The sequence below is a fragment of the Microtus pennsylvanicus genome, chromosome 5 (genome assembly GCF_037038515.1).
Source record: "Microtus pennsylvanicus isolate mMicPen1 chromosome 5, mMicPen1.hap1, whole genome shotgun sequence".
Classification (NCBI taxonomy): domain Eukaryota; kingdom Metazoa; phylum Chordata; class Mammalia; order Rodentia; family Cricetidae; genus Microtus; species Microtus pennsylvanicus.
The window spans coordinates 57,420,673-57,709,030 of NC_134583.1; the positions used below are offsets into that span (position 1 = coordinate 57,420,673).

Genomic DNA, 288,358 nt, shown 5'->3' on the forward strand with positions numbered 1-288,358 from the left:
ATTCAGCCTATAATAATTTGAGACTTAGATTGGGTCCAGTTTCCAGGACCAACAACTCAAAACCTTCTCTAACTCCAATCCCAGAGTAACTAACACCCTCTTCTGGTCTCTGGAAGTACTGCATGATTGTGATGCGGCCATATACAGAGATGGGCAAGCATGTGCACACACGTTAATAAAAAGAATTCATTCCAAAAGCTGCTATTCCTCAAGAGTCCCTAGAGACTGAGACAGCTCTCAGCCAGCAGCCTGTACAATGTGGGCACACTTCTGATGCTAACCGTGGTTATGCCTGACACATCATAAAAATCAAATATATCAAGGACTCAAATACCCCCCCCCCACAGAGCACACTCCACTCCCACTTCCTAGTGTCTACACGTAGATAGTAGTTAAGGAAAAACAAGTAATCAGACACTAGCTTTCTGTCCATGCTGATCAGTAACTGCCAAAAACCACTTCCCACCAAAAAAGATCAAAAGAGAAAAAAACCCACACACTTGAATTTATTCAAAGTGATTTTATTGCTCGTGTATACAAGGGAATTTACGCCACTAAAGCAGAGGCTGTGGATGACTCACTGGAAAAAAGAAAACAGAAGCTGGGATTAATACTAGATTTTGGGACCCATTCACAACTTTCTTCACTACCAGAGCTATCCCCAAACAGCTCAAATACCTAACTGCACACAACGCACCAAACTGAGTGAGAACCCAAACCCCACAGACTTAATCAGGAGGATGAATGGCAATGCTCCATCGGACATCTGAGTAAGACTGGTCACGAGAGAAATGCCTTTCCTGAATGTTTGGATGATCATCACAGTGAACAATCCATGAGGGTGGGGTAGAGGACCATTCCTGAGTCAGACATTTGCCAACCATGGTCCTCTTCTCTTGTGGGACATTTCTTTCTCCCTTTAATAAGACAGGATTTCGTGCAGACCAGCCTGCCTCTACACCGAACATTGTCACTTGATTATGTATCTATCGCCTATGCATGCTTCCCCACTGTGACAGGGATGAGCTGAAGTGGTACTTAACCATAGGACGAGACACGCAAAACATGTACCACCAAGTCCCTTATCTACTACACCGTTGTTCACTATCTGGCTGGCTCTTCAACAAAAATGCATATACTTACTATTTCCAGTTGGGTGGGAGGACCCGCTTGGTCTTATAGTAACGAGCCAGCCGGTGAATTCTGCTCTCTATCAGAATCAGGCGGAATTTAGCATCCTTATCCTAAAAATAAGATTTAAGAAAACCACCAAATAAGTAACCCTTCCAAAGCTAAGTTCTTAAGGCTTTAAACAGTCTGTTATCTTGCAACTTGCTAGACCAGGCTGGCCTTAAACTCAGAGATCCACCGGCCTTGCTGAGATTATATACACACACCACCAAACCCATAGAGGCGATTTGAGGACCCAGAATAAGGTCTATAGAAATTGTCAAAAAAACTACAACAGCTCCCAACATTTGGAACGAACTGGGTATGTTTAGGGGAGGGGAAAAAAAAATTAACCCTGCCTCCTGAAGACCAGGACAAGCACCGCTACACAATCCCAGGTTCGTGTCCTCACTTACCTTTCTGTTCCTCTCAAGATGCTTTCGGACAGCGACTGCCTTCTTAATCAAATGGTAGAGATCCTCAGGGAGATCAGGGGCAAGGCCTTTGGATTTAAGGATTCTCAAGATTTTATTACCAGTCACAAAACGGACCTGGGCCACACCGTGCGAGTCCCTCAGGATCACACCTGAAAAAAGCAAGTAATTTCTAACACAAACTTGAGCATGTAATAAAACCCTGATAGCAAGGCCCTCCAAATAGCCAACCTAACAGCGCCTGCAGCTCACTCAGACATCCAAGGAAGGTCTACCCAACATGGAAGCCCTTCTGGTGGAAACCGCGAATGTTGGAACACCGTCATCACAGTGTGGCTGCTAGAATACAGCTGACCAAAGGAACCAAAGAGCTCTCTGCCTTTATATTTTGCCCTAATTAAAACAGCCTTAACGTGTATTTATACCAATTTTGAAAACTGCATATGCTATTCCCTTTAAACCTCAAATTACTTCTGATTAGCTGAGTCCCTCTCAAATTCTTTGTTCTCCGTATCTGTAGTATACTCAAGTCTTAGCGAGCATGTTTTCCTATGACCACTTATCCCACACCCCAGAACCACATTAACTGGAAGAAACTATCTGTTGTTTGTACAAAGTCCCAGCCAATTCACAGCTAGATGTGACTCGATCCCAGATGCTCCTCGTTTAGCTGTGGAAGCAGGGAAAAGCGTGTCCGACCACGGATTAGACACGTTTGTCTTTCCAGATCACACGAGAGCAGAAGTTAGAGACGATACCAACACTCACCTATCTGGGAGGGAGTGAGGCCTTTCTTGGCCAGTTTGTAAATCTGTTCCTTCACGTCGTCAGACGTCAGCTTCAGCCACTGTAAGTGGAACAGAAATCGGCCTCAGCGTAAGAAAGCACGACAGCAATCTTCCCCTCGGGCCTCAGATCCCTTCCCTACCCCCATGCTGCCCCCCAACCCGCCGCCTCTACTCACCGTGGGGACGCTGCGGCGGTAGGGCAGCGCCGACTGGGACAGGCCCTTCCTGAGAACAGAAGCACAGGGTGTGAAATGGCGGCCCGCGGCTCAAGCAGCCCCGCGGTCTCCCCACCTGCAGCCCGCATCCTCCTCCTTTCACTGCCCCGCGCCCTAGCGCCCCAGCTCCAGCCCCACAACCCGGTTTGGCGCCGCGCCTCACCCGGGAGCGTGCATGCGACCCATGATGGCGGAGGTCTGGCAGCAAAGAGAGAACGAGGGAGGAAAATCCGCAGGAAGGCAAGATACGCAGGAAGTGACGCCACACGTATACGCTTCATCCAACGCGGGGCGGGGCTATACGGAGCGGCCACGGGCGCCCGCGTGACTACGAGTCCCAGAAGGCATTGCGGTGAGACGTCACGCCTCAGTTTTAGTTGAGTTCCCGCCGAGCCTCAAAGGCAGATCCGGAAGTCAGTCTAACCCCTAAGTGAAGGCAGTTTCTGAGAACATAGGATGGGATCGAGCTCCGGACTGGAGAATTTGGGTAAGCTGCGGGGTCAGCGGTTCGTCAGGGCTCGCTTACCAGCCCCAGACTCGAGCGGTGTGGCGTGAGCGCTGCATCGAAGAGACCGCCGTGCCTCCGCCTCCCTCCTCTCCAAAGCGTTAACCCTTGGCTAGCACCTAGCCCGCCCCTGTCTTTCGCTGCCTGCGCCTTTGCTGAGCCGCGGACGCGCCTGAGAAGAGCTGGGGACCAGGAAAGCAGTTTGGAGAAGATGAGGGGGAAAGGGCATTCCTAGGGAATTTAGCTTTGAAGGATGACCTAGTGCCGGCCCACCATTAATGCGTTCCAAGAATGGGTGAATGGAACAACTTATTAAAAATGCAACAGAAAATGAAAAGCAAGGGCTTGGGAAGGAGGAAACTCAAATCTACAAGACCCTGTTGACAGGTGACGGGCGAGAAGTTTAAAATAACGTGGTACTGAAACATTGCTGCCTTTTTTCGTGTTTTTTTTTTTTTGAGACAGGATCTCCTTTGTTTTTTTGTTTTGTTTTGTTTTGTTTTGGGCAGGATCTCCTTTGTAAACAAGCCTAGCTTCGAACACAAGAAGTCCTGCTTTTGCCTTGAGACAGTGCTTAGGTGAAAGGCGTAAGCCGCCATGCCCTGTCCAGCCGCATGCTTTTAACCCATCACTAATTGAATAATGTTTTCCAAAACATTGGGAACTTGAACCAAATTTGTATTTTTCCTAGCAAAGATATATTTGATTTTTGTTTTGTTTTCAAGACAGGGTTTCTCCGTGCAGCCCTGGCTGGACTGGAACTCGTGCTGTGGATCAGGCTAGCCTTGAACTCAGATCCACCTGCTTCTGCCTTCAAAGTGCTGGGATTAAAGGCGTCATCACTGCCCGGCTGCAAAAATATATTTGAATAATTAACCAGATTCATACTTTTAGCCCAGATATGCGACCCGTACATCAAATTTGGCTTCAATTCATCATCCATAAGCTAGAGCCCTTCATTTCAGTTTAACACACTTGCCCAAAATATAAATTCAGGGTTCTTTATTCTTTCTCATTTCCATGAGTCACCCCAACACATCTCATTACAGAGTGTATAATTACTTGTTTCCACGGATACCCCATCCTATCCATCGTTTCTCAGGTGTTTTAAATGGTACCCCATTCTTTATACAATCTATTGTCCACCGAGTGGTCAAATAAATGCATTGCTCCTGTGTAAATACCTCTAATATTTTTTTAAAACTTTTTTTTTTAAGTGGTGGTGAGGGGGCAGAAGAGAGATGGCTCAGGGATTAAGAGCATTGGCTGCTCTTCCAGTGGTTCCGTGTTCAACTCCCAACAACCACATGGTGGCTCACAACCTTCTATAATAGTATCTGATGCCCTCTTCTGGCATGCAAGTATATTTGCACGGCACTCATACATAAAATATAAAGTTTTTAAGAAAGTGTTGAGTATGGGGGATGTAAGAGGACATTATGGAGAATGTTGAATATTTTCACCTTCACCTGGCTTTGGACATCAAAACTAAGCTTGTCAGTGTATAGCAAGCATTTTTACTCACTGAGCCATTCCAGGAGCCCTTTTTACACGTTCTCAGTGCACTTGAAATATGCATCGAGATGGCCTCATTCCTCCCACTTTGCCATTATTGCTAAACATTCCAGGCACATTCACATTTCTGATTCTATACATAGCAACATGTTGTTTACCTGAAAGAAAATTATATTTTTAAATGTGTGTGTGTATGTATGTACATATTTGATGTAGGAGTCCCTCTCTATGCTATGAATGTTTTATTGCCATTGGTTAATAAAGAAGCTGCTTTGACCTATGGCAGGGCAGAATATAGCAAGGCAGGAAATCAAGCAGAGATAGAGGAGGAAAGAAGGTGGAGTGAGGAGGCACTGTGTAGCTGCCAAAGGATGATGACCCTGGAACCTTACCAGTAAACCATGAGCCTCGTGAGCCTCGTGGTAAAAGACAAAATAATAGAAATGGGTTAAGATATAAGAGCTAGCTAGAAATACTCCCGAGTCATTGGTCAAGCAGTATTGGAATAATATATAGTTTCTGTGTGGTTATTCAGGTCTGGGCAGCCAGGAAACAAACGAAGAAGAAGTCTACACTTAAATGAATTTATGTCGTTGTACCACAGTACCTGCAGTACCCATGGAGGCCAGAAGAGGATATCAGATCCTTTGGACCTAGAGTCACAGAATTCTTAGCTGCCATGTGAGTGCTTGAAACTGAACCCAAGTCTTCTGTGAGAGCAATAAGCTCTTAACCCCTCAGTGACCTCCCCAGCCTCCAGGACTTTTTAAAGATTATTACATGAATATATGGCTGTGCATGTGGCGTACAGTGGCCATAGAGGCCAGAAGGACACTGGATCCCTAGGAGCTAGAGTAATATGCAGTTGTGCCTCCGTACTGTACCGGGAACCAAACTCTAGTCCTTTACAACAGCAGGAAGCCATTGTAACCACTGCCTACAATACTATTTGTACGCCAGCACCTCCAAACAGCCTGGCAGGAAGTTAGGCAGGCACTTATTCAAAGAGTAAGCCTACATAAGCCAGCTTTCATAGGCATTATGGATATTTATTGGGCTTTAATTGTCCTTTCAGGGTGTTTAGATTCCTTTTCACAGTAGAGAGACCCAGTCTCATGCCCACACCCAGGAGTAAAGGTATGGTGTTAGAATTTGCACTGAATGTGATCGTTGCTCTATTATTACTGTTTAAGTGAACTGTCAGAGACCAGGAACCACATCTACAGAAGAATTCACATCTCAGGAATAGTGATGGGCTGTAGAAAAATGATATCCAAACCTTCAAAGAATCACACTTAGATAGCAATTCAAACTCTCTTTTTAGACATTTTAGGGGAGTCTGACAGATCTGAAATCCAGGATTACTAAACTTTTGTATCTCCTGGGTGAGATACAAAGAACACTGTTATAAAAGTTTGAAACCAAAATATTAAGGCAAGAAAAAAAAGACAGATTGAGTTCTTTATTTCAGAAATATTTTAATATAATTGTAGTATAGTTATGAAGTCACATTCAAGCCACTGAATATATTCCAAGTATTAATAAAAATATTATACATCTTCACTATGCTGATATAATTAAAGCATTTGGTTCTTACAGATGACACCAGTAATCACATCCATATTTGCACTGCTAGTAAATAGCATGTAAGTAAATGTGTATTTTAATAGCAGGGCTTCAGTGTTTTTTTTTAAATTATCAAAAGTGAATTTTTAAATGCCACAATTCATGAATTCTAGAAAGAATTAAAACAGCTTAAGGCAAGATTTTGAAGTTTTTATACACTTTAATTTGAAAAAAAAAGAATATGTAAAAAAGATACATGCTTTAACAACTCGTCACATAAACACAGTACTAAAAAGCATTGGTGCCAGATCTCAGTGGATTCCTCAGAGACAACAGGTTCTTGGAAGGAACCATCATCTTCAGATCCTAGAGCACTGCCAAGAACAAAGAATTCTGGCACAGGACTTCTATGTAGCAGAATTATTTTTACTTGACAAAGGTAGTTATAAATGATTATACAAAAAAGTTAGTGTCTTGGCCAGTTTCGGGTTTTGTTTTCAGATGTATTTTAAGGTAAGTGTTAAAAAGTTTGTGGAAAGCGAGGTGATTTGTAATTGACTGCAGTAGTGCAAAGAGGCTATTCTCTCCTCCCTATTGCTATTTTTGGTATGGGCTGAAGTTAGCATTTTGCAAATAACTTATATTAGAATATGTGTTTTAGTGACCAAAGGAGGCACAGATTGAGTTAAATTAAGAAAAAATATTATCTTTTCTTCTGAATTCTCAACTATACAGTATTAATCATAATATATACTTCTGGATATGAATCAGATTTCTTGTCATTGGAAAGTGGCATTACCTTTCCAAGTTCTCTTATTGTGCTAAGATGTGCTGTAACAGATCACAAAAGTCCACACTGAGTTCCATCAAAGGCAATCTTTCAAAAAGAACATCTTTTTAAAGAAGTAGATAGGTTACTCATGGAATGGAATTAGGTCTCTCTCAAAAGAAAAAAACAATTCTAGTGCTACGTACATTTACAAAACAATTTAAGGAAATATTAATTGTGGAAAAAGTAGACAACGGTGCTTTGATCTTCATTTTAATTTATCAACTAGACAACACATTTTAATATAAAAAAATTCATATACTATACTCAGCTTTCCCTAAAAGTGGACCATAGTGTTAGGCACCAAAAATTTCAAGTTTTGATTTCTTTAAAAATCTATTCCAACAATAACACCCTTGACTCTTATTTAGCTCTGTAAGCATCATTTCTGCTAATCACTTTGTACACTTTACAAAGATTTCATTCAGCAAACTGAATCAGATTGTCCTCTCTTGGTATTACCCTTCATTAAGTAGTTTGTCAGTTTTCTCATGACTACCAGACTTGCTACATCTCTATTACCATTCTAAAAATATTTGAAATTCTATTTTCACCATGAAGCCTGTTATATTTACATGTTTACTAAAACTAAACAAAGTTATGTCTGAAAGGAGAAATAAAAATGAATCTTATTCTTAATGGTTACACTATAGTAACTTCAAACTCCTCTCTTCTAATTCTGAATTTCCTTGTATTACAGAAAATAATTCTTTTATGTGAATGTACAATGTTTACAAATACAGGACAGTTTACACAACACCTTCCATAAACGTTTATATTAAAATTCAGTCTGGATCCTACCGTTCTTTTCCTGGGCCTCTTACCAAACAAAAATGGGCACAAGGCCAAACAATTTCCATTTGTTTAATGAGGGAGTAAAGTATAAATACACAGAAGTGAAACTCCAATTTCAGTTCACACCCCTACATATAAACATAGGATTATAATGGAATGATAGAATTTAGAATGCAGCAACATCAATGAATCTCATTCAGTTACTGGGCAACAAACATTAAATCAAATAGCTTAATAGTTAAAATAACTAAATCACAATCAGAAGTAGAGAACATAGTATTTTTGTGGGAAAATTATTAGTAAATGTACCTGATATCTGTCCTCATTAAGGTGAAGATGAATGGAAACTACTTACTTTCTAATCAGAATGAAGTGCCAACGAAGCATAGAAAGTTAAGTAAGGCACCATTATTTACAACTCCAGTGATTGGCACTTACTCTGAAAAGGCTTTAACAATGAATAAAAATAGCATTTTTTCTCTACTTCTATAAACTACTTAGTAGTTCTTAGCATTCTGCCTACTATTTGTGCTTTGCTTTTCAGCCTGTTGAGTAGCAGCTGCATCTTTCCTTTCCTTTGGTGTCTGTGAACATACACAGTGGTAAAGGCTGCGAGGTGCATAACAGGAGAACCAACTTGCTGTGTCTGTGTAGAAAGAACGCAGACAAGGTGGCCGAAATGATACAGTATTATCTCAAAGTCTTTTTGAGGACTTACTATATACTATATATTAAGTTTGGGATTGGTAGCATTTAACAGAATGATTTTGAAACAGCAATGGCTTCCCCAAATCTTTAAGTTAGTTATGTGACAGTTGGTCCAACAGACGTGTTGAAACACTGCAAGTATATTTATAGTTTCTGCCCACGTATAAAAATATACAAAATTCCCAAGTGTGTGTTTGTGTGTACACACATGTGCATACATTTATAACTCCTTGCTTCCAACGCTCAGAAATCCACAGTTTATAGGTATGTGGCCGCAGTCAGCTGGTACCACTTAACTGTCTCTTTGCTCAAGTTGAAATCTTTCAACGGCAGGGTTATTCCACCCAAGAAGAAATTCTCCCGCAGAGATTCTGAACTGAGTACACTCAGTTGAAGTTCTTTCTGTCTCAAGGTTTCTTTGCTGTATCCATTATACACAAGCTAGAGGGGGGAAAATGATAAGATTTGGTTTCTTGGAATATCTTCAGTAAAATGTGAAGGTATCAATCAAAGAGTGATACAATGAATGGCAGTGAATATAGAAGCGGGGCTTGTCTCAATGTATCAGGAGCAAGTTTTAATTTCTGTAATACTGGATTGAACTATCATTTCTGTCAGTGTTTAACAAAGAGACTGTAGAAGGCAGGACCAATCATTGTCAAAAAACAAAACAACCTCCAAATCCTCAGATATGGGTTCTGAGAGATGCAAGTGATGGGGCAGGGAAAAGAGATCACCTGGTGATCACCTTAGGGTGATTTAACAGCTGGAGGAAAAAGAGGACGAAAGGGAAGCAAGTTGGAAAATAGAAAATTATTTTGCGAAATCAGATTAAAATTTCATTGTTCTGCCAAATGCCAGGAAGTGGTAACTTTTTATTCACAAGGAGATACAAACCCACAGAGAATGTAGTTTGCAGCAGATCTGCAGTGCTCAAAGCTATTGCTATTAGTTCAAATCCTCATTACAGCACTTAAAATGTTTATTTTTCTACAAAACTTCACAGTAAGTTCTGAGAAATATTTCTTTAACTTAGACCTTCTCACTGTTTGACTAAATCACAAGAACACTTGCTTGTATGTCTTTGTCTTGACAATATAGTATCAACCAGGGGAAAATTCACTAAAAACCCCACCATTGTTTTATAAGACTAACACCAAGTGTTCTTTGGTAAGTGCTGCATGTGTTTTTAAAGAGTGGATGACCCTTTAGAGGGCTCTCTGTGTGTATGTATTTGAGACAGGGTCTCTCTATCTAGATGGCCCAGGTTGACTTCAAATTTGCTATGTCACCCAGGCTAACCTTAAATTTACATTCTAATCTTCCTGCCTCGACTCTTAAGGGCTACAAGTACAGGAATGTACCAGCCCACCTGACTTTTTTCTCTTTAAATTTTATTTATTATCTTTTATTATTTTTTTTTAAAATTCACGTGTATGTCATATATGTGTGGGTGCCTCAGGAAGTCAGAAGATGGTGCCAGATTCCGTGAAACTGGAGTTAATCAGCAATTTTAAGCCTGATATAGTTGCTGGGGACTGAACTCCAGTTCTCTGAAAGAACAAGTGCTCTTAAGTGCTGAGCCATTTCTCTAGCCCCATGCCTGGCTTTTCTACGGGCCTTGATACATTTATAATATTGATAAAAATTCAAATTGTCAAGCCAGGTGTGGTGGTATATGCTTTTAATCCCAAGACTCTGGAGACAGAGGTAGGTGGATCTCTGTGAGTTCAAGGCCAGCTTGGTCTACGCAGCTAAATTCCAGGACAGAGTGTCAAAAACAAAACAAAACAAAACAAAATTCAAGTTGTCTTCCAATCTCTATCCAGAAATTTTTGTGTATGAATTAAATGCTAAGGTCCATAAATAATGTGTCTATTCTGCCCCCCAAAATAGTTAAGGAAGGCAGCAAGGAGAGAACTCTAGGAACTTTAAAGAAATGAAGTTTAGCTTGCTATTTCATTGAATGTTGGGTTCCTAGTTTTAGGTGAAATTTTGGTTTTACATTTTGATGTTTTGTGGATATCCGGAAGTAGGTTTTAACCGGTTACTGATGGATTGTGGATCTGCCAGTTGCCTTAAGTATCTCAGTCACAGTTATTGTTTGTTTGTTTGTTTATTTATTTTTTTAAAAAAACCTCAATCAAGCCAAATTAAAGGATATCCAGGCTTAATGAGATTCCTGTGCAGTTTTTTTTTTTAAAGATTTTTTTATTATGTATACAACATTCTGCCTCGATGTATGCCCGCACGCCAGAGGAGGGCTCCAGATCTCAGTACAGATGGTTATGAGCCACCAAGTGGTTGCTGGGAATTGAGCTCAGGACCTCTGGAAGAGCAGCCAGTGCTCTTAACCTCTGAGCCATCTCTCCAGCCCCCTTTATTTATTTTTTTTGAGACAGGGTTTCTCTGTAGCTTTGGAGCCTGTCCTGGAACTAGCTCTTGTAGATCAGGCTGGCCTCGAACTCACAGAGATCTATCTGCCTCTAACTCCCAAGAGTTGGGATTAAAGGCGTGCGCCACCACTGCCCAGCTCTCAATCACAGTTATACTCTCTACTGTTCAGCTGATTTTTTTTAAATTTTTTTTTTTTATTTTTGGATTTTTCGAGACAGGGTTTCTCCGTAGCTTTTGGTTCCTGTCCTGCTGACACTTCATTTTTGTAAGAGGATACTAAGAGAATAAAACATGCGGGGAAGGTTAGAAAGATGGCTCAGCAATTAAAAGCACTGATGCTCTTGCAGCGGACCTGAGTTCAATCCCAGCACCTACATGGCAGTTTACAACTTCCTGTAACTCTGGACACTGTGTGTACAAGGCTCACATCCAATGCACTTACATACATGACAGCAAAACAATATATACACATAAAATAAAAATAAATAAATCTTAAATAAAAACGTTGAAATCTCAAACAAAACTCTAGGAAATTTCTAGAAATGAAGTTTAGCTTACCATTTCATTGAATGTTGGGTTCCTAGTTTTACGTGAAATTTTGGTTTTACGTTTTGATGTTTTTTGGGTATCTGGAAGTAGGTATGTTTTGACGTATGGATTTGGGTCAGCCCCATCTTCAGTAACCTATAAAGAAAAGCAGTCTCTTAACAGTAATGCTTCCCACCAGGTACAGATTTGCTCAGCAGTCAGCATTTGTAACCACTCACAAGGTCTTTGATGTGCATCACCATGATGAAGAGGGTGCCGTTTCGGTAAGACACAGATAACTTCACTGCTCCTCCTATTTGGCCCAGAGTAGGGCTGAAGGAACCAGCACCTGGAAATAGAAATACTTTCCTCTTTATCTCAGCGTGCCTGCAAAGGTCCACACTTCAACAAAAGAACTGCTGCACGAGGGCAGGGAGAAGGGAGTGGACGGGAAAAGTAAACCTCATTTGTCACTAATCTGTACCTTTTTTTGTAATCACAAGCTAATTATTAGGAATGCTAAGTTTTTCTAGAAACGGACTTAGAAAGACTAACCTATTGAGAGGAAGGAAGGGAAGGAGGGAGACAGGACATTTATTGCTCTTACAAAGAACCTGGATTAGATTCCCAGTATCCACAGAGTGCTTACAACCACCCATAACATCCAATTTTCTCTTCTGATCTCTACAGCATGTACATGGTTTACATATATACATTCAGGCAAAATACTCATGTACATAAAATAAATCTCAAAAAAAAAATCCAAGAGAGACACCTGAAAACACCCCAAACTGATTTCTAGCCTCCACACACATGCATGTGCGCTAACACACATCAACCCCCACCCATCACAAAAGTCATGAGTTATCAACCGATGGGAAAAAGTCTCACCTGCAGACCTAGCTATTCCTTCAGCTTTCTCATCACGAAGTAAGGGATGGAAAAAAGTACAAACAAGATCGCACTAAGATAAAAGAGAAAAAAGTTCATTAGTTAAATATTACATGACACAAAGGTAGACTGTGTTATTTACTTATATTGGAAAGTCACCTCTGCTACATCTGTTGATGCATTCAGCAAATTCTGTAAATAACTGTTTAATTCAATTTTCCTTTTGGCTGCTACATCTTTTATGTGTGTTCTTCCCAGAACCATCCTATTAGGAAAGCTACAAAAGATAAAGAAAAACAGCAAGATTTAAATTATTTTATCAGAAAATATTTGTAGAGTATCATGCACAATATTTACCTAGAAATATATTTTGAAGACACAAAAGTGTGGTTTTAACCTATTATATTTTGCCGGTGTGATTCAAAACACTAGGGATAAACTATTCAATTATTCATTTTCTTCATTTAAGTCTTGGCATCAAGATGCATGTGTTAGTTGGGCTTGGTGGCACATGTCCGTAATCTCAGTACCACTTGGGAGGTAGAGATGGGTAGGTCAGGAGTTGAAGGACACTCTGAGCTACACAGCAAATTCCAGGCCAAAAAAAAAAAGAGAGAGACCCTATCTCAACAAACCCCTCCCTGGGAGAAAAGAAGAAAGAAAAAGAAGCATGCCTTACTACTTTCCTGTATTTGTTACTAATTTTTTGATATTTGGCTTCAACTTTAATCATTCACAAATATTTACCGGATTTTGTCTCTAAAAGAATCATTACTCAATAATCATAAAGATACACAAACAATGACATAAAACCTAAATCAGGTGCCAAAACCAATATCTCAATTCTTACTTTGGTGATGTTAAGAAAATGAGAGTACACACAGTAAGAAACTCTTTATTGTCTGAGACAAGGTCTCACTATGTATCCCTGGCTGGCCTTTTACTCAGAGATCCATATCCAACCGTAACACACTTTGGTACCCATCTTGTCTCCATGTTTTTGAAATATTGTATGACAAGAATATGGCAAAGGAAAGCTGTAAGCTTTTTTAATCTGAGGTTTTACAAAAGGAGTCAGATAAAAAGCTAAGCACTAGCGGCAAAAGAGACGGCTCAGCAGTTAAAGGGCATGTACTGTTCTTGCAGAGAACCCGAGTTCAGTTCCCAGCACCCACATTGGTCAGCTCACAATGGCCACTGTAACTCCAGCTCTATGGGATCAATGCCTCTGCAGACACCAACACAACACACATATACAATTTAAAATGAAAAATTATCTTTTAAAAAAAAGCTAAGCAAGGGCCGGGCGGTGGTGGCGCACTCCTTTAATCCCAGCACTCGGGAGGCAGAGGCAGGCGGATCTCTGTGAGTTCGAGGCCAGCCTAGTCTACAAGAGCTAGTTCCAGGACAGGCACCAAAAACTACAGAGAAATCCTGTCTCGAAAAAAAATCCAAAAAAAAAAAAGCTATAAGCATTGAAGATTAAAACATCTGTGAGGCAGTGCCCTTAATCTTAGCACTTGGGAGGCAGAGGCAGGTAAATCTCTGCGTTCAAGGCCAGCCTGGTCTACACAGTGACCAGGACAGCCAAGACTGTACACACAGAGAAACCCTGTCCTGAAATGACCAAAAAAAAAAAAAATTACATCTAAGAATTTCAGTGGTAACTGGTAAGGGGTCAGCCTTATTCCATGGCACATGTTGAGGTCTGAGTTGTCAGGTTTGGAAGAAAGAGCCTTTACCAGCTAAGCCATAACATCTGACCTCAGGTTTACTATTTATCACAAAAGTCAGTATGGTTCATATGGATGATTTATGCAGCTGTAGCATGTGACATTTTAAAACCAAGATTCCATTATCTTAGTTGACACATACAATCAAGGTGACAAAACAGGTGCCTTCAAAGCTCACACCTTGGTTGTTGTTTTGGTTTTTAAGACAATGGGTACATACTTAAAACAGTCCTCTGAAACCAGACCCACCCGAAACTTGCAGTGTCCTCTTGCCTCTGCCTCCAGTGTACATGTGCCACCAGGCTTAGCTTTAAGATTTTAGTCACATGTTCATTCAGCACAAAATTCAAGCTCCTTATCTATGTTCAGTACTGTACGAGGTACTTATTATTTTAACTGTAACTGAGTGTTAACCGAGTTTTCCACTTGCATGTAAAAATAGTTTCTACATAGGAAAATAAGAATGAATTTTTGTCAGGATAGGAACATACCCAGGTAACTTCCAAAGTGGAAAAATAATGCTGAGCTTATTGTGCAGTTCCTGAAACTCATCAAATGTCCGGAATACAAATGATGGTTCAAGGTGTCCTTCTCTCAGAATTCGGACTACATAAATCTGGAAGGAAATCAATGATAGGCACATTACATTATAAAAAAATTTCTTTCCTGACACAAAAGTTTTAGTACAAGTAAGTGCTTTTACCCTTGGGAATATAAGTCACTAACAGGAAACAGGTTGTGAATAGAGTTCATTGTATTTATATAGCACACACTGCATTCTGAGACTGAACTTAACTACTGGAAGATTTAAATAAAACTTGGAAGTGAGCACTTTTGTTTCCATGCTTAAATATAATGTACTTCTCAAACATATACACTTAGTACACTTCCAACAAAAAGGAAAAAGGTTTATTTAAAGTATTGAGCACGATTGCAAGAAGAGTCAGGTATATCCATAGAAAGCCCAAGGCACATGTGTGCGCGCATGTGTATGTAAACTGAGTACACTTTCCAGTGCCATTATAAATCAATGGCAATATAACCTCAACAAAGTGATTAAAATTAAAGTGAAATGACTTTCTAAAGAAATATTAATCATAGATTTTAAAAAAAGCATTATCTAAAAAAGTATTAGCATGGAGGATAGAGATGTAGCTCAGTGGTACAGCATATGGCATACCCGAGGCCTTGGAATCGACTCTCAGCATAGAAACAGAGAGGGAAAAACAACAACAACAAACAAGACAGCACAAGGGTGAATAATAATAGCCACGGGAGAATATGTAAAAAATAATATAAATCCTGGATTTGTTTAAATATAAGGTGGTAGGCCATGGTGGCAAAAGTCTTTATTCCAGCACTTGGGAGTCAGACAAATGTGGGTCTCCAAGTTTGAGGCTAGCCTGGTCTACACAGAGAGTTCCATGACAATCAGGGCTAAGACCCCTTCAGAGAAAAGCAAAGAACAAGTTTTATGCGTATGTTTAATAAATGCTATGTAGTGGTTAAAACCCTGGGTTTGATTGCCAGTCACACAAAAAAATAGGAAAATACTGAACTGAAAAGTACAATGGGAGCTTAAGACTTTTTTGTTAAGTCTCTCTAATCAGCCCTGCCTGTCCTGGAAGTAGGTATATAGATCAGGCTGGCCTCGATCACAAAGATGTGCCTGCCTCTTGTCTCCTGAATTAAGGTGTACATCACCATGCCCTGATGAACCTTTAAAACTTTTTTGAATTATATTGGTTAAATATGTTTCAGTAAGCAAGATTTACCTTTGAAACTAAGATGGAAGGAAAAAGAAAATACTCTGACACTAAAAGAAGGAATGTATTTTGACCTTCATGATTTATTTCTAAGCAAATTAACAGTACAAAAAAAAAATCAAAGTAATTCTTTAAGTATATTTACTTATTTTTGGACCATCCATGGAAGCAACAAGCATAAGCAAAATCAAAGCTCAGAACTTCAGCAATCAGTGAAAAATGTATGAAGGACAACAAAAACCTTACACATGGTAATCTACACATGTTGAACAAACTTACATAGTGTTTATCTGGGTTGTATTTCTTGTGATATGTGAAAACAGAGGCTTCCTTGATTCGACCATCTTGTCTAAAGGAGTATGTTTTCGGTGAAAATGAAAGGATGGGTTCATCATTAGAAGGAAGACCAGAAAAACGGAGCTGAGCAAGGTTATGAATGAAGAAGTTAAACTTTGTGGCAATGCTTCCCAAACTTGACTCAATCAGCCTAGAAAAGAATCAGAAATTTGTTAATAGTAAGTTTACATGGAGACACGCACTAAATTCAAGATAATAAAAAATGAAATCCCCCCCTTTTTTGAGTTTTCCGAGACAGGGTTTCTCTGTAGCTTTGGAGCTCTTGTAGATCAGGCTAGCCTTGAACTCACAGAGATCTACCTGCCTCTGCCTCCTAAGTGCTAAGATTAAAGGCATGCACCACTACAGTCCAGCTAGGTCAGTGCTTTAAACCTCCTCTCTACCGAGAGGAAGAAAGCAAGAGGAAAAGGACACGTCAATGCAAGCTCATTCTTCCTTGCCGAGAAACATGACAGCAGAAGTCAGTGAATATGGTCACTGCGTCTTTAGAACATGTTTGCCCAAAAGATCTGTTTTTATTGAAAACAGCAATGATATCCAAATGCTAGCTGTTAACTGGCATGCACTTCGAATACTGTCATGAAGAAATAGTTTACAGCCCTAGAATATCAGTCGGCTGCTGTGTTGTTGAATTCATAGAAGCTATTATGGTAGAATCTTGAAAATAGAATCATTTCAGAAGGAAACCTTAAAAGGCACATTATCATTAATGTAGAAAACATGTTTCTTAGAAATACACTTATAAACAGAATTCATCCAGTGGAAATCATACTAAATAACCTTGAGATTACACTTTGAAAGGAATAAACATTTTTCTAAGCACTGCTGCAACTTTTAGTAGCTTTTTTTCTTTCAGTGCTGGTGAATGAACACCCAGGATCTTTCAGAGGAAAAGATAAGCACTCCACCTCCGAGCTCCACCCCTAGCCCTTTGCATCTTGACACAATTAACATGTCATACCTAGTGAAGAAAATGGTAGCTTCAGCGTCTGTAGTCTGGGGCTGAAGTGCATCTCTGACATATTTCAAGTCCTGAATACTTGTAAGTTCTGGCAAACCTGAGGGAATCATCTATAGAAGAAAAAATATTAAAATTTCTCTTGGTCAAGTACTTAGAATTAAAGAAACAAAATTTATCAAAGACTTGAGTTTGTTAATATCTTGGGTATCTAAGTGACTCTTACAAATGAGAAAAGTCATACACCTCACTGAAGAAAAGTCCATTTATGGAATTAAACACATACATTCTCGATCTCCCTCCTAGGCCTATGCTGACTATAACAGCTCCAGTCACAATCATTACAGCACGTTTTGGTTGTTTCTGTTCTTTTTACTTAGGTGTACTACTTATCCTAGAAGTGCAGAGATCCTGACGAGACAGCTTAACAAATGTTTGCCACTTGAATACACGTAGATCTAGAGACACAAATACACACTCACCAGCAGCCATCACCCCTTTCCACTCTAGCGTCACCACTCTCCTGACTTTTTGTAGTTTTTAATCAGTGGAACCAGACAGTGATCTAGAAATATTGCACTAAAATTTTGACAACTGTGACTATAGCCAATTTTATTCCAAAAGCATAAAACTTCCTTCTTAAAATATCAAAACATAGAGGTTTTAGTATACAATTCAATGCCAATAAAGTCAGTTACCAGTGAGAGAAGGTTAAGAAAGAGGTTTGTTTGCTTTCTTATCAAGTTGTAGGCTTGACAGCAGAGGTCCACAAACAACTGGAAACGAATGGTGGGCCTTTCACCCCCATTAATGACATATGCCATGTCAGAGGTAAGCACAAAAGGAGCTCGATCCCTGTTGAAAGTATACACAGAGCATATTTACATAACATACTCAAAATAAATGCTGCTATTGCTGTTAAAAGTTATTAAATAAGCCACGTGAGCTACAATAATTTTCAAGTGGGAAACAGCATGCTGTGGGATGTCTTTCTGCATGCTGTGCTGCTCCCCCTGGTTGATAAATAAAACTGCTTTGACTTATGGCAAGGCAGGATAGAGCCAGTCAGGAAATCCAAGCAGAAAAACAGGGGAAGGGTGGAGTCTGGGAGACTCTAGCCAGCCACCAAGGAAGCAAGATGTAAAAAATGAGGTAACAAGCCATGATCCATGTGGCAAAGCATTGATAAAAATGTGGGTTAATTTAAAAATGTAAGAGCTAACTAATAATAAGCCTGAGTCATTGATCAAACATTTATAATTAATATTAAGCTTCTGAATGATTTTTTTTTTTGAGACAGGGTTTCAGTGTGTTAATAGGCCTGGCTGTCCTGAAACTCACTTTGTAGATCAGGCTGGGCTTGAATGCACAGAGATCCAACTGCCTCTGTCTCCCAAGTGCTGGGATTAAAGGTGTGCACCACCACGCCTGGCAACTGAATATTTTTAAAATGGTTGCAAAAATGGATGGGACAGAAAAGCTTCCTTTTATAACAGCACCAAGAGTTTTGCCTTTCCGTAATCCTTGAATGTTCACATTTTGAGGAAAACTATTACATAGCAACTTCAGCGTTGGGACAGAACTTAAATATGAAATTTTCACAAGAATGATTACTTATAAATCTTTATGACCAACGAGAGATTCAATAGTGGTTACAAAAATATGCAGAGTTAAATTTATATTCATTACCACTGTACAAATGGATCATTTCTAGCAGATGACATAACCTAGATTAAACAATACGTGTTCATGTACTTCAACAAAGTGCACACACACTGGTTTTGTCTATTATATGGTAAAGGCATCTCTTAGGGCCTTTTTCATTCCCAGTTACATTGAAAAGGAACCACAAGGCAAAGCACAACAGGAGGATAAAGTCTGGGACACTTCCCTTCACTGACAATAATAACAACATTTGTACCTTTTGAAGCTACCGAACATTTGTGCATGGCCCAAAAACTTTCCAAAATCAATGTGGAACATGTGTCCTGTGCTTCGAAGCATTATATTGTCATTGTGCCGATCGCAAATGCCTAAGACATAGGTAGCTACACAGCACCCAGCACAAGAGTAGATGAAGTTCTCGGAAGCCTGGAATAAAGACATAAAATTATGTGAGAGGGGAAAAAAATGTCTTAAAGGAGGCAGGGTTTGCCTGTGTGTAGTAATAATTTATCACTTTTTTGGGGGAATGGAGGAACAGGGTTTCTCTGTGTAGCCCTGGTTGTCCTGGAACTCTCTCTGTAGTCCAGCCTTCCTCAAACTCAGAGATCTGCCTGCCTCTGCCCCAAGTGCTGGGATTAAAGGTGTATACCACCACTGCCTGGCAGGAAAGCATACTTTTTATTTTTATTATTATTATTTTTTTTATTTCTGGTTCAGTGGAAATGAAATACCTTTTAACAGAGCAAATTAATTTTCCTTTCAAATAGAATAGAGAACACATGTAAAGAAAGTCAACTTGGAACTTCAGAGATGGCTCAGCAGTTATTAGCAACTGTTGCCTTTTCTGATTCTAAGCATCTACGTCAGGTAGCTCCCAACTGCCTGTAACTCCAGCTACAGGAGATCTGATACCCTCTTCTATCTTCCAACGGTGCATGAGGGTACACACATATAATACACATAGATAAACATAATTTTAAAACTAAGTCAGTTTATGGGCTAAGAATATATATAACTCACTGTTTATCTAGCACGTAGAAGAACACAAAGCCAACTTATATCTTAAAACAATAACATGATTGGCTCTGTGTTAGCATCTGATGACTCTGTGTCTTCTAGAGTCTCAAGGGTATATCCATTTGTTCAGTTAGGCTTGCTATTCCTGGGGATTGCTAGCATGATACAGAAGGATACACAGCATGTAAGATGCACATAATAAGTATTATAAAGCATGCCCATTGATTCTCAAAATACAGTGATTGTTTTTTTCTTTTTCAGACAGAGTCTGTATCCCAATCAAATTCACAATCCTTTTGTCTCAATCTTTTCGGACCGGGACTGCAGGTTTGCACAATGCTAGCGAATACTATTTATATTTATAATTTATATATATTATATTTATAAATATATTTATAATATATTTAGCGAATATACTAGCGAAATACTCGATTTTTTTTTTTTTTTTGGTTTTTTCGAGACAGGGTTTCTCTGTAGCTTTGGAGCCTGTCCTGGAACTCGCTCTGTAGACCAGGCTGGTCTCGAACTCACAGAGATCCGCCTGCCTCTGCCTCCCGAGTGCTGGGATTAAAGGCGTGCGCCACCATCACCCGGCTGAAATACTCAATTTTTTAAGTGGTACAATTCTATTGGTCTCTGTGGTTAATTTTATTTTATAATCCTCCAAACACCATTGCCAATAATGATGATAACAGCAATATATATAATACTTAATATCAATCAATCTCTCTATTTATACAACTACTTATTTAAAAATCTCACCATAGGGGGCTGAAGAGATGGCTCAGAGGTTTAGAGCACTGGCTGCTCTTCCAGAGGTCTTGAGTTCAATTTCCGCAACCACATGGTGGCTTACAACCATCTTTAGTGAGATTGGATACCCTCTTTTGGTGTGTAGGCATCCATGCAGATAGAGTAGTTGTATACACAGAATAATTAAATATTTAAAAAGACCCACCACAAATTACTAACTTAGGTATTAAGATTAATGCCATTTTAAAGACAAGTGAAACTAAGATATAGCGAGACTTCAATGTTTATCAAGATCATGTGATTGCAGAGGTGGCAAAGCCAGAATCCAGACAACGGGACTCTATTGTGCTATACTCCTTCTTAGTCAAATGCAAATAAGGTGCTTAGTATACACTGTTCAACAAGTATTTTGGGGCAACATCTTATCAGAAATCACAAGTCAATACTAAAATGAAGAAAGAGTGTCTTCTGCCATACTGTTTCCCAAGACTACAAAGAATCAAAAAATGGAGCCAGACGTGATGGCCTATAATCTCAGCACTAGGGAGACAGAAGCAGGTGGAACTTTGTGAGTTCAAGGGCAACCTGGTCTTCACAGTGAGTTCCAGGACAGCCAGGGGCTATGTAGAAAGACCCTGTCAAAAAGAATTAAAAATGGGAGTGGTCTAACTAAACCACTCTAGAAGACCAACAAAGCACGAAATTCTCTTGCTTTTCCTTCACAAGTCAACAGATTGCATAGCATTTAATAGCTATAAAAGTGACACATTGATGGCACTTGAATTAGGTGTCTAAAATGACATTAAAACTGGGGTCTTTTCAAACAGAGAGCACGAGGGAAGAGAGGACAGAGAAGAGGGAGGGAAGACAAACAACAAAAGGAAAGTTTGTTCGAGAAATGCCATATCAAAACATAATTCTTCAACAGCTAAGAAAACATAAATTGTGAGTCTTCCTTAAACCATATGAACACTATAACAGGTCTTAAGCACTAATAGTTTTCAGAATATATTTTGACAAAGTTCTTTAGGATAAAGAAGCATGCTGATTACCTTCTCGTACTCTTCTTCAGAAGGATTGTACTTCCTCAGCCACTCAGCAAGGGGTTTATCTTTAAAGGATCCCGTCACACCATATTCCACTTGGATTTTTCTGAGGGTATCTGAAGCAGGAACTAGCTCCACCATGCCTTTAACAAACAAAGTATCAGCTGTTTGAAAATGTGTCCCCAAAGTAGGTCTCAAAAATATTGATATGTTTCAATCCTTGAAATAAGACACCAAATCTGGCAAGTCATGCTTAAAAATGTAAGCAGTCGAAATTATTATCTTTTTTTTTTAAAGATTTATTTATTTATTAAGTATACGGTATTCTGCCTGTATGCATTCCTGCAGGCCAGAAGAGGGCACCAGATCTCATTACAGATGGCTGTGAGCCACCATGTGGTTGCTGGGAATTGAACTCAGGACCTTTGGAAGAGCAGGCAGTGCTCTTAACCACTGAGCCATCTCTCCAGCCCTGTTATCTTATTTTTTTAAAAGTACCCAAGGACTGGAGAGATGGCCCAGCAGTTAAGAATACTAGCTTCTCTCTAGAGGAACCAGATTTGAAACCCAGCACTCACATGGTAGCTAGCTCACCAAATCTGTAACCACAGTGCAAGGAGATCTGATGCCCTCTTCTGGCATCTGCAGGTACCAGGCATTCACATATTACAAACACACGTTAGTCAAACACCCATATACACAAGTAAAAATAGAAATAATGCTGGGTGGTGGTGGCACACACCTTTCATTGCAGCACTGGGAGGCAGAGGCAGGTGGATCTCTGTGAGTTTGAGGCCAGCCTGTGTATACAAAGTGAGTTCTAGAACAGAGCTACACAGAGAAACCCTATCTCAAAAAACCAAAACCAAAGCCGGGTGGTGGTGGCGCACGCTTTTAATCCCAGCACTCGGGACGCAGAGGCAGGCGGATCTCTGTGAGTTCGAGGCCAGCCTGGTCTACAAGAGCTAGTTCCAGGACAGGCTCCAAAGCTACAGAGAAACCTGTCTTGAAAAAACTAAAAAAAACAAAAACAAACCAACCAAACAAAAAAAGAGTAATTACAGTGTCATTTGATGAACATGTAAAATATATCACAGAATGAATGAATTGTTATCAGTAACTTGAAAAACTTATCAATTGAGGATTGAGGTGGTTCAGTGGGTAAAAGTATCCATGCTAGCAGGACAACTTGATTTCAGTCCCTAGAATTCACAGAAGAATATGAGAGAGAGAGAGAGAGAGAGAGAGAGAGAGAGAGAGAGAGAGAGAGAGAGAGAGAGAGAGAGAGAGAGAGGGGGAGAGAGAGAAAGAGAAAGAGAGAGAGAGAAAACTGACGCCTGAAAGTTGTCCTCTGACCTCCATACACGTGTGCCTACTCTTCCCAACACATACAAATAGCAAAGTAAAACTGAAAAATTTATCAACTTAGTAATAAAATAAAAATCTAGCTAAAATAGATCAGAATAATGGGTTAAGATACGTCATAAGAGCTAATAAGAGGCTAGAGCTAATGGGCCAATCAGCTTTATAACTTAAAAAAAAATCTACTCTCATGAAAAAAGAAAACCTCATTATTGCTATTTATTCTAAGGAAATGAATCCAAAGTTGGCTTAAGTAGATGATGTCCTTACTGGGTCAATAAACCTATACTACTGGTTACTACAAAGTGTTTATTAGGACTACCTACTGAGCTGTTTTCTTAGTAGTTCTTTAAATGTTTTGTTGTTTTTTTGGGGGATACAGTTTCCCTGTGTAGCCCTGTCTGTTCTGAAATTCATTCTGTAGTCCAGGCTGGCCCCAAATTCACAGAGATCTACCTACCTCTGCCTCCCAAGTGCTGGGATTAAAGGCATGAGCCAACACCGCCTGGCTGTAGCTGTTTTTAAAAGGATTTAACCATAATTAATCCAATCACAAGTAATACTAGCCAGGCATTGGTTCAAGGCCAGCCTGGTCTACAGAGCAAGTTCCAGGACAGGCTCCAAAGCTAGAGATACCCTGTCTCAAAAAACCCCAAAACAACCAACCAACCAACCAACCAACCAACCAACCAACCAACCAAACAAACAAACAAACAAAGCAAAAAAGCAATACTAGATATAAATAACTGAGACCCCAGCAAGCCTGCACCAGGAGCTGTAGGTATATAACCAAAAGTAAGTTCAAGAGTAAGCTATAGCCGGGCGATGGTGGCGCACGCCTTTAATCCCAGCACTCGGGAGGCAGAGGCAGGCGGATCTCTGTGAGTTTGAGGCCAGCCTGGTCTACAAGAGCTAGTTCCAGGACAGGCTCCAAAGCTACTGAGAAACCCTGTCTCGAAAAGCAAAAAAAAAAAAAAAAAAGAGTAAGCTATGTTCATGAGACAAAAGAAAGAAATCAAGATCTGATGGAGGAAGGTCATTGGTTAAATAAAAAGAAACTGCTTGGCCCTCATTGGTTAGAAGATAGGTGGGAGGAGTAAACAGAACAGAACGCTGGGAGGAAGAGGAAGTGAGCTCAGACTTTACAGCTCTCCTCTCAGGAGCAGACACCTCAGAGAGACGCCATGCTCCCAGCTCCCGGGAAGATGCATGCGATGAAGCTCCGGCCCAGGATGGACTTAGGCTAGAATCTTCCTGGTAAGCGCACCTAGCTGTGCTACATAGAATATTAGAAATGGGCTAGTCTAGGTGCCAGAGTTAGCCTAGAAGAGGCTAGATAGAAATGGGCCAAGCAGTGATTAAATGAATACAGTTTGTGTGTAATTATTTCGGGTAAAGCTAGCCATGGGGGCGGCCGGGTGCTGGGGATGCAGCCTCGCAGCTCCTATTACTACAAAGATCCAATTAAAAGACATACCTCGATCTCGGTCAGTTGACAGGCATTTGAATATCACCATCCTCAGATCCAGTCCCTCTTTAAGCCAGATCTTATCCATAATCTTTATCATCTGTAAAGCTAACATATCTTGTCGAAGGTCTTCACCAACCTTGAAATTAAAGAAATAAAAAATCACACCTTTCCCCAAGCACTTGTTACATGCCATAAGATCTGAGGGGTGTTTGACAGGGTATGCACAGAGAGAAGGGATTTTCAGAGCTGCACTGTACTCTTCTATGGTGTCCTAGAGAAACTATTTCAAATGCCTCATGTCTCCATTTCATGTACAGTGCATTTTATTTTAATTAATTTTAAGGTGTGGGGGACTGAGTCCTTGGCCTTGTGTACACTGGGCAAGCACTCTACCACTGATCTACACTCTGCTCAACAGTACATTTAAAAAGCTGAATTTTAGAGTATGTAAAATACCTTCAATCAAAAGATAAAAGGAAGGTGGGTGGTGGCAGTGGCACATGCCTTTGATCCCAGCACTCCAGAAGCAGAGCATTGGAATCTCTGAGTTTAAGGCCAGCTTGGTCTATAGAGTTCCAGGACAGCCAGGACTACACAGACAAACCCTGTCTCAAGAAAAACAAAAAACAAAAAACCAAAAAAGGAAATCACAGTGATCTTATGATAGTTTGTTTCTTGACTATATCAATGCTAATATTCTGACTATAACATTACATTACAGTTATATAAGAGGTCAACAAGAATCTCTAGGTAACTTCTTATAATTATCTATAAATCTACAACCATTTCAAAATAAAGGTCACTTAAAAATATTAGTTCCTTTTGGGGCTGGAGAGATGACACAAAGATTAAGATCATTTGATGTTCTGGCAGAGGACCTAAGTTCAGTTTCCAGCACCTATACGTGGTGGCTCACAAATGTCCATAACTCCAGTTCCAGAAGATCTAATGCCCTCTTCGAATCTCAGAGGGCACCAGCATGCATGTGTACACATTCAGACAAACATTCATACATATACAATAAATAAATGCTGGCCTGGAACTTGCTAGATTGACTAGGTTGGCCCAGAACTCAAAAGATCTTTCTGCTTTTGCCTCTGGCGTGCTGGGATTAAATATATGTACCACCACACCTGGTTGAATAACAATTTTAACACAAACAATGATAAATATATTTTTGAGGCTAGCCAAGAAAATTGTGAAAAAGATTAAGGAGGATTTGCCTTAACAAAAATTGAGACAACTTGTAGAATATCTATCATTAAAATAGATGGTATTGTTTTAAGAAAAGGTAAAAATATCAGTAAAATAAACAGCAACTTCTATCAAAGAAGGTTCAATTTTAGCTATCTTTATGAACCTTCAATTTATTAACTTAATGAATTAGCCAGAACTCCCCATTTTTTCTTCAATGTATGATTACAACTCACAAAATTTCAACAGGTAATAGATTCTTTTCTAACACTCCAGTCCTTCTGATTCACATAGGTAATCTCTATGCTTCTAAAAACCAATAGTCTGGTATGATGGCATACCCTTACAATCCCAGCACATGGGAAGCTGTAACAGGATGATCCAGGGTTTAAGGCCAGCCAGGACTATACTGTGAGCTGTTGTCTTGCACAAGTCCCTACGAAACATCACCCTTTCTAGTTTTGCAGCTTGGCAAACCTGAGGGAGCCTGTCTGTTGTGATACTATGCTCACTAGCCTGGCCAAGGGCTGCAGTTGCCCCCCAGTCCTATCTGGGAAGATTTTTTTTTTCCGAGACAGGGTTTCTCCGTAGCTTTTGGTTCCTGTCCTGGAACTAGTTCTTGTAGACCAGGCTGGCCTCGAACTCACAGAGATCCGCCTGTCTCTGCCTCCCGAGTGCTGGGATTAAAGGCGTGCGCCACCACCGCCCGGCTATCTGGGAAGATTTTATGTCAGTAATAATTTTACAGAAATACTCAAATTGTTCCCGTCATTGTCTGTTTTTTATGGGACAGGGTCTCATAATTGAGGCCCTGTCTCAAACAAACAAACAAAATCAAACCAAACCAAACCAATCCCCTCTGAAAGAACCCAACAGACAAAAACCACAGAAGAACTCTAGTCATCTTACCTTAAACATGACATTAATTTCTTCCCCCATAGGATCAGCATTCACCATTGTGACTTTGAGGGGCACAGCATTAGAGCTGAAGAAAGAGCACGACTGCAAACACAACACTGGGCATTAGAAAGGCCGAGGATAGCATTTTCTAATGCTTTAAATTAGAGCAAATCAAACAATGGATGTTAACTAGTGTTTACATGATCTGCCAATAATATGTATATGTAAATAGCTCTTGAAATTTAAACAGTGTATATCAGTAAAATAGCTACTCAATAAAGGCAGAAAAAACAAAAACTTAAAGACTTGGTGCAAAACCCTTTAAAGCCAGCCTGAACTTCTTTCTAAGTATCTGAATCACTCAATAGAGCACACAGCTGTGTGATACTCATCCTGACCTGGGACAAGAGCTCCACTTTCACATAAGTACTGATGAAACTCATTACCTATATAATTAAATACTAACACTCTAATAACTTCACGGCTTAAATCAAATCACATTTTATCTATTTATTTTGGGAATCAAATTCTGGGCCTTGCACATACTAGACAAGTGCTCTACCACTGAACTACAGATCTTACCTTAAAATAAAACTTACAAAAAGCTAGGGTAAGACCATAACCCTATTTTAAGAACACAAACAAAACCCAAAGTAATAAAAGAGTCTGTCACTATGTCCTTCAGGGACTCTGGTCAGGTAACAACATGCAGAAAGACAGAGCTCAGGGCACTCTCCCTAGCCAAGGACTTACAAACTGCGCTCTCACCCTCACCTGATTAACAACTCTCCTTCTTGTGCATTATTTTATGTTTATATGAACTTGAGAGTACTGTGTTACCTTAATATTTAATTCTTTTGCCACTAGACTTGGTTTGAGGGGAAGACGACAATTATTTTTCAGAAAAAAGGTCTGTACTCGTTCCATACTCTTTTGGAGGACCACCTATGGAAGAGATTGCCTCTGTAAGTACATTATGAAAATGAAGATTATTCATTCTGAGAATGAACGTGTCTATGCAGGTACACATTCATGGAGGCCACAGGTCAAGTGGGTTTCTTCTGTAATTGTTCTTTACTTACTTTTCTGGATAGACTCTCTCATTGAACCTGGACCTCACTGATTAGGCTACCTGACTAGTGAGCCCCGAGGATTCTCTTGTCTTTGCTTCCCCAGCACTGAGATTTCAGGTGGGTATCACTGAGCTGCCTTTTTATGTGGGTACTAGTAGGGATGCAAATTCAAGCTTGTGCTGCAAGCACTTTGCTGCCTGAGCCATCTTCCAGCACTGAAGATCTGTATCCCTCCCAACATCATGAACTCTCTTTTTTCCTATATAACTCACTGAGTCCAGTTAGGAATGCCCATATACACAAGGGTGTGGGGTCACAGGAAACCTACCAGTGGCCAGCCCCTAATATTTATCTTTTGTTTTATTTAGTTTTAAGATACGGTCTCACTATGTAGCTCTGACTGTCCTACAACTCACTCTGTAGACCAGGCTGGCCTCAAACTCAGAGAGATCCACCTGCCTCTTTTTCTCAAGTGCTGGGATTAAAGGTATGTGCCATCATGCCCCGTGCAGATTTTTAGAAAAAACAATCTAACAATCTAATGAAGTCATTATAGTTAAAATGTATACAGCTCTTAACTCAACTATTTTGTCCATAGGAATATTCCATAAAGAAACTAAAGCAAGCCTGGAGCAGTGACATGTATCTATAGAGTGAGTTACTAGGGGGATTCAAACAGGAGTGCAAGGCAACTCAGTAGATTCCATCCTTTCAAAACATGAAAGAAATAAGGAAGAAGTGCTAGAAGGCAGTAAAGATGTGTGCAATAAGGTTCACAGTAGCATTACTTGGGAAAAAATATATAAACAATGTACATGGAGGCTCATAAATGATACACTAAATACTTTGTGACATTATGTACCTCTTGAATGCTAAGTGTACTTGTATGGATTGACAAGTCTCCAAAATAAAAGTGAAAAAAGGTATTTTCAAAAATATAAAACAAAACAAAAAAACACCAACAATTTATTTATTTATTTATTATGTATACAATATTCTGTCTGTGTGTATGCCTGAAGGCCAGAAGAGGGCACCAGACCTCATTACAGATGATTGTGAACCACCATGTGGTTGCTGGGAATTGAACTCAGGACCTTTGGAAGAGCAGGCAATGCTCTTAACCCATGAGCCATCTCTCCAGCCCAACACCAACAAGTTTTGAAAGAATTGAAGAACATATAAATAGAAAATATTATTCCCCTGTGTTCATGAATTGGAAGACAAGCTGAGTTCAAGAATTAAGATATATTATTATGGCTAGATGTGGTGGTGAACATTTTAATCCAGCACTGGGAGGCAGAAGCAAGAGGATCTTTGTGAGTTTGTGACCAGCCTGGTCTAACTACGAGATCAAGGATAGTCAGGGCTTTATAGAGAGATCTTATCTCAAAAGAAATTAATAAATAGCTGGGCAGTGGTGGCGTGAACCTTTAATCCCAGCACTCGGGAGGCAGAGGCAGGCAGATTTCTGTGAGTTCAAGGCCAGCCTAGTCTACAAGAGCTAGTTTCAGGACAGCTAGAACTGTTACATAGAGACATCCTGCCTCAAAAAACAAAACAAAACAAAACAAAAAAAAAACCCCAAACAAACAAACACAATAAAAGTTTATTATTATAATCATAATATTTCCAAAATTGATCTATAGATTTAATATAGTTCTTATCAAAATCCCAACTGCCCAAGTGTGGTGGCAAGCATCTGCAATCCCAGCACTTATGAGGTCTATGCAGGAGGATACAGGGCTAGTCCAGTTATATAGATTTGTCTCAAAAACAAAACAATACTTGTGTTCTCTCTCTTTCATGGGTACATACCTGTCTGGTTGATCCACTAGCCTGTCTTACTTTTTCTGCCACTCCTCCTAAAAGTTGTACAAGTTTCATCTGCTTAGAAAGTTCTTCTCTCAGTCCTTTTCCTCCTACTGAGAGGAGAGCACCCAACACATGCTCATATCTGCTTCCAAAATGTGTATCATGCAAAGCATCCTTGAGAAGCCTAATGCAACAAAAATGTTTATGTCAGTCACTTCTGAGAAGTAGATGAAGCTTGCTCAAAGATCAGTTTAACAAATTATATTTTGGATATCCAGGAAATTAAGTCACATAAGCAAGAAAAGGCTCATTAGTTATTATAAAAAGCATGATGTTGTTTTATTAATTTTAGTTTTATTTCTAAAGACAAACCCTTCAGCTTTTTTAAAATAATAGATTCACTACACAGCTGGTTACCCACAGCAAGTATCATAAGCACACTGTTTATATTTAATAATTATGCCTACTCTGTTAGTGTCTGCAAAACAAAGGAGCCACTTAATAAAATTTAAGTCTTACCAATACAAACTGTGTGCTATCTGGATATTTCCCAAGGCCCTGGACAGAAGGAAGCGCACTAGTGAACTATTCAAGTAAATTTCATATTTCAAAGCCTATGTGTAAGAGGAAATAAGAGTTATTAGAAGTCAAATCATACCGAATTGCTCAGATAAAAGCATCAAATATGTAGACTAAATGCTACTCACTGGTGAAAAGATGACACTTATGGAAAAAAAAGGCTAGGTTTTATAGCCCAGAGGTAGAATGCTTGCTTAGCAGAAGCAATGCCATTCCTTCCATCCACAGCACTGCAAATATTTGAAAAAACCAACACTACAGGGGCTGAGCATGATGATACACGCCTTTATTCTCAGCACTCAAGAAGCAGAGGCAGGTCGATCTCTGTGAGTTCAAGCCCAGCCTGAATAAATGAATTCTAGGACAGCCAGGGCTACATTGAGAAAGCCTGTCTCAGAAAATAAGTCTATGAATATAGGTCAAATTGTTGAACTCAAAAGGAATACTATCTATTATATTAGCTATGTTTCACCAGCAAAGAAAAAAATAAGGCTCAAGTCTGGCAAATTCCTGAAAATTGCAGGGTGCACACCTTTAATTCCAGCACTCAGAACTCAGGAGGCAGAGCCAGGCAGATCTCTGAGTTTGAGACAAGCCTGGTCTACAAAGTGAGTTCCAGGATAGCAGGGCTGCACAAAGAAACCCTGTCTTAAAAAGTTTTTTTTTTTTTAAAAAAAAAGTCTAAAAATTACAAGTTCACATGGCTATATGCCACATTACCTATGGCAGTAATGGGAGATCATACTATATTCTCACACAGTGCCTGCCCTCAACATTTCTGCTGTACTGCAATGGCATTTTAAAACAAAGAAGGGGTCCCATGGCCAGTCCCTTACTAATTGAAACTAGGTGGGTGAGTAGGAAGCAAGGTAGCCTAGTAAAAACTCCCACCTGTACAAACTGTGGGAGAAGATCTGTTAGCTCATCATCACTAATGGCCTCAATCCAGCTCACAGCTAGAGATCGCACTTCCTGGTCAGCAAATCTAGAGTATCAGAAAATCAATATATAACAGTGATTTCTTGCAAGTGTAGTTTCATTAACTGAAAACACAATTTTAGTCTGTCCCCGACAAAGAAGATTCAAATGGCTCTTACTCAAAACCAATGTGCTGGCGTGGCAGTACATGCCTTTAGGAGGCAGAAGCAAGCCAATCTCTGAGTCTGAGGCCAGCCCAGTCTACATAGCAAGCTCCTAACGGAATTTTCATACATACTGAGTACAATGACAATCTCCACTTAAACCCTTCCATTCTTACTATTCCCTCTTCTACTTTCTATTACCCTTCCACCCTTCCCTTAATACTTTTCTTTTTTTCTAAAGGAGCAAAAACTTAACTGTGTAAATAAAGATTCAGTTCCCAGATTATTTCAAAATTTTAGCTTCATAAAAATTAATTTTGTCCCCATAAATTATTACAATTATATAATTATTAAAAATAATCAATTACACAATTAATAAAAATAATTATTCAAATTAGATACTTAATTCTTTCTTTAGGTAAGCTTTAAATGATACAAAATGCTTTCTTGAGCATTTCAATGAAAAAGAATATGTTTATATAAATTATGCATACACACTTACATTATCATGTTGTTTTTATGTTAAAAGGGAAGTACCCCTGCAGCAGAATACACTGCTGGGAAATTTGACAATAAAACATCAAATAAATGTATCTGACTTACTTTGCATCAAGAAGCTCCAATGCAGCTAGTGGGCACAATGGCGGCCACTGGTGCAGCAATGAGTAAGTTTTGGCAAGATTAGCCCATTTCCAGTTTGGGGCACTTGCTAGTATCTTAGGAAGACAATTCGGATGTTCGAAGCAATAATAACGTTTTTCCCACAAAAAGACCTTATCTTCTTTAGAAAGTCTGCATATATAATAGAATTAAGTTACTTCTCAGTAGAATTATGACATGGCTACAATCTCAATAATTAAAAAGTCAAAGAAGAAATATATTTGTGACAAGTGACTAGTACTTGATGCTGCTAATACTAATAAGAAACAGAAATATTCAACGTACAGCAAACATACTAATCTACCCTCATCTGAAGATGGAAACTGCTCTCTGTGCCTTGACAAAAGTACAAGAGTTGTTAAAGTGAAGGGTAATCCCAACAAGACACCAGGCAAACAAAGCAAGAGCTGAATGAGCAGAGTGCATCCACATAAGCAAAATGAAATGCTATGGAGAAAACAAATCTTTGGGGAACTGTTATACAGTTGAGTTGAGAAGCAGTGGGAAAAGTGTGAAAAACTGAGAAACAAATGGAAAAAAATATTTTTAGAGCTAAATTGTGAGTTAAGTTCAATGACATGTTCATGAAATATTTCACTTTTATTATTCGTTTATTTTTGAGACAGAATTTTACTGTGTCACCTTTTCTGCCCTGGAACTCATTCTGTATGTCAGGCTGGCTTTGAACTCAGAGTTAACAACTCTGCCTCCCAAATACTGGGATTAAAAGCACGTGCCAGCACCCAATTTACTCGTTTTTTTTTTTTTTGAGGCAGTTTCTTATATAGCCCAGGTTGGCCTCAAACTTGCCGTGCGGCTAAAGCGGGCTTCAAATTCCTGTTCCTCCTGCCTCCATTGCCTGTGTTAGGATTACAGGTATGCAACAGCATGTTGGGCTCACCCACTCCACTTTGTGCATACAGCACACCTGCAAAATGTATTCATCTCATGTGCAGTATAAAAAAAACCCCACAAATATGACAAAAAGCACCTAAATAAATAAAATGTGCTGGCTCATGGTTCCCCCTCCCCAAGACAGGGTTTGGAGCCTGCCCTGGAACTAACTCTTATAGACCAGGCTGGCCTCGAACTCAGAGAAATCCACCTGCCTCTGCCTCCCGAGTGATGGGATTAAAGACATGCACCACCACTGCCCAGCTGGTGTTGGCTAGTTTTAAGTCAACTTGACACAAGCTATAGTTAGAAGCCCATAGAGCATTTTCTTAAGTAGTGATTGATGAGGCAAGGCCCGGGCAATTGATAAGGGGCCATCGCTGAGCTGGTGGTCCTGGGTTCTATAAGAAAGCAGGCTGAGCAAGTCACTGGCAGTAAGCCAGTAATCAGCAATCTTTCATGGCCTCTGCATCCGCTCTTGCCTCCAGGCTCCCGCCCTGTTTGAATTCCCGTCCTACTTCCTTCAGTGATAAATAGTGATGTGGAAGCATAAGTCAAATAAACCTTTCCTCCCCAAGCTGCTTTGGTCATGGTGTTTTATCACTGCAATAGTAACCCCAAGACAGAAGTCTTCCTAATTCTACAGACAAGGATCTGCTATGCTTCCAGAGATGGTTTAGTAATATAGAAGTATCCACATGGGTGTTTTAGGTTTTATTTCCTTTGTGCTGATGGTAACACTATCCTAATATGCTGATGAGTTTTGTTTTAAAACTGTTGGGTATTAGAGGTGGAGACAAACAGATTCTTAGGGTCGGATGGACTGCCAGTCTATTCAATTTACTGGCAAGCTCCAGATTCAGTCAGAGATTGTGTTTCAAAAACCAAGGTGGGAAGTGATTAAGGAAGATACTTAGTGTTGACGTCTGTACTCTATATGCACATACATGTACATACACACAGTAAAAATGGTCTGGGTGGAATGGCTCAGTGGGTAAGGTGCCTGCTGTGCAAACATGAGGACCTGAGATCAGATCCCCAGCACTAACATAGAGCTTGGGTGTGGCGGTATGCATCTGTAACCCCAGCACTGAGATGAAGAGCTAGGAGGACCCATAAAGCTCCCTGGCCGGCCAGCCAGCCTAGTAAATTAGTGAGCTCCAGGTTCAGTAAGAGTCTGTCTCAAAAAATGAGCTAAAGAGACAGAGTAGGTATCCTGTCAACCTCTCTCTGCATAGACACATAGACATAGACACACACACACACACACACATATGCGTGCGTGCTATAGAAATACATGATTTATATAATTCCCTGATTTGTATGTAGCCAGTCTTCCCTTGGAAGTGCTGGGATCATGCTGTACTCTTAGTCCTGTACAGCTTCCTCCATATCAAGAGCACTTCTAAATCACGGGCTGTAATATTAAGCCCTGAACCTGATCTTTTACACCACAGAAGATTCCCAAGAAAATAATAAACAAAGCATACCCAAATGATGAGTCCCTGTGAAGAATATCCAGAAGTTTTCCCTTTACATCGTTCTCCAGTGTTTCCAACTTGTACTGTTGAATAACGTTTCTATCATCTTGGGGAGATGTATAAACAATGTCACATGAAGGAGAAGGAAAATCAACCTGAAAAAAATTAAAGAAATCACTGAACTTGTGTGTGTGTTTTGTTTGTTGTTGGTTTTCTTTGCTTTCTTCTGAGACAGGGTTTCTTTGTGTACCCTGGCTGTCCTGGGATTTGCTCTATAAAGTAGGCAGGCTAGCTTCAAACTCAAGAGATCTGCCTGCCTCTGTCTCCTGAATGCTGCAATTAAATGTGTGTACTACCATCACCCAGCGAAGTTGCTCAAATTATAATCCATTTCCATATTAGCATCTTTGTCTTTCAGGAAACTGGGTTTTCATAACAATCTAGGTAAGTTTATTTTAAGTATAAGCCTGGTGCTTCTTTTCTCTTCTTTTGCCAACAGCTGGTCATTCTCAAAAGCATGTACATATTTCTTAGGAAAGATATAGGGCATGTTTTCCTCTCTCAGAAACTGGAATTTTTTTAAACTTTCTTTTTATTTATTCTTTGTGTTTTTCACATCATGCATCTCGATCCCATTCATTTCCCTGTCCCTCTGTATCTGCCCTCTGCCCTTGCAACCACTCCCTTAAAACAAAATAAAATCAAATTTAAGAGAGAAAAAAACAATCTTGTCATGGAAGTTGTAGTGTGACACGGTGAGTCATGCAGTAAAGCGTTTTATCCATATATCTTTACTTCCAAGTGAGCACTGCAAAGAGTCACTGGTCTGGTTTACGGCCTCTGGCTTCTGCTACACTATCGATGCTGAGCCCTCACTGGGACTCCTCTTGGGTATCCATTTTTTTTTTTTTTGTTTGTTTGGTTTTTGTTTTTTTCGAGACAGGGTTTCTCTGTGGTTTTGGAGCCTGTCCTGGAACTAGCTCTTGTAGACCAGGCTGGTCTCGAACTCACAGAGATCCGCCTGCCTCTACCTCCTGAGTGCTGGGATTAAAGGCGTGCGCCACTACTGCCCGGCCTTTGGATATCCTGTTGTTGCCCTATGTCGTGAAAATCCTGTAATTTCGGGTCTGTAAGCCCAGCATCTTCATGTGCTCCAGCAGATTATACATGGGTGGATGTGGAGGTAGTCCAACTCATAACCCTGGTTCAGCGCCTGGGTAGTTGCAGGGTTGGTCAGCTCACTAGCTCTCCCTTGTCCTCACCACTAAGGTGAACTTCAGTTATAGATTTTAATGTAATTTTATGAAAGACATTATTTTTTAATTATTTTACTTATATTATCTACTTTAGCGATTTATATTATCTGGTAGACTTCTAATAAGACATTTGTCCTGAAATACAAGCAGATTGTTTAGTATCCCTTTATTTGACATTTTAACCTAAATTATTTGGAGCAAAAATTGGGAATAGAAATGCAAATTAATTACTAGGAAGTACATTATTAATATACACAATCGTAGCCATTAAAAGCTGATGAAAAAAAAATCAATTCATGGCATTTTAATTTTGAAAGGGCATAAGAAATTTTGTAAAATCCCATTTTATTTAATTTGTGCATACAAAAACTAAAATTTCTTAAGTGTCTTTTGACCATTTGCTATTCTTCTATTGAGAATTCTTATTTAGATCTGTACCCCATTTTTTAAAATTTTTTGATCTTGAGTTCTTTATATATTTTGGAGATCAGACCTCTGTCTGATGTGGGATTAGTGAAGTTCTTTTCCCATTCTGTAGGCTGCTATTTTGTCTTATTGACTGTGTCCTTTGCTTTACAGAAGCTTCTCAGTTCCAGGAGATCCCATTTTTGTTGCTCTCAGTGACTATGCTACTGGTATTTATATTTAGGAAGTGGTCTCCTGTGGCCATGTGTTCAAGGCTACTTCCCACTTTCTCTTCAATGAGGTTCAGTGTGGCTGGAGCTATGCTGATGTCTTTGATCCATTTGGACTTGAGTGTTGTGCATGGGGATAGATATGGGTCTATTTGCATTCTTCTACATGTTGTCATCCAATTATGCCCCCACTTTCTGTTGAAGATGCTTTCTTTTTCCATTGTATAATTTTGGCTTCTTTGTCAAAATTCAAGTGTTCATAGGTGTGTTGATTAATTAATATCAGGGTCTTCAATTTGAATTGCTCAACATCCTTAGCCATCAGGAAAATACAAATCAAGATGAGATACCATATTATACTTGTCAGAATGGCTAAGATCAAAAACACCAATGACAGTTTATGTTGCAGAGGATGCAGAGTAAGGGGAACACTCCTCCATTGCTGGTAGGAGTGTATACTTATACAGGCACTTTGGAAATCAGTGTGGCGGTTTCTCAGAAAATTGTGAATCAACCTACCTCAAGACCCAGCAATATCACTCTTGGGCATATACCCAAAGGATGCACACTCATACCACAAGGGCATTTGTTCAACTGTGTTCACAACAGCATTATTCGTAATAACCAGAACCTGGAAACAACCTAGGTGCCACTCAACCGAAGAAAGGATAAAGAAAATGTGGTACATTTATACAATGGAGTACTAGTGGTAAAAAACAATGACATCTTGAAATTTGCATGTAAATGGGTAGAACTAGAAAAAAGCCATCCTGAGAGAGGGAACCCAGATTTAGATAGACAAACATGGTAAGTACTCACTCATAAGTGGATATTAGATATAAAGCAAAGGATAACCACCAGTTTATCATCCATAATCTAGAGAAGCTAGGTAACAAGGAGAACCCTAAGAGAGACATACATGGATCCCCCTGGAAGGGGAAAAGGGCAAGATCTCTTGAAAATTTGGGAATGTGGGCGGGGGGGAGAAGGGAGGGTGGAAAGCAGGGGTCGGGAGGGAAGAAGGGTAGTAAGGAGGAGAACATGAAGGAATGGGATGCTCAAGAAGGGGGAAGGACAGAGAGGGAGAGAAAAGAAAGTGACATCTTGATTGAGGGAGCCATTAAAGGGCTAGCGATTACATAGCACTAGGGAAATTCCCAGGAATCCACAAGGATGACCCCAGCTAAGACTCTAAGCAACAGTGGGAAGGACGCCTAAACTGGCCTTCCCCTGTAAAATTGATGACTACCTTAATTGTCACCATAGTACCTTCATCCAGAAACTGATGAAAACAGATACAGAGATCTACAGTAAAGTCCCGGGCTGAGCTACTGGAGACCAGTCCAAGAGTGGGAGGAACAATAATATGAATAAAGGGGTCAAGACCATGATACCCACAGAAACAGCTGATCTGAGCTAGTGAGAGCTCACTGACACTGGACTGATAGTGGGAGAACCTGCATAGAACCAAGCTAAGTCCACTGAATACGGGGAACAGTTGTGAGTGCCACTGGCAGTGGAACCAGGATCTATCCCTAGTGCTTGAACTGGTATCTTGGAGCAAATTCTCTTTGGAGGAATACCTTGCTTGGCCTAGATATAGGGGGAGGACCTTGATCTTTCCTGGAAGTGAAGTGTCAGACTTTGTTGACTTCCCATGGGAAGCCTTACCCTTTCTGAAGAGCGGAATGGGGGTGGGGGGAGATAGGGATAGCTACATAAAATAAGAAAATATTGCATTAAAAAATTCTTAATTAAAAAACAAAACTAAAATGAACGACATCTTATTATGATCATTCCAGTAGAGATTGATTAATAATATTGAAGGAAACAAAACCTTAGATCTGAAGATTAAGATCTTTGCCCTGCAGAACACCAGCTATAGCACATAGGAGAATGAGCCCAGGAAATGTTTTTATAACACTTAAATTGAAGACAGATTCTGATATCAAATTAATTAGACAAGATTAATTAGGCTTCTTCAATACAACCCAAGTCATCATGGTATACACAAACACTTTCTACAAAAGACATTCACATGTAAGCCCCTCTATGTGTCAAGAACGACCATTACCTGTAGCACAATTCTTTCCATGACACAGCCTTTTTTTGGGATTGCTCCAGGAACAGAATTTGTATGTGATGAAGTCCAAAGGTAGAGAAGTTTTGTTCCACATGTTAAAAACCTTCACGAACATAAGAATACTGTGATTTTCATTTCAAAAATCTCAAACTTACAATATATCATGACAATCAATTTGAAATATCAATAAAAATAGTATGGTCTTCAAGAACATTTTAGGAGGGGACTGTGTATATATGTATGTTGGTTGGTATGTAAAATGAATAAAAAGAGAACATACTAGGAGGAACCAGCTGGCTGGGCGGTGGTGGCACACACCTTTAATCCCAGCACTCAGGAAGGAGGCAGAGGCAGGCGGATCTCTGTGAGTTTGAGGCCAGCCTGGTCTATAAGAGCAAGTTCCAGGACAAGCTCCAAAGCTACACAGAGAAACTCTGTCTTGAAAAAACAAAACAAAACAAAAAAACAAAAACAAAAAAAAAAGAAGGAAAGAAAGAAAAAGAAGGAATCAGCTGCCATATTGTATTGAGAAGTTAGGTAAAATATTAAGGGGGGGCAGGGAAGAGAAATTATGGTCATCATGTAAAATAAATGAAAAAACTTTAATTAAAAATATTACTGTGTAGGATCAGAACAAAGAAAGGGAGAATAAAATGCACCTTGGAAAGAACGACACTGGGGAGAGAACACAGAAGGGAAAAGGACAACCACTGTCCCCAGATACACTCTAAGCAGGAAGGTGAAAAAAATTGTCTTCCAAAGTTTTTTTGAGAGACCATGACTTGAAGGTCATGGTTTGGATTACAGCATTACACCCTGCTTTTTACCATTGTTATAAAAAGTACATGCCAAGAAAATCAGTAACTGCTTTGTACTGAAGCACAAATTATTTGATGTAAGCTATACATGAGAGCTCCTCAGTGAATTTTTTCTCTAAAAGATTAGACAATAAATATTTAGGAGCCAGCATATGTTTGTAATCGCAGTATCTGGGAGGCTGGGGCAGGAGAATCATAAATCTGGGCTACATAGTGACTTCCTGCCTAAATTTTTTTTTTTTTTAAGTAAAAACTAAGGGCTAAACAGTGGTTCAGGGGGCTGGAATGATGGCTCAGAGGTTAAGAGTACTGACTGCTCTTTCAGGGGTCCCGAGTTCAATTCCCAGCAACCACATGGTGGTTCTCAACCATCTGTAATGAGATCTGGTGCCCTCTTCTGGCCTACAGGCACGTATGCAGACAAAGCAATGTATACATAATAAATAAATAAATAAATCTTTAAAAAAAAGAGAGTTGGCTCAGTGGCTTAGAGCACTTGCTGCTGCTCTTGCAGAATACCCATGTTTAATTTTCAGCATCCACACAGTGGCTCACAAAAAATTCTAGCTCTAGGGAATCTAATACTCTCTTCTGATCTTTGTAGTCACCATGCATGTTCATGGTACACAGACACACATATAGGCAAAACAATCATATGCATAAAATAAAATAAACACCTAAAATATATGAATAAATAAATTTAAAAAGGCCGGACATGGTAGCACATAATAGGATTGGTGAGATGTCTTAGCATGTAAGGTGTTTGGTCTTATACCTGACAACCTGTAATCAATTCCAAATCATTCTTACCTACACACACACACACACTAAATAAATGTTAAAAAAAAGGCAGTGGGGCTCATGTATGTTGATCCTCATCCTCGACTACCAACTTATAGTTTATTTAAAACATTTACTTACAGACTTTGATAAATTGTTGCATAGATAAAATTTCTTTTTTCCAAGAATAATCTCTCAAACTTTTTGTGTGTGAATGTATAAAGGCTAGAAAGATGGTTTATTGGTTAAGAGCACTTGCTACCCTTCCTGATGACCTTAGTTTTGTTTCCAGAACCCACGCTGTGCAGCTCACAACCACTTGTGACTCCAGTTCCAGGGGATAAACTCCAAATTATCATTTCATTTATAAACTGTTTTGTATTTTTCAAAAAAACAAAACAAAACAAAAACCAATTTCAGGGCAGGGGAGATGGTTTAGTTGGTAAGTGCTTGCCCTACAAGCATGGGAAGCTGAGTTTGATCTCCAGAGCTCATATTAAGAAGCTAGGTATGCCAGTGTACACTTTCAATCACTGTGCTGAGAGAAGCAGACATAGGTGGGTTCCTGGAGCTCACTGGCCAGCCAAGTTAGCCTAATATATAAGCCCCCGGCAATGAGAGACCCTGTGCTTCAGAAATAAGGTGGATGGTGTTCTGGAAGAAGGCAACTGTGGCTGCATTTGGGCCTCCACATGCACAAATAGGTTACTGTCCACAGGCGAGATGTGCAGAACTCTTAGACCAAGGGCCCACAGCACTAAGGATTGGTTAGTGAGTTAGAATAGTTAAATCCTGTTGCTTCTCTGAAAATGGAGAAAGGTGGGAAATAGGAAAAACAAGATCCTTTTAGTATCAAGAAAAACTGACAGAGTAATGACATTCTGTCATAATATACTTGACAAAAATGAGTCATTGGCTACTGCTTTTCCCCTGGATCCTCTGCATACCCACCATGCTACACCGAGACCACAGCAGAGTGACTACTTTGCTAAGCTCAAAGATCATGTGCATCAGTGTTCCCAGCCCGTCCCCAGCCTGTCTGTGATGCAGAGATATGCCCTAGAATCACAATTAAGTAATACTCACCGTTTAAAGTCAAAAAGAGTCAAAGAAACTTTACCCAAAGTTTCTGGCCCCTTTCTTTGTTTATTAGAATCAGGTGAACTTCCACTGCTTTGATTTAAAATTCCAAACAGAGTAAGATGAAGAATTGACTCTAATGGCAACTGTGATATCTGAATAGGAAAAATGATTCTATGGGGTAGAAAAAAAAATATTCACTGGTGTTAAGAAAAAATTAGATTAAAAGTGACGCTCAGTAATCATTTAATGAAAACTGATTAACTTTAGGTGTTTTATTTCACTTATAAAACAATTTTTAGTTTTAAGTAACTTTTAGCTAAGTAGCAAGTATGGCTAACTTGTACTGTTAAGTCTTAAATGTCATTATGAGCATAAAACTTCAAAAATCTCACAGTTCTTTCTGTAAAAATGCCTAAGTACTTAAAGATATGCAGTTCAATATTCAGGCAAAATAAATTAGACCTTAATTCTGCAACTAGCTATTTACCCAAATAATTATGAGGTCTCTCTATTAAAAAAAATCAGTATTTAAAAAACATTAACATTATAGAATGTCATCATGTATATAGATTTAAAATTTAGGTTGGTTATCTATTAATCAAGAGCAAGACTCTTGTATAGTGTTACTATATAATAAAATACTTAAGCAGTTTATTAAACACTATTTCTAGAGTTCTGGGTAAATTTCTAATCTTTGGCATGACAAAGTCTAGGAAGAATTAATACCATGTTACTGCAATTTTAAGATACAGATGTTTATAGGAATACTTATGAAATTTTCATGTTAATTTCAGTTTGTTTTATAGAATTTTATGTAGAAGATATTCTAACATATTAGTAAGAATCTATTGGATTTCAGTTGAGATAATAATAAATAATAATGTATATATTGAAAAAAATTAAAGAACAGGGCACAGTGAACTATGAAATAATTATAAAAGCAAAAAATTTCACTTACAGTTCATCCCATTTAATAAGATAGAAGAAATTCTTGTACGTGCCAACCTTCTTTGATTGAATAGGTTTAAAAAGATCCTTCCCATTGTGAGACAGGGAACATATCAAGTAGTATTTTTCATAACTAAGAAAAGAAAGCTTAATTTGATTTCTAGGTTAGTAATAATTACCTAACTAACACAACTACATTAGCAATTTCCCCCCAAGTGACAAACTATAATAAACTGGTCACCATTAATTTTATTTTTTTGAAATTCATCTGAAATATAACCTTTGCAAATTCTACAAAAACAGGGAAGTGGTATAACAAAAAGAAGTATAGGGGGAGCATAAGCCCCTAAGTGTCAGTCTCAAGGAGACTGTAGTAATGAGACCCATGTACTATAAGCTGTTTCAGGTATTGTGCTCAGTAAATTACTAGCTTCAGAGCACAGGTAAATGACAACAGACTATGCATTTATCCATTCCTAGGTAAAATCCAGAAAGGAAGTACCAACAATTATCTTTCCTTGGTGCTACTTTCATTACATTTCTGCTTTTTGTTAGAGTTTGTTTAGTTTCATTTGTTCTCTTTCTTGGCAGTGGTGGAGATGTTACTTACCTTTGCTACATCACTAAAATACTCAGCTAATTATATTAAGTTTGCCATGTTTTTATCTGGGCATTTTGGCACATACTTATAACCCAGGTACTTAGGAGGCTGCAGTGGAAGGATCCCTCAGTCTCTGAAGGTGAGACCGGCCTGAGCAACATAGCGAGCCATCATCTCAAAAGCACGATAGACAAAAAGAAATAAGCACTAATAGCCATCTAAATGGAAGTTCCAGAAAAGCACTGTTCTGGTTTGTTACCAGATTTCTAGCACTGAGAACTCTGTTTATAGATGAGGCTCAATAAACACTTATTCCATGACTTAAAAAACCATTTTCAGCTTGGCATGGTGGTGCATGCCTTTAATCCCAGCACTTGGAAGGCAGAGGCAGGTAGATATTTGTAAGTTCGAGGCCATCCTGGTCTACAAAGCAAATTCCAGAATAGCCAGGACTACATAGAGAGACCCCACTGCTTCAAAACACCAAACTCAACCAACCAACCAAAAACCCAACCAATCAAAACAGAAAACAAACAACAAGCAAACAAAAACAAAAACCACTTTCAAGTCACACCATCATTCTAATCTGAAGCTTAATTCACATGGGATTTTTGTTTGGTAACTTTTCAGTAAACTTTATAGTACCAAGCCATTATGAACCTATTTCAATAATATTCTTTTCAGACTTTTCAGTTTATATTAATTATTCCAAAGTAAATTAAAATTGGCCCCCAAAATACTATCCTTTAAAGATATTGATAAAAGAAAAAAAATCAAAAGAAGAAAACCCTTATCAAAACTTCAGTAGAAGAAATATGCTCATGTAGAATTCAAAGACTAGCCATTAGTGACTGTGAGATATTAATGGGGAATAGGGCCTGAATTCTAGTCCCATTACATTCTGTTTCAAATTACCTTGGCTCTAAAGGAAAGGCAGAAGAGCTCAGCAATTTTAAGCTAATTCATCTTTTAAATAAAATATTTGCTTGATAGTTTCATCATATATTCTCTTACTTTTTTAAAAAAACTATTTTTTGAGATAGGGTTTCCCTGTGTAACACTGGCTGTCCTGGAACTAGCTCTGAAGACAGGGCTAGCTTTGAACTCAAAGATCTGACTGCCTCTACCTCCTGGGTACACCACCACACCAGGCTCTCTTGCTCTTTTTTCATGTCATAGGAATGATGTTTTTCACAACAATAATTTCAGATATCTCTATAAATTTATTAAAACCACAAAGGTACAAAGGGGTACTCAGTGATCTTTGTATCATCCATTTAAACAAAGAAAAGTAGTTACAACATTAAGGTTAGCATAGCTTCTGGGCACGGCTGTGCAAGTCCTCTAAGCAGCTACTTACTTTGATACCCAGTTACTGGAAATTCCATGTGCAGCATAGACAGTAAACTGGAGCTGCTCTGTTGCAGTCCACGCTTCCTTGATGCTCCTGCTACTTTGAGGACAGTCTGCAGAACTCTTACTAGAATTTGCATGGAGCCTGAGAAGATCGTAAATTGCTGCTGTTAAGTGATCCAGGCTTACTTGAACAGGATTTTCAGGATTCAGTGAGTCTACATTGAAACAAACTGTTAATTCTCTAAAAGAGCAAAAAATCACAACAAAGTGTTAATTCTCTGAAAGAGCAAAAATCATTGCCAAAATATAAATAATCTAAAGACATACCCCTAGTTGAGTTCTTGGTAGTATCTCCTCCAGATAATGAAGTCACCTATATACACATATATCAATTAGTCAGAAATTGAGCATAATTTAATATAAAATGTTTACTTTTTCTTCCTTTTTTGAGATGGTCTTGTGTAGCTCAGGTTGGTCTTAAACTTGCTAAACTCCTGATTCACATCCAAAATTATGGGATAACAGGGGCGTATTATACACTGGATTTTTGCTATAAATAAACCTTACTTTTGATACTTTGACATTTCTTTAAATGTCAAAGAAACCCTTCTCAGAAGACATTTGTCTGAAAAATTACTAGAATAGTAAGCAAAGAAATAAAGGGCTATAAAAATGCCTTAATCTGTAAAATAACTGCCAAGAAAGCATGAGTTAGAAGTCTCTGCACCAAGTAAAAGCTAGTCTATCATGCCAGCACAGGGGAGTAGCAGGGTATGAAGTAGAAGGTGGACCCTGGAGCTCACTGGTCAGTTAATCTAGCTAATCGGATGAGCTTTAGGTTCTGCAGAAGATCCCCTCTCAAAAGGAGTGGGGAGGTGTAGCTGATACCTGATGTAGTCCTCCAGTCTCCACATGGACATGTGCCTACTCCCAACACATATGCATACACTCACATGAATATCTGCACCCACATAACACACAAATGCAAATTCACAAACAAAAAGTGAAAACATAAACCCAAGTAAACATAACTTTTTTTTTTTTTTTGAGACAGGGTCTCACTATGTAGCGCTGGCTAGCCTAGAACTCAGAGATCTGCTTACCTCTGCCTCTCAAGCCCTGGGATCAAAGATGTGTGCCACTATGCCTCACAAGAAATGATCTTTAATAATACAAAAATTAAGGCAAGCTGGAGTGGGAGTTCACACCTGTAATTACAGTATCTGGGAAGCTGTGGAAGAGTAATATAGCAAGTTCAAGGCCTCCTGGGCCACAGTGAGACCTTGACTCAAAGCAAGCAAGAAAAAAAAAAAGAGCCAGGTATGGTAGTTCATGCCTATAATCTCAGCACCTGTGAATAAAAGCAGGCCAGGAGTTCCTGGATTTCCTTAGCTGAATTAAGAGACAGTTGGAAAATATGAGACCCTGTCTCAGGAAGTCAAACAAATCAGAGCACCTAAAACTTACTATGGAAAAAGAACAAAATCAGCAGTTTTATTTTAAATGAATTATAACTGTTTTCTAACAGAGTACAATATTTTTCACTAGCATGAGAATAACATACTTAAAGAAACTCCATTACCATTAGGTGATTGAAGAAAATTCTTGTATACAATTATTTTAAGGTAAACTCCTCTCTCAACTACACTTTAATGCTTCTTCATCCGACAAAAGAGCAAAAAAAACCAGCCACTTCAGGCATTAGGGCATATGGTGATAGTTTTCAACTAATTTTTAAACAAAACCCCCACTCCCAAAATAAAACCGAACTAAACCAACAACAATGAAACAAACAAAAAACAAAAAGGAATCCCAAATTAAGGGTCATGTAGCTAGAAAGTCTTTGAAATTGAGTAGCCTTGTGAACACCCAGACACGGAGATGGAGGAACAGGTCAAAGATATAGCTTCTCCTTTAATGTAAAGTAACTTGTAGGAGTCACTTTTTCTTTACTCCTTCCAATTGAAGATATAAACATTTCTATAAACTGAATTCATCAAGGCCCCATGGAAGGAAGTATTATGGAACATAGTTTTATTAAAAGCTGACATATGGCACAGAAGTCTCAACAACTGGCTGCTTCTAAGACAAGGCCACTTCCACAGGTCAGGAATACGACTCAAGTGTAATGTACATGGATATTTCCATTAAGAGAGAACTGGCAGCTACTACTCCGTAGGCTCCCTATAGAGAGGTAGGGATCTCACCTATAGGAAGCAATTTGAGCCCACTATTTGATGTCAATGTTCACAAAGCTCCTCCATCATTTCAGCAAGGAATCCCTACCTCACCAACAAAGCAATTCAATCAGCTCAAAAGTAAAAGCCAAAGTGAAAATGACAATGTTTTGTCTACTAAGAGGTGAACATCCTCCTGTTGAAGTGATACAAATACTTACATCAGCGCTTTTGTTCCTTGGAAGGTTAACCACTCGCTTCAGCTTCTTCACCGCTTCTGTAACGGCGGGGGTCTCCACCCCATCTAAAGCACTACAGATTTTTCTTACAGCTTTAATTACTTGGTCGACAGCTCGGTGTTGGCTCTTTAAAAATGGAAAATAAAATAAAAATAAGTAGGTACAATGTAGGACCCATGTCAAAGATGAAGTCAGAAGCTAGATAATTTTGACAATTCTAAGAACAGATATTCTCTATTGAAAAAGAAATGAGATAGCTTCTCAATGATATGGTATACTGTGAAATGTATTAAAACAAGGCATAGTCTTCGCTCTGACACTATTCATATGCAAATGCTACAAATTTAATATTAGAATCAAAAGAAACAAATTAGAAACAGATTACTAAATCATTTTTAAAAACTAGATCTGGCACACACGTGGTATATATACATACATCCAGGAAAACACTCATACATTTAAAATAAAATAAATCTAAAAAATAAGCACAACTAGATTCATCTTTTAAATTCTCACTTGGAAGTAATTTTCATGTTGATAATAACCTCTTCTGTAAAAAAATACTGGTATTAAAAACTAAGTTCTAAGAAAACAAAGCAAACAGAACATCCTTGAGGGGCTGCAGAGACGGACCAGTGGTGATGAGCACTTGCTGTGGCAGATGATCTTTAGGAGTTCAAGGCTAGCCTGGTCTAGATAACAAGTTCCAGGATAGCCAGGACTGCACAGAGAGAGCCTGCCTTAAAAAACAAAACAAACAAACAAAAAACCAACAACAGAACAAACAATATCAAGAGGATCTGAGTTTGGATCCTGTCACTCACACAAGCTGAGAACCCCATAAATGCCTATAAGGAACTCCACATGTACGCAGGCATGTGCACCCCCATACGTACATGCACATACACAAATCTTAAAAAATAATAAAAGAAACGCTTAATTTTTTAAAAAAATAAGATTGGTTTTAGCAGTGTTGGGTCAGCTTGCTCTCTCTCTCTCCTTTTTGTTATTTTTTTTCCAACACAGTATCCTTACTGGCCATATGGGAACTTTCACAGTCCTCCTGGGTCTACTCCCCACGCCCCCACCTGTACCCTCCCAAAGGAAAAGAAACACAAGTTCAATCTGTGTTGCCTATACATTTACCAGAGCACGATCAAATGCCCAGTGACCAGCCCCACAAAGAAACATGAATTCTTCCTTACCTGCTCCTCTGCCTGAAGCCATCACCTGTGGAGAGCTACACCTCAGCACCCTTATCACAATTTTTAAGTTTCTGATGACTTCCTGTCTGTGCTATTTTCCTCCACACAATCACAAAAGTAGCTTCCCTGCCCTTCAGTCAGCAGGAGCACAGATCATGGGCCTACATACAGTCTGTAGCAATAGCACAGATTACAGATAGTGTCTGTGGCCTGTGCTGTGGCAGAGGGCTGTGTTGATTTCAGTGATATGTTCTGCCATCAGAGACCATCCTGAGATCTTTCTCCACTTAAAAATTTTATATCTATTTATTTGTGTGTGTTGTGTATCCATGTAAGTGAATGCCACGTGTGTGTAGTTATCAGCAGAGACCAGAAGAGTGTTGGATCCCTTGGATCTGGCAGGTATTTGTGAGCTACCTGATGTGGGTACTGGGCACTTGTGGTGGTTTGACCAAGAATGGCTCCCATGGGTTCATGTATTTGAATGCTTAGTCACCAGGGAGTAGAACTGTTAGAAAGGAGTGTGCAGTGTTGCAGGATATCTTTCTGTACGCTGTGAATATGTTTTGTTCTCATTGGTTGATAAATAAAGCTTCTGGCCTATGGCAAGGCAGGATAGAGCCAAAGGGGAAATCCAAACAGAGATAAAGGAGAAGAGTGGAGTTTGAGAGACTAGCCAGCCAGCAGCCAAGGAGGCAAGTCACGTAAAAAGTAAGGTAACAAACCACATGGCAAAGCATAGATAAGAAATATGGGTTAATTTAAATGAAAGAGCTAACTAATAATAAGCCTGAACCATCAGTCAAATATATATAATTAGGTTAAGCATCTGAGTGATTATTTTAAAAGGAGTTGAGAGGCTGGGCAGGACAAAAAAAGTTTCTGATTACATTTGGTGCCCAACGTAGAGTATGTACAACCACATAAAGCCTGAAAAAAGCTTTTAAAAAAGGTTCTAGACACACAAAAACAGATTCAAAAACAGCTTCTTGGTAGCCAGATTTTTTTCAAATAGGCTCTGTTTACTGGTAGTGAGTAGGAAGCTCCTTTAAGAGATGGCTTCCTGCCTTGGTACTGGCAGTATGGTCAGTTCTTTTGGGAGTCTTGCTATGGAGCACTTGATCGGGGTTTATGGGCTGGTGGGCTGCACACTCGGTGGCAACATGGACTCCAGAGTTGGGGAGATAAGGGTGACTCTCACTGGTACCTCTGTCATGTTGGGAACCCAGGTGAGGCAGAGCAGCAACCAAAGCTGCCGGTTTGGTCCTAGCCGCTTGCATTTGGCAGTTTAAAGACTCCTGGTCAAAAAGGATTACAGATATGCAATAAAAACATATTTAGATAAAAAGAAACCTCTCTAAACTGGTCACAATGTGTTCAAAACATGTGTAGGTTTAAGAAAAAATAAAAAGAGTATGCAGTTATAGAAAGGAATAGTTTAAAAAATAATATAAGGAGGAGCAGAAGGAGGGAGAACATGAGCAAGGAAGTCAGGACCTCGAGGGGTGCATCCACCCACTGAGACGGTGGGGCTGATCTAATGGGAGCTCACCAAGGCCAGCTGGACTGGGACTGAAAAAGCATGGGATAAAACTGGACTCTCTGAACATGGCGGACAATGAGGGCTGATGAGAAGCCAAGGACAATGGCACAGGGTTTTGATCCTACTGCATGTACTGGCTTTGTGGGAGCCAAGCCAGTTTGGATGTTCACCTTCCTAGACCTGGATGGAGAGGGGAGGACCTTGGACTTCCCACAGGGCAGGGAACCCTGACTGCTCTTTGGACTGGAAAGGGAGGGGAGAGGGGGATAAGAGGAGTAGAAGGAGGGGGGAGGGAAATGGGAAGCTGGGAGGAGGCAGAAATTTTTTTTTCAATAAAAAAAAAATAAAATAAAAAAAAATTAAAAAAAGAAGATAGAAGCAAAACAGTAAAAAAAAAAAAGCCATGTAAAAATAGGAAATTCACCTGGAGTCTGGATCCTGTCTGTATGTTATTATGTTGGCTTTGAATTTTTTGATGGCTGATGGGCAAGAGACAGCTACTAGGAGACATGGGATTGAAAGAGAGACTGATAAAATATACCAACCTAAATATTTTTAAAATGTCTTAACTTTAAACCAAAAGTCAAAAAATATATTTGTAAAATGGAACTTAAAAGATGCATTGCTTTGGAAAAGCAGCTTTACTTTTTTTTCACAGGAAACAAGATGCTATGAATTTGTTTCATGTTAAGATGGGCCAGGTTTGATAAAGGGAAACCTCCTGAACCTTGACATGTGATATCTATTAACAAAGGTTATAACTGGTCTTCCCAGGACTTGGACAGTACCTCAAATTTTTCAGGGTCCCCATAAGATCACCAGCACCAACCAGCAGAAAATAATCTAGAGAACTATACCCAAACTCCCAAAATATTGGATATAAACGTTGTTTTCATTTAAGGGGGGTTGGTTATAAACTGTTATTGATCACAGTCGATCTCTTCCTAAAAGAAGAAAGGGAGATATGAATGGAAATGTATGACATATAAATAATGGGAGAAAAGGATTATTGAATCCACTTTTATTCTTAAATCAACTGTTAATCTCAAAATATTTTACATTGGTATAGATTTTAGTTTACTGACATAAATTTAAGGTCAATTTTGTTATGCTGTATGTATATTTCTACTCTTATTTAAAGTGTTATGGCAATTCATTTTAAAATGTAATAAATAATAAAAATACAGATTAATAGTCATTTATAATAGTTAGATTTTTTAGGTATACAAAGATATATTTAAATTATATAGGTAATTTTCAAACACTTCAAAAACATATAGAATATGGCATTTAAAATGTTTTAAGAACTTAAGACTTTTAGCCAAGTGGTGGTACTGTATGCCTTTAATCCCAGCACTCAGGGAGGGAGAGGCAGGTGGATCTTTGTGAGTTCAAGGCCAGCTTGGTCTACAAAGCTAGTTTCAGGCCAGCCAGAGGTACACAGAGAAACCCTGTCTTGAAAAACGAATTAAAAAAAAAAAGGAATTTAGACTTTTCTCAACAGTAAGACATGTCTGTTCTTGGCAGCACCAATTACTTCAAAGAGGATGACTGGTATTGAAGAAACTTACTATGGAGTTTGCCTTTAATGTGGCAAGGCTAGTCATTTGGGCAAGAAACTCCTCTTGCCTGGAATGCTTGACAGTATGCTGTATAAACTGGACATGCAGGACCCACAGAAAAATGACCACTAAACTTTGCCAAAACAAGGCAGGATGGTCCTTTAGGTTCCTGTTTCACAGAAGAAACTTAGGACGACACAAAGGAAAATGACTGATGAAATTTGCCAAAATAGGCAGGACAGTCCTTCAAATTTCCTGCTTCAGAGAAAAGTCTGCTAGATACTTTACACCCATAGGCTGAAGATGCATCAATGCCCCACTGTTACACAAGAACTTGGGTGACCCTCCAGGCAGTCAGATGTCTCTGTCATTTCTAGAGTTTTGAAAGTTGTTTAATGCACTTCCTGTTTACTCAGGTAATATTATGTCCTTCTGGGGTTTTTGGTGGAGTTGAAGACTAAATAATTTATAGTTTTCCTTAGTTATGATAAAAAATTTGATATGAAACTTTAGACTCACAAAGATGGGACAGATGATAGAGTATTTTCTTTAATTTTGCCACACACAAATAGACTAGATATTGTAACTGCAATTCTTGCTTGATAATTGTTTTGTTATATGCAATTTTACTATGCTAAAATAAAAATCTTTCTTTTTGATTAGACAGAAAGGAGGCTGGAGAGATGATGGCTCACACTCACTGGCTGCTCTTCCAGAGGTTCCAAGTCATTTATAATTAATTTATAATTTAATATAATTACATTAAATTAATAATTTATATTATATTATATAATATATGATCTATATTATATAATATATAATTATATAATATATTATGTTATATATTGTTATACATTATATAATATATGATATAAAACACAATTATATTATACAATATAATTAATTATAATATAATTTAATTATATTAAATTAATAATTTAATAAAAAACATTTATAATTAATATAAGCTTTTTATTGATTATTTTAAAAGTAGCTGCAGGACAGGGAAAGACAACAAAAAGCCTCCATTTACAGTACAGCCTTGTTGGAGGAAATATAACACTAGGGATGGGCTTTGATTTTATTATTACATATATTAGTTAACTAATTGCTGCTTTTTTTTTCTTTTTAAACATCTCAGTATATAACCCAGACCGACCCCAAATGTAAACTTTCTCCAGTCAATGCAGTGATAGGATTGCTGAAGTATACCACCCTGCCTTGGCATGGATCATTACTCATTTTACACATGCATTGAAATGTCACATTGCATTCCATAAATATATGTAATTATTTTGTATCAGATACCTATAAATTTTTAGGGCTACATAAATAGCTCAGTCAGTACAGTGTGGTCCTGGCCTTGCAAAAATGAGGATCTTTGTTCAACTCCAAGAACATACATAAAAAAGCTAGGCATAGTGGTATATGACTGTAATCCCAGTGCTGAGGAGACAGGCAAATCCCTGAGGTTACCTAGTCAGCCACCGTGGTGGTTTAAATGTTTATGGCACACAGAGGCTAATATATTTCAGTGTTTGGTTCCTGAGCAGCAGAATATTGGATTGGCGGGTATGGCCTCATTGGAGATATGTCACTGGGGTGGGCTTTTTGAAGTTTTGAAACTTCAAAACTTCAGGGCCAGCCTCTCAAGTTCTCGGTCTGCAATTTGCAGATAATGTGAGTTCTCAGCTATTGCTCCAGCACCATGCCCTCCTTGTTGCTGCCATACTCCCCATCATGAAGGATATGGGCTAGCCCTCTGAAACTGTAAGCAAGCCCTCAATTAAATATCTTACTTTGTAAATTGCCTTGGTCATGGTGCTTATTCACAACAATCAACAGTAAATAAGATAGCCATACTAGCCTACTCAGTGAACTCAAGCCCTGCCTCAAAGGAAAGAAGAACACCATGCTTGAGGAACGATGCCTGAGGTTATCCTCTGGCCTGCACATACACATGCACCTGTACATACAGATATTCACTCACAGAATGTAGCTTTAAAGACTTGAGCAACAGAAGCATTCATAGTCCCTCTCCCTTCTCTTAGACAGGGACTCACTATGTCTCCTAGGCTCTTCTCAAATTCATAAGCTCAAGGGATTCTCTGTTTTCCTCCTGTATTACTGTGATTGTGCACTACACACAGCTTAAAGATTCACAAAACATTCATGTTACACTTTTATGTCAAGAACTATGAAAGGCTGCAGCTAAGCTCAGCATCTTCCCTTTAAGTCTATTTTTCTATTCTTGAGGCTTGGCTACCATATATACATAAGCCAAATGCTTCTTTTACCTTCAAGCATAAGTGAAACCATCTCATTTTCCATTTTAAATAGCCAATTATGGTGCAGTTCTCAGGGCCTGAATTGAAGATCAGCTTTCAAGTCCCCCTTTTTAGATATCTAATTTATATTTCTGCTTCTTTTAACTAGCCTTCATGTAAAAACTTTCCAATCTGAAGGTCTGTAACAATGTCTCGCACTATTCCCCACTACTCTTAACATGTGATAAGCTAGTGTACAGTCTAGCAGTTCTAAATCCTCCCTTCTTTTGCTCTTTGTAGAGCCAGAACTAAACTCACATTTTTTGGCACTAGAGGGCACTAAAAGGGCACTTTAACCAAAAAGCAACAGGGCTAGGTTCCAGTCCTGTATGCATTTATTCCTTTCTTTTCAGTTTACTAGGAGAGCTCAGTGGTTCTCAAAGACCAGCCCTACCTGTACCCTTAGGCCACTTTAGCTAAAATTCTTTGGGAAGTTTCTTTACCATGGGCAGCCTCTATCCTCCTGTGGTAGCCATAAGCTAAAGTTCAGTCTGGGGAGAAGGTTTATGAGAAGTTATGACGTCCTAAACTGTTCATTTCTTTACAGCCTAGTCATGGCAATTGCTTTTTCACATCTGCAACTTCTGAGCCCTTCTTAATAAAGACTAGCAAATTTTCTTAAAAAAAAAAAAACAAACCACAAAGTATCCAGGTGTGGTAGCATCCATCTGTAATACCAGTACTTAGGAAGCAAATGTAAGAGTGAAAAATCTGAAGTCATCCTGGTCTATACAGTGAGTTCTGGGCCATCCAGCCTATATAGCAAGGACAGGAAAACCCTGCCCCCTACTACTGCCACACTCAAAGTCACTAATTATCAGGTATGATAATACATACACATCTGTGGTGGTTTGAAGAAAAGGTCCCCCAAAGAAAGTGGCCTTTGAGGAGGCGTGGCCTTGTTGGAGGAAGTGTGTCACTGTGGGGGCAGGATTTGAGTCTCTGATGTTCAAGTTCCCTTCAGTGTGACTATTAGTCAATTTCCTGTTGCCTGCAAGATGTAGGACTCGGCTATTTTTCCCACACCATGTCTGCCTGCACGCCACCATACTTCCCACCATGATGATAATGAACTGAACTTATGAAACTGTAAGCAAGCCACCCCAACTAAATGTTTAAACTTTTATAAGAGTTGCTGTGGTCATGGTGTCTCTTTACAGCAATAAAAACCCTAACTAAGACAACATCTATAATTACAGTAACTTAAAAGTCTGAGGTGGCAATACTGAGATCGTCTCAAAATCAAAACACACACAAAACAAACAAACAAATATTAGTTAAGTAAATATTTTATATTTTGTGAGTCATCCTCTAGTGAGATTCAATTCTAGCCTTTTAAGGGTGAAGACAGATAATAAGTAAGAGACAAAAAGTTTACAAAAACAGGCAGTAGTAGGCTAGATTTGGTATATGACCTATCAGATGTCAATTTTTGCTTTGAATCCTCTTTTATGGGATGGAGAGATGGCACTACAGTTAAGAGCACTGGCTGCTCTTCTGTAGGATCTGAATTTGATTCCTGGTATCCACATAGCACCTTACAACTGTCTATAACCCCAGTCCCAGGGGATCCAACACCCGCTTCCAGCCTCTGCAGGCACCAGGCATGCAAACACTGAAAAGACACTGAAGCAGGCAAAACATCTGTACACATAAAATAAATAATTTAATAATTAAAGTTTATTTTTTAAAGGAAAAGAATCTTTTTACTAAAAAGAATAAACCATCTTTTGCCCATTCACTAATGATTACTTAGATTTCTTATTCAAGCAGCCAGCACAGAGGCTAGTAATACAGTTCTGGTCAAGTGTCAGCATGTGTCACTGTGGTTTCAATTGTGTGTATACATATGTGCATGCAAGTCTGTAGTCTCAATACTTAGGAGGAGGAGGCATGGACGAGCAAGAATTCAAGGTCAGGCAACTGGAACTAAATGAGACACCAATTCAAAAACAAAACAATCCGATATAGTATACTGCCTTGACTGGTCAGTGACTGATAAACATTAGTACAGATAGGTGGTCAATTATCCACAGCATGTTATACTTTTGTTCTGGGTATTTATCTGAATTTCTATTTTAAGTCCACACAGAACAGTCATACTGCCAGCACCAAACATGAGTTCAGCTGCTTTCTGAACATGGATCTCCTTGGAGTTGGAGTTACAGATGGTTGTGAGCCATTCCATACAAATGCTGAAAACCAAACTTAGGTCTTCTATAAGAGCAATACAAACTCTTAACTGTTGAGTCATCTCTCCAGTCCCAGCATGCCCTTAGAGTATTACAAGCCATTTTTTTCTTTTCTCAAGCCCCATACTGCCACTTTAGCAAAACAGAGTATTTCTAGAAAAATAAAGTCAAGAGAATTAAAAATTTCTGCAACTTCATGATCCCTTTGTAAAACTTTTCCTAAGAGAAAGTAAAACATTAATCCATACAAAAACTAGGAATACATGTATATATTTCATTATGCCAACATTATTCATGATAACCAACTTATTAACTTAAGCCCAGATATACATTATTGGATGTACAGATGAAATGTGCTGTAGCCATTCAATGGAATACTATTCAATAAAAAGGAACCACTGGTAGGGCTAGGGAGATGATAAGGACCTGAGTTTGGATCTTTAGCATCCACGTGAAAAGCTGGGTGTAGGGCTGTAGAGATAGATGTCTCAGGGGTTAAGAAAGTGCTCTTACAGAGGTCCCCAGTGTGGTTCACAGCACCCATGTGAGGTGGCTCTCAGCCACCTGTAACTTCAGTTCTAAGAGACATCCACAGACACTATGGCCACGACAACTCTTATAAAGGAGAACATTTAATTGGGTGGTTTACAGTTAGAAGTTCAGTCCATTATCATACGCTGGGACATGGCGGTGTATAGGCAGACACAGTGCTGGAGAAAGAGCTAAGAATTCTACATCTTCGATCCACAGGTCACAGAAAGTGAGTTCCAATACTGTGCATGTCTTGAGCATATATGAGACCTCAAAGCCTGCCTATACAATGACACATTTCCTCCAACAAGGCCATACCTTCAAAAAGTGCCACTCTGTTTGGGAGCCATTTTCTTTCAAACCAACACACACACGCACACACACACACACAAATTAAGTATATATATATATATATATATATATTTACAACATACCACACAATGTAAAAAATTTTTTTTAAAGTACAAACTACAAAAGATTAAATGGTTTAGTATTTGAGAAAAGTAAAACTGACAGAAAAATAACTATATTTCTTTTACAAGAAATGTGCAGAAGAGGAAATTATGAAAGAGACAGGAATTGGCTCAGCAATTATTTGAGGCTAGAGCTGGAAGGAGGGTCAACTGCAAAGTATAGATGAAAATGCTCTAAAACCGGACTGGGGTGATGCTGGTAGAGTTCTGTGAATTTGGTAAGTCTTTGAATGGTGGTGGATGCCTAATAATGCTTGTACTAGCATTATTGTAATGTCTCAAAAAACAACAAACAAAAAAATTGAGGCCAGGCTAGGCTAAATAGGAAGACATTGTCTTAAAGCAAACAACACTTTAACTAAACTTTAAAGGGAAATAAGTGGTATGAGTTGCTATTTTAGACAAAGAGGTCAGTGGAAAGCACCGTGATAACATTTAAGTACTTAAGGAGGGAAAGCCAGGCAAATACCTAAGGGAAGGGCACTACAGAATACAGGTCCCAGGCTCCCTGCTGGGGAGCACACCTTGGCACACCAAAGAGCTAGGTTTTGGATGAAATACTAGGATATAGGAAGTTAAGGAGGGAGGTTCACAAGTTCAAGGAAAGCTGAGCCTAAACAGTAATTTCAAACTAGTTTAAGAGCTCACTTTGCTTTACTGTTAATTTTTTGTTTTTCTGAGTCGGGATTTCTCTGTGTAGCTTTGGAGACTATCTTGGAACTCACTCTGTAGATTTATTCATTTATTATGTATACAATGTTCTGTCTGTATATATGCTTGCTGGCCAGAAGAGGGCACTGGATCTCACTACAGATGGCTGTGAGCCACCATGTGGTTGCTGGGAATTGAACTCAAGACCTCTGGAAGAGCAGTCAGTGCTCTTAACCTCTGAGCCATCTCTCCAGCCCGAGTTTATAATTCTTAATTATCTTTTTTGAAGACAAGATCTCGTTCTCCTGGAACACACTATGTAGATCAGGTTGGCTTTGAACTCAGAGATCCACCTGCCTCTGCTTCCTAAGTACTGGGATTAAAGATGTATTCTACTACACATCTACCTGGTTCTAAAAGTCATTTTTTGTCTCTCTTTTTTTTTTAATTTGACATCTGCTTTCTGTTCCTATTTCACTTTTAAAGTAAACTTTTCATTTGGAATAATTTTAGAATTGTAGGAAGTTACAAAAATAGTACAGAGTGTTCCCATATAAACCAGTTAAGCAGCAGCTTGCATAACCATGATCCATTTGACACAACGAAGACTGGAGCAGCGGGCACACAATCAAGTAAACCCAACCTACTCAGCCGTGCCAGTGCTTCCACCAGCTCCCTTTCCTGCTCTGTTCCAGGATGCAATCCAGGATACACCATTGAGTGAATTATTTTTAAAGTATCATTTTGGTTGCCTGCGCATGCTCGGGGGGGGGGGGAGTTACAGAAGGAAAAGCAAAGAATTTGGAAGAGCAAAAGTAAAGAATAACACAACTGACTTAGGAATGATAACGGTCACATTCTCCATTTGTTTTCATGACAGAGGTGGTAAGAATTAGGTTTAATGTGGAAGATGAAAGATCTTTTTTCTTAAAAGGTCAAGAATAACACCAAGATTTTAGCCTGAGCAAACAGGAGAACAGAGTTACTATTTATTAAGGCAAAATAATAATAGTAACTTCTAAGTGAGGAGGCTACATCTAGGTAGTAGCAGGGGATGTATATATGGGATATCTTCTCATTTTGCTCCGAATCCAAAACTTCTCTTTAAAGTATAGTCTTGGGCCATTGAGATATCCTAGTGGGTAAAGGTATTTAAAGTCAAGCCTAATGATCCAAGTACAATGCCCCAAATTCACATGGTGGAATGGGGAAACCAAATTCAGCAGTTTGACCTCTGACCTCCTCTTGTGTACTGTGCATGTGTGAACACATACATTCATATTCTCCCCATCCCCACTCCCAGAGATAGCTCAGTGGTAAAAACACTTGCTGTTAAGCCTGACAATCTGAGTACAGTCCCCAGGACCCGCCTGACAATCTGAATACAGTCCCCAGGACCCACATGGCCATATGGTGGAAGGAGAGAACTAACTACGGACGTTGTCTTCTAACTTCCACACAGGCATGCCTACACGGCACCTTCCAATTTGTGTATGTGTGTGTGTATGTAAAAGTTACTTAAAGTGCTAGAGAGATGATCAGACATTAAGAGCACCTGCTGCTTTTATAAAGGACACACCCTCCCCAGCACCAACATGGTAGCTCATAACAGTAACTTCAGTTCCAGGATATTTGGTGACCTTTTCTGGCTTCCCTTGGTACCATACATACAAGTTTACAAGTGTCAAACACCACACAAACAAACAACTAGGTAGGTAGGTAGGTAGGGAGGGAGGGAGGGAGGGAGGGAGGGAGGGAGGGAGGGAGGGAGAGAGAGAGAGAGAGAGAGAGAGAGAGAGAGAGAGAGAGAGAGAGAGAGAGATAAAGAGATAGACAGACAAATTTTTGCCAGGCATGGTGGAACACACCTTTAATCCCATTTGAGCAGCAGAGGCATGTGGACCTCTTATGAGGTTGAGGCTAATCTGGTCTATATAGAAAGTTCTAGTCCAGCCAAGGTACATACACCATGACTTTGTTTCAAAAGAAAACAAAATTCACCAAAATAAATCTTAAAAAAAAAAAGCAGGTGTAAACAAATCTACAGAAAGACTAGGAAAAAAAAATAAGTACTACTAGATTGGGATTATGTGCATGTCTGATGACCTTAAGTACAGTTTCATTTAAGTGCTAGTAATGGGCCAGCAAGATGGCTTAGCAGGCAAAGGTGATTGCCACAAGCCTGATAAGCTGAGTTTGATTCCTGGAATCCACATGATAAAAGGAGAAAAGCAACTCCTTCAAGTGTATTCTAACTTCCACAGGCATACTTACAGACATATTCGTGTCCATTTACAGAAGAAACAACTAAAAAAAAATTTTTAAAGGAGTGCTGGAAAGGAGCATAGTTGGAGTGGGTACCTAAGAGAATAGGAAAAGGAGAGAGAAGCAGCAAAACCACATACTTTCAGTTTTGTTGTAAAGAGAATGGAGAAGTGGTGTGGCTGACAACAGGTTCTCATTATGTGTGTGTGTGTGTGTGTGTGTGTGTGTGTGTTTATGTATGCATGTATGTATATCTGAGAAGTACATGTGTGCCTAGTACCCAAGAATGCCAGAAGAGGCCATCAGATCCCTTGGAATTGGAGTTACAGATGGATTTGAGCTGCCATGTAGGTGCTGGGAGTAGAACCCAGGTCCTCTACAAAAGCAGTCATTGTCTTATTTGATGAGATAACTCTTCTCTTACAATGATTTTTTTGCGGGGGGGTAAATCAACTAATCTTATAGCTGTAAGATACCATTTACACTCTGATAGCTCCCAAGTATAGTATCTCTACTTGGACCTCTTGTATTAAATTCCAGATTCATATCAACTACTCAGTGTCTCTTCTGGATAGTTAAAGCTATCTCAGACATCCAAATTAGCTACTTTCTTTGTCACTGTGACTAAAGAGCTGACAGAAACAGCTTAAGGGAGGTAATTATTTGGGTTCACTGTTTCAGAGGGTTCAATGTGCCAATGTTGTCTCAGGATGTGTACTCAGAATTTCTATATGGTGATAAGAATGTACTAGTAGTAGAGCTGGCAAGATGACTCAGTAGGTAAAGGAACTCACTGCTAATCCTGACATATGACTTTAGTTCAATCTCAGGAACATACATGGTAGGAGAGAACCAACTCCTGCAAGTTGTCCTTAGTGTGTTGTGACATGTGCATACGTAAAAACACCCACATGGGGAAAAATGTACTAGTAATTAGCAATCTGTTCATTTTACATTTCCATCTCTCATGCCCTGCTAACGCTTAACAATTTTGCCTCCAAGTATTATTAATCAGCTCTCTCTGTAGCAGTCATAATGCTTACCTTTTACTTGAATTGTTACAAAAATCCTTCCCTTTGAAATCAATTCTGCCACTTTTACACCTAACCTCTACATTATGTTCAAGTTAACTTCAGAAGACAGGGCTAAACAATTCCCACAGTATGAGTTTGGATAAAAACATCTTAAGTAGCTAGATCCAATATTCTGTAAAAGATCAGCTAACTTTTTCTAGAAGGGATCAAATAATAAGGGGCTAAAGAGATGGTTCTGTGGTTAAGACCACTTGCTCTTGCAGAGTACCGGAGTTTATTTCCCTGAATCCACGTGGGGGCTCATAACTGTCTGTAACTCCAGTTCCAGGGGACCCAATGTCTTTTGATTTCTGAGGGCACCAGGCACTTAAATGGTACACAGACATGTAGGCAAAACACTCACAGACATAAAATAAATTTTATGAAGTTAAAATAGTTTAGGCTTTCCAGGAAATAGAGTCTACATTCTAACTGAAATGAAAAATGAAATTTATGCCCTGGTAATGCTGAATCATGTGTGGGCAGTCCATATATGGTGGTTCTGTTGAACCTGTTCATATTGGGTTTCATGGTCTAAGTTGATGAGGACGACTCTTCCTCAAGAGGACATCATATCTTATTACAGATGGTAGTGAGCCAACATGTGGTTGCTGGGAATTGAACTCGGGACCTTTGGAAGAACAAGCAGTGCTCTTAACTGTTGACCCATCTCTCCAGCCCTAGTAGACTCTAATATTGGAATATGAAACAAAAATGACATCAAACAATAAGAGCAAATAGGTTTGGTGGATAAAAAAATTCATTTACAAACTCAGAAATTAAACTAAGTATGGTCCTCTAACTCCTCAGAATAGAGTGAAACTCCTTAATATGAACTACAAAGCAGTAACTTATATCTAGCCATTTCTAACACTGTACGCTTACCTTTTTTTTAAATATGTATATGAGTATTTTGCCTGTGTGTATGTCTGTGTATCACTTGCATTCTTGGTGCCCAAGAAAGCCAGAAAAGGGTACAAGTTATCCCGAAACTGGAGTTACAGGTGGTAGCGAGCCACTATGTGAGTCCTGGGAATCAAATCCAGGTCCTATGGAAAAGCAAGCAGCCAGTGCTCTTAACCAATAAGCCCTCTCTCCGGTACCCTTCCTAAACTTCATTTCACACTTACATACTATTATAGAGCTGCTTATTTCCATGTATCATGTATGTACACTTCTGGTATAGGAGGTTCTTCTGTATTTGCCTTCATTGGTTGAATAAAGAAACTGCCTTGGCCTTTTGATAGGGCAGAACTTAGATAGGCGGAGTAGACAGAACAGAATGCTGGGAAGAAAGGCAGTGTGGCAGCCGCCATGAAGCTCCTGTCTGAGACTGCCACTGGTTAGAATCTTTCCCGGTAAGCTACGACCTTGTGGTGATACACAGATTGGTAAAAATGGGTTAGATCAGGATGTGAGAGTTGGCCAAAAAGAGGCTAGATATAATGGGCCAGGCAATAATTTAATTAATACAATTTCTGTGTGATTATTTCGGGTGAAAGCTAGCAGGGCGGCCGGGACCAAAAGCAGGCCCACCGCACAACAGACTTGTGTCTACAGGTCCTTCTCAACTCTTTTCTGGCTGTTTAAGAGTTACCGAGACAGTTCCTATGTGCCTGACTCCTCCAGGTCTGACTGCTGTTCTAGGTCAGGACTTGGAAAGGTATTAACTATTGCTTTGTCTTCTCTTTTGACTGCTTCTTATATATGCTGACTAGAGCCTAAGTATGCTATTAAACTCGATGCTTTGGGCTTTCTCTTTCTCTAAAGCTCTCACTACCCATCATCCACTGCCATGTGGGTGGCTAACACCAAGAATATAGTTTTAAAACATATAATCTAATTCTAAAACTAGTATTTCAGAGAAAACAGAAATAATCTTTAAGTCCCTATGCCAAAACTTACTTCAGTTTGAAGAGCCAGTTCCACTTGGTTGTGATAGGAATCTAAGAGTCCTTCAACAGGGTGTCTGAAATGGAAAACAGGTATTTTTTTTTAATCACAGCAGTTGCTTTGATCATAGAAAATAAATATATTTACATCCAAAACAAAGTTTGAAAACCTGCAATGGATGCTTTAAATGCTATACCTTGTCATGACTTCTTTATAAGGTTTTTCTATTTGATTCAAGAAATTGTTTAAATCCACAGGTGCTTCATCATCTTCTGCCTAAATAAATACATACACACATGTTTAAGAATAATCAAATATAATTCTTTGGTCATTCAATTAAAGTAAGTATAGTTAAACAGGTGATGAAATCCTTAGACTAATTTTTGAGAACTGGAGACATAATGCTATCTCTAAACTACTATTTATAACTGACTAAAAAGTTAGTCAATAATATGAAAAATTAATTTTGTTTTAAATGTTTCAGTATTTGGGGCTGGGGAGATGGCTCAGAGATAAAGAATATTTGCTGGTGTTGCAGAGGACTTGGATTTGGTTCCTAGGACCCACACAGTAGCTCACAATCATCTGTAATTCCAGTTCCAAGGGATGTGATAGCCAGTTCTGGCTTCCATGGACACTAAGTATGCATGGGGTACTCATACATACAGTAAACACTCAAGTACATAAAAATATAAATAAATAAATCTTTAAATGTTCCATTACTTATTTTATTTTGCATATGTGAGTACTAGGGTGTGGGTAAACGTGCGTGTACATATAAAGGCCAGAAGTCAATGTCATTCGTCTTCCTCTATTGCTCTCCAGCTCATGTTCTGAGAAAGGACAGGCTCTCTCACTGAACTATGAGCTAATAAAATGGCTATACTGGCTAATCAGCCAGCTTGGGAGATCTGTCAGTGTTTTTCTCCCTAGTGCTGGGATTATGGAAACACTCTGTCATATCCAGCTTTTTACAGGGACTGGGGCTCCAACTCAAGTCCTCAAGCACTTTATCCATTGAGTTATTGCCAACTTCCTCACCCTGCCCCCCAGCACTCTTTAATTTTAAAGAGAGGTTCTCATGTAGCTCAGACTGGCCTTGAATTCTTGACCCTTGCCTTTTTGCTGGGAGTATAGAAGCATACCATCAAATCTGACCAAAACTTCTACTTTTACAAGTTTATTTTGTATGTATAGGTGTTTTGCCTTCATGTGTATCTGTGTATCATGTGCATGCCTGGTGACCTCAGAGGTCAGAAGAGGGTGTCAGTTCCTGTAGAACTTTAGTTACACATGGTCATGGGCTATCACATGAGTATAGGGAATCAAACCTAGGTCCTCTGGAAGAACAAACCAGTGTGCTCTTAACTCTGGAATCCTCTACGCAGCCATAAACTCATATTTTACAGAGCTAACAATATAGGTCAGAGGATAAAGGCCTTTGTCCCCAAGCCTAATGACCTGAATTCTATCCTTGGGACTAACATGGTATAAAGAAAAAACCAAGTCTCACAAGTTGTCTTCTGACCTAAACACACATACTGTGGCATACATGCATATACAAACACATAAAAAAATAAATATATGCAATAAATTTCTTAAAATATAGAAAAGATCAATGTTCTTAAATCTAGTTTATGGTGATCAAATAAAGGAAAAACTAAGCTGGGCCATATGGCATACATCTATAATCCAGGCATGGCAACAAACTTAAGGTCAGTATGGTCTATGCAAGTAACCTCAGGCAAGCCAGACCTATGAAGCAAGATCCCATTTCAAATAATCAATGGAGGAAGAGGTTGGGTAAAAACTAGGTGGGACTAGATGGGGACAAGATCGTTTGAATTTCTGCTTCTTTTTCCTCAGTAAGTTTTGTCCCTTCCTTCTCTGCTCACCACCAATGAGAAAAGTAGTCTCGCCTACATTCCACATTATGCAAACATATTCATGAGAAACTGAAAACCCTTATTTAGTATTCAATACCCCTTTCTTCTTTGTTCCCTCTTAATTAACCCTGAAATTTTCACGCTTGTGTAAGACTATTAAATATGAGACTTGGACAGGCAGCCCTTGGCTGTTGCACTCTTGCAGTGAACTAAGTAAACTTAGCTTTTTCTTAAAAAAAAAAAAAAAAGGAAAATCAAGGACTAAGGATGTAGCAAGTCCCAGGATGATGACCAAGTCCTCAGCTCAGTATCCAGCACTACATAAAGCTGGTCATGGGTGGCAGAAGGTGACCCTTAGCTATATAGTAAGTTTAAAGTCAGTAGGAGAAACAGGAGATTATCTTCTTTCCATTTAAAAAAAAAAGGACAAACTTTCATTCTTTCATTTTGCTTTTCCAATTTATACTTCTAGATCTGAGGAATGTGCTACCTAAACTTCCATGACTAAAGATCTTCTGAGAAGACTCCTGCTAGAAACAACAAATGTATCAACCCAGTCTGGTACAGAAAAAAATGGAAAACAAAGTGACTGAAAATCTCTCAACTATCAGAACTATTCTGATTCACTAAATGCAATTCATACACACTTACTGTTCGAGCCAGATTCTGGCACATTGCACTGAAGGTCAAGAGTTGTAATTTAATCTCTGTGTCCCATTTTCGACAATTTTGAATATGTTCATGACTTCCAAGGCAATGATTACTGTTAAAATACAATAATTATCCATCAGTATTATTCTATTCAAATCACAAGTTAAAGACATAAAAATAAAGTACAAATTGCATCTGTATGAAAAATTGAAGAAAACGGAGAAACACATTGTTTTAAAGCCAACTGTGAACATTTAAACAGGAATTTTTCTATGTGAGTCAGTGAAGATGAAAGAAGATAGAAAACAACTGGACTAATTGTAAGCTTTAGTAAATTACTAAAGTTCATGCAATGATTATTTCAGGCAAATAAAAGACAGTAATTGCTGACTCTGTAGATATAGCAACTGCATGCTGCAAAGGAGATTAGAATCTACAAATGATGCAATTACTGACTTTTTTAGAAGGTTATTTTATTTCCCTTTTAACCAACTGACTACAACTTTTAGTGAGTGCATAAGGCTACTAAAGAGAATACCATATCTTTCTTACTTCTGAAATCCCACTATTATATCTCAACACACGTTAGGACCAAATATATTTCTTGTATTTTATAAATATGTAATACATAAAAAATAAATGAATGGGGGCTGGAGAGATGGTTCAGTGGTTAAGAGCACTGACTGCTCTTCCAGAGGTCCTGAGTTCAATTCCCAGCAACCACATGGTGGCTCACAGCCATCTATAATGAGACCTGGCACCCCCTTCTGGCTTGCGGGCACACATGGAAGGAATGCTGTACACATAATAAATAAATAAATATTTTTAAAAAATAAATAAATGAATGAATTTAGGGACAGGGTCTTATTATGTAGCTCTGGCTGGCCTGGAACTTGTTATGTAGACTAGGCTGGCCTTGAACTCAGAGATTCACCTGCCTCTGTCTCCAAGTGGGGGATAAAAGGCATGCAAAACCATGCCATATACAAAGATATTTTTATATTACAAATTTAAATTGAAAAAATTCTAATTTAAGACATTAAGAATGAAATTTCCAAAGACATCATTCAGTAGTCATAAGTGAGTAAGTAAACTTACTTCTGTAGAACCTCCTCTTGACCACAAACTTTCAGAACATAGCTGCCAACATCCACTTGATTCAAGTCATCGTGCACCCAGCAAAGGGCTTGCATTATAACTATTTCTACAGCAGAACTCACTGAAAGAGAGTTAGTTACATTTTGCTCAATTACCTGTCAATATTACTCATAATCTAAGAGAAGACCGTATAACAGAAATATAATACATACTCCCCCACCCCCGTTTTTCTGTCTCTCCCTGAGACAGGGTCTCACTATATAGCCCTGGCTGGCCTGGAACTTAACTATGTAGACCACACTGGCCTCAAACTCACAGAGAGGCTAGAGAGATGGCTCAGCAGTTAAGAGCACTGGCTGCTCTTCCTAAGAACTCAGGTTCAGTTCCCAGCACCACATGACAATTTCCAACCATCAATAACTCTAGTTTTAAAGGATGTGATGCCCTCTTCTGGCCTCCAAGGGCACTAGGCATGCAAAATGGTGAACAGGCACATAGACAAAACACTCATATACATTTAAAACATAAGAAGAAGAGAAGAGGAGGGGTGGAAGAGGAGGGGGGAAGAGGAGGAGAAGAAGAAAACAGAGATCCACCTACCTCTGCCTCTTGCCTAAGTACTGGGATTAAAAGTGTGCACCACCACACTCAGCCATTTAAAATTTTTCCATTAGCCACACTGAAAACAGCCAGAGAAAGAGGCTAATTTTGGAAATAAGCTGTAAGGCAAAGACGTGTGTGTGTGTGTGTGTGTGTGTGGTTTTGATGTAGCCCCACCTGGCCCAGAACTATAAAGCAGAAGACGACCTTGAACTTCTGATACTTCTGTTTCTCCATCTCAAATGCTATGATCACAAGTATGCACTGTTATGCCTAGTTTATGTGGTGCTGAGGATCAAGCCTATCTCATGGATTCGAGACAAGCGCTCTACCAACTAATCTACAACTCCAACCTTGCAAAGCTAATTTTAATAATATATTTTATTTAGTCTAATATATCAAGAACATTGGTTTAGAGGCAGGATGATCATGAGTTTAGTCCAGCCTGGATTATATAACAAGGCCCTATCTTAATAAACTATGTAGATATATGATGCTAGCATTATCAGTATTTGCTTACATTTTATTATTTTTTTTTAGGCTAAGGCCCTGAACTTTAGTGTGTATTCTGGATCTACAGCATTTAATAATACAGATGAGCCATATTTCAAGGGTTCCACAGCCTCTATTAATTGGTAGAAGTGAAGGCCTAAACAAAGAAGTTACATCCTGGTAATTTGAACAGAAATGGCACCCACAGACTCATGTGTTTGAATGCTTGGCCCATAGAGAGCAGCACTATTTTTTTGTTTGTTTTGTTTTTCAAGACAGGGTTTGCTATTCTTGAACTCACTCTGTAGACCAGGCTAGCCTCAAATTTATAGAGATCTGCCTTTCCCTTTCCCCCGAGATGAAAGGTATGCATCACCACAACCCTCAAGAGTGGCACTATTTGAAGGTGTGGCCGTGTTGGAGGAAGTATGTCACTATGGAGGTGGGCTTTGAGATACTATATGCTCAAGCTACACCCAGTATGGTGCACAGTCTTTCCTGGCTTCCTTGGGTATCAAGATGTAGAACTCTTAGCTCCTTCTCCAGCGCTATGTCTGCCCACACACTGCCATGCTTCCTGCCATGACAATAATGGACTAAAACTCTGAGCTATAAGCCAGCCCCAATTAACTGCTTTCCTTTATAAGAGTTCACAGCAATAGAAACCCTAAGACACACCCATATTACAGATGCCTTCAAATAGGGCAGTAGACAGCAATACCTAGAGAGCAGTGTCTTAAAACAAATTACAAGGAAAAGAGAATTACTACTTCAGATATTTGTATAGTGAATTCTCCAATGAAGAACAAAATGAGAGCAAATAAGTAGGCAGTCTTACTCTTGGCAAAGTTGAGTTACTAATATAACAACGAAGAGAAGACGAAGGTTTTCATTTTTTTTAGATGTATGAGTGTTTTGCCTGCATGTATATACATGTACCATGTGCATGCCTGTGCCAGCAGAGGTCAGAAGACAGTGTAAGATCACCTGAGACTGGAGTTGAAATCATATTTCAAAGGCTCCACAGCCTCTGTTAGTTCTGTTAGACAGTGAGCAGCCACGTGGGTGCTGAGAATTGAACCGAGTCCTCTGAAAGGGCAGCAAGTGCTCTTAACTGCTGAGCCAACTATGCAAACCCAAATTAAAGTTTTTTAAATCACCTATTTTTTTTTCTTCTCAGAGTCTAACACTGTAATCCAGGCATGTCTTGAAATCATAGCAATTCTGCCTCAGTCTCTAAATGTTGTGATCACAGGCATGAGCCACCATCTGGTCAGCCTGTTCAATTTTTAAAAAATAAGCCTGCTTTTAAAATACACAGAAACTGGTGACTTGGCATTAAAAGCTTTTATGTACTAAAATATCTTATAACACAATTCTATTTTTGAACAGACCCCAAACAAATAAAAATATATAATCTGACCATATAGTCTATACTTTTATCATAAAATGCTTATAATTTTTCCAGTTCTAAGGATTAAACACAGGGCCTTATTCATACTAGATAAGTACTGTACCACTGACCTATGCCCTCAGTCAAGTTACATTTAATAGAAACATACATAATAAATATGCATTTATGACTAACCAACAGACATGGACAATACATTCTGAAGTTAGTCAGACTTTGACGTAAGTTAAGACTTGATGGAAATGAACATTTGCTATCAATTTTTACTCATGATTTACTGCAAAGCACCTGTTGACTCTTTAGAAATTTAATATTCTTACTGTATACCAAATTAAAATGACTTAAAAAGAATAAGTTTTCCTTTAGAAAATAAAGCATGACTGTTATAGTTGGCTAACATTTTGTTTCAGATTTACATTTTTTTATTTGTTTGTTTCTTTTTCGAGACAAGATTTCTCTGTGTAGTTTTTGGAGCCTGTCCCCGTACTCGCTCTGTAGACCAGGCTGGCCTCGAACTCACAGAGCTTCATCTGCCTCTGCCTCCCAAGTGCTGGAATTAAAGGTGTGTGCCGCCAGCACCAGGCTCAAATTTACGGTTTTTTAAAGGGCTATCCAAAAGTACAAAACCAGAAGATCTTTAAATATTGGATACATTGCTAGTTACAACCACTAAAGAAAAACAAAAATGCTTCAGTCTTAGGCTAAATTACTAGAGATGAAAAACTTACTCCACCATTCAAATCCTACTTAAATACTATATACCATAAATAAATTAAAAGAAAGCCAATGTAGTTTAAAAAACAAAAACAAACATAACAGAAAACTGTTACAGACATCCAGGACATAGATCTAGAGAGGATATTTACCCAAGCTTGGAAGGGAAAATTAACACCAAAGGAGAACTACCTTCCCTGCAGAGATTAGGAAGTGATCTGAAGGTTCGTGTAACCAACTCTCTGTAAGAAAGCACTTTTCTTGCCATAAAAGCAGAGGAAGTATTATAATTAGCTTTTATAGTTAATGCTTTTGGGCTTTAGTTAAGAACCAACTTATTATACTCAGAAATAGCCCTACTGTGATCTGGTCCACTTAACCAGAAAACTTCCCAAATGAATATAAATGTTTTAAAAGGATATCGAATGAAAACAAATTTGGTTTATGAAAAGAAAGGATATACTGACATTTGAAACATTTCCTTCCCAGTGAAAGCAAAGCTTACCATCACATGTAAAAGTAACTGGCAGTTGAAACCCTTCGATTTCAATGGAGACCTTCACACTGGCATGTTCTCCACACATACTTCTTTGCACTGTGACTGGACTTAACAAATAGCCTGGATTTGTGCAGTGATCTGTATATGGAAATTTGGTCTTCAATCTGTTCACAAGAAAGAAGATATTTAATACTTTTTTAAAGCTGCATTTGAGAGCCCTGAACAAGGCTGTACATGCTTTCAGCTACTCAATTTTTGCATCTTTGTCCAACTCCAGCCGTAGCTCGTGAGAATGGCAATGAATGAACTCCTGTTAAAACTCCAAATAGCAGCATGTGCCTTTTAAATGAAGGGAAGCCAAGGAAAAAGAAGAAGTTAACTTGTGCCAGAATATCTTTGGTAATACTGTCAACAAGATCTAGGCATTCCAGAGATGGCTGGCATCAAATGAGTTTTAGATTCTTAGGCTGTACAATACAATAAAGTGATTTGTTTTAAATAAATTGTTGATAGCACTAACAATGTCACTAAAAATTGTAAATACCAGAGGGATAAAAAGTTTCTATCTTTTCAAAGTATTTTTTTCTAAGCAGAACTTTTTTTCCTATAAACATTGTGGTTTCAACACAAGGAAAAGTGGAAAATGGGTTTCCATAGAGCTACAAGACCTTTACAGTGCTACAAGGGTACCTTAAAAGGGGTCAAGCAGGGCATGGTGGCACATGCCTTTAATCCCAGCACTTGGGAGGCAGAGGCAGGTAAATCTCTGAGAGTTCCAGGAAAACCAGGGTTACACAGATGAACCCTGTCTCGGGAAAAGAGAAAGGAAGGAAGGAAGGAAGGAAGGGAGGGAGGGAGGGAGGGAGGGAGGGAGGGAGGGAGGGAGAGAGGGAGAAAAGTTAGGGGGTCACACGTTAAGGTATTCATAGGAACAACAAAGTCACATATAAATACATGAATGTAGTATGTAACTCATCTCCAGACATGACTGCATTATGAAAATCTGAGTCAAGGAGCTGGAGAGATGGCTCAGTGGTTAAGAGCACTGACTGCTCTTCCAGACGTCCTGAGTTCAATTCCCAGCAACCACATGGTGGCTCACAGCCATCTATAATGAGACCTGGCACTCCCTTCTGGCATGCGGGCACACATGGAAGACTGTACATATAATAAATAAATCAAAAAATAACTAAAAAAAAATTTGAGTCAATTCCTGGGACTTACAGGGTAGAATAAGAGAACTAACCCCTGCCAGGTGTCCTCACATGCTTGCCATGGCATGTCCACCCATACGTAACTCTCACTCACTCACTCACTCACTCACTCACTCACTCACTCACTCACCCACACATAAGCACAACACAATGAACAAATAAATAAAATAAACATTTTTTTAAGAACAGGGAGATTTAATACAGTCAACTTCACAGGCCCCAGTAACTGCCTTTTCCTAGAGGTTAACAAAAGGTTCCAGTCCCCTCTTCTTATCGGTTTTTCTTTTTTCCACCTTTTTTGAAGTGCTTGGAATTGAATCCAGGGCCTCATACATGCTAGGCACGTAGGCTATTATTACTGAGCCATATATTTAGTAATCATCTGTTTTTCATGAGGCCTTAAGTAGAACGTGTGCTGGAAATACTATGTGCTTCTACGAATATTAAACTATTCAAGGCATAAATACAGAATAAAACAGTTTGAGATGACGAGCAAATTCAGCAGCCAATACAAAACCTGTAAGGCATACTATTTGAATCTGATCCTTGTTTTTATTATTTATTAGCTGCATAAATGCAGTTAAGTTACTGACATTCTCTTGCTTCAAAGTAATATGACCACTGATTTCTCAGGGTTGTCATAATACCATGTAAAATAAGTTTATAAAACAGTGCCTACTATAAAACAAATACTGTAAATGTCTTATAAAATTAACTAGTGTAAGAATAAATGTGGTTTTTACATTGTGATCCAATACTAAAACGATAAAATATGGAACAGAAGAGATGGCTCAGTGGTTAAAAGTGTACACTGTTCTTGCAGAGAACCTACATTTGATTTCTAACACATATGTCAGATGGTTCACAATTACCTATAACTTCAGCTCTGGAGAATCCAATGTCTCTGGCCTTTACTGACAACAATGCTAATTTGTACATAAATAATCACACATAAACTATATATACAAAATTTACAAATATTTTTTAAAAAGATGAAATGTGATCAAAATGATACAAGTTGAATTGATATTGGAACCTGTAAGATATTTAGTTGCTGCCAAGCTTATCCTTTCATAACACAGTAAGCTTGCAATGGCTTATTTTTATTATTTCACACATACTTGGCATTGTACTGTTTGCTAAAATTCATAAAATAAAACTGGACCTTTAATCCCAGCACTCAGGAGGCAGAGGTAGGCAGATCTCTCTGAGTTGAGGCCAGTCTGGTCTACCAAGAGAGTTCTATGTCAGCATGGTTACATAGTGAGATCCTGTCATCTCCCCCCAAAAAATAAATTAAGAAATAGAACTCATAAAATAGATAAAGTAAACCATATAGTTAACTAATCTGAGAACTGAGAATGGAGTTTAAATGGCAGTTTTATGTCATCCTCGGTTCTATGGCAAGTTCAAGGTGAGATTGGGCTGCAGGAGACAGTGCCTAATAAGGAAATAATTATTAATGAAAGATGAATTCAATCTTTGAAAACATATGGAATGTCTTAGAATTAAGATACTATGGGGCAGAGGGAGAATTCTCAATGTTATTTGCATGTATGAAATTGATGCAATGAAACATTTTTCTGTACAACATTTCCTAATAATAAAAAGATTATTATATGCCATAAATATGAGATCTTAATCACATACAAAGAAAAGGTAGGCATAGAATATAGTTTCTCATTTTGTGCTAGAGAAACATAGAGAAAGCAGTAATAACCACAGACCTGGGCTGGAGCTCAGCGCTAGATGCCATGCCCAGTTCCCCGAGTTCAATCTTCATTATGTCAAAAAAAAAAAAAAAGGCCTACTACAACATTCTTTTAAAAATTTTTCTCTAGATCACAACTATTAGTTGTATCAAGAAAAAGAAACAAAGAAACAAATATAACGCATAATGAATGGCAGTCCTGAGTCAAAGTAAAAGACTTGACTAGTTCAATTCTTTAATTTCATTGACAAAAACAGTAACAAAAGCCCAGGCCGAAAATTGGCAGTGAATTGTTAAAACTTCTAAATAATTTCAACTGTAAGTTCACATAGAATACTAATAATCAGATGTTGATTTCACAGCTGAATCAAAATAATGGCATGAATAACTTCTAGAAGACTTTTAAAATAGGTACTACATATAGCGTGGCAGCTGTGTGCATGCTGGCTTCAGTTCCCCAAAGGGTCAGGCGTTGTAGAATATTATAAATGAGGCCAGTAGTCTGGGCTACAAAGTCAGTTTCCATCTCAAAAGGGAAGTGGGGAAGAGAATCAAAAACCTTAGTGTTATAGGGATCGTCTGGCATATGTGAGGTCCAGGCTTCATCTCCCAGCATGGGAAGAAGGGCTGAGACTACTTTAGTCTGTGTGTTTTAAAGTCCACTGGGTTGTGGGGAGACTCTGCTGGAGAAAAGCAGCCACTTGAGGAATATATGTACTGAGCCCCCATATTTTCAGGGCAAAAAGAAAAATTCCTAGAACATGGCTTCAGAAACCTCTATTCTGAAAGTTGTTGCAATCATACCATGTATTACTGGAAGTCGGAGATTAAGAACTCATTTCCTTGGGAGGCAGAGGCAGGTGGATCTCTGAGTTTGAGGCCAGCCTGGTCTACAAGAGCTAGACCAGGACAGGCTCCAAAGCTATAGAGAATCCTTGTTTCCGGAGGGAAAAGAAAAACAACCTCATTTTCTATTTGGTTCATCTGGAGTTACATATTAAATAAGCCACTCTGAGTATAAGTATGCAAATATGTTAATAAATACAGCAGCATCCTTATTTAGTTGCAGTTACTGTCCTGTCAACTAGGATCTGAAAATAATTCCAGTAAGCAAAAAGGAAAAAAAAAATCTTGACCCAATAAAGGAAGAAAAAAAAAATCATGTGCTCAGGCTGTTTAAAATTTATGGTAAATTATTGCTGTTATAAATTACAATTTTTTTAACTTAAAAATTTAATCTGATGGGGCTGGAGAGTTGGCTCAGTGACTAAAAGCACTTGCTGCGGATTCAGGTTCAATTCCCAGCACTCATATGACAGCTGGCAACTGTCTACAACTCTAATCCTGGGAGGATCGAATGCCCTCTTCTGGCATCAGGTATACATGTGGTATACTTACATACATGCAGCCAAAACATTCAGACACATAAAATAATAAGCAAATTAATTTATGTGGGAAGGGGGCATATAGGCAGAGTCCAGAGGACAGCCAAGGAGTAAATTCCAAGAATCAAACGGGTTATCAGGCTTGATGGCAAACACCTTTACCTACAGAGCCATCAAAAGACCTCTATAAATTATTTTCAGATGCGCTTGTTTTACAAAGCAGAGTTTACATAGGACTCAGTGTTCAGTTTCAGACATCCACTGAGGCATTATGGAATATAACTAAGGAAGGACTACTGTAATCACTTAGCTAAGCTGGGGGAGTTTCAGAAACTATATAGTACTTGTTTGGGAAAAAAGAAACTATGTAAGAAATGTAACATTATTTCCAAAGCATTAAGGTAAAAGAGTACTTCTAAATCATTAACCAAAATGGCAAACATACTCGAAAATGGTCTTGGGGTCCCCATGACTTATTTAAAAAGGAGGCCTTTTTTACTGAAGACAACTCTGGATTAAGAATAAATCCCTGGTGATGATCACTTTTCCCTTCATGAGAGAGCAGATTTTGTCCTCTGCCTTCAAGTTTGCTGCTTCAGCCTTCTGCATAGCTTTTCTCTGTCTAACTGGCTAGGACTTATTTTCCTCTCTGCTAGCAAAAACATCAGAATATGGAGTCAGTGACTATGTGCCCTGTCTTCAGAAGTCCCATTTACAATAGGAAAAAATAAAGCTAAACCACATGGAGGATGAGTGTGGTAAGAAAAGGAAGTAAAGGAAAGGGAAAGACAGAAGGTCTAAAGAGAGCAGGAAATTGTGAATTTAAGTCTTCATGGCAGCAAGTCTGTAATCCCAGAACTTGAAATGTACAAGTAGAAGAATCCCAATCCAAGGTCACTTTTGGATTTATAAAAGATAACCATATTTCAAATAAAAAAAGGTGAATTCAAGGTGGGCATGCTGATGCATAACTGTTACTCCAGAACTAGGGAAGCAGAGGCAGAAGGATTGCTGTGAGTTCAGGGACAGTATAGCCTACACAATACACTGCAGGGGCTACAAAGTGAGGCCTTCCCTGTTTCACAAAACAAAACAGGGATGGCAAGATACTTTAGCAGGCAAGTGTTTGATGCACAAACTTGTCAACTTGAGTTTGATCCCCAGAACCCACAGAAGAATGTAACACAAGTCCTAACTGATCCAACCATGTAAAGGAAACAAACATTTAACCAGCGGCAAAGGTGATGTGACGCTGTATTGACACAGAGAAAAGTTTGTGAGGGTATTTTCTTGGAGTCTCAATTTTTCCATCTATAAAGAATATGATATAAGGGCTGAAAATGTAACTCTTAGTTGGTAGAGAACCTGCCTAACATGCTTGAGGCCTTGAGTCCATCCCCAGTACTGCATAAAACTGGAAGTGGTAGCTCATGACTATAATTCTAGCCCTTGGTGAAAGCAGAAGCATCCACAAGTTCAAGATCAGCCAGGCAGTGGTGGCGCACACCTTTAATCCCAGCGCTTGAGAAACAGAGGCGGGAGGATCTCAACGAGTTTGAGGCCAGTCCAATCTACAAATTGAGTTCCAGAGGGCTGGAGAGATGGCTCAGAGGTTAAGAGAACTGACTGCTGTTCCAGAGGTCCTGAGTTCAATTCCCAGCAACCACATGATGGCTCACACCCATCTATAATGAGATCTGGTGCCCAGAACACTATATATGTAAAATAAATAAATTTAAAAAAAATTGAGTTCCAGAACAACCAGAACTATTTATTACACAGAGAAACCCTGTCTCAAACAACAACAACAAAAGTTCAGGATCATCTTCCGCTAACCAGGACTTTGAGGCCAGTCTGGGTTACAGATCCCATCTCTGAAACAGCAATAACAAAACAAAAACCAATACTGTCTAAGACATACAAGAGTGAGAAAATATTTAAGGACTAAATTTTTCTAATATTTATAAAACATATTTTTATTAAATAAGTGGGATAGCTTTCTGAATGGTAGATAGTTTGTGAGACAATGGGCAGGGTTATGTATGCCTGTAAACCTAGAACTCAGGAGGCTGAAGCAGGAAGATTGGGAGTTTGAGGCCAGCCTAGACTACAAACTGAACAGTATCTCCAAACATAAATAAACAAACAAATAAATAAATAAATTTATTTATTTTTATTTTTTGAGGAGATGGAAGTTTGTCTAGAAACAAAAGAAAGCACCTTCTAGGTGTGTGGAAACACATATGAAACCCAGATTTTCACTTGTTAATAGAGGACCAGAGCTCACTCCCGGTCTTAGAAACTGTTTGTTTCAAAATTTAGCCACCCAAAGAAAAAAAAAAAGTTAAAAATTTTAGGATTGGCATGCAGTAGCAAGTTTTGGATTTTGTTTTGTTCTGTTTTTTTTTGAGACAAGGTCTCATTATATAGCCTTGGCTGGCCCAGAACTCAAAGATACGCTGCCTCTGCCTTGCACAGCTCTTATTTTGTTTTTTGAGACACGAAGTATATCTTTTAAATGATCATTTTAATTTAAAGAATCTGTAATTTATAAAGAAAATTCCTTACTTCGTAATGGATTGACAAAAAGCTGCCACCTCCTCATTCTGTACTTCAAATTCTTGTAGAAGAGAACTTCCAGTTGGCAAACTACTGGTCCCATTTGGGTCTTTCTGTAATTAAAAAAGTGATTTTATTTTAAAAGTGAAAGATCTCCAAAATGCTACATAGTAGTACCTCATAAACTAATTTTATGAAGCTATACAAATAAATCATTTAAGTAGCAGAGCTTTTAAAAGTGGCTTTCTTTAACATAGTGCCTTATCCTATACCTCAGGCAGCCCTCAGACTTTAAGTGATCCTCCTGTCTTAGCTTCACAGCATGAACAACAACTGGCTAAAAACACCTATTTCTTGGCATACACCTGGGATTTCATCACCCAGAATGCTGAGGCAGGAGGATCTCCGACTCAAAGCCAGCCTGTATGTAATTATGAACCCATTTCAGAAAACAAAGCAACACAAGAAAAAGAGGATTTCTGTCCTAGCAAAGTACCAACTAAGTACAGTTTTAACTCACTGTTTTAATTGGTAAAAACTAAGAACATGCTGTACTCATCAGCTAGAACGTTTCAGTAAGCTAGCAGCTGAATGAAATTAAAGGACTGCCGTCTGTCTTAAGAGCTCGTGCTCATTTGAGACTCGTGTAATAAATAAACCAGGACATCCGCATACCCAACTCAAGCTTCAAGTTACAAGAACTGGCATTTTAGGTAGAGAATGAGTTTTTAGGAGAAGTTATTGTTTTCCTATGTTAATAAATATACACAAATATCCTAATAATCCTTTATAAGTTAAATTTGGTCAGGATTTTTTTTGCACTATTTAGGGAGATCAATTTATTAACCAATAACAGTGAAATAGTAGAGTTCACTTAGAGGTGTTTTGATATACAACATGAAATATTTGATTTGGCACAAGTTTCAAATATAAAATTTCCTTTAAAATTAGGAATAGTTTCAATCTAAACTAAGTGAATAAAGAGTCACAGCTTTAGCTAGCCCAATGGCAGAGAGATGGCACAGACCTGGGCTCAATATTCTACATGTCAATAAGCAAACGAATAATAAAAAAATTAATGGAGCAGAAAGATGGCTCCACAAGTAAAGGTACTTGCTGCCAAGAATAGAAATCTCACATGATGGAAAGAGATAAATTATTCTTGAAAACCACCTGCTGGCTTTTGTGCTTGAGCACGCACACTCTAAATAAATAAACGTAAAAACAAATAAGCAGCATAAAATTTGGAAAGTCAATAGATTTCAATGATCTTGGTGCCTACAAAGATGCTTACATTAAAATTTTAAGGGCAATAATCACTTTAAGAGCTTTCTTTGTTGAAATGGCGCCAGAGACCTTTCTGCTAGAATGTGATAGTGTTTTTGAGGGAGGGGGCAACTGACAAAATCACAAGTAAAAATAGCACCACTCCTAGGAAAGATAGTTAAGAGAGACTATTCAACATGCAAAAAACCCCTAAAACAAAAATAATCTTTATAATAACAATTCCTAACACAGCTAGGCATAGTAGCTCTCAACCAGGAGAAGAACGGAACTCCAAGCTAGTATGGGCTTTACAGGGTGAGACCCTGTCTCAAATGACAAAAATACACCAAAACAAACCTAACAGTTAAATATTCATCCTTATTTACCCCTCGCATATGGTCTTCAATTCTTTTGAAGCCTGTCTTTCTTTCTGTTTTGTGATGGAAGTTCTTGAGGGCATTTACTCCCTTGAAGACTGTTGAATAATGAACACAGAGGGTGTGGACTCTCAACTAACCAGAAGACAAAGTTCTTCTAAGGCCAATGTCCTCCCAGCTGCTCAGTACTCAGTTTCACCAGTTCAATTCTGTGGACTTCGAACTACTCCTGAAATTGTATTTGCAGAAACTCAGTGTTTTCCATAAAACCTGTCATATTGTTAAAGGTCTCTATTAAACTGTAAGAAAAGTTCGTTCAGGATTGCTACAAAATAATAACATGCTAGGAAAACTGAACTAGCACAACCTTGCTGCTGTACTGACAGCAATCTGCGATTATCAATAACGTATTTGTGTTACAGAAACAGACAGACTTCAGTTCTCTGAAGAATGAGATCTGACCTCTGCTCCAGATAGATCAATGGGTAAAATGCTGCCTTCCCACAGTCTGATGATCCAAGTTTGGATCCTCAGCACCCAGGTAAAAGCATGAGTATTCGTGCCAGTTATCGCTGTACCCCTATGGGAAGATGGGAAGTGGAGACAGAATCCCTCAGAAGTTCACAGCCACTTAGCCTGGTGTTCACAGAAGTGAAACCCTGTTTCAAACAGTGGAAGGTGAGGACTGACACACAAAGCTGTTCACTGACCTCTACATGTGTTACATGTGTACCACGGTATGGGTGGCTCTCACATATGAACACGCACACAAAATTAAATTACATTAAATTTAAAATAAAAATCATCTGTTCTTAACCTCTTTAAGTCAACCACTGTCTACTCCAGCCTTACTTGTCTAACGCTTCCACTGACTTCTATGGTCCAGTTAGCTTGAATCATATCCTGTTCATACAAAACACAATGGGACTTACCCCGGCTCTGAACTTTCTCTTTGCCAAAAAATGTCTTCCTTTTCATCTACCTTCAAAACATGTAAAAAAAAAAAAAAGAACCTAGCCGGCTTTTAGGGCACAGTGAATAGCACTTCTACACGCTTACTATAGCGTAAGTGTCCCCTGCCCCAGCTCTTGGCACACTCATGTACGTGTGGGCATGTGCATGCACATGTTGAGACCAGAGGTTGATGCCATCCTCAACCATTTCTCACCGCTTTTTTTTTTTTGAGACAGAATCTCTCACTGAACCAGAAGACCACTGTTTTCTTTAACACTGCTAATTGATGTTATAGAAACAAGCACTGTAACAGAAAAGACTTCAATTCTCTAAAGAATTCAGAGCTGACTGACCCTTGCTCCATTCCCCAAGTCTGAAGACCCATGTTTGGGTCCTTAGCACCCATGGAAGAAGAGCAATGCTCATTTCTGTAATCTCTGCCAGTGAGTCACCTGTCTCCCCCACTTGTAACCAACACTGAGGTTACAAGCCAGCTTTTTACATGGGTGATGGGGAATATGGACTTAGGTCTTCATGCTTGCAGACCAAGAACTTTCTATTGAGCTATCTTTCTAGCTCCACCCCCACCACCTCTAACTGCTTAGTCTGAACCAAACCCTGACCATCACATCCTGTTTTGAATCTTGGTGTAAAAACCTCCTGGAGAACAAGCACCAAACTGAGTTTTGCATTTTTATAGAACTTAACATCCAGCTGAAATGGTACTCAACCATCAATCAGTTCAATCTGTTGAATATTTTGCTTCCGCTAAAAAACACACCACAAAACATTTAAAGAATGTGAGAAACTGTGCTTTCTTCAATAATCTAAAAAGAGTAGCAGCAACTTTAATATTTTATTCCCTAAAATAAGCTTTTTAAATTATTAGTATTATTTTAAAAATAACTTGCAACAAATACTGATAAGGTACTCTATCAGACTCCTCTATATAAAATCAACATGCATTTATTTGCTTATCAAGTAGCTTCAATAGATTGGTACTATTATAACAAGTTTTTACAGATGGGGATATGGAAGACTAGACTCACACTCAAAGGGCTCACTGAAAAGCGAGGGAAGCACTTAGGGAGGGAGTAATCACTAGCACATGGGAGATAGAGGCAGAAGGATCAGAGGCTCATGTCCAGGTTCAGCTGCACAGTAAGTCTGAGAATAGCCTGAGATTAGAAAACTGTCTCAAAATCAAACACAAAACAAAACCAAAAAAAAAAAAATAGCAAATACCTGCCCTCCCCCACCCAAAACAAAATCCAACTCAAACAAACCAGAGAAAGCTAGAAAACAATACTGTGGTCTTTTGGAGACAATGACATGAAACCTGCCCTGTTGAATAGATTCCCAATCTCCTTAATGGCATGCTTAGACTTCTAATTAAAGTATGTATTTTTCACGATACCTTTTATTAATGAGGCCCTTCCTTTCATTAAGTCACTGAATTTGACTAGACAGGAACAATTTCAAGATAATAATGTAGGGGGCTGGAGAGATGTCTCAGTGGTTAAGAGCATTGCCTGCTCTTCCAAAGGTACTGAGTTCAATTCCCAGCAACCATATGGTGGTGCTCAGCCATTTGTAATGAGGTCTGGTGCCCTCTTCTGGCTTGAAGGCATACACGCAGAAAGAATACTGAGAAGACTGTATACATAATAAATAAATAAATATTTTTAAAAAAGATAATAATGTAATTACAAAAGTTTGATGTTCACAATGGGTTTTTAAAAAAAGCTACCTAGGCTACTTCAAATGATAACATCAACTTTATTTCTGTTTTGCAGGATCTCACTAAGTGGCCCTGCCTGACCTCAATCTTATGCTCCTCCTCTTCCTGTTTCACAAGTTGGGGTGTAGGCATGTGCCATTATACGCAGCCATTTGAGTCCTTCCGTCTCTCTGGAACAACACAATTCTATACCTATCCTTTTGAGCCATGTTCCACTATATCCCTAGGTGTTACGCCAACGACCAAAAGCATCAACTAGCCTATTTCCATTAATCTTGATGACTTTTCTTTTGTGGCATCAGATCTTCTGGAACTGGAGTTGTAGATGGTTGTGAACCTTCATGGGGGGTGTTGGGAATTAAATCCAGTTTCTCTGCAAAAACAAGTGCTCTTAACCACGGAGCCATTTCTCCACTCAATCATTTTTTTCTTAACACATAAAAAAGATACAATAATTAATAAAACTGTTAATGCTGTTAGCCAATACATAGAATTAAAAAAATGTCTGTAGAAGATACTGAGTTTTCAAGTAAACATATGTTTGGAATTTCAAGTAAATGTTTAGGTCATAACCCAAATGTTCTCTTCTAGAAATGCCATATTAGAGAAATTCCAGAGATAAAAACAGTTTTGGGCATAACCCTACTTATGGAATTCTCTAAAGGATGTTCTCCTGATTATTGTTGGTACCCATTATGATCATTTTAAGAACCCCTCAGTCAAAGGGAACTCTGCCTCTCCCAAGACAAGGGGGTGATCCTGTCCTCAGAGTGACTGCAGACTGCAGTGCTCTTCTCCTCCTGCCTTATACACCTCTCTCCACGCAGCCATATCACTCCTGTCTCCACCCCCCTAGTGCTGGGATTAAAGGCGGGTGGCTCCTGAATGTTGGGAACACCTGTGTGAGTTCAATTTTTCTTTTTAGATAGATTCAATCTCATGTAGTCCATGGTGGCACTGAGTCCTGGAATTAAAGGTGTGTGCCACCACTCCCTGGCCTCTATTAGCTCTATGTTCTGATCTTCAGGTAAGCTTTATTTATTAAAACACAAAATATCACTATAGACTAAGCACAGGGTTAGTCTTTCTGTCCTCAACCGGTTGGTTAAGATCTATTCACAGAAAAAGCAGGCAATCTGTTTTCCCTAGACTACCAATTCAAGTGCCAGCTTCACCCAAAATACTTTAATAGACATTCTCAGAATAATGTTTGCCCAGATGCCTAAGCAGTTCATGCTCTAATCAAGATAAAACACAGAAATGGAAGAGAATACTCAAAAAATATTCCATGATATCATATAAACCAAATAAACCTGCAGTACCAAATAGGTTACATTTTTTTTTTTGAAACATTGGCCAAAGGAGTCCCAGTAGACACCACTCACCCCAATAGTACAGGCTACTGACAATGCTATTGGTTACCTTCCATAACCTATCACTATGAACACTACATATTTACATCATAGAACATGGAAAGATGGAGCTTCACCCTACTGACTAGTGCTCAAAGTCTTGGAAGGTAATATATACACTACTGGAGGGGAAAAATAATCATCAATTTCTCCCAGTTACAAAACCTGTGAGTTACAACAGTGACCAACCTGCAGGATCTGTCCACTAATGCAATAGTGGTATGACTATTAAGGGAGTAACCAGCCATTTTTTAAAAAATTGGATTTAAGGTCTCCTCTGTGAGATGAAATCCATACCAGACACTACATATAAGGCCTAGGGCCTAAGACTAGATTGGTAATGGATCCCACGGGAAAACCTATCATTATTATTCTGCTAAACAAACATAGCAATAAAACAATACCTAATGACATTTTGCTCATAGATTAACCTTCCATGGGGAAGCTTCCTACAGTAGATGGCAATTAACACAGAGACCTATAACTGGACAAAGTGCGGAGAGTAAGAGACTTAGGGGCACTTTGCCCTAAATGGGATGTATTTAGCACAAAAATTTATCAGTATATCTTCTGATTAAAAAAAGCTGTCTCACCAGGCAATGGTGGGATACCTTTAAACCCAGCACTAGGAGGCAGACAGGTGAATCTTTGTTTGTTTGAGGTCACCTTGGTCTACAGAGCGAGTTCCAGGACAGCCAGGGCTACACAGAGAAACCCTGTCTCAAAAAAAAAAAAAAAAACCAGAACAAACAAAAAGTCATGTCAAGAATACTGTATGGATTGAGCCTGATAGCATACGCCTTTAATCTCAGCATCCTTAGCACTAGGGAGGCAGAGGCAAGTAGAGTTCTGTGAGTTTAAAGTCACCATGGTCTATAAAAAAAGTCCTGGCTAGCCAGGGCTACACAGAGAGATCCTGTCTCAAAACAACAAAAGTGGGAAGCTAGGTCTAGTGACCTACACCTATTATCTCAGCACTAGGAAAACTAAGGCAAGAGGACTACATAAGGTCAAAGTCAGCCCAGGCTATATAACAAGTCACCAGCACAGTATTTGCTACAGACTGAGATCTTGTCAAAACAACCAAGCAACCAAACAAACAATAAAAACCAAGAAAAAAGGGATAAATTATTGGAAAGCTTCATGGTAACATGAGTTTTAAAGTTCCTGACACACTACTCTGAAATTAAATGGGATAAAAGCACAGTTTGTATTAGTAAATGCACTCTAAGAATATTTGCTATTCTTCAGAACTAAATGCACTGCTTCCTTATTTACATTTAATTTTCCAGAGAGGTGAGTTATTAAAGGTGATTAGCTGTACAATAAAAACATTTTGAACCTTCCTTCTGTATAATTAATCAGAGAAAATTGAGGGAGAAAGAGGTAAGAAAATTAGTGGTAGAAATTGGTACAGTGATACATGCCTATAATCCCAGCATTTGGGAGGTAGAAGGAGGAAGATCAGGAGTTGAAGACCTCAGCTACATGGTGAGTTCAACCTATATGAGACCTTGCCTCGAATAAAAAAAATTAAAAAGAAAGAAAGAACATGAAATTGATGTTAGACATTCTGCCAATAATATATAAATTTGACTCCTAATACAATAAACTTTTAGAAATACCCAGTATCCACATTTATAAAACCACATTTTTGTTTTTAAAAATAGGGTGTCGCCAGCCAAACATTAGGTGGAGTTTGGAGAATTCTGAAAAGAGGAGGAGAAAGGATTGTAGGAGCCAGAAGGGTCAAGAACACCAAAAGAAAACTCAGAATCAACTAACCTGGACTTACGGGGCTCACAGAGACTGAACCGACAACCTGGGAGCCGGCATGGCCTGCATATTTGATCCTCTCGTGGGACTCCTAACAGTAGGAACAGAGACTGTCTTGGACTCACTGACTTTTGGTACCTTACTCCTAATATTGGGTCGCTTTGCCCAGCCTTAACACAGGGAGAGGTGCTTACTGCAATTTGATATGCCATTATTTTGCTAATACTCATGGGAGTATTCAAACTAACTAAAATAGTTATTGACTACCAGTCTGATTTAAGCTTAAAGTACCAAAAGGTCGTTTTAATGCCGTTCCTTTTCCTGGTTTTGATCACACACAAAAACTACACTCAAATATTTAGATTATTATTAACCAAACAAAAGACAGTAGGAGGAAACAGGAAGTAAGCCTGCTGAGTGAAAAGAAAAACACCCTTTAGAGTAGGGTTTGTAACACACAGAATTTCTAACAGGAAATGAACACGTAAGTACCTACAGTAATTATGAGAATAGGCACTGCAATGCTGTTTCCCAACAGAAAGCCTAAATTGTGGGGAAATACTTATAAACAGCCGGAGATGAATGAATGGTATGTGAGCATGTGAAAGTACCAGGTCAATGGCTTCCAAAGTTAGTCTGCATTGGTGTTCTCTTTACCTTTTGGTCTACATAAACCAAACTTTCTTTTCTTTCTTTTGTTATTATAGTGCATGTGTATGATGTCAGTGTGTGGGTGTGTATGTGTCTGTAATAAATGTCACTGTGTATGTGTGGAGATCAGAGGACAACACTGTGGGGTCAGTTCTCTTCATCATTACACAGGTTCTGAGGATTGAATTCATGTTGTTAGGTTCACCAACCCCCCAACTTTTCTTCTTGTACATGTACAATCAGTATAAGATCTCACAGACAGAATAAGATCTTGGTATCAGGAGAAAGATTGAGGCTAGCCTGAGCTATCAAGGCTCTATTTCAAGAAAACTAGTAAGACATAGGTAAGATGACTTAGAAAGTAAAGGTGTTTGCTGCCAAGACTAACCACTTGCAGTAGATACATGGGATATAGTAGTCCCATATGCAAACTCCCACAAACACTCATGCACACATATGCACAAATAAATAATAAGTGAAATTTAAAATTTTTAAGTAAATAATAGGCTTGAAACTTTAATACAAAAATCATTCCTGTAGTATTTATAAATTGCACATCAAACTCTTATTGAATGTTTCTATAATTATGCTTGCAACCTAAGAGTCGCTATTATGAAATAGCTATTTATAGATTCCTTGTAGATAATTAGATATCAAACTGCCTTCTTGATTTTCTTCCCCATTTGAACTTGCTCTACTTTTTTGGGATACTGAACTATAAAATTAAGTTACTAAATTCTCAATTCACAGGAAAAAAAGTAGGAACCTTGCCGGTAAGCTTGAGACAAGTGGTGATACACAGATTAATAGAAATGGGTTAAATTAAGATGTAAGAGCTAGTCAATAAGAAGCTAGAGCTAATAGGCCAAGCAGTGATTTAATTAATACAGTTTTTGTGTGTTTTTTTTCGTGGTCTGGGTAGCTGGGAATGAACAAGGGCCTCCTACAACACTGTGTCATTATTGGGGAGCCAACAGTTGTGACAAAAAAGTCCAAGAACATATAGCACCTAATGTCTAGCCATGTATATCCACATAGGCCTGAGAAAGCTTTAAAAAAAAAAAGTTTGGGACATGGAGTTAAACGTGGCTTCCTGGTGACTGTAGTCTCTTGGGGAGGTTTGGTACTAATGGCATATATAGGTGAGGATCTTCTTAGAGGCCCTGCTACTGAGTAATTGAATAGGGTTTGAGCAGTGGGCAATGCGTTACTTGGCAGTAGAAGTGTTTACATCAGTGTGGACCTAGAAACATCCCAAAGCTGGGACGGTAAATGAGGCTCCTGGTGGCACCTCCACCATGAGGTTAGGCTATTAGGGAACCAAGGGTGGGGTGGAGCCAGCCACCAGTATACCAAGAGCTAAGTGCAGCTACTTTGGAGGTCCTAGCTGCTACTTAGCAGTTTATATGGCTCATTCAGAGAGAAGGCTGCGGGTACACAGTAAAGCGGTCCAGACCGAGAAAACCTTTAAACAGACACAGTAAAAAATGGGTACAGTCGTAGAAAAGTTTATGAATAATAAGATAAGGTCTTTAGAGAGAAAATAAAATAATATTAAAAAAGATACGCCATGTAGAGATGGGAAATACACAGGGAGTCTGGATCCTGTGTTGTGTTGTGTTGGCTTAATAAGTGTTTTGATCGTTGATGAGTGAACAACAGCTGTTAGACATTGGAGTATGGAAACTGCAAAATTAAACTAGCCTATATATTTTATAAATGTCTTAACTTTACAAAGTGGAAGCCAAGAAATATTTTACATTGGAGAAGGGGTTGTTTCTGTTTCCATGGAAAACAATACGTTGTGGATTCGTTTAAGGTTGATAGAGATCAGATTTGATTAGGCGAGATACCCTGAAAATCCTGGCTGCAGACATAAAGACATAAACCTAGAAAAACTACAAGACAGGTGGCATATATTTTACCTGCTCAAACATAAGAGAAAAAAATCATATTTGGCTGGCTTGTGTACAACACACAGTTCATACTTGTGTTAATGCACATATTATGTTACCTTTGAAAGTTTGTGTTTTCAGAGCAAGGGGACCAGACACCAGTGAAAACAGGTGGCCCAGAAATCCAGCCTATCAGAATGCCTCTGTTGCAGTTTCTTTCAAGTTCTGTGTCCAGAACAGCTTCAAGTCTGCTTGCTGAGATGATCTAGCCTCACAGACTTCTCTAGTCAAAACTTTAGATAAACCTTTCATTATCTCATCACACTGAGACTGGACAACAGCTAACACCCCTAGACTTGACCATTATCTTAATTTGTTCAGGGTCCCTTAAAGATTGCCAGTGCACCCAGACAACAGGAAGCAGTCTAGAGAATACAATGTCTACATACCTAAGAGAAGGAGTGGGTGATTTTTGGTCATTCAGTGTGCTATGGATATTTGTTGTTGTTTAGGGGGTTGCTTACAAATTGTTATTGGTAACAGTCAGAAAAAAAAACCTGAACAAAGAAGATTAGACTCAGGGATCTCCTAAAGAGAAAAATGGGAGATATAATATAGAAATGATGGGATAAAAGAGTGGATTGTTGAGTCTACTTCTGAACAACCATTAACCTCAAATATTTTACATTGGCATGGATTTCTGTATACTGATACAAATTTAATATTTTTGTTATACTGTATTATATATTTCTATTCTTGTTTAAGTTATTGTACCTATGTAGCTCATTTTAAAACGTAAAGTTTTAGTCCTTGAAAACTATTTAGCATAATAAAGAAATACAGTTTATTAGTCATCTATAACAATCAAATATATAGTCATGTTAGATATGTTTTCAAGGTCATACAAAGATATATTTTAGATAGGTGATCTTTAAACACTTCAAAGATCTGTAGAATATGGCATTTAAAATGTTTTAATAACATAAGGCTTTTCATAACAATGAGACATGTCTGCTAATGACAGCATCAATTTACTTCAAAAAAGATTATGGGCATCAAAGAACCTCCATGTGGAGTTCGCTTTCTTTGTGGCAATTAGTCGCTGGACAAGAAACTGCCCTTGCTTTAACTGCTGACAGCATGCTGTCCAAATTGGAAAAGCAGGACACAAAAGAAAGTGAGTGCCAAACTTTGCCAAGCCAGGGCAGAAGAGTTCTTCAAAAATTCCTGCTTCATAGAAAAGTCTGTCAGATATTCTTGGCATGTAGGCCAAAGATGAATGTCACAGTGTTACAGAGGAACCCTGGTGTAATCAGATTTCTCTGTCATGTCATAGTTTTGGAAATTGTTTTCTCTGCACTTCCTGTTTACTCAGGTAATATTATATACTTCTTGGTTCTCAAAGTTGAAGACTAGATAAGATATTCCTTAGTCATGATAAAAAGTAAAATAGATATAAAGTTCTGGACTCATTGAGGATAGTTAATGGAGTATTTTCTCTGAAATTTGCCAAATACAAATGTACTGGACATTTTGTGTGAATCAAGGTGTAATTCTTAACTGATAATTGTTTATACTGTATATAGTTTTACTGTGTGAAGAGTTAAAACCCCCTTTTTTTTTACTGAGACAAAAAGGGGCAAATGCTGTGAAATAATTTTTTTTTTTTGTTGTTTTGTTTTCTGAGACAAGGTTTCGCTGTAGATTTGGAGCCTGTCCTGGAACTAGTTCTTGTAGACCAGTCTGGCCTCAAACTCACAGAGATCCGCCTGCCTCTGCCTCCCGAGTGCTGGGATTAAAGGCATGCACCACCACCACCCGGTGTGAAATAATCTTTTTATACACTGTGACGATGTGTCAATGATTGGTTTAATAAGAAGTTGAATGGCCAATAGCTAGGGAGGCTTTCCAGACACAGATGCTGGGAAAAAGTCAGGAGGAGATATGGAGGAAGCATGACATGTAGGAGATGAGGTAACAAGCCATGAGCTACATGGCAGCACGTAAATAGAAAAGTTCATTTAAGTTCTAAGAGCTAGTTAGAAACAAGCCTAAGTTATTGGCTGAGCTTTCATAACTAATAATAAGTCTCTGTGTCATTATTGGGAAGTTGACAGTCCTAATGAAAAAGTCTGACTATACACCTTATTTTATTTATTTAATTTTATTTTTTATTGTTTTGGTTTTTTGAGACAGGGTTTCTCTGTGTATCCCTGGTCCTCCTGGAACTAGTTATGTAGACCAGGCTGGTTCCAAACTCACAAAGACCCACCTGCTTTTGGCTGCCAACTGCTGAGATTAAAGGTGTGTACCACCAACCACCCAGCCGAAATTTTATTTCATTTTTTTAGACAGGGTCTCACTCAGTAGCCATGGTCGTCCTGAAACTCACATCATCAACCAGGTTGAACTTGAACTCAAGGATTCATCTGTCTCTACCTTGAAGGAAAGTGCCACCATGCCAGGCCTAGATTATTGTAGCTTAACAAGAGGGGGGGGGAAGAGGAGAAAGGGTGAATAATGGGAATTAAACTAGGGATAAGTTCACAAAGGCAGAGTGAGCAATACAGCTGATAATGTAGTAATATTTCCAAAGGTCAAGAAAGAATTTCAGTTTTTTCACCACAAATGATAAACCATTTAAGTTCCCTTTAAGATCAAAGGCTCACTTTTTCTTTGACAGTGACATTACAACTTTCCAGGCAGCTGCCCTTTTCAAACAACCAACTACAAACAGCTGACATCTTGAGCCCTGACTAGTAGCATCATACACAGAATTAGTTTCTATCATTTTTAACCTACAAAAAAGCATGTTTAAACCTATTAAAACAAGCAGGAACTCATCAGTGCCCTACAGTACAAGGTCTGAGGATGACTAACTTCCCTCCTTCCCCTCCCCTCACTTAAAAAAAATTAGGTAAAACTCACAGAACATAAAAGTCACAATTTAAACCATTTAAAACTGTATAATTCTGCAGGACATTCAAAATTTGATGCAATGACCAACAATTTCAGGACAGTTTCAATACTTTAAAGAGCCTGTACTGTTACACTATCCTACATATAGCAATTAAGTCCATGTAAACACTAATCTGCTTTCTTTTTCTACACATTTGCCCCCTTCAAAAAATTGTTTATTCATTTAATGCATATGGGTGTTTTGTATGCATATATATTTGTACATCATGTGCATGCCTGGTATCTCTAGAAGCCAAAAGGGGTCAGATCCTCTGGAATGCAATTATAGGCCATTGTGGGTCTCCATATGGGTACTGGGAACTGAGGTCCTCTGGAAGAGTAACCAGTGTTCTTAACCACTGAATCACTTCTCCAGACTCATTTGCCTCTTAAGAATGCTTCATATAAATAGAATTATATAATACATGCACAGTGGAGTTTTGTTGTTTATTCTGAAACAAGGTCTTAGCTCTGGTTGGTCTAGCATTCACTATGTAATTCAAACTGGCGTCAAAATTTGTGGCAATCCTCCTGACTCAGCCTCCTAAATTCTGAGATTATAGACATTTGGCGCCAGGTCAATCTATTTATGAAATTTTTAGATCTAGTTTCTTTCAACCAACTTGTGTGGTTTTGTTTGTTTTTCCTGCTGGTGGGCAATAAACCCAAAGAGCCTTGTTCAAGTACTTTACCACTGAGCTAAACCCTCAATTCCACACTCAGCGTATTTTCAAGGTGTATATAAGTATTGGGATTTCACTTTCTTCTAAGGGAAAAGTTTTCCATTGTATGGCTACATCACATTTGTTAACCCATCATTCATCAGTTCAACATCTGGGCTGCTTCTACTTTGCAGGTTTCTGTGAATAATTCATTTTTTAAAAAGTAGACAAAGATTTTAAATAGATATTTCTCAGCCTGACATGATGACACAAGCCTGAAATCCTAATGTTTGGGAAGCGAAAGCAGGAAGATTGCTAACAGTCTGAGGCCAGCATGAGATACATAGTGAATTCTAGAGTGAGACTCCATCTCATACAAATAAACAAACAGGCCAACAAAATGTGTTTGTATCTCTCCCCCAAAGGGCACAGAGATGGCCAGTAAAACATAAATAGAGGGCTAGAGAATAGTTCACTGGAAGAAAGCTTGCTAAGCTTCCATAAGACCCTGGGTGTGATGCACAGTACCACAGAGAAGCAAAGAAAAGCCATTAAAGAATCATCATCAGTATAAAAACTGGAAAATAGTAAGTGTTAGAAAGAATGTAGAGAAACCTGAACTTTCATATATCACTGGTAGGAATGTGAATGGTGAAATGTTATGGAAGACAGTATGCATAGTTAGGTACGTCAGCACCTGTCCAAAACAGCAGCCCGTGGAAGGCTGAGGGATGAAGAGCATGAGTTCAAGGCTAGCTTGTGTTACATAGTGACAGAGACCCTATAACCAAAAACAAATAAAGCAACAAACTATACACAAAATTACCATATCATCACTCAAGTGTATTTTCCCTGCCCTGTTCTTTTTGAGGCAGACTCTTACTATGTAGTCCTGATGGGCCTGGAAACTGCCATACAGACCAGGCTAGCCTCAAACTCAGAGATTTACCTGCTTCTGCTTCCTAAGTGTGTGTACTATGAACTATCATGCATGGGTGCTTTTCTTTTTTAGTCCTTAGACATTTCCAAGATTGACAGATATTATAATATTTGGAATGGTATGTTAGTAAAGGAAAATTCTAAACTATGCGTGACTCTCTTCTGAGCAAAAACATACTATTCTAGTTACCTCTTAACTAAGTGTCTCATACCTATAATCCCAGCACTTTGGCAGGCTCTTGTAGGATGGCCATTCCAAATTTGAGGCCAGTTTGAGACTTGTCTCAAATAATGGAGCTGGAGAGCACTGGCTGTTTTTTTTTTTTACCAGTGACCAGGTTCAGTTCCCAGCACCCACATGGTGTCTTGCAACTCTCTGTAATTCTGATGCCTTTTTCTGGCCTCTACAACATGCATTGAACATATGTGGGGCACAGACCTACAAGCAGGCAAAACACCCACATATAAAAGTAAAGTTTTAAAAAAGTTCCCAATTAAAAAAACTCAATTTAAAAAAAAAAACCACATATACTATTAATAATCTACACTTCCATTCCATTCTTCTCCTTTATCAATACAGGTATTTAAGGAAAAGCCTTTAAATGGTGTCTTCCCTGACTTTTTGAGGTTATGTTTTTTTTTAAATATTTATTTATTTATTATGTATACAATATTCTGTCTGTATGCCTGAAGGCCAGAAGAGGGCGCCAGACCCCATTACAGATGGTTGTGAGCCACCATGTGGTTGCTGGGAATTGAACTCAGGACCTCTGGAAAAGCAGGCAATGCTCTTAACCACTGAGCCATCTCTCCAGCCCCCGAGGTTATGGTTTTTTGTGTGTCTTTCATTATTAAGAACAAAAGGAAAGTGTTCAAATTTATATAATAGGTGACAGACAAAATTCCTTGCTTGCCCTGAAAATAAGAAAAAAAAGAAAGGTTCACTTATAAGATAAGACAGAAATACCAAGAATATCTTCAATTCACCTCAGTGATGACAGTTGTTCAACTAGGCTTATCTTGCTTGTCTCTCTGTGTAGCCCTGGCTAGCCTGGTAATCGCTATGTAGAACACACAGGTTGGTCTCAAATTCAGCGATTCACCTGTCTGTCTCCTGACTGCTGGGATTAGAGGTGAGTGCAACCATATTAACTAGGTTTTTATTTACAGTCTTACAAAAAAACTAAGCAATTTTTCAGTTGACCTAATCATATTTAATCTTTTGCCACAAAACAAAAAAAAAAAAACACAGCAGCCTTGGAGGCAAAGAAAAGCAAGATTACCTCCCCACAAAACAAGTGACTCACACTAAGATGCACTCTGTTTTACTATCAAATTTAAGAAGCTAGTAAGCAGAGACTGTACCTGAGATACTTGGCCTTGGGCTTTTGTAGGTTGAGCAGTTCGAATGTTTAAAGACTGGCTTCTTGTTACAGTCGCCCCAGAAAGGTATTTTCCATTCACCTTTCTTTCTAGGTGACAACTTGCTAGAGATCTCTCTTCAAGAAGAACAGCATCCCAAGGATCCTCTGCTAGCAAAACTGGACTCTTCTCCTCTCCATCACGTTCTAACAACTCCACACTGTCCACTTTAGGTTTACTTAGAGGATCCAAGTCTAACCAGTCAAATTTACTGATGTCTTCAGACTTTGGAGACACTTGTAGACTGCAGACTGAAGTTTTCGAATTTGCAATCTCCAAATCAGTCCTTGCTTTCCCATTTTTTAAAAATTCTGATGTACTTGCTATTTTGTCAAACAGTTTTGCCATCTCAGGACTGACTATTGGCCGATAGATTGGTAAATTTCCTTGTGGATGAAATGGTGTGGAAGGTGTCAAAGGATATGAAAAATATGGAGACTGTCCTGGAAGTCGTAAATATATAGGTTCTGTAGATGGAAAAGTGGGCATCCTTGGACTGAAGCCATTTTGGAATGTGGCCTGTTTACTGTATGCTGAAGGATAAATAGAAGGTAAAGTATATGTGGAAGGCCCGGATAATCCAGGGGGCCACTGTTCTCTTTGAACAGTAGGTCCAAGATACAGCTGTGCTGAAAATGAAGGGCTCAGAACAGGAGTAACTGGCAGCACAGGCGGTTTTTTAGTCTCAAAACTGTCATCCAGCAATATCTTCTCCAGTTCAGCTTGGGTGAGCTTTTCTACGTCAATATCTACTGCTCTCTTTTGGGAATCAGACTCAGGAAACACCATGAGATCATAATCCTGTTTGCTTCTAGGGCTGTCAGTCATTTGTCTGTCCTTCTGAAGTTTTGCTAAGGCCTCTGCTTCCATCTGTAATGCTTCTGCTTTGTCCACATCTTTGGTTCTTATTGGTTCTGGATGTGAAGATGAACACTGTTTAAATTCATTGCTGTTGGAAATCTGAGCCATGTCCACAAAACAGACCAAACCTCTTAATCTTTTTTTCTTGTAGCTTCCAAAATACCAGGACCTATACATAAAAATAAACATAACACTCAGTTAGATTTTCTAAACACAAATTAATTTTGTTTAAACCTAACCCTGCTGGATGTGGTGACAAACACATTTAATCCCAGAACTTAGGGGAAGAGGCAGGCAGATCTCTTTGAATTTGAGGCTAGTATGGTCTACAGAGTGAATTCCAGGTTAGCCAGGAATATATAGTAACATGCCATTTCAAAAAAACAACCAAATAAATTAAATAAAACCTATCCTATATTAAGTTTTGAAGCCACTTACAAAAATAAACACCAATACAACACAATGAGAGGTTTCATGAAATCCTAATGGAAAAGCACGTTAACATTTTATCCACTCTTGGGTTCAGAAGACACTGAAACACACTTTATCCTGCTTGCTAAGTTATCAAAATACTTGGCAGAGTAAGTGAAGTTAACAAGGCCTCATATCAGCTGTCATAATGCCTGTCGTTTCCCAGTGACACTCTGGCTTTATTCCTGACATGAAATGACTTAAGTACCATTCACATATTTCCAAGACAGGGCTTATGATTATGCAACGAAAAAGTCAAAATAGTCATGATCTTCTTGCTATTACACTGCTCAAGAGCAAACTTTATCAGTCAAAATAAAACAAACAACTCTTACTTGATCAAAATCTATGAAAAATTTATAGAAGCTTCTTATACTCCAGAAATGTTTAAAATGTATAAAGTATCATAGCTTAGAAGAGGACAAGTTTTAAAATTATAAAAAGCTATAATATTCTATTCAAATATTTTATCATAACTCAATTCATCATATAGTTTTGGGTTTTGAGATATGTGATTACACTGTCACTGTGATTGGTTTAATAAAAAGCTAAATGGCCAGTAGGCAGGAGGTATACAGGCAAGACTTCTTTCTAGACAGAGAGAGTTCTGGGAAAAAGAAAGGTAGAGTGGCCAGTCAAAGGCAGAGAAAACATGACATGCAGGGGGAAGTAAAAGCCATGAGCCACATGGCAGGATATAGATGAACAGAAATGAGTCAATTTAAGTTATAAGAGCTAGCTAGGAACAAGCCTAAGGTTGAGCTTTCATAATTAATGTCTCCATGTTTTTTGTGAGCTGGCAGTCCAAAGAATAATATGTCTACAGTTTTGATTATACTTCCATTCAATTTATTTGCAGTTAAATCAATACTATACTTATCCTTTAAAAAATTAGTTTAAACCTTCTCCTAAGCAGTAAATGCATTTCTGATTAAGACAAACACTCCAGACAGAGGCAGAAGAATCAAGAATTCAAGATCATCCTCAGCTGCATATGAGTTCAAAGCCAATCTGGGTTAGCATGAGACTGTCCTGTGATTCGTGTGCTCTTTTTCTTCTGTTTCTTTGTCTTGTCCAACCCTGATGTGACAGTTTTTATCTTATCATAGTTTATGTTTTTTTCTAATGAGAGATAGAAAGGGAGTGATCCAGATGGGAGGGGAGTGGGGAGGAACAAGAACAGAGGGAGGGGAAACTATAATTAGGATAAATTGTGTAAGGAAAAAAATCTATTTTTCTTATTGAAAACAAAAACAAAAATTATGGGACCCTGACAAAAAAGATGGGCGCGAAGTGCTAGAGTAATGGCTCAATGGTTAAAGGCGTTGGCTGCTCTTCCAGAGGACCCAGGTTCAATTCCTAGCACCAACACAATGACTCACAACTAAGTGTAACTCTAGTTCCAGAGGATCCAATGCTCTTTTATAGCACTCTATGTATCAAGTTTTACAATAGTACACATATGTGTATAAAAAACACCTTTACACATATAATAAAATTTTTAATTCTTATTAACTTTATTATCATTATTATTATTATCATCATCATCATTTTTATCCATATGAGTGTTTTTCCTGCATGTATATCTGTGTACCACATGCATATCTGGTACCCATGGAGGTCGGGGAAAAAACATTGGGTCCTCTAGAACTAGAGTCACAGATGGTTGGTTGTTAGAGCCATGAAGGTGCTGGGAATGGAACCCAGGTTCTTGGCAGGAAAAAGTGCTTTTAAATTACTGAGCCACTTCACTAGCCCCTAATTTAATAAGGAAGGAAAGAAAGAAGGAAGTAGCTATATGATCTTTTGTAAATGAAAATGTTTCAATGTGCCTCATTTTAGTTTTTTAAAATATTTATTTATTATGTATACAATATTCTGTCTGTGTGTATGCCTGCAGGCCAGAAGAGGGCACCAGACTTCATTAAAGATGGTTGTGAGCCACCATGTGGTTGCTGGGAATTGAACTCAGGACCTTTGGAAGAGCAGGCAATGCTCTTAACTGCTGAGCTATCTCTCCAGCCCCACTTTAATTTTAAAGTTAAAAAATTAAAAGTCAGATTAAAGATATAATGCAATATTTATTACTAACTTTAACGGTAACCCCTTGCTGATCACAAAAGCTGTAGCTACTTAAAATTCTCTAAAAGAGGGCAATTACATTAGTCAAGCAAACTTTTGGATACCATTTGCATACCCTAAAACAAAGGAATTAATTTAAAAGCTCGTTGATTATTCTGTGCATTCATTTACAATTTAAATTTAAACTTCAGGAAAAATAAAACAGGTCAGTCTTGTTACTCACCTAAATGCTTTCTGACCTTAACAATTCAAGATACCTAGTCAAGTGTGGTTGACTATCTAAACATGGGAGGATGATGTTCCAGAGAGCTTGGAGGGAGGGGGAACAGCCATGAGTTCCCAGTAAGAAACAGGGCCAGTGGGTAAAGGCAACTATAGCCAAACCTGACAACCTGAGTTAAGTTATCAGTACCCATAAGACTGAAAGAAAAAAAAAGTCAGTTCCTGAAGACTTACAGGTTGTCTTCTTAACTCTGTCACATACACACAAACACAATTTTTAAAACTTAAAGTAACAAGATAACTAAGAAAATAAAGAAGCAACAGGTGTTAGTTCAACAACAGACACAATTCTCTTTGCTGTCAGGTGCCATCAGGGTTTGCAAGCATGCGCCTTGGAGGGGCCTGTCCCAGTTGGCTCTGCTCTACTGCCTAGATCCCCAACCCGGCTGAAGGTGTTATCTGACAGTGTCAAGGATCAGACTTACAAACCGGCCAAGAGAAGCCTGAAACCCCCAGAAATTGGTGTGATCTCGAGCGGCTCATGATGTGTCACAGGTCTTTTTTGTAACTGGCAATAAAATTTTAAGAATCCTTAAAGCCAAAGTCCCCTGATATTCCCGAGGATCTCTACCATTTGATTACGAAAGCAGTTGCTGTCAGAAAGCATCTTGAGGATCAGAAAGGATGGCAATATTAAATTCTGCCAGAGTGTGAAAGACAGACGAATTTCATTGGCTAAGATCTCCTCTCAATTGCAAGTATGAGCCATCCATGGCCTCTGCTCTAGTAGCATAAATATGTCTTAAATACTCAAACAATAAAAATTACTTAAAAAATCTAGACACTATTCTAATATGACAATAATATGGAACCAATTAAGCCATTATTAGAAATAAAATTAACCTGGGAAGACAGCTCAGTCAGTAAAGAGCTTGCCATGAGGGCTTAAGTCTGATCTCCAGCATCTATGTAAAAACCAAGGCATGGTTGCACAGCCTGTGATCCCAGCATTGGGAAGGTGGTTGCAGGTAGACGGATCCCTGGTACTCACTGGTCAGTCAGTCTAGCCTAATCAGCTAACTTCTAGTGAGCGATTAGAAATTTTTACAAAGTCCTCGAAAATTTTACAAAGTCCTATTGCTAATATCTCTGGTTCATAAATGAAGAAATATAAGCAGTTATATGATATGCCTAAAGTTAGAGCAGGCAGGGGCTTGGAAAATGGCTTAGCAATTAAGAGCACTTGCTCTTTCAGAAGTCCTCGGTTTGGTTCCCAGAATTCACACGGTGGTTCACAACCATCTGTATCTCCAGTTCCAGGGGATCTAACACCCTCTTCTGATCTCCAAGGTGTGCATACATACACGCAGACACAACATTCATACTCATAAAATAAATCTTAAAAGTAAAATAAAAATAAATTTATAGCAGGTAGCAAGTGTGGAATGAATCCAAGCACTACTAATTTACATGATACACTTTTAAATTACCTGGAATCAGTATAGGCTTAAATCACCATAACCTATCCATCACAAATATTAAATTTCTTCCTCAATCTTGGACTATTTTTTCTCCACTGATAAATTCTGCTTCCGTCTTATCATGCGGCAGTCAACACTGCTATTTAGTTAGAACACACACAACTTATCAGCCAATTTACTATCAACAAATGACCAGCACATTATCATTTCACTGAGGGCGACAATTTTTCCTCACTTCTACAATCAGATTTCTAGTGGCCAGACATATTCTTCCTTTTATCAAAGAGAAGCTCAAATTGGAAACAGAAATCAAGCAAAATGAGCTCATTTATTAACAATTTGCCCTTTACTGAAAAAAAAATCACATGGTTGGGTTTAGAATAAGTAGGGAGAGACAATTATCTTGAAAACTAGAAGGAATATGGTAACACAGAACTAAAAATAGGTGTTCATCTCTGTTAAGACCGAAATATCAATAGATGAAAAGAGAATATTCTATCTCTGATTCATGGGGAGGGAGAACTCATCTAAAAAGAGCAGCCAAGTACTTTGGTATTAAACACTAATTTGTCACAAAAAAAGATAAAATGGAAGACACAGAATGCACAGAATTTAAATGAAAATTTAATATTTTCAACAATTTTATTAATAATTAATATTAATAACAAATAAATGTAATCACTTTAACAATATATTTTATTCAAATGTATCTAAATTATCACATTACAGATAATCAATATAAAATTTAGTATTTTCTTTTTTAAGTACTGAATTTTTTAAATTTGATGTTTATTTTATACTTACCCATCCCAAATGAACTATTTTACCTTTGTTTTAAGTTCTCTGATACAAAGTTTCATGTAGTAGAGGCTGGACTTGAACATGTTATGTAGCTAAGGATGACTTTCTAATCCTCCTGCCTCTCTGTTCCAGGTGCTGAGACTACAGGTCAGTGCTACCGGGATTACAGCCCTGCATCAGCGTACCCAGCAAACTAGTCACATGTGCACACAGTCCAGGGTCACAGTTTAGAAGGAAAGGTTTAACGAGGGAATAAAAAGGCAAACAAGCATCATACCTTCTGCACATTAATGGATGTATTATAATGAAACAGTTCCCAACAGCCATCTCTTTCCTTAAGTCAGAAAAGCATTAAACTGTTTATTATTTGAGAAGAGAACAGATTTTCTTTTTATTTAACTCTATAATTATGGTCTTTAGATAAAAACTACCTTACCTTTTGTAACTTATTATAAATTTTATTCTATTTTTTTGTAGCACAAGAAATCAAACCAAAGACAAGTGAGGCAGTTGCTTTATCACCAAGTTATATCTCTAGCCCTCTTCCTAACTTTTGTATTTTTAAAGTATATAACTTCTTTTTTTAAAAATATTTATTTATTTATTTATTATGTATACAATATTCTGTCTGTATGCCTGAAGGCCAGAAGAGGGCGCAAGACCTCTTTACAGATGGTTGTGAGCCACCATGTGGTTGCTGGGAATTGAACTCAGGACCTTTGGAAGAGCAGGCAATGCTCTTAACCACTGAGCCATCTCTCCAGCCCCTAAAGTATATAACTTCTGATTAACAATATTTTAGAATTGTAAAATTAACATTCCAAAAATGTAGTAATAGGGAGCGGCGGCGGGGTTGCGTCCCCAAACTCCCCAGCCGCCTGCCCGGCTCGGCTAGCTTATGCCCCAAATAATTACACGGACACTGTATTCTTTTAAACACTGCTCTGGCCCATTTCTAATAATCTATGTAGCGCCCCTAGGTGCGCTTACCGGGAAGATTCTAGCCTAAGTCCATCCTGGGTCGGAGCTGGGGCATGGTGTGCGTCTTCCCTGGAGCAGGTAGCATGGCGTCTCTCCTGCGTCTGCTCCCGAGAGAAGAGCTGTGGAGTCTGCCCTCACTTCCTCTTCCTCCCGGCATTCTGTTCTGTTTACTCCACCCACCTAAGGGTGGGCCTATCCAATGGGCCTAGCAGTTTCTTTATTGCTTAGAGCCAATGAAATCAACAGATTGATATATGACACTCCCCCATCACTTCCCCTTTTTCTGTTTAAACAAAAAGGAAAGGCTTTAACTTTAACATAGTAAAATTACATATAGCAAAACAGTTATCAAGCAAGAATTACAGTTACAATATTTATATCTATTTTATCTTTTATCATAACTAAGGAAAACTATAACTATCTATTCATTCTTCAACTCCAGCAAAGACTCCAGAAGGATATAATACTACCTAAGTAAACAAGAAATAAGAAAACTCTAGAAATGACAGAGACATCTCGCTGCCTGGACAGTCACCCAAAGTTCCTCTGTACCGTTGGGGCATCCATCTTCAGCCTACAGGCCCATGGTATCCAGCAGACATTTCCATAAAGCAGGAAAATTCAAAGTCAGTTCAGTCACTATCTGTTGTGTCCTGCAGAATGTCTTGCAGACTCTTTCATGAATCAGGAACCCCGAAAGATCATCTCACCTTAGGCAAGTTCAGTAGTCCTCTCTCTGTGGGTTCTCTGTGTCCAGTTTATGCAATAGTCCAGGCAAGAGCAGTTTCTTGCCCAAATGGCTATCAAACTCCATAAGGTACCTCTTCGATGCCCATCTTCCTCTTGAAGGAGATTGGTGCTGCCAGGAGCAGAGTGTCTCATTGTCAGGAAAAGTCCTCAGTTATTAAAACATTAAATGTCCTATTCTGTAATCTTTGAAAGACATGAAGAATATCTATCTAAAATATATCTCTATATATATCTAGAAAATCTAACTAACATGACTGCAAGCTTTACTATTATCGATGATTATCCATTAACAACCTATATTTCTTAATTATGCAGTACATATTTAAATGAACTACACAATCACAATACCTTAATAAATATCGGAAATACATATACATATAATAAAATTGACCTTAAAATCCATACCAATGCAAATTATTCATACCTATATCATTTCCCTCTTTAAATGTAAAAGAACGTTTATAAACCATATTTGGGAACATGGGCGCAGTTTTTCTCTCCAAACTGCTTCCTGCTGAATGGGGGCGTCGTTAATTAGGTCTTTCTTGGTATAACCTGTGTGCTAGTTTCATCTCAGTTGGCAGTTGAGCAAAGCAATTTTCTGAAGATGTTCACAGCAACCCTTCAGGAGGACGTGGTCCATCATACCAAATCGGGATAAATGCAATCCACAAGGTCTGATCCTCTGTGAAAACAAAAGCAGAATCTCTTTTCCAAAGTATCATATCCTTAGATCCAAATTTTGAAATCATACCCTCATGATATCCGTTCTGGTTCCACTTGGCAGCCCTTATAATGAAATGTCTCTCTGTACTTAGCTCCTTCACAGTCAAAAATTTTAAAGAAAACACAATGTACATAATCCAGACTCTCTGTGAATTTTTCATTTTTACGCGGCTTATTTTTATTTATATCTATAACTATCTGTACTCTGTCTCTTTAAAGACTTTACTTTTACTTTTTTCTTTTTAAACCATTAACTTTATTCTCTATATTCTTTTTCTTCTCTCTCCCAAGCCAACGTACATTCATCCAACAGTGTGACTCGTTTAGTGGTCTGAATCTGTCCTATTGTGAATCTGCAATTTTTTACTATCCAGGAGCACTTTTGATTTGTGCCTTTAAATCACTAGGCGCTTAAGAATCTAAGCTGTGACATTCCTAGGTTAACTTTTTGCTTTTTGAGGGCATATCTTTGACCTGGAATAACCCTGTATGTAGACCAGGCTGTCTTTGAACTCTCAGAGGTCCGCCTGTCTCTGCCTCCCAGGCATTGGGATTAAAGGTGTTTGCAACTACACCTTGAACTCACAGAGATCTGTTCGTCTCTGCCTTCTAGGCACTGGGATTAAAGGCGTGTGCTACCACACCTTGAAGTCACAGAGGTCTATCTCCCTCTGCCTCCCAAGTGTTGGGATTAAAGGTGTGTACTAGGACACAAAACAACTCTCTTCCTTTTTCTGTTTTTTGCTTTAAGAACTTCAACTTTCAGCTTGCATATATTTTTAACACACTTTAAACCATTCAGAAATTTTATCTGTCTTTGAATCTCTCTTTACTGTATATCTCTCTTTTTCTGACCACAAGAGCCTTTACTTTACCAAGCAATATCAGTAGGACTAAAGGCGTGGCTTTGCCAGCTAGATCCAGTCCATTCCTTAGCTTTCCAGCCTCGTGGCTGAGGTATTGGCTGCAAGGTCCCTGCCAGCCAGCAAGCTACAACAGACAACACTCAAGTCCTCTCTCAGTAGCCGGCCCTCCTGCCTCAAACAGTCAGAGTTTGCCCTGGCAGGATGGCCCAGAAAGCCGACATTTTTAAATGGCGCAGCTTTTTTCCTGCTACGGCTGAAAACCGAAAAGCATGTGTTCAGCTTTTCATCAACACTGTTTAAGTGTTTTGTGGCAGGACCTCTTAATGAGCCGCAGGGTTTTGCAGCTAAAGCTGAGTCAGGAAGCCTCTTGGGGCTACCAGGTAGGAGCGGCACTCAGCACTTTAATTCTGAGACTGAGCGTGCAGCACAGAAATTCTTTTCATCCGAGTTACATCCAAATCTGACAAGCAGAGCACTGTGCAGTCTGAAAACACATCTCTGTATGGCAGCAGGAATCCGCCATGCTCTTCCGCCTGCCTAAGCCTGATTCTGCCTTTTGCCCAGGAGCAGGCGGGGAGCTCTGAGTCATCGTCAAGGTCTCAGAGCACTCTCCTTCCGATCCCAAGCGGGAACACAAACATAAAGCCAGATTTTGCACTGGCGGCACAGCCCCGGGAAGCCACACTTTAAAATAACGCAGCTTTTTTTCTGCTGCTGTTGCTGAATCAGGAAATCTCTCTACAGCACGCCACCAACAAACAGCAAAAATCTGTGTTAAACGCTCTCTTCCTTATTTTTAAGCCTTCTCAGGTTTTTTAAGTAGGTTTAGTTAGCCCCACGTTGGGCGCCATTTGTAGTAATAGGGAGCGGCGGCGGGGTTGCGTCCCCAAACACCCCAGCCGCCTGCCCGGCTCGGCTAGCTTATGCCCCAAATAATTACACGGACACTGTATTCTTTTAAACACTGCTCTGGCCCATTTCTAATAATCTATGTAGCGCCCCTAGGTGCGCTTACCGGGAAGATTCTAGCCTAAGTCCATCCTGGGTCGGAGCTGGGGCATGGTGTGCGTCTTCCCTGGAGCAGGTAGCATGGCGTCTCTCCTGCGTCTGCTCCCGAGAGAAGAGCTGTGGAGTCTGCCCTCACTTCCTCTTCCTCCCGGCATTCTGTTCTGTTTACTCCACCCACCTAAGGGTGGGCCTATCCAATGGGCCTAGCAGTTTCTTTATTGCTTAGAGCCAATGAAATCAACAGATTGATATATGACACTCCCCCATCACAAAAACAATGTATTTATGGCTGGAGATATAGCTCAGTGGGTAAGAGTGCTTGCTCAGCAAGAGTACCTGAGTTCAAATTTCTAGCATCCACATAAAAAACTGAGCATGGAGTGGGGCATGGTGGCACACGCCCTTAGTCCCAGCACTTGGGAGGCAGAAGCAGGCAGATCTCTGTGAGCAGGAGGCTAGCTAGCCTGATCTACAAAGCGAAATCCAGGGCAGCCAGGACTACACAGAGAAACCCTGCCTCATAAAACCAAAACCAAACCAAACAACAACAACAGCAAAAACTGAGCATGGTAGCATATGCCTATAACCAGAACATTGGGGTGGAGACAAGCAGACACCAGGAGCTTGCTAATCAGCCAACCTAGCATAAACAAGGTACTCGATACAGGCTCAGTAAAAAAATCCTATTCCTTAAAATAAGTGGGAAAGTGAGAAAAGAAGGCATCTCATGACACATTCTGGCCTTTGCATGTGCATACACAAATATACACACCCACACACAAAGAATGCATTCACAATCAACGCATCTTATAGGTGGTGGCTGGAGAGATGACTTAGCAGTTAAAAGCACTGGCTGCTCTTGCATAAGACCTGGGTTCAATTCCCAGAACCCACATGTCACTTACAACTAGCTCTAATGCTAGTTCTAGGGGATCCAATGCTTTCTTCTGGTCTTTGAGGGTACCAGGCATGCAGGTGAAAACTCATAGCCATAATGTTTTTTAAAGATAGGCAGTGGAGGTGCACACTTAAATCCTAGCACTTGGGAGGCAGAAGCAGGCAGATTTCTGTGAGTTCAAGGCTAGCTTGGTCTTCAGAGTGAGTTCCAGGATGCCAAGGATACAAAGAAACCAGTCTTGAAAAACAAAAACAAAACAACATAAAGTAAATATATATTTAAATATAAGAAAAGACAAAGAACAGAGTTTATGTATAGTCACTGAATACAGAAGGTCTCCCTAGCTTGGTTCAAAACCTATAAACCATATAACATTTTCATAATGTTTGGGGTACATACATTTTTAAAAAGGTTTATTTTTATTCATGTGTATGAATGCTTGCAAACATACATACATACATGTATGTGTACTGTTTGTATGCCTGGTTTCCACAGAGGCCAGAAGATATCAGATCTCTTGGCATTGGAGTTATAGATGATTGTAAGTTGCCATAAAGATGCTGGAAACTGAAACAGATTCTCTGTAAGAATACTAAATACTCTTAACCACTCAGCCATCTCTCCAGTCTGGTTTAAATAAATATCATGACAAAGGAAAACACTATATGTTCATTTCAATGATGTTTCCTAGATGTATACTATGCACCCTGCACTGTTCTCAGTGATGAAAAGCAAAATAGAGTTTAATTATAAAATGTCTGTGGAAAGCAATAACCCAAGAAGAAAAAGTTTCCTACTTACAACATACAGCAGAAATTAATCCTTCTAATATATAACACAGAATCATTAGGGGGAAAAATCAATAACAATGTATTAAAATGGGAGAGTTTGAATAAACAGTTCACAAAAAAGTAAAGATGCCCAATACACATCCTCTTATTGAGACAATAGCAACTAAACCATACTAAACCTGTATACCAAACTATATCCCCAACCTATGAATGAGGAAATGATGAAAAATAAAAAACTATTTTAGAAAATTTAAAAATTTACAGTAAAATAGATGAGATAAATAAAGATCAGAGAAGAAAACAGTAACATAAATATATATTAAAAAACTAATAATCTATCTGGCAATAATGATCAGGAAAAAAAAATTAAAATTGGTGTGGTAGCACAAACCTGCAATCCCAGAACTCAGGAAGTGGAGGGAAGGTCAGGAGTTCATGGTCACCTCCAGATATGTATTTATTTTATTTTATGTGTATGAGTTATTTTGACTGCATGCATGTCTGTGTACCAACCACATGCATGCAGTACTTATGGTAGTCAGAAGAGATCCCCTTAGCATGGGAATTATATAAAGTCGTTAACTGCCACGTGGAGGCTGGGACTCAAACCACAGTATTCTCAACTATATACAACAGAGTCCAAGGCCAGCTATATAAGAACCTGTCTCAAAAGCAAAACATTTAAAAGAAAATAAATATTTTAAACAAAACATGTACTTATGGTAGTTAGTATGGGATGAGCAGAAGCGCCTTCATCTAGTGAATGTATCAGCAACTCACACTTAACGGGAAACCTTGCAATTTTCCTTATGGCCATAACATAAACAAAAGCAGAAGGCTAACTATCACCTTAATTCAACATTTTAACCAGTTCTAGACAGTACAGTAAGGTAAGAAAAAGAAATAATGGCGTGACATCTTTGTACATCTAAAGACCTAAAGACATGAAAGCAATTGATGCTGTTCTCAGAGAATGCAGAGAATGAAAAGGGAGAAACCATGAGACCCAAAAATATCCAAGCAGGAAACAAAATGAGGAAAAGAATGATAATGAAATACAGGAACGCTCTAATGGACAGTACAGAGACAGGATAAGGAATGGAAAAAATAAACACATAGGGAAATCTAAAAGCTCCTCAGCAACTTTGAGAAACAGATTTATTAAAATACATTCTGCTAAAAGTTCATGCCTTTAATCAAAGCACTTGGGAGGGAGAGGCAGGATGATCTCTGTGAGTTAAAGGATAGCCTAGTCTATATAGAGTTCTAAGATAGCCAGGATTACATGACACAATCTGTCACACACACACACTCATTCAGACCAAGTGTAGTGGCACATGTTTTTGATACTAGCACTCAGAAGGGAGAGGCAGAGCTGTGTAAGTTCAAGGTCAACCTAGCCTACATAGTGAGTCCTTATTTTAAAAAAAAAATCATTAAATTATACCTACAGGGCTAGAGAAATGACTTAGCAATTAAGAGTATGCACTGCTATTGCAAAGAACTGGAATTCAGTCCTTAAAGAGAAATTATGATATCCAATACATCCATGTCAAGTAGCTCACAACTACCTGTAACTCCCTTAGTAATACGTGTGAAGTTAGCATCAAATCAATTTATTACATAGATGGTACATTTTTTAAGGAAGTAAAGGGTTGGTTTGTGAAGAGTTGTGTGTTTATCTCATGTATTTCAGGTTTGCCTTGAACTCCTGATTCTCTTGCCACCACTTCCTGAGTGGATTATAGGCACTAGTCACCATGCCTGACTGGAAGTAAGCTGTAATTTTATACACTGTATAAATAATTTAGCCTCGTCCAAAAAGAAGTTTATTTTGGCATATCTGGTAGGAATGTCATTGCTTAGTGCAACTGGCCACAAAAAATGACCAACATGATAGGGAAAACATGCCTGATAGTGTGATTGGAATTCAACCCAGAGACTGAGTTCAATCATACGGGTACTCTACCAACTACGACAATGTAATGAAGACATACTGAGAAAAAAAAATACGGTCCCTGCAACTCATGTGAGAATCCCTGGCTGCTAAACTTCATGTATACTGTACACATGGACACTGGAAGCACAACACATTTGGATGCCACGGGGAAAAACCTACCACAAGTTCCACGTTGGGAACACTCCTGGACTTTGTTCCGAAATATGTTCTTTTCCTTGACTGATTTTAATCTATCCTTTCCCCATAATAAACCATTAACCACAAGTATAACAACATTCAGTAAGTTTTATGTATCCTAACAGATGTCAAGCCTAAGGGTGGTATGGGTAACTCTGCTTTTCAATGTGCAGTTCATGTTTAACACAGGGCAGTCTTATGTCCATTATGCCTTCAGAGGTGAGGTAATAATAAAGACAGTAAGGCAGATCTGAAATACAGAAAGACAAGAAGCAAGACTTTCTAGAGACAGGATAAGCTGGTTAGTGAGGCTGACAACAGAGATCTATAGAATCATGTCAGTGTGCAGAATCCATATTTTGCTGATATGTCATGGTTCTTCTCCAAAGTTATTTATCTATTTATTTATTTGCAGTTTGAGTAGATCTATGTAAACTTTTAAATACTCTAGATCGGGGTGACAGTCTCACTTGTGAGCATATACTTCAAAGCATACCAAAGTGCACATGTTAAATATGAACAGTGCATTATACGTCTATTATTCTTTATTCAACTTTGTTAGAAATAAAATCAAGTGGAGAATCAGGAAAAATACGCTAGATCAATATAAATCAGAATAGCACTAGATTTTTATAATAAGCTATATTACTACATTCAGTACTTGGCTCATATATTATATAACACTTATAACAGACAACTACAAAGAACCAAATAAAACTGACAGCAGGGCATAGAGCACTTGTTCTCAACCTATGGGTAACAACCCCTTTGCAGTATGTGTGGGTATGTTGAACAACCCCTTCACAGGGATTGCCTAAGACCATCAGAAAACACGGGTACTTACATTATAATTCACAACAGTAGCAACACAACAGTTATAAAGTACCAACAAAAAAATTTATGGCTGGGGATCACTACAACATGAGGAAAAGGATTAAAGAATAGCAGCATTAGGAAGGCTGAGAATCACTGGCAAAGAGGCTCACATTTGCAATCTCAGCAGTGAGGAAGCTGAGAAAGGAGGACTGCCATGAGGTCAAGGCTACTCACAAACTTACGTGTGGAGCTGTAAGTCAGACTGGGCAAAACAGTGAAATAGAGTGAGACGCCTATGAGAAAGTAGAGTTCTGTGAGAGGAGGAAAGGGGAGGATGGGGAAGGGGACTGACTGACATTGAGACTGATTACTGGGTTCTTACCCTAGCTGCACTTCAGCTCTGATTAGGCATTTCACCTCTCAGGGAACCAATTTTTCAAGTAAATGAAGTGGTTATGCATCGAATAGTAAGATTTACTCAAACATTAACATTTCAACATCAAACTTGATTTGCAAATTTTAATTCTTTCCTCCAAACTGATATAAATGTGTAGTAGTATTTCTGCCTTACGGTCTGACACAAAGTATGTTTTCATTTGAAACAAACTTAATTTTACTCTGTAGATCTGATGAAATGTTTTTGAAAAAGATGGAGACTAAGTTAGCTGAGGCTGTAGGCTTTGGGCTCAATGTCTAGCCTCAAAACGGAAGAAAAAAATGTTCACTCACTAAGACTACATAACAACCCCCCCTGCCCTCCTTCAAAGAACCTCGAAAAATCTCACAATAGGAGTGTGTGATGTACTTATCTACTGTACTTATCAGTGTAACAGGAAGACAGAGAAAGACTCCATGCACAAGAATTTATACTGTTCAAAAAAATCCCTACTGTTCTGTAGAAAATGGAATGAAAAACAAAAAATTGAGGGCTTGGGATGTAGCTCAATAGTAGAGAGCTTTACCTAGCATGGAAAAGGCTGTCGGTGTCTTGGCAAAAAGAGGGCGGGAAATAGGGAGACCCAAGAGACAAATAAGCAGATAAATAAAATTAGAGGATTAACTATGACTTGGAGTAAGGATGGTAGCATTGGAAGTATTAGAAGTGGTTCGATTTAAATGGAACATGCTAAGTTTAGCTAGCAAGTGAAATAGAAAAACAAAAAATCATTTAGATTGGGGAACACAGATGTTATTTTTAGTCAGTGAAAACAAATAAGGCATGGGAAAATTAAGAAGAGCTTCCCCAAGATTCTTCATGATCTTAAAGACAGGGAAAATCAGGCATGGTGTCTCACACTTGTCTAATTGCAGCACTCAAGAGACACACTATGATTTTAATGCCAGTTTGCTCCACCTAGAGAGTTCCAGGCCAGCCAGGCCCACAGAGTGTAACACTGTCTCAAAAGGAAGAAAAAGCAGGTAAGAATTTCCAGAGCTTCAGTTCCTGCCAGGTCAGAGTCAATGAGATGACTCAGTGGATAAAGTGCTCGCCACATGAACTGTCAAGAGAGGAGCATGAAAGTTCAAGAATGGAGTGGGAAGAAACTATTCCTACCTGTCTTTATTTTATTTAAACTATTATTATTATTGTTGTTGTATTATTCTTATTGTGTGTATGAGGTGTGAAGGGGAGCTCATGCCATAGGACTTTTTGAGTTGGTTCTCTCTTTTCACCACAAGGCTCCTAGGGATTCAACTCATGTTGTCAGGTTTGGTGGTAAGTTCCTTTACCTACTAAGTCATCTTGCCAGTCCATAGTTTTAATATTTAAAATGCTTTGTACAATTATATTAATAAAGAACTAAAGTCTTCTATCTTGGCAAAAAGCAAAAAGTAACCGAATACACACTAATCATTGTCCCACTCTCAGCCCTAAGAGCAACATTCTAAACATCCAGGATACAGCCACAACAACCTTCTGTGTCCAGACAGGAGTCTTATTGAGTCTTATTGCATATGAGTGGGAGGGGTCAATGAAGAGAAGACAGAGGTCATAGAAAAAAGCTCATTCTAAAAGGCAACATGCTGACCACAAAGTCTGCACTCTAACTTGGTTTCTCAACAGAAGTATTTGGTGGAGATAATTGCTGAACTTTGGACTACTTTACTGTTCATTCTTTTGACATGAATCATTGATTATACCTTGACGTTACTGAAATTTCAACATGACAAATAATAGTAAATCTTTTGTGCTAAGTGTTATGGTAATATATGCTTCTATTTTCAACATGGCTTAAGAGGAGAAAAATTAAAACTGAGAAACACAACTAAGAATCACAAAGTAAGGAACAGTAATAACAAAAAACTGAGCCAAGCTGGGAATGTGCTTACCTAGCATACATGAAGAATATGTTTGCATATGTGTGTGTGTGTGTGTATTTGTGTTCAAATGCTGAAACGAGCATCAAAATGCTCCCAACACTAAGAAGTCCAAGCCCATGAAAAGATGCTGAGTAATATTAGTCAGAAGAGAGACGTAAATCAAAACCACAACCAGACACAATTCAAACCTACTTGACGACTATAATATTTTTAATGAAAAATTTGAAGTGGTAGCAAATATATGAAGAAACTGAAACTCTCATACTTTGCTAATAAGTGATGCAAAATGGTGCAGCCACTCTGAAAAACACTTTCGTGTGCTTCATCTAAAATGTAATCATAATTATTGTTTGAACCAGCAATTCTACTCCCACTCAAAAGAACTGGAAACAGACACTTATATTTACACATCAATCTGTGTTAAGGATACTATGCTTACCAAACAGTATGCAATCTTAGTATAAGTGTCATTATTTACAATATCCAATGGATAGATGGAAATAACCAAGTATCCATCAATGAACTGATATACAAAATGTGGTAAAGACATAGAACAGAATATTATCTAGTTATAAAATTAATTGGGGGAGGGGGAGGGAAATGGGAGGCGGTGGTGGGGAAGAGACAGAAATCTTTAATAAATAAATAAATTTAAAAAAAAAGTAACAACAAATACTGCACTATGGATGATCCTTAAAGACACTATACTAAATGAAATAAACCAGCCAAACAAATATGGTATAGTTCCACTTACAGGAAATATCTGGAATAGGAAAATTCAGACAAAAAGTAGAGTAATGGTTATTAAGGAAAGCAGGGGCTGGGAGGATGGAATAGTTACCGCTTAATGCTCAGAGTTTTATTTTGCAGTGATAAAAGTCTTCTGAAATAGACAGTGGTGATAGACAACATTGCAACTAATGCTACTAAACTATAAATAAGCAAAGACTCTCTCCCCCTGTGTGTGTGTATGTGTGTGTGTGTGTGAGAGAGAGAGACAGAGACAGAGACAGAGAGGTTGAGTCTGACTTGGGGGTATAGTGCAGTGGCAGAGTTCTTATCTAGTAGGTACAAGTCTCTGAGTTCAAGTCCCAGTACCATGTACCCACTGAATCTAGGTCCACATGCTTGCTTTTAATCCTAGCTCCCAAGAGGCTGAGGCAGGAGGATCAAGAAGTTCAAGGCCAGCATAATCTACAAAAGTAGATTCTAACTCAAAACAAACACAACCCTTCTTCTTTCTTTCTCCTCTCTTTTTGCTGAAGGATCCTTATGTAGCTCAGGTTGCCCAGACTCACTACACCAAGTAGCAAAGGATAACCATGAACTCCTTCTGATCTACTTGCCCCTATCTGTTGAGCACTAGGACCACAGGTGTGAGCCACCTAGCCTAATCCCAGAGCTTCACGCATGCTAGGCAGGCACTCTAGAAAGAGCCAGAACCCCAGCCCTACATTTCTTTGTCCTAGCTGCTGTGGTACTAGTTCTGGGACTGCTATTTTCCATACTCCATAAAGTGTTCACTTTATGCACAGATTTCTAGTTGGATGGGTTTTCGGATTTTATATTTAAAACATACCCCAGTAACTATGACTAGAAAAAGAAAATCAACTGCAGTTAGTAGGTGTTGGTGGTTCACATCTGTAAACCTAGCACTTACAAGGCAGGAGGAGTGTTGTGAGTTCAAGGCCAACTCAAAAAACAAAAACCAAAAATAAAAAGTCAAGCTCTGTCAAACATTTCAATATGCATAGAATCCTAGTCTAAGAACTCGATGGCAGAGCATGCCCCTAGTATTCTAACATGCAAAAAAGGAAGGGGAGGTTTAGTCAGACAAAAGTGGGCCATTCCAAGCCAGGTAAACACCTGTAATTCCAGCATCTGGAGACTGAGGCAGAAGGATTTGAGGGAGTTCAAGTCTACCTTGGGATAGATACCACTGAGAATCTGTCTCCCACACTCTCCAAAGGAAAAAAAAAAGTACAAATTGTGTATTCCCTGGAACTAAAAAGCACCCTTTTCCACTTAGCACTGTAGTCTAAAACAGATTTATACATTAAACTATAAAGTGTTTATCAGATTCTATGTGAACATAGATAAGGTGACTTACTAAATAAACCAGTGCAGTTACAGCAACTCACTGCGCTGTGGTTTTGTTTCTAAGAATAGTTAGGTCACCGTCAGAGCTTATCTTGTAGGAAGAGCATACATGTTTACTTACTCTCCCAAACTGAAAATAGAACATTTGAAAGAAGTATTTTCCTGATTCCTAATTAGACTGCATTTTTGAAACAAAATCACTCGTGCTCTAGACCCTCCTCACCAGAAAGCGTTACGAGCACTGATCTCCTATTCATTCTCATATACTTTGAAAGAAGGTTGTGCTTTTGCTTATTACACAGTGGAACTTTAATGACAATTTCTTAGACATGTAGTGGTCCACAATGGAACTCTTAATATTCATGAGGCTGAAACAGTAGGATTACTCTAAGTTCAAACCCAGCATAGGCTTCACTATGAGAGGATTTCTTGGTAGATAGGTAGGTTGGAGGGAGGAAGGAAGGAAGGAAAAGAGGGAGAGAAAAAAGGGGGGGGGGAGAAAAATTGACTAACTACACAGGCAGGTGTACACACCTGCAATGCCAGTTCTTGGGAAGCAGTAAGATCAAGAGTTCAAGGTCATTTGTGATCTGTGACCTTATTGTGTGTACACACGAAGTCAGCCTGGACTCTGTGACCCAATCTCGGAAAAATATTACCATATGGATTATAACTGGTCTCTCAGGTTGGACTATAAACTTGCTCATCCTTTAATAAACACTCCAAAACTGTGCTATATTTTACACGTGTAAACATTAAGACACCAACTTAAGAAACACAATGAAAAGAACACTGGGCCAGCACTATAGGACCTGGATTCAAGCAGTGTGTTCTAGACACTAAGTTATAAAGTTAAATATATTTAGGTCTCATTTTCTTCTCCGAGAAAACAAGAATATTTATTATTTATTTGAATAATAAGGTCTTGAGGGACAAAAATATTAGTTAAGCTATAATCAACAATCTATGCAAACATAGGTTTTTTATTATTGTTGGTCTAAGTCAGTGGTTCTTAATGCTGTGACCCTTTAATACAATTCCTCATGTTGTGGTGACCCCAACCATAAAATTATTTTCATTGCTATTTCATAACTATAGTTTCGCTAGTTATAAATCGTAACGTAAATATTTGTGTTTTCTGATGGTCTTAGGTGAACCCAGTTACAAGGTCATTGCAACCCACAGGTTGAGAACCACTGTCCTGAACTATTAGTATCTGTTTCTAATAAATCTCAATGTATAGCAAATAAAGTTAAACATTATATATACTATTTGATTCTTTCTATACTGTAACTGTTAAGCTTGTAATTCCATGCACTTAGGAGGCTGAGGCGGCCAGCAAAGTTCCAGGACATTCTTAATTGTGTAACAAGACTGGATCTCAATACTAAAGAGTAGATATGGTGCTTCATGTCTATAATGTAGCACTTGGAGGGCTGGGGCAGGAAAACTACCACTGAGGTCAAGGCCAATCTGGCCTACATAGTGAGTTCTGGGCCAATCTGAACTAAATTATAAGACCCCATTTCACAGTAAGACATACAGAAAGCATTACTGTTTAACACTAAAGATGTTGATTAAATAATATTTAATGTATTCTCAAAGTTAAGAGATAAATACCAGGCGAACAATGAGGGCTGATGAGACTCAAAGGACAATGGCACAGGGTTTTGATCCTACGTAATGTGCTGGCTTTGTAGGAGCCTAGCCAGTTTGGATGTTCACCTTCCTAGATATGGACGGAGGGGGGAGGACCTAGGACTTACCACAGGGCAGAAAACCCTGACTGCTCTTTGGACTGGAGAGGGAGGGGGAAAGGAGTGGGGGGAGGGGGAGAATGGTGGGAGGAGGGGGAGAAGGGTGGGAGGAGGGGGAGGGAAATGGGAGGCTGGGAGGAGGTGGAAACTTGTTTTTTTTTCTCCTTTTCTCAATAAAAAAAAAAGAGATAAATACCAATAGCTAAGTCAAAAAACTGCACTCAAATCTTTTTAGAAATTATTTTAAAATTTCACTTATTTTACACCCAAATCGCTAAATTTAAATTTTTAAGAAATCTAAGGTGGGCTATGGTAGTGTCTGTCATCCTAGCACTTGGTGGATAGAGGCAGGAGGAGCCAGACTTCAAGGTCCTCCTCAGGTACAGTCTAAAGCCAACATAGGCTTCATGAGGTACTACATACAAAAGCAAAAAGAAATTCAGAAAGTAGTTCACAGCCGCATTTATTTCCATTATAACTGTCAAAATATCTCTGTATACATCTCATCAGAACAACATATAGTCTGGGCATGGTGGCACACGCCTGTAAACCCAGCAGTCAGGAGGCAGAGGAGGACAGATCTCTGTGAGTTTGAAGCTTCTCTACATGGCAAATTCCAGGCCAGGGCTACACAGAAAGACCCCGAGTGGGTAATGTTCCAAAAAATTAAAAACAAAAAACCCTACTCTAGGGATGGTATACAATATCCCTTGGTAAGAATGTTGGATAAGGAAGTCCCCACCACATCCCCCAGTCAGGCTATTGCTATTGCTCTTGGTTACCAACCAGAACTAGGTAATAAGACACTATTGCTGAAAACACCAAACACATCTGGTTGCGGGACATACAGAAATCAAGCTACAACTGAGCTGCCTACCGTTCTTTTACTGTGTCAGGAGGTGTTATGCAGGTTATCAGAAGAGAAAGTCTTACTTTGCTGTGGATCCTGCAAGCTATATATAATACCAACCTTGCGGATAAGATGTGTCCACTGGTGCAATAGTGGTATTGCTGTTGTCTTAGGGTTACTATTGCTATAAGCAAATTGGGGAAGAAAGGGTTTCAGCTTGTTTCCAAATCACTGTTCATCACTGAAAGAAGACAGGACAGGAACTCAAACAGGGAAGGAACCTGGAGGCAGGAGCTGATGCAGAGGCCATGGGACATGACATGGCTGCTGCACCCATTACTCACAGAAGCAATGCTACAAGACCTGCATGTACCAGGTCCATTAACATTCCATCATGACCACCCTACTCCCAAGGAGCTATAGGAATGGTTGCTACGGTTGGGGAAGTCATATTCCTCAGTGGTGCAACCCCTAGCTAGCAGCCTTTGCTCAAGTAAATAACCATCCATCTAAACTCATACAGACATCCAAAGTAAAATTTTCCACAAAAGGGAAAAAGGAGAACATAAAAGCAGTTGGGAGGAAGAAGAGGTTCACTGGAAAGAAATAAAAGAGAGTAAAAGGGAGAGGGGGTGGGAATATCAAAGTATATTACATACATATAAGAAATTGAATTTTTTTTTTTTTTGGATTTTCGAGACAAGGTTTCTCCATAGTTTTTGGTGCCTGTCCTGGAACTAGCTCTTGTAGACCAGGCTGGCCTCGAATTCACAGAGATCCGCCTGCCTCTGCCTTCGGTGGTGCGTGTCACCTTTAATCTCAGCACTCAGGAGGCTCACTTCATGAGTTCAAGGTCAGCCTGATCCACAAAGTGAGTTCCAGGTTAGCCAGATGCGTACAGAGGGACCCTGTCTCAAAACAACAACAAAAGCAAACAAGCAAGCAAACAAACAAAACTGCAACTCCCACCTAAGAGGTTTCTTTTAGCCTCAACCAGAATCCTATGTATAATGTACAAGACACCTATCTGGGGCAGTATTTCTAGTGAGACCATGATTTCCACTAAAAAAAAAAATTAATATGAATGTTATCAAATAAATACCAGAGTTATTGAGACTTTTCTCAATTACCTTACCACTTGGAGGTAATGGGAAGGAGCTTAGAACCTGATCACTTTTACCCATTCTGCCCTCATTAATAGAGAGAACTAATTCTGTAAGCCTCAATTTGAACATCCCTTCATTTCCCCAGCCTGATCACATCCTTCTTAGCAGCTGAATCCACCTCTGTCCTTATAACCACAGTGTTAGAACTTGTTAAACTGTCAGGGAGACGAGACAACAACTTCTACTTTCTCTCCTCTCCTCATTCCCCAGTTTCTTAGGGTGGGTTTGTGGCCCAACTCAGTTACAACTATCAAATGAAACCACCAAACTAAAGCAGATCTGGCTCAGTGGTAGAGCCTTGTTTAGGCCCTGGGTTCAGTCCCTAGTACTGGGGAGGTGGGCTGTTGAGATTAAACAAATCACCAAATTCTATAAATGCAGCATACTAAAACACCATCATTTGCTTGTCTTAAATTTCTTTTGGAAATATGATAAATTAGTAAAAAAAAAAAGATTAAGTTATCTTATCAAAGCAAGATAAATTCCAACTCATTCTGAAAGTACTGAGAACCAAACCCAGAGCCTTGTGGTAAGCAAGCACTAACTCTTAGCTACATGCCCAGCTCACAAAACTTTGTCATTTTGCTTTGTTTTTGTCTTTGGAGACAGGGTCTCCTGTAGCTCAGGCTCATCTCTCCAAATGCATTACTAAAGCATTTTAAGAAAGTGTTGTGCACCTCTCCTGATCTCAGGGGTTAGTCTGGTGCTCTGATAAGAACTCTGAGCTCTTAGAAATCAGACTCTCTTGAGATACAAATTTACTAATTAAATGTGCTACTTATTACATTCAAAACAATGTGCCAGTCTTACTCCTGGGCACAGAAATGTACACAGCAACATTAAACTGAATGGAAAATTTGGAGCTCTAAATAGAAGAACCAACAAAGAACCATACACTCAATACACAGCTGACTACAGAAAGTTGTTTCTAAAATCCTGAAAGCAAATATGCCCAACTTTAAGCTCTCTGAAACTGAAAAATGACTGAGACCATTAAAGTGTGACTGCAAATTAAGCTGCAAGTAACATGGACACAAAACAAATTATAACAGAAAATTTCCTATTATTATTATTATTATTAATTGACAGTGTCTCACTAGGTAGCCTGGGCTGGCCTTAAATTTGACCCTCCTACCACAGCTCTGTGGTGCAGGCAAGCACTGCGATTACAGAGTGCACCACCGTGCCCAAGACAACAGACGTTTTCCCAAGACAAACCGCTTTTGAATTAAGTTAACCAACGCAGATGGAATTTGTGGAAGCTCTGTTTATATTTTGTACCTATGTTAAAATCACTTTGGAACTACGTTTGAGTTAACAAACATCTCTGTATCGATCACAGTGCTTTTCAGTGCTCAAAACACTGACTGTCAAACCCGCAGCAGGCTACAAAGATTTGAAAATCTCAACCACGGCACTTCAGTGTGGTTTGTAACCGTGCATGACCACACCGACTCCAAAGACGGCGCGGCTGCTCAACAGTTTCTTGTGGAGACCGAACCATCATCAGGGAGGCAAGAGTACAAAGTCTTCCTTGGAATCAGTGTTCCAGGACCTCTGTGCAACCTCTCCTCCCGGATGCTACTGCACCAACCCTCTAAGACTAGCTTTTTTTTCCCTCCAGTCCTTGTGGCTTGTGATGATCCAATGCATTCAATAGTTTTTCCCAAGGCAGTTTTCCTCCTGACACCCACCTGGAAAGATTTGGGGTACCTCTTTAACAAGTAATCTCGTTCAAACAAGGAAGCTTCCTTCAAACACCTACTGTCTAAAAGTATAATAATTGGAACTTCGCCTTCTATCAGGACAACACAGGGAAAGAACTACCTTGCGCACTCTCCTCCTCTTCAATTATTTCTTGTTCGCAGTCACTCAGGGAGAGTTAAATAGTCTTACTCTAATGCCTTCCCAGAAAGACGGTGCGTTAAATACACATAAATATTATTGCATTCCCAAAGCAAGTAGGTTCTGGAGTTTTGTTTTAAGGTAAGGGGGTGAAGGATCCCAGGAGAAGAAAAAGAATCACCCGAGGCTCCAAAGACAGAGCTGGGCGAGGAGGAGGAAGAGGCCATAGCAGAAGTTCAAGCTACTCTCCAGAAAAGTCCGGAGCGGAGCCTGGGACCCGCCGCTGCAGCTCCCTCACTGTCCCGGGGACCGTGGGGTGGCTTCCCCTCCCCCTGAGGGACATCGGCGCCCGGCGGCTCGCGACAAAGGGGCCTGGCGCGGGGCGCTGGCGACCGCCGGGTGGGGGACGGGGCCCCGAGGAACGAGCCAGAGAGGATGGAGCGACCAAGGGGCACCGCGGCCGCGGTCCCTCCCCTCGGGTCCCTCGGCGGCCGCGCAGCGCCAGGCCTCGCTCCACACGCACCCGCCGCCCCTCACCTCACGCTGCGGGAGCTTCGGTCTCCACCGCAACCCGAGTCTTCGCGCCTTCCAAGGTCCGAGCCATGTTTTGCCCCCGCCTCAGCTGGCTCAGCCGGCCGCCGAGGAGAGCTTCGACTGACTCCGCGGCCAGCCGAGCACCGCACGTCACTTCCGATGGTACAAGCACCGCCCCCGGGCTTGGGCGCCTGACGATTGGCTGGTGCAGGCGGCCTACCTGGGGCGGTGGGCGGGGCACAGGCGGGGCCGCAAGGCAGCAGCAGCGGGGAGGTTGCGGGCTGGACTGGTTGCCCGGGGGAATGGGTGTCCTGTCGCGGCCTGGGGCCTCTCTGGTTTCTGGGACCCCCTGGCCAGCCTCGGGCTCCCAGGCGCCCTTTGTTCCCCGGCCCTCTCTCAGCCCTGCGCGCCGACGATCTCTGGCTTGCGGCTGCGGGCTTTGTGATCTTGGCCCCAGGCCGCTGGGAGATGAGTTTGGATTGGAAGGCAGAAGTAAACAGTCAAGGCGAAATCTTTCATTCCCTCCAGCAGTTCAGGTTCGCGGACGTTCAGGTGCTTCGAAGTTTGTAATTAGCAGCTCATCACGTGGGTCCCGTAAAGGGTTGAACGTGTGCGGCGTCCTCACGTCGCTGTTTGCTGACAGCCTTGCCGGGGCCAGGTGAGGAAGGCAGCCTGATAATAACAGCGCTCGGCCAGACAGCACACCCGGGCCCCGGAGTAATCATACCTCTCTCGTGAGCATCGAATGGAATTGTGCTTGTAAAGCGTTTAGCCCTCTGCTGTCTGGTTCACAAGTGAAGCAGATGGGGAAATTATTCCCGTTTTACGGATTGCAAAAGAGGACGGACAGCCGGTAACTATTGAGGAGAAGGATGGCAAAACAAACTGGATTTGGCTTTTGGAATTTAGAAGTTTATTCCCAACATTTTCTCCTTTCCTGTAGTAGGAAAGAGGAGACCTCTAATCTGTTCTTTCCAATAAACATGTCTGCACTTCTGGAGTTTGGATGAAGTTCTACATTAAGGGGAAGGAAGCCAAGAGAGAGAGAGAGTGTGTGGCATCTTACTGTAGTCCAAGCTGAGTCCAAGGCAGGAGATTACTTAAGCTCAGCAATTCAGAACCTGTCTTTAAAAAAAAAATTAGAAATAGTACTGAGACCAGCTCCGTGGTAGTGCACCTAACTAGCATGTGTGAGGTCTAGGTCCAATCTCTAGTACCAACTAAGCAAAACAGAGGCTATTCCATGGGGAAGTCTAGGAGCATGTCTGTACCACCCTCCCAGCCCCTGCTGTCCACCAACCCCACCTTCCTCTGTACACTGGCACTTCCAGGCGTGCTTACACACCCCAGAAGAATGTCCCTCAGGAATCTGCTCGGCTCTACAGCATTGTTGTGCTTTATCTTCCAATCAAAGGAGGAATTTATACACTTGGCAGCTCTTCCTCAAAATTTAAAAGGGTGAGGAAAAGGAATTCTTTCAGGACTGGCTTCCTACCTTCTGCTGGGGAACGGAGTGTGCCTTATGGGAAGATAAAACTCTCTGTCTCTCTCTCTCTGTGTGTGTCTCTGTCTCTGTCTCTGTCTCTGTCTCTGTCTCTCTCTCTCTCTCTCTCTCTCTTTCTCTCTCTCTAGGAAGGAGGGAGAAATTGTTCTTCTGGATCCTGGCAACTGGCCTTGGTCTGAATCAAATCCTTGGTGAATTTCTGACTTTCTCGTTTCTTATGGCTTTTGCGTGGCCTACTGGTAGGCTCTGATCACCCAGGAAGTGCCAATAGACTGAACCGGCAAAGACTTGGGTGGCTTTCAAAAAAGGCAGCATTGCAAATTGCTAGGTGTCAAGGAACTGAGCTGGTGGCCCTCTCTTAGCCTCCCTTCTCTGGCTGACAATGGCACCTGATGAAACCCTCTGAACACAGACCCGTGGAAGAAAAGTGCAAACCCAGGCTGCTATTATTTGAAACCAGTTAGAGACTAGCTAGAAGTTACTTTCTCCCCCGGCTTCAGTTTTAAGATTTGAAAGTAGAAAGAAAATAAAAATTGAGGGGGTAGCATTACATTTTAAATTGCTCCAACCTTAACTTCCCACAGAGAACTTTATAGCACCCTCAAACTTCTTCCAGTACCAAATGAGAAATGGGGAACCTTTCTCTTTGACCATGTGTGAAAAGAATGACTGATATTGAACATTTCCTGAAACCAGACCCTGTTCTTAGTGCTTTGTATTATCTTACTGAATCCCTCCCACAAGCTGAATGAAAAGGGGCCATTATTGGATCCTTGATTTATGGTTGAGTACTTTGAGCACCAGAGAGAAAAGCAACTTGCTCAAAGCCACACAGCCATTAAATAATAGAGTCTAAACGCAGATCTTCCCACGTGGCCCAACCTCTTTAACCTCTTACTGCCCTTGAAAATTAAGCCAAGAGGTTTAAAGGGCCATTGATAGTCAAGCATGGTGGTGTACACCTCCAAGCCCAGCACTCAGCAGACAGAGGCAAAGGGATCACCAAGTTGGAAGCTCCTTTTTCTATCTAGAGATTCTGACCAGCTTGGTGTGAGGTAGGCTACACAGCAAGACCCTACCTCAAACAAACAAAGCCATTAATAAGTAGTTCTGTTGTTTGTTCCTCCCATAATGTCATATTCCAACCACATAGGAAGATTCCACTGTGGGACTGTACTATAAAATTTTTAAGTTGTGGCCCTGCTGGGCAATGGTGAACCACACCTATGATCCTAGTACTTGGGAGATAGAGGCTAAAGGCTAGAGCTCAATGCCTAGGCTACATAGTGAGACTCTGTCTCACTATATATATTATTTATATTATATATTATTTATATAATATATATAATAGAAAGGGCTGGAGATGTAACTCAGTGGCATATCACTTGCCTTGCATGTACAAGACCCTGGGTTCCAATCCTAGCTCTATTTTTTTAATTAAGTCTGTACACAGAAATCATCACCCATGGCAAATAACATTGACACAATGATACTTAGAATATTAAATTTGTAAACAATAAAGGTGTATGCAGTTTGTGGAGGTAATGAAAAATGTTTGCCTTAATTAAAAAAGGGGGGGTTGGGGCTGAGGGAGCATAGGGAGGATATGTTGAGCCCTCACCTTCTGTATTATATGTCAAAAACACAGCTCTGTGCCAAGGAGACACTGGGCAGCAAGACAGCGTTTCTCTGTCCTCAGAGTTTGGAGTACATGGGGAACGAATACAAAATACCCAATTAAGCAATCATTTCCTCCTAATTGTGATAAGCAGTGTGAAGGAAAATTACAGTGTTCTCTGATTTAGAATGGAAAGCAGGAAGGCCTTCTCTAGGAGGTGACATTGGGCCGAGTAGAAATTAAGGAGGTTGGGCATGGCAACACACACCTGTAATCTCAGCACTCAGAAGATGGAGGCAGGAGAACTAGAGGCTCCCTGCCAGCCTTGACGACAGAAAAAGACCAGCCTGGGAGACATGAGACACGATCTTGTGTTTTTGGTTGTGAGCCTAGTCTTTAACATCTGGGTCATCTCTCCAGGCTGAGACCCTATGGCAGAAGGTGGGAGGGGAGAGAAAGAAAGTGAAGGAGGACAGAGAAATCCACATAGCGGAAACTCTGTGCAAGGAGCCTGAGAGAGCAAGGTTCAGCAGAGGAACTGAAAGACCAATGCCATTGTTAAAGCGGGAATTAGAGGGAAGTGACATTTCCCTGGTGAGACAAGCAAGTATCTCAGGATGGAGCTCAGAGACAGTGTTAAGATTTTAGGTCTTGTCAAATGGTGATACACACCTGTAATCCCAGCACATGAAAAGTGGACACAGAAGGCTCAGAAGCTAAAGGCCAGCCTGGGTTACATCCAGCTTTGTCTCAGGACAATTTGGGGACAAAGAGGTGGCTCAGTGGTTGAGCATACGCATTACTCTTCCAGAAGACTTGAGTTTGGTTCTCTGTACCCATGTCAGACACTCACAATTGTCCATCAGGCAGCTCACAACTGCCTGTAACTCAAACTCCAGGAGATCTGATACCTTTGGCCTCTTTGGGTACCCCCACATACACACACAGCATAGGTTCATGAAGAAGCAAAATAAAACACCACGTAATTTAAAACTTTTAAAAATGAAACAAGATTTAAAAGAAATGTTAGCTAGGAGTGGTGGCACATGCCTTTACTCTTAACACTAGGGAAGCAGAACCAGATGGATCTCGGAGTTTTAAGCCAGCCTGGTCTACATAATGAGTTACCAGTCAACCAGGCATAGTAAGATGGCTTTCAAATGATCAGGGTTGTATTTTTTGAAGATTTCATAGTGTGCTATGAAAATGCCCTAGTCGGGGGCTGGAGAGGATTTAAGTAGCCTACTTTGGAAATTGGGATATCTGTGCTTTGGACTCTGCATAAGACACAGTAAATACTATGCCATCTGAGCCAGAGTTTCTGTTCTTGGAGACAATCGAGTTGGGGAGAGTGACTCGGTTGATGGGATGATCATTAATAGCGATCTGTGCAAATAACTTGGGAAGCCCAAGAGAGATACACAGGGAAGATGGAGGTTTGTTAGTTATCTGTGGCCTTCATGTCTGTTTACTCCTGAATTTAGCAGCTTGAAGGAACAAGCTTTTATATTCATATTTCTTTAGGTTAGGAATGTAAGCACTGTTCAAACTGGTACCTCAGCTGTCAGTCTCACTAAGTGGCTTAAAATGGTGGGGAAACCCTGTCTTGAAAAACCAAAACAAGCCATGCCTTTAATCCAAGGTGGATCTCTGTAAATTCAAGGCTAGCCTGGTCTACAAGAGCTAGTTCCAGGACAACCTCCAAAGGTATGGAGAAACCTTATCTGAAAAAAAAATGGTGGGGGAAATAATATCAAAGTTTATTTCCCTGGGACAGAGAAAAGGCCCCTTTAGAGTGCTGGCTCCTTCAAGTTTAAGGCCGCTGGACTATCTAATAAGTTCTAGAAAAACCAAGGCTACATATCAAGATGTCTCAAAAACAACAAGATGTGAGAACAAAACTATGTGAGGAAGCCAGTATTTTAATGGTATCCTGTCGCTTCTCCTATACTGTATTCATTCTGAGTGGAGAAGCATGGTTCATACTCAAGGGAAGGAGAACACACAAACGGGGAAAAACCAGGAGGGGACTACGTAGGAATCACTGGGATTCAAAAAGTGTTCTAAACCACTGGACCATTTCTCCAATTTTTTATTTTAAGGATATCAGTTTATCTTGACCTTTCTCCACAAAGGTCCTATTCACAAATAAGCATGCATTCTAAGACCTTGAAGTGTTAGCATTGCATGTATGAAAATACAAGGGACACAACTCAACTCCTAAACTGTATGGCATGAAAAGAGTGAAAAAACCTGTGATAAATCTTCGTTGTCAACTTCTCTAGGTCTGAAATCAATTAAACCAATGGGCATGTCTGTAAGAGATTTTCTCTTTCTCTTTTCTTTTTAAGATTTTGTGTATGTTTTGTCTGCCTGTGCACCGGCTGAATGCTTGCTGCCTGACCCCCTGGAACTGGAGTTTCAGATGGGTATGAGCTTCCATGTGGGTACCGGGAATGGAATCTGAGTCCTCTGCAAGAACAGCACCTGCTCTTCACTGCTCAGCCGTCTCTCTAGGCTCTACAAGGAATTTTTCTTCATTAGGGTATTTGAAGTGGGAAGGCCCACCTTAAATAAAAAGGCTGCACCTTCTGATGTCAGCCAGATAAACAGAGGTCCCAGGGGAGAAGCTGCATTCTTTCTGCTTGTCTGGTCTTTGCCTTCCTGTCATGCTGGCAAGTTCACCTACCCTGTGCATCCTGCTGCTGAGCACGTGTGCCCCGCTGCCACGGCCATCCTTTGTAGACACTGGAACCCAGCTTCTTCAGCCTTCCGACACAGACTGAAGACCAGTGGCTCTTCAGGAATCCTCTTGGCTTTCAGCATTAGATTGGGACCGCTGAAGCCTCCAATGTCTCAGCCTCCCCAATAGATTGTTAAGACTGCCCAAACCACATCATTTAAGCCAATCTAATAAATCACCTTTTATTTTAAAACTTTTAGGAAACATTTTTTTATACTGTGTGGGTGTATATTTGTGCCTACACATGTACGGTGCATGTGTGGACATCATAGGACAATGTGTGGGTCCTGGAGTTCAATCTCAGGTTATCAAGCTTGGCAGCAAGTGCCTTTTCCTAATGAGCCGTCTCATTGGCCCAAATCCCCCTTTTCACATATGTATGTTATATAGGATAAATGTATTCTATTGATTTTGTTCATCTAGAAAACCCTAATGGACAAATTAAATGTCTGTCAACAGGGAAATGGATTGAATCTGCTATGAAATAGAATAATATGATATAATGTTAAAAGATGTGCTTCTCATGCTGGTGAGATGGTTTTCTCAGGGAAAGATGCTTGCAGCACAAGTCTACAGACTGGAGTTCGAACCCTGAAACCCATGTAAAGGGAGGGAGAGAAATGGATCCACAAAGTTATTCTCTGACTTTACACACACACACACACACACACACACACACACATACACACACACACACATGCACACACGCACACAAACATGCACACATACACATTTTTAAATTTTAAAGTCTGGGAGCTTAGTAGTTGTGGATGAAGTATATTTAGATTACAGTGGACATGTTTGGCTACAAGCTCAATGGTCAACAAAAATGAAGATAAAAACGCAAACAGTACAGGACTCTTGTGTAATACAAAGTTGCAGTGGGATTTTTATCAGTCCTTCAAGGACTTGAGTCCAGAAGTTTCCAACAAAGTCTCCTTATTAAATTCAACTGAGTTCAATAATTGTTGACTGAGGGCTAGAGCTGCTAGCTGTTGGAACTAACTAACCAACCCCTAGTGGGTTAGTCCCAGCACCCCATACACTAGGATGATGGCACACTCCTGGAAACCTAGCCCACACTCAAACACACATGAACACATCATATGTACATACATAGAATTATAAAAACTGGAAAGAAAAATTGAGTTCTACTTTCCAGGAGAGGAGGAACATCCAAGTCAGCTGGAGGCAAGAATGGGGCAAGAAGGAGTCTAGAGGAAGTAACCAGGGCAAGGAGTAGAGTGGACAGGAAGAGATGTAGATTGTTGCTCCAGACAGAGGGAATACATTTGGAATTGCCTCTGTTAAAAATATTTGCAATAGGAGATGGAGAGATGACGCAGTGGCTAAGAGTACTTGTTCTTCCAGAGAACCCTGGTTTGGTTTCCAATACCAATGTAGTGGCTCACAGCTAGCCATAGCTTCAGTTCCAGGGGATCTTCTAACTTCCTTATGACATGCATACATACAGGCAAAACATAAAATAGATTTTTTAAAAAAATTTAAATATTTGTGATGATTAGTTTTGTGTTTATTTGTTGTTTAATGGTTTTGGGGTACTACTGGTCAAACCAAGAGCCTTAATTCTAAAACTTAGAAGGCTGAGGTGGGCCACAAGTTCAAGGCCATCCTGTGTTAAAATAAGCACCAAGTCAGCCTCAACTAAATGGCAAATTCTTCTTTCATTAATGATAAAAATTTCCCGAGCCTTGTGTATGCTAGGCAGGTGTTCTACCCCTGAGTTAGTTAAAGCTCTTGAAGTTTGTCGACTTCTCCCATGAACTGAATTAATAGAATTTAACCCTATGATGGGTCCTAATTTTTAATAAGAAGAAGGTAAGTCACTATGGTTGATTGTAATCTCTCCATTTTCTGAAGTCCTTCTGTTTATTTGGTTTAATCCTTAAAAACCTCTCATCTTTTTTGTTTGTTTGTTTGGTTGGTTTTTGGTTTTTGTTTGTTTTTTGAGACAGGGTTTCTCTGTAGTTTTTGGAGCCTGTCCTGGAACTAGCTCTTGTCTACCAGGCTGGTCTTCAACTCACAAAGATCCACCTGCCTCTGCCCCCCGAGTGCTGGGATTAAAGGTGTGCACCACCAGCGCCCGGCACCTCCCATCTTTTAAAAAATGTAAAAGCCTGTTTGGCTAGCACGCTTGTCAGTGCACTTCTTGTATGCCTGGTATCCGGGCCAGAAGAGGGCCTCCGTCTCCTGTAACTGGAGTTACTGTTGCAGGTCACCATGTGGGTGCTGGGAACTAAACCCAGGACTTCTGGAAGGGCAACCAGTGCTATTACCTGCTGAACTCTCTGTCTAGCCCCATTACTTCATTCTTAATGTTTTCAATTAGTTTTATAATTACAGTTCCCTCCATCTAGTGAGTTCTGTCTGTTTAGCATCGTATATACAGATTTCATTCAAAGTTATTTTGAGACTATGTGATATAGCTCAGGCTGGTCTTGCTGTCTTCATGCAGCCATGGATGACCTTGTATTTCTAAACGTTGTGTATTTATTTATAGGTAGGTCTCCTGTTTCCCAGGCTGGCCCTAGACTCATTATGTAGCCAAGGATGACCCTGAACCCCTGATTTTCCTGCCTCTACTACCTTAGTGCTGTGATTATAGGCCTGTGCCACCATACCCAGTTTTTATATGGTGCTGGGGTTCAAACCCAGGACCTTATGTGCTAGGCAAGTACTCTACCAACTGAGCTATCTCCCTAGCTGTCCTGGACTTCTGGCTCCACCTCCCTAATGCTAGAATTATAGCAGCCCCAGTCAAGCATAAAGTTTTTGTCATTAGTATTGTTTCTGCCAGACGTGATCATAACCTTTCTAAGAGTAGGAACCAAAGTTCAAACTCGTCCCCCATCTCACAGCTTCCTGATTTACCCTCTTCATTCAAAACCCTGCACATATGTATACCATCCCATTTTCCTTTTTTAATTTTAGCTATGGTGCTAGCACAAAGGTACAAGAACAGCTTGAAGGAATTGCTCCTATCCTTCCACAATTTGGATCCTAAGGATTGAATTCAGGTTTGTCAGCTTTGTGACAAGCACCCTTATCTGCTGAGCCCCCAAGGTCTCTCTGGAAAATGTTCTAATTTACAGTGTCTGTGTTAGTATATGCCACATTTCTGCAGGTGCAGGCAGAACCAGTGAAGGGTATTAGATCCCCTGAAGCTAGAGTTGCAGGTGGTTGTGAGTTGTTCCTTGTGGGTGCTTGGAACAGAACTCTGGTCCTTTTCAAGAGCAGAAAGAGTCCTTAGCTGCCAAGTCATTCCTCCAGGGCCCTGTTTTCTCTTCACATAACATGCCTTCTCCACTTCCTATTAAAACAAAACTCAAACGAATCACCTATGCTTGCTGACTGCTTTCTCACCCTAGTAGGCCTCATCCCCTACATATCCTGACATGGTTTTTAAGACCCTGGCTTTCTGGACCTCTCAGCAGTTTTTTACTTTGTGACTGCTCCTTCTGAAGGCTTCCAGGGCTCTAGGGTCACCTAGCGTTTCCTATTCTTCCCCTTTCTTACACACTGGCTAGTTAATTCTGTTTTGTTTTTCTGTACTTGGGATCAAACTGTGGCACACATGCTACAGAAGTCAGCCAATAAGCTAGCCCAGTTCTCCTTTTTGAAATATGGAGACAGAATCTTCCTATATGTCCCAGGTTGTCCTTGAACTCATGATTCTCAGCTACTCTCTTGGGTAACTGAGGTTGTAGGCATTCACCACCACACCAAGCTTCTCTGCTCCTCTGTTTTATTTGTCTGCTCCCTCTTCTTCATCAGACCTCTGATGGTAGGTGAGCTCTAAAGATGTAGATCACAACTCCTTTTTTCTCTGTTCATATCTTCCACCTGGGGGTTCATTGAGTCCCATGGTTTGACGTACACTTCTGGATCAATGATGCTCAAATCTGTATAACTAGTCCCTAACATCTCTGAACTCCCTTAGGTCACTGTCTACCCTGCGTTTGCATTTGTATGCTTGGCCACCCAGAATTCAGAAGAGGTGAGTGTAGAGGTACTGCCTGTGATCCCAGCACTCGGAAGAGTGAAGCACAAAGAATGCTGTGAGTTTGAGATTGCTGGGAGCTCGAAGCCAGGCTGGGCTACATGAGTTCTAGTTCCCAAAACAATGTCAACCAAAGAACCAACCAAACAAGACAGCAAATCAAATCTCACCAACTGGTTAAAACTCCCCAATAAGCTGAGCATGGCAGCACAGAGGAAAGAGGAGATGCTGTGAAACTGAGGTCAGCCTGGGCTACATAGCAAGACACAATCTCAAACAAAAGCAGAAACAAGATAAATTCTCCAGAACCTTTCCACCCCACCTACAGTAGCCCTCCTCTTTGCTCCCAAAGCCTTTTGCAAACAGAGCTGGTTTACCCCTGACCACAGTGTACCAGTCAGAGCAGCCTCCTTCCCATTCCTGCTATGATGGTTTGGTATTAGTTATTCCCTTGCCGAGAATGCTGTTCCCTTGAGCTTGGTTGGCTCCATCTTTATCCTTCAGATCTGTCCTAAGTGTTCCTTCCTGAGAACTCACCTGACCACTCTGTCTAAAATAGCCATGGAAGACCTATCTGTACAGCATGTCTTCAATGCTCTGGGAAGAACTATTTCCTTCTAGTCTTCGAATTTTCGTTGTTTCTCGTTCTGCTTGAGAAAGTAAACTCAGTGACAACGGGGACTTTGTCTTGTCCATCACTAATTCCTTAGTATTTAGAACAGTGCCCTGGCATAGAGCACAAGCTATTTATTCGTGACGGTCTCACTCTCTAGCCAAGGCCGGTGGGGTCTACAATTTAACTCTGTAACCTAGAGTGGCCTCAGATTCCCAGCAATCCTCCTGCCTCTGCCTCCCAAGTGCATGCTGGAATTACAGGTAAGATCAACCATACTCAGTAAAAAGTTTGATTCTTGAATGAATAAATGAAATAAATTCTTTCTATTGGACACCGCCTTGGTCAGAGTCACAAAGCCTAATTTTGTAAGTCAGTTCTGAGAAGCATCTGTATTGAGTTGAAATGTTAAAAAAGAAAAACAGAGTTGAGTTACTACACCATTAAGCTGGAAAGCTCTTCACATGCTTTCGGATAGCAACTCTGTACGTCAGGAGAGTGGTTTTGTAGGGCCTGTGGCCGGGGAGTCTGAGGCAGGAGGAGCCATAGTCCAAGCCAAGCCTGGGCTACAAAACAAGTTCCTGTCTCAAAGCAGGAATACAGGTACAAGGTGGAGGGGGAGGGGGCAGAGGAGGAAGAGGAGGAGGAAGAGCTGGCAGACTGCTTCTGCAGCCTTGTCACAAACTCGACGAAATGCAGACAACAGAGCATCCTGGCGGTTGCCTTGCAGGCAGCTTTCTTGTTCGGAGCCACCATGAAGGCGCGAGGGTTGTGGGGCCATGGTGTCCTACTTTCTCTATCTGCTTAGGGAGACCATGTGAGGCTCAGGAACAGCTGGAAGAAACGGAACAGGAACAATTACACTACTTGGCGGGAGGAGGCTCCATCAAAGCAAGTACCTTTACCTATTGAGCCATCTCACCAGCCTGTGTCATTTGTTTATTTAAAACTTAATTTGGTTTTGTTTGTTTGTTTATTTGTTTGTTTTTTTGAGACAACCTCCCTGTGTGTGTTGCCCTGGCTGACTTGGAACTCTAAGCAGATCAGACTGGAATTCAAGCTGTGTACCACAAGGCCTGGCCTATTTACTTTTATGTATATGAATGTTTTGCCTTCATGTATGTCTGTGCACCACATGTGTGCCTGGCACCCAAGGTTGTTAGTCATTAAGTAGATGCTAGGAATTGAATCAGGGTCCTCTAGAAGAGCAGTCAGTGCTCTTAACCTCTAAGTCATCTTTCCAGCTCTTTCGTATTTATTTATTATTATTTTTTTATTTATTTTGAGACAAGGTCTTACTCTGTAGCTCTCTATGTAGACCAGGGTGGCCTCAAACTTACACAGATACACCTCTCTCTACCTCTGGAGTTTGGGATTAAAGGCATGTGTCGCCATACCTGGTTTGCTTAATTTTTTTTTTTTTAAGACACAGAATCTCCTGTAGTTTGGACTGGTTTCAAACTTACTATATAGCTGAGGATGACCTTGGACTCCTGATTTTTCCTACTTCTTCTTTCCAAGTGCTGGGATTACAGGCCTGTACCATCACACTTGGCTTTGTTTTTCCCAACTAAAAAAGTAGAACTGGGTGTGACAGTTCATATACCCATAATTTCAGAACCATGAGAAGCAAAGGCAGGAGAAAGGCCATGAATTTCAAACCAGCCCGGAACTTGCTATATAGGGGCTACATATGAAGACCCTGTCTCAAAACCTTTAAAAAATTGAATATTGAGTAAGATATGGTGTAATCCTGATACTCAAGGTGAGGCAGGAGAATTGTGTTTGAAGCCAGACTGAGATATATAGTGAATCTTTGCTAAAAACAAACACAAAATAAACAAACAAAAAACCCCAAAGACAAAAAGAAAGAAGAAAAAGAACAAAAGGGAGCTAGCCTAGTAGGTAAAGGTGCTTGCTGTGCAAGTCTCATGACCAGAATTCACATCTCTGGGACCCATGTAAAAAGCTAGGTGCAGTGTCTCACATCTGTAATCCCATTGCTTATTGGATAGACCCAGGAGATAGATGATAGATAGATAGATAGATAGATAGATAGATAGATAGATAGATAGATAGAATAATCATCTGGAAGCTGAAGGGCCAGTATACAGCACAATGGAAGAATGGAAGAAATAAGAGATCCTGCCTCAAAACAAGGTTTGAAGTTGAAAACTGACTCCCACTGACCTCTACATGTGCACTGTAGAGGATGGACACACACACACACACACACACTGCTTTTTTTTTTTAAAGTGAAAATCACTGCTTAGGAAATGTTTTGGCCATGTTTAGCCATGAAGGCACACAGAATCTACCACAGCTATGGTCCAAAGGGATCAAGCTATGTCGTGGGCTGGCAGGAGAACCTGCCGCCATCCACATGATACTGGTTTTGCAAACAGGACGGGTGCAAGAGTGAGGGGATCATGGAAGCTTGTGTCAAGCTCTAGAAAGCCGTGGAGGCAGAAAGTCCTGGAGTTGTAACTGCAGTCCCTGCACAGAGCTCCTGAGGTGGCTGTCTATCACGTTATGGAGATGATGCCTGAATTACAGTGATCACGGGATAGTGAAAATGTCAGGAACACAGATGCCCAGCAAAGAAGTTGCAGACACTGAGCAAAGCTGGCCCTAGAGAGAAGCCATGGATGCTGCACACTACAGAGCTGAGAGGAAGGAGGTCTGACCCTAGCTATGGATGACAGCATGTCATGCTTGCCCTGCCCAGGTTTTGTCTTGCTTAGGTTTGGACTTTCCTCTCTGTACCCCCATTCTTCCCTTTAGGATGGAAATATTTGTCCTGTACCATGCATATTGGAAATATGTTTTTGACTTTGCAACAGTTCAATATTAAGAGGTTACTTTGAGTCTGAGGGCAGACATTCAACTTGAACAGTGTTGAAACTGTTAAACCTTAGTGAACGCCTCAAGATACATTAGATGCATTTTGTGTTATGGGCAGGGCTCACCATGAGACTTTGAGAACTAGGAGTAAAATGCTATGGTTTAAAAGAGATATGTCTAGATGACGAGTTGAGACGAGGTGGTCTTGTAATGGTTACTATTGAGAAACTGAGTTGATTTAGAATCGCCTACTAGACATACCCATAGGTGGGAGTCTGTGGATGTGTTTCTGGAGAGGTTCAACTGAGGGGAAAGATCCACCTTGAATATGAGTGGTACCCTCCTGGGTCCTGGACTGAATAAAAGAGGGAAACAAAAAAGGTTGATAAGTACTGTTATCCATCCATCCATCCATCCCGTCTCCCCGACCTACCCAAATGTGCACAAGCATCCTTACGCTTCTGCTACCAGAGACACAGGCCACTCCCACTGCCATGCCTTCTCTAACTTGATAAACTATGTCAACTTATGATGTAAAATAAATAATCCCTTTCTCTATTTTAAACCTTTCTTTCTTAAGTTGTTATAGCAACAAGAAAAGTAACCTATTTGTGCAGTTACAGGTTTAGAGAATTCTCTGTCCTTTAAACAAAGCAAAATGATAGAGGCAAAAAAGAAAAGAGGTACTTGTTAGATGTGACTCATAAGAGAAATAGCTATCCCCGGCCACCTACTTTTCTCTCCTCTGCTGTCTTACTCCCAAACAACATAAAAGCAGTGTAAGAGGCACTTGGAAAAATAGCTAATTCTTGCTGAAGGCTTCTTATGTGCTGGATATTACAAGTTTTTTTTTTAGATTAAGTCATTTTATCTTCATGGAAAAACTTTAAAGAGTCATTATAACACCTGTTTTTCAGATATGAGGCCGTGGGCAGGTAATTAATGTGCACAGATTATAGTCAGTTGCAGTAGGCAAGCTGATGCCACTGCGTGAACCCTGATTCACCTTATCACACTGTCCTAGTGAATGACATTTCAGTGGGCTTGAGTATTTGTCACTGCTTTAGTGCTTTGGGACTTCAGAGGAGGATGAATCAGGAGAACTCGAGGCAAGGGCCTAAGTATAAAATCCCACAAGCCACTGCCTGCATTCGGCTCTTTAGTGTTCCTTAAGGGCCTGTGTTGGAAAGGCGAGTGGGGGATCTTCAGGTCTCTTGAAGGGACAATGGGTCCCCAGTCCCTTTGTCTTCCTTTATTGAATAGAATCCTGGAGTTGAGCATCTTTGTTCTATGATGTGCTACAAACATAATATGTGCCTTGTCACAGTCCTAAAATCAGCAGGGCCAACAAGTAAATCTGCAATTCAAAGCCAACCTGATTGTTTCCCTCCCTCCCTCCCTCCCTCCCTCCCTCCCTCCCTCCCTCCCTCCCTCCCTCCTTCCCTCCCTCCCTCCCTTCCTCCTTCACTCTCTTCTCTCCTCTCTCTCTCTCTATCTATCTATCTTCTTCCTTTTCTTCTTCTTCTTCTTCTTCTTCTTCTTCTTCTTCTTCTTCTTCTTCTTCTTCTTCTTCTTCTTCTTCTTCTTCTTCTTCTTCTCCTCTTCCTCCTCCTCCTCCTCCTCCTCCTCCTCCTCCTCCTCTTCCTCCTCCTCCTCCTCCTTCTTCCTTTTCTTCCTCTCCTCTCCCTTCCCTCTCTGAGACTATGTAGCCCAGGCTGACCTTGAATTCATAGAGCCTGGGATATGGAAGACCTTGTGTGGGCTGGGGAGCCCTAAAACAAAACCTAAGCCACACTATGCATTCTGACAGTAATCACATAGAACACAGTGCCTATTGAGTGCAAATAATGCCATGCTTCTAATATGAGGACAAGTAATTCTTTTTCCCCTTTTATCAAAAGGCCATAAACAAAGCTATCTCGAGGTGCTTTGCGTTCACGGATGAGCACATTCTGAGCTAGCTGATCTCTTGGCATGACAGAATTAGTCTGGCTGGTGACAAAGCCATCTTTCTTTTCCTGGAGACCATAGTGAATCTGTGGTTTTCAGCCAAGGTGTGCACAGGTGATTCTGGCCAGTGGAACTAGATATATTTCACCTTTAGGATAGAAACTAGAAACCTCAGAGTGATGTAATGTACTAGAGACAGCAAGCTGGGTCTAACTTTTTATTAGGCTTACGTGAGAAAAACACACTTCTGTTGTGTCCAGTCACTGAGACTACAAAACTTCTCATTAGAGTGGCTGGCACGCAGGGGGACACCAATAAAGTCAAGAAAATATTTGGGTTGGGGTGCAGGTTGGTGTTGAGTGCTTGTATAACCTATATGCACTCTACATGAGGCTCTGGGTTCAATCCCCAACACCACATGAAAGCAAAAACAAATACAGGAAGACCTGTATTTACCTTCCTGGTCCTTAAACTCCCTTCCTGTGAAATGAAATTAATTGTACTTGCTTCAAGCCTCAGCTTCAAGAATTAAACAAACAAACAAACAAATAAATACAATGAACAGGAAGTGCTTCAGCCAGTGTCTGGCACAAAGTGCATGTTCAACTTATGTTAGCTCTCTCTGGAATGACAAATGGGTTCTATGTAAATTGTTACTTCTGCCTAGTCGGACTCTAGATTGAAACGCTTTCACAGTTATGCTACAATCTGCAGTGCTGTGGGTCATTGTAGGGCTTCAATATGTTTCTGGACCCCTTGGGTCACCTCGCACATGCTGTGAAACTCTTCTCTAGTCTCTGTACTATTTTTTTAATGTATTTTTCTTTTTTAAAAAATATTTTTTTATTATTATGTATACAATATTCTGTCTGTGTGTATGACTGCAGACCAGAAGAGGGCACCAGACCTCATTACAGATGGTTGTGAGCCACCATGTGGTTGCTGGGAATTGAACTCAGGACCTTTGGAAGAGCAAGCAATGCTCTTAACCGCTGAGCCATCTCTCCAGCCCCTCTCTGTACTATTGATAGCAGTGGAAGGACTAATTTTTACTTTTGAGACAATGTATTGTCTTGCTAGCTATATAACTCTGGCTGACTGGGAACTACCTATGCAGACCAGACTGGTTTTGAATTTATGGCAATCCCCCAGTCTCTGCTTCCTGGCTACTGGGATTACAAGCATGTGCCACACACCCAACCGAAGTCATATTGCCACTCAGTTTTTTTTTCCACACCTATGGTGAGTCACCACACCCATGTCCAAATGGCAGTAGAATGGCTTTGATTTCCAGCTACCGCACAGTCAGGGCTGTCATTGTCTGAAGCGTTGCCAGTCCTGCCTTCAGCTCCATGGACTGTCAATCCAATGGTTATTTGGCAGCCAGGATTATCTGCATTCTTTTCTTACAGAGAAATTCAGATTTTCTACTGTACTTCAATCACTCACTATTCCTTGAGAGTTATTTGAAAGGCAGCGAACCTAGGGATTTTGCTGGATATTTAGAGCACTGTTCCTTGAAGAGCCACTAGCCATGCGGCTGGCTTGCCTCTTGTAGGATTGCTTTATGCATGAAATTAACTCTAAGAGCTGGCCCTCAGAATCTTGTAGCATTCATCTCCGGAGCTGAAAGTGGTCTATTAGTGTAGTGTTTACTACAGGGCTGCTCTTGAGACTTTGGCCATTGTGTCAGAGTGACTCATAGTTAGGGACCATTTCTCTCAGATCTTATTACCAGGAAGCTATATTTCCCTTAAGAATGACTTCATTGTTGTTATGGGTTCACTGAATTTCATTATTGATGGGATTTTCCACATTTATCCTCCCTGGAAGATCAGGATGGAATATACAGCCTAGGCCTAGCTATCACTAAAGACTGTGTAAAGACATGTCTGTGTCACCACAACAGCTAGAACCTTACCCCACTTCCGTTTGTCTTCTTGCTTCCACCCCAATTACTTGAACCAATTGGTTTATTTCATGCAAACTGTTGGAATCTCCTAAACAAAAGACACTGAGCTAGTTGTTTCAATACTATCACTGAGTGTCTCATAAAAATCAGTTTGACAGTGGAATTCGTGTTTGTATAGCTGCCAACATTCCTTCACCCGTGTGCAGGCCCTCATTTCTGCTTCTTCCTAAGCTCTTTCCCACTCCTTCCGCTCCTCATTGCCAAATCTTCCAAGAACCTCAGCACTTGCTGCTCTGCCTGGAATGCTGGAATGTTCTTTCCCTGGCGGTCCCCTTAGCTTCCCCCCCCCCATTCCCCACCTTTTCTTTTTTCTTTTCTTTCTTTCTTTCTTTCTCTCTCTCTCCCTCCTTCCCTCCCTCCCTCCCTCCATCCCTCCATCCCTCCCTCCCTCCCTTCTTCCCTTCCTTTCTTTCTTTTTGACACAAGGTCTCACTATGAAGCACTGGCCACTCTGGAACTGGCTATTTGACCAGACTGGCCTTAAGCTCACAGAGGTCTGTCACCCTTCTGATTACTGGGCATTTCTGTATGTAGTTATGCTGCAAGTGTAAACTTCCTTTTTCTTTATGAGTTCAGAAGCCTTTTCTCCCCTACTCCAAAGACAAGAAACACTGCAAATGAGGGAGCAGGACAGAGCTAACTTTTATTAGCTGGGCTGCTAGTAATCTTAATCAGCAAGATGGGAACCAGTGATTTTGGGTCATAGGAAGTATATTTTCCTCCTCCTCCTCCTCTTTTTTTTTGGTGAGATAATGTCTTGTGTAATAGGGTGGTCTCACATTTTCTCTCTAATAAGACTAGTCTTGAATTACTGATCCTCCTGCTTCTACCTACCACATCCTGGGAACACAGGCTCGTACCCCCTTACCTGGCTTCATAACGTACTTTTGTATATATCTGTGTGTGCATTTTGTGTGTGTGAAAGTGCATGTGTGTACCTAGGTATGTTCTCCATGTGCCATCCCCCTGCTTTCCTTACTGGCCTGGAGATCTCATATTTGGCTAGGCTGGCTGGCAGGCTCCCGGAATCTGACCCCGTATTCTTCCCCAGCACTGGGATTACAAGCACAAGTCACCACACTGGTCTTTTTTGGTTTGGTTTGGTTTGGTTTTTCGAGACAGAGTTTCTTTGTGTAGCTTTGGCTGTCCTGGAACTCACTCTGTAGACCAGGCAGGACTTGAACTCACATCCGCTTGCCTCTGCCTCCTGAGTGTGGGGATTGAAGGCGTGCACCACCACTGGTCAGCCGCAGTAGGCTTTTTACATGGGGTTTGGGCATTGAACCCTGATCCTCATGTTTGTGTGGTAAGTATTTTATCAACTGAGCTGTGACCCAAAGCTTACTTCAAAGCAAACAAGTAACGGAGAGACTCAAGAGTAGAATGAGGGCCAGTGAGATGACCCAGTGGGGAAAGGCACTTGGCACCAAGTCTGATGAGCCAAGTTTGACTGACTCCTGAAAATTGTCCTGTCCTCTGACCTACACATACGCCATGGCACAAACACTTACATACACAGGCACATAAATGCACACACACACACACACACAGATTTTAAATATTTTCTGTTTGTTCTTTTTAAGGCAGAATTTCTCTGTGTATCCCTGGCCATTCTAGAACTTTCTCTGTAGACCAGACTAGCCTTGAACTCAGAGATCCACCTGCCTCTGTCTCCTAAGTACTGAGATTGAAGGCACGTGGCACTACCCCCCAGCTTGGTTTAAATTTTTTTTAAAGAGTAGAATGGATTTCCTTGAGCACACAGGTTTTGCTTGCAAGGCCTGTTGGTAAGAACTTGGAATGAAGAGTTAGTTCTTCTGTCGTTATGGGCAATCCAGTGGACGCTGAACATCTAAAAATACCTTTTATCAAACTTGGAAAACTCTCTAGTCCCTGGTAGAGTCAGTGGTGGAAAAGCGAAGTGTTTGAGTATTTGTTGAGAACTCACAGTAAGTCAGGCACCATGCTAAGCAACACAGACAGTCCCCCACATTCCTTTAAACATCCCCAAAACATGGAAGGGAGTACACTGTACAGTGTGTAGATTCTCCAGCCGCCACTGGTTGCTGGCCTAATTCAAGTAATTCAATGGCAATAAGAAACTGGCCGCGTATTGGTGCCTGCAATGTAGACATTGAAATAGAAATCAGTCAAGAGATTGCACAGCCGAATGGTCAGAGGCCACTTACTTTTGCAGCTGTCGCCAGGACTGAATTTATGCTCGGAGTTTTCTGGCCTGTAGTCCTGAACTTGGGTTTCAAAGTCATACCTCTGCCTCCAAATACATGAGGTAACTGATTGTTGCATATTTAGTCATCATAGAGATTCCAGAATGTCATAGCCACAACCATGACACACTATGTCTTCTCTGGTAAGACTCTCAATGCTACCACAGCCTTTGCTTTCTTAACCACTATATCACGGGTTAGTTTATAAAGTGATTTATTTTTTTGCACTATTTTCTAACCAGCAGGGGGAGCTGGGTCAGTGTTGATTAAAAAGAAAACGAACAAAAACCGACACTAAGAAACAAAACAACAAAAAATGCTGGCGGCAAGGGACCATACTTCTCTGTTTGTGGTATCCTTTGCTAGTGATCAAGAAGGTGAAACAAGGGACTGGGAGTCACATAAGTGCCCAGGTCCTGTGTCTCAAGTCATGACATCTGTCATCTTCATTATTCCAAGGTTTGGCTATTATTAGTTACTTTCTTCCCCCAAGATTTTATTTTAGAGCCAGGCATGTTAGTTTACTCCCTTTAATCTTAGAACTAGGGAGGTCGAGGTAGGACAGATCTCTGTGAGTTCAAGGTGAATCTGTTCTACAAGAACCAATTTCCAGATCAGTCAGGGCCACATAGTAAGATCCTGTCTCAGAACATTTTTTTAAATGTATTTTGAATTATGTGTGTGTGCATGTGAGTGCAGGTGCTTACAGAGGCTGGACGTGGGCATCAAAGCTGGAACTACAGGTGGCGGTGGCCCTCGTGAAATGGGACTATCAAGCTGCCATGTTAGTTACTTTTGGTTGCTGTAATAAAACACCGTGGCGGAAGGCGACTTAAGTTTATTTTGACTTGCCATTCCAGAATGAGAGTCCATAATAGTGGGGAAGGCATAACTACAGGTGTCCTGAGCAGGAAGCTGCGAGATCACATTTATACTGCACACAGGAAGGAGAGGGCAAACTGGAGAGGACAGGGCTATAAACTCTCAAAAGTCCACCTGTGATGATGTACTTCTTCCAGCAAGGCTGTATGTCCTAAAAGTCCCATAAACTCCCCAAACAACACCATCCACCGGGGACCAAGTGTTAAATAAATATATAAACCTACAGGGGACATTAATCACCGAAACCATTACAGCTTCCTAATAGTTTAATTTGCTTTGCTTATTTTTCATAAGGTAATGAGCATTTTGGAAGCTGCTCATCTACCCAAGAGCAAGATCTTTATAGTTATTTCTATCTCCTGGAGGTTTCTCCTGTGTGCTCGAAAGCTTCATGTCAAATTGACACAAGTTATTTCATCTGAGAGGCGGGAACCTCAACTGAGACAATGCCTCCACAAGACAGAGCTATAGGCAGACAACGCTGTAGAGCATTTTCTTAGTGAGTGAGTGATAGGGGAGAGCCCAGGCTTTGGTGGGTGGGGCCATTCCTGGGCTGGTGGTCCTGGATTCTATAAGAAAGCAGGTTGAGCAAGCCCTGAGGGGCAAGCCAAGAATAGCTCTCCTTCCTTAGCTCCTACCTCCAGGTTCCTGCCTGGTTTTAGTTCCTGCCTTCCTTCAGTGAACTTTTCTTCTCAAGTTGCTTTGGTCATGGGTTTCATCACAGCAACAGAAACCCTAAATAAGACACCGTAGCTCACCATCCTCGTCCGTCTCGTGCAGGCAGCCACAGCTGAAGTGTGCTCATAATTGTACTAGCCATGCCATACCCAGAAATCCCATTTTCACAGCTCTCCCCTGTCTCTGGCTCATGCGGTCTTTCTGCCCCTTCTTCTGCAATGTTCCTTGGTCCATGGAGAGAGTGTCAGGCATGTTAGCACTGTCAGTGGAAGGACTGCTGAACTAATAAACGAAGGGTAAGTATACACAAACTAAAAACTTGAGTATTTCAAAGAAATTTTTTCTGTTTTGAGACAGGTTTCATGCTGTACATAGCACAAACTATTTTTAAACTCACTACATGGCTGGGCTGTCCTAAAACCTGCCACGGTACCTCTGCGTCAGTCCCTGAAGTGTGTCAGGGATTGCAGGTGTGAGGAACCATGCTCAGCTGTTGTGTCTTATTGGGACAGAGTCTTGATGTGTAGGTCTGGGTGGCTTAGTACTTGTTATGCAGACCAGGCTAGCCTGGAACTTAGCAGCGACCCTCCTCCTTCAGTGTCCTGCACACTGGCATTATGGATTTGAAGGGCCACATCCACATTTGTGGTTTTATTTTTTTAATGATTTATTTTTATTTTAAATGCATTACTGTTTTTGCTTTCATATATGTCTGTGTGAGGGGGTTGAATCCTCTGGAAGTGGAGTCACATAGTTGTAAACTGCCAAGTGGGTGCTGGGAATTGAACCCAGGTCCTGTGGAAGAATAGTTAGCGCTCTTAACCGTTGAGCCATTTCTCCAGCCCCTTATTGTTTTTTTAATGGTTCAGAATTTAAAGGTCAAAATGAACAGTTGTTTTCTACTTCTATTATTCAATACATTTTTCTTTCCCAAGGTAAGTTATTAATATCTTATGTACACTTTATAAGCAACAACATCACACATCTGTTATCTCCCTACTATCACACAAACTGCAGTATATTACACCCAGTGTTCTGCATTTGCTTTGAAAACTTAAGGACACAACTTCTGTTATTCTGTTCCATATTTTTATATGGGGACTCCATGTGTGGTTTCTGATCACCCTCTATTTAGACAATAGATAGCAATAACTAAAGTTGTTAAGTATATTTCTTAAGATGAGCCTCTCCACAGACGCAAATATTGCCCACATTTAATGGAACACTCCTGGCCGGCTGGGAAAGCGTGGTGAGAGAGAGAGCAGGGGAGACCATGCAAAACCCAGAGACCACATGTTACTTTTCTGGGCAGTAGACCAAACAGCTTATGGGAGTGGTCCACCGCCTGGTGGGCTTTTTTTGACCCTTCCTGGGGAGGGGTCATTGCTTGGTGGGCTTTCCTGGAGGTGGAGTCCGGACCAAGGCAACTCCCAGGGGAGGGGCTTGAAATGGAGCTTCCTGCTTCATTCCTGCTCTGTTGGCTCCCCAAGGATGAATGCCAGGGGTTGGGGTGATGCTTTCAATCAATCATCCCTATATCCTTGGATATAAGGATATCAGGGGGCTGGGGTCTCACTTCCAATCAAATAAAGACTACGACAGATCTGTTATTTCTCACTTGTGAAAGCCTATCTGTAAGACAATTTCCTGGGATATGTTTGCTGCATAAAGATACAGTTCTGAATATAATTTTAGTAAAGATTTTTTTTAACTTGCAGTCTGCGGAGCCTATAATGAATATATACCCTTGCATTGTATGAGAGAATGCAAGCTTGGTATGACTGTGCATATAATCTTAGCACTTGGGAGGTTGAGGCAGGAGGATCAGTGGTTCAAGGTTATCACTGGCTATTCAGAAAGTTCAAACCAGTCTTGGGTATGGAAGAACCTGTCTCAAATGCAAACAAAGCAAAACAAAATCAAAAGAGAGATGGCTCAGTACATAAAGGCCCTTGCTTCTAAGCCTGATGACCTGAGTTCAGTCTTGAGACTACACAGTGAAACAAGAGATCTCACTCCCAAAGTAGTCCTTTGTCTACCTCACATGTACTAGGCTACGTGTGTACCAACACTCAAACACACCAGTGTCTGTACACATATAAAATAAATTAATATAACTTTTATATATTTATTTTTAATTATTTTTATTATGTATCTATTTTTAAATTAATGTAATGAAAGGTAATTTCCATCTCATTTTCTCTAGCCTCTCAATGACAATGTTTTGACATTTTTCTACTGGGCTGTTGATGATATATTTAGGTAAAGAAGGATTTCAACTCCTGCCCCTAACTTGTGTGATTTTTCAGGCATGGCCCCAGGTCCTGGTGTAGGCTTTATCTGGCAGGTGTCACAGAGGAATGTGTCCTTCCCCTTGCCTGCATTGCACACCCGTCACATTGTGGTTGCTGGAGGGAGCTTCTGTCAGAGACTGTAGGCAGTGTTTTGGATACCTTTCTATTGCTGTAACCATGACTAAGCATAACTAAGGTAATTTATATAAAAAAAAAAGAGTCTAATTGGGATTATGGTTTCAGAGGATTATATCAGCACACGATGGTGGAGCAAAGACATGACAGCAGGAACAGCTGAGAGCTCACATCTCAAACTAGGAGTTAGAGAATACATTGAGCATGGCAGAGTTTTTTGAAACCTTTAAGTATACCCCCAGTGACACACCTCTTCCAACAAAGCCACACCTCCTAATCCTTCCCAAACAGTTTTAGCCACTAGGGACCAAGTATCTAAATACATGAGTTTAAGAGGGGAAGTAATTCTCAATAGAACCATCATAATCAGTTTGAAATCCAGCTATTTTGTTAGTTTACAAAATATTTAAATTGTAATTAAATACACATCATACAGGCCTGTAATCCCAGCATTCAGGAAGTGGAGGCAGGAGAACTGGGAGTTCTAGCCTGGGATGCACACACCCACCCCACCCCACTCCCACGCGTCTTCTTGTTTGTTGTTCTATTAAGGTGTACAGTCTTACAAGTCCAACTGGCCTTCAATTGGCTGTGTACCCAAAGGTGGCCTTGAACTCTTGATTCTCCTGCCTCTGCTTCTTAAACTCTAGGATTACAGATGTGTACCACTATGTCCACTACACTTAGTCAAAAACAGCAAAACAAAATAATCCCAAATCTGGGCATGGTAGCACAGGCTCATCTAACAAATTTGAGTTTGAGGGTAGCCTGGGATACATGAGATAACACCCTTTTCCAAGAAAACAAAACAACAGCAAACTATCCAGTAACACCATAGTTGAACTATATGGTAGGTCCACACCAATTCCCACAGTGGCTGGATTGGTTTACATTCTCACCAACAGTATGTAGGGGTTTCCTTTTGATCATATCCTTACTAGCATTTATTGTTATTTTCTTAATGGCTGCCATTCTGACTGGAATAGGATAGGATTTTTCTCCTCTTCTCTTCTCTCTCTCCATCCCTCCATTTCCACCTCCTCAAATCTCACAACGTAGCTTTGACTGGCCTGGAACTTACTATGTAGATCAGGCTGGCTAAACACACAGAGATCTGCCTGCCTCTGGCCCCCAACTGCTGGGCTTAAAGGTGAATGCTACCACACCTTGTGAACTGTATAGAATCTCACTGTAGTTTTTTTAAAGATTTATTTTATGTTTATTTATGCCTATGCACGTATGTTGTGTGTCCATGTGCATGTGTGAATGCCTGCAGAGGTCAGAGGAGGGCATTGGATCCACTAGACCTAAAGTCACAGGTGGTTGTGAGCGGCTGTGTGGGTGCTGGCAAAAGAACTCTGGACTTCTGGAAGAGCAGCCATGCTTGTTAGCACGGAGCCACTCTCCAGCCCCTTGGTCTAGTTTTTATTTGCATTTCTCTGGTGGCTACCCATATTGAAGAGACCTTAAAACATTTAACATTTCTGATTCTCCTGCCCATACCTCCCACATGCGACTCCACCAGCCTGACTGCTAGAAAGTGCTTCACTGGGGACATCTAGTAACTTTTGAACACTGTGTGACATAGTAAGCTTTGGAACAGTCCTACCTGGGTTTGTACAATGGCGAGGTGTGGCCTCCATTTGTTTGGTCCTACTCTCATCCCTCCACAGCACAGCTGTTTCCACAAAGGGGGCCAGGAGCAGGGTTCTGAGTTACTCAGGATAATGAAAACAAAGAGACATTATTAGGCAAGCACACAGCACGCTCATTACAGATATGGCAAAGGACAACATTGTGGCGAGAACAAAGACCGTCTCAACCCCTCACATCCCCACAGCGAAGACAGGTCAACATTTGATGTATTTCCTCCCCATCTTGTGTCTCGTGTCTGTGGGTGCTTGTGAGACTGTGTGTAGCCAGTTCTACATCTCTCATTGACAACATTGCCCTGTGTTTTTTAGAGGCTTATAAGTTATTCAGAAACAGCCTTTAAATGGCTGTGTAAACAGCCCATCCAGGAGAACGCTGTAATTGGTAGTTCCTTCTCTATGGCAATTTGAGCCTCTTAATGACTTTTCCAATGTTTTTCTGGGGGTGCACGCCTATAATTCTAGCACTTGGGAGGTAGAGGCAGGAGAATCAGGAATGCCAGGTCATTCAGCTACATAGAGAATTTAAGATCAACTTTGTTGTATGAGACTCTATCTGAAAAAAAAAAAATCTTTTGTTTTGTTTTTGAGAGGGGGTCTCACTGTGTAGTCTGGCTGGCCTAGCATTCAGTGTGTAGATCAGGATAGTCACGAATTTTCAGGCTCTACCTGCTTCTGCCTCCCAAGTTCTGGAATTAAAGGTGTGAACGACCACACTTGAAAAAATTGTTTTTGGTTTTGATTAAGATTTTATTAGTTTTTGCTTGTTTGTTTTGAGATAGGGTTTCTCTATGTAGCCTTGGCTATCTTGGAACTCGCTCTGAAGATCAGGCTGGACTTGAACTTACAGAGATCTGCCTGTGTCTGTTTCCTGGGTGCTGGAATTAAAAGCAAGTACCACTTTGCCCCACGCCCCCCCCCCGTGTGTGTGTGTATGTGTGCATGTTCACACACGAGTAGAGGTGCCTGCAGAGCCCAGAGGAGTCAAATTGTCCAGAGCTGGAGTCACAGCAGTTGTGAGCCTGCTGATATGAATCCTGGGGACCAAACCCTGGTTCTCTGGGGAAGCAGTTTGTGCTTTAATTGCTAAGCCATTTCTCCAGCCCCTACACACAAAAAATGTTTTTTATCAATGTTTCGTCGTAAAACATTACATATTTGGAATTCCTTTCAGATAGAATTTTTTGAAATCAAAGTTTATGAACTTTTTTCAAAGCCTAATTTGTCTTCATAGTTAGAGATGGAAATGTTCATAACTAACAAGGAGAATTCAATGTGAGGCTGAAAAGACGTAAAGATGCCCAGGCAGGATCATGCCTGTGCGTGTCTGTAGTGCTGTCCTCTGGGAGGTACATCTCAAGCAAAACAGCCTGTGCTCTGGGTCTCAGCCTCTGTCTCCCTCTCAACAATGCACCATTGCATTCCATGTCCTTACAGCAGTGCATGAGAAATCACACACACACACACACACACACACACACACACACGCACACACCTGCCTGGTTTTTTGTTTGTTGTTTTGGGTTTTTTTGTTTTTTTTTTGAAACAGGGCCTAATTGCATGTTTCTGGCTGGCTTGCTGTGTGGACCAGGTTGGCCTTGAACTCAGATTTGTCTATCTTTACCACTCAAGTGCTTTTTAAACTACCACACCCTGTTTATTTTTTGTTTTGTTTTAGTCTTGTCTTGAGGTAGTCACGTAGCACAGAAAAACCTCAAACTCGGACTGTTTCTGAGGATGACCTTGAACTCCAGATCCTCTTGCTTCTTCTTCCTGATTCCTCTCACTTCCAAAGTACAAGAGGTGAAGCTGTGTGCCACCACACCTTGCTTGGATCTCTCTCTCTCTCTCTCTCTCTCTCTCTCTCTCTCTCTCTCTCTCTCTCTTTTCTCTCTTTCTAGCAGTATTGCTGTATGTACCATGCCTGCTCCACGTGGGACTTCTAACAGCTGTAGACCCCTCGGGATATTTAAGTGTTCCTGATGAGAATTTTGATTCCTGGATTTCCACATGTTTAGTTTTTAAAAATTCATTGTATTGTTATTGTTGTAAGAAGGCTGCTAGTTAGTTCCCAGCTGCTCATCCCCAAAATAATCACTCAGAAACCATATTATTTGCAATACTGTTGGCCAATAGCTTAAGTGTATTTCTGGCTAACTCTTATATCTTAATTTAACCTATTTCTAGTAATCTGTGTATCACCATGTGGCTGTGGCTTACTGGGCAAAGTTCCTTTAGGCTCCAGCCTCCAGCAATGCTACATAGCTTCTCCTTGTCTCCACCTTCTTCTTCCCAGCATTCAGTTTAGTCATGTTCCCTGCCCCTTTACCATTCAGAGGGGAATCCCACATCACGTTAGGATGCAAGAATCCCAAGTAACCCAATCAGGTACCAGAATCCACAAAAAACAAAATTTTATTGAATTGGACAGCAGTAATAAAAAAGTAAAAAAAAGAGACTACAGCACAGACTTGGGAGCTGACTGTGCCCCAGGACATTTATTGCAGCAAGTATTTAAACCCAAAAACCCAAAAACGTTTGTGCCAAATTATAGTCACATTTTTCCACCAGTCAGGAGTCAAAGATTAGGGTTTTTTCCTATGTGTTCCTTCATTGGCAATTGACATAGAATGTCAACTTTTCAGTCCAACCAATCAATTCATTTGTTCTTCCTATAGTTAAGAATAGCCAGAACATCTTCAGAGAACTAAAGATACATGCCAGGCTGTTTCTATTGTTTAAGGAGGAGGTTGGTCAGCTATTGGAAAGTCCCCAGCACCTCAAAGGACCTGGGAACTTGAACTTCATTTCATTCTACAGGTAAAATGGAGTCTGAAGTCAAAATGGCGGTACTTAGGACAAGGTGCTTTTTCTCTGTCCCAACAGTGTTTATGCAGCACGTGATAACGACTCTTGACAAATGGATCTCATTCAGTTCTTACAACAACTCAATACAGTAGATACCAGCATCCCTCATGTACAGTTGAAATAGCAGAAGTGTCAGAGGTCAAGCTGCTTATGTGAGAGGCTGAGAGGCATAGGTGGGGTGTGAGAAAATAGCCTGTCCTGTCATTCATTGAGCTGGGAGAGCAGTGAGACCCTGCATCATCAGCAAGGGCTAATGCTTCTCTCAAGGGGATGGGTGATGCAGCCATACGGCGTCCTAAGGAAGCTCCTTCCGATGACCACTGCCTTTTTCCTTTCTCAGGTAACTTCTTTTCAAATCATAGACACTAGAAAATTTGTTTGAGATCGTACCAAAGGAAACATCTGTCTATGGTGGCTTCCATCTCCATTCCTAGTACTTGGCGAGAGAGGCAAGAGGGTCAAGTTCAAGATCATCCTCAATTAGAGTCTGAGTCTGAGGCCAGCTGGGGCTATGTGAGACCCTGTTTCAAAAAACAAACACAGCCGGGCGGTGATGGCGCATGCCTTTAATCCCAGCACTTGGGAGGCAGAGGCAGGCAGATCTCTGTGAGTTCGAGACCAGCCTGGTCTACAAGAGCTAGTTCCAGGACAGGCTCCAAAACCACAGAGAAACCCTGTCTCAAAAAAAAACCAAAACCAACCAAACAAACAAACAAAAAAACAAAAAAACAGATAACCGACCCAACCCATCAAACAAACAAAGGAAACAGGAAGTCCTAAGTCAACTTGCAATGAAAAAGCTGCCTGGATTTCAGTTTCAGAGTTTCCAGATAAGTTCTGTACATAAACCGCCCATGTCCACCTCACTTTTGCAATCTTAGGAATCTGTTCTCTCTGTCTGCTGCTCATCCCAACCTCCTTGAACATGTCTGTAGGTAGGCCTCTTTCATTTTGAACCTGTCAAAACCATGCTTCCCTCAGTGACACGTGAATTCCACTTATTCCCCAAGTGCACCGTTCCAGGGCTCCTGATATGCCAAGTTTCCCTCATTGTGAGGTGCTAGTTAGCTTGACTTTGTCACCATAAGCGTGTCCCTGGTGGCCTGAGGTGGGTTGGGTGGGAGAAATTTGAGTCCAGGTTTGCCACAGTGGAATCTAATACTTAAATGCCAGAGTGAGTGGGCAGTGATCTCACCTGCTGCCCGCTCCGTCCAAGCTCTTCAGTCCAAGGTCTCCCTACAGTGGTGGGGAAGTACGCGACTAGGCAGCTCAGCAACAATTTCTTTGTTGTTGTTTGTTTTTGACCTAAGGTATCTTGTAGCCCAAACTGGCTAATTCCCTCTGGAGCTGAGTATGACCTTGAATTCCTGAGCTTTCCTGCCTCACCTCCCAGGCGCTGGGGTTACAACTGTGCACCGTGGCTTCTGGTTTAAGAACACTTTATTATGGGACTCAGTCAGGACTTGAGCTAAGTTGGAGGGTATGAGGAAGTGGTTAGAGAAATAGGAGTTTACCCAAGAACTCCAGATGTTAGAAAGCTGGCCTTGGAGTGGGATGCAGATACATAATCCAGGTGCTTGTGAGGCAAAAGGATTTTGACAAGTTCCTGGTAGCCTGGGTGTGTGTGTGTGTGTGTGTGTGTATAACACCCTCCCCAAACAAACAAACAAACAAACAAAACAACACACAAAACAAACAAACAAAACAATAGTAAGAACAACAAAACCTAAAACAAAATCCAAAGAGTTCTGTGCAGGTAACATTTCTTCTCCACCATCTTCTGTGGCTTGTCTTTTCATTGTCTCTGAGATCAGTCCTCTTTTTTCATATCATGATCCATTTCTAGTTCTTTCCTCTAAACTATATGAATCATTTAAGATAGGCTGCAGAGTTTACAGAGCTTTCATTTATGGTTGGCTTGTTAAATCTGAGCAGGAACGATCTTTTTCTAGAGTCATCCGTGTCTGAATTCACAAATCCCCAACCCCCGAGCTTTAACAGCACATCTTTCTGTGTTAATGATATCTAGGAAGCTGCACGTGTAATGCAGTCTACAGCAAAATCATTTACTGGCTTCTCTGGTTTAAATATGGAATGTCTTCCAAAAGACCATATGCTAAGGACCTGGTCCTTAACCTATGGCACTGCCAGACAGAGATGGAATCTTTAGGTAATAGGTTTTCTGCCCCAAATAATAAGTTTCTCTGCTGATGCAGTAAGCCAGATCAAGTCGAATTGAAAGAGTATAACAACCGGTTTATTGAGAGCAAAGCAACTCTTGGGTGGGCTCATTGGTCTCAGAGACAGAGAAGTCCCATGCCCGAACCAGGGCAGGAAAGTTTTATAGATTGTAGGAGTGGGGTGATGACCTGTCTGCCAGAAGCTGGGTTTGTGTCCAAGTCTGGTCAAATGCTGAGCACTTAGGCAGGGACTTAGGTGACTGGCAGCATCAAGGCTGGAAGCTGCAGTGGCTGCCAAGAATGCGGAACTGGGCTTGTGGTGCCTTTCCTTTGTTTGAGACTCCCTAGGCAGGTGGGATTTAGAGATAAGGAAAGGTGGTGGTGGTGATGGGGGAATGGGGCTTCCCAGACTGTGCAGGGGTGAGCCAGAGGCTTCAACCAAACATTAGGAAGGGCACCTAGTGGGAGAGTAGGTTTAGGAGCTTGATATTGAGGAGATTTTATGAACCTTGTCACTTTCTCTTATTCGTTCCCAGACATGAGGTAAACTGCTTCTTCTGCCAATGCCCTTGCTACAGGCTGTGCTCCAATACAACAGGGATAATCATGAACTAAAATTCCAAAAATGTGAACAAAATAAGCCTTTCTTCTTTTAAAGTTGCTTTATTGTTGGAGGTATTTGTTCCAGTAGTGGGAAGCTGACCTATATACCAGTGGTAACCATTTGTCATTGTTGCTTAACTAATAGAGAGCAAGCAGGATTTGTGGTTTGCAGCATCAATGATGGAATTGGTTTCCATCTATCCATCAGTGCTGACTACTGAACTTTTGGAAATTTGTCACCCCACTGTGACACCAGTGTCACAAACTAACTGATAAAGAATGGAAAATACTTAACATTAAGAACAAAGACAAGAAGTTCATTATCATTTCTTAATTATTTTGGTAAATTTATTATTATCTCTAAGTTTGTTTCTGTTTTGAGATAGGGTCTCACTCTGATGCCCAGATTGGCCTGGAATACACTGGATAGCTTAGGCTATCCTTAAACTTACGCCAATCTTCCTGCCTCAGCATCCTGGGTGCTAGGATTACAAGCCAGAGCCACCACATCCAAATATTTGTGTTCTTAAGGTTATTTAGAGCTACTGAATGTGCAGGGCAGAAATAAAGCTGTAAGTGCACATCTCCTCCCAGGTCCCTACTCAACGTTACAGCATAATTTGCCATGGAGGAAATGACACAAATCCAAGATTGCCCTTCCCACTCCCAGATGACTTAGTTGCTGCTGGAGACCAGTCCTCCAACCATTGCTGAAGGGCTCAGTAGACAGAGGTCCAGCAAGAAAACAGCAACCGAAAAACTGAAAGAAAAAAATGATCTCGGCGAAAGAAAGAACTTGAGGTGCTCAGTGAACCGACCCTAAACCTCCCTCTGTTAGTTCAGAGAACATGAAACTGAGGCTCAAGCACATTCCTTTCTTCAAGCTGGCTTCCAGGGGATGTGGCTCAGTTGGTAGAGTGCTTGCCGAGCACACTGGATGCCCTGGCTTCAGTCTCCAACACCATAGAAAACTGAATGTGTTGGCAATGCCTGTAATGCCAGCGCTCTGGAGGTGGAGGCAGGAGGATTAGAAGTTCTGGGTCATCCTTGGCTATACAGTTTGAGTTTGAGGAGTTTGAGGCAACCTGTGTTGTAAAATGCTGTCACCGAAAACTAAAAGAAAACTAAGCGAAAGTTTAGGTAACCAATCAAACAACCAAACTAACCTCCCAACTTTGAGACAGTAGTTTCAGTCCTACACCTTATAAGTCCTTGAAGTCCACAGTGAAATTGCCTGGCACAAGTGAGAAGGAAACATGGAACACGCAACAGACCCGCTTAGGAGTTTATTAGAGGGGCCGTGTACAGGCCTGGGGAAGTCAGTGTGCAGAGAGAGAGAGTGAGGGTCGGGGCTCATGCATGCACTCGAGGGCTTAGCTGAGTCATACGTGGATGATGCAATCACACCACACACGTGGGTCATGCGGGGCCCTTTAACATCCTCGGGGCCATTAGTCACTTCTGCCTGAGGGCTTGTCCACACGTGTGTGTGTGTGTGTGTGTGTGTGTGTGTGTGTGTGTGGCCCTGGAACCTGGAAGTGTCAGCCGTATTGTGGATGAATCATTGCAAACAGTACAAAAGCACAGTTCATACTCAAGTCCTATCTCCCTATCGGAGTTTCTTCTAAAAAAGTTATTGAATTTTGATTGATTGATTTGTGTGTGTGTGTGTCCTTGTGCCCTCGCATACCAGCATGCTCCACAGTATTCATGTGTGTGTGAGGGCTAAAGTTGTGTTTTAAGTTTTAATTACCACGCTTAAGAGATCTATAAAACAAAAACCCACTTGTTCAAGGACAGATAACTTTCTAGAATGCCAGGGGCTGTTGCTCATGTACGATAATATGCCAAGTGTTTTCACTTCAGTAAACAAAGTTGGTTGTCTCAACTGTACAGAATGTGCTTGATCACATGTAGGCAGGAAGTACGTAGACAGGAAATATACCAGGATGTATGCTTACCCCTGATTGGACAAAGGTGGGAAGTATGTAACCTTGTAGATTTCGTCTTTATAATCCTCTGGCTAATATAACTTGGGTCCATTCTCTGGGACTCTTAAGTATGGACCTGGCTCTGGTCCATCCTCCTGGCCAGGATTTAATAAAGCTTGCTTCAAATTTGGCTCAACAATGTGGGAGTGGTCTTATTCTTGCAGGTGGGATTAACATGTGGAACTCAGTCCTCCCTCCCACCATGTGGTCTCAAGGGTGGAATTGGGTCCTCCAGCTGTCAGGTGAGGCATCTTGCCAACCCCTTGTTGGGATGCTTCTTATATAGTGTTGGGACGCTAGGTGGGTCAGAGGTGGTTGCAAGAATGTCAAGGTGGATAACCTCATGTTAACACTCAAGACGACGGGGGAGGGGTGTCTCACTACTCTATTGCTCCCACAGGACTGCAGTCCAACACAGAGAGTTGACTAAGAAGAGCGCTTCCTGTGCCACAGCGGTTTCCTCTCTTTTCACTTCCTCTCTCTGTAGAATCTCAAGGGACTGCCCTGCAGCTGCTTTCTAGTGACAAGTGTCTCTTAGGTTTTTTTTGCTCAAAGTCCTAGGTTACAGTCAATCATGGAGGGAAGTCACAGAACCAGGAGCAGAACCTGTGTCCAGTCAGAAAAGTTTGTATAGGCTCAGGTTGAGCTCCCTGTCTCCACTTGTACCATCCAGAACCCCTGTCCAGGGAATGGTGCCACTCACAGTGGGAGATCTTTTCACTTCGATTAACATGGTCAAGAGAATCCCACAGACATTCAGAGCCCCACCTCCCAGGGCATCCTAACTTTGTAAAGTTGACAATACTAACCACACTAGCGCTTCCAAAAATTATTTCATTTTGATGTACCCACCCACCCGTTTTTGAGAAAGGATCTCATTTCATGTAGTCAAAGCTAGCCTCCAACTCACTATATGCCCAAGGATAACCCTGAACTCCTCGTTCTCCTGTTTCTACCTCTCAAGTGTTGGGATTACAGATTAGTGTCACCACACTCTGCTCAGTCCCAGTGAGTCAGAGGAAGGATATGAGGCCAGACATTGCTTGTGGGGAGTTAAATCACCTAGCATTGGTAGAGCTTTCAATGTTGGTGATAGTGAAAAATTTATAGTAATCATATTCATGAGATTGACAAGTAACCTATAAACTACATACAGAAGGAAGACATCAGTCCTGTGTTCATCGACAACAGTGGGAAAGGCAGCTTTGGGGCCTGCCTGAGGAAAGAGCCAAGGAGATCATTTTCATATTGTTGGAACTAACACCACAGGCTTTTGAGCCAGCTCATATTCAGACCTCCTATTTCCAAATATTCTACATTAAACAAGTTACCTAACACCACTACAGCTCTATTTCCTCATTTGTAAAGTGGGGATAATGTGTCTATGGTGTATTATAAGGATTGAATTAGATCACCGGACTGGCCTATGTTATAAGCTATTATTTGGGAGTTAGCAGAAGTTCTCAACCTTGGGGAAAAACCAGGAGCAATGGCCGCTCTTCAGAGCAGAGGTTGAAGAGATGGAGATACTCCAAATGCTTTCATGAAGTCTTCAGGGGGAAATGAGGTCATTGAGGGGTGGGGAAACACTCCAGGTACACTTGCTACCCTGAAATGGAGCCAGCCTTCCAGATAAGGAAGGTGACAGAGAAACCAAGGCATTTACCTTCCAGTGTGTAACCCCTGTGACAGTGACGGCTTCCTGTCTGTGACTGGATGAGGACTTATCTATGCACATGCGTGTTTGCTTGACAAGTGTCAAGTGTCTTGTTCCTTAGACACTTTTTTTTTGAGACAAAATTGTCTCATTGGCCTAGTGCCTGCTACTTAGGCAAGGCTGACTGGACAACAGGACTCAGGGTTCTGCCTGTCTCCGCCTCTACAGTCAATTGGGGTAAAAAATAATCCACAGCTCTGGCACAAAATCCCCAAGCGTGCAAGAGTGGCACTCATAGATCGGCAGTAACCAACAATTCTCTAATTGAACTTAAGACCAACTCAAGAAGAAGGAAGCCATGCTGGGTACTGGAAACCTAGCCAATAACCCAGAGCTAGTGAAGTCACGGATCTTAGATGAGAATCTACAACCCACACTTTACTAAACCAGTATACACCCTAACTACACTCTAAATATTTGTTGTTATATCCACAGTTCAGTGTAGTTCTCACCCCTCATCTTTGTAGCAGAAACCATTACAGAAAACTACAACTGATCAAAATTCCGTGAACAAGAGATCATGGGTGTCTAGGCTCAATGGTCACGTCTATAACAGTTCCTACTGAAGACTCAGGTATCATTATGGAAGAGGAGGGTGGAAAGATGATTAGAACCAGAGTAATAGGAAGTTTGCTGTGAGACTGTGTCTTCCAGAAATGTCAGAGAAGCTACATCCATGAAGCCTCATCAGCATGGCGGCCGAACAAAGACCAGATCAAAGACACCAAAGACATGCTGACATGGAAGGGGTTGGTTGGGATCTCATGGAACCTTAGCCCTAGACAAAAAACTGCAGGGGAATCTGAGAGTGGGAGAAATAGTCTCCCCCAGGGAAGAGCACCACACAGTTGGTTATCCAATGCCAAGTGGTCAGCCCTGAAATAATACATGCAGATAACATTATTGTGATACACACATACACATATCAGACACAGGGGCCTGCCGGGCAGTGGTGGCACACACCTTTAATCCCAGCACTTGGGAGGCAGAGACAGGCAGATCTCTGTGATTTTGAGGCCAGCTTGGTCTACAGAGCAAGTTCTAGGACAGACTCCAAAGCTGCAGAGAAACCCTGTCTCAAAAAACCAACAGTCCCCTGTAAAAAGACACAGAAGCCATAAATTTGTGAGCAAGCGTGTGTGTGTGTGTGTGTGTGTGTATACACAGAGTTGAAAGGAAGAAAAGAAGGGGGGAATTTAGTAACTACATTTTAACTTTAAAAAATCCATGCCACCATGCCTGGCTTTTATTTATTTTTTTTATTTATTTGGCTTTACTTTCTGAGACAGGGTCTTACTATGTAGCCCTGGCTGGCCTGGAACTTACTATGTAGTAAACTAGACTAACCACCAACTTGTGTAGCTCCACTTGCTTCTGTCTGCAAAGTGCTGGAATTAAAGGTGCATGCCACTACACCAGGCTAACGTATTTTATGTAGGTTGCTGGGATTGAACTGAGGTCCTCACACTTGCAAGACAAGCTTTCTAACAACTAACCAATCTCCGTAGCACATTTTGGAAAGACTGAGCCCTGTCTCCCTGCCTATGGTTACTAGGAGCCCTTTCAAAGAAAAGGACCAATCAAGACAGACTTAACTTAGTGGTTGTAGACAGAGTGCTGGAGCATCCTCAAATTTCATATGCTAAAGACCGTTCCCCAAGTATCTGTTTGGAAAGAAGCCTTCAAGAATATGATTAGGAATCCCAGCACTCGGGAGGCAGAGGCAGGTGGATATCTGTGAGTTCGAGACCAGCCTGGTCTACAGAGCTAGTTCCAGGACAGGCTCCAAAGCCACAGAGAAACCCTGTCTCGAAAAACAAAAAAACAAAACAAACAACAAAAAAAAAGAACATGATTAGGATAAAATGAGGCTACTCAAGGCCACTCACTCAATCTGGCTGATGATCGTATAAGAAGAGGGGCTTAGACCTATATGAGACACGGTAAAGAGAAAGCCATCTGCCAAGCACGGAGGGAAGCCTCAAGAGGCTGAACCTGCCCACTGTGAGCTTTGTTTTTTCAGCCTCTAAAGCCTCCCCTGGAAAATTCCCCTTGCTCAGATCATTGCGTATAAACTGCTGACAATGGCATGACCACTCGAAGGTATGGTTAAGAGGGAGGCGTTTATCATAGGTATAAAGGTGAGAACTGGCAGAGGCATATGGAAGAATCCAGAGCCCAGAGAGAAAGCAGTAGACTGAACACGGCCATCAGTCTGGACTTGGCCATGAGGTCTGGGATTAGGGGAAGCCAGGGAGGAAGAGAAAGAGACAATGAAGAGAGAGAGGAGCAAAGGAGAGAGAGCACAGAGTTGAACTAGCAGGGCTATAAAGACAAAGAGAAGCAAAGGGGAGGGAAGTTCAGGGCTGGAGTTTAGGGTAGAGGTGGGGTGAGAAGAACCAAGGTGCTGGAATGGGCTCTGAAATGTGTGATGGGTACTTGTGATACTGAGGGAGCCCAGAAGCCATCTGGGGAGCGAGAGCTCAGCATGTGCTTCAGTTTGCTAATAGGCACCAAGGATAGCCATTTGTCCCTTCTGCCAGGGATAAGAGAACTGGCTCCTGTGGCAGGGGGGAACCAGCTTTACAGATTCCTGGGGGCTGGTGGCTTTTGTCTAACTGCTGGGAGTTGGACCTGACAATTGAGTCTGTGGTGTATAGTTGGGACAGTCCTAGCAGACAAATACAGAATGCGTGCCCAGGATTCCCGGGGGGTGGGGTGTTAAAATGGAGATTTAGGCTCTTGAGACAGCTTGGTGGGTAAAGATGCTTGCCACCAACCCTGATGGCCTGAGTCTGTATTAGGATTCTTTCTTATGGTGGAAGGAGAGAGTCAACTCCCAAAAGTTCTCCTCTGACCTGGGCACTCACACTGTGGTAAGAGTGTGCCTACATGCACGTGACATCAATAAATAAATGTAATAAAAATGTAGGCTTATGTCAGGTATGATAGTGCAGGCCTGCAGTTCCCATATTTGGGAGGCTGAGAGGGAAGATTACTGTGAGTTCAAGGTCAGGCTGGACTGTACATTGAGTTTTTTTTTTTTGAGTTTCTTTTTTTTTAATTTATTTATTTATTAAAGATTTCTGCTTCCTCCCCACCACCGCCTCCCTGTACATTGAGTTTCAAGGCCAGCCTGAGTTAAGGAATAAAACCACCTCTCAAACAAACAACTTTAAGCAGATTTTTAAAAAATTGGTGAAAACTTAGATTTATTAGGTCTGAGGTGGGTGACTTGATTTTCTAACTGCTCCCATGTGACACCAATGCCACTGCTGCCAAGATCACAATTAGAAGTGGAAAGTACAGGCAACGGCCTCTTCTCCCTGTGATACATCTGTGATACATATGCTATCTTCTCTTCTCTCTCAACCTTCCTTGCTCCCTTCCTTTCTATCTATCTATTTAACTAGGATCTCCTTCTGTATCCTAGGCTGGCCTTGAACTTACAATGCTCCTCCTGTGTCAGGATTACGTGTGTGCCAGCACACCGTGCACACATCTGCTCTCAGTAGGAATTTATGCGTGTTTATTGTCCTAAGTTTCCAGCTGAGATCCTAGCAAGCTCTCCAAGCATTCTTTATCCAGGGATTTGCTTCCTTTGTCTTTTAGACCAAGACCAAGGCCGGGAGAGGGTAATGATGTCTGTCTCATCTTGCCTTTCTCTAGTCCGAGGCTACTTAAGCAGGGGCACTGACTACTGCTGCTTAAGTCGGAGATCCTGCCCAAGGTAGAGGGAAGCAGGGGTGGGGGTGGGGGTGTGAGTAGGTGCTTGAGCACAGTCCTGGGAGGGAGAGGGGCATGAAGCCACAGTCTGGCTGTTGAGGGGACACTGGCTGGAAAGTCCGGTCAGGAGCTAGAGGGGTGGGAATAGTGCCCATGAATGGTGGTGATGTCTTTGGAGTTTGTAGAATTCTGCTTATTTGGTTTAGAAAGACAAGGTCTGGGACCAGCTGCAGAGGTGACCCCAGCACTTGGGAGGTAGATCAGGAGGTTCAGTGGTCCAAGGTTATCCTCAGCTACATACTGAATTTGAGGTCAGCTTGGATATATGAGACCCTCTCTTAAATGCAACTCCCTTCTCCCCAGACCTCCAAATCAAGAAAGGGTCTAGGAGACTCTGGCTCGGACATTACTTCTATTAGATGGAAAGCGATATTTACGTTAGGAATCTCTTATCAACCTTATTTAGAGATAGGGCCTTGTTTGTTGGCCAGGAACACACTCTATAAACCATGCCAGTCTGGAACTTGCAGTGGGGCAATCTTCCCATCTCTACCTCCCAAAAACCAAGATTACAGTATCTACCACCATACCAGGTTTTACAAGCTTTTGGCAACTTGAAGTAAGGGCAGTGCAATGTGGAGCTCTCTCTCTCTCTCTTCTTTAAGTTGTTCTAGGGATTAAGGCCAGGGGCCCTAGACAGGATAAACAAAGTTTCCTGCTGACCTATACAGAGCCTCAGCCCCTGTGCTTTAGGGAGGAACTTATTTCTAAAAAAACAAAACAAAACAACAACAATAACAACAACAAAACACCCCCCCCCAACCCTACTGGCTTATCTGGAAAATGAGAGACATGAATTAAAATGAATTATAAGAAATTTAATCACAGACCAAATTAAATTTGCCTATAATCTTTAGACAAATGGTAGTATTCTTGTAAATTATTAGTTATTTAGGAAATCTTCAAATTTTGAAGACCTGTACTTATACATTTCCTCACAAGGGAAATCATGTTATAACTTTTCTTTCTTATTTTTACATTTTTTCCTGATTTAGAATTATGTGTGACTGTGTGGGTTTGTGCACATAAGTAGAGACATGTTGTATACCCTTGAAGTTACAGGTGGGTTGGGAGCTGCCCAGCATGGGTGCGGGGGAGCCAACTCAGGTCATCTGCAAGAGCAATATGTGTTCCTTACTGCTGAGCCAGCTCTCCAGCCCTTCCTCTCTCTCTCTCTCTCTCTCTCTCTCTCTCTCTCTCTCTCTCTCTCTCTCTCTCTCTCCTTCCTTCTTTCTTTTTTTTTAAGAGAAGTTTGTTTTGGGACAGGGTCTTATATAGCTTAGGGCTGGTCTCAAACTCTCCATGTATCCAAGATTGACTTTGAACTCCTAATACTCTTGCCTCTGACTCCCAGTTTCTAGGATTCCTCGCATGTATCACCACACCTGGGTCTGTTATAATTCTTAAGTTAAAAACAAGGCAGTTTAATAGCCTTTCCCCTGCTTCATGCTAAGCGTCTTGCTGAATTACAAAATTAGCTAATTTTCATCTTTTAGAAAGTTTCACTTGTTTTGTTTCCCATTTAAAAAAAAAACACTTAAAAACTGTGCGGATTTAGTTATGCCAACGAGCAACTTCAGATAAAAGCTTGTACTCCTTCAAGGCAAATCACGACCCGACGGAAAGACTTTATTTTCTTCAAAGGGAACTGTCTAAATTAAGGAAGAACGGCGTGTATTAGGCAAAGCACATTGAGGTTTACTAACACATCCCACAGGCACGCCAGGGCTTGGAGCCTGGCTTAATTCTCCACCACAGTCCACTCTGACCCACTTTAATCCCTGCTGGAAACCTGACCTTCCACACCACTTCACCCACACTCAGTTCGGTTTCCTGCTCTGCAGAGACAGGGATTGGGCATCCTGCTTTACAGCCTGGATGTTCCATAGGTGCCATGAAAAGCCGCTTTTGTTTGTGATTGTTAGAAACCCAGACAAGACTTAGGGATGTGAAGCAGTTACCCACCCACGCCTGTTGTCAGAGCAGCAGGCTGGGGACTAAGTGCTATGTCTGGCTTCGAGCTGGAGACGCTTCCCGCAGCGTCACGCAGGCCTGCATTCTCTTCAGCGACAACTTCACTACTCTAAAATACGAAAACAAAGCAGGAGAAACCCGCGGAAGATAGTGGGCAAAGATTAACTTCCTTTAAGGAAATAGTCATTTTTCTGGGTGGCTTGATCTAAGTCATAGCTAACTTATTGTGGTCAGAGGCTTCTTCCTAACGAGGCTACAGAGCCACATCAAAGTGGGCCGAGTGCACATGCGTGGTGAAAAAAAGAGTGGTGTTGAGACCACACATTACCTTTGCGGTAGGCGGGTGGCCAGAGGGCAGAAGCTGTGCCTGGTTTGTTTGTGTGACCAGCAAGACAGAGTTCTGTACCTAGGGCCTTCTCCCACTGGTACTGCGGGTGGGGCAGGTCTGAGGCGGAGGAGTAGCCTGGTAGAGTTAGGGAGACAAACATACTGGAACGGCATCTCAGGAGGGGTTGCTCAATCTCCACTAGGAACTCTCAAGGCCCTTCAGCCTTGTTGGTAGACTTTCCTGGGCTCACGTACGGGACTCTGTCCTTCCTTCCAAGGACAGGAACTACGCCAGCGGCCAGCGACCTAGGTCTGTACTCTAACTTCTGCCGTTCTTGTTTCTATGGGGCTGGCATTGAACTTGGCTTCACACACACTAGGTAAGTGCTCTACCCCCAGCACGCTCCTTGTTGTTTTTGAGACAGTCTTGCTGTGTCTCCCTGGCTAGCCTGGTGCTTGTTACATAATGTAGGCTGGCCTCAAACTTTGTCTGAGGAGTACTGGGTCCTTGGTGTGTACCACGATGCCTCCGCACACCACCTCTCCTGATTATACTGTCTTGGATTAACCAATGCCTATGGATTTTCTTTCTAACCCAGGAAAAACGTCAAACTAACCAAACACTGTTGAACTTTAGAACTTAAGGAACTAAATTTGACAAAAGTCATACTTAGTACCTTCTCATTTACCTGCCTCTAGGATGGTTTAGGGTTCTAGGGGCCAGTAACATATAGGCTCCACCACCCTACTGCTAGGATTGTCATTTACTGCCTCCCTCAGTGGAGTGACTAGATTTCTAGGGGACTGTGCAATACCTGGAGGTTCCTTAATTGTTTTTCTTTCACCATTAATCATGTACCCCATGTTGTGGCCCTGGGCATCCTCCAGGGCAGGCCTCAATCTACGGGCTCAGAAGTTGTGTGGAAATCTGTCTCTGTTGGATTACCTTTCTCCTTGCCATTTGAAATTGGTGAACACTAGAAATAGTGCTACGACTGAGAGGGAGGAAAGTTCCAGATACTTCTAATAAATATGTCTGTTCAACTTGAGAACACTGGAGAAGCTCTATGTTTGGGTGATAGGCAGGAGATGGGGAAGGAGACCGGAGGGAAAGTCAGGGTTGAAGGAAAAAGTTAAGAATAGGTGATGTATGCCTTTAGTCCCAACACTTGGGAGGCAGAGGAAAGTGGATCTCCATGAGTTCGAGGCCAGCCTGGTGTACAGAGGGAGTTTCAGGACAGCCAGGGCTACACAGAGAAATCCTGTCCAGAAAAACAAAATAAGACACTGAAAAAAAAAACCCAAAACAAAACAAAACAAAAACGGAAAAAAAAAAGAAAGTAAAGAAGAATATTCTATCAGAGAAGCCAGGAGGTCAAAGCACCAAAAGGAAATCAGCTCGACAGCACCAAATGCTGTCAAAAGGCCAAGAATGGTGGTTCAGGCCTGTTGTCCCAGCACTCATGAAACAGTCAGGTGGATCGGGGATTCAGGGCCATCTTCCACTACACACAGAGTTAAAGCTCAGCAGGACTACACAGAGACCCTACCTCAAACCAGGGGGTGATGGGATGGATCAGCAGGTAAAGGTGCTTGCTGCTCAAGCCTGATGACCTGAGTTCAATTCCCAAAATCTATGATGGAAGGAGAAAGTTGATGTGGCACATATATGTCTTCCCCTTAATAACAATGTATAAAACAAAGTTTAAATTAATTTTATTTAAAAAAGAGAAGCAACAAATATATAGTCTGAAAAAAATCCTTAATTGTTTTATATTTTCCCCCAGCACCTACATTGGGCAGCTCACAACTGCCTGTTAACTCTAGCTCCAGGATCCAAATCCCTCTTCTGGCCTCCATGACACTTAGACACAGAGAGAGAGAGAGAGAAAGAGAGAGAGAGAGAGAGAGAGAGAGAGAGAGAGAGAGAGAGAGAGAGAGGAAGAAGAAGAAGAAGAAGAAGAAGAAGAAGAAGAAGAAGAAGAAGAAGAAGAAGAAGAAGAAGAGGAGGAGGAGGAGGAGGAGGAGAAGAGAGAGAGGAGTGTGTGAGATAGGCATACACATTTAACAAATAAAAAATAAATCTTAAAAACTATTTTCTTTTAAAAAAACGGGGGATAGACATATAGCTCAGTGGGTAGAGTATGTACTTAGCACGCACAATGGATTCAATGGGCCTAGAGGCAGGAGGATCAGAAATTCAAGGTAATACACGGCAAGTTTGAGACTACATGAGACCCTGCCTTGGAAAACAAAAATGAGCCAGGCAGTGGTGGTGCAAGCCCTTAATCCCAGCACTTGGCATACAGAGGCAGGTGGATTTCTGAGTTCAAGGATTAGTTTAAGATGTGTTACATTCGCCGGGCGATGGTGGCGCACGCCTTTAATCCCAGCACTCAGGAGGCAGAGACAGGCTGATCTCTGTGAGTTCGAGACCAGCCTGGTCTACAGAGCTAGTTCCAGGACAGGCTCTAAAGCCACAGAGAAACCCTGTCTCAAAAAACCAAAAAAAAAAAAAAAAAAAAAAGATGTGTTACAGTCATTTATGTAGTGGAATATTTGCTTAACAAAGCAAAGATATGTTACATTCTTTTATGTTGCATTTGTTTAACTCTGTGGAGCTGTGTTACTTTGCCTGCCTCAAACATCTGAGTGGTCTAATAAATTGCTGAACAGCTAATACCTAGGCAGGAGAAAGGATAGCTTGGGTTAGCATGCAGAGAGAATATACAGGAGGAGAAACTTGGGCTGGGGGAACAGCAAAGAGGGAGGAGCAAGAAAAGGAGAAGGAGAGGCCAACCACACAGTCACTGAGCCAACCAGAGTCAGAAAAAAGAAGAGGTATACAGAATAGAGAAAGGTAAAAGCCCAGAGGCAAAAGGTAGACAGGATAATTTAAGAAAAGCTGGCGAAAAACAGGCCAAGCTAAGGCCGGACATTCAAAAGTAACAATAAGACTCCATGTATTTACCTGGGAGCTGGGTAGTGGGCCCAAAGAGCAAAGAGAAACAAACAAACAAACAATGACAAGCCTGGTCTACAGAGTGAGTTCCAGAACAGCCAGGACTACACAGATAAACCCTGTCTTGAAACACACACAAAAAGAACAAAACAAAACAAAACCACCAAAACAACAACAACAAAAACCCCAAAATGAACCTAAAACAAATTAAGGAACCAGCAGAAAATGGAACTTGCTTTTGGAGGCCTCAGAAAACTCGCCACCTGTCTACCCATCAACTTATATAAAAACACACATGTTCTATGGATTCCTCCAATTCTGATCCAGTACTGAGGACTTTATTCTGTGCTTTCTTTCTATGCCTTTGCTGATGGTAAGGGCTCTAAAAACAATTCACATGTGTTTATTTTCTCTACCCTAAGATACCTAAAAGTCATTTCAGAATTACGAGTTGTTAAATGTAAAACAATGAAACAAACAAAAGTCAACTAGAGTTTATGCTTGTTTAAAAGTTTTTAGACTTTTATGCAATGTGTATATGTGTCTTGTCTGTCTGTGTGCCAAAGGCCATGTTCAAGAGCTAAGTATGATGACATATGTCTATAATCCTAGCACTTGATAAGTGGCAGCAGGAGGATCGGAAGGTTTAAGGTCAGCCCTGGCTGCAGATAGTGTGTGATGCTTTTTATCCTTGAGTTCTGCCCATATTCTGTGGTTTGACCTTACTCATTATCTCAGTTAATTCTAGAGTCAAGCAAAATGCCAAACCAATCCATGGCTCAAAGTGAAACCCACACTTAAGGTCAGACCTATGAAAATCATTCTAAGCACACTGGTTTAGAAGAGATCATTATTGGTCCAGGCTGGTGGTCCCACAGAAATCCAGTGTTCACAGACAACACTGCCTGACTTCTACTGAGAGACCAGCCTGTGCAGCTTGGCACAGAACTAAACTCCCTCAGACGAACCCAGATCAGAGCTAAGGCATGGCTTAGCGTGGTCCAAACTCTAGGCTGTGCCAGCTAATTCTCACACTCATGAGTCGATTTGCCAAGCACTTAGTGTCCTATGCTCTGGATGCTATTGTAGCTGCCGAGGCTTAGACGTGGGAGGATTTCCTCGAAGCTCGAATTTCCAAGTGTCTAAATAAAGCAAATCAACACTTCCAGGATAGTGTCATCAAATAACCGCACAGATTTTTTTTTTCTCATGACACGTTTTGCTTCATCTGCTTATGCAATTTTTAGGTGTGCAATGGTAAGTGTCAGCTTGGTCCCACCCCCTAACCTATGTCCTAGTAGGTTTCTATACTGCCTGTGGCCATTACTCAACAAATATTTAGCAGCTAGCTTTACATTGTGAGGCCATGGAGACACAAAAGTACTGCCTTTAGCTCTATGAAAGGAGATTAATAAATCAATAGATCACTGTAAGTACAACAAAGGTATAATAAAGACCTTCAAGGTTCAGTGGACACACGATGGAAGAATGGTTTCTTGGGCCAGCGTGGCAACATGTGCCTGTCGTCCCAGCATTTGGAAGGCAGAGGCAGAAAGAGTATGACGGTAAGCTTGAAGCCAGCTTCAGCTACACAGTGAATTTGTCTTAGGAAACAGTTCTCACGTAGCCCAGGCTGGCCTTGAACCTGACCTTCCTGTTTCTACCTCCCAGGTGCTGGATTCTAGTTGTGTGTCACCTGACCGTCTTTTCCCCTATTATTCAGACTGGGATGCCAACCCATGGGATAATCCCTCCTGCATTCAGGGCGGACTTTCCCTCCACAGTTAATTCTTACTGGAAGCCCTCATGAGCACACTCCGAGTCACACCCCAAGGTGTGACTTAGTACTCTGGGTGTTTCTTGAGTCAATCCATTTAAGTGACTGGTAGGATGGGGATTTGTTTCCCAAAGTATGGGTGTGCAGAATGCTCTTTCCGTCCTTCATTATGAGCTTCATAGAGTCTCAAGCCCATGGCTGCTCAAGCAAGGCCTCAACAAGGATGACACCAGTAGACATGCTAACATGGAAGGGGAATCTCACAGGGCCCCTGACCATAGGCAAAGAACTACAGGCAGCTAAGGAATGCTGAGAGAGGGTGAAATAGTCTTCCAAGAAAAAGTCCTCCTTCTATTGGTTGTCCAATGCCAAGTGGTCAGCTCAGAAATCATATATATATATATATATATATATATATATATATATATATATATTAAGCAAATTGTATTTATTAATTTTCTATATACACAATTTATATTATACATATATATCAAGTTAAAGAAGAAGAGGTCATGAGTTTGAGAGGAAGCTAGGGGATACATGGGAAGGCTTCAAGAGAGGAAAGGGAAGGGGGAAATAATATAATTGTATTTTAATTAAAATTTTAATAAAAATAGTAAGCCAGTCAGTGGTGAGACACCCCATTAATCCTAGCACTTGGGAGGCAGAGGCAGGTAGATAGTTGAGTATGTCAGTCTGGTCTATAAAGCAAGTTCCAGGACAGCTAGGGGCTACACATAGACATTCTGCCTCGAAAAACAAAAAAAACCAAAATGACAAAAACAAAAAAACAACTTTATAGAGAGGGTATTTTCTTATAGAAACCACAGCTTCATTTCTGCTTTTAGGAAAAAGAATGTGGGGACTGCAGAGAAGGCTCAGCAGTTAAGAGCATTTGCTGCTCTTGCAGAGAGCCAGGGCTTGGTTCCCAGTACCCGCAAGGTGACTCACAACTGCCTCTAACTCCAGTTCTAGGGGATCTGACACCCCCTTCAGGCTTCTATGGGCAATGCATGCCAGTGCCAGTACACATAAATGCAGTCCAACACCCATACATAGAAAATAATAAATAAGACTTAAAGAAACTTATCAGAGTCATCTTGAACCTACATATTGTCCCAAGCACTTTTTTTATGTTTGGTGTTTTGAGCCTGGGTCTCACTCTGTAATGATGACTGGCTTGGAATCTACTGTGTAGTCCAGGGTTGCCTGAAACTTGTGGTACTCTTTTTCATTATTTGTTTGTTTTTCAAGACAAGGTTCCTCTCTGTAACCATGGCTGTCCTGGAACTTGCTCTGTAGACCAGGCTGGCCTCAAACTCAGAAATCCAGCTGCCTCTGCCTCTGGGATTAAAGTGTTGGGATTAAAGGCGAGCACCACCACTATCTGGCAACTTTTGATACTCCCCATGTCCCAGTCTTCAGTGTACTGGTTTTTTTTAAGATTTTATATGAATGACTGTTTTTGCTCTTGTGTTTGCATGTGCACCACATGTGTGCCTTATACCTATGGAAGTCAGAGAAATCATTAGATCCCCTGGAACTAGAGTTACAGATGGTTGTGAGCTACCATGTGGGTGCTGGGAACAGAACCTAGGTCCTCTTTAAGAGCAACAAGTGCTGTTAACCACTGAGGTAGCTCTTCAGCCTCCAGTACTGGGATTTTTAAGTGTTTTCAATTCAAAATTGCCAATATGACGAAGCAACGCATTTTGTGGTGGCATGTGTTCCTTCAGCATAACGGCAGAAAGATGTTATCTGCGGCTGGCTACAGGCTCAGCTCTAGCCGAAGTGGGCTCTAATCTAGGTTCCCCTTCTTTCCTCATAGATGTCTTTCCCCTTCTACTGCAGATTTCCAAACACTGATCTCTTGTTACCTCTAGATAACGTATAGGCTGTGGGATGGACGGTGGTAAACTAACAGAACCTGTCTTATGCAAAGACGGACATTACTCCTTGTCCCAGCTAACTGTTGCCCTGAGCAATGTAGGCCACTGGCTGTTAGGATTCCAGCATTTCAAGAGAACCCCAAAATCCTCGCTTTTATTCCAGAAACCCCAAACATGACAACTAACTAGGAGAAAGAAAACACAAAATCGTGTGTGTTGGCCAACATAGTTTTGAACCAGATGCCAACTTGGACAGCACCATCCTTTTGGCAGTCTTCCTGTCTCAGACTCCGTGAAGTACAAGCATGGGCCACCACGCTTGACTTCAGATTGAAGTAAGATTTCATGTAACCTAGGCTAGTCTTGGATTTCTGATTTTTCTGCCTCTGCCTCCTCAATGCTGATGTCACAGGGGCATGCCAGCATGCCTGGTTTATGCTCGATGCTGAGGTCACAGGGGCATGCCAGCATGCCTGGTTTATGCTCGATGCTGAGGTCATGGGGTATGCCAGCATGCCTGGTTTATGCTCCATGCTGAGGTCACAGGGGCATGCCAGCATGCCTGGTTTATGCTCGATGCTGAGGTCATGGAGCATGCCAGCATGCCTGGTTTATGCTCGATGCTGAGGTCACAGGGGCATGCCAGCATGCCTGGTTTATGCTCGATGCTGAGGTCACAGGGGCATGCCAGCATGCCTGGTTTATGCTCGATGCTGAGGTCACAGGGGTATGCTAGCATGCCTGGTTTATGCTCGAGCTGAGGTCACAGGGGCATGCCAGCATGCCTGGTTTATGCTCGATGCTGAGGTCACAGGGGCATGCCAGCATGCCTGGTTTATGCTCGATGCTGAGGTCACAGGGGCATGCCAGCATGCCTGGTTTATGCTCGATGCTGAGGTCACAGGGGCATGCCAGCATGCCTGGTTTATGCTCGATGCTGAGGTCACAGGGGCATGCCAGCATGCCTGGTTTATGCTCGATGCTGAGGTCACAGGGGCATGCCAGCATGCCTGGTTTATGCTCGATGCTGAGGTCACAGGGGTATGCTAGCATGCCTGGTTTATGCTCGATGCTGAGGTCATGGAGCATGCCAGCATGCCTGGTTTATGCTCGATGCTGAGGTCATGGAGCATGCCAGCATGCCTGGTTTATGCTCGATGCTGAGGTCATGGAGCATGCCAGCATGCCTGGTTTATGCTCGATGCTGAGGTCACAGGGGCATGCCAGCATGCCTGGTTTATGCTCGATGCTGAGGTCACAGGGGTATGCTAGCATGCCTGGTTTATGCTCGATGCTGATGTCACAGGGGCATGCCAGCATGCCTGGTTTATGCTCGATGCTGAGGTCATGGAGCATGCCAGCATGCCTGGTTTATGCTCGATGCTGATGTCACAGGGGCATGCCAGCATGCCTGGTTTATGCTCGATGCTGAGGTCACAGGGGCATGCCAGCATGCCTGGTTTATGCTCGATGCTGAGGTCACAGGGGCATGCCGGCATGCCTGGTTTATGCTCGATGCTGAGGTCACAGGGGCATGCCAGCATGCCTGGTTTATGCTCGATGCTGAGGTCACAGGGGTATGCCAGCATGCCTGGTTTATGCTCGATGCTGATGTCACAGGGGTATGCTAGCATGCCTGGTTTATGCTCGATGCTGAGGTCACAGGGGCATGCCAGCATGCCTGGTTTATGCTCGATGCTGATGTCACAGGGGTATGCCAGCATGCCTGGTTTATGCTCGATGCTGAGGTCATGGAGCATGCCAGCATGCCTGGTTTATGCTCGATGCTGAGGTCACAGGGGCATGCCAGCATGCCTGGTTTATGCCGGGCTGGGAAGCAAACCCAGGGTTTCCTGCACACTAGGAAAACCTCTACCAATTGTTCTACTTTCCCAGTGCCCAGCTTCTATCACAGTGAAGAATGACAGGCATTCTCTGATGAACCGGCTTATTGGATATACCGTCTATTCCTGAGGGAAGAAGAAAATCATAGTTTTTAGTCTTATGGAATGAAGATCCTGGGATTAGGATCACGGTTTATGAAGCTGATCATTGTATATTCTCACTACGGTCTCTTCTTGGCATAAAACAGAAGTTACGACTGTAACACACAAGATTTATCGGGTAACATTTCTTACTGCATGACTGGACTTTATTCTAAATTGTTGCCGTCCTTACAATGGGTAGAATTATCTGATTGAATGTGAAGTGCTCCCACTCACGCTGACGTGTTTGAACACTTGATCCCCAGTTGATGATGCTGTTTCAGAAGGTTGTGGAACCTTTAGGAGGAGGGGCCTTGTTGGAGGATGTGGGTCGGCGGGGTTGGGTCTTGAGGTTTCATAGCCTGGCTCCTCTTTCTGTTCTCAGCTTCCCAGGTATGGCCACCTCATGCTCCTGCTGCCATGCCTTCCCCACCAAGATGGGCTGGGTCCCTTCGTAAACTGTGAGCCGAAATAAAGTCTTCCTTTCTTGAGTTGCTCGTCAGGTGTTGTATCATAAAATGAGAAATGTAGTGAATACAATGTGCTTCAGGAATCTGTTTTGAGGTGTGTGTGTGTGTGTGTGTGTGTGTGTGTGTGTGTGTGTGTGTGTGTGCGTGTGTGTGTGTGTTGTATATTTCACTGGAGAGGCTCACTCTGTCATTTAGATATATTCATAGGCTTAATTTTTTTTTTTGAGACACTAAGTTGTTCAGGCCAACCTTGAACTCATTCTGTGCTTGAGGCAGGCCTTATACTTTCAATTCTCCTGTCTCAGTCTCTCAAAATGCTGGGATTCATTTATTGTACAGGCACAATAAATTTTTATTTATTTATTTTTATTTTTTTCTACTGTTCTTTTTTTTTAAAAGATTTATTTATTAATTATGTGTACAGCATTCCTTCCATGTGTGCCCGCAGGCCAGAAGGGGGCGCCAGGTCTCATTACAGATGGTTGTGAGCCACCATGTGGTTGCTGGGAATTGAACTCAGGACCTCTGGAAGAGCAGCCAGTGCTCTCCATTTCTCCAGCCCCAATTTTTATTTTTTATCTAGAAATGTTTTAACAATATAGAGAAACTAAACTTTTGAGGCAAGAGATGTTATTAGTTTAGACATCATTGGTTTATCATAAAAGGAAGGCAAGAGATGATTCACAGGATGAAACAGTTCAACGTTTACGCTTTCCCAGGAAAGCGTTTCTAAATGAGAAACAGACCCTGTCATTTACAACAACTTTGTTGTTTCCATATTCTGGGAGCAGAACTTTGTCTCTGACTGTCACACTAACTGGTTGAATCTCTCTAACGTTTTGGCTCTACTATGGTTGCTTGCAGTATTTTTCCTGGAGCTTTTTCTAGGAGCATAACATCATCCTCGAGTGCAGATTCAGCTGCCCTGCTTTCAACCAACGCTTGGTCAAACAGAGGAGGAAACACTCTGCTTGCCCTGACTTGAGTCTTGATACCGCTGTTGGGACTCTGAGCTCCAGCTGCCCCTGCCAGGCGAGTCCGTCAGTCTGACCTCAGGACAGGTGGGAAGGCTGCCCAGTACGTTCCTGTCATTGCTGCTTTTTGCTTTGGGGGGCGGGGGAGCAGGTTTGATAAGATTGCTAATGGGGGTGGGATGGTTGTTGTTAGTATGTTAGTAACCTTTTCTGGCAGGGATAGCATGACTTTTAAAGGGCCTCTTGTAATTATGTCCACTAAATAGATTTATTGCTATGAATGTTTATTTCCTACATGTTAATCTGCATAATAGCAAGATGGAGAAATTGGATTTTCCATTTTCTTTCTAAAGGGGAAAAGAAAGAAAAATTGAAATTTCTTTGTCAAAATATTATAAAAAGAAAAAAAAGCATTGTCTGAGATAATATTTCCTTCCTTCCTTCCTTCCTTTTTTGAGACAGGGTTTCTCTGTGTAGCCCTGGTTGTCCTGGAACTTGCTCTGTAGACCAGGCTGGCCTCAAACTCACAGAGATCCACCTGCCTCTGCCTCCTGAATACTGGGATTAAAGGCATGTACCATCATGCCAGGCTGAGGTAATTTTCTTGCATCCATTATATATTCAACAAATACATGTCAGCTGGGATCTGTGTGATAAACCAAATATGGTCTATACCCTCATGAGCCTTATATACTAGTGAAAAAGAGACAAAAAGTTAAGGAGCCAGGCATTCTGGCACACACCTGAATCCCAGCACCCAGAAGATAGAGGCAGGGATATCTCTTTGAGTTTGAGGCCAGCTTGGTTTACACAGTCAACTTTAGGACAGCCAGAAAGAGATAGAGAGACTCTGTATAAAAAAAAAATTACTTCCCTCATGCATGCACGTGAGTAAGTATATGGTCAAGGAGACAGGAAAACTGGGTTGGGTGGCTTGTGGGCTAGCCTGAGATAACAGTACTTGAATTCCAGGGAATGAAAAGAAATAGTCACTCTTCTGAAATGAGACGAGCTTGGTCAAAGATCTTAGGTGGGAAGGTTTTCAAAAGACAGACAAACCAACATGGCTAAAGTGTAGTGACTCAGAAAGGGTAGCAGGAGGTCGGGCAGAACGAAGAGAGACATGCAGGGCTTTGAGAGGCACAGGGAGGAGTTGAAAGGGTTTAGACTAGAAGCTACTGTCCAAGGAGTGGTGCGGTCTCTCCAGGGGCTGGGAGGAGGGGCCATAGTGGACCATCGCAGGAGTCAGACACTCACGAGAAAGGATGACGGTGACAGAGAGAGACCGAGACCGATTCTGGAGGTAGAAGAGACAGAACTTGCTAATGGATTGGACATGTGGGATGAAGGAGAATCAGAGCTGACTCACAGGGTTTCAGTTGAGCAACCTAGTGCGTTTATTACTGAGATAAGGACAGAGGGAATGCAGAGTAGGTTGCAGAGAAGTAGATGCTGAGACAGGGCCGGGTGTTAGAGATCTGGAAGGTGGGAATTTCTAAAATAGGGAAAGGGCGGAAGGAGAATTCTGAGTTGAGAGTTGGCAGATGGTGAGGTAAAACACACTTCTGTCAGCCAAGGGAGGATCCGGAGTAACAGCTGTAGTTAGAGAGTTCTGGCAGAGGGGGTGCATGAGCTACCGGCTTGCTCGTTCACTGCCTGGCAGAATGACCAACTGGTGCTACATCCGATGGAAATCATGACTTTGGCTCACAGGCTGAGGTGGACTCTGAAGCAGGTAACAGCAGAAGGCTGCGAGCTAAGCACGTGTCTCCCAGCTCGGCTCCAGAAGCAAGCCTCCACATTTCCCACAGAAAACTTTCCCGTGGCAAGTGTATGAGCCAGACTGTGTCCATGTGACCAAAGAGCCTGAGACAGCAACTTAAGGAAGAAGATGCTGATTCTGGTTCACGGCTTCAGAGCTGTCAGTTCTCCGTGGTGGGGAGGGCAAGGCAGAGCAGAACAGTTCCCATCATGGTGGCCCAGAAACAAAGGGAAGGGAAATAAAAGAAGGAGACAGAAGAAGAAAACAGAAAATGTCCAGTCAAAGGCAACTTTAAGAAGAAACAGTCTCAGAGGAGAAGTGGCTATGGAAGACAGAGTACACAAAATAGAGTAAGAGAAGGTTGAGTACGTCCATAGAAAGTGGAAACTGACTTGGACCAGCACATTGTTCTTCAGTGACAGGTTCCTGAGAGGGAGGATGGGGGATGAGAAATAATAAAGGAACCAGGAAGCTGGGAGGCGGTGGTGGTGCCTTTAATCAGGAGGCAGAGGCAGGAGGATCTCTGTGAGTTCGACACAAAGAGCAAGTTTCAGTGCAGCCAGGGCTGTTACACAGAGAAACCTTGCTTCAAAAAGCCAAAAGAATACATACACATGCACACACACACACACACACACACACACGGAAACCATAAAATTTTGGGATCAGGAGATCTTGCACAAGCTGGTGGCCCATACAAACAAGTGTATTAGGAAGTCCAGCATTTCATATTCCGTTTGCAGGGGAAAAGAATTATAGAATCAGCAGAAAAGCTATCATAACACGGGATAAAGTCGGCAGGAAGTAACCGAACAATGCTGCACAAAAGCAATCCAGGATATCTCAAGCGCTACAGACCAGGCACACAGCAGCCTTGGGACTGATAACCACAGCCCCTAAGGAGGGGAGAGTGTGGTTCTCAGGATTCCACATCCCTGCTCCGCCAAGGCCCTGGCCCCAGGCCATTACTGGCTCTGACTAGGGTGTTCCTGGTTTTAGACAAGGAGCTGTGTTCCTCCTCCATACTTTGGCGGTTCAGGGAAAGCCGTGGAGTGGCCTAGCTCTCAGCAGAAACTCTTGAATAAATTTGAACACTAGCAGGGCTGGCTCAGTGTTTAAGAGCTGCTCTTTTAAGGCTTAGGGTTAGGTTCCTGGCACCCACACAGTAATTCATAATATTCCCAAACTTCAGTTCCAGTGAGTCAGATGCCTGCTTCCTCAGGTACCGGGAACACACATGGTACCCAAGTTTAAGTGCAGACAAAATATTCATACACTTAAAATAAAATAAATAAGTCTAAAAAGGAAAGCAAACCTGCCCTGCTCTTTCAGAGTACTAGAGTTTGATTCCCAGCACCCCAGACGTTCACACCTCTCCGCAACTCCAGATACAGGATAATTCAACACCTCTGCCTTCCACAGACACCTGCACACATATACACATGCCCACAAATGGAAACACGCATATGCGTTACTGAAAATAATTAATGTAAAAATTAAACAATATTGGGATGTGGTAGCTCATGTGTATAAACCCAGTACTTAGGAGGATGAGGCAGGAGAATTGTCTCAACTATTTTGTAAATTATTTTGTAATTTCTTGAAGACAGGGTCTCACCATGTAAGTATAGCAGGTTTAGAACTCGCTATGTAGACCAGGCTGGCTTTGAACTCACAGAGATCTGCCTGCCTCTGCCTCCCAAGTGCTGGTAATTAAAGGTGTGTGCCACCACACTAGGCAATTTCATTTTTGTAAATTTTAGCTTTTGAATTTTATTTATTATTTGTGGTATTAGTTTTAGTAGTGTGTGTGTGTGTGTGTACACGTGCCACAGTGCACAAGTGGGGGTCTGTCTTAAGGTTACTATTGCGGGAATCAAACACCATGAATAAAAGCAAACTGGGGAGGAAAGGGTTTATTTGGTTTACATTTCCACATTACTGTTCATCACTGAAGGAAGTCAGAGCAGGTACTTAGACAGGGCAGGAACCTGGAGGCAGGAGCTGAAGCAGAAGCCATGGAGGAGTGCTGCTTATTGGCTTGTTTCTCATGGCTTGCTCAGCCTGCTTTCTTATAGAACCAGGACCACCAGCCCAGGGGTGGGCCCCCATTCATCACTAATTAAGAAAATGCTACAGCCTAATCTTATGGAAACATTTTTCTCAATTAAGGTTCCCTCCTCTCAGACAACTCTGGCTTGTATCACACGGACACGAAACTAGCCAGCACACGACCAGAGGAAGACTTTTAGGGGTTAGCTTTGTCTTCCTGCTATGGCTTCCGGGAATGGAACTCAGATTGGCAGGCTTGAGAGGCAAGTGTCCACTGAGCAGTCTCACTGGATTATTATGGCTTTGAAGTTAGCTTGGGCTATATAGCGAGTTACAGGCCAGCCTGGGATACCTCAAATACATTTTAAAGTTTTGAAAATAAGCAGAAAAACAATTTGGAGGGTGGTTTGGGGTCACAGAAGGGTTTTTTCCTCACCAGTGCTACATTATGAAAGTTTTAAGCATATAAAAACATTCAAAGAATTTTGCACTAAAGTCACTGAATTCTATACTTAATATGTTACTGCTTTGTTTTTTTTTAAATTAAATCACATTATTAACCTAGTAGGAAGGAATTTTTAAAGATGGGAGATGCCCTGGGACTAGTCACAGGCTTACAGGAAAGGGGAGGAATAGCAGAAGAAAGGAATGGAGCCATTAAGTAGACGGACAAAGTCAGTTTGAGCAAAGGGACTGCCTTTTGGGTTACACATGTGCAAAAAGAGAAAAGGATTAGAGTCAGGAAGCTCTGCAGATTGATTCTGAGATATGGCGAGCACAGTGCTGTTGCCTAACCAACTACTCGACTCTGTTCTTCCTTGTTAATGGAATCCAAATTTGGTGTGGGGGGTAGCAATGTAGAAAGGGAGTAATCCTGGTTGGCACAAGCCAGCCATGACATCACCTTCCCCTCTGCGGGACACTGGCTATCCCAGGATACTCTGAGGTGAAGAGATTGGCAGGGCCACCCTGAAAGAGATTGAAAGCGTTCTCAGAAAAGGCTCTTTTCTTCCTTTCCTGCCCACTCCCTGACCTCTGTGCTTTCTACTTTCCAGGTCAAGATTTATGATGTCACTAGGAGTATATCAGCCCTGGAGAACAGGAAACAGGAGGATCAGGAGTTCACACTCATTCTTGGCTATATAGGGGTTAACCTGGGCTACACATGATCCTAATCTCTCCATCGAACCAAAGAAAAGCAAGACAAATAAAAATAACGAGCGACTTGGGCTGGGTGGCGAAGCTCAGTCTTAAAGAACTTGCCCGATGTGTGAGCTTCAAGCTCCATCCTAGCGCGAAAACCCTTCACCCCCCCAAAAAACAGTAGAGCGAGCAAACTGACTGAGGATGTTCTCAACAAAGGCAATTCAGGTTATCTGCTAAAATCCCATGGTGGAGAGGACAAGTGGTCCAAAGACGAGTGGGGTGGTCATGGAGGGTGATGGGAGAGGAGAACGGAGTTGCTGGGAGGTTACTGGGCAGTACGACTATGACTTTAGAGGCACAGATCTGGTGACTTCTCTCCCATAGCACAGGAAGGGAGCCCTTCCGCTTCACCCAAGGCTGAGTTTTATCAGATGGGAGCTCCAGAGGGAAATAAAGGCAAGAGAGCAGATGCCTGCAGGGGGGAGAGTTCATCGATCAGCCGCAGACATTAAACTAGGTTATGAGGGAAGAAATGACAGGAAGCCACTGGTGTTAAAACCTGAATGGAGCCGGCATGGTGGTACCTGCCGGTCACTCTGGCATTCGGTGCGGAAGGTGGAAGCAGGAGGAGCAGAATTGAGATTGTTTTTAGCTAACCTGGGATACAGGGACCCTGTCTCAAATAAATGAATAAATGAATGAATGAATAATAATTAATAAAGAAGGAAACAACAACATAAAGGAATCAAGACCCCCCACCCCCACCCCCAGGAACTAGCTAGTCAGAAACAGAATCTCCTGCTTCCTCACAGACCTACTTAATCACAAGTTGTATTTTATCAACACCTTCAGGACCAGTGAGAAGGCTCAGTGGGTAAAGGTGTTTGCTCCCCTGAGTTTAATCCCTGGAACTATTAAAATTGGAAGGAGAGAACGGTCTCCAAAAGTTGTCCTCTGACTGTCCATTCACGTCATGCATATACAATCACACACACACAATCACAATAATAATAATTTTAAACAATCAAGAAGTTTGTATATATAAAAAAGCCTGAGAGGTAATGGATTAGAGGACTTGATGAAGGTGAAGCATTATTATTATTATTATTTTTTTGCACCAAGAATACTGAAATAGGATTCTGTATGAATTATCCAGACCTTGATTGACTAATTTGTTTTCTGTAAAGGGCCAAGAAGTAATAATTTTCTTGTTCTATGACCCTGGATGCTGAACATGCTAGGAAAGCACTCTCCCACTAAGATATATCTCCAGTCTTTCTACATTTTATCTTAGACCAGGCAGGTCTCAAACTTGCAATCCTCCTGTCTCAGCCTTCTGAATAGCTGGAATCAGAGGCAGGTGCATGCCACTGCACTTTGCTCATGATTTCTATCTTGAGAACTCAAAGTTTTTTTTTCATATCTATTCAGATCTGCCATTTCAAGGTAGCCAGAGACACTGTGTAAAGATACTGTGTATGCAATGTGTGTAGCTATTGAATATGACTATCTGCCAAGAAAACTAGCCACAGAAGCAGACAGTGGGGTGATTTGGTCTCAGAGCTAGACCTTAATACAGTTTGTAAGTCTTGGCTCCCATAGTTTGTTGTTGAGTTTTTTAGTTTCTGAGTATTTAATGTATAATAACTAGTCTCTACCTTCTCGGGCAATCTTTTAGACACAAAGAACTTGCCTTTGTAACAACTGTTATATGTTGAATCCTGTAAGAAGAATACAGAGGGGGCATACTGTGGTATTCATAAATCAGAATAGGCTGGGTGTGGTGGCACGTGCCTTTAATCCCAGCACTTGGGTAGGCAGAGGCAGGTGGATCTCTATGAGTTTGAGGTCAGTCTGGTATATGAAGAGAGTTTCCAGGATAGCCAGGGGTGTTACACAGAGAAACCCTGACTTGAAAAATCCAAAACCAAACCAAAACAAAAAAGCCAGAATATGTGGGACATGGTGGCACATGCCTGTAATCTCGACAGTCAGGGGACAGAGGCAGGAGGTTTGCCACTAGTTCAAGATCTGTTTGTTTTACATATGGAATTCAAGGGCATCCAGAGTTACACAGAGAGCGAGCCTGTAACAAAACATTAGAGTATATACAATATATGTACATAAATATTGTGCGCGTGCGCACGCGCGCGCGCGCGCGCACACACACACACACACACACACACACACACGAGTCAAAACAACCAACCACCTGGATGCTCCTTACACCCCCCTCTCCTGAGGCACCGAGCACTAGTGGGGCAGGGCTCAGGGTGCCAGTCTGCTCAGAGGTTTCCTTTTCTTCTTGCCTGCCTCTAGCAAATTCATTTTGAGTTTCTTAGCAGAGCCAGGTTTCCTTGGAAATCAAAGAATCAAATTGTCTAGATCAAGTCGAGTGATATCCCATGAAGGTAATAATCAACCAGGGTTTCCTAGGTAACAAGCAGAGAGTGTGTGAGGAGAGAGGATAAAATCTACCCTGTACCTTCTCCAGCACCTCATACGACCCTCAGATGACAGTACAGAAATGCCCTTTTTACACATCGCTGTGGGACAGTGTGTCAGGCACCCTCTGGTTTACCCTTCACTATCTCGGCAGCATGACCCACTCTGCCTAGAGGCTTGCTGGGAGGTATTAGCTAATAGGAATAGAGTTGGGTTTAGTTAATAATGCTACATAAGGGCACAGTCCAAAGACAATGGGGTGGACTGCCCAAGGCAGGAAGCAACCTGGAGCTGTTCCCCCCGCCCCCCCCCCGCCCTAATATTTTTATTATTATTTGGGAATTTCATATCAGGCACCCCTCACAATTCCGAGTCTTCCCAAGTCAGCTCCCCCACCCTTGTGACCTGCCCCCCAAAAGAAGAGAAACAGAAACAAAATCGAAACAAAAATTAAAACAAACAAAACATCCAATGTGTTGCCCGTGCTCACTGGAGCATGATCAAACTCCTAGTGGCCAGCTCTTAAAGAAAACTGAGATCTTCCCGATTCTTTATCCAGGTACATAGGCTTCCTGCTCATATCACCTCTTCATTCAGTTACCTAATTGGTTACCCAATGAACTGATTGGTTACTCTGCCAGAACACACACCAGGCCAAGAGTCAGATAACCAACTCAAGACCAGGCACAAATGTCAAGCATTTGAGGTAGGGTTGGGGATGGATTCTGACTTGTGCTGTGTGTACTGACTGTTCTTCCGTCCTTCTCCTGATCAGGAAATTCTCCATCCTAGATAAAACCCAAGTTTCAGGTTTTACTTATTAAGCAGCATTTATTTCTCTTATTAAAATGACATTTAATGTGTGTGTATGTGTGGGGGTCTGGGAATGGGGGTGGGGAGCAGCATATGCCACAGTGAACATGCGGAGGTCACAGGACGACTCAACTCTCTCCTTCCACCACGTAGGTCCTGGAGCTGGAACAAAGGCTATCCTCGGAGCCATCTTGATTTAAGAAGTCATATTTCTTCTTAAATTCCTTGGATAAGAGGATGTATTCAAGATCCTCCCTCTGTCCATCCCTCTGTCCCTCCATTCCTTCTTTCCCTCTTTCTTTCTCTCTCTCTCTTTCTTTTTCTGGTTGAAGACTGAATCAGGGCCTTGAGTATACCAAGGATGTTCTCTACTTCTGTTATTGTTATTTTTCTTCGATCCAAGAACTGCTTGTCTTTGCTTCTATTTAGTATTGTTTAGTATGAGAGGTTGAGATAGGGTCTCACACTGTTGCCCACGATGGCCTCAAACTTAACACTGATTTTTCTGCCTCAGTCTCTCAAGTGCTTGGATTACAGACAAGAACCACCACTCCAGGCTTTTATCCCCATGGCCACTGTTCATCCTGCTTTTCTTGTCTTCTTTCCATCACCCCAGAAAAGTGTCACATCTCTGTCACCACACTCCATTATCGTCTTCCTTTTATTACATCATAGGGTGCATCTCATCTCGCTTGCCAGGTTTTGCTGCTCCCCATTGGATTTCTATGAATCACCCAGACAGCACCACAGCTTCTAAGGTCTGTCCTTAGAAAAGCTACAGCAGTGGAGCTTTTGTTCCTGGTTCAGACAGTATCTGTTCTTATGCTAGACAACAGTTAATAGTTCCTGCCTTCATTGTGTTTACAGTCTAGTATTTGTTTTTCTTTCATATGACAGGGTCTTACACAGCACAGGCTAGCCTTGAATTCCTGATCCCCTTGCTTCTTTCTACCAAGTGCTAGTGCTGAAGGTGTGGACCACCATGCCTGTCAAGTCTAGTACTTTCCACAGTGTTGGGATGTAAAATCAACTCAAGGTTACTAATGACACCTAGGATGTAGGTAGTATTTCTCATGTGTTTTCCAAGTAGAAATGTAGTGTCCCTACACCATAACTTTCTATCTTCCTTAAGTATCATTATGTTCAACCTGTTCATTTCCTTATATAGGTCTCTGCTATTAACCCTTTACTGGAAGCAGAGCCCACCCCCCCCCCAAAACCAAACATGTATCCCTCAAAACACAAAAGGAGCTTAACCTTGGGATATTAGTCTAAGTGAATGCATGAGAAGTGCTTAAGAGTTAAAATCTACAGCCGAGTGTAGTCTTAGTTCAACCACCAACCCAAGAATGGCAGTTACTGCTTTCAATGTGCCAGCCTCGTCTCTATTGGCTGGCTATGCTGTAAGTGGGAGGTGTGTGTGTGTGTGTGTGTGTGTGTGTCTGTGTTACTGTCCCCATTTTGCACAAAAGGAAATAGAAGCACAGTGCTTTCATACCTTGCCCCAAATGATGGGTTAGAAGCAAGCTGAATGTTTTTTTTTTTTTTTTTTTTTTTGATTTTCGAGACAGGGTTTCTCTGTAGTTTTGGTACCTGTCCTGGAATTAGCTCTTGTAGACCAGGTTGGCCTTGAACTCACAAGATTCTCGTGCCTCTGCCTCCCGAGTGCTGGGATTAAAGGCGTGTGCCACCACCGCCTGGCAAGCAAGCTGAATGTTGCAAGAGAGGAAGTCTGGTCCCTTATGGTGCCTGCAGCCATGAACCTATGTTGCATCGGGCTAACAGTGGCTTCCACTGCAGTTTGCCTTCCTCTGTATCTGTGGGTTCTCTACTCTTAGATTCAATCCACTGTAGACTGGGGTCATCTACTGCATTAGAGAGACAGAGACAGACAGACAGACAGAAACACACACACACACACACACACACACACACACACACACACACACACACACAGAACACTAAGCATCAGCTGTCTGTCTGCTTCCTAACTGGGATGCCTTGTGACCAGTTGCCTCTGCTGCCGTACTGAAGCGCACCTTTAAACTGCCGGCCAAAATAAACCCTACTTTCCTTAATTGCTTTTGTTTGCTTTTCACTACAGTCGGGAGACCAGTGGTACACAACCTAGGGACATTTGTCTTTAAGGTGAAAAAAAAATGAAAGATCAGTAAGGTGTAAGTAACTGGCACCCAAGCTTCAAAACCAGCCCAAGGCTCTCAAGGCTTTTCTAAACTTCCAACCATGTTCATCTAAGAGCCCATGGTTAAAATGAGATGAGGATGTCTCTGCTCCATGGGGCAGAGAGTAGCGAAAGCGGCATCTGAAGATGTGCGTAAGATAAAAATGAGGTAGATGCAATTAAGCCACAGTGACTCAAGGCCCAGGATAATAAAGGTGGGGTACGGTTAAATACCATTCTGAGTCCCTCCAAGAAAGAGGCTCTGAACCCGTAAGAGGACGGGCACTTTTTTATTCACCACTCGGGGAGCTGCAGGCACAGGCCACAGACCAAGAGCCTCAGATTTTGTGGGAGATCCCCGGGCAGCACCTCACCGCCTAAGTCCCGCTCCACAAGCTAGTCCAGGACAGCAAGTGAGGGAAGAGGCGCGGCCTCCTCGCCTGCGTCGGAGAGCGCCACGTCCCTCTTGGCTCGGTCTTCCCCAAGCTCCTTCGCGTAGGGTCGTCCCTGGACCAATTTACCAATGGGCGTCCTTCGTGATCCGGGGCCGGACCAATTAGCGACCGTCGGGGGGCGGAGGCAGTCACCATGGCAACCAGGAGGCGGGCGCGCAGGAGGCCGTGGAATAGAGCGCGGCGGAGGGCCGTGGGCTGGGAAAGACCGGTGTGCGCGCGGCGGGCATCAGTCGCCTTAGCCTCGCGCGGAGACCCTGCCGAGAAGGTCAGTGGCGCGGAGCTGGGTGCAAATCCCGACCTCTGGGGAGGCTGGGCGGCTCCCGGGAGAGAGGACGCAGGTCCTCGCTTGCCCTGCTCAGGCTGTGAGCTCTGAGGGCCGAATTGGGGGCGGGCAGGACTGGGGAGGGTCTCCTAGCTGTAGCCCCAAGCGCCAGGTTCTCTCTACTGCTCCTTTTGCTGCGGGGTACCTGGGCTTTCTTCGGGGTCAGTGGCACAAGCTGGCGGGGTAGGTGTTGGACTCAGACTGGGGCGGGGTCGGTGGGCGAGTGGGATGCCCACTGGGTGAGTGCTCTGGACCCAGCAATTCCGTGTAGATGCTCCGCACCACCAGTGCCGCGGAGCTAAGGTAGGCCCAGGAACAGCTCTTCCCAGGAGTATGTGAAGCCAGCATCTCTGCCACTAAGGAGAAAGTTCATGCCGTCTGTAGTATCGTTTGCCCCAAAGTGACAAATCAGGCGAAAGAGGAGCCCTTTTCGATTTAGGGGAAGAGAAAGATGATACTTTCTTGTTGCACCTGCTGAATGTTAACTCAGTGGGCTGATGTGGTTATTGTGGTTGATGCAGGCAGCGGTCTTACATGGCAATTATTTTGCAAGATCAGAAAGGGGTGGAGGGAGAGAGAACGAAAATGAAGAGGACCCCTTGTCCTGTTGATTTATACCTTTCATACTGTTTAATGTACCTCGTACACAAATTGAATGCTATTATCTAAGTTTCTTACTTAAGGCTCTGCTAAATTTGTGGATGAATAATATAAATACCCCTCTCCCCCCAAAAAACACACCCTGATTTTAACAAAAGGCAGGAAGCTGTGACTCACACAATCCCAGCTATTAGAGGAGCCCGAGGCAGGAGGATCTTTTGAGCACCTATCTTAGGAAATTGATACTAGCTTGGGGAGCAGTTCACACACACACACACACACACACACACACACACACACACACACACACGGTTTAAATGAAATTGTTATAGTACGTTATGTTTGATTGTGGGATTTTCCTATAGGAAAGCTTTAAATGTTGAGTGATAGCCCTAAAGATGACTGTCTGAAAGTCAAGAGGCACAGGGTTTATCAGGCATTTGTTCCAGATAGCCTTTGGCTATTTGAATTGCTTCTTAAGGTCTTCCCTGTTTGCTTTTGTTAAGTAACTGGACTCTAGTAATACGTAGATTACTTTATCTTTCCTTCTTAGAGATTGCATCAGGAGTTTTCCTCATTTAAACTGTGATATAGTTTTATAAAACTCAAGCAAATTCAGCAAATAATAAATGAATGTTCCAACACGTGTTCCTTGGTTAACACAATTAATAGTGTAGAATATTAAATTCATGGAAATATAGAATTACAAATGAAATCTCAGTGTCACTATAGTTATTAGGTAAGCACAGAAACTCTCCAACATCTCATTTGTCTGGTGTGGGTCAAAAATTCCTTTCCGAGAGCCATTTAGATGGCTCAGTGGATAAAGGCTTTTGAGGCAAGCCTGATGACCTTCTGTCTTTGATCCCTGTGGTCCATATGGTAGAAGGAGAGCACCAACTCCTGCAAGTTGTCCTCTGACTTTGCCACAAACATCATAAATACATTTTAAAAAACTCCTCTCTGTGTCCTTGTGGGTTTACAGATGCTGTTTTTAGGCTCTTCTGATTTTACCCACCACCCCGTGGTGGAGCCCCTGTTGTGTTTACCTTTCTCTGTTCTCCCCAGGTACTTCATTGTGTGTGTGTGTGTGTGTGTGTGTGTGTGTGTGTGTGTGTGTGTGTGTGTGTGTGTAGGCCAGAGGTGCCTTTCAGTTCCTCTATCACTTTCTACCTCATGTTTTGAGACCTGAACCTCACCTATGTGGGCTGACTAGCTGGCCAAGGAGTTCCGGGAATCTTCCTGTCTCTTTTTCCCTAGTGCTGGATTATAGGCACACAGCCTGCCTGGCTGCTTATGTGGGTGGTTGAGATTCAAACTCAGGTAGGTCCTATGCTTACGTGGCCAACAGTTTACTGACAGCCATCTCCTTAACCCCTGCGTCCCCAACTGCCATCTCTCCAACCCTCACACAATTTGTATAGTCTTTCAGAATACTTTTTGTTTGTTTGTTTTAGACAGGATAGACTCAGACCCTCTCTGTAGCTCAGGTTGGCCTGGGCCTCGCGGCAATCCTTCAGTCTCAGCCTCCTGCGTGCCGGGGTTATAGATGTGCACCACCAAGCCCAGCTTTCAGCCTGCTTTGTGCCAAGTTGGTTTGTCTTCCCTAAATAGAATTGGAAATGAAATCCCAAGAAGGCAGTTAGGGCACTTCAAATCAGTGGTTATTAATTATGGGCATTTGTTCTAGTGTCTTTGTTTTGGGGTATGTTTTGTATGTCTTTGCAGCCAAATGGTAGAATAGTAAATGTTAAAATGGTGTCCCGTTGTCTAAGGACCCTTTAGTGGCTGGTGTCTGCAAAATGTTTCTTTGAGTATTTGGGAGCTGGAAGGATCAAGTGCCAGTTTTTTATTTTTATTTTTTAACATATATTGAATGGGCTGGCAAGATGCATCTGAGGGTAAAGGTGCTTGCTGCCAGGCCTGATGATTTGAGTTCAATCCCCATCACCATGGCAAGGTGGAAGAAGAGAACCGAGTCCTCCAGGTTTTCCTCTGACTTCTGTTTGAATGTCATGGACCTTGTATCCATATACATGAAGTAAATAAATAAATAAATAAGTAAAAAGAAAGAAAGAATTCTTAAAAATGATAATATGTGGGCTGGATAGCTGGCTCAGCAGTTGAGAATGCTAACTTTTCCAGAGGCTCTGTATTGGGTCCCCAGTACCCATGCCCAGCAGTTCACAACCACCTGTAACTCCAGTGCAGCAGATCTGACACCCTTTTCTGGCCTCTTCAGGCACAGGTTCACATGCATGCATGTGCGCGCGCAATGTGCGCGCATGCGCGCGCGCGCGCGCGCACACACACATGAATAAAAGTTTAAAAAGTTAAAATGGGTTGACAATAATTTATATTTTATTAATAAAATTTCATAAATTTAATCTTATTTAGTTTTTTAAAAGGCATGTTTTATGTAGCCCAGGCTGTCCTGGAACTCAGTATGCAGCCCAGGTTGGCCTCACACTTAAGGCAGTCCTGAATTCTGGGAGTACAGGTTGTGGCCATCATGCCCAGCTTCATCCAGTTTTATGGTTAGGAAAGTCAAGGTTCAGAAACTCAAGTCACAGACTAAGGATCCAGCTCGGGAGAGAGCTCTTGCTTTAGCATCCATTCTATTCCTGGGCAGGAGTGGGGAAAGTGGAAGTAACTGGCAAACCAATGAATGCGGCTGGGGTTCAACGAGCTGTTTCTTTCGTTGTTTTTAACATGCTGTGCTGTGATGTGGGATTTCCCTCTGTATGCTCATCAGTGTTGTATTGAAGTCATGTACAAAATTTAACCTGCATATTCGCCTAAACAGATATCTGTTACTAAAATTGGAAGAGGCTTGATTTGCTTCTTTTCTTTTCAAACTTCATAGAAAGACTTAGACATGTGTATCTTGTATGTAGTAGGGTTTCAGAAAAGGCTTTGAGTCTTTGGAATGCACTGGTTTTGATCTCTGTGGCAGGGAGAGATGGCTCAGTGGTTAAGTGCACTTGCTGCTCTTGGAAGAACCCACACCTGCTCACAATTGCCTAACTTCCATTTCAGAGGCTCTGACAACCCCTTCTGGCTTCCACAGGCACCTGCATGCATATTGTGCACATAAAGATAAACAGGCACATGCACATAAAATAGAATAACAACAACAACAGACCTGTGACAAACTGGGTCAAGCTAATTAAAATATTTTAATGTTTATTTTGTATGTGTGTACCATGTCAGAGGACAACTTTCGGAAGTTGGTTCTCTTCTTCTACCATTTGGGTTCTGAGTCTCAGGTGTGTTGAGCTTGGTGACAAGTGCCTTTGCCCTCTAGCCATCTTCCCATCTCCAAGCTAATTGTTTTAAGGTAGTGGTAAGTATAAAGAAATACTTAAAATTAAGAATTTGCTAATTCTTCCATGACAATCCCCCTTTTCTTCTTTTATGTTTTGCTTTGGTTTGTTTTGTTTGTCTGGTTTGGGGCAGATTTGGGATGGGAGGAGATGGACAGAAACAGAATGCATTATGTGAAAACCTCAAAGAAATAGTAGAAGTTAAAAAAAGAATTTTTTACTTTTTAATTTTTTTTTTTGAGACAGTCTCATTTTGCCCAGACTGGGCTCAGACTCACTATATAGCCAAAGATGGCCTTGATGCTCCTGTTTTCTCCCTCCAGCTGGATCAACAGGCGGGTAGCACCATACCTGACTTCCCAGCTAGAGACTTAACAGAATGAGTTGCTCTTGGGGCTGGGGATATGGCTTGAGATTAAGAGTCCTCTTTGCTCTTTCAGGGGCTCTGGGTTTTTGTCACCATGGTAACTCACAACTGCCTATAACTTCAGTTCTGTTCTCCAGGACTACCAGGTGGTACACATGTATGTTACATGCAGGAACTCACACATATACATAGAATAAAAACAAATATGTTTAAAAAAAACAGAAAAAGTTACCCTGTGTCTTAGTCAATGTTCTAGTTCTGTGACGAGACACTAGGACTGTGGTGACTCTTACAAAGGAAAGCATTTACTTGGGGCTGGCTTACAGATCCAGAGTTTAGTCCACTGTCATCATGGTAGAGAGTGTGGTGGTGCTGTGCAGGCAGATGGTGCTGTGGAAGGAGCTGAGAGTTCTACATCTGGATCCACAGGCAGCAGCAAGAGAGAGCTGCTGGGCCTGGCTTAGCTTAGGTTTTTGAAACCTCAAAGCTTACCCCATTGACACACTTCCTCCAACAAGGCCACACACCTAATCCTTTCAAAGAGTGCCCTTCCCTAAGCATTTAAATACATGGCAGCCGTTCTCTGTGTCTTGAAGTCTATGTCATATAGGCTATGCCTATGGTGAGAAAAACTAATGCTCTTATCTTGAGTTCTGGCCAGTGTCAAACAGCTTAGGCATTGTAAATAGAATCTGTTTGTTTTGGCCTTTGACTGTTTATTTTACCAGTAAACTGACAGGTCATAAAAATGTGATACTTCTCTCTTTCTTTTCCCTCCCTCCCTCCCTCCCTTCCTTCCTCCCTCCCTTCCTCCCTCCCTTCCTTTTTTCCTTCCTTCCTCCTTCTCTTTTATTTATTTATTTTTTTCCATTTTCCAAGACAGAATCTCTCTTCATAGCCGTGGCTATCCTGCAACTCACTCTGTAGACCAGGCTGGCCCCAAATTTACAGAGCTCCTCCTGCCTCTGCCTCCAGTGCTAGGATTAAAGGCACAGGCTCCCTTGCCCTGCTTATTTGATATTTTTATTTCCTACTAATTGTATACTATGTATATAATACCAGGCATTCTTGTGTACTGTTCCTACTGAATAAGGATAAGTTTATAATTCATTGTTATATTTAATCTCTCTCTCCATTTAGAATCCAAGAGTCAGTTTTCCAAGAGAAAAACATTGGACAAGGAGCTAAGACCTGTTCTCCACAGTCTTAATATTGTATAGATCATCTTACCACTTGAGATCTCAGTGGCCTCATCTGTGGAAAAAAAGAAAAAAAAGAAAAAGCTAAAACCCCCAGCCTGTCTGAAGGTAAGTGTTTGGTTAAGAACTGTCTTTGTGAGAAGCAAAAACAGCTACTGCCACCAACGAGAATAAAGCACAGGGAAGACGACATGGAACAGATGTAGTGGAAGCCTGGTGTTGATGGTGGTGGTGATAGTGGTGGTGTACAACCCAACACTCGGGAGGCAGAGGCAGGTGGATCTCTGTGAGGTTGAGACCAGCCTGGTCTACAAAGTGAGTTCCAGGACAGCCAGGGCTACACAGAGAAACCCTGTCTCAAACAGCCAAAAATAAATAAAACAAAAACAAAAATAACCCCCCCCAAACAATAACAAAAACAACAAACAACAATAAAACAAAATAACCCAGAAATAACCCAGACACAGTGGTGGCTTAAACACACACAATTTATTTTCTTGTTTAAAAGAACTTTCTTTATGGGGGGAGATGCAGAGAGGAAGTAAAGACAGAGTTTCACTGTGTAGCCCAGGCTGGCCTTGAGCTGGCAGCAATTCTCCTGCCATAGCCTTCTGTGTGATGGGATTACAAGTATTCAGCACCACATCTGGCTTAAAGCCATTCTTCTTTTTAAAAATGAAATTAATTTAGTGTGTGTGTGTGGGGGGGAGTGCATGTACGTGTGTGTACTCATATATGTGTTCCCATGAGTGCCCTCAGAAGCCAGAGGAATCTGATCCCCATTGTGAACCACCCAACATAGGCACTGAGAATGGAACTTAGGTCAAGAGTAGTGTGTTCCCTTAAGCACTGAGTCATCTCTCTAGTCTATAAAATAATTGTTTTTAAATTTAAATTTTATTTTATGTGCATGTGTGTTTTGCCTGCATTCATGTCTGTGCGCCATGTATGTGCCTGGTGCCCCAGAGACTGGAGTAGGGTGTCATATCCCCGGAACTGGAGTTACAGGGGGTTCTGAACAGCTGTATAGATGCTGGGAGCTGAACTTAGGTACTCTGGAAGAGTAGCCAGTGCTCTTCGGGCTGAACCATCTCTCTGCCCCTAAAATCTCTCTCTCTTTTTTTTTAAGATTTATTTATTTATTATGTATACAATATTCTGTCTGTGTGTATGTCTGCAGGCCAGAAGAGGGCACCAGATCTCATTACAGATGGTTGTGAGCCACCATGTGGTTGCTGGGAATTGAACTCAGGACCTCTGGAAGAGCAGGGAGTGCTCTTAACCACTGAACCATCTCTCTAGCCCCTAAAATATCTCTCGAAGTCATAGTTCAGAATAGGCAGAGTGACTTCATAAAGTAGTCTGAGAGACCTAATCTCCTAGTTCTTGATCTGTTGCCCCTAAGTTTCCCATAGTTCTCAAAATCAAAGATGGCTGCCAGACCTCCACTGTCACAGTGGGGTTCCAGGCAGCAGGAGAAAGACAAAGAAAAATGCATTCTGTCTCTTTGGAGACTCTCTGAACTGAAAGCTCAGGCTTCAAAGAAGCATAGCTGGATATGTGACTACCCTCGATAAAGTGGGGTTTGTACCACTGAGAAGGAAGGAAAGACTTGGATATCAGTGGGGACCAGGAGTTTCTGCCTCAGGTAGAGGGGCTTCCTCCTCTCGCCTCTGAGCTTGGGGCCTTGGCAGTGACTTCAATGATGGGTGCAGACCTCTGGCCTGATTACTGCCTAGAGAAAGAAATAGTCTGTTCGTTATATTACCATTCTGTTATTTTCTTGGGTTACTGGCTTTTCCTTCTAACTCTTTTTTTTTTTTTTGAGACAGAATCTTGCTATATAGCCCTGGCTGGTCTGGAACTTAAAATACAGCCAGGGTGTTGAATGAACCTGTCTCTGGTGTTGTGATTCCCGGCCTATGCCCGGGTGCTTGGCTCTGTTTTTCTTTCATTCCGTGATTCATGACAGAGGCACCTCTCTCTTGTTTGGAGGTTCGTTCTGGTTATTTAAAAACAACCACCCATACACGCTCAGTGGATTTCTGTTGTGCAACTGATGGCTGTGTAGATGTGAGCTGACATTTATCCAGCTGCAGGCAGTTACGTAAGCCAGACACTAGGATGATAGAGACCTTTTTCCAAGGGTGTCACCTGACCCGTCATCAAAAGCGACTGTGATAAGTGTGTCCCCTCTTGGTGTCTTTGCATTCAGGATGGTCACACAGCACACTTGCTTGCCTGCTTTGCTGGTTGGAAGGAGCTGATTGTTTAAAGTCACTTAGCTTTTAACCTATTGATGAAAGTTTTTTTTCACTACTGGCCCTTGCATAATTTAAGTATACCATTTTGGGGGGCAGCATTAGAGTTGAAATCAGGGCCTCACAATGCTCCTCAAATCCTCTCTACATATACCTAGCCTCAAGACAGGCCAATACTCTTTTTCTAAAGCTTTCTTGTAAACATTTACATACACCCTGTTCTGTCATTGAAATGGTTCAGATGGCCAGGTGTTGTGGGAAACAGCTGCAATCCTAGAACTTTGGAGGTAGGTAGAGGCTGGAGGATAGGAGTTGGAGGCTAGCCTGGGGTACAAGGTTCAGTTGTCATTGTTTTGGTGTAAAAAAATGAATTGAAATGAACAACCTTGAGAAAATGAAACAGCAATTCAGGGAATTTAAGTGAGGAAGGATCTAAAGAGTCATTCAGGAGTTTAGTGTTTATAGGCAGGAGATAAAGAGAGATTAAGATTTTATGTCTATGAAGTGTGTTTACATTTTTACAAGCTCTTGTACTTTTCCTCTTAATACTTGGGCATGGCCAGGTATGGTGTTAACAACTTCCGACCGGCCTCGAACTCACTGTGGAACTGAAAATGACTTTAAACTTCTGACCCTTCAACTTTTTCCTCTCTATTGCTGGGATTGCAGGCAGGAGCCACCATTGCCTAGTTTTGTGCAGTCCCGGAACTCTTAAGCAAGCTCTCTCCCATCTGCAGTGTTTTTGGAGCCTCCTCGTTGGATTTAAAAGGCGTTTGAGTCATGAGACTGTGTCTATCCCTGAATACCACTTTAATATCTCAGCGTTCGTTCTGCTTTGGTGGTTTGACACAGTCTTACTCTGTAGTCCAGGCTAGCCTCACACTTGCTACCATCTCTATGTCTTAGCCTACTACATGCTGGGCTCTCAGCTTAGTTTAAAAAAATTCTTTTTTTCAGGGCTGGAGAGATGGCTTGGCAGTTAAGAGCACTGGGTGCTCTTCCAGTGGACCTGGGTTCGAGCCCCACCACCCACAAGGTGTCTCACAACCCGCTGTAACTGCAGTCCCAGGGGATCAGACACCCTCTTCTGGCCTCCGTGTGTACTACATATACACGGTGCATAGACATACATGCAGGCAAAACACCCACATTTACAAAACTCAATGAATAAATAAACAGAATTTGCCAATTTTTTCATTAATAGAAAATGGCTGTTTTGTGTATTGTTTTTAAAGTAACTTTCCCCCAAATTGCTTATTGAACCACCTGCGTTTCTTACTATATTAAAGGCTTCCACAGTGAGGAGGCATCTGTCCTCTTTATCTTTGCTTTCTGTTGTAATATCTGATGTGGGTACTTAACACATAAACATTTGTTTGAAGAAAACACACTTCAACCTTAAAAAAGAGCAAAAGAGAGGATTAAGGGAGGGAAAAAATTAAAGACAGGGGCAGGGCTAAGAAGATGACTCAGTGGATAAGAAGGCTTGGTGTGCAAGCATGAGGATCTGAGTTCAAATCCCCAGAACTCAGGTAAAAGCTCGGCAGGATCCCTATGTACTTGTAGCCCCAGCCCTTTGGCCTGCATGTGAACACATGCCACCACACAGTATTCTCTGTCTCTCTGTCTCTCTCTCTCTTACACACATACACACACACACACACACACGCACACACACACACCACAGTTTATACTAACTGGATGACTGCTTGACTACTTGAGTGATTTCACAGCTAAGAAATCTGGCTCTGTGTGTGACTCAGAGCCTTGACTTGTTTTTTCTGGACTTGGAACTTGGGAGGTTTGTCTTGGGTTTACTGGATCCCTAGGGGAAGGCTCTGATTCCTGGACTCATGCTTTTCATGTTGTCTTATCATGGGACTGGGGATGTATTCATTTGTCAAGCATTTGCCCAGCATGCACCAAGCCCCCCGTTCAGCTGCCAGCACCTTATGAACTGGCTGCGGAGATGCACGCCTGTAGTCCTAACCCTCAGGAGATGAAGGCAGGAAGATCAGGAGTTTAAGGTCATTCTTGGCTATATAGTAAGTTCAAGGCAATCTGAAAAAAAAAAGTCACATCATACTGCATCCTACTAGACTTGGTGGCTCCTGCCTGTGAGCTCAGCACTGGGAAGGAGGAGGCAGGAGTGCTTTGAATCTGAGGCCAGCCTGGACTGTACAGGGAGTTGAGTGGATTTCAGGTTGTTCTGCCTTTAGAGAGTTTAGTGTCAGCCTGTCACGTTTGGCTCCATCTGCTGGTCAGCAGTTGGCACATTGTCTTCTTCAAGGTCTGTGTTGGAAGCTGAGGAATGATAAAGGAAACATGGCCACGCCTACTGACCTGGTCAGGGGAGGAGACTGGGTTACCCCTCCCTTCCCTCAGCTCCCCCATGAGACATTCATACATTTCTCAGTTGATGGAAGTCTGTAAATGGATCTGTCACTTTTGACGTTGTGTTGGTGTTTCAGGAGATTTCTTTTCCACCTAATGGACGTGGACACTTTCCATTTCTTCTGGGACAGTGACAGTTGACATTTATCGAGTCTTTATTAAGGACCTAAGCGATGTTTAAGGTAATTGTTCTAGTTATATCTAGAATGAGCACGAAGAGATTAAAATCTAACGAGGGATATGTTTTAAGTAGCTTTTTTTCTTTCTTCCTTTTTTTTGTTGTCATTGTCGTTAGTTTTTATTATTTATTTACTTTTTGAGATAGGATGTCCAGGAACTTGCTCTGTAAACCAAGCTGGCCTCAAAATCATAGAGATCCGCCTGCCTCTGCCTCTTGAGTGCTGGGATTAAAGGTGTGCGCCACCACTGCCCGGAGAGAAGGAAGTAGGCAGGACTGTTGCGATGGCTCAGCAGGAAAAGGCGCTGCTGCCAGGCCTGAGGACCAGAGTTCCGTTCATTGGCCCAGGTGGTGGAAGGAGCGAACCAGCTTCTGCGGGTTATCGCTGATCTCCACATGAAATAAGAAATGAGAGGTAGGGTAGATAGAAAATCCTAAAGGAGATGGTAGAGTTCCCATTTGGGATTCCTGTGTTTCATTGATAGGATGGACACATGATGGTATGACATGTAGAAAAATAATGCTGCCAATGAAAACGGGCAGCCATACAAGCCGTAGCATGCACAGTTCCATTTTGCTTACTGAAAGCTCTTAAAGATTAATTTAGACATACAGCTTTTGTGTAGCATTTATAAAAAGATGTATTTATTTTCCTTTTATGTATGACATGCAGGCAGTGTCCAAGGAGGCCAGAGAGGGTGTCAGATGCCTGGGCACTGGAGTTACCGGCAGTTGTGATTCTCCTCTGTTTGTGTGCTGGGCCTTGAACCGTGGCCCTCTGGATGAGCAGCCAGTACTCTTACCTGCTGCACCATCTCCCCAGTCCTGTGCTTTCTTGTCAGGCCCCATCACCTGGAAGTTTCTTCTAATCCTATAACTTCGATTTCACACGCTTTGGTGCTGGAACTTTCTTGGTGTGACCATAAGCTGGCAGACTGCTTTCAGCTGTGTGTTCTTCCCCAAACTCTTTAAACGGTTTGTTAACCGAAAGCACTGACAGCTGTCAGCTGTGGAGGAACACCGCCAATCTGTGCTCTTTCCCAGGCTTCTCGTTCCTTAACTGCTCGCTCACATGATGTCAGAACGCTTCAGGAGCTAAGCTAACATGCTCGGCAGGTTGGGTCAGGTTCTTCAGCGTTCAGCCCAGATTTAGCCACTCTTCCTTAGCTGTGCCGCTGCCTCTCCCACAAGAGCACACTGTAACAACTTTGGGTGACTGCCCTGTAGTTTCAGATATAATGTATCAGCGCCTTTGGCCAGCTATTTTTCTGATTGTCCTTCAGTGGAGTGCTCTAAAAACCGTTCATGGACTGGAGATGCAGTTTAGTGGGTAGAGAGCCTACTTGAATAGAAGAAGCGCTGGACCCACTGGATTCAGTGTTCTTGAAAAGAGGCTTGCACTATGGACATATTCACAGTCGTCGCTGAAATATCTTGTATGGGATGATACAAATGAGCAATAAACAAGTCTGCAGGAACAAAAGGGAATGGCCTGGGATGTGGCTCAGTCTACAGTGTGCTTGCCTAGCATCCTCAAAGCCTTGGGGTCAGTCCCCACTACTGCATAAGCTGAGCATGTCAGTGTACAGCTATAATCTCAGCACTCCAGAAGGCAGAGGCAGGGGGTCAGAAGTTCAAAGTCATTCTTGGTTGTTTATATCAGTTTCTAAAAACAAAGAAACAATACATAAACATTTTAAAATGTTTTTAAAATTTATGTACACTGATGCATACTTGTAATCTCAACATTTAGGAGGCTGAGGCAGGAGGGTCACCGTGAGTTCGATGCCAGCCTGAGCTATATAGCAAGACCTTGTTTCAAACAGCAAAAGCCCGTTCTCCTATGCCGGTCTCTTTCTCACTTCAGTGTTACTATTTTGAGGCGTGTGAGAGAGCGTCAGAAGTCTGTCAGTGTTTCTCCTTGACTGAAATTAGCTTTTGTCCCTCCCTCATCCTGCGGTTCTGGGATCAAGCCCTTTGCCGGACACGTGCTGGATAAACACTCTACCCCTGAGTTCTATTCTCAGCCACATTGCTGGAAGTTGTGAAACATCTGCTCCGTGTTAGGGGGGCACTGCTGACAGTGATGGGCACATCTGCCACATCAGCCAGTACCTGGGAAAACACTTCGGGGCTGTAGTCAGTTTCTGCTGCCCTCAGCTGTGCTCAGGCTTCTCGTAGGGAACTCTGTCTGTCTCACAATGTAGAGTAACACAACTTTGTGTTCTAGCTTCCTGTCCACCGTCTGGTAAAGCAGTTAGTGCCCACAAATGAGAAGGTCAGGTTGTTTCCCTCACAGCCGTGTTTGCCTCACCCAGCCGCTTCATTTCCTCTGCTTATGGAAGAATACTTGAATGCCAGACTCTAACGCTTTTTTTCCTTGGTAGGCCTGGAGATTGAGTTTAGGGCTCTGTGTGTGCCGGGCAAGCACTCCACCATGGAACTGTGTCTGCAGCCCCTTGTCTGTGGCCCAGGATGGCCTTAAACCCTCTCAAGTCCTTCTGCCTCAGCCTTCTGAGTGCTATGGTCGCAGGTATGGAGCACTGAGCAGACCAGCAAGACATAGCAATAATGTGAAAAGTCTGAGGTCATGCCAGTAAGAAAGCCTGCAACAAAGTGTATGACGTTCAGATAGTAAAGCCCGTGTGGCTGTTACCACCTGGACAATCAGTTTTTTCAATTAACTGAAAGGCAGTCCCTGATTTCTAAGTTATTAAGCTAAAGAATCATGTATTAAGTTGATAAGTACGGAATCAGTAATCTGAGTAAATTTAAACAGGACATATTTGAATCAGAAGGCAGATGGGGCTGGAGAGATGGCTCAGTGGTTAAGAACGCTTGTTGCTCTTGCAGAGGACCCAGGTTTGGTTCCCAGAACCCACATGGCAGCTCACAATTGTCTGTAACTTCAGTTCCAGGGGATCCAGCTCCCTCTTCTGAGCTCCTCTGGTGCTACATGGATGTGGTGCATAGCTATACATGCAGGCAAAAACACTTATAAAATAAATAAATCTGGAAGAAAATTTAAAAAAAAGGAGGCTAAGATTGTACTCGCATAATGGAGGCAAGAACTTCCTCCTAACAGCTGTCCTGTGACCGTCACACATTCATGGTGGCACATGCGCACACACAGACACAATAAATAAATAACAACAAAAGGGGCAGAGGTTGTCAGCTGTACATAACAGTGTGTGTGTATGTGTGTGTGTACATGCATATCTTATCTATTAGCACACAAATAGGAAATGGAACTGGCTTAGCAGTGCTGGTTTCAAGTAAAATTGGCCTAAGGTAAATTGAGACACAAAGTCACTCAAATAGTAAAAGGCTAGAAGATCTTAAATTTATATAACCTCATGCTTAAATAAAAATTAAAAGAATTATCAAGACAATTATGAAGAAAGCAGATCATGTTTTTTTTTCCTGTTAGTGACAGAACAAAAGATGAAATTGCTAAGAATATAAAATTTAGACAATGCAAAGGTATAAAGCATGGCTATATAGATGCCAAGCATGGGTTACAAATTTTATCTTTTCTTCACATTAAAAACATTTAGCTGGAATTTTTTTGCAGTATCCCTTTTTTGTAAAATTGAAAACTGAGGCCTGGAGGGATGGCTCAGCCGTTAAAGGCTAGGCTCACAACCAAAAATATAAGAGTTCAGTTCCCAACACCCACGGCTGTACCTTCAGGTACCAATAAAAAAATTGAAAAATGATTTTATATCATGTAATTTACACACACACATACACAGAGGCACACGCACGGGCCCACATGCACACACACACACACACACACACAGACATGCACCCACACACCATCTCACTGTGTAGCTCACACTGATCTGGAGTTCACTGTGTAGTCCAGACTGACCTCAAGCTGACAGGTTTTCTGCTTTAGCCTCCATGTATCCCCATACCGAGCTGCAGTCTGTCTCGATTTAAAGTGTTCGGTTGACTGCTGTTTGGTACACTCTGATGGTTGTACAGCTGTCCCCTCGATCTGCCTTAGCAAATTTTCCTCCCTCTAAATAAATCCTTTCTCCAGTAGCCTTTACTTCTGCTTCCCTCTCTCATGCCCTCAACCCTGAGCAGTGATAATTTCCTTCTCTCGGGATTTGCCTACTGCGGGCCTGTATAATGTATGTCCCTTTTGCTCTTGATTGTATTTATCATTGTATTTGATTTTTAAAACCACAGATTTCTCCTTAAAAAATCTCAATTTTTGACTTTTCAAAATTACTAAAGAGCAAAATAGCCTCTGGTTTTGAATGGTATATCATGATGAATTGTCTGAGCCGTGTAAAACTAAAACGGAACCCAGAATGATTGAATGCAGGCCCCTCATCTTCTCAGCCTACACATTGCTCTTGTCCACCCACAGCAAGCCAGGAGTTAGGGCAGAGCCTCTGTTTCCAGAGTGTGGCATTTTCTTGGATTTACCTCTTTTCCAGTTGTCTCTTGATAGGAACTTCCTTTGGTAGTCGTCCTATGCTGGTCTTGCGGTTGGCTTTTGTGTATGAGCACTGGTACCCAAGCCTCTTGCTTTAACAGTATAATGTTAGGCTTGCTCCATAAGCCCTGTTCAAGTAGAGGTTTAATTTAAAGACTTTTGTAAATTGTTGAACCTAGTAGTTTTATATAGTTGGTTTGAGTACAGCAGTTTTATTGGTATTTCTGATTAGGTGCCAGAAAAGACCTCTGCTTTATCCACGTAACAGTAGCCTGAGAGTCCAGCTCTTCAAAGTCACCTCCAGTGTTTGAGGAAGAAGTCCACAGCGAAGCAAAACTGAGATTTTTTTTATATTTATTTATTTTTTATGTATACAATATTCTGTCTGCATGTATGTCTCCAGGCCAGAAGAGGGCACCAGACCTCATTACAGATGGCTGTGAGCCACCATGTGGTTGCTGGGAATTGAACTCAGGACCTTTGGAAGAGCAGGCGATGCTCTTAACCACTGAGCCATCTCTCCAGCCCCAAAACTGAGATTAAAAGTTCTCTATCTGAGGGGTATGGAATAAATTCACACATGTGCTGTCCGAGTCATGTTCTTTATTCTTCTATTTTCTTCTGTGTTCTAATTCTTTCTAGTTCTCCTTGTTTCAATTCTCTGTTCCAGTTGCCCCTGCTTCTCTGTTCACCTAGCTTAAATACATTTTTTTTCTTCAGGAGGCTTAAGGTGAAAAGATAAAAAAATTGTATGAGCTACATCTCATTGGTCATAGCACATTCCTTGGGTGAATGATAAGGATCCGAGCCACTTACCATGGCAACACAAGGTTTCAAGGTTCCAGGTGTAAGACTGTGACCAGAGGCTGGGTCACAGTGCCCAGGTGAGACAAGCTACAGAGAGATCTGCACAGAGAGTCGGGTCTTAACCAGTCAGACTTGGCAAGCGAAGAATTGACCCGATTCTTTTAGCTTGCTTTGTGTTAATAAACCTTGGTAGACATCTGCCAATCTGATGTTGTGCATATCTGTAAAGTTTTTAACTTATGATCCATGTACAGAAACATTTAGTCTAGTTTGAACTTGCTCTGAGTGAAAATGAGCTAGTTGTATGTAGCTTGTCTTAGATTAGGGGAAATTGTTGTTTCCTTGTGTTTGTCTAATTAAGAGGAACAAGGCAGGCTTTTAAGTGTCTTACAGGGCCGGGCGGTGGTGGCGCACGCCTTTAATTCCAGCACTCGGGAGGCAGAGGCAGGAGGATCTCTGTGAGTTCGAGGCCAGCCTGGTCTACAAGAGCTAGTTCCAGGACAGGAACCAAAAGCTACGGAGAAACCCTGTCTCGAAAAATCAAAAAAAAAAAAAGTGTCTTACAGTCCTTGTTGGACAATAGATCTAGTTATGAAACATATCCTAGTACATTCTCTATATATTAAAGTTATAGTGCTTAATGAGAAGTCATCTTCCTGACCACCCAGGGATATATGTGCCCATAAGATTGAGATGCAATCATGAGATTACATGCACTGTGGTGCAGGTATTGGGGAGACACCATAGCTACTTTTGCCCATGTGAAGTTACACACAGGAGCAATGGTTTCCTGCATCAGTGGTCCCGTAGGCCTTGCCTGGATGGGATTCTCCTCCATCAGAGAATCACTCCTCTGGTGGGTTGACATCTGGACATTAGTTGTCACCTGCTGCAACTCCCACAGCCTCTGACACCCACTAATTTGATAGTGGGATTTATAAACTTAAAGAATACTGAGGTTGAACTGGATGTGGTGGTCCAGGCCTGTAAAAGGCAGGAGAATCAAGAATTCAAGGTTATCCTTGGTTACACAGAAAGTTGAGACAAGCCTGGTCCACATGACCCTTATCTCAATAAAGGACCAATAGTAAGGTCTAGAGAAACCCCCCAAATTAGAGAAGTTCCGTGGCTGGTTTGTGATGACACAGCTACCTACAGGTTGTCACAGCTAGCACTGGAGTGTAGACCTAAGGGGCAGTGGGGAGATGGCTTAGTTGGCAGAGTGTTCATTGTGCAAGAATGAGGATTTGAGTTTGACTCCCAGAACCTACATAAAAAGCCAGGCTTGGTGGCAAATGCTTGTAATCACAGCAAAGGGTCAGTGAAGACAAGTAGATCCCTAGCCAGCCCCCTAAGTCTACCTAGCAAGCTTCAGGCCCCAACGAGAAACCTTGTCTCAGAAAACAAGGTGGACAGCTTGTGAAGTCTCTGGCCACCACATGCACACACCCCATCCACATACAAAAATGGAAACAAAGAATATAGACCTAAATTTGATTATGCCCTACTGTTAGGTATTAATTTCTATTACTACATTTGGTTCAGTAGGCTGCACCTCCCCTAGTGTAGGGGATGAAACCCAGGGCCTTATGCATATTTGGCAAGTGCTCTATTGCTCAGTTACACCCCCAGTCCCCAAACTACCTTGAAGATAAACATTCTAAACAGTAGAGCAGATGAAGGCGATGTGATGAAGGGCAGTGGTTTCTGTTGCTTCAGAGTTAGCTGTAGGGCTTGATAAAAGAGATTGTGGGGCCCTTCCCAGGTCTCTGGTTTACAAGGTCTGCATAGGACTGGGAATTTGCATTTCTTTCAAGGAGCTGCTCACAGGTAGCCTGCCAATTGGGCGTCAGTCACTTCGGGTCTCAGCCCTGCTCTGTGACTTCTGTTTCCTGTACGCCTTTCTCCATGCTTTGCATGTTCTTAGCATTATTCTTGATCTGACCCCTAAGATAAGCCTTCATGTAGTGTTAGATAGTGATCGTTTCTGATTCTTGCAGGAGACCTAGAGCTATGAATAGTTATGAAAATGGAATAAAACTTGAACTACAATATTCAAAATATTTGAAACCCTTTACTCTTTTGTTTTAGCCTCTGACATCCTATTTGTGAGAGTTGAGCATAATAATCACCACACTACAGAAACCTCTTCAGCATCCTACCTAATAAACACACACTTTTTTGTTATTGTCTTTTTGAAACAGTCTCTTTTATATAGTCTGATTGGCCTGGAACTTGGTATGTAGATTAGGCTAGCTACAAAACTTGCTGCAACCCTCCTGCCTCTACTTCTTGAGTTCTTTGATTATAGGGGTATGCCATCACACTTGGCCTATTTGGTATTTTATTGACCTATTTATTTGAAAGCAGATATTGGCTGTTTATGGTTTTGTTTTGTTTTGAGACAAGGTTTCTCTGTATAGCCCTGACTGTCCTGGAACTCTCTTAGACCAGGCTGGCCTCAGACTTATTACATTTGCCTCCTGAGCACTGGTATTAAAGGCATGCACTACCATTGCCTGGCTGTTTTTTGTGTTTGTTTTTGTTTAGTTTTTTAGATTCATTCATTCATTCTCTGAGTGTCCATATGCATCGGACATATGTGGTGGCCAGAAGACAGCTTTCAGTGCTGAGTTCTCTCCTGCCATCAATATGGGTCCCAGGAACCAGACTCAGGCTGTCAGTCTTGCTAGTAAATGCCTTTACCCACTGGGCCATCTTGCCAGCCTGGCTGGTTTTCCACTTAAAAAAAAATTGTTGTTTGTTTATTTTTAATACTTATATATTTTATCTTTGTCTGTCTGTACATTTGCATGCCGTACTGACAGAGGCCAGAAGAGGGCACCAAATCCTCTGGAACTGGAGCTGCAGGTGACTGTGAGCTGTTACATGTCTCTGAACATCGCAAGTGCTTTCGACTGCTGACCAGCTCTGCAGTCCTTTGCTTTATTTGTTTTTAAAGATTTATTTATTTTTGATTTTATGTGTATGGATGTTTTGTACTTGTGTGTATTTGTGTACTACATGCATGCCTATGGAAGCCAGAATTTTCTTTGGAACTGGAGTTTTGTACAGTTGTGAGCGGTCTGCTAGGGACTGAGTTGGGTCTCCTGGAAAAGCATCAAGTACTCTTAACTACTGAGCAACTTCCGTAGCCTCTTGTATTGAGCATTTGGTAATTAACTTTTTTTCCTGCCTCTTCTGCTTTTTTTTCCCTTTCCCTTTCCCTCCCTCCCTCCCTCCCTCCCTCCCTCCCTCCCTCTCTTCCTTCTTCCCTCCCTTTCTTCTTTCCTTCATTCCTTCTTTCTCCCCCCCCCCCCCCCAGACAGGATTTCTCTGTGTAACCCTGGCTGACCTGGAGCTCACTCTGTAGACCAGACTGGCCTCTAATTCAGAGATCTGCTTACTTCTGAGTGCTGGATTAAAGGCATACACCATCACCACCCAGCTTGGTTTCTTTTTTCCTTTCATGTTTTTAGTTAGTGTACAGAATAATGGGTTTAATTATGACATTTTCATAATGGGCATTGTGTTTTGTTTCTGTGTGCTCCCCACTGCCCCTTCCCTTTTCCACAAATGCCCCCTTTCTGGTTTTATGTCACAGTTGTGTAAACACAGGGTTTCCGTGTTGATTCCTCACGTGACATTAGACGGGCAATGTTTTATATCCACCACTCTTCTACTTTTACCCTCTCATGTCTACATCTTTTCTTCCCCCTTACCCACCCTCTCATGTTACCCTCATTCCTCATTCCCACCGTAGTCTAAATGTTTACTTTCTTTTGTTTATCTTTTGATGCAGCTTCTCTGTACCCAGAGTGGCCTGGAACTTAAAACTATGTAGACCAGGCTGGCCTTGAACTCATGGCACTCCTCCTGCCTCAGCTTCCCTCATGCTGGGATACAAGAGTGAGCCACCGTGTCTCACTTTCAAACGTTTACTTATATATGCAGTTTAGAAGTCGAAGTTTTGTTTCTTGTGTTTTTTATTTTGTCTGAAAAACATTTCTCCCTTAATTTCCTTTCTGCCTCTGATTATAGCTATGCACCACCACACCGGGATCTGTTTATTTTGAGACAGGGTCTTACCAAGTAGCCCGTGCTGGCCTGGAACATACAATCCTGCTTCAGCCTCCAGAGTACTAGGATGATAGGCCCATGCCAACTCACAAAGCTCTCTCCTGATTTTCTTTGATGATTGATTGCAAGCATCAGTTTTTAAAATTTATTTTCACCTCATTTCCTAGAGGTATTTTTTTTTTCCATTTGGCCTCTTGGGAATGAGTGTCTGAATGTGGTGGCTATGGCACCGGGAATACATGTCACAGCCTTGTAGCATCTTTCCTGGACTTTGCTGTAATTATGTCTTCATTTCAGATGCGGTGGAAGATCATCCAGCTGCAGTACTGTTTTCTCCTGGTTCCGTGTGTGTTTACTGCTCTGGAAGCCGTGCCTATAGATATAGATAAGACCAAAGTCCACAACACTGAGCCCGTGGAAAGCGCAAAGATAGAACCACCAGTAAGTGGGTCAGAATAACTAAATGACTTCTATGGTAAGGGAGTATGAGGATGGCTGCTAACTGGCTCACAGGTGAAATTCTGTGAAGTGTTGCAGATGTTGACTGTGCATAGAATCCCATATTGAGCAACTGTTTCTGAAGGGTACTGGGCAGGAACCAGGTGATATAACACTGGCCACTGTTATTTAGTGTAGTTGGTATGTAGATTTATTTTAATGTGGCAATAATCATCCAAAAAGAGAAATACGGTTAATTTCAAAAGAGGGAGAGATGATCATGGGGAGAAACTATTTTTCCTCCCAGAAATCCATTCACACCACTGAGTTGTTGTTTTTCAGTGGTGGGAATGGAACCTGGAGCCTGTACATTCTAGGCAAGCACTCTACCCCTTAGCTACATACCCAACCTTAAATCTTCACTTGCTAGACCACACAGGACATTTACACTTTTATAATAAGCCGTGATATTGTTCCCAATTCTGAACACTTCCTGACCACTGAAACTGTCAGAGGACATTCTGTCATGGTGCCATTTTGCTAGAAGTTGCTTTTCAAGATGCAAGTCTTTCTGTTCAGACCAAGGCAAACCTTCTGAACTGTGGCTGTTTCTCATTCGAAGGATACCGGGCTTTATTACGATGAATACCTCAAGCAAGTGATTGACGTCCTGGAAACAGATCAGCATTTCAGAGAGAAGCTCCAGAAAGCAGACATAGAGGAAATAAGGGTAAGTGGAACTCAGCTGCGGGCAGCAGAAAACTCACACTGAGAGGTAGATCAGACGGGTGGATCTGGGCTGTTGTGTGTCAGAGGGGTAGAAGACAGACATGTGGCCTGTATGAAGCAGTGGGAAATGACAGGAAGGCATCCTTCCCAGCAGAAATTATGTCAGAGCTAACCTGTAGAAGGAAGAGGGAGGGGCTGGATGGTGAATGAGCCCAGCAGAGATTATGTCAGAGCTAACCTGTAGAAGGAAGAGGGAGGGGCTGGATGGTGAATGAGCCCAGCAGAGATTATGTCAGAGCTAACCTGTAGAAGGAAGAGGGAGGGCTGGAGGGTGTATGAGCCCAGCAGAGATTATGTCAGAGCTAACCTGTAGAAGGAAGAGGGAGGGCTGGAGGGTGTATGAGCCCAACAGCAAAGGCTGTGACTCATGCCATGTATAGGAAACACTCTGGACTTAGAAATAGAGGCCATGAGTGGCCAGATAATGGTGTTGGATTCATGGGCCAAATGGCAGGGAGCTGTGGACAGCAAGTGCAGTGGCTTGGATCATGTTCTGAACACAGCAGGACATTATTCCAAGCTGAGGAGCGGGTTAGGGCCTGAGTCTTTGGTCAGTTCCATATTAGCAGATAAGGTAATGAATGAGCTGTATCTCATATTACTGCAGCAGGTGCAGCCGTTTGCCTCCATCCTAAGAATACCGTTATGTGTGATGTCCTGGTCATACTGAAAATGTACAGTTGCACAGGTTATACGGGACAATATTCCGTTATGTATTTATGCATCATGGGTTTCAATGTGTGTGTGAGTTCTGGAAATAATCCCTTATCTGGGGGCTAAACTGAGGAAGGGATGTTGTAGGTTTTAACTGTTCATCAGTTGAGAAGACATTTGAGTGATTTCTGCTGATTTTGGCTAGTCTGAGTAATGCTGCCATGAACAGTGATGCTCAAGTTTCTGTGTTAACGTGTTTCAGCCTCTCAGTGAGTCCTGGGATGGAATTGCTGGGTCACATGCCCACTCTGCTTTTAGCTTTTAAAAGAACTTCTTAGAAGGAATAGTTCGTTTCTGTCTTTCAAGGCAGGGTTTCAGGTAATCCAGGCTGGTCTCAAGCTCACTGTATAGCCAAAGCCTTTGAACTCCTGATCCTTCTGCCCCCACACTTCAAGTGCTGGGGTTCTAGGAAGGAGTCATCCCAGCTGAAATGAGACTTCTGAGAGGAATGCTTTTATAATGTCGAATTTATCCAAGTTAGCCAAACTACTGCTAATTTAGGATAATGCTATTTAAAAACAATTGCTTTCGTTTTTAATGTGTGCATGTTCTACTTGTGTGTGTGTGTGTGCGCGCGTCATGTGCACGCAGTGTCCGCAGACATCAGATAAAAGTGTTGGGTCCTCTGGATCTGGAGGTACCGATGGTTGTGAGCTGCCATGTGGGTCTGTTGGAAGAGCAGCCTGTGCTCTTAACTGCTGAGCCGTCTCTCCAGTTCCTACAATGCTATTTTTGCTCTGTCACCTCAGGTCTCAAATGGAATATACTAGGTAAAATTAATTTATTTATTTTGTTGACAGAGCGGGAGGCTGAGCAAAGAGCTGGACTTAGTAAGTCACCATGTGAGGACAAAACTCGATGAACTGAAGAGGCAAGAAGTAGGAAGGCTGAGAATGCTTATCAAAGCCAAGCTGGATTCCCTTCAAGGTGGGTTCTGGACAGATGGGGAGGGTGCGTCCAGTTCCTGCTTGCTGAGGCTTGGTTTACATAAAGTGCCTATAGCATGCTCTTCTATGTGCGTGGTATGAATGTATTCACGTGTGTGCCTGAGTAGTGTGTGCACACTCGTGTGCTTATGCAGAGAGGCTCAAGTTTCTGTGTTAACATATTTCAGACGTTAAGGTTCGGTGTCCTCTGAGACTGGTATTTGCTATTTTCTCATGCTTTTGCAGACACTGGCATGAACCACCACCTTCTTCTGAAGCAGTTTGAACACCTGAACCACCAGAATCCCGACACGTTTGAATCCAGAGATTTGGATATGCTAATCAAAGCGGTGAGGGTGTGCCCCCAAGTGGGGTCTTGATTTTTTCTTGAGGACCTGAATTTGACAGATAAACTCAATGGAGGGAACACAATTTCCGTGGGCTCTGGAGAGCGTGCATCTTCCGAGGAAGGCTGCTTAAGCTTCCTCACTGCAGATAACGTTACCAGCATGGGTGTATATCGCTCATCCATGTCCCCAAATCCAAAATGCTGCCAACTCTGAACAAGGCTTGAACTAGCCACTCACAATGGTATCTGTAGTTTTTATTTGGACTTAGTAAGGAAGTCCTGCCTATGAAGGTTCTATGGAAGAATCAGTTTCCTTTGCCAGCTTTTCCCTAGTATTTCTTGGCTTGAGGAAGTGTGACTTAAGTATCTCCCTCCATCTCCATTTGGCCTTACTTCCTGGGCCCTAAACTTTAGAAAATCCCTTAAATATTTTATTACTAGTATATTTATTTTATATATGATATATTTATATAATATTTATAATTCTTATATAATTATCATATTACTATATATTATATTTGTATATGGTGCTAGGAGTGTAATTCAGGATTTCATACATGTTAGGGAATGCTGGGAATACTGGTATGAGCTGCCACATCTGGCTAGCCCTGGGGGTTTTAAATTAGAGTTTGGGGACCCATTGTAGTAGTTATGAGAAGAACTAACAAACTTAATGTTTAGTTGGTGGTTATGAAATTTAGTGAAATAGCACTCAACCACTTTTCATTTCGTGTCACGCCATTGTTTGGCCTAGTTCTTTCTTTTTGAAGTCAGTTTATATTTTGCTTGTCTTGGATAGTTCAATATTTGTTTGCTCTACTCTCCTATCCCACACCTGTTAGAGAGCACAACAGATTATTAGAGCTGTTTTATTGTTCTAGAGAGACAGCTCCGGGCTCAGCTGTGAGACCCTGCCTCACTGAATGGGGTGGAGAACAAGGAAGGAAGACTCCAGCATGCACCTCCACACACTCCTGCACACAAATGCCCCTCCCATGTGACCGCACACACACACTCACAGGCACCCTGCACACTTGCACTTCCCCAGCATGCTGATTTGAATGTGTTGTGACCTAGGCAACTGCAGATCTGGAGCAGTATGACCGCACGCGGCATGAAGAGTTTAAGAAGTATGAGATGATGAAGGAGCACGAGCGCCGAGAGTTCTTAAAAACACTGGATGAGGAAAGGAGAAAGCAGGAAGAATCCAAATTTGAAGAAATGAAGAGGAAGCATGAAGACCACCCCAAAGTCAATCATCCTGTAAGGACCGTGATTTCTGGAAATCGTATCTAAATGAAGTGAATTCTTTGTAGCCAAATTTTATCCTAAGTTTAGCACATAATTCTCGAGTCTTAATTCTGAAAAGTTCCTCTGACATATTTTTTGAATCTCTATATGTAGATTATAATTTGTTTTGAGCAATTTCTTAAAATTGGTTCACAGGGAAGCAAAGATCAACTAAAAGAGGTTTGGGAAGAGGCTGATGGATTGGATCCTAATGACTTTGACCCCAAGACATTTTTCAAATTACATGGTAACAGATTTGATACAAATATTGATATTTATATCTGCTGTTTGAAAAGTCTATATTTGATTTCATCGTTATTGATCGCTGTGATGGTTTGCTGTCAAGTTCTACCAATAGTAGAATGTTTGGACATTTTCCTTCAGATGAAATTGTTAATAGTCTTTTAGCTGATCTCAACAGATGATGTTTTAGATCTTAGCCATGTCTTTCTGCTTGCTTTTGCTATTGAATCATTGTGTGACTCACTCCAGAGCCCTCTGTAAACTGGAGCTGCTTCTGTGGCCGGTTAGGTTATCTCTAACAAGCTTCACATGACAGAATTAAAACTTTGCTAAGCTTATTTGGTGGTGACACCTGTAATCTCATCACTTGGGAAGCTGAGGCAGGAGGATCGCTGCATATGTTAGGCTATCCTGGACTACCTAGTAAATACCAGGCCAGTCAGGGCTACATAGCAAGACTATGCTAATTTTTTCAAAAAACTATTTTCAGTCTTATAGAAACTGCTCTGTCTCTCTGGAAAGAAATAGAGATGTGCTTTTCTAAAACACGATTATGAACTGTAAATGTAGAATTGTCCTTTGGTCTGATCGGAGGCCTAGTGGGAAATTCGAAGCCCTACCTGAAGCTGATGGTCACTTCGCATCAGCACTGCTTTTGCAAACCGTTGTCGTTGTAGTTTAAGTATCTATTTCTGAAGGACTCAGATCTGCTTTTGCGTTTGTAACTACTGAACTTTAGATGTCAACAATGATGGATTCCTGGATGAACAAGAGTTAGAAGCGCTGTTCACAAAAGAGGTAAATGACGGTGATGTTCTCAGCCCCACCTGCCTCGCTCCCCTCCCTCACCTCCTCTTCCTTCATGTTGGTTTTCACATTTTCTTTTCTCAGTTGGAGAAAGTGTATGACCCCCGAAATGCAGAGGACGATATGATAGAAATGGAGGAAGAAAGGCTTAGGATGAGAGAACATGTCATGAATGAGGTATGCTTTAAGGTTAGGGTGTGGGTCGTTTCTGTCATTCATCAAGTTCTTGCATTAATTCTTATCACAAGATAGAAGAATAAATATACAGTTGGTTTTTTTATATTTACTTATTTTTATGTGTGAGTGCTCGTCTATATGTACATATATGCACTTGTGCATGCCTGGTACCCGAGAAGGCCTGAAGAAGATGCCTGGTCTGGAATTGGAGTTACAGACAGTTATGAGAGACCATGTGGGTGCTGGGAATTAAACCTGGGTCCTCTGTAAGAGCAGCAAATGCTTTTAACTGCGGAGCCATCTCTCCAACCCTCATCATAGATATTTAATTGGATTTTGTATTTGTGACTAGAATACTATACTGGATTTCTTTAACAAAATAATTAGTAACCACTTTAAAATATTTTACAGGATTATGATACTACTGTATATCAGCAGTAAATATTTTGGGGCAGGAAAAGCAAAGATGTTTTATAGTAACATTTTTAAAACCTATATAAACTTTTATGGGTTGGAAAGCCCTAGTCAGCAATCTAAAGTGCACCAGAATTTCACACTTTCTGATCACTGACAAAGATACAAGATGTAGAAAGGCCTGTACTATGAATTTTTATGTTTCATGCATCAAATTACTTACAAAATTGTATAAAGTTGCTTTTAGGCGATATGTGTAAATTGTATATATGAACCATAAATCAATTTTGTTTGGGGGTCCCAACCCCAAGAAATGTCATTATGAATGCAAACATCTCTGTAGCACAAATAGTAAAAATCCAGAGATAGATATTGGGGTTCAACCTGAAGATCAGAAAAGCAAAACAGCCAGCCACTGAATCTTACCTCTTCCTCAGTCCAAAATGGCGATCCTGCCTCCAGGGATCTCAGAATGAGACTGTGTCTGGGAACTGACTCTTCCCATTTTCTATTCCTCTCTAGGGCTGGGATTAAGGGCGTGTACCACTACCGCCCGGTTTCTATGACAAACTAGTGTGGCTACTGGGATTAAAGGTGTGTGTCGTGGCTACTGGGATTAAAGGTGTGTGTCATTGCTGTCTGGTCTGTAAGGCTGGCCAGTGGGACTGTTTTACTTTTCTGATCCTCAGGCAAGCTTTATTTATTAAAATGCAAATGAAATGCCACAACATATCTCAAAATTTCCTTTTAGAAACCCAAACTCTAAAACCACTCTGGTCCCACACATTTTGGATAAGGGGTACTCAGCCCACAGCAAGAAGATTCCCAAGTTCTGTTACCTTAATAATTATGACAACAAATATTTACATCTTGTTTACCTTCTGTAAATTTCAAGGTTAGGGGAAGGAAGTGCTAATTCAGCCAAGCTTGTGGCTAGCATGGTCTGGCTTTTTGGTGTACTTCATTCCCAGGCTGCGGGAACATTCTCTCACTGGATAAAATAAGGGTCCTAATGAACTCAGAACCCTTTCATGGAACGTGTAAGACTCATGCCCAGCCATACCAAGCCTCATGTCTGCTCACATGCCACTGACTGAAGCCGGTCAGTGAGGAGACGATGGGTACCTCTCACAGGCTGTTTGAGCAACACATGAGTTAGAGGCAGAGATGTAGACATGAAGGACAGAGCAGCAATGGCAATAACAACACAAACCATCACGGAGACCTAAAATTTCAATTTCTATCTTTTAGAGCAATTGATTACGCATCGCCTTTGCTTGTTCAGTGAGTTGTCCTTTCTCCCTTGACTTGGGTCTCCAGGAACAGAGTGACCCATGTTGCTAAGTAACTGACAGATGTGAATGGAAGGACACTGGCCTCAGCACAGTATTTGATCTAGTGTGTGAGCCTGCTGCACTACCCTCCTCCCCAACAGAGACATGTGGCTGGAGACTAACTGGCCTCACTCCATCCCCGCTATGAACCCAGATAACTAGCGGGCTTTCTGCCTGGCAATTCTAATCCCTGGTCCACTAACATCTCCATTCCAGCATCCAACTCTCACATAACCTGGGCCCTCCTTAAAGCCTCAAGATGCTCCTCTTCTTCTGCCCTTTCTTTCAGTGTCCTACAAAGATAGGGGCAACCAAGAGAAATTTGAGCTTTCCCTACCAAAACTTCTAGCCACTCTGACCATTCATTTTGCCTTGCGTCTGATCCGTGGGTAATCATGGCTACTGTGCCTGTTGAAGGCCCTCTCCTTCATCTGCTCGGAGTCCAGGTCTCTCTTTAAGGACATCTTCATGCTGCTGACTCCCTTTGTCTCCTTGGGCTAGGTTTCATCTGCTGGATCACTCCGCCTAGAGGGCAGACGTGGTCTCCTCTTTTCCACCCTGGGAACCAAACCCAGCTCTTAGCCTTGCTGCCTTTCTCTTCTTCCACAGCCAGCCTGTTCCCAGGGTCCTGTCCTCCCCCCTCCCCCTTTTGTCTCCTTTCATTTTCTCCACAGCCTGTGCTAATTGTGCTGTGACCTCCTAGTCCCCGTTAGTCCATCCCGTCAGGGCACCGCTGTCCTTGCCCGTGCTGCATGGTTTTAACACTCTGATACAGTTCATACTCTTCAAGCCTTCAGAATCCTCTGCCCATCCCTCGTGCCCAGGGCTGTCCCTGGCCTTGTTCACCTTTCAGCTCCCGTTCATTCATTCCTTGGGTGGCATAGGATGCTCTATGTCGGCGTATATGCTCTATAGACTGAAACTAGAAATGCAGGCATTTGTGAATCACTAAGTGGCTCCTGGGAATTGAACTCCGATCTTCTTTAGGAACAGCAAGTGCTCTTAATTTCTGAGCCATCTTTCTAGCCCCAGGGTAGCTGCTTGACTTCAGTGGTTTCGGTGGGAATGTTTGATCTTTCAGTGCTGAACTGGGGCCCCTGTAGAGTGGGGAGGTTATGGACTGCCAACTGAGGCCTGGTCTTATAGACCCAGTGTCAAACGAATTTCATTGTCATTAAAGTTCACTGTTCTAACTGAGTTTACCAAGACCTGTATACTGAAGAGGACTTGGAGAGGCCATTGACTTCTGCTCTGGTTAGATTTTATTCCTTTTAAAAAAAGTTGAACCAGTTGTGGTGGCACATGCCATCTTAGTCATCGTTCTGTTGCTGAGGAGAGATTCCACAGCAAGAACAGTTCTTATAAAAGAAAGCCTTTAGTTAGGGGTTTACTTACTGTTTCAGAGGCTTTATCTGGTACCGTCCTGGCAGGGAGCATGGTACGGGAGGAGGAGCTGAGAACTATAATCTGCAGGTAGAGACAGTGAGACACTGGGCCTGGCTTGAACTTTTGAAACCTCAAAGCCTCACAGCACCCACCCCCCCATCCTTCCTCCAACAAGGCCACACCTCCCGATCTTCAAATAGCACCACGACTTTAGGAGCCTATGGGAGGCATTTGTATTCAAACAGCCACACATGCCCCTATTCTCAGCACTTGATAGGCAGAGACAGAAGAACCACTGATCTTCATAGCTAGGTGTATATTCGCTGAGACCCCATTTTGGAAAGTGTACCCTTTCGAAAAGCAGTAAGTTGAGCCTCTTAGCCTGGCTGCTTTATTCTTGGCCATAGGAACTCTGGAGTGGCGATTGGGTCTAGCACTTAGGTCTAGCTGGATTTGTGTTTACTGTGAAGACTTTGGTCCTAACGGCATAACCAGCCAGATCACTGACTTGCTGTGTTGGTCGTGAGCATATCAGGCGACTGACAGCTTGTATTTCCAAGTTTTAAGTATGAAGAAGAGGAAGATGTGTGTTTCTTGACTCCATAAAAGCGGAGTGCATTTCCTCATTGTCCCCTCTCGTCTTTGTGATGTTCATCTAGTCCTAACTGGTGAATATCTCCAAGGTGGCATCTTTTGGGAATTTGTACCTAAACAAAGATTTGTTTATATTGCTTTTGTATTTTCCTTTAATCAGATCGATAGCAACAAAGACCGATTGGTGACTCTAGAAGAATTCTTGAGAGCCACAGAGAAGAAAGAGTTCCTGGAGCCAGACAACTGGGAGGTAAGAGGACCAGCCTTAGAGGGGCAGGCGGTTCGCGAGGCGCTGCACCACTGTGTCTGCCTTTAGCTGCCATTCCTCACGATTCGTATGTGTAATCTTACAGGGTTTATGTTCTACATAATGTCACTGTAAAGTAATGGTTCCTTGTCTCCTGGGAAAACTTTCTAACAATTTATCTTTATGATCACAGTGCATAAAATTAGAAATATTTTTTAAAAAATGGTTTATTTATTTCTGTTTTATGTGCATGTCTAAGTTCCTGCATGTATATATGTACACCAAGTGCACGCCTGTGCCTGAGGAAGGGAAAGGGGGTATCCAGTCACCAGGAACTGGAGTGATAGGCCATTGTGAGCTACCATGGGAGTGCTAGGAACCAAACTTGGGTCCTTTCTAAGAGCAGCCAGTGCTCCTAACTGCTGAGTCAACTCTCCAGTTTAGATTAGAAATCTTTTTAAAAGTGTACATTTGTTAAGTATAAACTAACATCACTAAAAGTTTAAAACAGAGATATTTTAAGAATAAATTAAAGGACCCACTGAGCGGTGTCTGCAGATCCATTTTGGTTATTCTTCTTGGAGGCAATGTCTTGTGTAGCCAAGGACAGCCTTCAGCTGATCCTCCTGCCTCACCTCCCGTGTGTTGTCGTTACAGGACGGCACCACTGGGCTTTTATCTTCTAACACTGTGCCTCAACCTTACACTTGAGGTGACCTTCCTGCCTCAGTCTCCTGAGTGCTGGGATAGCAGGTATCAGCCCCTAGACCTGTCTTCCAATATTTTATTGTTATTATGAAAGAAGCTGGGGCCTGGGGAGTCGGCTCAGAGGATAAGAATGCTTCCTATGCAAGTGTGAGGACTGTAGTTCAAGCCCCATTATCTATGTACAAAGTCAGGCACGGTCACACCTGTAACTCCCCTGCTGCTGTGGGATGGGGACAGAGATAGGAGAATTGCTAGGACTTGCTGTCTGCCGGACTGTAGTTGGAGGCTGCTCATCTGTTCCTGGCTTCCCAGACCCGATAATCACACAGAAGCTGTATTAATTAAATCACTGCTTGGCCAATCACTTAAGCATATTGCTAGCTAACTCTTACATCTTAAATTAACCCATTCCTATTACTTTATATTTTATCACGAGGCTCTTGGCCTACCGTCAAGGTTCCGACTGACGGCTTGCGTCTCTCTCCTCTGGCTGCTACATGGCTTCTCACTGACTCCAACTTCTTTCCCCCAGCATTCAGTTTAGGTTTCCAGCCTGTCTTGCTTTACTATATTAAGCCATTAGCCAAAGCAGCTTTATTCATTAACTAATAAAAGCGACACGTGTATAGAAGGACATCCCACACCACCAGACTAACTTCAAGTTCAGGAATAAAAGTGGAAGAGATGCAGTAGGACACCCATGTCTTCTCTGGCCTGTGCACTGCCTCCTCCCCACGCTATCCGTGCTGTCTCTCTACCTGTCTATAGGAGCTCAACCAGTAATGCGAATCTGTCAGCCAGGTACTCTCCAGAGACTGGGGCAGGAATGTGGCTCTCAGTTCAAGGCCAGTCTGAGCTACAGAGTGAGTTCAGGGCCCTGGTCAGAATCGAAAGTGAAAAAAGGGTGGTGGTGGTACAAAAGGGAAGCTGGGAATATAGCCCAGTGGTAGAACACCCCACGGTCATGTACAGGGTCCTGCCTCTGTTCAATCCCCAGCAACACAAAACATGTAAAGAAGCACATAACCCAGGTATGGCCATCTATGCCTATCCTCTCAGCACATAGAAAGTGGAGGCAGGAGAATCAGTGTTCAAGGTGTCATCTTCAGATGTATAGCAAGTTTGAAGCCTTCCTGGACTGTGTAAAAGTCTGTCTCCAAAAACCAGAAAAGAAACACTTTTGAAAAGTATAAACAGGAGCTGGAGAGATGGCTCAGGAGTTAAGAACATTGGCTGCTCTTGCAGAGGACCTTGCCTGGGTTTCCAGCCTGCACAAGGTGACTTCCAACTTCAGTTCCAGAGCATCCAACACCCTCTTCTAGCCTCTGCAGTTACCAGGCATGCACATGGTACACATGAGTATTCTCAGTCACACATGCACATACATATAAATATTTAAAATGTAATGAATAAATTAGTTAAAAGGAAACCACTAATAATAACTAATATAACATTTTCCTTCCCCCTCTCTTCCTTCTGTCATTTTTTTCTCCCTCACTCACCCACTTACCCACCCACCCACTCACTCACCCACCCACCCACCCACCCACTCACCCATCCACTCACTCACCCACCCACCCACCCACTTACTCACCCACTCACTCACCCACTCACTCACCCACTCACCTATCCACTCACCCACTCACCAATCCACTCACCAACTCACTCACTCACTCACCTATCCACTCACCCACTTACTCACCCACTCACTCACCCACTCACCTATCCACTCACCCACCCACTCACTCACCCACCCACCCACCCACCCACTTACTCACCCACTCACCTATCCACTCACTCACCCACTCACCTATCCACTCACCCACTTACTCACCCACTCACCCACCCACTCACCTATCCACTCACTCACCTATCCACTCACCCACTCACTCACTCACCTATCCACTCACCCACTCACTCACCCACCCACTCACCCACTCACTCATCCATTCACTATATTAGTCCAGGAAAATTTGGAAGTCACATCACTAATCTGGGCAGGCATCCTTTTCATTTGTTTTGTATTTTGAGAGGATCTCATTTTAGGGACCAGGCTGAACTAGAACTCAGTTTAGTTTGAGCTGACTTTGAACTGGAGCCCATTAACCATCTCACCTTGTTAATATATTTTTTCTTATTTTGCCAAAAGTATATTATATATACTGTTTTGTAAAATGATGATTCTAGTATTTAAAATTTTTTATGATTTATTTATTTTTATTTTTATGTACACTGGTATTATGTGTGAGGGTATTGAACCCCTTGGGGCTGGAGTTACAGACAGTTGTGAACTGCCGTGTGGGTGCTGGGAATTGAACCTGGGTCCTCTGGAAGAGCAGACCAGGCTTCCTAACTGCTGAACTATCTCTCCAGTACCAACAATTATAGAATTTTAAAGCTGAGCCGTGACATTCCTTTGTTTCTGGTACCATTATCTACTTCCCTTTCTTTTAGACACTGGGTCAGCAACAGTTATTCACCGAGGAAGAACTAAAAGAATATGAAAACATTATTGCTATGCAAGAAAACGAGCTAAAGAAGAAGGCGGATGAGCTGCAGAAGCAGAAGGAAGAGCTGCAGCGCCAGCATGACCACCTTGAGGCTCAGAAGCAGGAGTATCATCAGGTAGGCACTGAGGGGGTGTGGTTTGCAGAGACCGTCATGGGCTGCATGAGGCTCAGGAACTTAAGTGTTAGCAGATGAGATGTGGCCTTCAGGGGATCTCAGGCGCCCCTAGATGTGATGTACTTGGTCCAAGCTACTCAGACAGGACAATTGCTTGAGTCCAGCCACTAAGTTGTATCACAGAGTGAAACCTGTTTCAAATAAAAACAAACAAACTCAAGTTAGGGACTGGACGTATAGCCCAGAGGTGGAGAATGTTCTTAGCCTGTGTGTGGCCCTGGGCTTGGTCCTCAGTGTAACAATAATAACAAGCACCGAAAACCAAATTTTAGATGCTTGACTGAAAGTCTGTGGATTTTTTGTTTGTTTGATTGTTTATTTCATTTTTTGAGACAAAGTCTTATGTAGCCAGGACTGGTTTGGAACTTCTAATCTTCCTGCCTCTGCCTCCGTAGTTCTGAAATTATAGGAGTACGACAGAACACTAAGCTAAACTTGTGCTTTTGTGATATATCATTAAGCTGTCATATTTTAAATTTTACCGTGTTTTAAAACTAGCTTTGTTAAATTTCTGTTTTGGAGTTGTGGAATCCATGAGAAAACGTCACACCAACTGAGCAGTGAAGGTGATTTTTATCTTTGCCAAGACTCACAAACCAGCCTCCTAATCCTTGGCTGTTGGAAGATTAGAGATAAGAGTGAGAGAGATGAGGAGGATGTGGGTTAACAAAAGGATGTCTGTGTCCTTTCTGGGTGTAGGTATAGATTTCCCAGAAATCCAGGCACTGCCTTCTTTTGTTTTGTTACCATTCCTTCCACGACTCTGCCAACTGTCCTGGCACTGGGAGGTGTGTCCTTTAGCCTATGTATTGCCTGATAATGAAGTTAGAGACTGACATAGTCTGGCAGCCACCTTGGATACAACCAGTTTTGCCAGTCCACCCGAGGGGAACTTCTGATCTACCATGCCTTGTCTTCAAGATAAAGATAAGACTGGGTTGGGATGAAAATTCATCTGGGCCCCCTGAGCATCACTCAGGGTAACACATTCTCTTTATTAGTTACTTCTTCTGTCTCAGGGATAAATTCCAGGCAGAACTGATGTACAGGAATGGTTTGTTTTGGCTCACGGTTTGAGGCTGCAGTCTGGCATGGCAGGAAGGCATGGTGGGCAGCGGTAGGAGGCAGCTCGGTGACATTGAATTCAAAGTCAGGAAGCAAAGACAAATGAATGTGGTTACTTCTCTTGCTTTCTCCTTTTTATACAATCCAAGACCCCGGTCCATAGAACAGTAATGCTCACACTGAGGGTGTTTTTTCCCCCACATTAATTACCTCAATCTTGAAACTCCCTCAAAACACATGCCTAGAATTTTATCTTCTAGATAATTGTAAATCTTGTCAAGCTTTCAGTCAGTATTTCCCTCTCACCAGGCTGTACAGCAGTTGGAACAGAAGAAATTTCAACAAGGAATCGCTCCGTCAGGGCCAGCAGGAGAACTGGAGTTTAGACCACGTATGTAATTTTCCTTTATTTGTTTAGGGAAATAAACCATTATAAATTGATAACCATTTCCATTTTAAATACAGTCTATCTTCAGATGATTAAAATTCATGTTGTATTCTATATATTTGAAGAAATAGAGAAATCTACATTAAAGAAAATATGAAAAGTTTTCCAAAATTTTCGTGAGTGAATATTTTTCAAATGCCACATAATTAGATGCCCATAATTATGGTGCAGTGATTTATTAAAAATTATTTGTAATTCTTTATGATTATTTATATTGATCTTACTAGAGAACATGTTTATAATTTGTAATCTGTGATGAGTTAACCATACTTTTAAAAAGTAAAATTATGTATCTTTGTGTAAAGAACATTCAGAATAAAGGAAGATATGTTTAAAATGTAAGCATACTTCTTTTGAACAGACACATAAATTCCTGACGTCTGCCAGAACTTGGAAGAGAACTGTTAACTTCTGTTTCACCTTTCAACATCCCGTCTTTAATCTCCACTCAATAAATACTTTAAAGCACATTTGGAATAAAGGAAGAGACCTTGAAAGTGAGAACACAATTTTTTATTTTTTCACGCGGATATTTAAGGATTGAAATTTACCAGAACCAGGACAAAACCAAACTCAGCCAATCCTCCCATTGTTCTCCCATTTGTTAGTGGGTCAAGGGCCACATCCCATAGTTTGATGACACTGTCCTTATGTAGGTGAGAGAGCTCTGCCATGGCTGGAGGACAGCCTGCTGTCACTCTGAGGGTGGTTTTCTTTCATGGGTGCTTATCCTCCTCTCTTAGCAAACCCTTCTTTGATATTCATGGGTATTCCCCAAAGCCATCTTCCCCAGTGTTTCTGGTGACTTCTGCCTATTTTTAGTACCCCCACCTTCTAGAAGGCTTCTGTTGAGTAGCGTCTGCCCCCACATCAGAGTTTCTTTATTAATATTCTTGCCTTCTATCCCTTCATGTAACAGAAAACCCACAAGGGAAGTGACCAGCCTCAATTTGGGATTCTCTTATAAAGAAAATGGGAATTTTTAGGGGACACCTTTTGGTCTTAAATCAACCCCAGTCAGCTTTGTTCATCATCCACATTTCTGTCTGCACTCTTCTGAGAAAGGAAACACTCACCTCTCCAGCTCCAAGGAGCAACTCCCCAATCGTCCCTACACATCAGCCCCAACACCATGGTTTTGCTCTGTTGTCCTCAGTCAGGTTAGGCCATTGCTCCTTGTCTTTCTGCACCACACACAGGACGCCTGGGCATGGGGGAGCTGCAGCAGGTTTAGAGGAGGGATTGACACGTGGGCTGGGAGGTAGCACGGGGACGCATTTGCCTGCCCTGAGAAAGGCCCTCACCAAACCCCAGAACTGCAAGAAAATTAAAAAGCAGAAGAAAAGAGTCAGGAATGGGATAGCTGATCTTTAGCGTTTAAAAGGTACTGTTTGACAAGAACAGTGGCCTTTTCATGGCAATGTGTGCATATCCCTTTGCTTGCCTGTCAGGCAATGTTGATGGACGTTCTTAGAGTAGCTCCCTCGTCTCAGTGTCCTCAGAGGCCGTGGGTTCTGTCTAGGAGATTTTTATGTTCACAAACATTAAGGGACTTACGAAAGATCTCCTACTGGAGCCCATGCCCTACTACTACAGGCTTTAGGCTCAAGGCTTGCTTTAGGCAATAGCTGTGGGCATTGCCAGGTTGATCATGTTTTGCTTTGTTTCATTTTTGCCAAATAGTTTCAAAAGCCTTAGCAGGTATCTTGGGTTTCTTTCCCTTCCTTTTAATCACTTTGATGAGCAACTAGTAAGAGGTATAGCTTTTGTTTATAATAATAATAATAAATAATAATAATAATAATAATAATGATGATCTCTGGGAGTTCGAGGCCAGCCTGGTCTACAAGAGCTAGTTCCAGGACAGGCACCAAAGCTACAGAGAAACCCTGTCTCGAAAAACCAAAAAAAGAAAAAATAATAATTGTTTTGAGACAGACTCGTAGGCTGGCTAGGTACTCACTGTAGAGCCCCAGGCTCATTTTTGGCTTATGTCAGTCCTCCTGCCTCAGCTTTTCAAGGACTGGGATTGCAGGTGTAAGCCTGGACATTTGGTTAGAGGTATGGTTCCAACAGTTTAAAAATAGGCAATGAGATCTCTAAGAGGGTTCTCATTCTCTAGCTAGAAGGGGATTAAAAAGTATAGATAGCTCATGGAATCTTTGGGAGGTTTTCAGATTTTTCTTGAAGAAATCGATCTAGGGCCTAGGATGGAGTTCAGCTTGCAAGAAGCCCAAAACTGCATAAACTGGGAACAGTGACACATGCCTATAATCCCAGCTCTTCAGACCCGTAGGCAGAATGGTGAGAGGTTCAAGGTCAACAAAAAGTTCAAGGTTATCCTCAGGGATGTTGAGAGTTCAAAGTCAGCAACATGAGACACCTCCCCACCCACAAAAGGAAAAGGTAAAGAAACAGAGATTAAGGTGCCTCATCACAAGAGTAAGCTTCGATAAGCTGCTGCCTTGGGCATAACCAACAGCCAGGAAGCTGCCTGCTGTGGCTGGAAACCTGGACTCTTGCCAGCTTCAGAACCTCACCAGCTCTGCCAGGTGCTGTGGACACAAAGGTGAAGAACTCACTTCCTGTTTCCATGACCACATAACTCCAGTCAAAGTCTCAAGTAAGTATGCCGGATTCACTAAAAGATTAATATCTGGGGCCCTCGCTGTACTGGAGGTTGGGAATGACAGTGTTTGCTTTCTTACCTCTATGTTACAGGAATGGGGATGAAAGGACAGTGTTTAACCTTGTTGCCTGTTGTAGGAATTGTTATCGGTGAGCGACCCATCCATTTTAGTGCTTCAGTTTCACGCCGCTTCCTACAACTGCCATTTTTGTTTTGTTTGTTTTTGAGATGGGACCTCACTGGGTAGCCCTGACAGGCCTGGAACTTGCTGTGTAGACCAGGCTGGTCTTGAACTTACAGAGATCTGCTTGCCTCTGCCTCTGAGACCAAGTTTCTCGTAATCTTTGATTGATGAATGAGTCCTAATCTGTTTATAAGCAAACATACTGTTCTCCTCATGAATGCTTATTGCTGTCACAGAAGAGAAGATAGTGGGAAAATGCTGTTTGTGGTAAGGAGTGTGCTGGGCCTCTTCTGAAAGCACTTACCCTCCTCAAGCCAAGGCTGTGTGGGCTAGTCATCTAGGAAGCTGCTGGTGCAGTCTCCGGCATGCTCACTAGCGAACATGTTACTGCCCAGTCTGGTAGCACACATCTGCAATCCCAGCTCTGGCTAGGCTGAGGCAGAAGGAGAGGCTGTACAGAGTTCCGCTGTGCTCAGTTGGAGGTCATACTTAAAGAAAGAAAGACTATGGACACATGCTGGCCATGCTTAGCTCAAGGGAGCTTACAGGGGCAGACAGGGCAGTTCAATGAGTAAAGGTATTTGTCACCAAGCCTGATGACCTCAGTTTGATCCCTGGGACCCATGTGGCATTGGAAGGCGAGAACCGACTCCAGTAAGTCCTTGTGACCTCCACACACTCACTCCTGCCCAAACACCACAAGAAATGTTTGTGTGTCTTTGTTTGAGACAGTGTCTCCTGTTATATCCCTGGTTGGTAAGGAACCTGCTGTGTAACCCAGGCTGGCCTCAGAGATCTGTCTGCCTCTGTTTCCTGAGTGATGGAGTTAAAGGTGTGCACCACCATGTCCAGCAGATATGAACACTTCTAAGCATGCTCAATTGATGGCATAGAAAGAGTGGGCAGCAGGCTAGGGAGATGCCTTTACAGGTATGCGGAATGGCTGTGCAAGCATGAGGACCTGCGTTCAAATCCCACTACTTATGTAAAAGGTATGGCATGCCTGCATGTCTGCATGCCTGCAACCTCAGCACTGGGGAACAAAGACAGGTGGATCTCAAGAGCTCACTGATCAGCCAGTCTAGCTTCTGGTTCAGTGGGAGATCCTCTCTTACAGGAATAAGGCAGAGAACAATAAAGGAAAACACCTAGTGTCCTGCTCTGGCTTCCATATGCAGGTGCACCGACACACCTATATGGATACATCACACATACCATACACAGCACACCAATAAAACAAAACAAAACCCCTGAAGGTGGAAGGGAAAAATTCTTCTATACATGTTTGGTTTCTTTTCCCCCCAAATGTTTAGCTGATACCAAAGAAAAGCAAATTTGAAGATGTGTTAACATGGGCTCTTCGCTCTAAGGACATCACCTGACCAGGCTGCTAATACTTTCTAATCATTGCACCCTCTTGTACATGCTTGATTCCTTCCTGTTTTAAAATAACAGATGCTTGCATTACTCTGTGGTTTACATGACGCTCAGGTTTTTCCTTCTGACTCTGTGTTCTTGTGGTGCGTGTAACACAACAGAAGTCATCTCTCCCCACAGCCATGCACCTTGAGTCTCATGTGGTTCACTAGAAACTTACATAGCTCAGCTCTCCTCCTGTTTGATTACAGTCCTGTCTGTCTGTGCTGGGGCTCTGCTCTGGTCCTTCCCTTCATGAGGAGTCCTTAGGCCAAGCAGCCTCTACCCGATGCTGCCCTTGCAGCCCCAGGTCTAGAGTTGTGAGGCTTGCAGTGTCCGCTTCTCATTCTTTTTGTTCACATCCATCCTTTGCAGAATTTTTTGTCTGGCTTAACACCTTTATCCCTGCTGCTTGGTCACTCTAAACCCTGTGATGCCTTTGAACTTTTGGGAGCCATTTTGGACCTGTTTTTAGACCTTCATGGTCCAAGTCTGAAGTTTTCTGGATGGGCTGCATAATTTTTTTTCTTAAATCACAGATCTCAAAATTAAATATAGTAATTTAGAGGTGATCCCAGCACTTGAGACTTGGGAAATGGAGGCAGGAGGATCAAGAGTTCGATATCAGTATGGGCAATAAGAGAACTTTTCTCAAAACAAAACCAAAAATTAAACAGGCAAAAAGAAACATTTATTGACTGGAGATGTCAGCTTATTGGTAGAACACTTATCTAGCCTGCCCAAAGCCCTGGATTTGATTATCAACACACACACACACACACACACACAGAGTAGTAAAAAAACCCTCTAAGACACAGCTATACATATACACATACGTACACAAAAATTTGTGTATATAGCATTATGCTTTGCAAACTGAATATATTTGTGATACTGTAAGACTAAATTCACACCTGTTTTCACATATAAAGCACTTGTAAATTATAGTGATTTTTAAATTAACTTAGTTGATTAAAGGGTGAATGAGAAATACCTATTTTCTTTATTGTGAGGTTTTGAGGATCCTACTTCTGGTGTGTACATAAAATTTTAATCTGTCTTGCAGGTGTCCTGAACAATCATGATACCATCAAGGAGTAGGAGTGAGAGGTGAACTCCTTCATGTTCATGCAAGATTCTCATCTCCAAGGACCTGCAAAATAAGTCTACCCTCAAATGAACTGCCTCAACGGAATTCTTACAGACTTGTGAGGCAGAGTCTCATAGCTCAGGCCGACCTTGATCTTGCAACCCGCTTACCCCTCTGCTGGAGCACTCAGTAGGCATATACCTCCACACTAACTACAAGATCAGTATTTTTCAAACTTGTTAGTACTTGTCGAGACTGAAGTCTAAAGTGTATTGAAAAGGACAGTTTGTATTTCATTTCTGAGGGCTACATGATGGGACTTGTCATGTGGGATGATGGGATTGATGACTTGGAAGTGTGGCATTTGAAGCCAATCAAGTCTTTCTTTTTTTTTGAGATGAGATCTCATGTTGCCTTGGAATTTGCCATGTAGTCCAGGCGGGCCTTGAGCTGTTGGTGATTCCCTCTCTAGTGAGGGGCTTATAGGAATCCTCCATGTTCATCTTTTCTACTTATTTTAAAGCTTATTTCCTAATTAAGTAATTAGCTATGAATTCATATCCACTTCTCAAAGAGTCATAGAACTGAGCCAGAACAAGCCGCAGCAATTGCTTATGATGCCAATCTGAGAAATGTGAGCTTAAGCCTTCGGCACTGTCAGCCCATTTATTGAGAGAGAAAACCAATAAAAATTTAAATTAAAACGTTTAGAGCCTTTCAAATATTGCTTATTGGACAATATAGAAAAACAATAACCCTTCACAATGACAGATGTTTACACGTTTTAATGGCATTGTTTGACTGCACTCTTTAGTGAAGGTCTTAACTGATAATAGTCCTGCACCTGCTGATGAGGCATGCCTTGGACCAGCTTGGGCATCATCCTAGAAAAGTGGTTCTCAACCTTCCTAATGCTGTGACCTCTTAATACAGTTTCTTACGGTGTAACCTACCAACCATAAGATTATTTTATTGCTGCTTCATTATTGTAAAATTTTGCTGCTGTTATGAATCATGCTGTAAATATCTGATATTCAGATATCTGATATGTGACCCCCATGAAAGGATCATTTGCATACTTTCACCCAGGAACTCAAGGGAAACAGGAAGTCCCAATCCTTGTTTATATGAATTCATCAAGCTAAATAAGAGGCTGGCTAGAGCTCTAGCCTTGGCTTATAATCTATAGCAAGCAATTGATTTGGTTTTTGCTGTGCAGATTTGATTGTCTATTTTTATCTTTATTAGTAATGATATTTTCCTAAGCCTTTTCATATTCATTAATAGATTCATCACCCCCACTTTTGTGAATAGAGAACGGCCAGCCAGTACCATTTAACAAGGGTTAACATTCAGGACAGGCTCCAAAACCACAGAGAAACCCTGTCTCAAAAAACCAAACCAAACCAAAACAAAAAACAAGGGTTAACATAGACAGTGAGTCCAAAACCGAAAGGAAGTCCATGCCATAGTTGGGACTTTTCCAGAAGTCCCATAGATGGTCACATTGTCCAGGGCTGTGGATAACAGCCAAATGTCTGGCTGAACCTTTCCTCTGGAGACATTATAGCAGGATATGTGCAATAAGGCAATTGTGGGATGTTACCTTTACTCAGACCAGGTGGATGCCTGCAAGACAAGTCATCCAGCGCTTCCGTTTTCTGCTCAGAGACATGGAGTTCTTTAGAACTATAGGACATGTCTACCAAGGGGGAATTCCATTCTGAAAGCAGGGCACCAGATTCTGACAGTATACTGGAAAACGTCTATCCAACAGGGTAACCTGAGAGTGATTAGAAACCAGAGAACCCAAGTGAGAATGTATTGATGATGTCTAAAAAACTGTACATCCAATCCTTCCCAGACCCCAAATCCCTAAACTGTATGGGCCATTCAGATGAGAGGGACACACAGCAATGACAAGTAGGAATGCTGGGTGATCTCCCAGTGTAGTTGAAGAGAGGGACTAGAAACATTCAGATCAGTTACCTCAGTCTGATATTTATAACTGTTACATAATGATTTAATAGCCAGATGGTTTTTGAGAGACTTTAAACATTTTATTTTTTAATTTTTCTAACAATACTTTTATTGATTATTTTGAAACTTCACACAGTACACCCCAATTACATTCACTCCCCAGTCTTCCCATGTCTACTGTACCCACCTTGTGACTTTCCCAAAAATAAAAAGAAGAAGAAGAAGATGATGAAGAAGAAGAAAATACTAAGTCTAATTTGTGTTTCCTATATACTCACTGGAGCATGGTCAAACTCCCAGTAGCCAGCCTCTTAAAGAAAACCGAGTTCTTCTCCACCCCAACCCCCATCAGAATCCATCAGCTGTGAAGAGCTATCATGCTTTAGCATTCCTATCACGATTTTTAATAGTTCTCTTTAATGACTTCCTGTCTAGACTGTTTCTTTTGTTGGGGTATGGGGTAGGGTAGTCATCACAGAAGCCTTCTGTGTCTTTCATTCTTAACTATGAGTCTGCAAAAGATCCTAATGCAAAAGAAACTTCCTTGCTCTTTGTAGTCAGCAGCAGCATGGATTATGGTTTCTGGTAACAGAACAGATCATGGACATCCCCATAGCCTTCAGTGGTACAAACATGGCCCCTGGCAGCAGCATGGGTTCAGGTGACATCACAGACCACGAGCCTTTGGTGGTAACACCAGCCATGGACATCTATGTGGCCTCAGGTGGCAACACCAGCCACATACATCAACATGGCCTTCAGTGGTAAAATGGGCCACAAACATCAACATGACACCTAGTGGGAGCACAGGGCATGGACATCATAGAGTTTTCATTTACAGCACAAACCACAGAAATCAACATGGATTCAGGTGGCAACACAGATCATGAACATCCCTGTGGCCTTTGGTAGAAACATGAGCCATGGATATCAACATAGCCCTTGGCCACAGCATGGATCATGGACACCATTGTGACCCTTGGCAACACCCTGGTCCATGGACAGCAACATGACTTCAGAAGGCAACTCAGACTATTGATGTCCACTTAGCCTTTGGTGGTAACACTACTCCTGGATATCCATACAACTATGAATCCAGGTGTTTAGCTGTCAGCATAAAAACACAATAACAGCTAAGACAATATGTCTCCACTAGAGGCCAGCAACTCTGCTACAGTAGGCCCTGAGAAATACAATATAGCTGAAGCACAAGACAAGAACTTCAAAATAGCAATTATGAATATGTTAGTGGTCTTTAAAGAGGAAATGAATGAATTTATTAAATTTATAAAAATGCAAACAGTGGAATGAAATGAGTAAAATAGTTTAAGACCTGAAAATAGAAATAAGAAAAATCCAAACTGAGGGAAAACTGAAAGTGAAAATTTTTGGAACTTAACCTGGGTGGTGGTGGCACACACCTTTAATCCCAGCATTCGGGAGGCAGAGGTAGGCAGATCTCTGTGAGTTCGAGGCCAACCTGGTCTACAAGGGCTAGTTCTAGGACAGGCTTCAAAACTACAGAGAGATCCTGTCTCAAAAAACCACCACCACTACCACCAACAAAAAGAATTTAGAAACTTGAGAGGCAAGCCTCACTAAGAGAATACAAAAGACAGAAGAGAGAAACTCGGCCATTGAAGAGAAGATAGAAGAAATGCATACCTCAGTCAAAGAAAATGTTAAAACTAAAAAAAAAAAAATTCAGGCACAAAACATCTAGGAAATCTGGGACACTATGCAAAAACTAAATCTGCAAAAAAAAAAAAAAAAAAGGAATAGAGGAAGGAAAAGAAACCCAGGCCAAAGGAACAGAAATTATTTTCAGCAAGATCATAGAAGAAAATTTCTTTAAACTAAAGAAGAAGGTCCCAACAAGGTACTAGAAGCCTACAGAACACCAGTTAGACTGTACTGGAAAAGAAATTCTCCATGACCCATAATATTTGAAACACTAAATGTACATAACAAAGAAAGAATAATAAAAAGCAACAAGAGAAAAAGAGAAAATAAGATATAAAGGCAGACCTATTAGAATAATACCTGACTTTACAATGGAGACTCTAAAAGCCAGAAGGTCCTGGATGCCAATCCACACTACTAGACTCAAAACTTTCAATCATAATAGATGAAGAAAGAAAGGCACTCCATGATAAAATCAAATTTAATCAGTGTCTGCCTACAAATCTAGCCTTACAGAAAACACTAGAAGGAAAACAGACTGGAAGAAGTTAATTACATCCAGGAAAACACAGGGAATAAATAATCCCAGACCAGCAATTCAAAGGTATTATGTGCCAAAAAATAACAGGAATCAACCAACACTACTCGTTATTAACTCTCAGCATTAACAGTCTCAATTCCCCAATAAAAAGACAAAGTGTGAAAACAGGTTTCATTCTATATATCCAAGAAACACACCTTAATATCAAAGATAGACATTACCTCAGGGTAAAAGTATGGGAAAAGATATTCCAAGTGAATGAACCCAAAAAGCAAGTTGGTGTACTAGTTTTACTATCTGGCAAAATAAACTTCAAACCAAAACTAACCAGAAGAGATAGGGAAGGACACTGCATACTCATCAAAGAAAAATCTACCAAGAATATGTTATAATTGTTAACATTATGCACCAAACATAAGGCTACCCAAGTTTATAAGAGAAACACTACTACAGCTTAACTAACATATTGATTCTAATATACTCATAGCATGTAACTTCAATACCTCACTCTTGCCAATAGTCAAGTCATTCAGACAAAAACAAAACAGAGGAATTCTAGAGCTGACATCATAAACTAAATGGACTTCACATATTTATAGAACACTTTACCCAGACATAAAAGAATATACTTTCTTCTCAGCAGCTCATGGAACTTTCTTCAAAATGGAATACATACTTGGACACAAAGTAAATATCAACAGGTATAAGAAAATTGAGACAATACTCTGCATCCTATCTGATCAACACAAATTAAAGTTGAATATCAACAACAACAGAAACAACAGAAAGCTTTCAAACTCACGGAAACAGAACAACTCACTACTGAATGAAGAATGGATCAAGACAAAAATTAAGAAATATATTAAAAGCTTTCTAGAATTGAGTAAAAATGAAACCCAATATACCCAAATTTATGGGATGTGATAAAGGTGGTTCTAAAATACAAGTCCATAGCACTAAGTGCCTACATGAAAAACATTGGTCTGTGGGTCATGCTGTCACTGGGGACCTCGTTGGTGTCCGTAGCTTGCTGCCACTCGATGCTATGTTTGTGTCCGTAACTCATGTTGCCTCTAGAGGCCATGTTGGTGTCCTAGCTCATTGCCTCTGGAGTGAAGCACGATTAATAAAAACTCAGAGACAGATATTGGGGTTCAATTTGAAGACTAGAAAATCACTGTCAATTCTAGAGTTTTGGGAAGTTGCTTACAATGCACTTCTTGTTTACTTAGGTAATATCTTTCTAGGGTCTTTGAAAAGTTGAAGACAAATAGTTATATAGTTTTCCTTAGTTATGACAAAAGATAAATTGGACATAAAACTTAAGACCCACAAAGATAGGATAGATGATAGAGTATTTTCCTTAATTTGTCAAATGTAAATGGACTAAATATTATAACTATAATTCTTGCTTGATAACTGTTTTGTATATGCAATTTTACTATGTTAAAGTTAAAAACTTTCCTTTTTGTTTGTAAAGAAAAGGGGAAATAGTATGGGAAGTCCTTTTGTATATGTGGTGCTTTTGTTGATTAATGAATAATCAATAAACTGCTTGGGCCGATGGCAGGGCAGAATAGAGCAAGGTGGGAATTACAAGCAGAGATAGAAGAGAAAAGAAGGCAGAGTCAAGGAGAAGCCATGTAACTGTCAAAGGAGACAGATGATGGAGAACCTTACTGGTAAACCATGAGCATTATAGTGATACATAAATTAATAGAAATGGGTTAATTCAAGATGTAAGAGTTAGCTAGAAATATGGAAAAGTTATTGGCCAATGTTGTAATTAATATAGTTTCTGTGTTATTATTTGGGTCTGGGCATCTGGGAAATGAACGAGCAGTCTCTGTCAACAAAATGGCCACTGGCTCTTACATTGACCTCAGTCCATAAATGGTGATCCTGCCTCCAGGAATCCTCAGAATGAGACTGAGAGTGAGAACTGTCTCCTCCTGTTTTATAATCCTCTCTAGTTCTGGGATTAAAGGTGTACACCTCTACCACCTGGTTTCTATGGCAAACTAGTGTGGCTATTGGGATTAAAGGTGTGTGCAGAGGAGCAAATCCAGCGACCAGATCCAGAGTCAGCCATCTCCACCAGAACAGGTACAGGGGAGTAACCACTGAGCAAGTGAGCCAGAGCCAGAGACCACTGAGGGTCTGGATATGAATCTGGGACCTTTAAGGGAGTAGACCTAAGGCAGGACCCCTATGGGTCAGGGCGTGAGTCTAAGACCTCCCAGGAACTAGGCCTGAGCCAGGATCTCTGCCAGTCTGGGTGTAAGTGAACCTGGAATAGGCAGTAACTAGACATCTCCGCAGGGCCAGCTGTGAGTCTGGGTCCTCAGAGGGAGTAGGCCTGAGCCAGAACCTCTGTGGGTCTGGGCATTGGTCTGGGACATCAAAGGGAATAGGCAGGAACCTGAAACCTCTGTGGGTCCGAGCGTGAGTCTGGGACCTCTGAGGGAGTAAGCAGGTCCTCCGTGGGTCCAGGCATACCTGAGCCTGGGACCTCCGAGGCAGTAGACTGGAGCCAGAAACTTTTCCAGGTCCAACTCCAACCCAGGAACTTCTGCAGGAGGGAATCCAGACCAGGATTTACAGATTGAGCCAGTGACCAGATCCAGAGTCAGTGATCTCCACCAGAACAGGTTCAACTTCAAGCCAGGGACTTCTGCAGGAGGGGATCCAGACCAGGATTTACAGAAACAGGGCAAAGCCACAACCTAGGCCAAAGCAGGCCTGAGTCAGCAAACTGCAAGTGAGCAGAGCAAGGACCAGGGTGCTGAGCTATCTCCAGGAACACCGAGTAACCAATGAGATAACCAGAACTGTGACTCTGACTGTACCACAAGGAACAACCATGTGAGCTTTGGATTCACTGGCACCTAGAAGATTATCCAACAGAATCTCAGACAGCCCCAACCACACCTATTAGAGGAAAAGATGAATATAAAAGGTAAGATCACACGCTACACCACAAAGAGCAACACAACACCAGTAAAACCTAAAGACCCTACAACAGCAACACCCGAACAACCAAATATGGATGAACCAGAAGAAAATGAACTAAAAATAACTTCAAGGGAATGTTAGAAATTCTTAAAGATGAAATGAGAAATTCCCTTAAGGAAATTGAGGAAAAGACAAACAAAAAATTGGAAGATTTCAGAAAATCACTTAAAGAAAACCAAGAAAAAGAAATCAAATATATGAAAGAAACTACTCAGGACTTGAAAACTGAAATAGAAACAATAAAAAAATAAGCCTAAGATATTATAAAACAGAAATCATGAGGAAAAAGAGCAGGAACCACAAATACAAGCATGAACAGCAGAATACAAGAGATGGAAGAGAGAATCTCAGGCACTGAAGATACAAAAGAGGAAATAGACTTATCAGTTAAAGAAAACAACAAATCTAACAAAAGCTTAACCCAGGATAATCCAGGATATATGGGACACCATTAGAAGGCCAAATCTTAGAATAATAGATATAGAAGAAGTTCAACTTAAAGGCACAGAAAATTTATTTAACAAAATCATAGAAGAAAACTTTCCCTACCTAAAGAAAGATATGTTTATGAAGATACAAGAAGCTTACAGAACAACAACAACAAAAAGTCTTCTCGCCACTTAATAATTAAAACACTAAGTATACAGAGTAAAGAAAGAATATTAAGAGCTTCAAAGGAAAAAGGCCAAGTAATATATAAAGGTAGACCTATCAGAATTACACCTGACTTTTAATTGGAGACGATGAAAGCCAGAAGGTCATGGTCAAGCATTATGCAGACATTCAGAGACCATGGATGCCAAACCCAGACTTCTATACTCAGCAAAATTGTCATTCACCATAGGAGGACAAAACAAGATATTCCATGGCAAATCTAGATTTCACCAATACCTAGCCACAAACTCAGCCCTACACAAAATACTAGAAGGAAAACTCCAACCCAAAGAAGATGGGTACACCAGCAAAAGCACAGACAATTGATGATCTCATAGCAGCAAATCCCAAAGAAGAAAAATGCACAAATTAACACCACCAATGATGAAAACTAAATTAACAAGAGATAGAAAACACTGTTCTCATTAATATCCCTTAATGTAAATGGACTCAACTCACCTATAAAAAGGCTCAGGCTAACAGATTGGATAAAAAAACAGGTTCTATCCTTCTTCTGCGTATAAGAAATATCACAACCTCAAAGACAGACATTGTCTCAGAGTTAAGAGTTGGGAAAAAATATACCAATCAAATGGACCTAAGAAACAAGCGGGTGTAGCTATCCTAATATCTAACAAAATAGACTTCAAGCTAAAATCAGTCAAAAGAGATAAGGAAGTCACAGGAAAAATCCATCAAGAGGAATAGAGTTGGGTATTTTCCCAAGGGTTTCTTTGTCAAGGAGATCAAATTCTAATTAAAGCTGAAATGACCTTAATAAAAATCCAAGATGGAGGAACCTTTGCAGTGTCTTGCCCTGTCTCACTCCTCACTGGTTTTGTGAGTACGAGTCAGATCTTTGACTCATCCTGTTTTAGAATGGTGTAGTTGATCCTGGGTTTATTCTCTGTTTGATGTAGTTGGCCATGAAGTTGAGAATGCAGGGTCTCATCATTAGTTAGCTCTATCAGAATAGAAATCAGTGGCCTGGCTAACTCCGACAGTGAGATATTCAGCTCTGGGGTCCAGGTAAACAGACTGATACCTATTGCCTAGTTATTGTCTTCTTTCTTTCCTTTCTTTGGGGTTTTCTCTGTCAATGGCCAGGTTTTCCCTAGTTACCACTGACTGATTGACATGGAAACAGCAAAGTTTCTTCTAAGTCCACACAAAGTCCTCTTTGTTTCATAAAAAGCAAGTCTAGCCTCCTCCAGTTCTGTAGGACTACCCCTGTGAGAGAGCCAATTTGACTCTCCAGCCTGAGAGTCAAAATTGGCCTATGTATAGGTCTACCCGGGAACTGAGTCCTCTCAAGTTTTAGATTCCCAGCAATCAAAGCTAAGGTGCCTACGGCAGTTGCACTGGCCATTCCTGCCGCTATTTAGGATTGGGACCAGAATTGGGGCCCCACAACCTTCATTAACATTGAGCGAAGACCAATATGAGCTCTCCTGTCTTTTCCATTATAAGCCTATACCTGGGGGAATAACAGAGACCAATATACGTAGAGTGGGGGTGTGAATCCAGTGAGTCAGACGAGGCGCATTTAGCTAAACTGTTAGTACAAGCAAGCCAGGCAAATTTGAGGATGTGATGCAAGTACCTTGTCCTTGGCAGAGTATGCATAAAGTTGTAATCCTTGAAGGCCCCCTTTTTGCCAGTCTTCTCCACAACCTGATTTTCTGACCCCTGTGCCTTTCCTGAACCCATATTGTTCCACTCTGGAAGGGACAAAAGAGGGCAGAGGACCACCTGAAAGATAGATTTTCCCATTCCTGGCTTTCCTGAATTCTTACATCCAGGTTTGGGGGTTGTGTAATACAGGTTAGTAAACTCTGGTGAGTCTTATCTTAAAGGGGTCTGAAGTCCAAGTGACAGTTCTTCTGTCATTTCTGAAGTGGCCTTTTTCAATGGATGATACCAGCTGCTTTGGCAGCAGGTGGGGTGGTGAGGATGACTGGGAAGGGCCCCTTACAGACAGGTTCCAGAGTCCAGGCAGGGGTCCTCTTTTCCAAACTAAGTCTCCTGGCTGGAACTGGTGGGCAGGTTCAGAGGTGGCAGGATTCCTTTCACTGTCTGGTCAATAGCCTGGTGAATCAGGCGGTGGTGGTGCACACCTTTAATCCCAGCACTTGGGAGGCAGAGGCAGGCGGATCTCTGTGAGTTCAAGGCCAGCCTGGTCTACAAGAGCTAGTTCCAGGACAGGCTCCAAAGCTCCAGAGAAGCCCTGTCTCTCAACCCTCCCTCCCCCCAAAAAAATTGCCTGGTGAGCTTCCTGCAAAGCCTGCAAGGACTTACGAAGGGAATACCTTAGAGTTTGGGGAGGATGGGAGGTGGTTTCCCGAGCTTAATTTCTATAAGAGGAAGCCCCTCCCAGTAAGGAGTATATCAGGCCTAAACACGGCAAAGGAGAGGAGGTTGGCCCAGTTTTCACCAGTGTCCAGAACCAATTTGATCAGTCTCCTTAAACATTCTCTTCATCTTTTCTATCTGACCAGAGCTCTATGCTTATATGCATAATGTAACTTCCAATTAATATTTAATATGTTTGTCAAATTTTGAGATGCTTTACTTGTAAGGGTAGGGCCATTGTTGAATCCCAAAATCAGGTGACAGCCTAAACTGGGAATTATCTCCTGAAGAAGCTATTTAGGAACTACTGGAGCTGTCTCTGTTCATGTGGGGTAGGCCTCCACCCATTCTGAGATGTCTACAAACACTAGCAAATATGTACAGCCCAAACCAGCAGTTCATATTTCAGTAAAGCACAACTCCCAGTGTTCCCCAGGGCCGTTTCCTTGAACCCAGATCCCTTGTGGGCTCTTCCTTCCCCTTTGGGGTTTACCTGAGCACAGGTAGCACACTTGAAAGTGATGCCTTTAATCAGGCTCTCCAAACTTGGAACATATGTGGGTTTGAGGTGTTGAACAGTTTTCGTGTCTCCTAGGTGGGTAGCTCGGTAGAGATTCATAACCAGTAACCTTCCCAGACTTCCCATCCTTGTTTATCCTTTTTGGCCAGTTCTTATTTCACCCAGTCAATTTCACCATGGGGCCTATTCTGGGAGGTCCAGGAAGGTGGGCTACCAAGATTGGAGAGGCCCCACTGGTTTTAGGCTTCTTGGTCAGCCAAGTCAGATGCTCTGTTGCCCATGGCTTCTAGGGAGCATCTTTCTGGTATGCCACTGGTCTTTCTCATGGTCCCAGGGTTTGTGTGAGGACCCCCTAGGCAATGAATGCCTCTGGCCTCATCCACATACAAGTGGAATGAATAGCTTAGTAAAGCCTGTGAGGGCCAGAGCTGGGGCAGATACCAGACCCCCCTTTTAAGGACTTGAAAGGCTCTCTGCTCAGTATCAATCCATGCCAAAGGCTGTGTACTCCTGGTGCTGGCATAGGGGGCCTTGGCTATCTCAGAAAATCCTGGTATCACTGTCCAGCAGCACCCAACCACCCTAGGTCAATGGAGGAGTGTGCATTTGAAGGACAGCTGAGATGCAGCCATGGGGAAGTATTCTTTTCTTTCCTCTAGGGGGAGCCTAGGTCTGTGGCCTGAGGAACACACAGCTAAGCCTTCTTGTATCATTCCAGGGCCTGGGGGGAGGGATAGAGTCTGTAAAAAAGCTTCCTGTCAGCTGTCCACATTCCTTCTCAGTAGTTGGGGCTATGAGAGAACCATCTACACACTGGAGCAAAATGTCTTGTAGATATTTTTGTCTATACCAACCCAACCTGGCCACAGTTCTCCCTTTCTTTGAGAGAGATTGCCAGGGTGGATGGACTGCTTAAGATAGATGTCCCTTTTCATTAAGTCAACTCCCAAGCAAACAAAAAACCCACCAAAACTGGGGTCTTCTATGTCTAACTGTACTTCTTTCATTAAAGAATTTCAATATATAACTCAATCATATAACCTCACCTTCCATGATATGTATGATTCTAGCTAACAACCTACTTCCTAAGGAATGCAGGTGAGTTTGGGAGCAGGCTAGAGCACATACAGATGGAATCTACTAAAATAATGGAGCACACTTGGCCAGGTCAGAGGTGGTCCCTGACCAGGATCTCCACAGGTACTGTAATACCCCAGGTCAATAGGAAGCAGTCATGAGACCACAAAGAACACCCTCATTTCCTCCTCATCTGCCACCCACTCCTATTTCTTCACTATTGGGATTCCTGCATTATTCTGGCCCCGTCCCTCTTGGGCTGACAGCAGTGGTCACATCACACCTGCACAGTGCTCCTGTCTGCCACCCCTCCCCAGCAGTCCAGTCTCTGTGCATTGGAGCTGCAGCCTCTGCAGCAGTGTTCTCGCTACCTGTCCCCTCCCTTGTTGCCTCCACAGGAGCCACCTCGCTCACTGTTAAGGCACACTGGGGCACTGTGTGTTCAGAGTCACTGGCATTTTCCAACAGCACAGCAGCAGCACAGCATACACACGCCAGAGGCACAGTGAGATGGCACAGTAGTGAGGTGGCGCACTGGTGGTGTGGGACCCTAGCGTCCAATCACCAAGGAGGAGGAGTCGCCCCAAGAGACCATGTCTCACATCACAGCTGATGTAAAAGCATGAGGATTTTATTAATTCTGTCCTGACAGGGCCCTCCAGCAGTCGGGAGGCTAGAAGACCCTGAATGGCTGCTACAGGCTATTTTTAAAGGGAAAACCACAGAAGGAAGGGGTGTCTGGGGGTTGTTCTTTATTATGATTGGCTTATTCAAAAGGGCTATTACCAATAATTGGCTGGAGAGTGGTTGCCAGATCAGATGAGGTAAAGGGATACTTCTGAGGGTCACTTTGCCTCTTTCCAGGGACTAAGTCAAAACATCAGTAACTGAGTCAACATCTAAGGGTTATCTTGCCCCTATTCAGGGAGATGGAAAGTTCCCAACATTTCAGTATGTGCATGCATAGCTGTTATGTCCTTGGTTCCTAGGGGAGGAGGGGAAGTACTGAGAGTTGTCAGAAATGGCTTCAGAATTGTCTTAAAGTTCTACATTTCCCCCTCTTATTTGGTCAAATATCCCAATCCTGGGATATTAATACATTTGGGGGACTAATCTAATTAGATCAGTACACAGAAATTAGCAGTATCATCAGATACAAGGGGTTAACCAATGTTGCTGGCCCACCATAGATCAATAGAAGGTACCAAGTACCAGTTTCCTGTTGTCTTGGGATTTGGGAGAGTTAGGTTACACAGGTACTGGTATTGAGGGGTTGGAGTCCCCAAACGTACTTTTGTTAAGGTTAACTTTTTCTGTTGCCCCCATCTACAGGACGTATGAGAGGTGATATTGTTGAAACTACCAGATGAGGCTATTCCCTCATAATAGAGAGATCCTGCTGACAGGCATAGCCAAACAAGACTGTGTGAAGCTGGGGTCAGTACTATTTAGTAAGGAAAAGGCTCCCCACACAAGGTTGAATAGTCCTTGGCTGGTGGTGGGAGGTGCCAGCAGAGAAGCAGGGAGAGTAGCTTAGTCCAGCTGGCAGCAGCAGGCCCTGGTCAGATAGTACTTGGTTCTCTACCTTAGCATAACGGTGAAGGTGGCACCTAAATCTTGCTGCTGTATCCTGTTTGGGAAATACCATGGCATGGCATACCCCAAGTCCTTCCCGACACCCATGGAGACAGTCCTGCTGCTTGCCCTTGGGAGACAAGTGTGGGCGATGTCACAGGTCCCTGTGCTCCACATAGAGCATTGCTTTGGAAGTATAATTTTTACAAACAATTATCCAGTCCCAGGAAGAACTAGGTTCTTCCCCAGTAGTTTTACATTTTCAGGCACCACAGTATAAAAATTTAGCTTTCCCAAGTGGCATCTGTGTTCTGGATCCCCGCACCTGATATTTCCTACAGCGGAAAATCTTCTGCCAGCCTCCAGGGGCAGCTGTGGGGGATATGCATCTCGGATATCACAGGAGTCTAGCCCTGCTACTAGCTGACAGAAATCAGGGGCTATTTTGGAAGTGGTCCATACCACCTCTCCGGTTTGTGAGGAAACCTGCCAAGTCAGTTTCTGGGGTGCATGGGGATTGTTACAAAAGGGCCGGGGTAACAAAGCAAGGGCTTAAGGAGGCGTGGATTGCAGCTCAAACAGGTGTAAGCGGGCGGCTGCTGTTCTGGCTGTGGAGTGCTGCGCTTTTCTCACGTCCCTCCAGATATACCCCAGGCGTCACAATTCTGGAACGGATGTGAGATTTCCGGGTGTCCGGGCTGGTTCAGATGGATAGATAACAGTCTGGGAAGAACAGCGTTAGGATTATATACTGTTTTACATAGGATCCTGAAAGGGGGGTTTCGGACCCAGAACAGGACAAAGGAAGTGTGTGTGGGGGGCTGCCCAGTCATTCCCCCGCCGGTCTTTTTTTTTTTTTTTTTTTTAAATCTGTTCTGAACTCTAGGGTCAGTAATTTTTCCCAGTCTTGTCCACATCCTGACTTATCTGGGCAACAAAGCAGTTTTACCAAAAATCCCGATTACCTTGGCAGGCCAAACCTCAGGAAGATTTCTTCTTTATTTTCTTTACCACCAATTGGGCCATTTCTCATTTGGTGGGAAAAACTTCTATCCAACTGGAGAAGGTGTCTATAAAAACTAGGAGATATTTATTACCGTATTTTCCTGGTTTTATCTCAGTGAAGTCCATTTCCCAATGTGTACCAGGTCGGTCTCCGCTTATTCTTATGCCCTCTGGGGCATTCTGACGCCCGGCTTGGCGCAGGGGACGCAAGTTGACATTACTTGCTGTATGAGGGAGTTAAGGCCTGGAATACAAAAAAAAAAAAAAAAAAATCTGTCTTTTTCATTAGAGATTTAATCTTTTTTTTTTTTTCCCTAAATGAGTTCATTGATGCATTTGGGCAACCAGCTCAGAGGCATCCTTCTTAGGTAACACGATTTTGTCCTGATACTTTCAAGCTTTTTGTTGTTCATCAAAGTCTGCATTAAGTTTCTGGATAGTCTCTAGATCCTGGGCAGAGTATTGGAACTAATTCTCAGACTCTGGAGAATCTGGCATCTCCACCAGAGACAATATTCTCGAGCCTAGTGCAGCATGCATGGCTACCTTATCGCCATACGATTTTCTCTGACTACAAGGTCATTGTCTTTTTTTTTTGCTGTCCTGGGCAATAAATAATGCTCACCTTTTTTTGAGCAGAAAGACGGCTTTCAGTAGTGCCAAGATTTCAGTCTTGTTTTTAATCTCTTTCCCAGTTGATGTTAACAATCTTCGCATCTTATAGATCTCCCCGTGCATGCGGGCTGTTGCAAACGCATAACGGCTATCCATGTAGATGTTTACTTTTTGTCCTTCTGATAGCTCTAGTGCCTTGATCAGGCCTATTATTTCTGCATTTGGGCTGAGGTCCCTGGCAGCAGTACCGCTGCCCATATGATGTCTTGCCCATCTACCATTGCTGCCCCCCACTTTGCGCTTACCTTCTTTGAGGAAACTGCTGCCATCTGTAAGTCTGCTCAGCTTGGCCACCATAACCAGCTCTGTTTGGGCAGCTTTGTTTGAAGCTGTGGTATGGGAGCTGGGAGCAGTTTTCTCTGTGAAACTTGCAAGTAGCTCCGGAACAGCAGGGGTGAAAACAAAAAGGCTTTTTTGATCACCTAAACCTAATCTGGGCCTTTGACTTTGTCAGCAAGACTTTTTCTAATGAAGGCATGGGACACTCAGAGTCACTGGTCCTTTTCCCAGATCTACAGTTCGTAAGGTATTTCATTATAATGGTTGTTTCAACATAGAGTGCTCAGCTCCTGTGTCCACAGTCAAATGTTTTAGACACAGCAAGGGGGAACCTCTCCCCTTATTCTCGTACACCCAGCCTGGGTGCACAGCGTAAGCAAGGGGGGTGTCAGGCTGCTGTGCTCCAGCATGGTCACTGTGGCCGCTGCGTAGGCCTCTCCTGTGGGCAGTAGCAGGCTGTGCTCGGTGGCAGTTCTCCACCCCTCTTCTTCTCAGCAGCTGCTTTAGGAAGAGTCTCTTTCAGCGACTGCTGCAAGGCCTCTCCTCCTCACTGTTTTCTTTTGTCACTGGGCCCAGGCAGTGGCCGCACAAGTCCGCATTCGGCCAGGTCAGGGGCTGCTCCGTCTGAGGCACGCAGTCTCTGCAGTTGCTGTCTTCTGTTGCCTCCTTATCTGTCTGATTCTTTTTCTCCTACCACTGTGGCCAAAAATCTTTACAAATTTCTTTCTTGCTTACGATCCCTGTGGTCCTCTTTCTTTTGCTTCCTGCTTTCCTCTCTTTCTTTCACTTTCTCTGCCTCCTGCTTTTGAAACACTCAGTCCCTTCATTTAAATCTAACCACTGTAACTTTCTCCTTATCTCTGATGCTGACTGCTCTATGAAGGCCATAGCTCCAGCTGCCTGCCAATCAGAGGTTGGGTCAAAGGGAGTAAAACGCCTGTAAATCGTAAGAAACACAACTGTTGGTTTAACTGGCCCCTGAAGAACCTCTCTTACCTTGGCCAAATGAGTGGGATGCCTTGAAACCAACCCCCTGAGATAGATAGACAGGCAGCCTTTGACTGTCAGCCACCCCCTACCTGCTGCCGTACTGAGATTCCAAGTGGGCTGGTGGGTAGTCAGAACAGATTGTATGAGTCCGGTCATAGCCTGAGGGTCTGAGAAAAAGGAGAATGTTTGGGAGGTCCCTCCCCTTTTACTCCTCCTCCCTTTTACACCTCCTTCCTGAGAAGCCTGCTGGTGGGCCCCTAGCCCTGAAAACTTCAGCACTCAGTGTCTATGTGGGGACAGGGGAGGGAGAAGTCTGCCATGCCAGAGGAGCTTGGCTGGGTATCAGGAAGAACCAGAGGTGCCTGGATTCTGGGCTTTGTTTGTTCCTGTACAGGAAAGAAAATACAAAAGGCTTGGAGGAGGGGCAGCTGCCTTTGCTGCCATCTCTGCTTCCTGAATCAGAGGAGCTGATGATGGCCTTGTGGCTGTTACGGGGTTCTGAGTTCCTACAGGTGGGACACAAATGGCTTGACCCATGGTGGGGGGGGGACCTGGTCTGGGTGGCCATGAGGGCTGGTTTGGAAGATTTTTTTCCTTGACCTGTAAGATAGTATCCAAGTTAAAAGTCCTGTCCTGTGGCCAGCCCACCTCAAAAGTGGGCCATTCTGAGGAACAGAATGTCTGCCTGTGTTTCCTTTGGATTTCCACAGATTATGAGCTCGATCTTTAACCTCGTTCCCATGATCTAAAGTCAGGGTCAAAGGGATAGTTAATTGTTGTCCCATTTTATCAAAGAAAAACTGATACACAAGAACAAAAATACAAAGAGACAGACACAAACTCAAATCTAGAAGCTGGTGCTTTCACCACCACTCTGGTGCAGAACTGAAAATACACAAGAACAAAAAGACAGACATAGACTCAAAATCAGAAGCCGCATGGCAGCAGATCTGAAAATACATATGGAGGATCACGCCTCCCCAGGGGACTAGGGCGAGTGACCTGGTCACCCCTTCCTCCCACAAATGCCCATGAAACGTCTTTCAGAGCTCAGGGCCAGATGTCTGGGACATTTCTGCCCCCTCTCTTGGTCCTGTTTTAATACAGACCCTGTGCAGGTACAATTTTCAAATTACTGATTCACAATTACACAGAAACAGAAACACAATACACAAACAGATAGACGTAAAAATGAGCTCATTCATACCTCCAACTGGATCTAGAGTGGGTCTGGGAAGTGACTCATTTTTCCCGGTTAGGGAACCCTAGTGTCCAATCACCAAGGAGGAGGAGTCGCCGCCCCCAGAAACCATCTCTCGCATCACAGCTGATGTAAAAGCATGAGGATTTTATTAATTCTGTCATGACAGGGCCCTCCAGCAGTCGGGAGGCTAGAAGACCCTGAATGGCTGCTACAGGCTATTTTTAAAGGGAAAAACCACAGAAGGAAGGGGTGTCTGGGGGTTGTTCTTTATTATGGTTGGCTTATTCAAAAGGGCTAATACTAATAATTGGCTGGAGAGTGGTTGCCAGATCAGATGAGGTAAAGGGACACTTCTGAGGGTCACTTTGCCCCTTCCCAGGGACTAAGTCAAAACATCAGTAACTGAGTCAACACCTAAGGGTTATCTTGCCGCTATTCAGGGAGATGGAAAGTTCCCAACATCTCAGTACGTGCATGCATAGCTGTTATGTCCTTGGTTCCCAGGGGAGGAGGGGAAGTACTGAGAGTTGTCAGAAATGGCTTCAGAATTGTCTTAAAGTTCTACAGTGGCACAGCGGCAGCATAGGAGCGGCACGGAAGACATACACCAGAGGAGCGGTGAGACGGTGGCTGATAGCCCAGCAGAGAGATGGCCACTGACAGCACAGTAGCAAGGTGGTACAGCAGAGGCACAGCAACAATACAGGAGCAGCACAGCGGACGTACACCAGAGGCGCAGTGAGACGGCCAATGACAGCACAGCAGCGAGGCTTCCCCTTATCCCTGCCCTTCCCTAATAATCTCCTATGTGGGTGTGTTGAGCTCTTTGGTTATTTCTCATGGCCACAGAGAAACAATACCCACCTTTTCTTTTTTCAAATAAACAAAAAGGAGCAATGTTAGTATTCAGGCATTACACTAGCCTGCCCTTAGGGTCCTCAACTGCAGCCACTAAGAGCACTCCTTGTGCACATGCCCTTGTTAGTACGCAGGCATCTACACTGGCCACTGCTAAGGGTCCTGACAAAATACGTCACCACTGCTACATAGAGCTGTCCTTGTGGGCAGGAGTTATACCTCATTATAAAAAACAGGTCGCTCCATTTTCCTTCACGGCTGGCTCCGAACTCTAGAGGCCAGCCTCTGTCTCCCCATCTCCAATAAACTTCCCATGTGAATTCTAGTATATGGTGTAACGTTCCTTCCTGATGCTGCTACCCAAACAGCAACAATCACATCTCTCTGTGGTCATTTGCCATGAATAAATGTGGTTCAAGTTCTGTCTGAAGTCCAAGCTTCTTTTACTAATCTCTAATTATTCAGTCACGAATAAGGCTTGCTTCACTTCCAGGTTCTAGAGCCATGCACGTGCAGACTGATGGAGGAAGGTCATTGGCTAATAAAGGAACTGCCTTGGCCCATTTTATTGGTTAGGACATAGGTAGGTGGAGTAAACAGAACAGAACGCTGGGAGGAAGAGGAAGTGAGCTCAGACTCCACAGCTCTCCTCTCCGGAGCAGACGCCTCAGAGAGACGCCATGCCCCAGCTCTGACCCAGGATGGACTTAGGCTAGAATCTTCCTGGTAAGACCAGTGCTCACAGATTATTAGAGATGGGTTGATCGGAATATCAGAATTAGCCAGTAAGGGCTAGAGCTAAAGGGCCAAGCAGTGATTAAATGAATACAGTTTGTGTGTTGTTATTTCAGGCATAAGCTAGCCGAGCAGGCGCCTGGGGTGTTGGGGACGCAGCCCCGCCGCTCCTATTACTACAAATGGCGCCCACGTGGACAACTGCTTCCACATAAAGCCTGAGACAGCTTGGGAAGTAATTCTAGAACACAATGAAAGCATTGTGCCTGGTTTCTTGGTAGCAGCAATTTCTCGGTTCTACTCTGCTTGCTAGAGGCAAGCAAGCGTTCTCATCTAAGAGAGGCTTCCTGACTCAGCTTCAGCTGCAAAACCCTGCAGCTCATTAAGAGGTCCTGCCACAAAACACTTAAACGGTGTTGACAAAAAGCTGAACGCATGCTTTTCAGTTTTCAGCCGTAGCAGGAAAAAAACTGCACTGTTTAAAAATGCCGGCTTTCTGGGCCATCCTGCCAGGGCAAACTCTGACTGTTTGAGGCAGGAGGGCCGGCTACCGAGAAAGGACTTGAGTGTTGTCTGTTGTAGCTCGCTTGCTGGCAGGGACCTTGAAACGCCATAGAGTTGTGGCTATAAACATGGCTACAGCCAGTACCTCAGCCATGAGGCTGGAAAGCTAAGGAATGGGCTACATCTAGCCCACAAAGCCACGGCTTTAGTCCTACTGATCTTGCTTGGTAAATTAAAGGCTCTTGTGGTCAGAAAAAGAGAGATATACAGTAAAGAGAGATTCAAAGACAAAGAAAATTTCTAATGGTTTACGGTGTGTTAAAAATATATACAAGCTAAAAGTTGAAGTTCTTAAAGTAAAAAAAAAAGGAAGAGAGTTGTTGTGTGTGGTAGTACACACCTTTAATCCCAACACTTGGAAGGCAGAGGGAGATTGAACTCTGTGACTTCAAGGTGTGGTAGCACACGCCTTTAATCCCAGTGCCTAAAAGGCAGAGACAAACAGATCTCTGTGAGTTCAAGGTGTAGTAGCAAACACCTTTAATCCCAATGCCTGGGAGGCAGAGACAGGCGGATCTCTGAGAGTTCAAAAACAGCCTGGTCTACAAAGTTATTCCAGGTCAAAGATATACGCTCAAAAAGCAAAAAGTTAACCTAGGAATGTCACAGCTTAGATTCTTAAGCGCCTAGTGATTTAAAGGTGCAAATCAAAAGTGCTCCTGGATAGTAAAAAATTGCAGATTCACAATAGGACAGATTCAGACCACTAAATAAGTCACACTGTTGGATGAATGTACGTAGGCTTGGGAGAGAAAAGAAAAAGAATATAGAGAATAAAGTTAATGGTTTAAAAAAAAGGTAAAGTCTTTAACGAGTCAGAGTACAGATAGTTAAGAGATTAAAAGAAATAAAGAAAAATAAGCCACGTAAAAATGGAAAATTCACAGAGAGTCTGGATTATGTACATTGTGTTTTCTTTAAAATTTTTGACTGTAAGGAGCTAAGTACAGAGAGACATTTCATTATATGGGCTGCCAAGTGGAACCAGAACGGATATCATGAGGGTATGATTTCAGAATTTGGGTCTAAGGATATGATGCTTTGGAGAGGGTCTTCTTTTGTTTTCACAGAGGACCAGATCTTGTGGATTGCATTTATCCCGATATGGTATGATAGACCACACCCTCCTGAAGGGTTGGTGTGAACACCTTCAGAAAATTGCTTCGCTCAACTGCCAACTGAGATGAAACTAGCACACAGGTTATACCATGAAAGACCTAATTAATGACGCCCCCATTCAGCAGGAAGCAGTTTGGAGAGAAAAAACTGCGCCCATGTTCCCAAATATGGTTTATAAACGTTCTTTTACATTTAAAGGGGGATATGATATAGATATGAATAATTTGTATTAGTATAGATTTTGCTTTATTGATAGAGATTTAAGGTCAATTTTGTTATATGTATATGCATATTTCTGATATTGATTAAGGTATTGTGATTGTGTAGTTCATTTAAATATGTAATGTATAATTAGAAATATAGATTGTTAATAGATAATCATAATAGTCAAGTTTGTAGTCACGTTAGTTAAGATTTTCTAGATGTGCATATATATATTTTAGATAGGCATTTTTCATATTTTCAAAGATTATAGAATATGGCATTTTAAATGTTTTAATAACTGAGGACTTTTCATGACAATGAGACACTCTGCTCCTGGCAGCACCAATCTACTTCAAGAGGAAGATGGGCATCGAAGAGGCACCTTATGGAGTTTGATAGCCATTTGGGCAAGAAACTGCTCTTGCCTGGACTATTGCATAAACTGGACACAGAGAACCCACAGAGAGAGGACTACTGAACGTGCCTAAGGTGAGATGATCTTTCGGGGTTCCTGATTCATGAAAGAGTCTGCGAGACATTCTGCAGGACACAACAGATAGTGACTAAACTGACTTTGAATTTTCCTGCTTTATGGAAATGTCTTCTGGATACCATGGGCCTGAAGGCTGAAGATGGATGCCCCAACGTTACAGAGGAACTTTGGGTGACTGTCCAGGCAGCGAGATGTCTCTGTCATTTCTAGAGTTTTAAAAGTTGCTTTTTTCTTGTTTGCTTAGGTAGTATTGTATCTTTCTGGAGTCTTTGATGGAGTTAAGAATAGTTAGTTATAGTTATAGTTTTCCTTAGTTATGATAAAGATTATTGTAACTTTTACTTGATAACTGTTTTGTTATATGTAATTTTGCTATGTTAAAGTTAAAGCCTTTTTTTTTTTAAACTGAAAAAGGGGAAATGATGGAGGAAGGTCATTGGCTAATAAAGGAACTGCCTTGGCCCATTTTATTGGTTAGGACATAGGTAGGTGGAGTAAACAGAACAGAACGCTGGGAGGAAGAGGAAGTGAGCTCAGATTCCACAGCTCTCCTCTCCAGAGCAGACGCCTCAGAGAGACGCCATGCCCCAGCTCCGACCCAGGATGGACTTAGGCTAGAATCTTCCTGGTAAGACCAGTGCTCACAGATTATTAGAGATGGGTTGATCGGGATATCAGAATTAGCCAGTAAGGGCTAGAGCTAAAGGGCCAAGCAGTGTTTAAATGAATACAGTTTGTGTGTTGTTATTTCGGGCATAAGCTAGCAGGCGGCTGGGGTGCTGGGGATGCAGCCCTGCTGCCCTTATTACAACAGCAGACAAAGCCCTCAGGCAAAAATGCCTGAATGTTAAAGGCCCCACATGACCATGTGTGCGTATGCATGGTTACACCCACTGTGACTCAGCTAAGCCCTTGTGTGCATGCATGAGTCCATCATCTGCGTCATCTGTGTATGACGTAGTCACGCCAACCCCCTGTGCCCATGCACTAGGCAGCTTTTAAAAAGCTGTATGTGACATCTTTCTCTCTCTCTGCACACCGATTCCCCAGGCCTTTACATGCCCCCTCTAATAAACTCCTAAGTGGGTTTGCTGCATGTTCCGTGTGTAATTCTTTTAGCCACCTGTAAGGCTGCACTTCTGGGTTCTAAAGCAGGCACATGTACCCCCTGTGTGCACATGTGTGGGTCGCCCGCCATCTGCATCATCAGCGTCTGACCTGCTCACGCAAAGCCCTGTACGCAGCTGCAAGGCATAGCATCACCATAGTCATCAGCGTCTGACATAGGCACGTCTTTCCCCTCGTGCGCATGTGCTAGGAAGTCTTTAAACGCTGAACGCGCCAGTTTTACGCTCTCTCTTTCCTTCTACACCGTTTCCTCGGGCCCGTTGAGCACAACCCATCTTAATAAACTCCTAAGTGTGTTGGTTTGTGTTTCATGTTCTCTTCCCATTTCCGCCGGACATATTTATCTGGTGCCGAGACTCAAGAGATTCGCCCGCCCCAGGCCCCTATCCCAGGGCCAGAATTTCCAACCCCAGGCCCCTGTCCTGGGGCTGGGACTTGCCCTGGACTCCTGGGACTGGAATCGCAACCAGGGATTTTCTCAAAAACTACCCACGTGTTCCATCTGCCTGAGTGTGGCCCCTCTGAACAACACCGGCTTCTAATGGTGAGTGTTCCCATTCTTGCCAGCTTAACTATTTCTTTGAACCTGAGGAATTGACTGTTGAGCTCCTGGCGACCCTCTGGTGTTTCTAGAGATGGGGGGACTGCCCCCAACCACTGTCATCAAGACCTCGGTTGTTCCCTTTGCTGGCATTCAACTTTGGCTTGCATCCCTTAGTTAAGCTCATGTTTGGGATGGCCTGGCCAACCCACCCACCACTGAAGGCCCAGGGTCCTTCAGGTCTTCATCTTTCTTTTCCCATTTCTTCTCTTTTCCTTTTTCTTCCCTCGCCATAAATGCCACTCAGAGTGACCCTAGTCCTCTCTGGTTTCTGAGTCACCCGACCAGAGATCCAGCTGGGCCATAACACCCCACTTGTGGTCAGAGGACACTCGTCCACAAGTCCTGGGTGTTCACACCGATTTGCACCCCACCTATACGGGAAGATGTTCCCATTATAGGCCTTGAGGTGCCGATGTTTTGTGGGTTTTCACGGCCTTGACCATGGGAAGCAAGCCTTCTAAGCCTATCAATCCAGCCTCCCCACTTGGACGCCTTTTAGAGACCCTAAAGCCTCAGGCCTTAATGCCTTACTTACAGATCTCTACACTTTTCCGTGTTTGTTCAAAAAAAAAAAATGGCTCCAGTACACCATAGAGGGAAATTTAAAATGGCCGCTTAACGGCACCTTTAACCCCAACATTCTGCAGGAGTTGTCCAACTATTGCCAACACATAGGCAGATGGAAGGAGATCCCCTATATCCAGGCTTTTTTCTACTTAAGCTCTAAGGCTAATCCCTCTGTCCTTGCACACTGTTCACCTGCACACATGTTTCTAGCTATGCCATCTGCTCCTGAAGAACCCCCTACCTCTGCTCTCGACCCAGTTAACGAACCTCCACTTTTTCGACCTCGGGAAACTACCCCTGTTCCCTCAGCTTCTACCCCTGCCTCTGCAGCTCCTTCAGCCGCCTCACCACCTCCAGCCGCTTGCTCTGCAGTTCTCTCTCTCCCCTCCCCACCTGATCGGTCTCTAATAACCCTGATAAATTACTCTTTCTCTTTGGTGCCTGGCTGCGGCAGCTGCCCTGCACTGGCACCCACCTTTATTTACCCCCCCCCCACAGATATGAGGAAAGGCAAAGAAAGTTTATCACAGTTGGTAGAGCATGAGACTCTTAATGTCAGGGTCATGGGTTCGGGCCCCACGTTGGGCGCCAAAATATAGTGGCGTAAATGAACGGCAGACGGAAATTATAATAAAATATTCAGCTTTAATTAGGGAAAGACTCACAGAACCGAAGTTCCAACGGAGAACAGGAAAGCAGAAGGGAAGGCAGGGAGCACGCCCACAATCTTTATAAGTAAAAAATACCCTTGGGGGACCCCGCCCTACAAGCAAGGTGATTGGCTGGGTCTCCCCTACACTCAGTACTGAGGGAATTCTGGGGGCCTACCTCTCCTTCTAGTTTCCCTATTGTCAGGGTACGGGGACAGCCTTATATTCTCAGCAAACCACAACACTTAATTGTGTTAAACACAAGGGGCATTTATCTCACTCATTCATTTTTAGTTTTGCCAACCTGTCAAGTACCTCTCATGGGAAGGGATTTTTTTTTAACAAAGGTAGGAGCCTCCATTTCTTTTGCTCCTCCCATTTACCTTACCCCAGCCTCACCAGCAGACTCACTCCTTCTTCTCCTAGCTCCCCAACCTTCCAACCCTAATGCATCTTTTCCTCTACCAGCCTCCCAGGTAGACCCCCAAGTCTGGGACACCCAAAACCCCTCCATTGCTAAACACCATTCCCCCATTGTTATCCAATTACAGGACCCTACTAAGTACATTACCCAAGCTCAGTACCCTCTCTCTTTCCAGAGCCTTAAGGGACTTAAGCCTATTATTTCTGACCTTTTAAGGAAAAAGCTACTTTGTTCCACCTCTTCTCCCTTTAACACCCCTATACTTGCTGTTAAAAAATCTAATGGAACTTATTGTCTGGTTCAAGACCTCTGGCTCATTAACTCTGCATGGTCCCTCTCCACCCAGTAGTCCCTAATCCTCTCACCCTTCTAGCCAATATTCCTCCAGGAACCTCCTACTTCTCAGTTCTAGACTTCAAGGATGCTTTTTTTCTCCTTTCCTCGCAGCACTCAATCTCAAAACATCTTTGCCTTCACCTGGACTGATCCTGACACTCATTTTTCCACAAAGCTCACCTGGACTGTCCTTCCCCAGGGATTCCAGGACAGCCCACAACTGTTTGGCCAGGCTTTAGCTTCTGACCTGCTCTCATTGTTTCTCCCTAAATCTAAGCTCATACAGTATGTGGATGACATTTTACTTTGCAATCTATCATTGGAGATAAGCAAAACTGATACCTCCGCCCTTTTAAATTTCCTGTCCAAAAGGGGCTATAGAGTCTCACCTTCTAAGGCCCAACTGTCTACCACTCAGGTTGTTTATTTGGGACTAACTATAACCCCAACCCAAAAGGCTATCACTCTAGACAGAAAAAAACTAATTCAATTTCTTGCAGTTCCTTCCATCAAAGAAGAGGTTTTATCATTCCTAGGAGTGGCTGGCTTCCTGCATTCCTGGATCCCCTCTTTTTCTCTCCTCGCCCTCCCCTTATATGAGGCAGCTCTCGGCTCTCTGCATGAGCCCCTTCCTCATCCTGTTACCAAACCCTTCCAGAGACTCCATCAAGCCCTTAACCAGCTCTTCATCTTCCAGATTTAACTCGCTGCTTTTCTCTTTATGTAGCAGAGAAGGAGGGATATTCCATTGGGGTCTTAGGACATCAACTGGGACCTTCTTTTACACCTGTAGCAAACCTGTCAAAGAAGATGGACCTCACTACTTGGGGCTGGGCACCCTGCATACGTGCCTTAGCGGCTACTGAGCTTCTTATTCGTGAGTCAAAAAAACTAACCTTTGGGTCACCCACCACGGTCTTCTCCCACCATAATCTGTTCCACCTCTTAACTTACAAAGGCTTACAAACCCTACCCCTTTCCCGAGTTCCTTCCCTCCAGGTGGCACTGGTAGAAGATGCCACACTCACTTTTCAATGCTGCTCACCCCTTAATATCTCAAGTTTTCTACCTCAACCTAATGTTAATGATTCCCCATCTCACTCCTGCATAGAGATCCTAGAGGATCTACTGACCTACCCCTCACATATACAGGAGGGCCAACTGTCCCAGGCCACTTATACCTGATATACAGATGGCAGCTCCTTTTTATGTGACGGGACCCATAGAGCAGGCTATGGCATAGTATTCGATACTGAGATAGTGGAGGCATGGGCACTGCCTGCCCATACTGATGTGGGAGTGTCATATATCAATCTGTTGATTTCATTGGCTAAGTAATAAACAAACTGCTTGGGCTCATAGCTTAGAACATAGGTGGGTGGAGTAAACAGAACAGAATGCTGGGAGGAAGAGGAAGTGAGCTCAGAGACTAGACAGCTCTCCTCTCGGGGGCAGACTCCTCAGAGAGACGCCATGCCCCGCTCCTGGGCAGACACATGCGATGAAGCTCCGACCCAGGATGGACGTAGGCTAGAATCTTCCCGATAAGACCGGTGCTCACAGATTATTAGAGATGGGTTGATCCGGATATCAGAATTAGCCAGTAAGGGCTAGAGCTAAAGGGCCAAGCAGTGTTTAAATGAATACAGTTTGTGTGTTGTTATTTCGGGCATAAGCTAGTGAGGCGGCCAGGGTGATGGGGACGCAGCCCCGCCGCTCTTATTACTACACCATACCACTAATCAACAGGCTGAGTTGATAGCTCTTACCTGTGCCTTTCAGTTAGCAAAGGGACAATGTTTAAATGTTTACACAGACTCCAAATATGCCTTTCATATCCTCCTGTCCCATGTGGCTATCTGGAAGGAGTGCAGGCTTCTTATAATGAAAGGAGGATCCATAACTAACTCAGGTTACATTATGGACTTGTTAAAAGCCTCCCATCTCCCCAAAGCTATAGGAATTATTCACTGTTGGTCTCATCAGACTGACAGTTCCATTATTCCCAAGGGCAAGAATTGGGCTGACCGAGCAGCTAAAACAGCAGCATTCCAAAGCCCAAACCTACCTCAATCACCTCAGGGGATTCATACAGTACAGCCCACACTCTCACAGACACGCCCTGACACCCAACAAATTCTGTCCTACCTACATGAGATCTTTCATCCTAATAACAAAGCTCTGCTTCATTTTGTTAAGGCTCACCTCCAACCCACCCCTGAGGACATAAAGTTCCTAAAAGCTATCACTTCCTCATGTCAAATTTGTCAAAAGTCAGATCCCAAGACCAAATACTATAACTTTCTTTTTCCCACCCACCAGGCCAGAGGCTCCCTTCCTGACTGGCAGCTGGATTTTACTCATATGCCCACAGTCAAAAGAGTTAAATATCTCTTGGTTTTGGTGGATACAATGTCTGGGTGGGTTGAAGCATTTCCCATCACTAATAAGAGGGCCCAGACGGTCTCTGATGTTCTCTGAGAAATCATCTCCTGGTTTGGAATCCCAACCTCTCTTCAGTCAGGTAATGGCCCTGAATTCACTTCCCAGATTTCCCAAAACTTGTCTAAGGCTCTTAACATCCCTTGGCATTTTCATATCCCATACCACCCTCAGTCTTCAGGGAAGGTAGAATGAACTGTTCCTTAAAAAATGTTCTTGTTAAAATGTCACAGGAACTTCACCTCGACTGTGTAAAACTCTTGCCTCTGGACCTCCTTAGGCTTAGGGCCCTTCCCAAAAGCCCCCTTTTCATCTCACCCTTCGAACTCACGTATGGGCGGCCAATTTTAACACCCGGCCTCTCACCTAAAACTTTTCCCTTTCCTGATCACCTGCTTACTCCCCTGCTAACTCATTTGCGCTCCCTACTGTGGGATTTTACCGACCAGTCATTACCTCAACCATATGCTAACCCATGCCCACCACTGGTTAAAATAGGAGATCAGGTATTATTTTCTCCCCCAGGCCAACGTCCCTCACCCCTTTCCCTTAAATGGCAGGGTCCCCTCAGAGTAATTCTTTTGACTCCCACAGCTGCCAAGCTCAAGGGAATTCCTCATTGAATTCACCTGTCACATCTTAAACCATTTACTCCTCCAGCTCAAGATGACCCCTCATACACAGTAACTCAGACAGGACCCTGTTCCCTTAGGTTCCAGAGGACACCAAGTTCAACCTCTCTTACTCCAGTTAAAAAAAAAAGTTCCATCCTTATTCAACTCTCTTGTGCCAATATACTCTCCTTTCTTCTCTTTTTCCTATATACAACTTCTCCATATACCTCCAATGTCATGCTTAAATTTCCAAATAACCACTCAGCTGTTATTACAGGAACCACCATCAAACACAGAGCCAGAGGTACAAGGACTGCCAAAAGCCCAGGTGGTAATAAACAATAATAAATCTGTAGCCCCAAACTCCAAAAAAATCTCACAAAACAAACCTTAACATGACAGGCTCATCACTGACTGCAGCAGTGTCTCCTGGATGTTGAGGTAATGCCCTAATGCACTCTATTATTATAATCATACACTGTTAATATGTCTAAAATTTATTTCTTTTCAAACATTTTTTATAAGCTCCAGGGAGCCAATTTAACCGACCTAAACGGACCAGACTCACCCGGAATAAGTATCATTTAATTCTTTCTTTGTCATTCCTGGTCTCAGGAACCCCTAAACTACTACTTTCAATCTTTCACCTTAAACCTCACCCCTATCAATCACTTGGGAACCCCTAATCCCCCCTCTATCTCCTATCTTAAACTTCCCCTCTATTAATCACTAGGATCTAAATTTTTTTCTCTCCCAAACATAATTTTTGTCTTTCCAGAATCTTGCGAGGTCCAAGCTGTCAGATGACTCAGTTCCTCAGAGCCCAGAAATACAGTTTTAATCAGCTACCCCAGGACGTGATCAGACATCCCAAACTCCTTGACTCCCACAAAGTCAGCATGAAGCAGTTATGAGAGACCTTGCTGCGTCCCATTCCCACCCATTAAGATCCTCAACTCTCCCAAAATTTTATAATAAACAAAAGGGTGAAAAGTAATTCACTGGACTTCCACTTTGCCTCTGAAGATCAACACTCTGGTGGCCTTGGTATTTGCAGAGACCCTGCATTAGGAGAATTGTAAAATCCACACAAGGAGATCTGGGGGTTCTTGGTTCAGTGAGATGCCCCATCTCAAAACCGAAGTGGGGAGAAATAAAGGAAAGTACCCCACACTGACCGCTAGCCATACTCAAATGCGGTCTTACAAAGGCCAGAAGAGGATTTCCTTGAAAGCCAGAAAAGGAAGTGTCTAAATTAACTGTTACGTGGGTTCTAGGAAGTTGCTGATGTGTTACCCTGTGTTGATTTTTTCCAGCATATTAAAATTATTTTATAACCTTGACCATTCCCACCCCCACCCCTCCCCCCGCAAAGACCTCCTTGTCCAAGCCATTGCTTTTGTCTTCTTTATTTCTCATCTCCAGTCCTCCCTCTCAACACTTCATCTTTCGGAACCCTTATTCCTGCCGGTTCAGGAGGAGCAGAACACAGAAATGGGGTAGGAGTACAGAAGAAATCATCAAAGGTAAGTATGGCCATGAGAAATATATAAGAAGAATCAGACTGCAGGGCTCTCCAAAAATAATAAGTGCATAGAATGAAAAGGAAAGAAAGGAAGAGGAAGAACAGCTTCAGGATAGCTAGATTCTAAGGAGCACTTTTTTCTTTTTCTTTTTGATGCTTTGTTTGCTCTGCATCCTCATTCCTGTGACGCATTGCTAAAGCACTTAGAGAAGGTCTTTACTTTCGTTTCTAAAAACCTACTGTTGGCTCCCTGAACAAGGTTCTGTACATTTAAAGATATAGATCTTCCCCCCGCCCATTAAAGCCTTCTGCCCTTCATTTCCTGAAGCTAAAGGGGCCTCTGAACCCTCTGAAAATTGTTTTGAACAAAAGTTTTGTTTTATTTTAATTTTGATACAGTTTCTATATAGTACATATTAACAAAAAGAACTAACACTTTGAGATTGACAGATTTCAAGAAAAAAAATCAAAGAAAAATTACAGCTGCTGCCACAGAATAGCTCTTTTGTTATTGCTGCTTTAAGAAGGCACCTGTAGGCCCATAGGGAGTGGCACTGTTATGATGTGTGGCCTTGTTGGAGGAAGATTGTAAAGCACAACACCTGTTCTACAGGATGGTACCTGAGCCGGGAACCAGGCTGGAGATTTAAAAACACAAACACAGAGACAGACAGAGAGACAGCGACACAGGTCACCCTTGATACAAGAATGCCAAGTTTATTGTGTTCCAGGGAAGCTTATATAGGGATCCTTAACTGATAGCCATGCACCATCCCCTGGGATTTTCAGCTGTAAAACCCACCAGAAACCACTCTCCTGCCATCAGGAACTCATGAGGGTCTTGTGCTCAGAGCAGCTGCAGGCACAGTAAACAAGTTGTCTGGCTTATCTAGCAAGACAGCTGGCTCCAGAGATCCTGTGTCCATCTCTAGCATGTTGAAATGATAGGTGGGTCTCTACTCATGCCTGGCCTTTATGTGGGTTCTGGGGATCATCTTTTTCTTTGCTGTTTTGTTTCTTTGTTTTTCAGCAGAGTTGGGACTGAAACCCAGGATCTTGTTCGTGTGAGGCAAGCATTCTACCATCAAGTTTTATTCATACCTCCTTATTTTTTTTTTTTGAGGAAAATGACAAACTGGGCAATGTTGAAAGAATGCAGTTTGTAAACCACCCACACATAACATAGAGTAGGAGGGCTGAGTGGACTTATACTGTTAAGAGAGTCTGTGTGACTTCCTAAGGACTAGATCTTTCTGGTAGTGCAGAAGCACTGGTTTCTAAGCATGCTTATCTTCAGCTTGAAGTTAACATAGATATCATAGAGTAGGGATGTTTGGCTTCCATGTCCTCAAACTGGAATTCATTGTCAAATATTGCCTGGGTAGCAATTCACCTTATTGTCAGTTCTGATCAGTTTTAGCCTGAAGCAGTTATGGTTCCCTGTAAACAGGAGTTTCTGTTCTGCCAAGTACCGCAGTTATTCAGTCCCAAAGAAACACACAGAGGCTTATATTAATTAAAACTGTTTGGCCTGCTAGCTCAGACTTATTATTAACTAGCTATTATAACTTAAATTAAGTCATAATTATTGTCTATATTTCATCATGTGGTTTAGTACCTTTTTTCAATAAGGTATTCTCATCTTGCTTCTTCTGTATCTGTATGGTGACTGCATCTCTGCCTTTTCTCTTCCCAGAATTCTCCCAGTCTTGTTGCTCCACCTATATTTCCAGCTTAATATTTATTTTATTATCTTTACTCTTTTTTTTGTTTTTGTTTTTCAAGACAGGGTTTCTCTGTAGCTTTGGAGCCTGTCCTGGAGCTAGCTCTTGTAGACCAGGCTGGTCTCAAACTCACAGAGACCTACCTGTCTCTGCCTCCCAAGTACTGGGATTAAAGGCATGCGCCACCACCACCCTGTAGGGTACCAACTGTAGAAGGAGCAGCGGGCTGCATTTCTGCCCGGCTCGCTACTAGCTTTACCCAAAATAATTACACGGAAATTGTATTCATTTAAACACTGCTTGGCCCATTAGCTCTAGCCTCTTGCTGGCTGACTCTCACATCTTGATTAACCCATTTCTATTAATGTGTGTAGCACCATAAGGTGGTGGCTTACCGGGAAGATTCTTACCTGCATCCATCTCGGAGAGGAGAGCCATGGCGTCTGACTCATTGGCTTCTTCCCAGCATTCTGTTCTGTCTTCCCCGCCTACCTATGTTCTGACCTATCAGGCCAAGCAGTTTTCTTTATTAATTAACCAATGAAAGCAACACATAGAAAGAAGAACTCCTACATCACTGCCCAGTTCTTTACTCTTTTAATCTATGACTGTCTGTACTCTTTTAACTGCCTATACTTTTCCCTCTCTCTATCCCAAGCCTACGTACATTTATACAACACTGTGACCCATTCAGAGGTCTTTTTCATCTGAATCTGTCTTTAGTGTGTACATATATGTAATCATTTTGATGTGGCTAGGACCAACTCCACAGCCTTGCCTGTTGACTCCACCCAGTCCAACATGGCGGAGGCCATGTACACTGCTCCAGCTCCAGACTCAGATCTTGTCTATGTAACTATTAAGCAATTTCTAACATGCTGCTCACAGACTCCATTTAAGTGCTGGCCTCCCGAAAGAGCTAGAGTTGTTCTTGCAACTAGCATGAACCAGAAAGCCCTACCCTAAAGAAGTCATGCAGCCTTTGCTGGCAATGCTGAGTCAGGAAGACCTCTCTAAAGGAGCCACAGAGACCCTGCTTGCTGCCAGCATACAGAGCCGGTCTGAAAGAAATGTGGCTACCAAGAAGCTGTGCTAAACTTCTTTTATGTCTAGAATTATTTTTCTAGCTCTCTCAGGTTTTATGTGGATGTAGTCAGCCCACATTGGCATGCCATTTTCTAGGTGGAGGCTGCTTGTTTGTTTCCCAGCCACCCAGACCCAAAATAATCACACAGAAACTATATTAATTACAATACTGCTTGACCAATAGCTTAGGCTTCTTATTAACTAACTCTTACATCTTAAATTAACCCATTCCTGTTATTTTGTATTTTACCATGTGTCTCATGGTTTACTGGTAAGATTCTGGGGTTGGCAGTTGGTGTCTTCCTCCATTAGTGGCTACATGGCCTCTCCCTGACTCCACCTTCTTTTCTCCTCTAGCTACTTGGAATTCCTGCCTTGCTCTATTTTGCCCTGCCATAGGCCAAAATAGCTTCTTTATTAACTAATGGTAATAAAACTATTTACAGCATACAGAGAGGAATCCCACATCAGAACCTCTTCTCCAAAGTAACATATTTTTTTTATTGATAAAAGAATAAAGAAAAAAAAACAAATTTCCACCTCCTCCCAGCCTCCCCTTTCCCTCCCCCTCCTCCCACTCTTCTCCCCCTCCTCCCACTCTTCTCCCCCTCCTCCCACCCCTCTCCCATTCCCCCCACTCCTCTCCCCCTCCCTCTCCAGTCCAAAGAGCAGTCAGGGTTCCCTACCCTGTGGTAAGTCCTAGGTCCTCCCCCCTCCGTCCATATCTAGGAAGGTGAACATCCAAACTGGCTAGGCTCCCACCAAGCCAGCAGATTGCGTAGGATCAAAACTGCGTGCCATTGTCCTTGGCGTCTCATCAGCCCTCATTGTTCGTCATGATCAGAGAGTTCAGTTTTATCCCATGGTTTTTTTGGTAATAGTCCAGCTGGCCTTGGTGAGCTCCCAGTAGATCAGCTCCACTGTCTCAGTGGGTGGGTGCACCCCTCGTGGTCCCGACTTCTTTGCTCATGTTCTCCCTCCTTCTGCTCCTCATTGGGACCTTGGGAGCTCAGTCCAGTGCTCCAGTGTGGGTCTCTGTCTCTATCTCCATCCATCGCCAGATGAAAGTTCTAAGATGATATGCAAGATATTCGTCAGTATTGCACTAGGATGGGGTCATTTCAGGTTCCCTATCCTCAGCTGCCCAAGGAACTAACTGGGGACCTCAGCTTGGGCACCTGGGAGCCCCTCTAGGGTCAATTCTCCTGCCCACCCTAAAGTGGGTCCCTTAACTAAGAATTGTGGTTCCGTGCTCCCCTATCCAACCTTCCTTTATCCCGATCCTCCTGTTTCCCCAAGTCCCCCCTCCTTCCCTTCTACCTTTTCTCTCCCCATCTCCCCTTACCCCCTTCCCACCCCACCCCCAAGATCCCACTTTTCTCCCCGGCAATTCTACTTCCCTTATCCAAGAGGATAACGATATGTTTTTCCTTGGGTTCACCTTCTTACTTAGCTTCTTTAGGTTCGCCAATTGTAGATTCTGTGACCCCTATTTATGGCTAGAAACCAATTATGAGTGAGTACATCCCATGTTCTTCTTTTTGGGTCTGGGATAACTCACTCAGGATAGTGTTTTCTATTTCCATCCATTTGCATGCAAAATTCGAGAAGTCGTTGTTTTTTACCGCAGTGTAGTACTCTAGTGTGTATATATTCCATATTTTCTTCATCCATTCTTCCATTGAAGGGCATCTAGGTTGTTTCCAGGTTCTGGCTATTACAAATAATACTGCTATGAACATAGTTGAACAAATGCTTTTGACATGTGATAGAGCATCTCTTGGATTCCCAAGAGTGGTATTGCTGGGTCCAGGGGTAGGTTGATCCCGAATTTCCTGAGAAACCGAAACACTGACTTCCACAGTGGTTGCACAAGATTGCATTCCCACCAGCAATGGATGAGGGTACCCCTTCCTCCACAGCCTCTCCAGCAAAGGCTATCCTTGGTGTTTTTGACTTTAGCCATTCTGACAGGTGTAAGATGGTATCTCAAAGTTGTTTTGATTTGCATTTCCCTGATTGCTAAGGAAGTTGAGCACGACCTTAAGTATCTTTTGGCCATTTGAAGTTCTTCTGTTGAGAATTCTCTGTTCAGTTCAGTGCCCCATTTTTTAATTGGGTTAATTAGCATTTTAAAGTCTAGTTTCTTGAGTTCTCTATATATTTTGGAGATCAGACCTTTGTCTGTTGCGGGGTTGGTGAAGATCTTCTCCCAGTCAGTAGGTTGCCTTTGTGTCTTAGTGACAGTGTCCTTTGCTTTACAGAAGCTTCTGAGTTTTAGTAGGTCCCATTTATTCAATGTTGCCCTTAATGCCTGTGCTTCTGGGGTTATACCTAAGAAGCGATCACCTGTGCCCATCTGTTGTAGGGTATTTCCCACTTTCTCTTCTATCAGGTTCAGTGTTTTCGGGCTGATAATGAGGTCTTTAATCCATTTGGACTTGAGTTTTGTGCACGGTGATAGATATGGGTCTATTTTCATTCTTCTACAGGTTGACATCCAGTTGTGCCAGCACCATTTGTTGAAGATGCTTTCTTTCTTCCATTGTATACTTTTAGCTCCTTTATCGAAAATGAGGTGTTCATAGGTTTGTGTGGTAAAATCCGGGTCTTCTATACGATTCCATTGGTCGACTTCTCTGTTTTTATGCCAGTACCACCCTGTTTTCATTACTGTAGCTCTGTAATAGAGTTTGAAGTCAGGGATGGTAATGCCTCCAGAAGATCCTTTATTGTATAGGATTGTTTTGGCTATCCTGGGTTTTTTGTTTTTCCATATAAAGTTGATTATTGTCCTCTCCATATCTGTGAAGAATTTTGATGGGATCTTGATGGGGATTGCATTGAATCTATAAATTGCCTTAGGTAGAATTGCCATTTTTACTATGTTGATCCTCCCAATCCAAGAGCAAGGGATGTCCATCCATTTTTTGGTATCCTCATCAATTTCTTTCTTCAATGCCTTAAAGTTCTTGTCAAATAGATCTTTCACTTCCTTGGTTAGATTTACCCCAAGATATTTTATGCTGTTTGTGGCTATCGTGAATGGAGAAGCTTCTCTGATTTCCCTTTCTGCTTCCATATCCTTTGTGTATAAGAGGGCGACTGATTTTTTGGAGTTGATCTTGTATCCTGCCACATTACTAAAGCTGTTTATCAGCTGTAGAAGTTCTTTGGTGGAGTTTTGGGGGTCGCTTATGTACACTATCATATCATCTGCGAATAACGAAAGTTTAACTTCTTCCTTTCCAATTCGAATCCCCTTGATCCCATTATGTTGTCTTATTGCTATTGCTAGAACTTCCAGCACTATATTGAAGAGGTATGGCGAAAGTGGACAGCCTTGTCGTGTTCCTGAGTTAAGCAGGATGGCTTTGAGTTTCTCTCCGTTTAATTTGATGTTAGCTGTCGGTTTGCTGTATATAGCTTTTATTATATTTAGGTATGACCCTTGTATCCCTAATCTCTCCAAGACTTTTAACATAAATGGATGTTGAATTTTGTCGAATGCTTTTTCAGCATCTAATGAAATGATCATATGGTTTTTTTCTTTCAGTTTATTTATATGATGGATTACATTGATAGATTTTCGTATGTTGAACCAGCCCTGCATCTCAGGGATGAAGCCTACTTGATCATAATGGATAATTTTTCGGATGTGTTCTTGGATTCGGTTTGCCAGTATTTTGTTGAGGATTTTTGCATCGATATTCATGAGTGAGATCGGCCTGTAATTCTCTTTCCTGGTTGAGTCTTTGTGTGGTTTTGGTATCAGAGTAACTGTAGCTTCATAAAAGGAATTTGGTAATGACCCTTCTGTTTCTATATTGTGAAATACATTAAGGAGTATAGGTATTAGGTCTTCTTGGAAGTTCTGGTAGAATTCCGTATTGAAACCATCTGGTCCTGGGCTTTTTTTGGTAGGGAGGTTTTTGATAACCTCTTCTAATTCTTCGCGACTAACAGGTCTATTTAGATTGTTCACCTGGTCCTGATTTAACTTTGGTAAATGATATTTATCTAAGAAAGTATCCATTTCCTTTACATTTTCCAGTTTTGTGGCATATAGGCTTTTGTAGTAAGATCTAATGATTCTCTGAATTTCCTCTGTGTCTGTGGTTATGTCCCCCTTTTCATTTCTGATCTTATTAATTTGCAAATTCTCTCTCTGCCGTTTGATTAGTTTGGATAGGGGTTTGTCAATCTTGTTGATTTTCTCCAGGAACCAGCTTTTTGTTTCATTGATTCTTTGGATTGTTCTCTGTGTTTGTATTTTATTGATTTCAGCCCTCAGTTTGATTATTTCCAGTCTCCTACTCCTCCTAGGTGAGTTTGCTTCTTTTTTTTCTAGAGCTTTCAGGTGGGCTGTTAAGTCTCCAATGTGAGCTTTCTCTGTTTTCTTTAAGTGGGCACTTAGTGCTATGAACTTTCCTCTTAGGACTGCTTTCATAGTGTCCCATAAGTTTGAGTATGTTGTTTCTTTATTTTCATTGAATTCCAGGAAGACTTTAATTTCTTTCTTTATTTCTTCCTTAATCCAGGTATGGTTCAGTAGTTGGCTGTTCAGTTTCCATGACTTTGTGGGCTTTCTGGGGGTAGCCTTGTTGTTGAATTCTAACTTTAATCCATGGTGATCTGATAAGACACAGGTGGTTAGTAATACTTTTTTGTAACTGTGGATGTTTGCTTTGTTACCGACTATGTGGTCGATTTTCGAGACGGTTCCATGAGCTGCAGAGAAGAAGGTGTATTCTTTCCTATTTGGGTGGAATGTTCTATAGATGTCTGTTAAGTCCATTTGTTTCATTACCTCCATTAATTGTCTTATTTCTCTGTTAGGTTTCTGTCTGATTGACCTGTCCATTGGTGAGAGAGGAGTGTTGAAGTCTCCTACTATTAGTGTGTGCGGTTTGATGGCTGCCTTGAATTTTAGCAATGTTTCTTTTATGTACGTGGGTGCTTTTATATTAGGGGCATAGATGTTCAGGATTGAGACTTCATCCTGATGAACTGTTCCTGTTATGAATATAAAATGCCCCTCTCCATCTCTTCTGATTGATTTAAGTTTGAAGTCAACTTTGTTAGAGATTAGTATGGCCACACCTGCTTGTTTCTTAGGTCCATTTGCTTGATAGGCCTTTTCCCAACCCTTTACTCTGAGTAGGTGCCTGTCTTTGTGGTTGAGGTGTGTTTCTTGTAAACAGCAGAATGTTGGATCCTGTTTTCTTATCCAATCTCTTAGCCTGTGCCTTTTTATAGGTGAGTTGAGACCATTGACATTAAGTGATATTAATGACCAGTGGTTGTTAACTCCGGTCATTTTTTTTTTTAGTCGTAGAGTTTGTGTGTATCCCTTCTTTGGTTTGTGTTGATGAAGGGTCTCTAGATGTCTGAGTTATTGTGGTCATTATTGGATTCCTTGGTTAGTGATTTTCCTTCTATTACTTTCTGTAAGGCTGGATTTGTGGCTGCATATTGTTTGAATTTGTTTTTATCCTGGAAAATTTTATTTTCTCCATTTATAGTGAACGAAAGCTTGGCTGGGTATAGTAATCTGGGCTTCCATCCATGGTCTCTCAGTTTCTGCAGTACATCTATCCAGGACCTTCTGGCTTTCATGGTTTCCATGGAAAAGTCAGGTGTAAGTCTGATAGGTTTACCTTTGTAAGTAATTTGGCCTTTTTCCTTTGCCGCTCTTAATATTTTTTCCTTATTCTGAATGCTTTGTGTTTTGATAATTATATGGCGAGGGGATGTTTTTTTTTGATCCAGCCTATTCGGTGTTCTGTATGCTTCTTGCACCTTCATAGGTATATCTTTCTTTAGGTTGGGAAAGTTTTCTTCTATAATTTTATTAAATATATTTTCTGGACCATTGAGCTGCACTTCTTCTCCTTCTTCTACTCCTAATATTCTTAGGTTTGGTCTTTTTATTGTGTCCCATATTTCCTGAATGTTTTGTGATGAGAGTTTGTTGGACTTGCTGTTTTCTTTGATCATAGTGTTTATTTTCTCTATGGTATCTTCAGAATCTGAGAGTCTTTCTTCTATCTCTTGTATTCTGCTGGTTATGCTTGTTTCTGTAGTCTCTATTCGTTTACCTAGATTTTCCATGTCCAGCCGGCCCTCTGTTTGTGTTTTCTTCTTTGCCTCTATTTCAGTTTTCAAGTCTTGAACTGTTTCCATTATCTGTTTGATTGTTTTTCCTTGGTTTTCTAGGGTATCATTCACTGATTTATTCAATTCTTCAAACTTTCTGTTGTATTTCTCATCCATTTCTATAAGGGCGTTTTTTACATGCTGTTTAAGGGCGTCAATAACTTTCATGAAGTCAATCTTTTCTCCTTCTTGATTAAGGTGTTCATGTCCTTCCGTTGTGAGGTCGCTGGTTTCTGGTGGCTTCATGTTGCTTTTCAGTTTGTTGGGCGAATTCTTGCCTTGGCGTCTGCCCATCTCTTCTTCCAAATACTCCCTTATGGATCTTCTTTTACCAGATCAGGTCTCCTTGCCTACCCAACGCGGCCTCCCCAATGTTGGCTCTCCTGGCACCAAGGGACCAGGTCTCCGTGCCCAACCCTGGCTCGTCCCAATGCTGATTCTCCCCAATGCTGGTTCTCCTGGGGCCGAGAGATCAGGCCTCCATGCTGGTTGGGCAGCTCGCAAACAAAGCACCTACCCTCCTTGGTGCAGGCAGGCCACAGAAACAAAGGCAGTGGAGCCCGCCCGGGCGCCCGGAGGACTGGGACCCAGCTCCCAATGCCTCGCGCCAAAAGAGGGCGGGGGGGGGCAAGTAACATATTTTTTGACTTAAATTTTGAAGTCAAAGCATATTAGAAATATATAGGTTGGATTAATCCAGCAACACTATAATCAAATGTCTTTTAGCAGCTGTTGCTCCTTCCTCAGCAGTCAAACAATTCAAAGACAACACAATAACATACAGTATCCAGATTATCTGTGTATTTTCTATCTTTATGTGGCTTTTTAAAAACTCTATTTCTTTTATTTTTAATTTTTGGTATTTTGAGATAGGGTTTTTCTGTGTATCTTTGGCTATCCTGGATCTCACTCTACAGAATAGGCTAGCCTTGAACTCACAGAGATCCACCTGCTTCTGCCTTCCAAATGCTAGGAGTAAAGTCATGCACTACCAATGCCCATCTACTTTCTTTCTTTCTTTTTGGACTTTATCTTTTTTTCTCTCCCAAGCCTATGTATATTTTAAAACACACTGTAAACCATTTAGAAGTTTTTTTCCATCTGTATCTGTCTTTACTGTATATATCTATCTTTTTTTCTGAGCACATGAGTCTTTAATCTGCTAAAGATAAGTGTGGATAGGATTAAAGCCACAGCTTTGGTGACTGTCTCTGCCCTATTCCTTGGCTTCCTGAGAATCTAGTTTCATGGCAGAGGTACTGGCAGGAGCCATGCTTATTGTCACAACTCTGTAGTTTCTAGGTTCGGTTCATGCCACCACCAAGAAGCATGCCACCAGCTGCTTATAAGCACCTCTTAAATGTTTGGTGGCAGGGATGCTTAAAAGAGCTGCCATGCAGTTTTTGCTTCTAACACTGAATCAGGAAGACTTTCTTAAAGGAGTTGTGCCTCTGCTTGCTTCCAGCAAACAGACCCTACTGGAGTAAAGATGGTTACCAAGAAGCTGTGCTTGAATCTGTTTTTTTTGTGTGTGTGGAGAATCTCTTCCCAAACTCTCTTAGATTTTATGTAGATATAATTGCCAATTGTTGGGCAGCATCCTGAGAAGGGGATTCAGAGAAAGCCAGTCATCCATGGTGGAGAGAAAGAGATAGGTAGATATAGATAGATAGATAGATAGATAGATAGATAGATAGATAGATAGACAGACAGACAGATAAAGTTGTCTGACAAATACACAGTGGAATGTTTGGAAAAAGCATGTGTGGCAAGGGGCTGCATGAAGGTAGAACCAACCAGTTTGGAACTCAGATGTTTCTGTAGTTTGGGTGGCAGCTGGAGACTCTTTCAGAGAGGTCACAACAGGAAGATCCCCAACTTTTCCCCAAGCCTTGGGGAAAAAAGCAAAGAAAGCCTGGGCAAGTGGGGCTGGAGCCCCACGTGCAACTCTGGTGGGAGCCCCATGTGCAGCTCTAGCCTGTGCTAGTAGCTAAAAAGCCTCAAGCAAATGTGTGTATGTGTGTGTGTGTGTGTGTGTGTGAATTCATACCCCAAACATTGGGTGCCAAATGTAGATGAAAATTTCTGTCCCTGTGGTCCTGCACCATTCAGCCCTAAAGAAACACACAGAGGCTTATTTATATTAATTATAAACTGTTTGGATTAATAGCTCAGGCTTATTATTAACTAGTTCTTACAACTTAAATTAACCCATAATTCTTGTCAATGCTTAGCTATGTGGCTTGGTACCTTTTCTCAGCAAGGCATTCTCATCTAGTTTCCTCTGCACCTTGCTTGTGACTGGCTTTCCTCTTCTCAGAATTCTCCTAGTTTTGTTTCCCATCTATACTTCCTGCCTGACTACTGCCAATCAGTATTTTATTAAATCAATATGAGTGACAAATCTTTACAGGGTACAATAGCATTATTCCACAGCAGTTCCCAAGCTAGAAGAGTGGGCTCCTAGCTTTATAAGAGGACCCCTTCATTGTTCTTAGTTACTGTCTGATTAGCAAGGGGTGAGATATGCCACATAAGGAGGTAAGAAGGCAGTAAGCCTACAGGGAAGAAACTTGGCCATAATTCAGAGAAAAGAGAAGTAAAATTTCTATCTCTTCCTTCCTTTCTTTGTTTCTTTCCTAGTGCCAGTAAAAGCTTCACTAAGGTACTCCTAAAACTCTTGCCTGGTGACTCAGCTGATGAGAAGGGGACCTCCAGCCAATCTAGTTCAGCATCATGGCTTCATCATGGGTGTCAGAATGGCAGGATGGCTACATGGCGAATTTGGTGTTGGGGCTTCTGTGGTGCATGCCCATTGCAGGTAGGATATGGATGGAATGGGAAGGAAGGGGAAGACTGCTGGAGCTCTGACTATTTTTGCTGGTCTTCTAGGGTCCCACTTACTGTGGTTATAGCCTGCCAGGGTGATGAGAGCTCTGAAAGTGTAGATGTGCTGACTGATTCCGTAGATGTGCATTTAAGATCTATAGTATGCAGTTTGCTTGATTGTATCCCTTTGGGTACCTTATCTATTATATGGGAACTAGGGCCAGAGTTAGAGAAAAACTCTAGCTTTTTCTTACCAAGGTATCTTTACCAAAGTTTTTGCAGAGGCAGGGAGGGGCAGTCTTCATTTCTTGGTAGGATTCTAAATCTGAGATATGGGGACTGGCTGGTTCAGCTCTAGGATAACTTCCTGTTCTGTCATCATGACAGAGAGAGGTCTCACTCCTGGCTCCCATAGTGACTCTAGTCAATGACTCCAATCCCATTTAGAGGGTTTCAATTTCATGCCCTAATTATCTCACAAAGTCCTTATTTTTAAATGCTGGGGATTCAGCCCCAACATATAAATTTGGGGGGATGAAGAATTCTGCACATGGCATATCACCAAACATGTTAATGGATAGAAAAAGGGAACATCCTTAACATGACAATACATCCAAATTGATCTGTGGGTTTGGTATGATTCCTATCAGAAGACTTCTTTGTAGAAATTGATAATTTGCTACTGTTCAGATGTTTTTTCAGTTTAAGGTGCCTGCCATCAAACCCGATGACCTGTCTTTGCTCCCTGGAGCCCACATGATTTAGGGAAAGAACTTGCTTCCACAAATGTACTCTGACTTCTACAGAGGTACTGTGCTACACATGTGCACACACCCAGTAAATGTAATTTTTCAATTAAAAATTAATTGGTTTATTCTAAAATGTACATGGACCCCTAATAGTCAAAATGGTTCAAAAAGAAAGGATAGGGCTGAGGGATCTATTTGAGTTAACAAGAGGCTGAAGATAAGAATTATTCTGAGCATCCCCTCCCAATCTCCAAGGGCTATTCATTCTATCCCAGTGACTGTGTACTAAGAGCCTCCTGTAACTGCATTTTCTTTTTGCCATAGGTGGGCTGGAAGTAGATATGGCAGGAATGACACAGATGGTATTCCTGCATGACAATGTCACCATAACCTGCAAAATCCCTGGTTCTCCACGACTTGACATCGACACTGTGGGAATCATCTGGTTTGTGAAGAATGAGCTGAATAAATCTGAGGTCAAGGTATTTGAGTTTTATGGAAATCACGTAGAGTCATTCCGACCTGGAGCCACAGTGCCACTGTTGGGGCTGGAGTCAGGAGATGCCTCACTCCATTTGCCTGAGGTCCAGCTGTGGGAAGCAGGAGAATACCGATGCATGCTGGTAGTCACTCCTGACAAAGCAGAGGGAAAGATCATGCTAGAAGTTGTGGGTGAGTACTCGATGGAAGTGCCCTGTGTTTCTGTTGGTGCTGGGGTTAGTGGTAGACATTTGGATGGCCAAGCAGAGGAGGGTTAGAACATGGGTGAAAGAGTCAAGGGGTCGTGGTTTTAATTTCTGTCCATGGCAACTTATGTCAACAGGCAAATGTTGAAGAGGATGAGTCAGGAGGATCTTGTGTTTGAAGTTACCTGTGGCTACACTTTTTATGTGGGGCTGTACATAGCTTGGTTGTAAAGTGTTTGCTAGGATCTGGCTCAAACCCCCACTATTTCCCAAACTAAAGAAAACTAAAACAGTTTGACAGCTGTTGTGGGGGAGAGACCAAAAGACCACTCAGCATGACCAAAGTCCAAATTGAGAGTCTGACCAGAAACTGCCTGGAGAGAAACAATTCTCACACAGTAGCCTCAAATGCATTTTACAGGGAGCTTTTAAAGCAAAGAACACAGAAAAATTACATCCTTGTTCACAGTTGCAGGGGAAGCAAGCAAGCAGTTTAACAGAAGCCAAGAACATGCAGTTGACTGGGGCACCACATCTGCCTGCATGCCACCATGCTCCCCACCATGATGAGAATGGACCAAAGCTCTGAAACTATTAGTGAGCTATCCCAGTGAAATTTTTTCATTTATATGAGTTGTCAGGGTCATGGTATCTCTTTATAGCAATAAAAACCCTAAGTAAGACAGTATCCTTAAGTAATATGGAGGCTCAACATTAACTGGCTTGTATATAAATTAGCACATAAAGGGTAGAGATGCACTGATAATGAAAATCCACCTAACTTGGAAAAAAATAAGAATGTTACCAAAGGATTGTAAATGTGGAAAAGACACAGTAGAAGGAGACATTTGAAATGAGGTACTTGAGAGTCTAGTTAACAGAAAGTTGAAATGGATGGAACATGAATAATTTAAAGATAGAAATGAAAAGGAAACAAAAATGAAAAAAGGGTTGAAGTACTTATTCAGCCAGGTTCCTTGCTTTAAAATAATTAAGTAAATAAGTAAGTATATAAATCTAATCTTATTGTAAAACATAACAACAATACTGAACTGCTGGCACCTCCATCTCTAAAAAACATTAACCAAAAAAGGGAGGGGGTGATGGAGAGATGGCTCAACGGTTAAGAGCACTGACTGCTCTTCCAGGGGACCCAGATTTAATTCTTAGTACCAACATGGCAGTTCACAATTGTCTGTTATTCCAGTTCCAGGCCAGGGGACTCAACATTCATGGCAAAACATCAATGTACACGAAATAAAAATGAATAAATAAATAAAAACAGAAACAGAACCTGCCTAGGAGGAAATCAGTTTCTGCATTCCCAAACCTCTTATCTGGAGTTGTCTGAAGGAACCATTACCTGAGCATTTTTGCCAGGTATATCTGGAGACTAAGTTATGCAAAGTCTGTGAGTCCTTCAGGAAAAGCAACTACATAAACCTCAGACAGCAATCACTGACTATTGACAGAAGGTTCCATCAAAGCCCAGCTGCCCTCACCCTGGAATTCACACCAGATACAATGCTTCTGTTGACTCTTATGCTACAGTTTACCCTGCTAGTTTTTAGTTTTGCTTTGGTCCAGTATTTCCTCACTATGCTCCTTTCCTTCCTTTTGGAATGGTAACATATATTTTGTGCCATCCTATATTGAAATATATAATCTGCTTTTTTATTTTGATTTTTCAGGAGGTCATAGCTAAGAGATTACCCTGAGTTTCAAAAGAGACTTTGGATTTCCAAAGTGTTGAGATGGTGATAGACTATGGGGACTTTTGAAGCTGGACTAAATATATTTGTTATTTTCTTTGGGCCATCAACCAACTCCCAAATAACAACATGGATGAAGGTGAAGGTGTAAGTCACAACAATCCCACACCAGTTTGGAATTATGATTAATAGAATGGTTATTTATTTAAAGGGGAAAAAACTTACAGATCACCGTCCCAGACAACAGCCCTCTGCGCAATCAGGAAGGGAGTCTAGTCGCCGGAAGTGGAGCAGGAAGCAAGAGAGAGAGGAGAGGGAAGTGGCTGCTTTTATAAAGGGAGAGAGACCACGCCCCAATGGGCTGGTATCTCAGCGTCTATTGGCTGAAGGAGCCGGAGGAGCTCCCGCAACACATGGAAACTTACTATTAATTATTAATAAGCCTTAGCTTATGCTTGTCCCACCAGCTCTTTTAACTTAATGTAACCTGTTTCTATTCATCTACATTTTGCTTCAGGGTTTTTTATCTTTTTTTTTTTTCGAGACAGGGTTTCTCTGTAGTTTGGAGACTGTCCTGGAACTAGCACTTGTATATCAGGCTGGCCTCGAACTCACAAAGATCCACCTGCCTCTGCCTCCCGAGTGCTGGGATTAATGGCGCACACCACCACTGCCCAGCACCTTTTTTTTCATTTTGTATATCCTACCTTCCTACTTTCTTGGTGTCTGTCTGTCTGTCTGTCTCCTGACATCTCCCTGGCATTTCCTTTTCTTTCTTCTTTACTTAAACATAAATTCCTCTTTCTACTTTCTCTCTCAGCCTAGAAGTTCCCCCTATACCTCCTCCCTTGCTATTGGCCATTCAACTTTTTATTAGACCAATCAGGTGCCTTAGGCAGCCAAGGCAAAACAACAATGCATCTTTACATAATTAAACAAATGCAACAATCTTTACATAGTTAAACAATATTCCACAATATAAATAAATGCAACAATCTTTGCATTTGCATTCACAACAACTAAATGCACTTTTGCTTTATGATATGACTAGAAGCCAGTGGGAGTGGGCTTTACGGTTTCAAAAGCCCATGCCAGGCCGAGTCAGTCTCTCTCTCTTTCTGCCTGTGGATGAGGATGTAGCTCTCAGTTACTGCTTCAGGACCACCATGCTCCCTACCACGATGATAATGGACTAAGTTTCTGAAACTGTAAGCAAGTCTACAATGAAATGCTTTTCTCTTATAAGTGTTGCCTTGGTCATGGTGTCTCTTCAGTCAGTTGTGTAGTGGAGTTCTTTATGTTGTTTTAGATGGAAGTCTTTTGTGGTTTGTGTGTTTCACAAATATAGTTTTAAAGCCTGTGTCTTATCATTTTATTTTATCAAGTTCTATATAGAAGTGTTGACATTTTAAGAACCCCAACTTACTAGTTTTTTCTTCATAGTTCATGACTCAGCATTATATTATTTATTTATTTGGCCTTCTGGAAAGTGGTCTTAGGTTGCCTAGACTGCCCAAGGCTTGTTATGTAGCTGCAGATGCCTTTGGATTCTAATCTTCCTGCCTCTGTCTCCTATGTGCTAATATTGTAAGCTTGTGCCTCCATACCAGGCCTGATTTGTCTGTTTTGTTATCAGTATCAAGGACACTTTCCTTTTCTTAAGGATACTTCCTGGAATGTGCTCCTGCTGCTTTTGAACAGATCCAGAATGACTGAATCTGCCTAGAATATCATTTTCAGGCAAATTCTTGGAGTTAGTGATATCCACTATAGCTATACCCCAAGCCTTTGCAAAATCTGAAAAGTGTCTGACTCTAGCTTCATAATCTCTGCTTGACAAAGTTACTGTGTTACCCTGCTGGCACTGCTACCGACATACCCAGAATATTTAACTAAGCAGAGTCCCAACATGTTCATTCACCTACCCTGAAGGCTTGCCAGTGGTCCACCATGCTGGAAAGAGCTCTCTGTCTAGTGTGGTAAATTAGCACGTCTCCAGCCCATTACTGGGAATGATTACAGCCCTATTTGTCTCTTTTCTTTGGTGTGGGGATCAAATTTGAACATGCCAAGGCACGCTTTCTATCTCTCAGCTACATCTCCAGCCCTCTTTTTTACTTTCTTTCTGTTTAACTTGGAGATGGGCACAGTCTGACCTTTAACTGGCCACATAACACTGCTGTCTTTTTACTTGTATCCTTTCTTCTGTGACCTCCTTAGTAGCTGCAAGGCCTGTACCTGCCAAGCTCGGTGTTCATCCTGGGTAAGTAAACATGATATATTTTCTCTTGCCAGCCTGTGTAGCTGAGGTAGAAGCCAGTCAAGTGTGGTGTGAGGAGAGAAAGAGATGGTTGACATGGGCCAAACTGTGTGATTCTCTTTCCTGGCAGCTTACCCAACCATTAGATTATTTGTGAAGCCATCTACAGTGAGAAATGATGAAGAGGAACACATTATATGTGAGCTAGATGGATTCTACCCAGAAGCCTTTAGCATAAAGTGGGGGAAGTATACCCTGAAGGACTCACAGTTCCAAGAAATTACCGAGGGCCATGTCACTGGTCCCACGTTGAAGAATGATGATGGCACATTCAATGTTTCCAGCTACTTGACTCTGAAGCCATCTCTGGAAGACCATGGGACTACCTACCAGTGTGTGGTGCTGCACAGATCCTTGCTTTTCCCCAAGAGGCTCAATGTAACACTGTCTGAGGAAGGTAAGTTTCCTCCCATGTTCTTCCCACTGAGGACATGAGACTAGAAACTTGGCATTCTGAGAAGTCTAGGATCTTTGCTAGGGAAGGAGGGGGAGTTGGGGTCTAGCTCAACCCAGACCCTGGAGTCAGAAGTCCAGATTTATATCCTGTACCTGGACTAGTAGTCCAGAAATAGAGGAGGAGATAGTCTCATTAGTGCTCAGGACTGCATTAGAGTCTGGATTGTTCCCATGGCAGTGGGTGGAAGGCTTGCCAGATCTTTGGAGACCAGGGCCAGCATCATCTTCTGAGGTTAACAGCTCAGGGACCAGCCCGGCCAGAACCCTTTCTAGTCAGGGTATGGGTTCCCATAAGAGACTGTTGGATGTTTAAATTCAATCAGTAGTTCTTTCCTGTGGGTTGAGTGTCAAGATGAGGGAGTGACAGAAGCTGGCCCGGATGATGGCTAGGGCTTCCTACAGATACACCAAACTCTTAGGCTAACACAGTACTGCAGATATGGTTTTCCCAGAAGGGGAGGGTTTGAGCTCATATCCTTGGCTTCTCTGATTGTGGCTCTGGTCTTTGGTGGGATTGACCCCGTTAATCAAACACATCTCCATGAACTGAGAAGAATAAAGAAGGTAAGGGATGAATAGGGTCCCAGGAGGATGTGATGGGTGTGTCTGTGCCAGATGAGCTGTGGATGTTTCTTCAAGGAGATGGATTGTTCTTAGAGTAAGGACTAGAAGCATGTGTGGGTGTAAATCAAATAGGTTATATGTGTTCAATTTTTGTCCAGGTGTACATGATATTATATGATGGAGTCTAGAACCCATGAAGCTCTGTGTGACATATTGTCTTTGATATTACTTAGACCATGTTTTATCTCTCATGTATCTCTTCCCCTCTTTTCTACCTTTCTCCACTTCTTTTTTCTTTTGCATTTATTTATGTTATGTTTGTGTATGTGTATGTGTGGGGATATTCATCATGGTGCATCTGTGGATGTCAGAGGAGAACTTTGTGGAGTCACTTGTCTCCTTTTGTGGATAGGAGGGACCCAATTCAATCACTTTAGCCTACTGAGCCACCTCATAGGCCTTGAATTTGCTATGTTGTCTAGGATGATCTTGAACTGCTGATCCTCCAACTTTCACTTCCAGAAGGCTGGAATCATAGGCATGTACATATCACAATATCTGGCTTTATGCAGTGCTGAGGCTTAAACCCAAGGTTTTGTGCATGTCAGGCAAACACTCTACCAATGGAGCTACATATCCATTCTCCATATTTTTTAAAATATATTTTTATTAATTAATTAATTTTTCCAGCCTGATCATAGTTTTCCCTCCCTACTCTCCTCTAAGTTCCTCTCACAACCTCCTTCATTTACTCTTCCTTCCTTCCTTCCTTCCTTCCTTCCTTCCTTCCTTCCTTCCTTCCTTCCTTCCTTCCTTCCTTTCTTTATCTGTGACAATGTTTGTAACCCAACTGGTCTGAACTCCATCCCCTCTGGACTGGACTGGCTCTTGCCAGTACCGTGTACCACCATGCACATCATTATTATACCATACTTCAGCTGTGCTAAGTACTTTGGTGTTCGAAGATGTCTGTGATAAGGATGGTGATGTTAATACATGGCAGAGGCTGGGTAGTCGATCCCTGATAAGAAATGGCATAGGCTATACAGATTTTAGCATCAGTCCTGTGGTGTCTTTGATCCTTGTCAGTAGGTTTTCTCTTAGTGTTTGCATTGGCAATGATTACTATTCCTGTTGCTGCCTTCAGATACTCCTACAAAGGCAACTCAATGAAGACAGTTTATTTTTGGCTTACCATTTAAAGGTCCAGTCTACTAAGGTGGGTGAGTGATGGCAGCAGGTTCTTGGGGCAGGTGGTCATCAGTGCCTGTGCTGTCAGGAGACAGGGGGCACCGAGTACTCAGCTCTCTCTTGCTCAGCCAAGAATCTTGGAACAGTTCCGTCCACAGTTAAAGTGGATCCTCCTACCTCAGTTAGCCTAATCTAGAGACTCCTTTACAGATGTGCATAGAGAATTGTGTCAAGTTGACAGGATTACATCATAACATCTTTATCTATCTCTTTCTCCAGGAGCCAAGGATGTGCACTTTGCCTTTTTGGCCTTTTTGGTTCTACTGTTTCCTGCAGCTTACGCTCTTTGGAGATGGTAAGAACCTTCACGACCTGTGTCTTGAACTTGATTAGAGTTACCAGAAAGTATCAGGGAGTCTGGGGATGAGTCTGGGGTGTTCTGTGTTGTTTTCTGGGGCTGTTTTAGTTCTTTTTTTTGTTTTTTTTCAAGACAGGGTTTCTCTGTGGTTTTGGAGCCTGTCCTGGAACTAGCTCTTGTAGACCAGGCTGGTCTTGAACTCACAGAGATCCGCCTGCCTCTGCCTCCCGAGTGCTGGGATTAAAGGCGTGCGCCACCATTGCCCGGCTTCTGGGGCTGTTTTAGGAAAGAGTTTTCTCATCTGGTCTCTTATTTGTGACTCTGGGGAAGAGGATTGTGGAGCCTCCTCCATCTGTCCAAGGATCCCACTTTCACTAATTCATTTCCACTGTGAATTGCACGTCAGCTTATTAGTTGAGACCAGGGCTTTGAACTACACATAGACTGAAGTGTTCTTCTACACATAAAATTCTTAGCGAAGAGAGTCATTCCCCTCATTGGTCATGTTTTGTTAACACCTTAGTGGGCTAACTGACCATGAGTTTTCAGTAGATTGACCAAGAATTTCTAACTCCTTGCTAGATGTTTCTAAATTAAATCTCAGACTATCATCCCAAAAAAGCAGTCAGTACAACTGCTTTAGAAACTCAGGACAGCAGTGTAAATGTGTTGGTTAGAATGTTCTAGGTAGTTAAATGGTTCTTAGTTATTTATGGGCCCACCAAGGCAAAATCTTTTTTTAAATTACTTTATAAATAATACCATTCAAAATTTCCACTTCCTCCTCTCCTCCCATTTCCCACCTACTCCCCCACTCATCCTCCTCTCTCCCCCTCCAGTCCTAAGAGAGGACAGGGTATCCTGGTCTGTGGGAAGTCCGAGGCCTTCCCACCCTCATCCAGGCTTAGGAAGGTATGCATCCAAATAGAATAGGCTCCCAAAAAGCCCGTACATGCAGTAGAGACAAATCCCAGTGCCATTATCATTGGTTTCTCAGTTTGTCCCAATTGTCAGCCATATTCAGATGGTCCAGTTTGATTCCATGCTCGTTCAGACCCATTCCAGCTGGGTTTGGTGAGCTCCCATTAGATCAGGCACACTGTCTCAGTGGATGGACCAACCCCTCATGGTCCTGACTTCCTTGCTCATATTCTCCCTCCTTCTGCTCTTCAACTGGACCTTGGGAGCTCATTCCAGTGCTCTGATGTGGGTCTCTGTCTCTATCTCCATCTGTCGCGGGACGAAGGTTCTATGGTGATATTCAAAATAGTCATCAGTCTGACTATGGGACAAGGCTAGTTCAGGCACCCTCTCCTCCACTGCCCAGGGTCTTAGCTGGGGACATCCCCATGGACACCTGGGAACCCCTATAGAGCCAAGACTCTTAAGGCAAAATCTTTGCAAGGTTAATACTTCTCACTGCTTTGCATTAGGAGAACTAGAATAGTCAGTCAAGAAAATAAGGACTACAGGGGCTTCAGGGATGGTTCAACGATTAAGAGCCCTTGATGCTCTTATAGATGTCCTGGGGGTTTACTTCTCAGCACCCACATGGTGGCCCATGACCCCTTAAAACTGTATTCTGACCTTTACATGCTCATGCACACACATGGTGCACATAATCTCATGCAGGTGCACACAGCACTCATATAAACATACACACAGACATACAATACAGAAGTAAGTTTGTTTTTAAAAAAGAAGGAAAGAGAGGCTGCTAATGTAACACAACTCTTACCTGGGGCTTATTTTCCTTTTGTTGCTGAGTCAAAGGGAGACCTGTGTAGAAAGCTGTGTACAGTGTTTCTTGTGATACTGATAATTGTTGCTTTATCTTTTCTTTCTCTGACTCTGGTCCAGGTACTCATCACATTTTTTCAGGAATACTTAAGTGAAGAATGTGCTATCTTAGGCTTTTATTGCTGTGAAGAGATACCATGACCAAGACTACAGCCGCTCTTGAAAAGATTTAACTGAGGATGGCTCATTTGCAGTTTCAGAGGTTCAGTCCATTATTGATGAGAAGTTCCCCTTTGTATGCTGTGAATATATTTTATTACCATTGGTTAATAGAGAAGCTGCTTTGGTCAATAGCTTAACAGAATAAAGTCAGGTGGGAAATCTGAACAGAGATATATAGAGAGAATAGGCAGAGTCAGGGAGATGCCATGTAGCTGCTGAAGGAGAAAGACACCAGAACCTTACCAGTTAGTTAAAGCCTTGTGGCAATATACAGATTAAAGAAATGGGTTAATTTAAGATGTAAGAGCTAGATAGAAACATGCCTGAGCCATTGGCCATACAGTGTTTTAATTAATATAGTTTTGTGTGATTATTCGAGTCTGTGTGGCTAGGAAGCGAATTACATATTATGATCATGAAGGGGAGCATGGCAGCATGTAGGCAGATGTGCTGGAGCTGAAAATGCTACATCTCGCAGTCAACAGGAAGTTGACTGCCTGTCACACTGAGGGAAACTTGAGCAAAAGAGGTCTCAAAGCTTGGCCCCACAGTGACACACTTCCTTCAACAAGGCCACGCCTCTTAATAGTGCCTCTGCTTTTGGGGACCATTTTCTTTCAAACCACCACAGACACTAAGCTTATGGATCAACCTAGATCTTTGCATAATCATTTCTTCTGTCTTTGTCTTTCAGTGTCCTCTACAAGTAGATGGTCCCTTGACTTGGGGCTCACCCTCTCCTTTTCTCTTCTATTGAAAATAGACTCTTTTATCATATAATATACACTGATATGGTTTTTCTCCCTCTAATCCTTCAAGATCCTTCCCACTCTCCATCCAATCTGAATCTACTCCCGTTCTACTTCTCATTAGAAAAAGAATGGGTTTCTTGGAGATAATAATGAAATACAACAATATGAAATGTGTTAAGATAAAACAAAAACTAGTACATTATTAAGATAAAACAAAAACTAGCACATTGAAGTTGGACAAGAGAAACCAACAGAAGGAAAAGGGGGCTCAACCTTTTTACTTGATGTTTGCTAAAAAGACTTAAACTGTAAATTTAAAAGATCAAATTTTAGGATTCTTTTTTTAAAGTGAGATACTTAATCATGAAAGCACAGTATGCTAAAACTAACATTGAAAATAGTCTGAGGGGGATATTTCCAGCTCTAAATACCTACATTATGAGATCAGGGAACTTTAACATAAACAACTTAATGGTACACTTTAGGGCCTTGGAAAAACAAGATCAAGTCAAACCCCAAATTGGTAGCTGGAAATAATTAAGATTGGGGCAAAGATCAATCAAATGGAAATGAAAAAAAACATTTCAAAGAATCAAAGGAACAAAGAAATTGTCTTTTGTAAATAATTTTATGTGACCTTATGTGGCAATGCATGACCCAGACTTCAACACAGACCCCAGCCATAGTAGAACTATGGACTCCGACATGGTCCTCAAACAGTGACTGAGTCTGGATGTCACCACTGCACCAGTAGCAGTATGGCCTTGAGACAGCAACATGGCCCTCGATTTCAGGTGTCTGCACGGCCTTGGATGGTAACAGGTGCATTGGCCATTAGCACAGACTCTGGCTATGGCTGGGCCATGGACCCAGACATGGCCTCAAGCAACAACTCAGCCTGGTTGACTTCATGTGACCTTTCGTGGCACCATGGGACATAGGTGTCAACATAGACCTGAGCTGTGGTAGAACTACGGACCCAGACATGGGTAGGATCATGGACCCAGACATGGTCCTCAGTAGCAGCCTAGGCCTGGTTGTCACCATGGTCCCAGGTGGCAACAAAGGACACCCTGATCGGTATGGTCCCAGTGGCATCAAGGATTGTGAACCCAAATATGGACCGATGAGGTGGCCCAGGCCACTGGAATCAGCACTCGAAGGCAATAGGAGTCATGGACAGCAACACAGGCCCTGATTTCTGTAGGACCAGGGACCTCAATATGGCCCTTGGCAGCACCCCAGCAAGACATCATCATCATGGCTTCAGGTAGCAAGTGGACCTGTCTCTCAGTTTACTCCTCACCACTGTCACCATGGATCCGAGTGGCAAGCAGACCTCCAATGTCTGCCCACCCCTCACCATATCCATTTCTTCCTTTCTGCATCTTTTCATAGCACAGGAATAATTACGCTTCTCTATCTCTTCCATTTCTCCACCTCATATTTCTTATCGAAATAAAACAGCCTGGAACAGTCCCCAAGTTGTCTTCCTGCTGGCCAGAGCATGGTGGGACTCTGAGTGGCTGTCTTCTCACTGGTCAGGGTCTGGGGGACCCTGAGTGGCTATCTTTCCCAGAAAATTTAAAAAAATACTTTTATTGTTGGGTATGGGCATACCCATGGATGTGGAAGTCAGAAAAAAAACTTATTGTCCATTCTCCCTGAAGAATATACATGAAAGTATTTTCTTTTTTTCTATTTATAAATAATGTTTAACAATTTTCCGTTTTATTGAGATTCTTTTCTCGTACAATGTGTCCTGATGACAGTTTCCCCTCCTTTCTACTGCTCCCAGTCCTCCCCCTTCCCCTCCATCTGGATTCACTCCAGACAAATGACTTGTGTGATGGCCATTCTTTGTTGTCAACTTCACTACACTTGGTGTGTGCTAAACCCCCAGCAGCTGGACACATCTGTGAGGGACTTATTATTAATTAATTAATTAATTAAATGATTTGAAGTGGGAGAACCTGTTACAATTTTTATGAGGGCAGGAGAGAGACGCCATGTGACAGGGCTCATGTTGAGAGTTTATTGGGAGAGGGGAATGGGAAAAGTGGCAGTGGAGAGAGATTGGCCTCTGGAGATGGGAGTGGCAGAAGAGAGGGAAGGTGGGCAGGGCCTGCCTTTCATGATGGGACATAGCACATGTGTAGAGACTACATATATAGTGACATGGTCATAGGACCCTGGACTGGCCAAGTGTCTGCCCAAATGCTGAGACAGTGCATGTGTGCAGAGGGTGTTTTTAGTCACCTGAGGGTCCTGGGGGCAGGCTAGGGTGATGCCTGAAATGCTGGCAAGCGTATGTGCATAGGAAGTGGTTGTGGTTGATGACGTCTCCTGCCAGGTCCCCAAAGCCAGGTCAGCATAATGCCTGAATGCTAACATTATGCATTACCTTTTAATCCAGGTTTTTAAAGGTGGGTAGATCCACCTTTAACCTGGGTCATACTTTCTGCTGGCAGCCTATGTACAGGACGTGGAAGAAGGATCATGGTGGAAGGAACTTAAAACGAGATAAGCCTGAGTTTATTGATACGTGCTCACTGAGTGGAGATTCTAGGGTTAATTTGGGAGTTTCAAAAGGATGTCAAGAGTTTGTTTGAATGGTTGGCCAAAGCATTTGTTAAAAGATGGTCTCCTGAAAAGGAGTTGGAGATGCCTGATAACCTTGGTTTAGTGTTGATGAAGACATTTTAAGGCTTCAGGAAATTGCAATGCTAGCCTGGGAACACTATGTAAACCTAATCCTCCACTATGGGAAGGCCCAGTGCCCTTCACTAACCCTGTAAGATGCACAGGAGTGAGCAGGGCACCGGCACAGCTGAAGAGCTTCTTTGTCACCCTTCTCCTTGCTCCAGACCTTATCTCTGCTCTCCCAGCCACCCAATAAGCAGCTTTCTGTCTCTCCAACACTGGCTTCAAGTGTCCCTTTCTACAGAAGGCTTCTTTGCCCCTCGACTCCCCCACACCAGGCAGATCCCATGGGCACCAGCCCCGAGTGCAGTTTCCAACATTGACATTACAGCCCAACATGCCAAGGATTCACACATGGGCAGGTCTCACCTGTTGTTCTGGAAGCTTCTCTGGGGCTGAGACTGAGACTCATGAGGTGTTGGCTCTGGGACAGAGTTAAATAACCCCAGCCAATATCTGTGAACTGGATGGATAGATGCATGGGCAGATGTATGAGTGATGGAGCCAGGGACAGTGTTTACCTTTGAGTCTAACAGCAATAAGCTTGCTCAGTAAAGGGAAACATCTATAACTTTGTTTCAGCTTTCTCATTGACATGCATTATGTCATTAGCCTTGAGTTCTCTGTGCTTTTAGCAGATCACTCTTTACTTACTAAATGATGTGTTTATACCAAGCACTTACTGTGTGCTGGACACCATATGAAGTGTTGGAGAAAAAGCGGGGAACATTGTGTGTTCATCATCTTTGGGGTGCTTTCAGTGCCTCACTATTCTGGCTTTTATTTTTGTCATGCATGTGTGTGTGTGTGCATATGCATATGCGTCATGTGTGTACATGTGTGAGTAGGACATGCACATGCCACTCCCAGCATGTGGGGTTCGAGGACATCAAGGGCTGGCCCTCACTTTCTGTCTTTAAGATATCTTTGCTGTCTACACTATGAGCGACAGACTGACCCCAAAGCTTTCATGGCGTTCTCCTGTCTCCACTCCTATCTCACAAAGGCTCAGATTATATACATGCTCCACTCCACTCGACTGTTTGTGGGTCCTGGAGATCCAATCTCAGGTCCTCATGCTTGCACGGCGTGTGATTTACCCCCTGAGCTGTCTCCCCAGACCTGCACTTCAGGCTTTTGTTCATTTTATTTAATTATCCGAGTGGATATAAGCTCTTGTGAGTCAGAGGTACTTTAAGAACCCAATAAAAGCTTTGGGGTCCCTTCTGAGATCAGTAAATCTCTAGCCCTCTCTCTAAACTCGGACTTGGGAGAGGAGGGCTGGGAGGCGAGGGTATCTGTTGGACTGTGTCAGGTGGTTTGCTATCTATCAGCTAATGTTTTGCTCTATGGTACCTGTAAACTGGATGATGGGGCTAAACAGTAGGCTCTGGCTTTCTGGCCCCAGGATTCCCCTTACCCAACAAAGAGCCTATGGTCAGAGAGGTTGCCTATGCCATGTGTAGGCAGGAGACTCGCTGCTTATTTTGAGGTGGCTGCTGTCACTGCTGTCCCAGCATGCCCATGGGGACCTGTTGCTCTTTGCCACCCTCCCACTAACAGGCTTTACATCCACATATGGGCTGTGCTGAGATAAGGATCTCTGGGTTTTCCCATGCTCACGTAGATCCTCTAGAGACCTGGAGATGTTTCTGATAGGAAGATGGGAGTCTTGGCTTTCGCTTTCCCTGGAGATATTTTGCCCTTCGCAGATGTGAGGATTAGGCTGTAGCTGTTTATCTAGGAAATGGCTCTGTCCCAAAGGGGTCAGAAATCATACTTCCAAGTACGTGAGCCACCGAAGCAGAATCTCAGAGAGCTGGGGAATACATGTTTGGTGGATAGCAGCATGAAGAGCTAGGTAAACTTGTGGGGTGAGTAGTCACACTGTTCCCATAGCTGAGGGCAGGCAACCAATGGATGCCCATCCATGGTAGGTTCATTGGACAAAATATGATCTACATATACAATGGGGTATGCAGTACCCAGTCTTTGGGAGGGAGGGAAGTAGGTAAGGAGGGGAAATTCCAGGGAGGAGGAGTATCTCAGTGGTGACTGCCTAGTATATGTGTGGGGGTTTGCACTGGTGGTTCAGGGAGGATGCGGGTGACATAGCTGTAACATGGAGGGGCCTGCTTGGTGGGGTTTATGTCCTGCCCAGTTCCCCACAGCCCAGCAAACCCCAAAGAAAATCACATAGAGATCTCCATAAGTTATAAAACTGATTGGCCCATTAGCTCAGGCTACTTATCAGCTCTTGTAGCTTATATTATCCCATTATTCTTATCTATGTTAGCCACATGGCTCAGTACTTTTCTCAGCGGGGCAGCTCACATCTTGCTTCTTTGGTGGTCTGGGCTGGACTGCGGAGGGATCTTCCTACTTCCCAGAATACTCCTGTTCTCATCACCCCGCCTCTACTTCCTGTCTGGTTGACCCACCTATACTCCCTGCCTGGCCAATCAGCTTTTATTTAAAACATGATTGACAGAATACAGACAATTCTCCTGCACCACATAGCCATAATAATTTACCCAGGAAGCACACCCTGGAGATCAGCACTGGGGTGCAGTTCTAGTTTAATACGATGTTCATTGGCATATATGCATATACTATCTAATCAGCTAAGGACATAGCATGCTGTTATCCAATGAGTCCAAATGGTGCACAACCCACCCACGTTATTTGAGGGTTTACCTGGGGGATGGCATGTCCTGGCAGTGTGTCTGCAGACAACAGGCAGGGAACAGGCGATGACCTGGGTTTGGCATTATTCTGTGGGTCTCTGGGGTGTGGAGACTCCATCATGCACTATGTAGTATTCTAAAGACTTAGGTTGGCTCAAGCAGCCACAGGAGTATGCTGTGCTTCTCATGTGCCCTGTCTTTTAGTGGTACCATCTGGACAGAGACTGCTACCTCTGGTTCTCCCTTTTCTATTATTTCAAGGCTAAATAGTTCCATGAGGGGCAACTTTTGAGTATTTTACATATGTATATATTTGGTTTTTTCAAGACAGAATTTCTCTGTGTAGCAGCCCTAGCATCCTGGAACTAGCTCAGCTAGCTCTTGTAGACCAGGCTGGCCTCAGACTCACAGAGATCGGCCTGCCTCTGCCTCTCAAGTGCTGGGATTAAAGGCGTGTGCTACCACCTCCAGACTTGATTGATATTTTTTATGTGAAATGACCTTTGAGATTGCAATATCTCCCTCCAGAAACAGTAGGAACAATCTATATATGGCAAGCTTTTCTGGAGAGAACATGAAAATTAGATTTTGAGCTACTCTTTTAAAAGAGTCCATCATATCAGACAAAGTTATAATACCCACTGTGGTGGCATTAATTTGGATGATTCCCTGATGTAATTGTTGGGAAAAGGTGAATAATGAATGATTCCATATCCCAGCAAGGTACTGTCTTTGAACCTTTAGGACTGAGGATGTTAAGATGTGTTTAGTATTGGGAGAGACAAATGGAGGTATATTGGGGGCCGCAGGTTACCTAGCTGAGTTAAATCCCAGAGGCCATTTATCTCATGCTGTGTAATACCTACTTGGTGACGGCGGTTAAGTAGACTACTTGGAGGAGTTTATTAGCTTGAAGTTGGATATCAAACACTTTGGTTGTTAACCTTGATGTATTGTTTAAGGTGGTGCTGTCTGTGCAGAATTTTTCAGGGAAGTTACTGCAGTGGCTGGTGCTGCCACAGCAGTCAAACCAAAGGCTATAGCAGTTACTACAGCTGAAATACCAAAGTCTCTCTTATGTCTTTGTAATACATCAGAGAGGTTGTTATTAAAAGTCAGATTCCCTTGACATCCTGCAGCACTAACAAGAAGCCATAGGAGTGGAGGGTGGTGGCATAGTAATAAGGAGGTGTTGCCATAATTGGGGTCCCAGCATGGGGAGAGGGTATGAGTCACCTCAGACAGTTGAGAGTATGTTGGGTCTGGCCGGTCTTGTCCATCCATTCCTGAGAATGGGTGTTTGGATTGAGGAAAAAAATAGACAAGAGACAGAAGATAGAGTTGGAAGGGCTTCCAGTGAACACTGTAACAAAAGCCCCGAGTTCATTGCTCACAGTGCTTATATACCCAATCAGAAGGGAGGGCACAAGACTTCCATGATACAAAGAACAAGCAAGCACAATTTTCTCCTTACATCTCAGAACTCCTGGTAACCATGCCCTAAGTCAAACATCCTGTAGCCTGGCTTTTGAGGAGGAAAGCATCCAGTAGCCACACCTTTGGCCAGACATCCTGTTACTTGTCCTTGAAGAGTAAAAATAGGTTTGAATTCTCTGACATTTAGTCAAGATGAAATGGATCCAAAACTGTGGGCCCTCTCAAGAGTAGGACCATTGTACGAGAACCAAGAAAAGAAGAAGGGTAAATGGACAGAGGCATGTTCTTTTCAGGTAAGGCTAATAGCATGTCCCCAAAGGTTCTATTGATGGAGTGGAAGCTTTCCCCCAAAGGCTGTGAGTTATTTCCCTCAAAAATGGAGGCATAAAAATTAGCTCCCTGCTCCACCAAAAAGAGGTCTGGAATCTAAACAGGGCCCTGGGCCACAAATGTATGGAAAGCCCCCAAACTGATCGGGATGGCCAGCCAATAACCAGGTATTGGATCCTGTAGAGAATGGGGGTTATTCTGTGGAAGTTTTGTAAGGATTGACTCCAGAAAGCTGAGAGGGAGGATAGTTGTAGAGGGTGGGAGTGGGGGCAGGAAAACATCCCTGAAATTGTGGACTCCATTTGGGGCAGGCATCCTAACACCTGCAAAGATTGCAAACACAGCCGGGCGGTGGTGGCTCATGCCATTAATCCCAGTACTCGGGAGGCAGAGGCAGGCGGATCTCTGTGAGTTCGAGGCCAGCCTGGTCTACAAGAGCTAGTTCCAGGACAGGAACCAAAAGCTACGGAGAAACCCTGTCTTGAAAAAATCCAAAAAAAAAAAAAAAAAAAGAAAGAAAAAAGATTGCAAACACATAAATAGCAGATTTCCTGGTGAGAAGACGTAAGTGGGGTCAAGGAAGTATTTAGTTGTTGTCCCAGAAAAGCGCCCTTGATACCGGCCACGGATCCGTTTATGAAGGGATTTTCGTTGGTACCATCAGGGAGGTGCGCAGTATTGCAGAGGACTCTTCTCCCTGGTTTTGTCTAGGTATCCAATTTGCAAAATCTCCTGTGGTTATCTTTGCTAAGTGGACAAATTGGAGGAGCAGGTATCCTTTTGGAGGCAAAACCAGCCAAACCCAGCTTCAGATGAAAGGAGCCATTGAAGGGACAAAGCACAGATGAATTGACCTGAGATGGGGCTCATCTATTTTAGAGTTGCCACGGTATATGATTGGCAAGCAGGGACCCAGGAGACTGGCATTAGAAATGGAAGGGCCCTAACAGTGGCCCACAATGAAGGCTGAGCCTGGGCCTGAGAATTAACAGTAATAATGGTTCATATAAGCAAAACTAGGGTATAATGTCCTGCCTCCAGCCCCTCTGGGGACATATTTTGGGCCTGAGTTACTTTAGTTTTAAAGGCTCCCCAAGTTACAGGGGGAACCAGCGTAGGTCATCTGCTCCAGTGATGTCTGCGCCTCTGGGGTCCTCCTCCTGGCTTCCATCTGACTTTCACCCCCAGGGAGGTATTATCTCTCTGGGTTGGCTCCTCTTCCCCCTTGTCCAGTGACAGGTTTTCAGTCATCGTGGTCAGTCTCTCCATGTTCGTGTATGGCTTGACTACTTGGCCAGGCACCCAAATGGATTTTTCTACTCCTTCTGGGAAAACACAAGCAACACCTGTTGTTAGTAGTGATTGTCTATGGGGTTTTACCATAGTGAGATTAGTGGCCATGGTGTAGCTCCAATGGTGTTGCGTGGCTCCCTGGTGCTTATACATGAAAAAAGGTTACTCTAGATTTATCAAAAAATTTAAAATTTAACATAAATGAGACTGACATTTTTCTTGTGGGCATGTATGAGTCCCATTTCCCCCTTTTGTAATTGTTTTTGAAGTTTTTGCAGGCTTGACAATGGCTTGTCCTTGGGGATTTAGGAAATGCCGGTGCTATGAGAAATGTTTCAGTTAGCACAGAAGACTTTCAACTGAGAGCTTGTATAGGTGGGGCCACTATCTCTTTTGGTAGAATAAGAAACCCCCATGGCTAACACGGTGGTTTTCATAGCAAAGATGGCCATTTTTGAATTTTGACAATGCTTAAGGCAACAATGAAGGAGGAATATCAATAACCACATGGACATATTTTTGGCATCCAAAAGAGGGAACATGGGTAACATCCATCTGCTAAAGAGAGTTAGGGCACAATCCTCGAGGATTTGCACCTGGGGGATGCATAGGCCCCAGTGGGAGGAGTGATCCGCAGGAAGCACAGCTGCGAACTAAATGCTTGCAGGTGACTTCTGTTAAATCTGGAAATAATTTGTGGGAGGAGGATGTGGCTATGAAAGTGAGCACGTAGCTCTCTGGCTTGGTCTAGTGGCGGAAGCGTGAGGGCAGACACGGTTTGATCCTCCCATGTGTTTCCCTTGAAAATCCCTCTAGTGAGGTTTCAATGGGAGCCGATATGTTGGATATAGAAAGGAGCAGAACATTGCTCGATTAACATCTGGAGCTGAGTCATAGCCACACAAGCGGGACCTCTGTTGGTTTTAATGTAGCCTGGGGTAAGGATTTTTACCACATTAGCAGCAAACTGACTTTCACTAAAAGTATTGAGAGCTTCCTGATAGTTCCAGAGGAGTGTTAGGTTGGTCAGAAGTTCACTGAGCTCAACTGATCCTATAAAGAATTGAGTGTATGCCTGTGGTTTGTTTCCTAGTAAATGTAAAATAAAGCCAGATTTTGTCTTGGATGTGTCTGTGTACTCTGAAGTTGCATCTGGGATGGTGCTGGAACTGAGAAACATAATATGTAGGTTTGATATTTATGGCAAAATAGACAAACCCTTGTATTTTGGGGGTAATGATTATCAATCTGATCATGGAACATCGATAGAAAAGTGTGCACTGTGGGATTAAAGGAGAAACTCCAAGCTAATAGGTCCTGGGATATGGGAAGCACAACGTGTTCTGGTGCTTTCCCTGCTTTTAACTGGGAGGTCTTAAGGATTTTGAGAGCCAATGTAAAAATACTATTTATAAATGGGGTAGTTGTAGGGGCAGTGGAGTATACTAAATGTACCCAGTAGACTATCTGTTGGGAGGGGGGTGTTGATATAAGCCATGGTGGATAATCTAGGTGCTGGGATGGCCAATCCCCAGAGATCTTTATTTGAATTGTATCTATGCAGCATACTCAGGGTTAAGCCTGTGTTAACTATTTCCAAGTTTCTTTGAGCCTCCTCTACGATAGTCAGGAGTTCCTCAGGTCTCTTTGTGCCTAGAAAAAGGGCGAAGAGCGGGGTCAATTGGCCAATGGTAACAGGAAGGCAAGGCCATACCCAGGCAAGGTTTCCCAAAAAGGTCTGCACAGACGATAAAGTTGGGAGATTTGGGAATTTGAATCACAACCTTTGTGGTTTTGTTGTAGTATTATTTATTGTATGCCTAGAAACATGTAAGGTTTCTGACATTGTACTTTTTCAGCAGCTACTTGTAGTCCTTTCTCAAGTAGGACATTTGTAGTCTCCATCAGTAAGTTCTTTAAATGGTCTGCATCAGGATGTCCAATTATAATATCACCCATCTAATGGACAATGTAACAGTCTTTAGCTACTTGTTTTGATGTCTCCCATATGTAAACTTGACTAATTGTCAAACTACTTTTTCATGTCCCATGGCAACATTCTCCAGTGATATCTAGGTATTGGGTTGCCTATTGTTCTCAGCCAAGAACAAGAAAGAGAATCTCTGCTTGTCATCAGGATGTAGACAGATGGAGAAAAAGCAGTCCTTTATGTCAATGATTATTATATAATAATTATTTGGAATGACAGAGAGAGCAGGGAGGCTAGGTTGAGTACCCGCCATGGCTGGCATGGATGCATTAATTGCCCTTAAGTCATGGAGAAATTGAAATTGCCTGATCTTTTCTTTATAACAAAACTGGAGAATTCCAGGGACTAGTAGATGCTTCAATATGTCCCATCTCTAACTGTTGCTTAACTAGATTTTGCAATGCTTGGTATTTTCTTCCCATGATTGGCCACTGATCTGTAAAAAAATGGGATGTCAGAGTTCCAGGAAAATTTTAGAGGGGGCAGAGTTCCTTAGTATCAGTGGCTATTAGAATTGGGAGTAGCCCAGCTTCCCCCTCTGGTATTTTTTTTATTGTAAATCTTTAGAGCAATCTTCAATTATTGGGACCTACTTACAATTTTAAACCCTTTAGCTTACATTTTATTTTTATAATATCTGGGCCAACTGTATAACAAAAGCAATATTTTTAGCACTTGTTTTAAATCCTATTTGAAAGGATTAAAATTTTGCCAGGCTGGTGAAAATTGTCCAAAGGTCTCCTTACCTTGGTCACTGTTGGGCATTCTGATTCCCTGCCTGGAGTAGCTTTTATACTCTTTTTTTCTTCAGAGAATGGTGGGTTTTGAGTTTTCAGTTAAGGAAGACATAAACCATGAAAGAGAAAGAAGTGTAATGTTTTTCTTTGCCTTGGGGAACTAGTTTCCCAATTCTCCAGTGTTAGCAAGCTGCTAAGATCGAGCAGGGAATGGATCAGAGGGAGACTATTTCTCTTTCCATGTGTACATTCTACTTAGATGGGAGGGGGCTCCTCCCTGAATCCACATAGGAAATGGGACCCCAGGACCTGGAGTGGGAGCCAAGCAATGAAACAAATTCTGGGAGTTGGGAGGGGAGTGTGTTGTGGTAGAGGTGGTATCAATTTCTTCCGGTGGGGCTGAGAGAACAGGTTTGGGGTTTTTCTGGGGGATCTGGCAGAGCCAAAAGGATCAGGTTCTCAACAAGAAGGCATGTCTTAAGCCAGGAGGCAGTTCTCAAACCAGAGAAAGCCTCTGGTCACTACAGGGAAGCTGGTTGAGTGACTGGGTTTCCATGTTTTAGGCAGCCTGAACCATCACTGGGCACCTGACTCTAAAAAAGAGGCAATTGATTTCATAGAAGGTCTGGAGTTTTTCTGAATGAGAAACAAACATAGTATCTATCCTCATATGCAAAACTCTTCTTTGGGACATGATGGCCCATACCTGCCATTGCTGCTGTTGTCACCATAGCAACAAGAGTTGGAAGGGGAGATTACTATCCCTGAACCTGAGGGATATCATCCAAGGACTCACTGGGCAGCTGCTGCCTGGGACAACGTACTCACTTTTTCAGTTTTCTGTTTTTCTCACCAACCAAACTGACAGAAACACACAGAGATGCACAGAAAAGACAAGCAGGATGGCCCCTACACATTCATCTACCTGAACAGATCAGGGGATGATGGAGGAAGATCATTGGTTAATTAAATAAAGAAACTGCTTGCCCTGATAGGTTAGAACATAGGTGGGTGGAGTAAACAGAACAGAATGCTGGGAGGAAGAGGAAGTGAGCTCAGAGACGCCATGCTCCCCTCTCTCGGGGGCAGACTTGACAGCTCTGCTCTCTGGAGCAGAGGCCATGCTCCCCTCTCCCGGGCAGACACAATGAACTCCGACCCAGGATGGACGTAGGCTAGAATCTTCCCGGTAAGACTGATGCTACACAGATTATTAAAGATGGGTTGATCGGGATATGAGAATTAGCCTGTAAGGGCTAGAGTTAATGGGCCAAGCAGTGTTTAAAAGAATACAGTGTCCGTGTAATTATTTCGAGGCATAAGCTAGCCGTGTGGGAGCCAGGCGGGACAAAAAGCAGACCCGCAGCTCGTATTACAAGGGGAGTCCAGTGACTCACACAGATCCCAGATACTGTGTCCAGCCTCTCCGCTGTGTCCAAAACAGAAGGCTCCTTATCCAAACTTAACTCCAGAGGTGACAGACCAGGTGACTATTGAATCTATTTCCTTTTGGGGTGGAAGTGCCGGACTCCCCTGAAGCCCTAGGCTGCAGTTGATCAAAGTGGGTATTGGGATGCTGGAGAGCTTTCAGGTTGTGTACTCCCTAGGAGTCCTTAGGCCAGCACACTCTTTCCTGCTCTGAGGGTCCCCCAGACTCCCAGTGTCTTGAGTTCTGGTCTCTGGGGATCTCAGTGGGTATCTACCAGAGAAGACACAGGTGTAAGCCAATAAAAAGTCTTATTAGTTATGTGGTGACTACCCTGAGTGTTTAGGGTCCCAGTGTTGCCCTGAGCCTTCCTCAGGGTGAGCGTTTAATCACAAAAACTCTGTCTTTTGTTAACATACCTCAGTAAGTAAGAACAGTTAGCCATAAGTGGCTTCAGAAACCAAAGAACAAAGTTAGTACATTTAAGGACTTTGATAGATTAGGTCTTGTTTTCATTTTGGCAAGTGATGTTGTTAAACCTGACTGTCCTATGAAAGCAAGCTTTATTTTTGAGGTATCCCTGGGACTGACCAGTCGGCTGTCTCACCTTAAGTCTGGATTTGAAAGAGCAGCCCCTAACTGGCTTTTTGAGGTCCCTTTTTTGGGGGAAAAGTTAAGGTCAATAGAAAACCGAACAGATGTAAGCTTGTCTACAGGGCAATATAATTGACTAGTAGAAAAACTTCCATGAAGGTAAGAATAAAAGTAAAAATACATATCATACGGAAGGGCAGTCATACATTATGGAGTAGGTGCTCACAGGGTATAGATCAAGCTATCCTGAATACGTATTTTGTAAGGCAAAGAGAAAGCATACATCATGGGGTCACGAGTTCAACAAGGCAAAGGGTGATCATACATCATGAGATCACAGTTCACTGCAAGTTGAAAAGCATGTTTTGCGGGGTACATTAGGTTTAGGAACCAGAAAACTATGCTTGTAAGGTATAGAGACTGAACAGCAGCGGGGTCCTGATTTGGTTTCACAGTCTCCTCTTGGTTTGCACAGCCCTTCCAAATCTTTAACAAGGGAGCAAGCATGGTTCAATGTTGTGTGAACAGGATTCTGACACTGAATCTTTGGTGGGTGATAGGGGTAGTAACACATTGAAAAACACAGGTCCCAAATATTATGTTTAATAAGAAAACTATCAGGGGACTGATGAAGAAAAAGAACCATCTTAGTCAGGAGGGCTAATCAACTGTTCCTGGGAGAGTTTATTTCCCTGCATAAGTCACTGATTTGGTTATCAATGGTGTGGAGGAAATATGACACATTAAGATAATACATTCCAGGGAATTGTTGACATCTGAGATTATGTTTGAGCAATAGAATGTCTGTGGTAGCTCTATTTTGTAAGACCGACATTCTCAATTCTCCCATTTCTCGATTAATTTCTGCTAATATCTTTGCTGTGGTGTTAGTAGTTTTAGCTATTAAGCAGACTATTTTATAACCCTCCTGTTGCATCCCCACAACCAACCCAGAGACGGGTGACTCAAAGGCAGCTGTGACTGCTGCTGAGGTGGAGTCTCGCAGATGTAGGGCACCATCACAGTTTTCAGGGAGAGACCTTGAACCCTACAAACAGATTCGTGGGAACTGACTAAAATAAATAGCTGTGATGTGTCCTAGCCTACAAATGCCCTTATAGCCCACTGGGAGGGCAGAATAAGTGCTGTTCCCACAGAAAAATGTTCATGGCAGGGGTCATTGTTTTCCTTTGGGGAGTACATGACTGGAAATAGTGCTGGAGGGGGATGTCAGTGCAATCAGAACATAGGCAGCGAAGGAAAAAGGCACTATTTAAAGGAATATTGGCTATAGCCCTGGGAATGTTTAGGGGGCAGCATGTTCCACTGAGTTCCCTGTTAAGTTGGTATAATATTTACATGTGACTTTTATTCCATATAAATTTTTATCACAGGAGCCTGAGAATTGAAGGATCCCCTTGGGCTCAAAAGAAACTTGTATGTCTTCTGTTTGATGCTAGGTGGAGCCAAAGATTGATATCAAATCTATTAACTGTAGATAGTGGCATTTTAGGTATATTAATTTTGATGGAAGCACCCAAGGAGTCCTGTTTTCCCCTTATCATTACATTTGTAATTTCCATCATCAGAATTTGTTAAAGAACATTTAATTATGTTGGAGTTTGTATTGTTATTGTCTTAGTTACGGTTTCTATTGCTGTGAAGAGACACCATGACCACAGCAACTCTTATAAAGGAAAACATTTAATTGGGTGGCTTGCAGTTTCAGAGGTTTCGTCCATTATCATCATGGCAGGACATGGTGGCATGCAGGCAGACATGGAGCTGGAGAAGGAGCTGAGAGTTCTACATCTTGATCTGCAGGCAGCAGAACGAGTCTGTGTACTGGACATAGCTTGAGCATAGGAGACCTCAAAGCCTGCCCTCACAGTGACACACTTCCTCCAACAAAGCCACACTACTCCAACACGACACCTCCTAATAGTGTCACTTTCTATAGGCCAACCGTTCAAACACGAGCCTATGGGGGCCTTTCTCTTCTGACCAACACAGTTGGAATTGGACAGTCAAATTAGCCCATCTCAATTGCCCTCCTTCCATTTGGGTAAAAACCATTTATTTTTCTTCCTTCAGTCAAATAATGGGATCTGGTGGGTAGGAACAGTCCCTGGCATTTTCTGTAGCAGGTGAACCTTCTATCTCCCCAGTTAAAAACAGTCAGGATCAGATCCTAAGGCAAATAGGAGCATAGTTGTTAGCCAGAGAGCAATCATAGTGATAGTGAAAGGCAGCTATAAGGAAGTAGGAACAATCTTAAATATTAGAAATCTTACTTTTAAGGATCCACATTCAGTCACAGGCCACCTCTTTTGGGTTTTCTTGAACTTCTGGCGCCTTCTTAAGGTCAGATTGATAAATCCAGGGAGGAGTGTCAGTAATTTGGACAGCAGTGGGAGTCTGGAAAGTTGCCATGTAAGGATCTTTCCACAAAGGTTCAAGCCTGTTAGTTTTGAAGCAGCAAATCAGCATAGCATCTCTGGGATGGAACTGGTGTTCAGGGGGCTGGTACCCAACAGGTTGAGATGCTAGCATCTCTGGGCTGGAACTGATGATTAGGGGGCTGGTACCCAACAGGTTGAGATGCCTGGACTTGAGGAAATCTTACCCAAAGTTAATTGCAATCCTTTGAAGGACTCAGAGATTAGAGTGGAGCAACCTGATAATGGTCCAGCATGCACCTGAGGAATCATAGGGGGTGGTCTTCCATAGACTATTTTATATAGTGTTGTGGGAATTCCTTTCTGCCAATAGTTTTTGGGGTGCTAGCCTTAGGACATGGCTTCTATGTGTGGATGTGATCTCTTATAAGGGAAAGGAAAGGTCTCCCTTACTTTCTTGGGAGGCCAGAACAGAAGCAAGCTTGTGAAGTTGTTCACATCTCCCTGGTAGAGCGTTGGGACACAGCAGATTCCACCTTGTCTTGTATTTTGTGAGTCTGTATTTCCCTTTGAATTCTCATTTCCTTTTGTATGCCATAATAAAGGCAATTTGTAACTTGCACTACCTCTTGCTTTAGTATGAGGTAACCTTCTTGATAGGGGGTGCAGAGGACCCTTAGAAGGGCATAAGGCAAGAAATCACGGTATTTACCACCAGTCTCAAGGGTGTATTTAGTTAAAATTGCCTTTAAAGTTCTATTCGTCCTTTCTATCTTTCCTTAACTCTGAGGTTCACACATATAGTGGCATTTCCAATCTATGTTAAGAGCCTTAGAGAGCAATTGAGACAACTTGGCCATGAAGGTCAGGTCATTGTTGGAATCTAGAGATAGAAGAAGGCCAAGTCTGAGGTTAATCTCCATTAATTTCTTGGCTACTACCTGGGTCATCAGGGATGGAAAGGCCTCTCCCTAGCCCATGACGGTATTGACAAGGACCAACAGATGTTTGCATCTGTACAGTTCTGGCTTGATTTCAATGAAGTCCATTTCCCCAAATTCACCAGGTTCAGTACCTTGATTTCATTTTTTTTTTGCATTCATCTGAGTATAGATAGGTCAGGCAACAGCCTGAAATGTTTTAAAGTATTTCTTGGTGCCCAGGCAACCAGACACGAGGGAAGATGAGCTCTGAGATGTTTTTGGTGAAAAGGGCATCGAGCAACACTGTAAGACATTCAGCCAATTCTGGCCCAACACCGTTGGTATGAAAATTCTTCCATTTGCCAAGAACCACAATCAATTGTGGGTTTTCCCAGGGCTCCCAACTCAGAATATGACTTGACTTCTGTTCTCCTGGATTATGCTCAGGGACATTTTTGTTGAAGTTAAGTTGGGACTCAGTAATAGCAGCTAG

General features: G+C 42.0%; 3 protein-coding genes across 5 annotated transcripts; 1 reads left to right on the plus strand and 2 right to left on the minus strand.

Annotated features, from left to right (window-relative positions):
* Nucleotides 1-505: 505 nt before the first annotated feature.
* Nucleotides 506-2,870, minus strand: Rps13 (ribosomal protein S13). Its single transcript, XM_075971991.1, has 6 exons — nucleotides 2,771-2,870; nucleotides 2,569-2,617; nucleotides 2,373-2,451; nucleotides 1,587-1,756; nucleotides 1,144-1,244; nucleotides 506-580 (listed from the first exon to the last, which is right to left on the minus strand). The coding sequence occupies exons 1-6, from the start codon at nucleotides 2,791-2,793 to the stop codon at nucleotides 547-549; spliced, it is 456 nt and encodes a 151-aa protein (XP_075828106.1). The 5' UTR covers nucleotides 2,794-2,870; the 3' UTR covers nucleotides 506-546.
* A 3,210-nt stretch (nucleotides 2,871-6,080) lies between these two features.
* On the minus strand, nucleotides 6,081-117,724 carry Pik3c2a (phosphatidylinositol-4-phosphate 3-kinase catalytic subunit type 2 alpha). The gene is made up of 33 exons (XM_075971990.1): nucleotides 117,577-117,724; nucleotides 92,052-93,138; nucleotides 76,065-76,168; nucleotides 69,193-69,350; nucleotides 65,471-65,591; nucleotides 64,373-64,484; nucleotides 62,032-62,111; nucleotides 61,848-61,911; nucleotides 46,103-46,246; nucleotides 44,032-44,077; nucleotides 43,709-43,919; nucleotides 41,758-41,880; nucleotides 40,803-40,970; nucleotides 38,110-38,221; nucleotides 34,154-34,299; nucleotides 31,713-31,901; nucleotides 30,919-31,012; nucleotides 29,968-30,062; nucleotides 29,452-29,632; nucleotides 27,404-27,508; nucleotides 26,573-26,665; nucleotides 24,476-24,605; nucleotides 21,643-21,779; nucleotides 19,077-19,246; nucleotides 17,854-18,010; nucleotides 17,159-17,268; nucleotides 16,120-16,327; nucleotides 14,566-14,690; nucleotides 12,501-12,618; nucleotides 12,342-12,414; nucleotides 11,690-11,799; nucleotides 11,481-11,606; nucleotides 6,081-8,966 (listed from the first exon to the last, which is right to left on the minus strand). Exons 2-33 carry the CDS (start codon nucleotides 93,075-93,077, stop codon nucleotides 8,784-8,786), a joined length of 5,019 nt encoding a protein of 1,672 aa, XP_075828105.1. The 5' UTR covers nucleotides 93,078-93,138; nucleotides 117,577-117,724; the 3' UTR covers nucleotides 6,081-8,783.
* Nucleotides 117,725-179,195: 61,471 nt separating this feature from the next.
* Nucleotides 179,196-214,163, plus strand: Nucb2 (nucleobindin 2). Of its 3 annotated transcripts, XM_075971987.1 has the most exons (15): nucleotides 179,199-179,330; nucleotides 184,821-184,987; nucleotides 189,612-189,716; nucleotides 199,350-199,493; nucleotides 200,113-200,220; nucleotides 201,794-201,920; nucleotides 202,166-202,269; nucleotides 203,346-203,531; nucleotides 203,715-203,805; nucleotides 204,541-204,599; nucleotides 204,693-204,785; nucleotides 208,674-208,763; nucleotides 211,923-212,093; nucleotides 213,528-213,609; nucleotides 214,028-214,163. In XM_075971987.1, exons 3-15 carry the CDS (start codon nucleotides 189,708-189,710, stop codon nucleotides 214,033-214,035), a joined length of 1,272 nt encoding a protein of 423 aa, XP_075828102.1. In that variant the 5' UTR covers nucleotides 179,199-179,330; nucleotides 184,821-184,987; nucleotides 189,612-189,707; the 3' UTR covers nucleotides 214,036-214,163. The 3 variants fall into 3 exon arrangements, with proteins under 3 accessions (XP_075828103.1, XP_075828102.1, XP_075828104.1); XM_075971988.1 differs by lacking the exon at nucleotides 189,612-189,716 and having other exon boundaries at nucleotides 179,196-179,330; XM_075971989.1 differs by lacking the exons at nucleotides 184,821-184,987; nucleotides 189,612-189,716 and having other exon boundaries at nucleotides 179,209-179,330.
* Nucleotides 214,164-288,358: the final 74,195 nt, after the last annotated feature.

Excerpts from the sequence above, each read along its gene's own strand:
- Rps13 (XM_075971991.1), bottom strand. The coding sequence starts at position 2,793 with ATGGGTCGCATGCACGCTCCCGG. Across the intron at positions 2,618-2,770 it reads GGTCGCATGCACGCTCCCGG|GAAGGGCCTGTCCCAGTCGG; the intron begins GTGAGGCGCGGC and ends TTCTGTTCTCAG. Across the intron at positions 1,757-2,372 it reads CCTCACTCCCTCCCAGATAG|GTGTGATCCTGAGGGACTCG; the intron begins GTGAGTGTTGGT and ends TGCTTTTTTCAG.
- Pik3c2a (XM_075971990.1), bottom strand. The coding sequence starts at position 93,077 with ATGGCTCAGATTTCCAACAGCAATGAATTTAAACAGTGTTCATCTTCA. Across the intron at positions 31,902-34,153 it reads CACAGGGACTCATCATTTGG|ACTTTCTAAAGAAGATAAGG; the intron begins GTATGCTTTGTT and ends TTATATATGCAG. Across the intron at positions 18,011-19,076 it reads ATGTTCGGTAGCTTCAAAAG|GGATCGAGCTCCTTTTGTGC; the intron begins GTACAAATGTTG and ends TACTTTCAACAG.
- Nucb2 (XM_075971987.1), top strand. Across the intron at positions 199,494-200,112 it reads GCGCAAAGATAGAACCACCA|GATACCGGGCTTTATTACGA; the intron begins GTAAGTGGGTCA and ends TCTCATTCGAAG. Across the intron at positions 200,221-201,793 it reads CAGACATAGAGGAAATAAGG|AGCGGGAGGCTGAGCAAAGA; the intron begins GTAAGTGGAACT and ends TTTTGTTGACAG.